Source organism: Anguilla anguilla, chromosome 1 (genome assembly GCF_013347855.1).
Source record: "Anguilla anguilla isolate fAngAng1 chromosome 1, fAngAng1.pri, whole genome shotgun sequence".
Taxonomy (NCBI): Eukaryota; Metazoa; Chordata; class Actinopteri; order Anguilliformes; family Anguillidae; genus Anguilla; species Anguilla anguilla.
Window position 1 is genome coordinate 27,426,082 of NC_049201.1, and position 279,879 is coordinate 27,705,960.

At 40.2% G+C, this 279,879-nt stretch overlaps 3 protein-coding genes across 14 annotated transcripts; 1 reads left to right on the top strand and 2 right to left on the bottom strand.

The window, feature by feature from the left end:
• Positions 1-433: 433 nt before the first annotated feature.
• On the bottom strand, positions 434-48,730 carry zgc:174356 (uncharacterized protein LOC100137120 homolog). Of its 7 annotated transcripts, none has more exons than XM_035383588.1 (8): positions 48,507-48,730; positions 47,755-47,902; positions 45,829-46,555; positions 29,990-30,087; positions 23,626-23,764; positions 18,276-18,359; positions 17,631-17,787; positions 434-696 (listed from the first exon to the last, which is right to left on the bottom strand). In XM_035383588.1, the coding sequence occupies exons 2-8, from the start codon at positions 47,869-47,871 to the stop codon at positions 645-647; spliced, it is 1,374 nt and encodes a 457-aa protein (XP_035239479.1). In that variant the 5' UTR covers positions 47,872-47,902; positions 48,507-48,730; the 3' UTR covers positions 434-644. The 7 variants fall into 7 exon arrangements, with proteins under 7 accessions (XP_035239479.1, XP_035239462.1, XP_035239488.1 ...); XM_035383571.1 differs by lacking the exon at positions 48,507-48,730 and adding an exon at positions 48,351-48,370; XM_035383597.1 differs by lacking the exon at positions 48,507-48,730 and adding an exon at positions 48,168-48,184.
• Positions 48,731-60,089: 11,359 nt separating this feature from the next.
• On the top strand, positions 60,090-179,448 carry crim1 (cysteine rich transmembrane BMP regulator 1 (chordin-like)). Of its 3 annotated transcripts, none has more exons than XM_035423999.1 (17): positions 60,090-61,079; positions 76,142-76,315; positions 130,424-130,666; positions 132,509-132,629; positions 133,155-133,276; positions 144,290-144,472; positions 145,626-145,823; positions 154,820-154,948; positions 160,435-160,591; positions 163,575-163,696; positions 170,767-170,979; positions 172,339-172,554; positions 175,457-175,678; positions 176,122-176,313; positions 177,294-177,410; positions 178,365-178,555; positions 179,245-179,448. In XM_035423999.1, the coding sequence occupies exons 1-17, from the start codon at positions 60,767-60,769 to the stop codon at positions 179,422-179,424; spliced, it is 3,093 nt and encodes a 1,030-aa protein (XP_035279890.1). In that variant the 5' UTR covers positions 60,090-60,766; the 3' UTR covers positions 179,425-179,448. The 3 variants fall into 3 exon arrangements, with proteins under 3 accessions (XP_035279890.1, XP_035279898.1, XP_035279905.1); XM_035424007.1 differs by having other exon boundaries at positions 175,460-175,678; XM_035424014.1 differs by lacking the exon at positions 144,290-144,472.
• A 21,264-nt stretch (positions 179,449-200,712) lies between these two features.
• LOC118209578 (transcription regulator protein BACH2-like) lies at positions 200,713-276,186 on the bottom strand. Of its 4 annotated transcripts, XM_035385023.1 has the most exons (8): positions 275,893-276,186; positions 250,952-251,017; positions 249,278-249,486; positions 224,998-225,252; positions 219,859-221,307; positions 212,526-212,732; positions 207,980-208,474; positions 200,713-207,547 (listed from the first exon to the last, which is right to left on the bottom strand). In XM_035385023.1, exons 3-7 carry the CDS (start codon positions 249,344-249,346, stop codon positions 207,989-207,991), a joined length of 2,466 nt encoding a protein of 821 aa, XP_035240914.1. In that variant the 5' UTR covers positions 249,347-249,486; positions 250,952-251,017; positions 275,893-276,186; the 3' UTR covers positions 200,713-207,547; positions 207,980-207,988. The 4 variants fall into 4 exon arrangements, with proteins under 4 accessions (XP_035240914.1, XP_035240923.1, XP_035240938.1 ...); XM_035385032.1 differs by lacking the exons at positions 249,278-249,486; positions 250,952-251,017 and having other exon boundaries at positions 200,713-208,474; XM_035385047.1 differs by lacking the exons at positions 249,278-249,486; positions 250,952-251,017; positions 275,893-276,186 and adding an exon at positions 271,185-271,243 and having other exon boundaries at positions 200,713-208,474.
• Between the last annotated feature and the right edge of the window lie 3,693 nt (positions 276,187-279,879).

Below are 279,879 nucleotides of genomic sequence, written 5' to 3' on the forward strand. Positions count from 1 at the left end.
AATTATGGCAAATCTATCAGCAATATCTGTGCTTCAAATGGTGCTAGTGTACAAAACAAGTTATTTGTCCATCCTCATAAATTAGCTCAAAATTCAATTCAAGTGAGCTTGACTGGCCAGCACCCAGAGGCCAAATTTGCCAGTTGTGAGCAGTACATTATAATAATTGCAAAACACAAAACTGAGCACAAAAACATTCCAACAATATATGCTAGATGGGGTAGAGGCATTTGCATAAATTAATAATGACTGAGAAGATGACTTGGTCACATTGATGGTGAGGTTTGTAGAGCATGCCTTTCTAAAAATTTAGGCGTGCCAATATGGGCCTCAACAAGTACGGGAGAAAACATATTGTTTTAAATAAACAAACCAAGTTATCACCAGGTAGCAAGCATGACATGGTATATCTTAACAGAGGAACAAACACCAGTGAGTGGTACAAAATTTGTTTATTATAAGATTCACTTTTCTTCTCATTTGGAATGCTCCTTGGAGCAGTCATTGTGCTTTCTGCAGCGGAGAGCAGAAAAAAAAAATGTTTGATCGGGTGAAGGAAATTACTGACAGGTCAATGTAGCACCGCCCATTACGAGCCCCTGAAACTTCCCTCTCCCGTCAGTATCCCAAGATGCAGCAGCAGTTTAGTCCTGGTCGACCAGGCGAGGTTGGGTGGCTGGCATTTCGCTGATCCACCTGTCCGAGAGAAACACAGTGGGTTAATGAAGATAGAAATTCTACAGCCCTTGAATCTCAAACCGCCTCGATATGTCTTCTGACCAACAGGGCTGTTTGGGTCCAGTTTTTAAAACAGCTCATTTATCATTGCCGTCCACTAAAACACTGCACCAAGGAAAATGTAAACATGTCCCAGAACAGAGATATCCTATATCCATTGTAAACATTACAGGCAATTGCTCCATCCAGTGTGTGCTATGAATGAACCAAGGGCCCCAACACTCATTGCTGTAACCATGGCCACATGCTAAAATGTTTGATCATCGTGTGTGTGTGTGTGTGTGTGTGTGTGCATGTGTGTTAGATTGACACATATAAATGTCAATCAATCTATTAAGCTTGAGGCCAAATTACTTGTACATAGTCTAATACCAACTCATTACATTTGTTTACCCATTTCCCCTACAGTCATCTCCCACCGCCCTGACATCCGCACTACAGTAACTAGCCAGCCAAAGGTTTGTTTGTAATCAGAAATGAAATATAGGCTTTTTGTGAATGATGAATTGTCGTCATCCATGCTGCCATTACCATGAAATTCACAATTTTGACTTTCCCAATGAAGACAGACATGTCAAAGGTTCCGGAAAATGGCGGGGGGGGGGGGGGGGGGGGGGGGGGTTGATGGTGACAGGGCTAATTTCAGCATTGAGTACACCAGGCCGGGGAAGAAACCGCAAATTAAAATGTCAATCTTTCTCTCACATTTTTGATCAATTCAAGCCATCAAATTTATCAGGAGAGGTTACAAATGGAATACAAAGGAAGGACTAGGGATTGGCAGGGTGACATAAATACTTACATTGAAAAGAACTCTAATACAGCGAGACTTAAATGGTGAGTTTTAAATATAGACTTAAAGCCACATTCGGTTGGGGAAGGAGAGAATGACAGAAGAGAAATTATTTATTAGACTCCATTAGGTGTTTTGGAACGGTATTTATTTGACGCAAAGCCCTTGGGTGTATATAATGGAGATGGACTGCAATGTGCTTAGGCGGCTGTTAGCGAAGTGCTTGCAGGCAGTGTTGGAGGCACTGACTGTCTCAGAGTTTTAAAGAGGGTCAAGGAAGCTGTCCGTGCTATTCCGAATGGATGTGGTGAGGTTAATATGGTCGGGCAAGGAGAAGCTGGTGGAGCTGAAAACAGCTCCGATCTACTTTGCCGAGCAGCAGACATGAACACGTGGCTAAATGGTACAGATAACCCAATAAGGATAAGGGTACCAGTCAATCACCACCAAGCTGTGGTGCCAAATGTGTGGATCTTGCTAGAATGAGCACAAGTCAGTGTTAACTTATGTAACATTAAGAATATGTTGTGTTGTCACTATAGTTAATGTATGTAACAGTGTTAAACATAACATAACATAATATAAAATGTATATTTCATGATTTTTCTGTGCATCTCAATGTCCGATCTGATATCCCCAAGGGTGGGGGTGGGGTGGGGGTTGGGGGGGGGGGTTGTGTGGGGTGAGGCAGGGACACTGGGCACATGTCACAATAAACAAAAAAATCTATCTGCACTAACAGCCCATATCTACATTTAAATACCATTTAGTTAATTTAATTCAGTTAATTTCATTAACTAAATGAGCTGATCTAATCGCAATCTCATTTGTCACATTTAAATGAATGTATCTGCATTTTATTAATGGAGAAAAATCAGAGCTAAATGAATTAGTTGAGTTTTTGCACTCTCACTAAATTGCAATATAAAGGATTAAAGGACTGCAATCATTTTTGGCTCGGATACATGAAACAGAGAACAATCTTAATATCTGCAACAATCAACAGCATATTTTTTTGCGGTTGACTGCATATTTGTTGTTTTATTAAAATGACAAAAATGATCAACTTATCAGTAGAAAACTTCAACATGAACATGAAACTCCTACAAGCTTAAAAACACGAAGTAACAAAGCAAGTAGTAAAAAGGAGGCCTTTGTAGTGCCTGCAACCACGCTTTACGTCAGAGCCGTCCGAACGTTTGAAGAACATTTGAGCTGCCAACGCCTGCTGTGAAGAAAGTCAACTGGAAGTTGTACTTGAACCCGATGACCAAAGAAAGTTTGCAATACCTGGAAAATTCAAGTGCAACTTTTCTTCACAAAGACGTTTTCAGAAAGCTGATTATGGCGATTGTTTGGATGAATACACGGTCCTGACTGGCTAACAAGTGTGCGCATACAACGTGTACTGCATTTCTGGGGAGGGAAAGACACCCCGCACGTGCGTCATTACCACCCCCCAGGTGTGCGTATATGAGAACTCACCAAATCGTGCTTTGTCAACAGAAAAACCAACTTGCATTTTGTTTTAAGCCAAATGGAGCTTGAGTCCAGCTCAATGTCTCATAAACCGCCATTCTGCACTGACTGCATGAGCAAGGCTTCCGGCAGTGCTGCCAGGAAGAAGCCTTGAAGCAGGACAGATTCATCACATGGCATTTTACTGAACCTTGGGGGCCTTGAGTTACGGCTTGACGAAATGAAAATGTGAGTCTTACTGACACGCCAGGGCTCCTGGATGCCTCGTTCTGCCAAGTTTCAGTGTCAGAGCGCTGATATGCCCCACAATCTGGTGAGAGAACCTGGCTGTGCTGAGCAGGTTCTGGTTGCGGCTGGCAGACCAACAGGGTGGCGCCCAGCTGGCTGTAGTGCCATTTAAGGAACGATGGCTTCAGGTCACATTTCACCGCATGCCAATGCCCTCCTCTGGTCAGTTGGGCAGCTGCAATTTACCAGCGCTAGCTGCGCATAAGATCTAGTCAGATGCTATTTCTGCTAAATTTAAATCAGGTCGACCGAAGGGCAAAAAAAAATCAATGGCTGGCAATACATTCCTAGCAGGAGAGTGTGTGTCTCCATTCTCCTACATCGACAGGACTAGACATCCCAAACTGACAATCCCACCCCCCTCACCCACCCCCACCAAAAAAGAAAAAAAGAAAAAAGAAAAATAAAAACACTGAAAGGAAGGAGAAAAATGACTGAGGACTGATAGTGAAAATACAAATTGAATTTTTATGTGCATGATTATTGTGAAATATACATGCTGTTTGATATGCTCTTTGCCATTGATTACATTAAAATTGTACACATTGTTTGGGGAAAAAACCATCAACTAATTGGATAATTTAACACAGAATACCGGATGCCGCTGTGTATATGTATACGTGTATGCACACAAACTGTATACAAACTTGGAGACAAATTAATTAAAGAGAAATGATTTATATCTGGTGTCAACACTACAACCTTACAAATGGTTGACTGCTTTGTTTAAAGTATATTTATGTTGCAAAACACACCAACTGAGTAATTTTCGGTCTTAATTAGAGTTCAACCATGTGGAACTGCACCTGGGCTATGTCCCAAAACACAACAAATGCCCTACAGCTCTTGTTCAGTTTAAAATGAGCAAAATCACAGCCATATTAAATTTACATGTTCAAATAATTTGCATTTGAAGCATCGAGCTTCCAGAATCAGAATCCAATTAGGCCTAGTATTTTGAGGCTTATGTTCAAAATACTAATGGATTTTGATGACAGCATTCCATTTGCAAGAGAAGGACATCTGTTATTATAATTTATGTTTAGCCTTCATTAAAATCATACTTTCTTTCATTAAAGTAATTTTTTCGCCATCACTGGAAATAGTTTTTGTTAATAGATGCAATAGTGTTAATTTTAAATTGTGCAATTTTAAAGCAATTTCAGTTTGCAAATGGAACCCTGCCTTTTCTGAAGGAAATTCTTGCATTCAAAAAACTACAGAAACCAATTTTGAATGTTTAATTATAATAAACAGGGCTCCGCAAAACCAATTTCTTTTTCATTTGTGACCTTTCGGTGAAACAGTTGCAGCCCGAGCCCTTCTTGGCAACCAGGGCACAGAGCCTATTTATATTTAACGGAGAATGTGAGAAACGTCCATATTTAATCATCACATCCTCCCCTTATATCAGCCTTGCTTCGTTAAAATGCCCTGTATCACTGCTGCTATTATATTTTCCCTCTCCTCGCTCATAAAGGTACATGTCTGGAGTCCGTAAAACAAATCATTATTTATGAGACAGAGGGCTCAGAACAAGCTTACCAAAAATAACGAATCCTCTCATGTTTTAAATGTTTAATTCCTTCAATACAACACACCTACTGCTTTGGCCTAGCTTACTGCGCTGGGATGTCTGGTATATTGTGCCAAAATGCTGGCGGTTTTCAAAACTCATTTCACTCTAATTGTAATGAGAACCTGTGGACTGCGTGAATCGGACCAGACGAGCAAACAACGACGTCGAATGAAACAATCATGGCACGGATTTTAAACTGAAAACGACGCAAATACTCAGACGCAGAGGTGTGTGTATATATTTGAAAGGAGCAAGGAAGGAAAAAACCCTGCATTCGGAGGGCACGCCAGAATCTCAACGCTGCACTGTGCTCAAGGCAAGATCAAGGCACATTAACGCCCCTTCAAACGGCCGCGCAATAAATAAGTAACGACGTAAATAATCGAAACGAGCGAAAGTATGGATTCCGCGGCGATTCTCATTTCAGCCCTGAGCGCGGTGAAAAGGGACTCTCCAAGTGAAGATGCGCACAGTCTTAGGTCACTAAGATCAATCCAGTATGTGAATCGATACAGCCACTTTCCCCAAATCTCCACTCGTTATCAGCGGGGAAATTAATCGAGGGAAGGACGGTGCTCTCTAATGCAACTTTACACTGTTCATCTGTTAGCATATTTAACGTGTTGTCGTATTCTTGAATTTTACCTCAACCACACGGTTACGTAGTCTTGTAAGGATAGTAAATATGTACAAGATTTCAAGGGAGGATTTGAAAAGACTTCCGATGTGATGTTTATGCAAACATTTCTGAGCTCTCTTTTTTATTTTATTTTCTTACAGTTTGTGAACTTTTAATTAATCTGTGAATACATTACGCAGTGGGAATTTAAGACATCCCGGAAAAAACTGATAGTTTAATCTCAAAAACATTGTAAAATATGCAAAGAACACACATGGGGTGCATATATTTGAAAATTGGTGAATGTGACAGTCGGATGCTGCTTGTTTCTACTCATTTCCAGTCCACGAGTCCTCCACAGCCGGAATACCCAGGCGACTGAAGTCCTCCATCGGAGACGTTGGAGGCAATTATAAACTGTCCTGTAGGACTCCTGACCACAGTCGCCACTCGTTTGGTCAGGATTCAGTTCTGGACTGTGAATTCCATCACTGGACCAAGAGCCAGCGGTTTAACTGAAGCTGCACCGGAAGCCCATAAATCAGGCCTTTATTATGTATAAATTACTTCTATTCTGACCCCTGTCCAATGTAACTGAGCCGTAACCTTTCATAGAATTACACAAATGTGTAGTATTATGTAATTTAACATAATCTCAGCAGTGTTTCTTTGTAGTTTCATGGTATCCATTTACTGAGCTTCACTGTAATCACGTACACATTCTGCATACAAAATACATTTTCTGTCTACAGCCACATCAAACCAAACATTTTCAAATAAATACAAAGACCAGCTACAAGACTTGGAAAATCTCAAAGGAGCAACTCCAAAACAGCAAATGCACACAGCTACACATTCTACTGCAGGTATAACACTGACAGCTGCAAGCAATTGTGGATAAAACTGTGTGAGTACTAGTCCATGATATTTGACATACAGCTTAATGATACACAGGAATATACTGTATAGTTGACTGCACAGTTGATGTGTTGAAATGACTTCTGTAGCACCTTTTATTTCAGCACATATACCATGTTTGCGATAGCAGCACCTGGTAGCAGGACTTAATATCTCAAGGGGAAGACTTCAGTTCCAGATAGGGAGCAATTTAATAAGTACATTGCTTCCTTGAGATATTAAATTGGTCCTTCAAGATAAATATTCTTTTTCCCTCAACAAACTCTCCTCAGGGATTCTGCAGGGTGACAGAATGACATTTATTTTCTCCACCCCCCACCAAATAAATAAATAAATAAATAAATAAATAAATAAATAAATAAATAAATAAATAAATAAATAAATAAATAAATAAATAAATAAATAAAATGCCCAGGTGCAGACCCATCTCATCGCTGCAAAGTCTTGAGTCGATTCAGGAGAGTACAGACCAGCATTTGTCAATAAGCAGTCCACTTGCTGAACAGCAGACATTTTGTTGGAAGTGTCTACTTAAAACTAGAGGATTTAGAGCCTTTCTGGTCAGTTGGTAAAGTCTGTGTAGTACAGCAACTTTGCCCTCAGATTTCCCTCCTTATGTCCGCTGACAGAAGCACCAGGCGTTCAGTGGGTGAAACGCCATTAGGAGCTTTTTGGGCTCACGGGGGCAAGCTTTAAACATCAACTATGGCGCTTGAAGCAAACGCACACATCATTTATTCTGACAGAAGACGATGAACAGAAGTGTTCACCATATGCACCAGGCTTATCACTGGTGCCAATATGAATTCCCATCTTCTCTGAATCAGTCAAACCAGTCACACCACAAACTTGAAAGGCCAGAGCCGACTCTTGACTTTTACACTTTTGAAAAGCTCTCTCATTTTAGTCCTTCCCTTACTTCCAGTACTCAATCACATGTTTTCCAGACTCGTCAACAAGTAACTTCGCAGCCAAAATACAAAACTGCATAAATTGCTCAATAGGCAAAAGAAAGCCATGGCACTGTGGTCTGCAGCCTTGGGTCTGAAGAAGCGAGGTCTGAGAAGGTTTTTGTTTCCACAAAAATAAACCAACAGAGGTGAGTTAACTGTATAATTATCCGCTGTCATGAATCAGTGCATTGTTGGGAAAAAAACGAAACCAAAAAATACCCTGCAGCTTCAAGGATCAGGGTTGCAGACACTTGCTATAAAGTGACGTATTTTGTTGATTTTGCTTTTGTGCGCGATTGCAACTCAATACAGACCTTGATTTGCATTATGCAACTTGTCAGGAGAGAAATATAAGAACAAATATTTTTGTTCCAAACAAACGGCGGATTGAAATCAGTCAGCCAATTACTTGGACTGTCAGAACTCAGGGAGAACAAGAACAAAATGTGAGGCCAAATATAAATTAGGAAAAAAAGCAATCTCTCACAATCTGTGGAGGTTAAAGAAATGCTACAGAGACACATATTATAAGTAATAAATTAGCCGTTTTTCTAATGACCTGTACGCATGTATGTGTCTCTGATTTTTATTTTTATTTACACACATCGCTTTGAATAAACTGTACCTTCCCTCTTTGAAAGGACTTCACAGCTTCTCTCTCCCTCAAATTTTTTGTATCAAAGACCCTAGCACACATTACCTTTCAATAACACGGTGTCATATTCATTGAATAATGGGGACAGACACAATCACCTCACCCTCCTCAGGATGCCTAGCTCCTCCCCCTCTGTGTGCCTGACCCCTCCCCCTCTGCATGCCTGGCTCCACCCCCCTCTATGTGTCTGCCTCCTCCCCCTCTGTGCACCTGGCTACACCCCCTTTGTGTGCCTGGCTCCTCCCCTCTGCATTACTGGCTCCACTGCCTCTGTGTGCCTGGACCCTCCCCTCTGCATGCCTGCTCTTCCAGGTCACTTCTCCTGTCTGTGCTCGCCCAGTGGTGGTGGAAGGACATCCCAACATCAGTTGGAAGAGGAAAGGCATTTCCTGCCCTCCACCTCAGACTAAAGACTCACCTCTTCAATTTATACCCTGGCCCCTCCACCCCTGACCCTCTCTAGCACTTCTTCTGTAAATAACTTCACTAATAATTACAAATTACTATTGATTGCACTTCCATTTTGTTGTCACATATTTTCTGCATTTGAATCTTGCTAAATTGTACTGATTGGGCCTCATTCACAGAACTACTTATATTCCTCTTCCTTTATTAAGAAAAGCTCCAATGAGAAACCAACGTGGGATTCATGAAACACACGCAGGCCTTCCCTTTTGTGCATTCCAGGCTGTATCAGTTGATGAATCCTGACTGTCTGTAAAATTTTGATGCGCGTGCCTGTGCATGTGATTAGAGAAAGGAAACACCCTAGCAATCCCATAAAAAGCATTCCGACTTCAGGGTCGCGTGCAAACATAAGCCCTTTATCGCTCTCGGAAAACGTATCTGGGCCTCATATGCACGGTCCCTAAAGACGCGCTCTCTCCCCAAGGCACGATTAGCCAAGTAATCCAAAAGCAGCAAATATGCCACTGCTAAGTGCTGGGTCTCACTGCAAGCTTGCGGTTCTTGGATCATCAATCACCATTATCAGTCACTTTTTATCAATAAGCAACATGACTTGTTCCATGTGCGATTAAAAAAAAAGACCTAAACTAAAAGTAGCAAAGCTGCTTTTAAAACTAACTAAAATTAAACTGTATGTGAAATCAAAACAGAAAACTAAATAAAAATAAAAACTCGTAAAAAAATGTTTTGAGCTTATTCAGATAGGTTCGTTAATTTAGTTATAATCAATAGCCTATTTATCCCTATAATTGTATTGATAAACATTTTGTTGTTCATATGAAGCCTGTAACTTGTACTAACTTTGCATAAGTAGTAAAGCATTCTAAACAGAAAGCGTATGCCTTTAAGCTCATTTCCAAACACACATAGATTTTCATAGTACCAAAGAACAAATAAGAAAAAAAGATGAATGCTGAAATGATCATGGAAACACAAAGATTACGAAAAAAAAAAAAAAAAAAGCTATTTTTTAAACATAGGCTAGCCTGCCCAGCAAGCACTGTATAAGACTGAAGCAGATCTAGCTGATGTAACATACACCTAGCTGGCTTTCATCTGAAATGTACTCTGTAGGCCCTTTGGGAGGTACAGGTACACATTTTGATCAATGACAACCTGCTGAACATACCCCTAGTTCTGAAGAAGGAAACATTTTTTTGTGAATCAGATAAAAGACAGTGTTGCTTTGACACATCTATTGACAGTGGCAGATGGCAATTCATAATTTATGTAACTGAAGCTAAATGGCAATTCAATTCAGTCAATTTAGAAAATGAATTTATTGAAAAATCCTTTTCACTGCTAATGCAACATTATTTCTTGCATTAGTAATAAAATATTTGTTTCCAAATAACTAAAAGATGTGATGAAAAATTATGCATTTTTTAAGTGAACAGATGCTAAGAACACCTTTAAAAACCTTTTAAAACGTGGTAGTCACAAGGGAGCATTTACAGCTATTTTGTTCACATGAAGCTTAATGGAAAATACACTCTTAGCTCAACTCCCCAACAAAATTGCTCAGGAGAGCATATCTATTTACAAAGATTGCAAAATGTCAATCAAAATGCAGTATATAAAAAATTTGCATAAAAAGCTAAATAACAATATCAGACACAGAGATGTGTATATATTTGCATAGAGCATATAAAATGGATCCCTGCAATTGGAAGGCACCCCAGAAGGTCGACATACTAATCTGATCAGAATAATATCGTGCATCTTATTAATAGCCTGTGCCACAATGATCATTTACGGGCCTTCGTTACATGGATATGCACACAAGGTAGCTAAATTGATGACAGCCCATTTTTTAAACAACACAAATGCCTTGTCCCAGGACCACAGTGATGCACATTGGTCAGCCGCTGCGATCGTACTTGAACCCCAGTAACTGGTGCTTGCAGCTATATTTTCGATTATAAACGAATACTACTATTAGCACTAATAATGATACCAATTCTAATAACAATCACTTGAAGAATTAAGAGATTTTAGTGACGGATTGATTGCACTCAATGAAAATGTCTATTCATGTTTTAAAATTTGGATAAGTCTCTCGGATAAGTTTGGCTGTCGTGTTCTTTCTCTTGCATCACTTTGTCTTCTCCTCTGCATTCATGATGGGTCTTTTTCGAGAAGCCATGTCTTCAGAGAATTCAAGACACACCAGCAAGGTATATGTGTGCAGTGAACAAACATGTAACCCTGTGATGCTAAATGAGCAGTGAAAATCTGTGCCGTGGTTTTAATGAACAACTGAAATTAATTAGCCCAACTTAATACAAGTGCATCAAACAAGTTTCCCAAGGTCAATGAGTTCTCATGCAGGGACATTAAGTAAATTCAAACCCCTCTAAAATGTAAATCGTTAAGATCTAACATTTGTGAACTTGCGATTTCTGCTTCATTTGACGCTGTTTGCTTTTAGCTGCCACCGGTAAGAGTCTAAAGAATCAATTCTTCAGTACCCAGGGAGCATGTGGAGTTTTGATAGCAGGATAAATTACTTCAAGCCTCCATTACAAAGAGGACTGCATCATCATTATCTGCTGAGAAGGGAAATTAGCCTGAGATCAGCTGAGTTGAAAGACAGTGGAGAAGCTGCCCTATTTCTCATCAACTTCAAAGTACATATCGCCACGTGTACTTTTTATCCCAAAACAACCTGTTAACGGCATAGACGTGGCGTTCATTAGCCGTTCCAGCGCTGCCCTGCAGTACTGCGCATAACGAGCGTAAGCGGGTGAAAGGGTGGATTTCAGTCAGCAGGGAAGTCCCAGCCTCATCCCTCCGCTGTCCAGGAGGGCACTTCTCTCCTCCATTGGATTGGACGATGGTGGTCCGCCCCATTCCAACCGCACAACAGCAACGTGCGTCGTGTACCTGAGCGTTCGCAACTGACGCAAAACGTAATCCGAAGGGATTTGATTAACTACGCTCCGCGTGGCTGAAAGGCTAACAAACAAAAAAAACGTGCTCGCTTTTCGGCTCAGCCTCTGTCAGGGTAGCTAGCTTCCTGCTTGTTTTTCTCCCAGATCGTCCAATCACTCAGAGAGTCTCCTGAGCGGCTCCGGTCCCCGCGCGGCTCAGCAAATGGTTCAGTGCTCCGCTCGCCGAGATACGCATACATTACATTACAGTGCATCAAGTTAAATTATGCCCGCTGCTTTCAGTGAGCATTACTCAAGAGCGCTCTGCTACTTAGCATGCCCGTGTTACTTGTTTTTTATCTACTCCGCCTCCTTGATTGTTGAGAGCCTTTTGTTGCAGGCTCAAACACACATCATACTCAAACATGATCTTGAAAAAGTACAAGATTAATAACAAAAACACCCCAGATTAACGAATATCCAATAGGGCTACCACACAGATGCTGCAAAAATCAAAGTCACAATTCTCTTTATTTTATACACAACTTAATTTAACAAATCTAACCATGATATTAACAGTGTAACTGTGATAGTAATGTGATATTATATGAGATATAATACTGTGAATGTGCTACTTGAATGAAATCATAAAGGCATTAACAATGAACTATTTTACCTATTTTTGTTATCTTTTTTGTTTCTTACTCATAACTACTCATAACTCAACCACTTGTCATGCTATTTGCCAGTAATGTTAGTTTAAAGTTATTTGTTAATGACTTACTAACTTCATTAGGTGAAGTTTAATTTTTAATTATTTCCATTGTGCAGTATTTCCATTGTCAAACTGCCATTAAGCTTTTGTGATCTTTTCAGTTTAATGTCAATACATTTCCCAAAAAGCATTAATGTTTTTTTGAGAAAGTCAGGTCAGACTTGGAATATAAGGGGAAAATAAACAATAAATAAATAAATGTGTTTTTGTATACTTACATACAAGATAATAATGTCTACCTACAGCAAAGGGTTAAAATGAATATTATACTGCATCTGCTCAGAGGTTTCCTGTAAAAGATTGGACTAAAAGCAACAGAAAATGTCATAATTGCATCTCTTTCCATGTAAGGATGCTATTAATTTATTTAAATCTAGAAGGGAAACCAGAGGGGGGGGGGAAGATCTGTTTAGCTACAGTAATGCTTATCTCACTTCAATGGTAATTTGCGGCGATAGCTGGTCACCATGGAGATGAGACCTGCCCGCGGCATCGGGCTGCCGCTGAGCTTCCGTGGCGATACCGAAACGAAGCGGCCGTGCATAATCGCCTTCCAGCGCGTGGAGGAGTCAGAGCCGCGAGAAACTTTTCCCTTTTGCTCTAGTCACATTCCAGTATGGCGTGCCTCTCCACTGTCCAAGTATCCCCTTAGCAGGCCTTGCACCTGCTGAAAGTTCAACACGTCTTATATATGAATTTACAAGAAATGAAACTTAAAGCTATTTTGGAACAAGAACATCCCGATGGCTTGAGGGGTTGCTTGAGGGAATTTCATTTTTATGCGTCGTCCTTACTGGAGAAATTTGTATGCCTCGAAATTAGAGTGTGAGGATCCGCTATGGAAGGAACTTCCATTGGGGAATGAAGCCAGATCATTTAGATTTCAGTGTCTCGGATGATTGTGCCATTTCAGGCAGCGAAATGAAGTGCATTACCTGTGTGTATCTTAAGAAGAGGGTTGGAACTGCAGAATTGTGTGTAAATTGCAATGGCGTTCCAGCAAAGAGGATGGGGGGCACACTGACAGAGAGCTTCCAGCAAACTGGAAAAACAACATTTAAGCCTAGCTCTCCACTCTCTTCATTTAAAAATAGTCCTTTCTTTTAGTCAGCCATTATGAGGGACCTCCGAGGTCTACCTGCATTTACAAGACAAGTGACATCCATTTTGATGGATACACAAGTTTGCCCCATTAATACTCCTACTTAATCGATGTGACTCAGACGTAATTCCGAAATTAGCAGTGAGGTTCAAATGGAGCAGAAACTAGGCAAAGAACTGAATTCGGTCACACATGGCTTACCTATTAAGGTATGTTGGTCTTTTTATATGAATTTTAATTTTCTCGTACAGCATGTAAAAAGCATTTTCTTGTTTTAAAATAATGTATGCGAAAATAAAAACACCTACTGTATGAGTAAACACACTGAGCAGGTCTGCAGTTGCAAGTATAAATATACACAAATTTATGGAAATTTAATTGTACAAAGCAATGATGTAGATGCACCAGAGAAGCACAAATCATAAAATATTGACACACATCTGTGTACCAAATGAATGATTTATACTGCATGAATAAATAACCGAAACACATCCACAATGCACATTCTTGCCAATGGAATACTATGCAAATGGAATCTCTTCATTACAATTACATCTTACTCTACCAGTACTGCTTTCTGATCTATGCACAAATCACACTCAAGTCATGAAAATAAATGACTTATTATATTAAGTTCACTAACAAAGACCATCTTAGGATTGCCTACAGCAAATGAACGTTTTGAACATGAGCCTGTAGTTTTTCTTTATTACGTCTATGTTGATTTTTGATACTGAATTGTTTGATGTCAGCTACTGGTGTTAATATGAATATTTTCACAGTTGTCTGTAATTTATGAGGTATACAAAACCTGGAAAAAAATATATACCTATTGCTTAAATTTATGACAAAGTCAAGGACAAAGTGCTTGTGGGTAGATTAGTATTTTGAAGACAATTTTATTGTCGATAAAAAATCATTGGAGGGACAAAAACACTACAGTATTGTTTAAGATTGCTTTGTGCCTCATCTCCGTGCAGTTTTATTTTACTTGAAAGTATTTTACCATTGGTACAGTGCACTGACAAAATAAAACATTACAGTGAGCAACAGGGTGAGGCATGACCGATTCGATTTCTACGTGTGATTATGTGTCCTTCAGCATTTGCTGAGAAATGCACGTTTCAAATAGTCGCTGTACTTTAACTGAACCTAGTGGGATTCTTCCATGAGTAATTAGTCATTGGATGTACGCATATCCAAATAAATCAAAGGTAGGTGCCAAGTAAAATAACACAATATAAATCACAGGAGGACGCCCAGAGTATGCCAGTAACGCTCCAAAATTTGTTCTATTGTTCAAACAACCTTTTGACCCAACTGGGCCGTCATTGTTCTGGAGGAAATTTGCTATATTTGGAAATTAATATAAAAAATGAATAAATAAAATAATCTAAAAATAAATAAATAAATGTGGGAATTATATAGAACTAAAAGTGCAGTTCGTTTATTTCAAGTTTTTTTCCCTTCATTTTTCATTCATTTGCAGATTTATTTTCACATTTATTTGTTCATTTATTCCCATATATATTTCCAGATTCATTTTATAAGCTTTCAAATGTATGTATTATTTTATGTCCGTATATTTTTCTGTATTTATTGTCATATTTTCACATTTATTTATTAATTTATTTCCACTTATACTTTCCTGTTTATTTCTGCTTTTCTACATGAGCACAATCTGGCCCTCGACTTGCTTTGGTCCACCCACTATGTCAGACTAATCACACCCAGACCTATTTGTATTCATATTCCAACCCTCCATGCGTTCACAGCTACAGACATTGTTTTTCAATGTGAGCAAGCACATTAATGGAGAAGTTCCTTTTGGAAATATTGAGAGAAACAGCAGACAGATTGGGTGATGCTGCCACTCCACCACCAGCACCAACCAGTAGGCTATACAGTACCACCAAGGGACCCTGTGGATGATAAGTGTAAATAATGTCCACAAATACTGTATGTCAGTAAACAAAGTGAGCAATATAGCTCACAATATATATAGTGAGCTCCATAATGAACAATGAAATTACATTTCTTGATTTGGCTTAGCACTCAATGTACTCAATTTTAGAGGTGTAATCAAACAATTCACATGTGGTTAAAGTGCACATTCTCAGGTTTTATTTAAAGGTATTTTAGACTTTGGTTTCACCATGTAGAAATAACAGCAATTTTTGGCTGGACCGCAACAGCGAGGCCAGCCCTACAAACGCGAATGTCTGTGACTGAGTGACTGAGTGATGAAGTTACACCATTGGTCGGCTGAGTTATGAAGTTACACCATTGGTCGGCCGGATCACGTGTGTTAGGTCCAGCCATATACTAGGTTTTAGTAGTCTAGTAGTCTCTGACACATCCATGCCTGCCCCTGAAGAGTTTTTCTGATCTGCTGGACAGGTCTTTGGGTTTTTTCTTCATTATGGTGACAATTCTTTGGTCAAAAACTGTAGAGATCTTCCTCAGCCGTCCAGGCGCTCTGTGATTTACTGAGCTCAGCAGGCTTTTTCATCTTAATGATGTGCCAGACAGTTGATTTTGGTCAGCCTTTTTTCTTATTTCTCAGCCTCATAATGGCTTCCTTGATTTTCAGTGGCACAACTCTGGTCCTCATGTTGACAAATGCCAATAAAAGACTCAAAATGCAATCAAAAGCATAGAATCCAGACTAAACACTGAAAGCTCTGTTATACCTGCACTAAAGAAGCTACTGAACACACCTGACTAATCAGAAACACCTACAAATCCATTAGTCCCAAACATTATGGTGCCCTGAAATGGAGGGGCTACGTATACAAATGCTGTAATTTCTACAAGGTAGAACCAAAATGTATAAAAATACCCTTTAATAAAAGCTCAGAATCTGCACTTTAACCACATGACCATTGTGTGATTACAAATCTAAAATTATGAAGTAAAGAGCCAAATGAAGAATAAATTTGTCCCAAACATTACGGAGCTCACTGTATACATATATAAACGACAGAACACGCATGTATCACATATTATTAGGCCCGAAGAAATATACAATTATGGACAAATTTAGAAGCCTTCATCAGTACACAACAATAAATGTATGCCATTACAGGTAAGTGTGAAGTCAGTGAAACATGAAGCTAACAATGTGACAGCCATTGACAGATTAAAAGAGGGTCCTACTGGCACAATGTATAGAGACTGATTTCATTTATTATGCATCTTGCATCTTGTCTTTAGAGCACAGGACAAAGATTAAAGTAGACTGCCACTTATCCTTTTGGAGCATAGGTTCTTAGAAATGACAATGGTGCTTAGTGAGTCAATTTTTTCCAACATGATTACAAAGAATGATGAGTTCAGCAGTTTACCACTCTTTCTTTTCATTCTGTTAACAACGTCTGTTTAATTCTCAGGGGGGAATATATCTTTTTTTTCTGCAAATAGATTCATTTACATAAATCAACAAAAACCGTGCGCAGTCTCCGAGCCTTTATCTGTATTCTTTTCCACAATGATGTACTGCGTTGGCAGTTTAAACCAATCACTAATAGCCAGTCACCTTTTCAGTCTTGAAAAGGTAGACCCATCTATCTCCCAAAGATATTGTTATTATGCCTCATAAACAATGACCATGTCATCATTCAAAGCTTTCTGTTATGGACCACACATGTACAACTTCTGGAGGCAGCATAATGTTACTATACCATGTTGCTCTTCAAGTTGCTTTGGAGTTAGGCTACTTGAAGTGTATTTTCTTTCTTTAAACCACAAAGCCATTCCTCCCACTGCACTAGTCATTGTGAAACTGGCAGATTGTGAGACATTTCTGTATCAGAAGCATCCTCCATTACACACACACACACACATACAAAGTCTGGGCCAATAAAAAAAAAAACCCCAAATATAAAACATTTCAGAAGAAGATAGATTCATTTACTGTCATTACTGCTTGACATTCATTCTGGACTCTTCAAAAAAGAAAAAAAGAAAAAAGTGAAACATTTAATAAATTAAAAGCCAGAGAAAGTATTCTGATTGGGTGTCCTACCCTGATGGCCCTCGGAGTCAGTATGGTCAGTGAAATACGCAATATGTCCTACCAATGTCCAATGTCCTCTGGGTCACCTGATGTACAGACCAAATCTACATGTTCATTAAATAGACGAACCCCCTGTAGACCGGATTCAATCAAAATTTGCCTTTACCTCAGGGGTGATTCAATCAACCTTTGTCTTCCATTTTGATGCCCAATTATGCGGGTTCACATTTTTTCTCCACCATCACAATTCCAGCAAGTCCAGCAATCACCAGCATTGACTTTCTTTTTCATTGTGAAGTAAAAAGTAACACTTCCCTTAACACATATAATTCCAAATCAACAGTGTGGCATCAAAATGCAGAGATTACTCACTGTATGAAGATCAATATAATGAAGGCAAATCCGGCCATCATGATGAAGACCATCCCAGGGAATGATGTCAAGGTCAAAGGGTATAAGCCATTGAACAGCATCGCAGCGACAAGGAGGCACAAGGCCTCCATCGAGGCCATAAAGGAAAACATAGCACCTTCAAATTGAATACAGAGGGGGAAAAAAAGGTGCTCGTATAAATTCCATGTCAAGAATATCACAAAATATTGAAAGCTGTGCCAGAGAGAACAGCGATTTCCATCTTTTAGTTACAGCTTTGTCCTTGTGATTGACCGCTTCCCAGCTCCAGCAGTACCGGCTGAAGAATATGCAGCCCGTTCTTGCACAAATCCCGAGATAAAACAAGTTTTTAATCTAAGCAAGATGTCAAATTTTGCAGTGTGCATTTTCCTTTCGAGTTACATTTTAAAAATCGATGACAGCTGATTAAATACAGATAGCGATGGCAAATGTATGAATGTATAGCTTTATACACAGGTATAATACACATATACCAATCTATCAGGTGTTACGTGAGATTACAAATGTCCCAAGTAATTAATGATCCTGGCAGCAATACAGCCACAGAGGAGATACACAGAAGTAGTGTGGAAAACGTGTTGACAAGTAGACGTCAAAACTCACCTTGCTCATTGGGGTCAACGATGGCAGAAGACAGGGATCGGGTCACAGCCTGCGGGATCCCAGATGGTGTCCCCACCACCGCCGCTGAAGGGAAGGGAACATGATTTTTAATGCAAAGTTACAACTGTTCAAGTAAGTTTTCTAATTTGGCGCTCAAAGCTGTATTTGTAGTCCTGTCACTGCACCATTAAAACGGTAGAGCACAGCCAACCAAAGATAATGGCCGCTGCCTCTTCTTTATACTCAACAGTTCAGCAACTGAGCCGTGTAGTCACTGTGTTAATAAGAGAACTCTTCATGTACAGGTAGCGCAAGCAGATCTGGTCTAATGAAAAACTAACTTTGGCCTCCAAAATTATTTACACCTTTGAAGAAGATTACCAAAAAGGCTGTATCAAATTATAATAATACGGATACTGAGCTATATTTGAACATATATTATACTTATATAATAATTTCAGTACTTTGTTATTATATGATGGTAACTCTCGTCATATGATAACAGTTTGCAATGTAAAGCCTGTGTAAGACCCTAATAGGGAGGTCCAACTCATTTTGGCGATTTTTCAGAAAACATATTTTGACTGTTTATCTTTCATAATGTCATAAATGCCACCGTTTAATCATATAACAACATATAAATAGCTAATTTATCATAAAATAATAGCTGTTTTCTTTAATATGATTTTAAAAAATTAGCCACTTCCCTCTTCCTGTGTAATCACTCCAGTTGCAGACAGAGGTGGCATGTTCAATGCAATCACAGGTGTCCCGGACAAACGTAAAACAAAATTGGCATCTGGGCTCACGTAACAAGTGGTCTTTGATAGCTGGTGAACATATTGCCGGGGCGGCTATAATCTTTGATCATTCCACCACATATAATCTTTCAAGATCCTGCTGGGGGGGGGGGGGGGGGGGGGGGGGTAGGACATTTACTCGCCAGCGCCTACTTCTGCCCACCTCAAAAAAAAAATGGAGATTTATGACATTTAGTTACAGAAAAAGTTAATTGGTTCCACCAGAGCCTAATGGGTATTAAAGATGCAGCCTCATCCATTCTCACATATCAGAGCTGGCTTTGCTGTTCTCTATATATGTGCGATATCTCCTAGTCAGTAATAGGCTAGCAGTAGACACCCTTAAGAGGGCACAATAATGAATGTATCACGTTTAATCAACTTAAGTTGTATTTAACCCTCTGATGTTGAAACATGTGAATGAAATACATCACAATTGGTCAATTCTTAGACACATAACTAAATGCATACGTAATAAATGTGCAATAAATGTGCCTCACACAGAGTGTGAGGTGCAGATGAGGCATGCCAACTGAACAAGGATGAAGAAGAGCCACTCTACACTCTTTACTGATCTACCTCTCTATCCATCCAAACCCTCTACTGACACATATCTATCAAACGTATTGAAACATATTTATTTACATGACCAGAGTATATGAAAAGGACAGAGAGATAAGATAGATAGTTTCAAGAGGAAATTCTTTTCAGTTATGCGCAGGCATATGAGAACATTCCCAAAACATAAAACACATGCAGAAAATGTTTTTAATTACCCTCTCTTCCTACCAAGCTTTCACTCTCAAAAAATAAAGAAAGAAAAATATCTGATCACAAAAAAAAAACTCACTTTTTCGCTTCCACCCCACCATCGAAATGCTGTTCAGTGTAACATTATATAAATATGTAACACGTCAAAGACATCAAAGACCATTACCATATTTCACCGGAGGCATAATGTCCTTTTTAATATAAGCGTCCTTCTTCAGACACCAAACCCAACACTGGCACATACCCATTTTGGTCTCATAACACCTAGTTCCAATCGAAATTCCAATGCTGTTTGTTTTGCCCTCAATAAAGGCTTTTTTTCTAGCAACGCTTCCAAATAGCCTAATAGCATGGAGGTGGTGTTTGAAGGTAGATTTGGAGACTTTGTGTCCTAAAGATGCAGACCTTAAGAGGTTTTTAACTATAATGATGAATGACATATGGATTTGACATGTTACAATGTGTGTTACCTCATTTGTATACCCCAGTGATACAGGAAGCCTCAGGAGGCTGCAATACAGTTTCCTAAGTTTGAAATAAACTTAAATATCACACCACATCTGAAATTCATTTCAAATAACTATTAGGAGAGTAAATAATTTGAGGCACATCTTTTCAGGGAAAAATGATTACATCTGAGAAATGTCATTAGTATAAAAATATACTATAATTTTCTAATGTTTTGAGCATGCAATATAGTTCCATACCTGGATTATTTACTTTATAGTCTTCTTTGGTTATCTTTATGAAGAGTGAATCATTTTGGACCCATAACCAAGAAAGTGAACACTGGCATCATTAAATTCACAGTCGAGAGTTTCACCTCAAACGACCACTACATGAACAGCTACAGAAAAACAGAGTCTCACAAAGAGCATCAGTCCATGGAAAGTTGCATCACTTTCAAGATCTTGAATTTTCTACACATTTTACAGGTGAAGGTTATTTTTATTTTTTATTATTTATGAAGGTTATTAAGGTTTTTTCTTTCTTACTTTATCTCACAGAGCTGTTGCGGCTCCTCTATATTCTTTAATTTATAAACCATTAATGCACCGACCTAATGCACCTTGTAATTACTGTGCGTGTCCTGTAAATGTACTGTGAAGAGAACTGCAGCAAACTGGCAGGGGGAAGGCCCCTAATCCTGTTAGTTTTATTTCCTATAAATATCCAATTCCATCACACACAAACTATTCGAAGGAAGCTGTGCCAACAGTTTAACATTTTTTTCCTCCTGTATTAAAACCAGCATTAATATGCAAGGACATACATAATTTAAGTCTTCTAGTACGTGTCTATATTCCACAACAAAAAAGAAAAGAAAATAAGAACAGGCCTTCTCCCAATTCAAAGGTGGTGAGGCTACAGTATCTCACTTTAGAAATCTAGCATTTCAACAGTGTCCAGTATTACAAATTGGAAACAATGTTTTTCCTCAACAACAACAAAAAAATGAGCGGACAGCCATTCATTGCAGGAGGTTAGGAGGGTGGTTAATGCCAGTGCGCTTAGCTGTACAGATACAACAAGGTGCAGTCACACCACCATTAGAATGGAGGAAATGATGCCCGGAGGCTGCTGCCCTGCCCTTCATTACACCAGATAAATAACAGGGAGGAATGCAGATGCTGTGGCCCCTGTGGCTAATTCGACCGAATAATGCTCATCCTTTTAAACCACTTTTGATCTTCACCATTGAACGCAATAACATTACGCCCCCAACATCGCTACCTCCTTTCCTCATACAACTAACATATATAGGAGTTCACTACCAATTACAATAGGATGTAACCACTCAGAGTTAGACAGATTCGAGTGTGATTATTATGAGGCAATCATATATTGCTCGGCGAACTGTGAATATTGTTGGTTGTGCAATAGGCTGTAAAGGTTAATGGTTAGATGAGGGCTTCAACCATATGGGGTAAAATTCATGTAGAGAAACTATATACCATACATATGAATATGTATATATGTCACTCCTGTGGGCTTTTCAGTTCAGGGAAAAATATCACGGTCAAACATGTCAAAAAGGTGTTTTCATTCTTAAACAGGTATGCATGTCTACCAATCTAAAGCCTACAAAAGCAGTACATAAAATATTAATAACCATAAAATGAAGATTCATAAACAACAGACAGATGTGCTATGTGTATTATGATAAAATTAACATTGTGACACAACCAGGACAAACTAAATCAAAATGAGACCTACTGTATAAAATGAAAGGTGATATAATGTAAAGAATGACTTCATGTTTGGTGACCATTTCCGAATGTCAATGTATTTATAAAGATGTTATGTAAGGGCTTATAGAGATAGATAACTCATAAACAGCACCCACTACCAGTTATTTTCATTAAATCAGATACAGAAAGCAACTGACGGCTCACAGCAACACGCGATTCTATGGAGAAATGCAGAGTGAACCCCTTGCAATACTTCCCATACAAGACTTCCTTCCTACGTGAGCTCTCAATCACGGTTGATGGCACCACAGTGACTGCCTATAATTCTGCCAAGAGCTTGGGGGTGGTCCTGGATGACCAACTGGACCTCAAGGAGCACATCAAGGCAACATCACGGTCCTGCAGATTCCTTCTGTACAACATCAGAAGGATTCGACCATACCTACCATTCAGCCACTACAGATGATTCAGAATGCCGCTGCCCGACTCATCTACAGCCTTCCCAAATTCTCCCACGTCACTCCTCTGCTGCGATCACTCCACTGGCTACCGGTCGCTGCCAGGATCCGGTTCAAAGCCCTGACCCTTGCCTACACTGCAGCCAACAGGACAGCCCCCATCTACTTGTAGGACATGATTCGATCCTAGGTGCCTGCTCGACCACTCCGCTCCGCAGCAGCAGGGCGCCTTGTACCCCCTCCCACCCGCCCAAAGGGATCACAGAGCTTCTCCACCCTAGCTCCCCAGTGGTGGAAAGAACTCCCCATCCCTCTTCGAACCTCCCCCTCACTACCCATCTTCCGCCATGGCCTGAAGACTCATCTCTTCAGACTATACCTGGACTAACTACCACCACGCTGTATATTTCACTCTAACCCCCCCCCCCCCCCCCCCCCCCCCCCCCCCCCCCCCCCCATTTTTCATGACACTTGTTTCATGTTGCCCCATCCCAGCACTTTTTGGTAATTTGTATTTGTCCTAATACTGTAGCTTATTCTTCTGCCTAGTTGGCTTTGCAGAGGTTAGGCCTGAATATTGTTCACTGTGTGAACTAAACTGTGTTCTTGGCTAGAAATAGCTGTACAAAATAAGTATTGTACCTTATCGAACCTGTGTTTAGTAGTTGTCTATGACCATGAAATGCACTTTTTGTACGCCGCTTTGGATAAAAGCGTCTGCCAAATAAATGTAATGTAAAACAATAAAAATGTAATGTAATGAACCAACCATTTTAGCAATGACGTTTTAGCGCATGGCTTAAATCAAATGTAGCTGAAACAAAAGCTGGCAATAAAAAAAAAATGCGACAGAGAAGCCAGTTTTCTTGTTTCGACATTCTGCAGCTGCATATTTGGAAATTCCCAAGCACAATTACAGGCAACTACTTATTTCCAACCCATTTACGAGTGCACTGATCCACAGCCCCATTCCTCCTGCCTAGCTCGATAACATGCATTTATACTATTCACTTACATTCAATATTTGATTTCATTTTCCAATATTTTGAGTCATTTCAAAGAAACACACTGGAAGAAAGCACTGAATCTTGAGAGGGTGAAGACAAGAAAGCAAGAAATGTTCTCTTACCCAGAAACACCATCCATGTGTTTGTGGAAAACGCCATTAGGACACAAGACACCGTCCTTAAGAAGGCGCTCATTTTGGCCAGCGTCATCTCCCCAAAGCATCTCAACAGCAATGGAAACAGCCCCATCAAGGCAAATCCCTGAGGAAAACATTAATGCAACATTAATATAACATTAGGACAACATTATGATAACATTAGTTAAAGCATCTCAATGGAAAAACAATTCTGTCACAACTCAATGGACTGATTTCAAATCTTATTTTTGTTTGCTTGTCAATAGCATATACAGTATGCAAACCAAGTTTCAAACAGATGTATATAACACACTTTGAAAGTGGAAAAATATATTTACATTAATTAAACAACAATAACACTAAAAAAGATTACCAACCATGGCAAAACATTAATCGTAAAACATACTTCAAATACACACACACATTTCTTTTTTTGTCTGTCCCATTTGTAAGTATTTATAAAAGGGTAATCAAGGGTAATGCTGCTGTTAATTAGTGGGCCAGCCACTATTAAAAATGTTGTTTTGTTGTATAACTTTCACTGTTATGATCACTATGGTCAACAGTAACTAATTAATGTAGTTACATAACTACATAGCGATGCCAGTATGTTGTTGGGATTCGGGGGATCAAAGAATCTGAAGTGCCCACTCAAGACATGCTGAGGAAATGATAGACGACAACTAGCAAATCAGATTGCTATTTAGTTTGTGCTATGAGATAAGAGATCCATGGGGATTCGGCCAAAATCCCAAGAGTTCCAGGTGGACAATCTTCAGGCAATTTTATGACGTACTCTAAAGAGTTCAGAACTGGTAGCAGGTACCAAAAAATGATCTGATTAGTCCAGTTGTCATGGAAGTCCCAGCCCTCCACGTAATCCTTTTACTACGTCCATATTTTTTGAGTCCATGTCAGTCTTGGCAGCAGAGCACCAATCATGGTTGTACCAGAGAAATTTGCGAGTGGACCGGGGGGGAAGATTGTGATCGGGGTCAGTGGTCAGTGGATGCCAGTGGTCCATATAGCTGCTACAGTGGCATTTAAGAGTCCGAGGGTGCGGAGCTCACACAAGCATCTTGATTGCGGTACACAAGTTGGATTATGGTTCCCAATCAACAAATGAACAGGTTTGCTTATCCTCTCTTCCATTTAATGAAATTATGAAAGACTCAGGACACAGTGACTCATTTCTCCTTCATTACTATGCACACTGGTTTGATTTAATAATCCTGAATGACCCCCCCTACCCAATTTGCTCAAGGAGACATAATTGGAATGCATAAACATTGTCCCGAAAAGGTCAGCATACTAAGTTTTAAGTTTAATGAACTCATTAAAGCCTGTGGTGTTTAATAATTCCTAGCGGACCCAACGCCACCCTAATTATGAGTCAGTCCAATCCCTAAGCCATTAAAAAACAATAATGGAACATGAATTCCAAGTGCAAAGGTCCTGATACATTCTTGTGTGCTTTAATATGTTACGTCAAAGTAATTCTGGCCATCCTGCATTTGTCTCCACTGTACAGTACTTGGAAGATTGTATTAAATATGTTCTCCATTCTGTAGCGTCACAAATTGTAAGACATCTCACAGAACTAGGGAGCTGGAGAAGGTCCATAGAGACCGTTCTGCTTTGTCTGAAACAGCATTTAAAATAAATACAAATTATCCTCAGATCAATCATATTTTGGTGATATGTGAAAAAGTAACACATTGCTTCAATGTGTTACTCCAATCATACGTTTTATTCCATGAGTAAACAGAAATTGCAAATAAATGTAATTTAAACACTACCAATATCGAGATAGAAGATATATTATTGGATATATTTTCCCTTGTTTTCCCCACAGCATCACATTTATGTCAAATTCAAGTAATAGCACCAGAACCTTCTTACTTGACCAGTGTTTTGTCAACACAAGTTTTTTCAGTGTGCGGCTTTGCAAGAAATATGCTCCTCACTCAGCAGGTAAATTGGGTGGTTTGCTGAGGAAACAGCCCAATTTTGTTACAAATAGACAGGATGTATGACATTTCAGTCCACCTGATGCTCAGACCATTTAAAAAATCATACAGAAAGGGCCACAAAAGATACATTCACAGTACCCATGACATATCAAATAATACGTATAGATCTCAATTTACACAATATTACTTTGTGCTGTATGTCACCTATGGGCCTTCATAGTTCCTCCTGTATTCCACGTGTGTAATTTTACTTTTGTCAGTAAATTATTACATTCAGCTAATTGATCATAGCCAGGCTTGATTGCAGCTAGTCCTGTTGAATCTAAATATCACTCATGCTGAACCTTACGATCAGAGTGAAGTAGTCACCACCACAGAGTCTCTACAAGCACACTATGCCATAATCAAAGGAAATTCCAGAAGAGATGATAAAAAAGTTGTTAAAATATATAATTCTGGAAATGGTTACAAAGCCATTTCTAAGGCCCTGGGATTCCATCAAACCACAGTGAGAGCCATCATCTCAAAATGGAGAACACTTGCAGTAGTGGCGAATCTTCCCAGGAGTGGCCAGCCTGCTAAAATTTCTCCAAGGGCGCAGAGACAACTTATACAAGAAGTCACAAAAGATACCACAAGAACAACCAAAGAACTACAGACCTGTCTAGCCTCGGCTAAGTTCAGTGTCCACGAGTACACAATAAGAAAGAGACTGGGCAAAATGGGATTCATGGGAGATTAGCAATGCTAAAATCACTGCTAACCAAAAGAAAGGCATAAGGCACTTCACAGCAAGAACATCATACCAGCAATCATACATGGTGGTGGTAATGTGATGGTGTGGGGATGCTTTGTTTCCTTGGGACCTGGATGACTTGCCATTACTGAAGGAGCCATGAATTCTGCTCTGTACCAGAAAATTTGTAATGAGAGTGTCTGGTCATCTGTCCTTGAGCTGAAGCTGAAGTATAATTGGAAAATGCAGCCAGACAATGAAAAGCAAGTCCACATCTGAATAGCTGAAAAGAAACAAAATTAATGTTTTGAAGTGGCCTAGTAAAACTGAAACCCAGTGGTGATGCTGAGGCAGGACCCGAAACGAGCAGTTCATGCAACCAGTTGTTATGGTTAAGGGAGCAATTACTTCTTCACATTGGCGACATGGGCATTTGATACATTTTTTCCATTAAATAAATGAAATAATGATTTTTTAAAATGTGTTTCGTGTTTACTGAGGTTCCCTTTGTCTTTTATTACATTTTGTCTAAAGACCTGAAACCATTCAGCATGACAAATATGCAATAATAGAGGAAATCAGGAAGGGGCATATACTTTTCACAGCACTGTATAAAAAGGAACAAAAGAACCCCACTGATTTCTCACATGCTCGTTTTGACAATCTCAGTCCAGCCTAAAATAACCCACATTGTGTGCTTGTACGGAGGGAAAAACACATCAATTTAAATGGGGTGAAGTAATGAAATCGTGTCAGCATGCTGGGAAGCTTGCGAGGGTACAAGCTCAACTTGTCTACATCACAGGAAAGGAAGAATGAGCTGAGGTTACAAAGAGTGCAAAAAAGTGCTGCCAATCGGCATCATTTAAGTACAAGAAGTTTTCTTTAACGTCTGAATGATATTTCTGAGTTGGTAACGTAAGACTTGTACAGAAAGACAAAACTGAACTACATTTTCAAACACTGACCGTGTCTGTAGGCTGTCATTTTAACATTTTAATTTGCCACACCTGATTTTACCAATTAGCAGCTCATCAATAGTTGTCCGATGAGGTGTGCTAGACTATAAAAGAGGATTCTTTTCCTCTCAGTAAAAACTTTGTTTTTCTTGGTCAACTGCACAGTGTTGGCTCTGGCATCAGCAAACATAAAAGCTTAAAGGCAGCATGGTGCATAGTTCACTGTGGGGAGTCATCACCCACCATACTGTGATCAGAAAAAAACTGTCTTCAGACAAAAAATGTTGCAATGATGGTAGTCTGAACTGGTTGGTGAAGGTAGTAAAACACATGTAGCAGAAGGATAAGGGTATTTTGTATCATATTAATCAAGAATATATTACAGATGTGCAATTAAACCCATTAGGCTTCTGTATTTATGCATGTGCACAGGTTCTGAATCCATGTCTTCCAATCAATAAACAGAACTTGCAACACTCCGCTTCAAAGCAAGCGAAGATGGATTTTTACATGTGAGCTTTTCAAAAATGAAAATGAAGCTGTCTGCCTAAATATCAGCTGCAGGAAATCCTTTTAAATTTTATTCCTATATAAATCAATATATTCAATGATAGGGTACCATTATTACTGAATGTACACAGTGAAGTTTACAGTGTTTGTGCACAGATTTTAATAAAAAAAGGGTGCTAAATCCAGTATACAAAAATATTTGAAAACAGAGCCACTGCAGATTGCCCTCCAACTGAGTTCAAAAGCACTGCTTGAACACAAGTACATTTTTAGAATATACAGGAATAACGGTTAGAATATCAATATATTAAACATGTACTGAATTTTTGGTTGAGTGGCATTTTGGAAAATGTTAATTACTTACAGGTTACAGGATTAAATAATGCTAATATCCAGCCTCCAGAAGGAATTCAATTTTTTGAGGGAATTTTCAGAGGTATTACCACTTTGTGAGCCAGCCCGTGCAATCACAGAAAAAATGTACGCAGAAGCAGCAAACAGCATGTTAGTATTCGATTGCCCCATTGCTGGAGGGAAACCAGTCACCATCTTAATGGGTGCACGTTATCCTGAAAATGAAGACAAGCATTGGACGGCACGACCGGCTGCTGCCAGGAACGTTCTTTGGATAAGGAATGGTTGCCGGCCTATTTCATGCTTGACAGGAGCCACTTTCGACCTGTTCTTTTTTCTTTTTTTCTTTCTTTAAGGCACAGAACCATCATTGCCTGGGCAAGTAGCATATTTAGACAGGCAGTCAGTCAAGGGGAAAGCCTTGCAGTCTGTCTCAGATGAGTACCTACATATGAAAAATGAATTATCGTCAGGAATAGTAAAATAAATAGCCCTAATGCTGAGAGATCAAATATATTAAATTCTGTGGATTATAGCCACAAAGATAAGAACAGCCACATAGAACACAATTTTTTCACTTTTTCAGCAAATTTACCATCGCAAATATATTTCAACATCTAATTGGTGGGGGAAAAAAATGGTTGCTCGGAAATTAACTGAAATTATTCTCAATTAAACGGAAACACATACAGATATATACACTATTGTAAGCACTCATTTAAGTCAATTTTTCACTCGCCAATACCAGTTAAACTATGATTCCCCAATTAATCACTAGGTACCTGGTAACCTCTCTACAGTTACCATGACTTATCATGGTGGTTGATCCAATTTAGGCTCAGACACATTCATTGCCAACTACAATGCTGCAGTAAAAACAGGGAGAAATATTTCATTTCTGATGGACAAAATGGGCAATTCCACTGACACGCATTGCCCAAGAAAAGCCTTGATCCTAGCTCTGAAGTAGATAATTCATCAGGACTCAGTATTATTTAAAACACAATGGCACATCACATGTAGTAAAAGACAGCTCAGCTAAATGGTGCAGTGACAGCAACTGTTTATGACTGATAGCGAAAGCTTGATTCAGTTGTCGGTCCCTGTGCAATTATAGGGCACGGAAAATGCACATTGTCGCACATTACCCCAAGTCTTTTCTCCGAAGTAATCATTACAGAATCAGCCTTTGTGTCTTTCATATAGGTTTACGTGACATCTCCTCAATGCCAATTCAGAAATTGCAGGCCTGGAGGACTTTTAGCGTTGTAGTAAATACTCATCTTTTTATTGCTTATATATCTATGCAAATTGAAGAATAAAAAAAAAGCTTATGGGCACAGTTGCAACAAAAATCATTTCTTTTTATTTCTGCCCAGATAGGGCCTGCTTGGAATTCAAATAAAGATTCTGTACTTTTTCGGACAGGGTTGTTTAAGGGCAAGTGTTTAAATTCAAAAACTTTCTGAAGCTTTAAAATGTCAAAATACAAAGCACACTGGCGGAATTTGCAAATGGAAGATGTCATCTAAGGTTTAAGCAAGTTTCATGAATTGTATAAAAAATGTTGATACTATTCTGCTACTGTACTGAGATAACTACAGCTTGGGGGATTGCATAATTGCACATATTACCAATTGCACAACATTTTGAAAATAAGTTGAGAATAATCAATGATATGATTTCCTGTACAGCTGAAATCCCCCTTGTTGGGCTTAAACTGCTGCAAACAAACAAAAAAAATGCTACACATTTAGATCATAGGCTCAGACAGAATGGATTATACTGACATTCCTTTGCTGAACCGGTACACTTACAAACAACAGCATCCGTGCAGAGTTGAACACACCATACATCTCTGTGGTGAACTCTCTTGGCGTGTACGTCAGATAGAGGAGTAAGACAGCCTGATCTCCTGGGGAAAGGAGGGCACATTGTTAGTTACTCTTGACTGCATCGCAGAAAAGACTGGATGGGTGACATTTAGGTTCTAATGTTAAAAATAATGTCCTTGCAAACAATGGCATTAAGTCCAAGCCATTCGATTAAAGGACTTGACCGGATGAGGTGAGAGTTGGTTCTGGTCAGGGCACAACCAAAATAGACTCAATACATGAAAGATGTATATTTCTTACCTTTTCTTCTTCTCCAAACCTTCATATTATATTACAAAATCACATTTACTGCATTTAATCTTAAAGGGATAATTCACTTTCTGGGCTTTTGATATTTTCAGTTTCTACATATGTAATGAATTATGGCGTTACCTTTATTCTCAAATCACAGCTGACCAGGAATGAATCTGAAAACTACTTACAACCACAAAAATTAAGGAAAGAATGAATAACTTATTATTATAAAATATAATATATAAAATATATAAAATACATCATCATATAAAAATGATGATGTATTAAACAACTTCATCTTCATTATACATCAAATAACAAATTTATTTTGCAATAAAAATTCCTTTCAGTTTAAAGAAAACTAAATTGCGTTTTTCTCCCATTCACCTTACAATTTACTATCTACTATAAGAGAAGGATTTTCAGAGCTGAACTTAAAATAAGCCCCCCCCCCCCCCCCCCCCATAAAATAGACACTGCCTCCTTGGTGTTTAACACATACCTTTTTTGTTTAATTTATTTACAACAGGAAAAAATACAAACAGACAGACACAACAGCAGCTACACACTGATTCTGCAGGTGGCTTATATAATTTAACAATTGTGACCTAGCCGCTCAACAATGCAGTAGGGACCAATCCCCCATGGGGCAAGTTTGGACGTACAACTTCTTAAAGCCTTGGACAGGGAATGGGTGACATGACGTCTGTCTGTTTCTTTCGTGCTCTTTCCAGATTTGACTCTACAAGCACTTGGGACATTTGGGACCTGTTGAGAGGGTTCAAGGGCTCAAACAAAAGGTCCTTTCAACGATCCTCTGAGAAGCAACACAGGTAGCGTAAAGCTAGTGGCTTCACTGACTGCTAAATTCAGGACGAAACGCAACTTTAATAAAAAAACAATCCCAGCTCCTATGGTACTCTCCAAGAAGCTATCACGATTTTAAGAGAGTGGTTAACTCTCTCAGACATGTAGTTTGGGGATGGCACGCTATTGTCAACTTATAAACAACTCCTCAACTATCACAGCTCTTTGTGAACTGATGCTTGGGGACAACCCATCACGTAAACATGTCCTTCTGAACACACTTGCTTGTGGAAGCAGTACCCAAAGGAATAAACTCTACCCGCTGACTATAGTAGTTTATCATGACTAGTAATTGGGCTTTTCCCTAGGAACTACGTGGCAGGGGACCCATGAAGACTGATACTTGCATTTTCCAAGGCTCAGTTACCTATGTCTGCTGTAGCTCACCAGCTGCTCTGTGAGACACAGGTCTGCATTTCTGAGGAGTAGCACAAAACTTTACATTCTCCGTTACATCCAGTCCATATTTTAGGCCAGTATGCTAGTTCACAAATCCTTTGCTGGTTTTATATGGTCTGAAATGACCACTCAAAGGACTATTGTGGCATGAAGGATAACTTGATGAAGCGATTGAGGTACACACCTGATACAGGTCACCACGGTGAGGGTGTCTGACCATTCCATGTGTCTCATCTTCCAGAATGAGAAAACCAGAGTCTGCTTCTGCAGCAGGATTGTCATTCGTCAGCAGCTCCTGATGCACTTTTGGATTTCTAGATCACTTAGCTGTGCTTACCAGATACAGTCTGCTCCATAAAGTCTCCAAATAACAGGCTTTAAAGGCAATGAAAAGCCTAGAATCAAGACTACTGTAGATACTGAAAGCTCACTTATACCTGTACTAAGGAAGCAATTGAACACACCCAAACATCATGGTGCCCTGAAATGAAGGAACTTTGTATGAAAAGTGTTTTAGTTTCTACATGGTGAAACCAAAGTTTATAAAAATACTTTTGAATAGAAGCTAAGAATGTGCACTTATACCACGTGTGAATTGTTTGATTACAAATATTAAATTGTGGAGTACACAACCAAATCAATAAAAAAATTATTTGTCCCAAACATTACAGAGCTTACTATATTGTCATCGTTCAGAGGAAAAGGAAGGAAATTATTATTGCATGTCTGGGAAGGAACTTACAATGCCAGAGAGGCCATAACAGTGGCCTGAGTGGTCCGTGCACCTGGTGCACTCTTTAGCTTACCCTTCAGATACTCGCTACAATCCAAAAAAAGTGACCAATGCAGTGAGTGGCTTGCTTTCAGAATCCATTTCCACCTGCCAATAACCAGTTAGAGTCCAAAGTGGTAGAGACAGCAGCACCTGCCAGGGATTCTAGTATCTCTGCTGTGGTGGGGAGAGGATGTTCATCCCACTCACTGTGTTCATTAACACAACAGAAGTTAAAGCAGAACCAGGACCCACCATATTTTTTGGGGGACAAAACAACAGTGTGAGCACAAGATGAATAAGAATGCACAATATCACCCTTCTGGAGCATCTCATCGATCTGAGCCTCAATCATCTTTCTCTTTTAAGTAACCACCACATCACTTTTTAAATTTAAGTTTGTGTCACAGCATAGATGTGCGGACTAACATGGCGGTGCAGACCTGGGGAATTATAAAAAAAGTTGGTGCAAGCCATCAGCCACCCTCCTTGTCAAGCCACCCTCTGCCACTGCATGATGGAGGACTGTCAAGTCACCACCTTCAGGGAAGCAAGTGATAGACAAATCCTCACTAAACAGAGGCAGACGTGGCAATGTGGATGGCATAGAGGCACACAAAAAAACACTTATATTCAGAAAACCCCAGCTTTCTCCAGGACACAAGACAGGCAGGGAGGGAAAGATCCTGGCCTTTTCATAACTAGTGAAGTAGTGCACCTGGTCCCAGACACTGACCTAGAGTCCATTCACACTCATAAAATACAAACCGAGTCCTTAAGGATACACTAGGCCATTAGCATACAGTACCGCAATAGGAACAGGCCAACTGCAGCCATGCATACTGAAGTCCAACACTACTTCCATTAGGGTTTTCTGGCCACTAACAAGATACATTGTATTCTGCTGTGTCGTAAAATTCCCAGTACCTCAATTTCTATTCCAGATTTGTGCACCTGGATAATCTAACCAAATCCTGCTGTGCTGGCACAGTGCAGGGAATTGTTTTGCAAAAAGGGTTTAGGGGCGCAGCTCATATTAATTGAGGAACATGTCAAAAGGCTTGTTAAAATGATCTGCTGGTTTCAGAGTAGAGAAATTTGAATACATAAAATGCACAATAAGACTGAACAGCTCAAAATGACTAAGAATTACTGGCTCAGCAGAAGCACAGTCAAAACAATGAACTCTGATGCACTATAAAAGAGCCCATGCTTTATTTCACCAGCACACAAATTCCTCAAGCCGTTATGGTTTCTGACCCCAACCAAGTCCGCACACCTGACTTGACAAAACCTCCTCTAGATTTGATTTTTGGATTTTATGAGAACTGTTGATTACAGATGATATGCAAAGGAAAACAGAACTACAATGGCATTGGAGGAGTTTAGTGACGGAGGCCAGAACAGCCTTCCAAATAGTCCAAGCAAAATAATAATAGTCCATTTCAACCACCATTTCTTTGATGCAGCCATTTCTTTGATGCAGAAAGATGCATCTCTTCATACGAGCAAGTTTACACCAAGCATCATCAAGCAATGACAGGGGATACAGTTTAAAAAAAATACGCTGATTAAATTCAGCTTTAAACCTCATATTTTAAACCTCCTAATTCCAGTTCATCCATTTTAATTTATTTCATTTCGTAACCTAAACCTGCTGCAAACCATTTAATTATTATAAATGGCCTTCCATTTATCTTTTTTCTGAATGTGATTTAACAATTTTGTTGTGTATGCTACTTGCCACAGATTAAAAAACCAACGATGCAGCACAAAACTATAAATTATGCTACAGCCACATGCCTGTGGTTTTAATAGCCACACTGAATGCAGTGGGGGACAGTGTGGGCACACTGCTGTCAATCATCTTCAAGTGGCAACTGATGCGTCAATGTACATGTGGAGGAATAATGTGATAATTGTCTAATATAAGCAATCCAAACAGTCTCTACTGATCTCAAGATAAGGGATGACTGAAATACAGGTAAGAAAACTGCTTTGGAAGAACTGATAAACCTGTGCATAGGAAATTGTTCTTACTAAAAATAATATGAAATATATTAAAGAAAATTTAGGTAATATACACATATACAACCTCTGGCGGCAAAACGTTGAGTTACTTGAAGCAGATATTCTTGCTGCTGACCATCAACTCCTGAAAATCCTTTCATCAGCCATTGTACGGCTGGCACAGCATCAAAAAATTATAGATTTATCTAAAATATCCAACATTGCACACAAAAATTGCCTGGGCCAATCAAACAAACATACACAAACTAAAAGATTTAAAAAAATTTTAAAAAAACCGAGAAAGTTAACTGTTCCTTAAACCTACCATTAAGTATTTTTGCTCATAACGAAGCTTATTCTTCAAGCAATTGTGAGCTAAATATACGGTTAAATGAAAAAGGATTGTATCAGATGAGTATTAATTAATCTGCAGTAAAGCGATGGAAAGAGGAAAGTGTGGAGAAAGAAGGGAACTGCTCATGATCCAAAACACCCCCCGCCGCCCCCCCACCTCTGCGAAATATGGCGGAGGGAGTGTTATGGCTTGGGCATGTATGAATACCACTGCAACTGGCTCAGCTGTCTTCATAGATGATGTGACATTCTGACGTGTACAGAAATATCTTTTCTTTTGTAATTCAAATTTTCATTGTTTACAATACAAAGCAGGTACATCACAGAAGAAATGTTCAGTTTCATGTGACAGTCATTCTTTACAAGGTAAAAAGAGGAAAAGAATGAAAACAGAAGACATGAAAAGTACATGGTCGGTATAGAGTTAAATAAAAGTTTCATATGGTGCCAGAAATGATCCCATGTCTTTTTCATTTTCCCCTCACCATTAATTCTTCCCAGCATATTTTCATTTGATGCGGTTTTGATCATTTCATCCATCCTCTCTTTCAAATCATGGGTTTTGGGACACTGCCAGTAGCGTAAAATCATCTTGGCAGCTGTAATAATGCCAACTTTTACAAGAGTAAACTCATTATTTGTTATATTGGGTACCTCTGTTCAATCCCCAAGAAGGAAAAGCCTTGGTTGTAGGGGTAGTGGGGACCCTAGCCAATTTCCCAAGACTTCAAGAATTTAGAATGGACAGACAAGAGAGCATTCCCACATCATATGCAAATATGTGCCCACTTCCTGATGACATTTCCAGCACACATCATTATTAGCTAGCCCTGCTTTGTAAACCCTACATGGTGGCCAGTAATATCCATGTAATATCTTATACTGAATGGATTTTCCTTTTGGCTTTCTACCTACATTTGACAGGATTCGCAGCCACTCATTATCATCATTATGCCATATTGTTTGGGATTATTACATGCATTGCCAAGTAGTCAATTAAATGTTCTATAAAACACAGATGCTTTATAGGCTTCACGTAGTGACTTTAAATATTCAGTCTGAGGATTATTGTCACTGACATCAAACAAATTCAATGCCTTATTTGTAAATATTTCCAGAAATTCCCCTTGCCTCCAAAATGGTATTTCTTCATTAAATCCAAACATGACATAAATAGCCAATTTTCATACAAGTCACTGACAGTATTCACCCCTTTGGATTGCCATTGTTTCCAATACACCATCCAAAAAACACCATTTCAGGATTATGCTGAAGTGTGGCATATGGTGGTTTGAAATGTGATATTTTGTAAGCTGTATGAATTTTGCTCCAGACATTCCTTGAGTGGGACACTAAAGGGTCTAAATTTAACAGTCTCCGTGAACGTTGTAAAATAATATCAATGGGATGATATGGTGATGCCAGACTCTGCTCTATGATTGCCCAGTCCAACCCAGGGTCAACCCTGCACTAATGTTCAGCCAATTTAGCCATTTAAAAACACAAGTTATATCTGAACAAGTCAGGTAGACTGAGGCCACCCCTATCTGTCGGGGAACACATCTTACTCATTTTAATTCTCGGCCTCTTCTTTTCCCAGAAAAAGACTTTAATGATTCCATCATATTGCTTAAAACCAGATCTGAAATATTCATAGAGAGCATCATAGAGATGTAATTAATCTGAAGAGCCACAACTATTTTTACAACATTCACTTTGCCCCAAAGGAACAGTCTCAGTGTCCCCCATTTATCTAAATTGTTTTTTAAAAATATCTTTTTCAACAAAGACTCATGTCTTGATTTAGCATCATTATTTCATCCAGATTTTGACTCAGTCTGACCCCCAAATACTCCATCCCAATTAGCCAAACTGGGTTACTGTGTGTGAATGACATAGTTTAGATATTGGCATAGCCTGAGATTTATTCCAATTGATTTTATGTCCAGATAAATTGGAATATGATGGTATTCATTAATGAGGGTAATGCATGATTTACTCCCATAATTTTGGGGTCTGCACTAATCAACTAATCATAGCCACTAAGGGTTCCAAAGCAACTACAAATAGTAATGGGGAGAGGGGGCACCCCTGAAGTATTCCCCTTGAGATGTTGAAAAATGAAGAAATTGTACCATTTGTCATTACTGCTGCATGAGGGTTTTTATATAAAATTATGATCCATGAATTAAAGCCAAGGCCAAACTCGAAGAATGATAGGGCGGTGGTCATAAAACTCCTCTCAACGCTGTCAAATGCCTTTTCGGCATCCAGGGAGATGGCAGCAATTGGAAGGTTATCCGATGAGTTCAGCCACATTAGAGGTAACACTCTTCTCATATTATTGGTTGAGGAACTGCCCTGAATGAAACCTACTTGATCAGTATGAATTATACTTAGCAATACTTTCTCTAGGTGTGAAGCTAATATTTTGGTTAGCATCTTACAGTCTACATTAACAAGGCTTATTGGTTTAAAATTTGAGGGATCTGTTGCATCTCTGTTTTTTTTAGGTATCAAGTATAACAGTGCCTCATTGAATGTATTAGGCAAGATTTAAATGCTTCTAAATAATCTTCAGTTAAAATAGAGGATATTATATCAATGCATTTCTTATAGTATTCAATTGGGAAGCCACCTGCCCCTGGTGATTTTCCCATTTTCATAGATGCTATGGCCTCCCTCATAAAAATGTATTCTTAATCTAAGCTCAGCTCTTTTATTATGGACTGCATTTATATAGCGCTTTACAATTGATGCCTCTCATTAACCAGAGCATTTAGGGGTTAGGTGTCTTGCTCAAGGACACTTCGACACACCCAGGGTGGGGCTCGAACCGGCAACCCTCCGACTGCCAGACAACCACTCTTACCTCCTGAGCTATGTCGCCCCACTATTATACATAAAATTTACGTTTGCAAATATCTTGATATAGGTCATCAGAGTAGTGTCTCGCCAAATCTTTTTAAATTATATGAATTTTGATTTCTAATTTCTTTATGTGGTCAATACTTTCCTTTTTTCTTTTAGGTGTTTGTGTTATCAATTTCCCTGTTATATATGCCGTGGATGCTTCCCACACTGATGCTCGCTTTACTGTAGTCCTTACAATAATTTCAAAAAAAGAGGTCAGATCCTCAGCCAACAAAGCACTGAATACTTGTTCTGACTGTGACTGTACCAATTTTGCAATCTACGATCCATTCAATAATGATACTAAAAAGAATTCAGTCCTAGAATACGATTTACGGCAGTGAGTGAAAAAATATGTATTCTCTTTCACATGGGTTCATCAGCCGTCATATGTCAACCAAATCTATGTCTTCAGTTAGCATGTGAATGGCAGCCCTATCCCTTGGCATTGATGAAATCTGAAATTCACTTTTATCAAGAGCAGCATTCATTACTTGACTGAAATCCCCTGACAAAATTATTTGTCCCTCCATTTCACCCAGGATTTTGTTTACCCCATTAATAAAGTCTGGATCTTCCTTATTGGGTGCGTATATGTTGCCCAATACCACTTTCACTCCCTTGATGAGGGCTTCGATACAGATAATCCTCCAAACATTTTCTTTGAATTCCCCGAGCATAACAAAACTCAACCTTTTATTGATAAAATCGTTACCCAATTCTGTTTATTTGTGAATGGTGAGTAAAATACATACCCAATCTCGTTTAAATTCAAAAGCATCGGTGTCTTTCACATGCGTTCCCTGTACAAATGTAACATTGGCCTGTTTATGTTTAAGGTATGATAAAATCTTTGATATTCCATGATATGGATTTAATGTAACTAACCATTTTCATGTCGTACACTACTTGCACAGTTGTGCATATCAAATATGAATGGCTGAATCCACTTAGAAAGTCAAATAATAGAATGTGCTGCTGTACCGTCTTTCGAGACTGAGTTGAAACAAATGAACATTTCAAACCTAAAAAATGCAAAGTGTAACATATTGTTGCTGAAGAGAAAGAAAAATGAGGGGAAAAAACACAAAAAATATGAAAAAAGTATCCAACAACAACAAAAAAAGAGAGTAGACAAACTAAACACTCTTGTTAGGGCTAACTATCCACCCACAAAGGAGTACAATTTTGGTCCGCAGGACGCCGTGCCAGATATCCAGCCTGCCTACCTTAGTTGTGTCAGGCAGCACAACTATCCATCCAACCCCCCCTCACCCACCATACTGGCACAATATGTGCCACTTTCGTTGCATTTTCTGTCACATTTTTGTCCCTTCAGTCTTAAACACCACAACGTTGTGCTTCTACACTGGCCATGAAAATCCTGCTCCTCCCTTTCCGTGCGAAGCGAATCGATGTTGGGTAGGCGAGCATGTATCTGAAGTTACTTCCCTGTAGCATTTTCCGAACCATGTCAAATGTTTTTCGTTTTTAGGCCAGTTCTCTAGACATGTGTGGAAAGAAGGAGAGTTTATACCCCTTCCACTCAGTTCCTCTCTTTTCTTTGGCCACCTGTAACACTTTCTCCCTCTCAGATGACAGCAGGAATCTGATCAGCACCAGCCTGGGCAATTGGTCCTTGTCTGTTCTGGGGGCAAGAGATCCAAATTCATGCCCAGTGCCTCGGACATGATCTCCTGCACACATTTTATCATTCCGCCTCCTTCCAAGCCCTCTTTTAGACCAATCCGTCTGACATTGTTCACCGGAATCTATTCTCAATATCCTCAACGCAATTCCACAGGGTTTCCAAACGCTTTTCCTTTCATTCGCCATCATTCGCCAGCTGAGTTGTGACGACTTCCACAGTGGAGAGGCGGCCCTCGACTTCTGCCAGTCTCTCGTGAAAAGTGTTGAGTTTTCTTCGTTCAATCTTGGTTTCTTTTATCGTTGATAGAACAGCAGCCACACCGTACAGAGTAGAGCTCATCTGACTGATTTTGGCGAACAGATTTTCCATATTCAAATCTTTGTCCATCTGCTTCAGTTGCGAAGTATCCTTTTCTGGCGGCGGACTCTGTTTTGTAGTCTTGCGGTCGGTATTTCGATGTGGCCGTCCTCATACTAAATCACAAACTTCACTGCAGGTATAATCAGTCATGTTTTCCGACCGGGGACACCAAGTTAGTCACAAAGGGCGGAGTAAATACGCTCGGATAAGTTCAATTTATTGGTGGGTTCTCTGAGCTCTGCTAGTGCACGGCCAATGAGCTGGAGTAATGACCCAAAACAACAAAAATTGTGTCTCTGTCCAAATACTTTTGCATTTAACTGTATATTTAAATGGTTTTAAATTAAGTTAAACATCAAATAAAGTCAAGGCAATGTTTTGTAACAGCAGCACTGTTAGTACTACCATTAGTATTTTTATAATTAATATGGCTGTCAGTGGTAGCATGTTAAATTGATGTTTCATCATCTTGTTTAGATATCCACCTATGGGGAATGACATCAGTCATGACTCCTCAGAAGCATCCAAATTGCACCAAGTCTGGCTCTGACAGACAGTAGCGCGTCCAATGCTACAGGAGGCACCGCCCTCCCGTAAGAGCATATGGGACGCTGCAGCGCTACTACTCATCAGTTGACATTCGCTTCTCGTGATCATCCAAACTGAGCTCACAGCCTCGAGCTTGCATCTCACAAGAACCTTATCACTTAACTGTCCGCAGGAGGACATATCCTCGGATCAGCCTCTGCCGGACGTGAAAGGTTCAAGAGTTGGGTCCGTGCTATAAAGCTTGCTAGCTTGCCGCCCTCACTCGCTAGCTCCCTTCAGTATCGGGCAGCCCACGCCTTCGATACACCTCCCTGCTCGCGCTAACGCCGAACAGGACTCCTAGCCAACCACGCTAGCCTGTTAGTGCTTAAAGCCAGCCGCCCACACTGCCTTTATTCGCTTAGCCAGCCTGCTAGCTCCCCGCTACATGGCTCTTTCTAAGCCCGTCTCTCTCGAATTCTCCGAAGAGCTACGGCCCCCGCAAGGCCCTCCGACCCTGAGCTGGGCTGACCAGTCCAACCCAGACATGTTGGGCCTTCCCCTCCCCCTCTCCGCTACCCCTATACTGGAGGGAGAGGCGCCTGAGTCGGAGCACAACGACGCGCCAGTTGCGTGTAATGACTCAGGTGAGGAGTACACCTTTCCTTCCACCCAGTTAGCACCGGCTCTAGGGACGGCTAACGCCCAATCCCACGCTGTGCTTCTGGAGGTGTGTGAGCGGGCAACCACCCGTCTCCACATCGAATGGCCAGCTCTCCAGCACCCCGCCGTTGAGGGGCGGAATGTTTACAACGAGAAATTCCTAGGCCCTCCCCCAGGCCCTCAGAAACAGCTTTTCCCAGTCCTTCCTGCCTGTGCTAAACACATGAGGCACCATTGGAAGGACTTCAAGCATGGCTTTTCTGGCCTAGAAGTCAAAGACTTGGACGCCCACGCCACGAGGGAACCCCCGGCTGTCGAACCTTCCATAGCTCGACACCTGAACCCCACGCAGGGAGGGCTTTTGGCGCCACCAAAGCCCACCCTACCGAATAAGATGGACCGCTTCACAGCCTCCATTCACCAGGCTTCCTACAGGTCCTCAGCCCTCGCTATTCGAGCCCTCAATGTCTCCTCTCTACTCTCGGTTTACCAAGCTGAGCTAATTGAGGAGATGGGGAAACAGCTCGAGAAGGGGAGCCCTTCCCCCTTACTGTAGCAAGAGATTGTCACTATTAAGACCTGGTTCTGTGCAATGCTCTCCAGTGTGTCCAGGCCTGTGGTCGCTCCATGGCCCTGGCTGTAGCTGGTGAGCGGGCCCTGTGGCTTAATCTCTCTGGTCTGTCCAACAGTGAGAAGGTGCATTGCCAGTGTTGGGGAGTAGTGAACTACTAGTAGTTTAACTACATTTTGCAGTAGCTTGCTGGTAGTTCAACTACATTCATATTTGCATAGTGATTCAAGTAGTTAAATTACATTTTTGCCATTTTTTGGTGTAGTTAACTACTACAATTTTCGTCCATAAAAGGAAATAAATCATTTTTAAATTTTATTCTCTACTGTAATTGGAGAAGCAATGGTAAGGTCAGCCTCTTTTCGGCCTAAAGTTTTGGCCTGACTCATGCAGGAGTGGTGCGATGATAAAAAGAAAGAGAATGAGGCCTTCAACTCTGCCTCCCCCGCAGAGCTACGCCTCAGCTGCTGCCTCCCACGCGGCCCCCACAGCCTCCGGCAGTGAACCGCTGTGCCCAACTGGGCCAGGGCAAAGCCAAGCCCCAGGGAAAAACCCTAGGCCAGCAGGGTAACCCCCCTCCCAGGCTTTAGGGTAACATGACCTTTGCTGCGGTTGCAGCGAAGAAACCATCACTCACCCCCGATGACCCCAAGTGGAAGCAGCCTGCCTGACCGGCTTCCCCGCTGGGAGGGCTAAGTCCATGTTCTGGGGCGAGCAGCCCTATGGACATATGTTTGTCTCCCCTCTCCAAGAAGAGGAGTCTTCAAGTTCAGTGGGACGGCCCCTCTCCCCCCGGGGGTTCCCACCCCTACGTTCGCTGTGGTCAGGGCACCAATTCCCGTGTCCCCCAGCCTCAGTCCCCCCTCTCAATGCCCTGAGAGAGAGACCCTGTTCTAGCCACACAGGTAGTGTTGCCCACATTCAGTGTGCAGAACAACACCAGGCCATTTCTAATGAAGGCTTCCGCCCTGAAAGGCTAAAAAATAAAAAACCGTGTGAAAAGATTCTCTTTAAATCACACAAGGCCTCCCCTGGTTTGGCCACTAGGTGGAGCGTTGACACCATTATTCGATTTGGCCTCACCCGGCCAAATTTCCCCCATGGTCCTCCACACCGGCAGGGGCACTCATGAGCCACATCGTAGCTCGGCAGGCTGCGTCAGCCCCAGAATGTGTCCTGAGCACAATAGCCAAAGGCTACAGACTCCAGTTCAGAGTGAAACCACTATGGTTCGAGAGTAAATGACTCTGTTGAAACGAAGAGAATACGGCCCATGTTTTAGAGGAGGAAATCTCTTCTCTCTTACACAAAGGGTTGATCCATGTGGTTCTGTGAGATTAAGCCCAACACGGCTTTTATTCTCGCTACTTCCTGGTTACAAAGAAGGACGGCTCCCTATGTCCGATCTTGGATCTCAGGGTGCTGAACAAACATTTGAGGCAATACAACTTCAAAATGTTAACGTACAGCACTCTTCTACGCTCAATACGTCAGAACGATTGGTTCACATCAATCGATCTGACAGATGCCTTTTTCCACGTAGGCATCTATCCCCCTCACACAAAATTTCTCCGCTTCGCCCACCGCGATTTTTACTACGAACACACAGTTCTACCCTTCCACCTCTCCCTAAGCCCACGGGTGTTCCGTCTTTGTGTAGAGGCGGGTCTGGCTCCGTTGAGATAAACAGGAGTCAGAATTCTGACTTATATCAACGATTGGTTCATCATCGCTAATTCGAAAGTCAGAGTTGTGCAGGACACACAGCTAGTTCTGACACATCTGTCGTCTCTTGGTTTCAGAGTGAACCTCCCCAAGAGCAATCGCTCTCCATCCCAGAATGTAACGTTCTTGGGATTGGACCTAAACTCTATGTCGATGCGAGCTCTGCTAACAGCAGACCACATCTTATCACTCAGAGTCTGTCTCTCTCAGTTCAAACCGGGCTCGAGAGTACAGTATCGCACATACCTCAGGCTGCAAGGCTGCTTCACCCTCTCAGGTCCTCCCGCTGGGGCTATTAAGAATTAGGGGCTTTCTGAGGTGGATTTCATCCCTCCACCTCAGCCCCGTGGGCGATCTCCATCGACGCCTCTCGGTGACACGCGAGTGCTACCAAACTCTGCGTCACTGGAAAAGCACAAACTTTTACACTCAGGGAACCCCTCTCGGAATCGTTCTCATGAGGAAAGTCGTGACAACAGACACGTTCCTCTCTGGGTGGGGTGCCACTCAGGAGGGATGTATTGTGAATGGGACGTGGCCAATCCAGCTGAGCTCAGCTCACATCAATTATCTGGAGCTACTAAGCATTTGGATAGCTCTCAGATATTTTCTCCCCCGTCTAAGGGGACATCATGTGCTAATCCACTGCGACAACACGACTGCGGTTGCATATGTCAATCGGCAAGGTGGCATGCGCTCCCTCCAGCTCCACTGTCTAGCCCACAGACTGCTGGTCTGGAGCAGCCGTCGCTTTCTGTCGATACACGTGACCCACGTTCCAGACATTCTGAACACGGGCACAGATCTGTTGTCAAGGGGAAACCCACTTTACGGGGAATGGCGGCTGCATCCCCAGATTGTGGAAATGCTGTGGCAGACATTCGGCCGTGTGGCCGTAGATCTCTTCGCCTCGCACGGAAATGCCCACTGCCCTGTGTATTTCGCGCTACGGGACGAGAACGCGCCTCTCGGCGTGGAGGCACTGGCCCACCCATGGCTCGATGTGCTCCTTTATGCGTTTCCTCCCCTCGCTCTCATCTCTCCCACTCTAGCCAGAGTGAGAGAACAGAGCTTGACACTGATCCTGATAGCACCCAGGTGGTCGAAATCGGAAAGATTATCCCTCTCCTTTATGCACAGCCAGGCGCACTCCCGTTACGCACGGACCTACTGTCTCAGGCGAACGGGGAAATACACCACCCCCTGCTCGGAGTGAATAGCTCTTTGGGCTTAGCCCGTGAGAGGTATAACCTTATTGCGTTAGGGGTCCCCTCTCGTGTGGCTGCTACCATCCAATGCGCGAGAGCGCCCTCTACCAGGTCACTTTATGAAAATAAGTGGCAGGTATTTGAAGGATGGTGTGCCTCTCGTCAGTCAGTGCCTTACCAGTGCTCTGTTACTGACGTGCTGTGCTTTTTACAGAACCTTATGGATAAAGGAAAATCCTTTTCAACCATTAAGGTCTACCTGGCAGCTATCACTGCTTGTCATGTTGGTTTCAAAGACTATGCAGTGGGGCAACACCCCCTCATTCGCAAGTTTATGAAGGGGGCTCGCCGTTCTCTGCCTGTTGCTGAAAAGCACATCCCTTCTTGGGATTTATCCCTGGTGCTGGAGGCTCTGTCTCTACGGCTATTCGAGTCTATAAATGAGGTAGAGTTAAAATTGCTGTCTCTCAAGACAGCATTGCTGCTCGCTCTAGCTTCGGCTAAGTGAGTCAGTGACCTCCATGCGCTCTCAGTGCATCCCTTGTGCGCAATGTTCTCCCCTGATATGGATAGGGTTTCTCTTAAGCCCAATCCAGCCTTCATGCCTAAAAGCTTCCCAGCTTTCATGTGTGCGGTGTTGGAGCTTCCTGCTTTTCACCCACCGCCTTACTCCTCTCAAGAGGATCAAAGGCTGCATATACTACGTCATGTGCGTGTTCTCCACATGTATATGACAATGACTAAGGCTTTCAGAAAGAGTGACCAGCTCTTTGTCGCCTGGGGCCTGCCCTGCAAAGGGAAAGCCATCTCTAAGCAGCGGCTGTCTCATTGGCTTGCGGAAGCTATTGCTATGGCATATGGCTCAAAGGGGATAACACCCCCCTCGGGCCTGAGGGCTCATTCTACGAGGGGCATAGCTGCATCATGGGCCCTATTCTGTGGGGTCTCCTTGCAGGAGATTTGTTCAGCTGCAGGCTGGGCTTCTCCACATACCTTTGCTAGGTTCTACCACCTGGACGCCACCAGGACTCCGGTAGCCCACGCAGTTCTGGGGGTAAGCTCTGTATGAAGCTCATGCATCTCCCCTCACCTCCATGTGGTAGTCCTCTGAGCTACCAAGCGTTCAAATCCGCCAGCCTAGCCCAGCCCAGCCCAGCCCAGCCCAGCCCAATTTTTGATTGCCTAGGTATATACTGGAAAATACATACATTTATATATCTAGCTAGCAATATTTCATAAGATACATCCACGGTATATCAAATTTTCATAAGCTAAGATGTCCATATTAGTCCAGGGAAAAGGCAAATTAAGAATACGAATGCGGTGAGGCATTTCTTCAATGTTTTTTCTCTTGCCTTAATGCTGACAATATAAATTTTGTCTCATCAATCTTTTATTTATGTTACAACTGTTACAACAACCAAGACCACCAACAAGAGAATAAAAGACAAGAAAGAGCACATCACTCATGCCCCAGCATGTTCAGTGCTGCTTCTGTTTACTCACCCATAGCTATCAAGTTGTTCAGGAAGGTGCAGATCATCAGGAGGAGAAGCTTATGTTTCTCGCCGTCCCGCCGCTCTCTGAACATGGTCTTGAAGGAGCGTCCGGCGTACGTCAGGACGGACAGCCCGAGCGGGACGCTGCCCGCCTCTTCCTGGCTGTCGGCGAGCAGGGTCTGCGTCGTCCGGTCAGGGCTGGGCAGCCACAGCAGGACGTACAGGACGCTGAGAACGTGGAAAGCGCAGCAGACCCCGAAAGTCGCCACAAACCCAAACCGGGTTAGCAGGAAGCCGCTGAGGAGGAAGCCCGCCGTCCCGCCCACGAAGACCATGGACTCGGCCAGGGCCATGCGTCGGGTGCGGCTGCTGGCGTCGGCAACGTCGGCCACGTAGCTGAAGCAGCTGAGGAACACGGAGACGTGGCTGCCCGAGAGCCCCGACACCAGGGCCGCCGCCACGCCCCAGTAGGCGCTGGCACTTTCCACAACCGCCATGGCGATGAAGACGGAACTGGAAACCAGGGCCAGCAGGCTGGGCAGGACCATGCCCAACTTGCGCCCCCCTTGGTCAGACCAGGAGCCCAATATCATGGCTGGAGGGATGGACACCAGGCTGAGCATTCCAGTGTAGGCCAAGATAATGTAGGAGGATTGCCTCTGAATTTCCACATCCCCCTTTATCTGGATGGAATCAGCACAGACCGTCTTGTTTGGGTACATCTCATTGCACACCTGGAATAATGACAGAAGCAGAATGCGCGCCACATTACAGTAAGTACAGACATGGATAAGCGTATGTGTGTCCACCGAAAAAGCCAAAAGAGTTGCATTATAAATGGACAGTAATTATTAGCCCTGTAATCTTTGCTTAGTATTTGTTCTGTGCAACTATTTAAGAAGGGATTTGTTCTTTGATTTATTGATTACTGCTTCATTCACCTACTACGAAAGATGATGTGAATACCAATACCATGCCTCCCTGGGTCGAGCTATGGGAGAATAAGCATTACCCGACAGAACTCATAAAAGCGCTCTTGCTATGCCAATCGAGAAACCTCAGGTTTTTCATTAACTCTGACATCTGTGAATTTAGAGACTATGCTGTGGGAAAAAGAAAAACAAAGCAATACACACTTTTTGCCACATCCAGTAAGGTCAAAAATGAAGGGTAACAATGCAGAATTTCTGGTTAGTACTTAGAAAAGGTTCAAAGATTTCTCTAGCGGCAAGAATGTTCTTTTAAAAGACTGAAAAAATACTTTGTCAAACAGAATTAAAAAAAAAATCTTTAGCAAGTGGGAATACAAGACGGCCATAGAATTTAAATCACATTTTGTTTTCATTTCAAAAATGAAGTATGCTGATACAAGTTTGATAAATTTTGTACATAATATCGTTAAATATTTCTCATGGGTTTGAATCACACTTGGCAGTAGTAGAAAAAAAAACACATATAGACCTATTTCTTTACATTGAAATTATATTTTGTGTACCGTGTTTACCTTAATCTAAAATATGTCAATAATAAAGTATTTCACCAGTAAAAAAAAAAAAAAAAAAAAGAAAAGTTTTTCTGCGTTTTACTTTTCAGTTAAATTGAGCAGGAGCTACAACATTTAGCCCGTGTCCTTGCGTATTATTTTAAATAGGATTTTGTGGTCGTCCAACATACTTAAAGCCCTTAGTCACAGTAGGCTACTTTTTTCTCCGTATCCAGAACATCTTAACAATGCTTGCGTCATATTCTTTCACTATCAGATACTGGCACTTACATGTGCACTCAGCCGATACAACAAATGGATTATTCCCTCTCCAAGACTTGTAAGTGCTATTTCTTGTTTTAATATGAGAAGTGCAAGTCAGTGCTAGTCGATGACAGCGCACGGGACCAGTGGAGATTAAAAGTCTCGGGCTCAATCCCGCACGTTTACCTTGGCGATGACAAGCTGCTGAAATGCTGGTACAAAAATGAAAGTACTCGTCATGAAGAAGAAAAGAACGGGCTCCACCGTGAAAATCGCTCTTAACCTTTCTCTCAACCCAGGCATTTTCAAGAACCTAACCACTGAAACAGCAAGACTACGGTAACAAAAAGGAAACATAAAATATTATTATCGTAAAATCAGGTAACACTATCACATGATAGTCAGCAGCCCAAAAGTAAATGTGCAAACTTTTTATGGACCTATTACACTTCCGTATTTTGTAGTCATACTGCTACCACAAAGTCAAGATTCCTACTACGCAGTTTCAACGGGTCAGGCGAGCTCACTACAGCATGTGCATTATATCGAAATCTCATCAAAAACACGTTTTCAACGTACAAAAATGCCAGATTACTCACATTACATTACATTCATTTGGCAGACGCTTTTATCCAAAGCGACGTACAAAAGTGCATTTTCATGATCGTAGACAACTGCTGAACACGGGTTCAGTAAGGTACAATTACTTATTTTGTACAGCTATTTCTAGCCGAGAACAATGAACACTATCCTGGTCTAACATCTGCAAAGCACGCACACACCGTCTATAACTCATTAATTCAGACTGCCAAAATCCAGGCCTGCCATTAAAAGTATTGATATCAAAATGACGCCAAGTTTACGGTACTACAAACAATATAGGCTAGGCTATCTTGCCTCAACGAAATTAAATAAGATGTATTCCAAAGCAATGCTACCCAATATTTCCTCAATTCTTTGAGGGCCAGAAAGCTGATTTCAGAGCCCAATGCAGCGTGACGTAATAAATATGCAAAATCAGACCATAACATGCTGTTGCATTGCCAAAATAAAAGCAAACATTCGCAACACAGCCTGTTCTAGATCAGGGCTGTCCAATCCGGTTCTTGGAGATCTACCCTTCCCGTAGATTTTCACTCCAACCCTAAGCACACCTCATTCATCAACTATCTCGTTGAGCTGCTAATCAGTATCAACTCATTTGATGTGTTTTTATGAATTTGAATTGAGGAGGGAGGGGGAAAGAGAAACCAAATTTCCAGATGGCTTGCAGCCAAGTGCTGAGAAATCACTGCTTAATAATGGAAATTAAGCCAATTTTGCTGGATAAAACAAAGTTGGCAACAATGCTGAGCAGGTAATGAGGTTTATTGATATCTCTTCATGACCTTTTGTTTCTGGAAACATTCCAGCTCATTAGCATATGCATGACATGCATAATTCCCTTTAAAGCGTCCGCTTTGAAAGAACATCTACATAAAGGCAGAGATTGAAAATGCCCTCAAGATTCTGTACATTAAACATCTCAGTGTTACAGATGAGGATGGCTATGTCATCAATTTCATGCCATAAGGATGTTCTGAATGATTAAATGGCACCCTGCAATTCACTGATAGTGGATAGTTCCTGTATTACATGTTAAAATAGTTCATGTTCACTTCCAGTTACCCTGTGTTTTGTAGTACTCACATACGATTTTAATTAACCTGGGTCCTCCAAATCAAATTTTTAACCCCTCTTTCTCTTAATAGTTTGCACCCACTTGCCCTTCTAAGCATGTGACAAATAACCCACATGTATTTCTGAATTACGAGCACTGGATGATACATATACACTTGATATCTACCATACCATATCAGTAAAATATTTTTGGAAACCTGTAGCAAGTATAGACTATTTTTCCATTGAATCTGGAGTGGGAGTCTCATTCTTTTGAAATGACTCAATTGCAAGCATCCTTGCTTCTGGCACGAATTGACATCTTGATGATGTTCACCATTAACAGAACCTTCAGTTTCATCCACCTGGGAGTGTTATCCGAAACACGCCAATGTTTCTAGGCTGTTTGTGTATTCTTCAAAGAAAGACGTAGAACAATTCAAATCTTTTTTTTGAAAACGGATGTACTCAATGCAAATATACACTGTTTATGCATTCATGATTCTAAATATATTTTCTAGCAATGCTTTTGTGTGTGGGGGTTGATTGATAACTCACTGTAACCTACTTTACCTGATGCAGTGGAGACAAACAGTGTTGCTTTATAATTGTGACATTGAGGAATGGAGAAAAAAATTACAATGATTTATTGTGTGATTTAATAATTTAAATGTCCTGTGAGTAAGTTAATATCCATTGCCACTGATTGATGTTTTGTGAACTTATTTATTTTGCATTTTTGTAACTTTTTTCTGCCATTATTTGAGTCATTAAGTCATTATTTATTAATGACTTATTTCCTGGTGTTGAAATAAAATAGAATGACAGAAACATGTTGCTGTGAAAATATTTAGAAAAATATTATTTCATTTAATTTAATTGAATCTCCCTTGCTGTGTAGGTTTCAATATTGTAAAATATAATAATAATAATAATAATAATAATAATAATAATAATAATAATAATAATAACTAGACAATTCCTGCAGAAATTGTGAAGTGTGGTTGCCGCCAACGCAAAGTCGACTTTGTGCTGAACGGAGTGAACAGTTTCTGTAGTATAAGCAGAGACAGAGTATGGTATATATGCTATAACATCACGGCAACGACTTGATTTGCAACACACACATTCAGAGCTAAATTAACCCTTCATCAATACTTGAGTGTTTTACTCACGGTATGCTGTGACGAGTGACGGCGAATCATAAAGCTAGCTGGAAAAACCCTATATCTACACTGCGCGACCGCGCCATTTTAAAAAGCAAGACAGGGCTAGGGAGATTAATTTGATTGATTTATGGTTTTACTTTAAGGTCAGCTCATTTTTACCATTCAACTAAAAACATATAACTGGGCTGCAATTCAGAGTTTAATCTGTTACCTTAGATACCAACTCATAGACAGAGGATAGCCTATTATGTGTTAGCCGACCCAAATTTCTAAGAAAGAAAATGAGGCGAGAAATATGTGTTAAAATAGTTGCATACAGCTTCTGTGAATAAGCATCGGCTGGTAGCCAGTACTAGTAACTTCTCTTATAACGAGGGGTGCATCAACAAGCAAGCGGAGTTGTGTACTGTAGCAAACGCGTTGGGGTGAGAAAGCGTTGCTTTCACTGGCTGAATGCGTAATGCAGTTATAAAGAGACCAAAGTTTCCAACACGCTGAAATATAAAACGGTATTACAAAAGTAAAATTTGACATATTATACATTGTTAGAAAGCTTATTCTGTCACCTATTAGATCGATGATGTGTAGATCAAGCCAGTTTGTACTACAAAGTTAGAGAACACCCAAAGCAACATGTGTGGTATTACAAGTTGACGTCTTTTTCTGGAGTAAGACCGGACCAGAAGCTGCTGCACACGTGTTGTTGACGGCGTTGTTGCACTTTTTAATACAGTCTGGCTTGTTTGAGAATTTGTTTATTCAGTAGGTGAGAGCATAAGCTTTCTAACCAGGTATAACAGCACGTCTATTTTTGGTTTTGGAATATCGTTTTTTTAGGTCAACCGAAAGTTTTCTCATCATCGCATTAAATGCATTCGCTCTTTGTTAGCATTAGCATTCAAAGAATATGTAAGTATGCCTACGCCATATGTTTGTTGATATACCTAGCTGACAGCGTTTTCATTTGTAATTTTTCATTTGGAATACCGTTTTATCGCGTTCACTTCCGCATTCAGCTATATCCTTTCTGGTGGCTAAGTCGCCAGGAAACCTCGTTTGAACAACACAATCCGTGCATGTACGTCTTCGTCAAGGTCTTATCTAAATTGTGGTATAAAGCATTTGAGGTTTACAAATGTGTGTTTTCTGTAATTACGACAAAAGAGAGATATGCACCGCATCTGGATTCTACATTTCCTGTAGATGCTAAGCCGACCAATGCTGTAACTTCACCGTTCGCATATGAATGACGTCACGTTCCCCATTCATCTCTATGGGAAAAAATTGGGCATAAAAAGTCATATTTCTGAAAAACCGTGCAGCGAAACTTTCTACAAAGTAATAGCACTCGATTCCCAAAGAAGCCGGTCAATTTGACACGTGTATGTGGTGCGAAAACTCTGGGAGGAGTAGCGGTCCAAAAAATGGGTGGAAAGAATAATAATAATATGTGCGATAATAATAGTGAGGTTGCCTAAGGCAACCACACTAATAATAATAATACATTTTCTGACTCACAGGGTTAATTTTAGGGTACTACTTGGGAGTTTAAGCTTAAATCAGCCACTACGCCACTACACTAAATTAGCCACTGCACTAGACCTGCAAAAACTACCATGGATCTGTGAGGGGGCAGTTGTACCAGTTCCAATGCAGTTCCTTGGCTTAGTGGTTTAATCCTGAGGTTAAATTCCAATTTAGTACACTGAAATTGACCCAACATCCTATTGTTGGCAAATTTCCCAAGTCTGTTTCTCAACTATTGCCCTGTGTTTTAAAATAAAATAATTTTGTTTTGAGCTTATCCTAGTTGATTGTGAATTATTGGCTTCCTTGCTAGCTACCTCACTAGCTAGCTAATGCATGTGTACTTTTGAACTGCATATTACTATGTTTCTTTGCTTGGCTCAGGCTATCATAAGCCCAGCTACTTATATTACTTGCTCTGATAAATTCCCCATTGCCTCCCTTTTAGTGTATCATTTAGCATATCTTTATGATATGCTAATAGAGAGGCAATGGGTAATCTGTAAGAGCAAATAATGTAAGTAGTGATTGGCCTTATTATAGCCTGAGGAAGGAAACTAGCTGGTAAAATAAACAGAGATTAAAGATAATTAGCATAGAAATATCCAGGAAGGGAGCAACGGTTGGCTTGATGTATGTGTATTGTTATTGTGCATGTGCGCAGGGATATGATTGGTGTCTAAACTGGGGTGGAAAGGTTTTTACTACACCCCCACCGGCTGCACCGACCTTGTATGCACACTTTGAGCTGCTCTGAACTTCTCTTCCCTCTCCTCCCTTCTGCTCACTTTTTATTATCTCCTTGGTAACAGCATTCAGGTACATATCGCTACCCCATCTACCAGCACACATTCCGCAGGTGGCTGCTAATTGGCTTGCGCCCAACTCGCTAAGTGTGTGAGCAGGAACTCCCTTTAAATTGTGTCCTTGACTAGTACTCCTTCCTCTGCCTATACAGGGCCCATCCCTGTGTCTTGCCTTGGGGAGTCCCTCACTGGCCCTTTCTGAGGCTCTGCTGGTCCTTCCCCCTGCAGTTCTTCCAGGGAAGAAGGACTCTCACTCTAGGACCTGGGGCCATAGGAAACTTCATGGGGTACTACACCCAGGAATGTCTTCCCCCAGGCCTGGTGTAGACCTTGCAGAGTGTCTGATAATGATGTCCTTTCACCCAACCGTTACGATGTCCACATCTGTGAAGAGGCGGCTCTGTCTCATTAGAAAAAATGCTGCCTATAGAGGTGGTATTCAAAGGCAGGAAGGCATCAAGGCTAAACGTATGTCTCGTTCAAAAGTTAGCAAAAAATGATGCCTGCCAAGATGCCTTCATTTTGATGATTCTGAAGGCAATATCAGATGTATCCTTCTCCAGGTAGGATATCCCATAATCCTGTGTAAACCTCTCAGAAATTAACTATCAAAAGGGAAGACAGCCAGTGGGGCACGTCAGCTCCATTAGCTCACATTTGAGGGTGTGCCTCATCTCAGTCTGACTCTGAGCACCATTTTATTTTTCACACTAAATAATCTCGATTTATCTATGATAGCACAAATAAAGCAAAAGGCTAATTTTGCCTTTGATCAAATAAATAAATAACATTCACTGGAAACTTGCCTGTCCTTTTACAAGGGATTCATTTTGCATTTGGATGTGCAAATAATGGTGCATGAATGATAATTTAAAAAAGAACAACTGAGCCATATGAGATTGGTTGAATGACCAGTGAACGGACCACTGTGGAATTTCTTGGAACTTCATCTCCCACTTCACAGAATTCGGCCATTTTGAATGGATAAATGAAGGGATGATGTGCTGGGAACAGCAAGGTATGTATTTATCTTTAATTTAATTACTTTAATTTGACGTTGCCCTTCTTTGTCTTCACTACTTTAGGTATGTAATATTCTTATATTCAGTGATGTGGAATCCTTGCATAAAATGTTACTTTCTCTTTGTAGTGCAGAGGCGCTACATGCAACAAGCTACAGCCCGCTAAAACACAGGAGTGCCAAGGGAAGTCTTATGAAAGATGTTCTATACTCTACACTGTATATCTAATTGGCCACCATTAGCCCAATATATATATATATATATAATGAGTAAATATATATGACTCAGTGAAGTTTGCCTTGTTGACACATTGTCTACCGCATGTAGTTATGTTTTCAATTTTTTTCAGTTTCCAGATGTGCATATCTTCAAAGTTTAGCTCTACTATGTAATTTTGTTTGTATGTCAGTCTGTCTATCTGACTGTCAGTCAACCAACCCATTATATATCTTTCAATTAATAACTCACTAGATGCAGGAGAAAATACTTGCGTATCTGTGAGACCCCCAGGACAAAGTGAGCGGGAAGCTGTGTCTTGCAATGTTTTGAGAGATACCTGCCCTTTATAAGGTGCTTCTTGGCAAACTCTTAAACTGTATTTGGAACAAATCTGCCAAAATGTACAAATCTTTCACAATTTTCACATGCAGTTTGTCCCCCCAAATTCCCTATGTCAGATGTGCACCACTCCAGAAAACATTCTGTATGTGCTTGGGAAAAGGTGACAACCTTGTTGTACTATTTCCCCCTCCCAACCCTCATTCAAGGTGTGACATTCAGCCAATTACATAGCTTGAATGTAACACAATAAATTGGACTGTGGGTGTTTCACTAAGTGGGCTCAGGTTTGAGTCATGTTTGGCCTTGGGTAGCCATTTTACTTGCCATCATTTATTTGCTCAATAGAAACCCTTATCCAAAGTAACTTACAGAGGTTGCTTTTTCATACGCAACAGATGTTGTTCACAAGCAATTTACCACACTATACTTTGTCTACTTTTGTTGAATACATACAATTTCACATGAGGAATGAAATAATTTTTAAAAAAAGCTATTCACCTGGTGATAGAGAAATTAAAGTAATTATTCACCTGGTAATAGAGAGATAACCAACGAGACAGCCACCCACTTATATCCAGTGTTACAGTTCAGTTCAGTTCAGTTAAGCAGCTGCATCCACTCTCTTGTTCTCACTTCCTACAAGATTGATAACCTGGCCTTGGATAATTGTGTTTTTCCTGGTGCTCTCCATCTCACTACGCTCTTCCTGCGAAACTGTTTTCCAGTGAAGTGTTTTCCACACTCTTCCTGTGAAACTCCTTTCCAGCTAAGTGGTTTCCACAAAGGTGAGATTGGTTTTCCATATGTTCCACAAATGGAAATTACCATCGGTGTCAGTTTACTAGCTGTTACAGTTGGTTTGAAGATAGGATAAGCCCATTTTATGCACAGCTTAGGAGATTTTCCACACTGCACATTTTGCTCTCAGCTGTGCTGAATACAGTACTGGGCCAAAGCTGTGCTTATAGATTATTATATAATTAATTTACTAAAATTATATGCAGTGTGCTGCATGAGTCATAATTCAGTAAGCCATTCCAGCTGCTTCTAGCTCTTACCCAAATGCAAAACTGTTCGTCCGATGGATGCCCTGTATGGTTCAAAAATTACAATTACAAATATGAATTAAACAGTAGACACTATACCACAACATGCTTTTCCTGGACCTTATTTCCATGGCCAGACCTTCCATCACCATTACTTCTGTTTCCCCATTCTGAGATAATGGGGGATGATACCAATGTCTCTCCTGACAATCATGTTCAGTGCTGTATAGCTGATACAATGCTGTACAATTATAACAAGAGTATACAGAAAATAAATCACATAAAATGGCAAGGGTTTGCCAACTAGGCACATACCTGTTATAGCTCTCCAATTTCAAATATAAGATCTCATGGGCATGCATCTGCTGGCTACTGTGGGTTTCATACTTCATGGTAAATGGTAAATGGTCTGCATTTATATAACACTTTTATCCAAAGCGCTTTACAATTGATGCCTCTCATTCACCCATTCACCCATTCACCCATTCACCCATTCACACACACACACACACACACACACACACACACACACACACACACACACACATTCACACGCCAACGGTGTTAGGGCAATTAGGGGTTAGGTGTCTTGCTCAGGGACACTTCGACACACCCAGGGTGGGGGATCGAACTGGCAACCCTCTGACTGCCAGATAACCGCTCTTACCTCCTGAGCTACGTCGCCCTATGTCACCCCTTCTTGGGTCCACCAGTGGCCATGAAGCTGATTCTAACAGGAAATAGTAGACTCCATTCAGCAAGGTCAAAAATAAGTATTGCTTGTTATTTTATTTATCTTCATGCAAGATTACAAAAAAGGCAAAAATCTAAAAATATGCTTATTGTGATCTATTCAGACCACAGAGTTCTGTATCTTTGGAAGACCATTGATTGAGGTCATATTATTTTTTTAACATCGGAGAGGCAGTATATTACAGTTGATACAATGAGGGGGAAATGGCTCCCTCTGTTGGTGAAGTGAGATATGATTGAGATGACACACAACTGTCAGAGAAACCTACTACGCAGGACCTGTAGATCTCGTCATATCGTGAAGGGATAAAATATTTTGTTGACATGTACTTTCCTGGCTTGATAAACACCTGAATGAGAGTTCCCCTGGTGGAAATGGTGGGGTGGTTGGCCAGAGGGGGTGGTCTTCCCTTTGGACCAAGTCAGAAAACCAACATCCCAGTGAAATGATGGGTACATGATTCTCAACTAAGGAAACAGGTTTTGATGAGACATTACACTGACTGCTGACCCAAGGCATTTATTAGAGATCTCGTGGTACTAACTGTAGAGAATAAGGGGTTCCTTCATGGCTAAGTCATGGCTAAATCCCCAAATTTAGCCACCTAATTATCCCCACTGTTTAATTGTCTTTCAATAATCCGCTCACTTTCCACCTCACTTCACATGAGGTGAGAATTTGGGTCCTGCACATTGATGGTGGTTGATGTCTTGCCTTCCTCTTTATTATTAAGTGCTTTGGGATTGTGGAAAGAGGATGATGATGACAATGACTGAATCATTTCAGTCAGCATCATCATTATCATCATCATCAGGTAAACATAGATGACATTATGAAAAAAAAAAAAACCTGTCAAACAAAAAACTTCAAAACAATAAAAAGGTTAAAATGGTTGCTCAGTGGCAATCAAACCCAGGTATCAAAGATCCAAACAGTACAACAGCCACAGATCACTTTGGAAAGTAAAATAAAACATTTTCACTGAAGTAATATATACAAACCTAAAGATTTTATTTTTCTCAAGAATGCAAAACTGGTGAGTTCTGTTTAACACTGCAGTGCCCTATTTTTAGACTGTTCAGATTTCACTATAAATACCTCGATTAGACTACTGCAAAACACTGCTGTTGTTCCTAACCAAAGCATAAGCACATACTACAAATACTATTTGTCGGTGTCACTTCTGTGACTAACTATAAAATAGAGCTTATATTTAAATTGCAGTTCATTACATGTATGACTTCAATGGGCTGATGTCTGGCTATAAGACGCTCTAATTTACAACATCCCTCAAGGGATGTCACCAAGACAAATAACATCAGTTGACATCTAAATACGATCTCAATGTGAATGGCCTTAGCTTAAATGCTTTTGAATGTAGATGTGACTTTTATAGAATATCTCATGTCTTGAAGTAATGGTATAATGCTTCTTTAATGAGTCTTGTACTTGGAGTTATGTAGCACATAGAATATAAATTAATAGTGTTGTGTGACTATGGTATTACCACATGTCTTGAGCATAAAATGAGTGAAGATTGCCAATGAATCTGTCAGTTAATGCATTATTTAAGGTGTGACACTCTATGGGCCAGTTTAACAGACACAGATTAAGCCTAGTCCAAGACCAAATTCAGTTTTGAATGAAGATTCTCGGCGGTGGTGCAGTGGGTTGCACTGTTGCCTCACAGAAAGAAGGTCCTGGGTTTGAATCATGGCTTGTGTGGAGTTAGCCCTGTGTTCTCTCTGTGTCCAAGGTTTCCTCCCACAGTCCAAAGACATGCAGGTAGACTAATTGGAGACCATGTGTGGTGTGTATGCCCTGCAATAGATTGGTGGCCTGTCCAGGGTGTATTCCTGCCTCTCGCCCAATGCATGCTGGGATAGGTGCCAGCACACCCCGCAACCTCTGCTCAGGATAAGTGGGTTAGATAATGGAGGGATGTATGGAAATTCTCCATACAAAGCTCAATTTAGTCTAGGACTAAGCTTGATCTGTGTCTGTGAACCTGGTGCTATAAAACACAGGAGAATGGTTTTCAGCTGAAGTGTATTTTCTGCTGAAGTGTATTTTAAGTGCCTTTTTCACAAATAAGACGTCTTTTTCACAAATAAGAATTAAGTGGTGAAAGATTGTGTCATTTCTTTTTAATTCTGAGAACTGACCATTTGCAATAGTTATTTGTCTCCGAGGGCAATTCACCAATTATATACTTAGAAGCATTAAAGAACATGGTCAGAGGACTGGTGTTGCCCTCTGGTGGGCACTGTGTGGTCATGCTTCCAAAGACCCCCAGGCCTTCTTTTTCATTATAAATATTTATTTCAAATATTTTATATATATGCAGAGCACAAGCACAACAAGAACAACATGAACAACCAATGGGTCTCCTAAAGGACAAACACAAAAAACAAACAAGAAAAAAGTGAAGAGGTGTTTCTAAAATAACATGATAACTCAAAATTGTAAATAAGATAATCAACACCTTGAGGAAAGGAGTTGTCAGCGTGCCCTGTTCAATGAAATCCTTTCAAGGAACCACTCCTGAGAAACAAGAAGAAAGCTGGTATGATCTGCTCCAGATCCTTTGTAGGGATCTACAGGGGTGTTTGGGGGGGGCGGGGTGGGGGGTGGAGGGGGGGGGGGTGTCGGAGGTGTCATATGGAAAGGAAGGCACCAAGACATTGCAGCTATCCCACCTGCCCTATCACATAGATCAGCTGCCTGTGGGCTGTGCAGCAATGTCATAACCAATAGCTCTCTGTACTCCCCTCGCCCCCAATATAAGTCACCATTTAGTCCAAAAAGGGCCAGGTTTCTTGGTGAGGTGGAATGTCCTGCTATAGTGCTCTTTCTACAGTATGCGGGTTTAGCTACAGCAAGAATTGCCATTATAGTAAAATAGCTAATGAGCTCGTCACTAACACTGAACAGTAACATATAACATTGCAAGTCAGTGAGAAACATGTGCTTAAAACTCCACTTGGTAGGCTACATAACACCACCTTTGTTCACTTATGATTTTAATATGTTGCTAATGGAATAATGTTTATCTTTTCATCATAGTAGCTAGTTACCTTGTCAAAAATGTGCCTTGTCATGGAAAATGTATTGCTAGCTTGTTATTTGTGTTCACAAGGAATATAAATAAAAAATTGGCTAGTAGGGTACATTTAGGTCATTGTCCTCTTTGAAATTAGGAGGGGGGACTTACACAGCATAAAAGTTGAGTAAGTCGCTCTGGAAAAGAGCGTCTGCTAAATGAATGTAATGTAATGTAATGTTCGTGCTGGTATAGTCCCACATCCATTCACCCCAGCAATTAATCTAATGCGTCATATTCTGAAACACATTGGTCTATAAACAAACAAACTAATAAATAAATGAATAAATAAATACATCTTACTAATAATTATAACGAATGAATAACAAGATATCGGTATGAACAACAACGCTTACATAATAATATCAACATCTAGAACATTGGTAAAATAATAACACAAAGTCTCACTCTTCTGCTCCCAACCTTTTTGGACATTGAAATAATATTACTGCGAAATATTGTGAATAAAATAAATAAAATAAAATATATTGTTTTCTTGTAAAGGCACATTCCCAAGCAACAAGAAATAGTCTTGACAGTGTTACTCTTTCGCGCATATTGCAGCTACTTTCTATGAAATTCATTAGAATGCTCTGAGCAATTTGAAATACATTGAGGTTATCTAACCAAAAGAAGCCATTTCGTTCCGTCTCCACTGTACGACCTTCTCTCGGCGAGTTTAAAGAGGGGGATTTACAGTGTAAACGTAACTTTTTGCGAGACCAGTCGAGCCCTGAATTCCTCACCTGCACCTAAACTACATTCCCAGACCGCTCATGGCTGACTTTATTCAGTTTGGTGTGCCAACGTTTCCTGTGTACCATATCTGGAATGAACTACCCAATCGAGCAAAGTAATGCAAGATGGGAGGGGTTCCGTTATGAGGTCACCGTGGGGGACTGAACTGAGGGTGAAGGCAATGAAAAGCTCGGCACTAGAGAGCGATAAACATGAGACGGAGGGACATGAAATATGTGAAAGCAGGAAGCGTTTTATTTAAACAGGTTTAGTTAAGTAAGCCCAAGCCAGCAACTTAATTATAGGACTGATCTTTCTTTGAGTTGACGGGGGAAAAGTCGCATATTGACTGTGGCGCTCCGAGCGCGCTGAACAGGAAGAAATTCCCTAGCTTGCAAAAAAAAAAAAAAAAAAAAAAAAACCAGAGAAAAAAAGACGCATGAGGGCAGAAAAGAAAGTTTTGCGTGGTGGAAACAATCAGGAGCTATTAAACTTTGCTTGCTAATACCAGCGGTGCACGAATCATTCGCTTTATTTTTACCGTGGGATAAGGTGCCGATTTTATATCGCTTTCTGTCTTTAAAAAATCGTCATTTTTGGGGGCATACAACATCAACAAAAGTTTTACGAACGGAAAATCTAAAGCCATACTTAACAAAAGCAGACATTCTTTTGGAACTGTACACCTTCCGTATCTACTTGGATCGCTGGGTTTTTGTTCTTGCTGTTTTAACTGCTGTAGAAGATTATTATTTTCTCCAAATACTGTTTGGGGGCTTGGGGGCGGGTTGGATATATTTTTCTCTTTCCTACATGGCCTCTTCCAGGATGTACTTTCTTACGAAATGTATTGTGATCTCCCAACTTATTATCCTTGTAGCGAAGAGCAGCCAGGCGCTTTTGTGTCTGCCGTGCGATGAGTCAAAATGTGAGGAGCCGAAACATTGCTCTGGTAGCATGGTGCTGGGAATCTGCGGCTGCTGTTCCGTCTGTGCCAAGCAGAAGAACGAGAACTGCGGTGGCGTTTTCGGTTTGTACGGGACCTGCGACCGGGGGCTTCGGTGCGTCATTAGACCACCTCTGAACGGCGGCTCCATCACCCAGTATGAGGTCGGGGTTTGTGAAGGTAGGCTGCGTATGCTGATTATGGTTTCATAATAAATACGAGTTGTTCTTGATGGTATAAAAGTTAATAAACAGTGTCATTGGGTCAACAAATAACAGCAGTCCACTTCGTTTTCTTTATATACACAAATTGCGTTCTAGTAAACAGTGGTCCTCTAAAATGCATGCAGCACAGTGCATAGAGAATTGTTAACTGGATCAAGTGCTTGCATGTTTGCTGTGACAAGTCTACTTCGAGACGTGTTGAAAAATTATGTGGGCAATGTTTAATTGTTTTGAAGGGCTTATGTCAGTGTAGCAGAGGCTACCTATTCAAGTAATTGGTAACCACTAATAAGGTTTCGGTAAGGTTAAGATGATGATTATGATCATTATCGAGAACAGTAGTCTAGCTGTAGTAGCCCATACGTTAATGTATCACTGTCCATCTCAAGTTATAATTGTTGCAGAGGCAATTGGCGGCATTGGTAGTGATGTATCCGAATAACAGCCTAAATTTACATGTGTTGTGACTTGAGACTGAAATAGAGAGGAAGACGCAGAGATTGAGCAAGCAAGCCAGTTAATGTGTTTGCAGCATGTTGGTTTTCCATTTCTTTGGGGTATTGCTAACGGATTCCATGCTGTTTTTGGACTCGGTGCCAGCCCCAGTCTTTCCGCCGGGGCTTGTTGGTTTTTCGTTGGAATGTCTGCTATGCAACTCCTCTTGCCCATCAACGCGTTATATTTTACATCGCCCAGCGGAAAGACGTGCACTTCAAATACACGGAATCTCGTAAAAAAACGTTGTTATGTGTCAACAGAGAAATGATAGTATATACAATCATACCCATACGACGTCTGGGAAAAGATATTTGTTGCAAATTACATTCGTTCATATTTTATTTTATTTTTAAGGGTAGGCTACTTCAGGGTTTTTGAGTTTGTGGCGCGTGGACAGCAAGAAGTCACGGCACGGGAAACGTCTGTAAGATATTAAAAAGAAAAGCGAGTACAAGAGCCGTTGGCGAAGTAGCCTGCGTCGTTTGCATCAGCAACGCTAATTTATTTATTTATTTGCAATTACGTCACAAAAAGCGAGCAAGGTCACAAAAATCACAAATAAAAATGATGAGTGTATTCATTCGTCCTGTAAGGATGATTTACACTAAGAGTAATTTTTCAAGAACATTCGCCCCTGTGAACAGGTTACAATCCCACACTCGCACGTTCATACCGCAAGGACAATTTAGACTCCAGTTAACCTAACCGACATGTCTTTGGACTGTAAGAGAAAGCTGGAGTAAGCAAAGGAAGCCCACGCGGACAACATACGCGCAGAAAAGCCCTAGGGATTCTATCGACACCTCTTTGCTGGGAAGCGACAGCGCTACGTACTGCACCACTGTGTTGGCCAGTTGTGTTTAGACAAGAGCTGAAAAGAAAACATGCTGCGGTCCAGTCCAGTGAATCCAGTCAAAATAATATTTTAGCTCAATCTCACAGGTGTTTGAGTAATTTTAGAAACTCATAGTATACAGTCAAGATTATGAAAACATGGGTTGTAAGCACAGATACTGGACAATGTGAAGCCCACCTACTCAAGGTATCTGTCTTCAGAAGATCAATAGGAAATGACTTCGGATGTATCTGTGGTTACAGTTTGGAAGCATTTGAAAGCTTCTCAAGGTGGACAGGAGCTGCATGCAATTTCCTCAGAAGTAACACATTCACAAGTGCCCCTGAAACAAAATGATCTGTCGAAACCATTGTTGTATTTAATTCACCTCAGTGGCTATAAACATGACATGGATAGACTCATTTTTGTCCCATTGAAAATTAAAGTACTGCCATGCTCCCTCTAGAATGTATTCCCCAGAATGAGAAGGAATAATTTGAATATTGACAGTGTTTCACTTTTATAATGTTGCAATCATGAATTAGTCATAACCATCATGGGTCACAGTTTCTTATGTGAAAGAGGGTGCTAATAGTTTGCACCTTCATGTGAACTGCAGTAGTCAGAACTGAGGTTACAAGCGTAGGCAAGTTGAAACTGGGTTTCATTGTTAATCCAATCCTAGCTATCCAGTAATAATAATAATACTAATAATACGAATAATAATAACAATAATAATATTTCTGCTTTAAGAGCAATTATTTTACATGATTTAATTATTTTAAAGTACTGTGATTGAAGAGTATACTTGTTTTGGATTGTAGAAGGCTCTGTTCTATGGGTTTGCATCAAGTGACTTGAAGTGTTCTCTGTGTTTTATTGCACCGTTGTGTGTTGATTTGACATGAACATTTTGTAATGTAATTTCATCTATCTGAGTCAAGTGTCCTTTGAAAAGGGTTTTTTTTTAATCTCATGGGACCTCCTGGTTAAAAAAGAGTGTCAAAAAATTGTAGTATAGTAATTAATTACGAAGAGAAATTGGGGGGAAAAACCACAGGCCTCAACACAAAAGAAAGCGAGGCGATTGATCTAGACAGAAGAGCTGGTTTGTGCTCACGCTGCCCTTTCTCCGCGTGAGATCGGCCAAGTGTTGCCTTGCGGGTATCTGTTCTGATTGGCTGTTGATGTTCTGGTGAACAAGTCCAGATATTTCACCCTTTGAGAATCGATGTGTGCTTGTCCCACTTAAATTGCACGGTGCCCTGGGAGCCTGACGCTGTTAGGAGATCGTCCACTGTAGTCATTTCCCCCTGATGTTTTCTAGCCCTGTAGGCCAGTATCTCCAACTGTTGTGTTTTAAGACTTGTAACTGTAATGACTAATTATTTGCATTACAGCTGATGAATGTTTTGTGGTACATTAGTAATAGGGCGTTAGTAATAGTACATGCAATGGTCAATTTTAGATGTTCTCATTTAAATGATCATTTTAGCTAGTGTTCATTTTCATGCTATGCATCTAAATGCTATGAATGCATCTATTTGTTTTGCACAAAACAATTATAATGCAAATGAGATCTGATGAGGGGTGTTTTCCTTATCATCATGACATGTATTTAAAAAAAAGTTTTTTATAAGAGTAGCATATTCACAAGTAACAATACATCCACATGCAATAGGTGGGCTTTGTGAAATTATTTTTTTTTTCACTAGTCAAAAAGATGGATTAAAACTAAAGCCCCATTCACATTACAGTATATGTGTAAAATGCACCCAGTATTGCTTTCAGTGGAAGAGGAAGCACAGGTAATGAAAGGAAATGTACCAGACCTTGTGACCAGTACAGCAAAGCACCAGGTAGGGAGGCACTTGTGCCTTTTGCTAGAATTCAAGCCATCATAAATCACCAGTGGCTCATTTCCTGAGGTTGGGTTTTACAGCATTCTGGGAAGGATACAGCATCCATCTATGTTGGTTAACAAAATGGGTTGGTTAATTCAGTGCCTGCTATCTAATCAGCTGTTGTCAATCAAGTTGTGTTTAGATAGTGTCCATTGCTCATTTATTGGGATGAGGTATTTCTTTTCCATAGAGGGCTATGCCATTTGCATTGTTTAATTTGCTGGGTAGCTAATATTAAAACAAACAAAAAAAAACAAAAAAACAGGTGGGTCTTATTTGATGTTAAATCGGTACGTTTTTGATATGTGTTCATGCTGGCTAGGTCCCTTGCAGAACAACATAATCATAAAAATGAATCCATAAATGTACTTTTTTAAATTAAATGTTTCTCTGACAAACCAGAGCTCACTACTTGCCAATGTTACCAATGTCTATGTTCTTGATAGGTTAAACTTGAGTATCCATTAAGGATGCAGGATAATATCATATTGGGATTGTAGCTTAATAGCTTAAAACGTATAGCCATTGGCCCCATGCTACATTTTGTGTCAAAGAGGCAATGCAGTTGATATGCAGAATAATGTGCTGATGTACACACTACAGGTGTGTAATCTGAGTGAATATGTGATGCTCGAAAAGTAGCATAATCGTCATCATCTGGACCTCTTTTCTTTGTTATTTATTTTTAATTAATAATTTACCAGCCAAACTCAGTCCAAAGTGAAAGTAAGCAAATACAACATTTTCTTATACAAATTGTTCCATTTTGACTTCACAGGTTGACATCTGTGTTTGTCTACTTCTTCCATGAGTGTGGCGAGTTAGTGGAAGTAGCCACATTATAATGTAAAACAGGGAGATTGACATTGGCATCAGCCAGTGAGGCCAGACAAATATGATCCCTTTGATCTCAGCTCCAGAATTTGCATTTTGTGAATCTTTAGTGTCCAGAATAACACGTCTTCTCATCTTATGGAATTAAATGCCCTGCCAGTAAAAATTGCAATGTGCTGTTGTCATTATTTGCATTCCTAGGATGAAAGAGGAATGGCCAATTCTTTCAGATTGAATTACCTCAGGGAAACGCAGGCAGCTATATGTGGCAAGCTAGCCTTTTCAATTTGCAATTCATATTCAGCTGGTAGCCTTATTCTTTGCTACTCCAGTACATGACTGCAGCTGCTCACAAAGCCAGGATCTGATGCAAAACTAAACTTTTGTCTGAATCCATTTTGTGTTGTCATTTAAGATTTTTTTTTGCTCTGACTGTGTAACCTCACAGCATTTTTAACAGAATTTATGTAGAGTCCGCCAAGGAGGTTATGCAATGTTGTCCATCCGTCTGTCCACCCGTCTGTCCATTTGTCCGTCCATCTGTGACAGACATATCTGGAAAAGAAACCTATTGATTTTGGTGACCACATGACCTTTCCTGTAGCATTCCCATCAGGCCAAGCACACATTGAAAAGTAATGACTGGATTGTCAAGACATTTGCTGTACACATTTATGCAAGGGGAGATTGCTGTACCTTGGCTGAGGTCTGCTCTCCACTGAGTACATCCTTTCTAGTTGTGACAGAAGGCCCTGATGTTTCTCCAGTCTTGATTTTGGTAGCCGATAATTTAGCTGAATCCATTGTGTTTTTCTGTAACTACTCTTCTTGAAAACATAACACGGTAATTGGGTGTAATTATGAGTAATTAAATTAAGAGAGATCAAATATAGTCAGTCAAACAAATTACTGCTTTAACTGAATGCCTTATACTTGATAACTTCTGTTGATGAATAATCAACCAATCAGAGAATAAACTTGTGTTCAATTGCACTCACTTGGTGTTAATTACCCTGAAATGTCGTGTTTTTTAATGGCTGCTGAACAATTCTTGAGGAAGCTGTTTCAGTAATGTGCCACTGGAGGGCTGAATCACAGGTTAAAAACAGGCTGCAGAAAATGCATGGCCTTAATTATTATGTATATTGATGAGGGTGGTAACAATGATTATTATTTTCTGTTATATAATTTTTTACATCTCTTTCATCTCGTTTCCAGATTTCATGGTTTCTTTTTGGGGAGGGTTGGGGTGGAAGTTGATTATTTACTTAAACAACCACCAGGGATGCACTGCAGCCATTTTGCCCCAGAAAGCTAGCTGCGTAGACTGTGGTGGAGTAAGAAGGAATAACTAGGAGGAAGTAACATGAAGTGTTGCCGCTATAGCAGGGATAAAGCAAAACATGGCCTGTTAATTATCAGTCAAACACTTGTCCTCTGTGGACTTGTTGAGCAAGAACTGGAGTATTTGGGGGGAAATTGACAGTAGTAAACAGACAGGCCTAAAACAAACCAAGAACCTATGGGTTTCCCTTTTCTGTAATTGGGGAATTAGTGAGAGGGTTTTAAAAAAATAAGATTTTCTTTTCTTTTAGTATGTTCAGGGTTCAATAATAATTGTTGTCTAGGGCAAGTAAAGCAATGTGTTAGACAAGTAAATCTGCGCGACCACTCTGACAAGCGATGATTCGTGGCTAATTCACCATTCAGTTTGTTCAAATTTCTGTTTGGCACAACAAAATTAGCACAGAGGCTGAGTTGTGTGTGAGAAGAGAAGAAAAAGGTTACAAAGTTACATTACTGAAGCCATTCATCGGACCTGAGCGATAGTGTTCTCCGCACCTCATGAGAGTTCATATGGCGTCTCATCATTTGGAGTCAATTTAGGCCTATTTGCACCATATTTGACTGCTAAATAATCCCAGTCCCTATCATCAGTGGCATCCTCCTCCCTGCCACTAAAAAGCACCTCACATTGCCTGAAAAGCAAGGGTATGTTTACATGGTCACCTCGCCTTTGCTTCAAAAATTGTGATTATTAAAAGAACCACTTATTAGAATGCAGTTCATTAGGAGGCCATTTTTCTGCAGTGGTTGCAAAGCTATTCCACTATTGTTAGCTAGCTGTCTAGCTTGCGTAGCGAGCAGTTATATAGGCTTAGCTAGTTACAGTAATATAATCTTTTATTATTTAGCCAAAAAGACGATGGAACAAATAACGGTCATGGAGGAGATGTCATTCAAGTGCTTAATAAAATATTTTAAACTGCTGTAGTATATACACAGCAGAATCAATTATCCAGAAGTGGTGTGCTTGATGTGAACTGCAAAAAAGTTAATTATGGGGAAGTAGTTGAACCAAATTTCTTGCTTTCATTTTTACAGTATTTTTTCTTAATATCTTCTTAATACCTACTTTCTGAACGGTTTAAGGTTTGAACATATAACAACTGCTGTTAAGCTATTATGCAATTAAATCAATATCATGATGGGTGTATGGACTTCTTTCATGGATATCTGTACATCTGTCAGTGTTTTTGAATTTTTGAGAATCTGTCTCTCAACATTGTATAGCCACTGTTCTTTTCATTGAAGTGAATTATAGAACAAACTATGCAACAAAGCTGCAATTTCATTGGCTTGTGGTTTTATGGAAAAAAATCCTTTAAAAAGTGAGTTTTATATATAACCGCAATGGCCAAGTTTCGTTAACTCATAGAAGCCATTACTCTTCAAGATAAAAATTCAGGACATGCCTTAAATGCAATAAAAATAATTTTGAATAATTATATAACATGTACATAAAACAAAAGAAAACTGTTATGATATTATGCTTGTTTTTTTAAGATTCTAAACAAGGATTCTTTTATCCTGAAAGCAGCAAAGTTCTTTTGAATAATGGTCTTTTGTAGAGAACAAAGTTCCTTTGTAAAGCATACTGCCCACCAAAGGAGGATTTGGTATTGGCCATTTTGAGACCACGTTTCTTACCGTAAGTACAGTACAGTACAATGGACTGTGTTTATATTTGAACAAATCAGCAGTGTGACCAGTCAGAAGTAAATATTTAGTCATTATCCATACAGCATGGACATGCTCTGTTTGATGTCCAGCTCTCATTTTTATGTTCAGAAATCTGAAAGAAGTAAAAAAAAAAAAAAAAAAATATATATATATAGAATGCTTTAACTGCTATAAAAGAAGGCATTTAATGTGTAGGCCTTAACATACAGTATGTACCAGATTTTGTACATAGCGTTGCAGATTGATTCCATGCTACTGTATGTACCCGAGTTAATAAGCTTGGCAAACCGGCTAAGTTTGGTGTTTTCTCTCCACTAGATTTTACAGCCACATTGAAAGAATAAGCAAACAAAAAGGCGGGTGCCTGCATACCTATGGTGCTTGGCCAAGGAATGATAAAATTCCACGCGTTACACAGGAAGTGGACACACAGATGCCGTTATGCAGATAATGCAGTCTCTGCTTTGTTTTCTTTGACATTCTTCAGCTGTGCTGTGCACAAGTTGCAAGCATGCTTTGGCGCGGCCGAAAAAAGAAAATAAAGATAAAATTGTCTCATCAAGATAGCACTGGGCCGGGGGGAAAAAATGGATGGCTGATTGATAACTCGTAAGTTTTTTTTTTTCTCTGAATTTTTAACAACCAGTCATATTAAAAGCCATATCCTGTTGTCAAAATATCCTCTGTCATTGCTGTAATTTCCACAGTCCACCAGGTGAGCTGTGCGGTCATTGCATCGGAGGGTAGGCTTCATGTAATCCTGATGCAAGCAGACAGCACAATAACGTTGGGAAGCCAAAGCACCAGAAGCCCTCCTTCCCCGACTGTGACCATTTATGTCGTGCCATGCAGGGGTGCTGGCCACTATTCCGCTTCTATACCAGCCCATGGGGTATGGCACTACACCAGACCAGTCATTTTAGCAGGATACGCCAGTAGGCAACCTGAGTAAAATGGCTGCTTTGTAATTCATTGTATCAGTCTGAATGGGACAGCATATATTTGTCTACACAGGTACCCAGGCTTACTGTTCTGGGGCCTGTGTATCGCACATGAACTGGTCTAAGGTCACTGTGGACGTGAAGCGACTTTGACTTTTGTCAAAACATTTTAAGATGCACCATCGCCACATTTCACAGATATCTATAGCTGTCCAAGGCCAGCATAGTTAAGGGCCATGGCACATTAATGCCTTTTCCATATAACTTTCTGAATTATTAAAGCCTAGACTCAATCAAAATTTGTCCTTATTCCTGGCTCAAAATTAAGTGCATTGAGTACACTACTTTATTTATTAACACCGTTTATGAATTCAACAGTTACAGAAAATTAGCCTACCTGTGTTTGTGATGGAAAAATGTGCTTGCTTTTAATTGTGAGTGTATTGGACATATGTTGATTGAATCCACACTTATTACTTTATTTCAATTTAGCATTTCAGTATGAGTTTCAGTGAAACTCTTCCATGACCCCAAGTGCATTCTGCAGTCGTTTGTTCCTGTGGCAACTGACGGTGTAAAACATGCAAGGAAATCTAGGTAGTGTGTAACAGCATTATTCTGACCTGATAATGGCACTTGAGAGTCAACAAGGTATAGCTCGTAGGGCTAACATTTGATCACATTCTGAATAAGATGCTGAATCAAATATTCTTTTTAAATGTGTTTAAACCACTGGCCAAGTATTATTACTGTTTTCAGAACTTACACTCCAAAAAGTTGCTTCATGTTTTCTGGGATATTGAGGTCATTTTTACATTTTGACAGTCTGCAGTAGTTGTGATATAGCTTTTTTTTAAGTGGTCCTTAAACTTAGGTCAAATGGGAGCTTGGATGAGTTGAAAAGTCCTTCACTTTGTGGCAGATGTAATAGAGGCAATTAATCTGGCATTGTTGACCTTGTCGCACTGCACAGATAATGATGGCCTGATCCAAGCTCATGACATAAGCATTATGTCATGATATTGAAAAATGGTTGGTGAAATGTATAAAAATCCTTCTAAAATGTACAGTTCACTACCACACTGCTAGCATTTACACTGTGTGTTTACATTGAGAAACAATGTAAAAACCATTGATTTGGGTTTGTGCTCGTCAACATTGTGTGTTGTACTTTAAAGAGCTAAAAGTCTACTTTTCTCAACATTTGTTGCACTCATACAAGTACTGGGAAGAGTGATGTTGGATATGAAAATCACCAGTGTATAGTCCTCTTGAGTTGTATGTATTTTTTGTAAGATGGGTGTATACTAAATTAGACCAATTGATTTGTTATGCCCACAGCCTTTATTAGCTTGACCTGATCCTGATGAATTTTGCAAGCCTCTTAGTGGTCTGAACAAAATATGTGTTCAGCTCTCAAGGATGAAATGTTCAATGTGGCTTTGGTCGAGGTTGGAAAACATGTTGGATAATTTGGCCCATTGATTTCTCTGCAAATCCACTCCGTTGTGCTTGCTGTTTCAGAGTAGCATGGAAAGGATTTCAATAGAATAAAAATCAGTAAGCATCATGTTAAGAAATAAATGCATGAGTACATGGCTTTTATGACAGCTTAGGACCCTAAAGCCATCAAGCAAGCAAGCAAATAAATCAAAATATTACTAAAGAGTTTACACTGTTTGTTTCTGAAATTTAACAGTAGTCGTGACGGTGAAATATGGACTGATTCTGTATTCTTTAATGTTGCCACAACATTATGCCACCATTTTAATGCTGGTTCTGCTTCATTTTTGTTGCTTGCTTTTTGTAAAGCCAAGAGGAAATGTTTCTTTTTCAGTGCAGGCAACTATATAGACAAGCCTGCCTTCTGTGTTCTTCCGAACATTCCAGTGCCAATGGCAATGATTATTTTTCAGTTGGGTTGCCCGTAAGGAGTAGTGAACCAGGGCTGGGCTCTGTTCTCAGGTCAGTCAATTCAGGAAATGAATTGAAGTTCCATGAATTAACTGTAAATTCTTCAAGGAAAATTTTGGGAATTTTCAATGCACAAATTGAATTTTGGTTCATTACCTGAATTGCAATGGACTTGACCCCATTTAACATCTAGACATAACATACAGTAGTTGCTTTAGTTATTAATGTCTTAGAAACCAGTAAGAAAATAGTAAAAGGACAGCATTGTTTCTGTTGTTGCCTGAAGTATTGCCCAAGAGAGCGTAACAAACCAGTGGAATGATTCAAGGGAGGTATGCATTGATCTCATCACTGGAAAGTGTTCAGATTACATACGTTCCCTATCGGACTCGTATATACTCTGTGAGAGGTGAATTTACACTGGACATTTTGCTGTGTTTGTTGTAGTCTTCCCATCTTTAATTGGACACCGCCAGTTCCAGAAGAATCGCGCATTCGAACATGATCATCTATCATTAGGAGATGGAAATCTAATCTTGGGGCTATAAACAACATCATTTGAAGAGCAGCGAGCACTGAGGGACTGAAAGCAGCTGAGAAACCATAAATTTCCTTCCAGACACACTAAGGAGAGTGTGAGGTTATCTGTATGTCAGATGCACTTTTTGTCAGCGCAAGTACAGAAATATAATGGACAATTTTGTACATAATAAACGTACAATGTATTATTGCAGCGATTCAATAATCTGGTTTTGGAGCAGTGCACTTGTATTCAGTTGTTGAAGTGGATTCCTTGATACTCATAAATCAAAATGAAATGTCAACTGCATTAAGTACTCTTTAATTTTAAAGGCGTAGCGCTTTATAAGAGAAATTTGATAATGTGCTGAAATATTAAAAGGTGGAGAATGTGCAATATATTTGAAATTATAGGGATCTAAGGTGTGTACAAGTGTAAAAGTACAGTGATGTTCATGGCCAGTAAAATTCCCTTGAGTAATAGTTGTAAAATCCCCTGACCAGCAAAATCTCACTGAACCATATTTAACAACGTTTGTGAAAAGGCAACGCTTAATTCATCATGCATACAAACTGGGCCTGTGCTAATTGCAGGCAGCCATAAGTAAATTGTGGGCAATGCACAGTGGTAATTGGGTGATGTGGACCTTCACGTCTTATATTTATGTGTAATAAATAGGTGTGCCTGTGCAGGGCAAATGAATGCTTCTGTGAAATGAAGGGCTTTTGTACTCCCAAACGTTGTATCATCGTGATGATGATGATGGTGGTGATGTCCTGGGTGACACTGTGGCTGGCTTTGCCTTTGTGACTTCTGGGGACGGCATGCGCTGGAGTGATCTGGACTTGATAAACTTTTGTCTTTCTTTACTGTCCTCTCCCAACACTTGCTCCTTGTGAGCAACCTTTTTATTATTCACTCTTTACATTTTAGACACGCCGTATGGCTGATAACTTTGAGGATGCGTAAAAAGGTTGAATATTAATAATAGTAAACATTTCCAGTGACAGGGAAGGATAAAGGTTGTCTAAGCAAACGTCCATTGGGAAAACAGTATAGGATTTTGGAGTCTTTTTAGCTCTTCTAATGAATTCAACTGTCCATATGTTAATACATAATGATACAGTCCAAAATTAAATATATAATAATCATCGCGAATGCATTTTCATTGTTTTTTGTAATACAAAAAAGCCACAACAAAGCATGTACATACATTGTTCAAGAAATAAGGGCACCCTTTGGTCACAGTGTATGTTACAATGAATTAATTGAACAGAAGCTGACCCGACCTCTCCATGGTACAATGATAACCATGACATCTTTCTGCAACCTTAATATTTTATTTGCATTGATAGTAAAATTATTATCTTAATTATTTACTTGCAGGTATTTCTGCTTCAAATAATAAACAATAGTAAGCATGGCAGACAAGTATGGGCACCTTGCCACTTAGTACACCACCAACTGCATGTACTGTAAGATGGTGAGATTAAAAGTTCAGAAGGAAATCTAGTTGCCCAAGGCAGGTTCACAACATGGTACAGTGATTTTCATCAGAAGGCAATTGTGGTGCATTGCGTTCATAGTTTTGAGTAAGAATCACTGCCTGAATTCTGCATAAGCTGTTATTCCCAAACCTTATATGGTAAATTGCCACAAGCAGAATGCTTCTTATACCTATCAGCACAAATATATTAGGGAGCGCACAAACATGGTCTGTGATGTGGGCACAAACTGCAAATTCCCCATAAAAATGTGTTTATACTGTAAATAGGACTCCATGTTATCTTCAGATAGCAGTGTCTGGAGGTCTTGGATGTCCTAGTTTTTAAACTGTAGTTTATGCTACAAGGTCTGTTTGACAGTGATGTGTGTGTGTGTGTGCATATGCATGTGAGTTTGTGTGTGTGTGTGTGTGTGTGTGCATGTGTCAGTTTTATTCTTCATTTGAAGAACAGCTTTGTCCACTTGAAAAATAGACAAAACTGCTAGGCCACTTGCTGTTAGGGCAAGTGATGATTTCGGGTCATTTGACAATTTTAGTTTGTTCCAATCCCTGTTTGGTGCTGCAAACCTTGCACAGATGTTGAATTGTGCGAGAGAGGAAAGAAAGATTTTGAAGCGGGTGTCACATTTTGTTACTGAGAACACGCTTTTCACTGATAAAAACTATAATAACACCTTTCGCTTTATAACCACACACTGGGTCCGTCTAAAGTCATCGAGTTGGGAGCAAGAGTCTGATAAAGTGACATAATGAAACAATAAAACACTTTTTAGTGTGCTTCCGGACACACTGACAGTTTCATTCATTTATTTATTTATCTATTAACGTGGCTAAAAGCAGTTTAATTTCTACTGGCTTATCAGAAGCTGCCTACGTGAAGCTTTCAATGTTCGTTTCTATGTTCTTTCTTGACGCAGTATGGAGCAGCCCTAGCCTGCTTTGAATATGCAATTCACTTCATGTATCCTTCACGTCCTTTTCTTGTTCAGTCGCTTTAGGTTTCTCTGCAGTTAACACATACAGTTAAACGCAAAAATATTGGGACAATGAGACACGGTTTCTAACAAGTATCGATACACATAATTTTTCATCGTTTTTACATTAGGTTAAAATTGGCAAATTCTGTATTTTTGATAATGTGTACGCTATGAAACTTTCGCGAGAAAGTTTGCGATGGTATCTGTGTCTTGGTTTCAACACTGGATTTAATCTGTGTATTAGCCTACTACAGTCAAAGACTGCTAAGAGAACATATACCAATAAGGCTGGTGAGTAGATATCTAAAGTAAGTGTTTTATGCAAAACAGAGAAACTCCTGTGTAAGTAACCCCTCAGATCTCACTCCAAAATAGTGTTTTGACCTTTCCTCTGTGCTAAAAGTTCTGTATTGAAGCAGGAGACTGCTTTCCACCAGCAGTGTGGCTCCATATGGATCGCTGTCTTTATTGCCACACGCGGATGTGGCTCTGGCCTGTGTATCCTGCTACGGCACTAGTGTATAGGCAGGTGACTTCGGGGTGCAGGTCTCCTGAGTTCTCTGTGTGTGTTAGGACCTTAAAACTGCTAGGTGTGTAGCAGTAATTGTCAAAGAGGAATGCCAGGTCAAAATGAATGTAGTTGAATGCAATTGTACAGTTTGTTCAATAATGGCACAATGGTACAAAATATATTCGTAGTTGAATTGCTATACGCAAATGATGTGTAGGAGACCGTGTTGACAAGTCTTCCCGAAGTATTGCACTTTTCCCCTCATATACCCAAAGATAAAATATACACACTCATTACAAAACAGTACATCAACGATCCTGCTCGTGCTATCTCTGTAAGCCTATCACACCAAGCTAACCTGTGTAGCTGAGACACCAACTTGTTCCCCGTGACATCAGCTTTCCAACAATACAAAACATGTTCACACTATATTATGGAGAACCTAAGTTTCACATCCTGCTGATACAGTAGGATGTTTTACAACTGAGCACTGTCTCTTTATCACCCCTGCTGGCCCCCTGGCATCACAGTAAACACAGTCTGTTTCCCTTTGGGGGTCTGATAAGGAGCACGCTTCTGTAAACCGCCCTACACCTGGAACTGTCCTTGCTACATTAGCTTGGCACTCTCAAATTCAGGTTTGATGCTGCACCACGCTCACGATGCTAACACTGAATCATGATGCACACCAAATACAGGACTATCTAACAGCAGTTTTTTTGTTAGTAATAATGTATTTAAAATCCATGAAATCATAGTACCATCATTCCTAGTGCTGATTCTGCTGGTCTAAAAAATGAAGGAAGTATCAAGTTACTTTTGTTTTACCACAGTGAGTCATCCAAAAGGTTTGCTGGTTTTATGGGAAGTTACTGAAAATGATTTGCATTCTAGCGCATGTTAAAATTCCCTTTTTTTAAGATCAGGAAACGAAGACCAAGGCAGAACATGAACATTGACCTTTCTTGGTGACTTGCTGCTACTTGTCGACCAAAATTTAATTCATTTCATTTTGCATGTGGATGTTTTTAATGGTGTCTGGTTTGCATTCCCTTTCGCTGTAGTGAAGTATTCTGAAAAATATACAGGTATACTGCCGAGAACATGTACACCTTACTTATTTCTCATGGTTCTTCTGTGGTGTCATGGGAGGCTTCGCCGATTAACTGAAGTAGAAACTTAACTTACTGTCAGAGTGCTGTATGTTTCCTGAACTGTGGAAATGGTTCACACACTACACTTAGAGAGGAGGAGATGCTTGAAGCAAAGTCAAATAAGCCGCTTCAGAAGATGTCCCCTGCAGGGTTTGGTTCCCCTTTAAAAGTGGGTTATTTCCTATTGACCTTAAATGCTTTTTCTTTCATTGCTGTAAGTTTTTTTTTTTTTTTGTGGGACAGTCTCACGTATGTATGAAGTGCAGTTCGCAATGGTTTGCGTCCACCCCTAGCTAGTGGTCTTGTTTCAATTTACTCACCCTTGACTGATTACGACAATGACAAACGTTTCCATATAGACGTTCTGACAAAACAAAATTCTCCCTTCTCTTCACTCAGATGAAAACTGGGATGACGACCAGCTTTTGGGATTTGAACCTTGCAACGAAAACCTAATTACCGGTTGCAACATCATTGATGGGAAGTGTGAATGCGACAGCCTGCGGACGTGCAACAACCCCTTTGAGTTCCAGAGCCAAGATGCCTGCCACGCCGCCTTAAAGAAAATCGAAGGTAGGCCTTGACGTCTCTCAGATCTTGGGTACAAATCAAGGGTTTAAAAATAGGTCTGTGGGACTTCTGTCATTTGTGGCATTGGGCATTAATCCTGTTTATTAGGGTGTAATCATTGACAGAGACATATACTTAATTGTGAACTTCAAATGTTGACCGTTAAACCTGCAATTTATTCATTTATTTTGGGGGGGGTGGTGTGGTGTTGCTGGTAAAACAATCATGGTTTGTTGGCAACCTATTTGTTGGCTTTCATTGTCTGGGGGAAAGCATGTGGTGTGCATAGTAGGGATATTAACATTTTTTCTGTTCAAATGTTTTAATAGAATTTTCACTTTCAAATGCTAACCATCAGTTTTGTTTTTTTCATTTTTATGATTTGAAGACCCTCAGTGTAGAGGCACCCTGGTGTTCCCCAGACTTTGAGATTTGCTATTATTTATTATCATTAGTCAAAACATGCCAACCATCAAAGATGCGGTGATCCTGTTGCATTTATTCCTTCTGACCTTAATTATGCGGGGGGTCTGAGCAACCTGATATTGGAATTGATTGTCATATAACAAAAGGCGATGGAATGTGTTTTTTTTTGTTCTGGGGGAAATCAACTGTGTTAATGCGTGTTTTACGAAGGTGCAACTTAAGTCTTGGCATATGTTTTACGCTGGTGTGACTTTTAAGTCAGAAAATACAAGCACCTCCTTTTCATTGCAAAATCTATTTTAATCTCAGCCAGTATAAACTGCAGTGCATTAGATGCCACCAGGCCTGCTCTTTCCCCCAGTGCCTGGTGACACGCGAAACAAAGAGGTCCTTTGCAGCTGTAAGTCATTTCATCCTCTTGTTTACAACGGGCAGGTAGTGACCTTGGGTTTTTTTTTTCCTTCTTACTGCTGGCTGGAAAAAAAAACATGATTTCATTTCGCTTGGACTCATTTCACTCAAAATGTTCACAAACTCAGCGAAATAACATGCGTATTTACGTATGAATTCATTTCTTTTTTGGTCGGAGGGATTTTTGATTTGTGGAAACCATGACTTTCAGTGTTTTTTTTATTTATTGTGTGCTGCGTTTCCACCCAGAGGGTGGAAAGAGAATTGTTTTTTAGTCTATTCAGGTATCTCATCAATCTTTACAGGTTCTTTATATTATTGATTTCACTTCTTTGTCCCTGAATTAAAGATGGCAGGTTGACTAGAAGTGGAGAAAATAAAAAAATCACATAAGGTACAACATAGGAACTGCATCTCCATTAGTCTTCGGTTTATTTACTTGTTTTTTGAAATGGAAACAAAATGCGTTTTGTCTTTCCACAATATACCCATGACAAAAAAATCCCTAGGCACAGTTTTTCAGGCAGCGTGCATCTCATCCTGTGAATTAAGTGTGTTTCTTACAAATGACCTAATTTGTGAAAGTGAGTCATGAAAGAAATACAACAATGCACAAATGGCTGCATTAGAATTTTTTTCATACTGAATTAATTTCAATCGCATGGAATGGATAGGTCTCATGGCTTGTCTGTGCGGTAGGGTCTGGAATTAAGGCCTTTATGCCGCAATGACGATATGAATATTTTCTCGTGTTTTTTGGGCGGGGGGGGGGGGGGGGGGGTGGTTTTTACATTGTTGTGGGCATGAGGAAATAAATGCATTATTCATTTATTCAGTAAGTTCAACAGGAAGTTTTAGAGAAAAATAGGAGCTGATTGATGGGTTTTCTAGAGCCGAAGCCTGTAAATATAGGTTTATGGCTACTGTAATGCCAGTGCATTCGTCTTGTTTAATAGTGCACCGTTTTAAAATAAAATGAGAATTGCACTGTGCATTGAATTTAAATGAACACATTTATCTAGCTCAACAAAGTATATTTGCTCAGAAGTATGAAACTTATCGATCAAATAAACTGCAGCCTTTTCTGTTAGAAGATTTTTTAAAATGGTTTGAAAAATGTGGTAAAATGTATTTATGCGTATGTCTGCAAAAGTAGTAGAAACAGAATAAATTGTCCACACAAAATTTCTCTGCATTATCACCAGTCACCACATTTTTCTTTTTAAAACTTTGTGTTTTTTGTGTTTTTGTTATTTCCGAAGTTACAGTAGGTTGTTTTGATCTTTAGGCCCAATGTGGTGGCTAATTAGCTTGCTCTACAAACAACAAACATGGAAATGTTCTGAGTTGATGACTGGTCAAAGCCTTTGTGACTCCACATTGGTTCACCAGCAAAGTCTGTTTCTACTGTTTTAAATATCCACAATTGGCAAGTAACAGCTTGCTTATACCTAATGTCACAGTAGCATATAGGCCCCCTCCCAAACTAATTGTAAAAATCAACAAAATGATAGCGCTGATCGGATCGTACACTGTATTTACACATTCACATGCTAACAAGCTAAATAGTTGATGACTGAAACGAGAAAATTAGTTGCAATTTGCATCTAGGAAAACATATGAAACATATTGGTTAATGAGTCAGTATCAAGATAAGCAGCACAATTATCCCTCCAAAATGGAAAGCAACTTGAACTTTTATTAATATCTTGTGTGCAACTTTTTTGGACTATGAATAAACAGAATAGATTTACTTCAACAGAACACCACAGAAATCACTTTTCCAGTAGAATAACTGACTAATTGTGCATGAAACTTGCTGAAATGACACATTTTACCAAGGAAGTTTAGTGACATTTTCACCCACTATTTTCACCTAAATACAATGAAATTGCAGCTGTGCTTAAAAGAAATTATGGTAAACATATCCAGTAAGTTTCAAAATAAAAGCTTTTAAAAAGTTAAATTAGTAGAAATTAGTCAATTGCCACTTATGGTTCTTGCTTGTTTTAGAGTACTGTTTTTTTCAGATCTGAGTATAAAACTGTTATGATTTGGCTTGACTTTAATGTAAAATTTAATATCCAATAAGAGATCAATTAATCTAATATATTGTATATGGATTTACCAAATCATAGCTATATCCTGAAGTAAAATGTTGATTCTATTTGACTGAGACTACATTATTCAATTAGGCATGTGCTAAGCTATTGCTGTGTGCAGTTGCTGCCAGTTCTATGCAGTTAAACAGACAGTATTACATTTTTTGTAGAGCTGAAACAGTTTCTGCCATTATTAAGTGTAATCACAAATCGTATTTAAAAATAGCAATTTAACCTTCTCACATTTCATTATCCAGTGGAATTTTTTCCTATGATGACGTACTGTAACAACAACATGCAATTACAGGAAAAGAAAATACAAAGTTATTGTCAACTTTCTTTTCAGCGACTGTGTTACACTAAGTGGAGTGGTGATTGTGCTACTGATCCAACAAACTGAATGTAGAGAGGCTTAGGCAAGGGTCACTCTTGTTGCTATGGCGTGGTGAAATCTCTCTTCACTGTACTGTCTTCCCTTACCACTATTCTGTATTGTGTTTGTGTTGAGTAAGCTAGACTAATAGCAATGTGTGAAAACCACTTACCTTTATTGTGCTGAAACTTTGAAAAGTTAAGTAGAGTTACGTTTCTCGTTAATGGTGCAAAATTGTTTAAATTATACTTTACATTTTGTACGTGATGTTAATGTCAAGAAATGATTTATATAGAGATTCCAAAGCAAGGAATATATAGTCTTAACTTCTCATCTCAAGCAGCTGGTATGGCTAGAAACATCGCATCATGTTCTGCGGTAGGCATAAGGTTACCTGCAGATGCCAAATTACCCTAAGGCAGGAGTTCTCAATCTTATCCAGAAATGGCCGGTGTACATGCAGGCTTTTGTCTCAACCAAACAGTAACACCCCTGATTCTACTAATTGAGGTTCTCAGCAAAGACTCTAGTGGTTGAATAGTAGAAGCAGGCGTGTTACTGCTTGGTTGGAACAAAAGCCTGCACCTACACCGGCCCTTTCTGGATAAGATTGAGGACCCCTGGCCTAAGGGGAGCTCTAAGTCTGCATCATTGTTTGATGCTGACCACCTCAAAAGCCAGATATCGACAGGCTGATGTATTGGCTGACCTCTGGAGAGAACACATGTCTTTTTATTTTACCTTGAATAATTCTTCTTTATGGGTTTTCTCCTGGACTAGGCTAATGTGAAACATAAGAACACCTTTTAACTGATTGGATGTTTCATATTATTCTTAGAATGCAAATCCAGCTGTCCGAAGACTCCTGATGGATACATTCTCTTGTAATCACTGTGTTGGTCCATGGTCGCATGTTGTGGAGCTGAAATGTTGGCAGCAGATTTGCAGTTATGGCATGAAAAAAGATAAATGGTATCTCGATCATCAGGACAAGATGTTGAGCCCAGGTCTTTACTCTGACTGCAATTATTTCATTGGTTACCTTTCTTTCTCTACAGTTGCTCACGTGTACACAGCCTCTGTTCTCTGCAAGATCAGCCCCCCCCCCACCCCCCTTCAAATTTTTCCCTGCTGTCGTAATGCTCCTCATATCACGTCAGAGATTATATTTCTTACTCAGTAGTTGAGCTGGTGTTTTTGTGGTCTGTGGTCCACAGGCGTGCTATGGAATTACTGCTGCGCATTAAACGACCTCTTCTCTCACAATATAAAGGGAAGGCAGTATATCAGTTTGGCATTCTGGCCACCAGCTTTGTCCTGCGGATGTTTAGAAGCTTTCATGTGCTTTGATACGACAGCTTGATGTTTATTCTTTAACTCTTAAAATTTTACCTTTTGTAACTTTAATAGTGAGAAAAAAAGTCCTCTCAGAGGTTGTGGGTATGCTCATTAAGCTATCCCATTGTCCCCCATCAATATTAAAGGCATACACCAAGTAGAAACAAAAACAAAATAAAGTGGGAAGGAAAGGGGAAAAAACTCTTTTTAGTTCCAAGGGTTTGCATTATATCACAGTTTTGACATTATTTATTATATTTTATACATTTAATAGAACAAGATTTGCAGCTGTTGGTTCTTGGGACATAAATTGTTTTTGTAGGAAGACTATTGGAACAGGTCACAAAGTTTCCCAAGGTTTTATATTACGTCTTATTGGTTATTGGCTGTGGGATGCCAATCATCTTTACTAAACCCTTCACACTGAAACCTTCCTTTCGTCTCTGAGGAAATTACTTTGTTTCATCATTTCTTCAGAAATATTTTATAGAAGTTTTATGTTCTCATACACTGTTGTTGTTGATATTTCACAGAATTTTGATCTTTATGAGAAAGGGTGATTCAAATCATAAACATGTAGGTAGCTGTCATCTGTTGAGGTGAGATCACTTGATTTTTTTTGTTTGATTTTGAGACTAACCACTATGTGCTATCTGTAGAAATGGCATGTGTCATTAAGAGTCAAAATAGGTTCCGGTCGTGTCTGCACTTGAAGACGAGTGCAGACCTCAGATAAAACACCATGGTGGGTGTTTTCCAGGGTGGGGAAAAACAACACTGTAACTCATTTTTAGTCTGTGTATTAAAAACTAGAATAACACTGCAGTCCATTTTTTTGTTGTTGAAGTTCGGACTTCTGGAATGTAGTGGAATAGAAAAATATAATAATGAGCATAATATCACACTGAACACATACGGCGTTAGATAAAAATGAAATGAAAGTTTCATTAAAAAATAAAGACGTTGCTCAACACAAGCACGCCATTGCAAAATAACAGTATATGATTGTGATTGTGCGGAGTGGCGTTCGGTCTGTTTTTTGTGTTTGCCACGGGTGAGGGAGGAACATAGGAAAGCAGAGTGCAAGAACAAGTCCGTTACACAAGGATTTAGGTCATGTGCGTGCGCGTGTGTATGTGTGTGCATGTATGTGCCCGTTGGCATTCAAAGATTCAAGGGGAAGAACTGTGATGCCAAGTCCCCTTGGACAGTGACCTTTGGGATCCCCTTGGGCCAAGCTGCAAGCTTTTAGGTCACCGGGTGGTGCCGATTATGCCCTGGTTTTATGCTGGTGCTAAAAACATAGAACGCGGGCCCCCGTCGAGCATTAATTAATTATCAGCCCAGTGTGGTTCCTGAATTGTTCCAATTAGAATTTTAATGATTAACAATTACGTGCAATTATAAATTGGTGCACAAGCAGTACCCAAATGCTATTGACAAATACCAGTTTTTTTTTCCAGCATTTTTATTGAGCATTAATATTTTCCATTGACAGAGTATGACTTGCCAACTGGTGAGGTTTGGCTTTTTACTGATTATGAATGCAATTTCTTGCTAGCTATTCAGTGACACAGTGTGATCCAGCGCAGGCTGAATGGCCTTTCTTAGTGACCTTGGTGAGAGAGAAAATGGGGAACGCAGTGGTCACAAATAGGAGGGCAAGACAATTGAGCTCACTGTATAATGGAGTGTGCAACACTTCTAGCCACAGCAGGGACAGGCTTTATCATTAGAATAAAAAAAAGCGAGATTGTGTCCAAGAATGTGTGCCGTAACTATGAGGGTGAATTGTATATCGCACTAAAGTCGAATCTGCGGCATATCTCCACAGCCACATAGCTGTTTTATGGTCTGCCTACATATGGAATTGTGTTCATGTTTGCACTTCACCTGATAAAGACTTAGCTGGCCAAAATATTGTCTTCTTGGTGGAGCAAATTTATCTTGGGTGCGTGATACTGTGTGTGAGATATTTTTCCTTTTTTAGATTTTTCTAAATTAAGATTTTATGATTCATTTCTTAGGCTACTCGTTCAACCAGGGGTGCTGGATTCATTTCAGAGGTGCGGGGACCAAAATAAAATAAAGAAAATTGTTGCTAGCTAAGCAATTTTATATAAGTGCACATCTTCTATCCCAAAGCCATATTTAATGAAAAATCAGAAAAGCACTGACCTTCCTACTTCATCAACGCATTCCTTTGCCAAAATTATTTATCCTTGGCTACTTGTTTTTTTTATTTTTTTTTTGCGTAGCTACGGAACAGCATCAGTCCTCACTTTAAAGTACTCTTTGATTAGATGAGTGAGGCAAGACGACAAAAATGTAAATACAGGACCAAACTTTTAATCAATCGATGACATTTTCTGTAATTACGTTACGCTTCATGTACTTTCAGTTGTAACACATTTCCTGAAGACAGAATAGAATGTTTCTCTGCCAGAAATTAGTCCACAGAGAACAGACTGTTTCACGAACAAAATTCAAGCATCCATGACTTCTTAATTCTGATGTAATTATTAGCATGGAAATTTGTTGTTAATAGGCTTTAACATGCAAAATACCGGTATGGTCCTTTAACATCTTCTTTATCAGCCCATTTTTTAACACAACCATGAAAGTGACATACCGTGTATAAAACGGTTCCTATTCTTGAATCCTTTGACTGCAGGCATAATCCTGATTGCTCCTGAAAGGTAACCCTTGGGATTTTGTTTTCAAGAGTCAGAAATACTCTAAAAATTACTGAAACAAAATAACAGAAGCTCAAACACAGTGGAAGTGGGAATATTGAGAGAAAATGTGTGTGACGGTGTGACTGAAGGGGTTAAACAATTTATATGAACTTTTAAATGGTGTGTTGATTGGCTGCTGCCCTGCTTCAGCTGGTTTATGGATGGCCAGGATGGAACATTAATGTTGAAGTTAAGTTTTGATTGGCTGTGTTTTACTTTCTTATGCTCAGACTTATTTGACATTTTTGCAGAAGCATGTGTTTTCAGCAATAGAGCTATTGATAGCTAGCTTAGCTAATGTTTCATCAAATGAATGGCTCAAACAGAAAAACAATATAAACACGTCATTGAAACTATTTTAGTGGTTGCTATAAGTACACTACAGGTATGCCCTTTGATTTTTGACAGTGGACTTTGGATTAAAATGTGACTATTCTTCCTCTTTTTTGTTGGTGTTCTTTATTTTATCTAGTGCGGATGGGCATGCATGCAATGTCTTTTTACTGTAAGAGTTGCAATTACAGCAGCATTAGCAGGGATACAGGGATTAGCAAGGTGGGTGAAACCTGGCACCCGTGGATTCAACAGCAAGGAGAGTATTCTTAAATGCCATAAATGGCCTCCATCTTAACATCCATGTAGATTATGAGACACAACTTTATGAATGGCAGGATATTGTTTCTGATTCCTTGGTAAGCAATAGTATTGGGACTTTGCACTGTGGGAACCAGTAGTGAAGCACATCTTGTGAGCTGAGCAGTCTTGAAGGATTGTGGAGGATTAGGAGATCCCGTAAATAAGTAGACACAGGCCCATTTAAGGTGTGATAGGTTAACAGCAGCAATTTGAAATCAGCTTGGTATTTTATTGGTCATCGGTGAAGCGACACTAAAACCGATGCTATGTTGTTATATATGTTTTTTATGTTTTGGTGAATGTCTAGCAGCGGCTGTCCAGCTGAAGCTGTGGACTCGTGACACACCTCAACGTCTGGAACCAAACTGTCCACGCCAGTGCTGGCTGTGGCCAAGCAGAGCGGTATTGGCCATAGCATCTATGTACGTTGCTCCTGCATTACTCTGTACTAAAATACCTTCATGTCCGAGGTTCTTGAATTTACAAGCCTTTTGCTCTTTGGAATGATGACTATCCAACCTGAAGTTTCACACCCAAGCACAGGACACATAATCGGCTTCAACACCAGTCAAGTGGGAAAAGGAGTGCATTGCTGTGTTTTGGCAACGGGTTCTCCAAACAGGATTTCAGAGATTAAAAACCAACCTAGTCCAAAAAGCTGAAAATTAGATGAACTCTCAAGCTAAAGCAGCCTGTCTTGATTGAATAGCAATGGGGGAACCTCTGCCTTACGGGTCATGTCACCATGGAAACACACCGATTTTACTGGCTTTTCCAGTGTTTATGTTGATTATAAAAAGCTAAGCTGAGTTAATGCATGGCCTTTAAATTTTAAATGACAGAAAGCACAGGACAGGTGTTTTTTTTCCTAACACACTGTGCTGAAGGCCCTAAAAATGCAACATACATTTGTTACCAACATCTACACTTTTAAATCACCAAGAGTGGATGCTGGAAAGAGAGGTTGAAATCTACTACATGAAGAATATTTCATTTCCCACAGGCAAAAGATGTTGGAAAATCTATGCAGAAATTTTGCGAGTTCTGGGTTCTGTGTGGTGACACTTCCACTGTACGCTGTAAAGAGCAGTTTAAACAGTGCACACATTTCAGAAGTCATAAGCTTGATTGAATTGAATTGATGAAGGTGATCTCTTTTCCCTGGTATATTTTAGTTAAAAGCATATAAAACAAGACCAGGTTAAAACCTAGTATATGGCTGGGCCTAACACACGTGATGTGGCCGACCAATGGTGTAACTTCATCACTCAGTCAGTCAGTCAGTCACTTACAGACATTCCCGTTTGTAGGGCTGGCCCCGCTGTTGCGGTCCAGCCAAAAAGACACTATATATGAATACATATACAGCTCATATTCTTCCCCATCTTGAACATTCCATCACCCCTTACCCCTCCCACAATTCCCTGCAGGAGAAGGATGAGATATCTATCAACATAATGTAAAATACAACATGCATATATACACCCACAAGTATAAATATTCATTATGGCACATACAGTGCACATGGGTATGTAAATGCACATGTTTTAAAGAAGCAGGTACCACGCTATTAACAGTAATGATCCTAAATTGCATTAAAAAGATGCCTCTTTGGATGTAGCATGAATAAAAAAGTATTGTGTGGGGAATATATCAGGGAAACATACAAACACACGCATATACACACACACACACACCCACACGCACGCACACAAACATTTGGTTACTTTAATGGATGCTCTCTGTATTTACATAATTAATTAAGTGTTACTTCCCATGTATTTATGCATGCCATGTAGGCCTGATGCAAAAATGCAGGTTGTCTAGCTTAGCTGGAAATAATCACGGTTACTGAATGAGACAGGTCATTTCTGCATTGTATACATTAAATTATTTATTTATTAGTTCAGTATTCTTAAAGTGCATTTTTGTTGACAGTTCATTCCTATTGAGGAACTAGGTAAAAAAAAAAAAATGTCCTGGACCTCCCGCTTTTGTTCCCAGTCTTGGAAAATGTCAGGTCACATACCTTCACTCTGTGAAGTGAGCAGTAAAACGTAATGTATGTTCCACTGTGGCTTGAACTATAGTATTAAAAGTGCTCAGCTCCACAGTCTTGTCAAAAATCATTAAATTATACAGGCAGCTGGCGAATATACTGGGTACCATGCATTTCTATCTCAGCTATTCATAATTACTATAAAATACAGTGGCCTGAAAGTATGTCTAAAGCAAACTACATGCTTTGAACTTGTGGGAGAAAATCTAAGGGGAAAAAAACAAAGAAGACCACCCTTTGTATTTAAAAGTGTTACTAACGAGCTTCTGTTGCATTCTTTATAGCTTTGAAAATACCGTGTGTCTGAAGAAAAGGGGAGAATAAAATTTTAATTAAAGCTCACAGGTAAATGACAGACAGGGAGCGGTAAACTGGACTGGCTCTGTTCATTTAAACGTTCTCCTTTTGGGGGAACAGCATGCATTGTGAAATGATCATCATCTATACATTTAAGCATGAGAACCCCTGCACGGCATTTCAGATTCTGTTTTCGTAAATTATACATATTCATGGATTTTTCATGCAGTTTGCATTTACCGTTTTCTCATCATCTCCTGCAGTTTCTGTGAATGAAATGGACGTATTAAAATAATTTCATAGGTCATACTTTTAGACAGTACACTATCTAAAAAAGTAATGACCCCATCTCCATTCAAAGTTGTAATTTCAGTTCAGAGTTGAGACTTCAGCCCTTCTCTATCTGTTAGAAGGGAAGTAGGTAATGCATTGCAGACATTATATAACATATTCTTAAAGCTGGTATATCAGACTTATATTGAGGGGCAGACAGAGGAATGAAGCTTTATTTCTTTTTCTTTTTTTGGTGAAGGAAGTTTTGTTCTCTTGCAGTTTGATCATTCCGAGAGCTGGTCTTCTGACCCAGCATAGCCAAAGGACATTAAAGGAAATGCCTTGCATTCCTTCTGTTGAGTTGTGTCTCTGCTCTCTGGCAGTATTACAGTACCGAATTTTTTTGAAAGGGGGGGCGGGAGAGGGGGGCTTGTCATGCTCACCGCAGGCCATGTTCTACAGAGCACAGGAGTCCTCACCCAGAGCAATGCAAACTTCGCGCTGCAAACCTCCCTAGAGCCTCTCTTTGTTTTTTTTTCAAGGAGGAGGTTGTGAGGAGGGTGTGTGGCTCTACAGGGAATAGAATACCTGAATGTTTCTCCACACGCACATTGTGGTAATTGTGTGTATTGATGCTCAAATTCATTTTGAAAGGTTTATATTATGGGCATATAGTGTCTACCGTGGAGGTTCTTACTGCCTGTGTGTTATTGGTTCAAACCAATGTATGTTGTTCACACCAAACTGAGGTAGGTTGTTAAAGATTTTTAAGAAACGACACAATGCAGTTCAGTGGTCCTCAGTTGACCACAGGGGTTACATTCCTGAATTAGCTCACGGTTGATGAATCTGTGCTTGACGAGGGCTTTCAGGCTTTCAGAAGAGGGAGTTTGGTGCGATGGTGTTAAAAAAAGACTTGCAGTAGATGTTTATGAAAAATGACATGCAAGCCATTTCTCATGCTAGGTGACTCATCTTAAAGGGTAGCATAATTTTTTTGTGTGTACTTCCTAATGCACAGTCCCACAATATCACAGCAATGCTGGGATTAACACTGATTATTGTAACGTTCTACCTGGTATTCTATCGATCTATTCAGTCTTTCTCTGGGCATCAGTCAGTACAGTGGACACAAGGTAGATGCATTACAGGGACAGGTAAATTCAATTTTGAATTTCCCTAAAACATCCAATTTTGACACATCCAACTGTGGTAGACAAGATGGTAGACAACTGCTAACAACCGCTAAAAAAGTATAATAGCCAATAGTATAAAGTAAGTAAAATCAAAATAATTCATCTATGACTGGTGAGGGCCTGTAGTTTTTTTATTTTATATTTTCTGTTAAATTTTTGTCGCAGCATAGCTAATCCAGTGGTCAAGAAGCACGTAATAGTCAGGGAATCTTAGTCATTCCCTCTAGAGGACTTGGCGCTGTTGATCTTATCGCTGAAAGGAATTGAGATGGCATGAGTAACTAACTACTAAAAGCCCAAAGTAGGGCATGCTTCGACCCTAATCTTTCCACCGGAAAATGAAAAGAATTTAGTGGAGAGGGTACTGTAGACCTGCATGTAGACAACCAGACTGTGTGCTGCATTGTGTTTTTCAAGCTTTCATTTGAAGCATGAAAGTCCATTTACATTTTATTAGATATGCTCAGACTGGGTTATCTTGTATTCCCTTACCTATGTCTCTTTTAATTATGAAAAACCATAAGCAAAAAGAGAAGCTTTTAGTCTACCCATTTGGGATGTTAATGAGTACATACTCATTAACGATGGAAGTTTAATTCACTACTTCAAACAAAACTTGCTGTATCTTGTCTTTGAAAATACACCAGTAGCTGACTACCAACAGCTTGACATTGAAAATAAATATCGCAGAACTGCTGGCTAATTCACAGGGAATTAATTAACGATGAGAACAGAAAATTGTTAAAAATGAAAAATTCGGAACAGCTGATAGTACCTGTTGACCTGAAGTTGGACTCAAGGCTCAAAACTGAAATGAGAAAGATTAAGGCTGTTAGCTCAGAACTGACATTACTTTTCTTGAGCACATCTTAGCTCTTGCTAACCTCTCACCCTGCCATCATGTTCAGACTCACTCCCTAAACAGATATTTTGACAAATAACTAGTGAGTGGCATGATAATTTTCAAAACCTAGATCGGAAGAAAATACATAATTTACAGATATGATTCCTGCTTGTAAGATTAAGTGATGCAGAAGCTAGGGCTCTGCTAATATTAACGGGTTACAGCAACACCATTTGAAGACCCCAATCCTGAAAATATTGTGTCTTTCATGAAAATGGCAACCCCCAATGCAGAATCCTCCTAGGCTATCCTAGGAATTTGATGTGGATTGGTTTGTACAGTGGTGAGCCCTACAATAAAAAGTCAGCTCTTTTTGTTTTCATTTTTCACATTATTCCTTTTTTCGGTAAGAGGTACCAGGTCAGATGAGCACATTAACCTGGTAAATTAACAACTGAACGAATTTTCAGCTATTTCCATTGAGAACAGAGAGAACAAGGTGACTGTCTCTCCAGTGAGGTGTTGTCTCCTTCTGACAGCGCTGTGGTTTGGGGCCCGGTGGTACACAGAGAAAAGAGGCGCAGTGTCCTTTGTGATTTGAAACAAAAAGGGAATCCATTTAATTATCGGGAATAACCACCGGCAGTACAACCTTTGTCTGATGTACAATTAACTGCTGCACAGACACTGCTGGCTCCCGGAGCACTAATCATGTTGTTGTACGTATAGAGAGAATTGACATGTTCTCTCAGTCGAAAGTTTGAGGTCAGTCGGCACATGTCCTAAGGGTCAGGCTGAGTTAATGAAAAGAGGACAGAGCCAACGTCTGATCGGTATCCATTGCGTGTTTACTGTAGATGTGGTTCGAGTTTTTTTTTCTGCAAAAGTTTCTAATCAGCATCAATGGTCTAGTCACTATGTTTGGAACTGGGTTATTAGTTTCTGCACAAAACTCATGCGGATAATTGCTGTTCAGCTAACAAGAGGCAGTCATTTTTATTCATTTCAGCATTTCTTACAGATCCAGGCACTGTATGACTAATAAGCCAAATCACTTTGGCCTATTTTCACAGTGCTGTGAATGGATATGCAAAAACGGTATGTTTTTCACGAATGTAAAAATTACTGAATAATATAACAATTTTCCTCTAATTATGATAATACTAGTACAATATGCAAATTAGCATACATTGCATGGCTTTATTTGAGAAAAATAGACGTTCCTAATTAAGGTATTTTGAAATCGGCGACTGCTTCATTTTTTAGGTCTGCTAAACAAGTCTGAATTATAGCTCCTAGGAAAATAATTTACTTCCTTCCCGTCTATGATCCTCTTAATATGTAATGGATTTGTTATTAAATTGTTAAAAGAAAAAACTTTATATTCCATGAAAAACAGTAGTGTAACTGCAATATAATTGCAAAAGGGTATTTTATCCACAAAGTATGAAATATGTCATTTGTAAATTTTGTGAATATGAAGAAAGGTGCAAGTGTTTTGGTTTAAAAGACTATCATCAGTGGAACTGCTGATGACAGTCTTTTAGGCTGTGCCGATGATGGTCTTTAAGACTGAAATGTTTATTCCTTTCTTCACTATCCATTGCTTCCATTCTCCTCTGTTTAAAATTGTTGGGATTTAACATGGTTTTTGCTGGTATGTGTAAGATGTTGGTATGTGTTTATAGTAAGAGTATTCTACCCTCAGTCTTGCAGCAGCTATGCCCTTAAACATTTCTACAACATCTACAGAGCCCTGATGCGAAATTTCTTTGGTCTTCCTGATAGCAAGTGTTGCTGTGCCAGATAACTAATTAGGATAATCTTTGGTCTGGTCTTAAGTGAATATTTAGGCCATGTTATGAAAAGTTATAGTGTGAAAATAACCCCTAACAAGGAGGACCATCTCTTGAGTAGTTCTATCAGCCTTGGACACTGCACAAACAGGTGATGAAGACTTTAAGGAACTACACAAAAGGGACACCCAACCCCAATGCCTGGATCTACAGAGAGAGAGAGAGAGAGAGAGCTGTATGAGTTGGCTTTTCCTCTTATTGTCCAAAAAACGTTTAATGCCCAGCAAGAAAAACATTTGAATAAGTAACATTGTTATGACAGTAACACTGTCATGACAGTATTCATCCAATGTATTTATCCTAACGTACCCATTGTCTTCCTTCTTCTCTTTGGAGTTACTAAAACTGGTTTGTTGAATGTTTAACAGAGATGTGTACAACATACTGTGATGTTTTGTGAGCAAATGTTTAATGTAACAATATTTCCCCTTATGATGCCTTTACAAATGTGAACCTACTACGTGTTGCCATGAAAGCCCAGTGTATTTCATTTAAAGACATGCTTCTGTCAAAAATGTGTTTTTTTTAAAGGTTAACTCCTCTTGGAAGCTTGACTTTCACCGTACAGATAGAATTTTGTGCAGAACTTGTCACCAGAGTGCCTTCTTCACATTCTTCAACTGTAGACAGAGAGCTTCTCTGTACTTCCCTGAAATGTGAGTTGGTCCACTATGCAAAAATATGCAAAGTACAGGAGAGTGATATGGTAAACTGAAACCTTCATGCACAGAAAGCTGACTAGTTAGTGACATTGTTGCGAACAGTGGCAGCCTGCGCAGTTTTAGGATGCAGTCCTGAGGTAGGAAAATGGGTGGAATGTGTTTATAATAATCATGTGGATGTACCTGACTGCATAGAGGGAATCCGTTTTGCATTCTCAAAGAGGGTAAAGGTGTAAACATGCATTTTCAGCAGTTTATTGAACCTTTTTTCTGGAGGAAAAATCATATTAAACACATTATTATTCGATATTGAATAGTTTCTAAAGTACTAATATATATCTGGAGGGTAAGTAAAGTACTAAACTGTGGCCTGTAATCAATTGTACCTGTTCAGCTCTGAAAGTTGTTGGCTGTCTTTGCAGTTGTTTTGCAGAGGTTTTTGCGCATTGCCATCCCTGGGAGTTGATACTGAGACGGGGGTAATTTTATTTATTGCTGCAGGTAGCTATGGAGAAGCTGTTGTTAACACGTGGATGATTTAAGAGCCCATAATTTTACGCTTGACTCCCATAGTCTCCCTGAAGTGGTATGGCAGATGGTGGCTATGCACAGCTTGATGCCTGGGTCACTATGATTTTTTTTTACAGTTTGCATTCAGCCTGGGTCTGTGTGTTTACTGCAAGCCTGGAATTTGTAAGGCAGGAGAAAGAAAACGGACCGCATCGAGGCTGTCAAGTGTTTTCAAAATTTCAAGGTGTAAAAGTTAATGAGTTTATGTGTAGGGACAATCACTGTGTTCTGTCAGTCACAGATGATTTTCTACTGTGAAGTTTTGTATTAAGGTATTGAAAGCCAACCTAAAATCATCAAAGAACGTTCTAGTATTTTTCACCCTGTCACTTCCAGATGTTCTGTTGCTTATGGAGCAGGCACACAGCTGCACATTTCCTCTGAACCTCCACCGGGTCTGTTCATGGGCTTTACCCTGGTGACTTTTCAAGCACAGTCCTCCTTATCCAGTGTCCTAATGCCTAATCCAGACCCCAAACAGCTGCATGTCTGTCGCTTTCTTGGGTTTCGACGTTTCTCTCATCTCCTGTCCCTACACAGTTGGCTGAAGTCTGCATGTGTTGCCCGTGAAGCAACACGATTTTGATCTATTTTGGAATCGTGGTGTCTTTCTCAAAAAAGATGGACTACACCCAAACCTAGGTGCTCCCATGCCCCTGCAAGGTTTTCTTTGTATCATTTGAAAGACCCGTAACATTGATCAGTTATAATTTCTCTCAGAACATTAATTGCAATAACATTGCTAGAAAGTTGCCTTGTGTGTTTACCCCTGACAGTTCTTCGTCACATAATGAGCCTGGAATATCTTAAATGTAGTCAAATGTGGGACTGTTAAAATGGTTACATCTATGTCAAATGAGATTCCTGTTAGGATCACGAAGAGACACCGATTAAAAAAGAGATTCTGTAAAATTGTGCTAAGAATTTTGTCTACATTAAGCATACTGTTACAGTTACTCTCAATCCCTCTTATAAAATCTTTACATTTGGTCTGCTTATTGTTTGCTCACTGACCAGTAAGCCACTAGCCAATAGCAAGCTCATAGAAGACCACAGACTCAATGGCATCTTTTTAACTGAAACACAAATGTTTTTATCTTTTTATCCTGACACAGATAGTTCAGTCACACTTATTAAAGTCTCTCCTCCAAATTTTTATTTGTTGCATTCAGCTAGGCAGGGTATGTGAGGCATTGCGACTATCTTCTCTTAATTTCTTAGCAATCGGTAGATTTCATTGCGTGATTTCCCAACTTTTGAATACCTTGCTGTTGTTATCGTGTGTAAGTGTGATATTCCTGTTATGGTTCTGACTGTGTAATTCTCCCCTAAATAAAGCTGTTTTTTTAATGATTTCACAAAAGCGATTTCCATGGATTTTTAATCGCAGATCGAAATATCTGGTCAAAATGCATTTTGTTAAAAGCATTGCTTGTGAATTGCAAATAAAACAGCATTGACCACGGATCTTTTGCACAAAAACAACCAATCAAGTATGGCATTTTCTCTGATTGTACGGAGATAGAGGCAGGCTCCAGAAAGAATCTTCCGTGATCACGCCAACCCTTTAGATAACTACAGAGATACTGAGTTGATCAAACAGTATCAGTTTTCACGGCACAAAATATAACATTTTTGCGGCCTTCTTAACAGAGGTCATAGGTCAATCGCTAACAGGAGCATGGCCCTACCAGTCATGCTTCATGTGTTACCCTACAAAAAAGTAGTACATAAATGTTTGATTTTAAGCACAGGCTACTAGCACATCAAATTTATTTTTAAAGTATATTTTAAGTATGTTTGAAGTACTTTACAAAACTGAATTTTCCCATTTTAGGTATACCTTAAGTATTTCCCGGAATTTGTATACCATTTATTCAACATTTTGCATCATAAAGTTGTATACTTTTATTTTATACCTGTGATCTAAGTTTACTTCTGGAAAGTAAAGTGAAAGTGCACTTTAGGTACACTACCTGGGATTTAGTTCAGAAAGTGTACTTAAGGCATACATTTATAAACTTGTGTTTGTTGACAGCGAACATAACATTTGCCGCCATGCGGATTACATACTGTGGAACCCCTTATCTCACTGCCCCCTGATAACATGAGTCTTGTTGACTCCTTGCTCTACTGCTTGGATGATGTAAATCTTTCGTATGTCACAAAACTTCTTATAGTTGAACAAGGACAAAACTGAAATTCCTGTCTGTCTCCAAAGAAGACAGTCAGCCACAGCTCATCCAGAATGCTGCAGGTTGAGTCATGACTAGGAATAAAAAAAACTGGACCACATTACTCCAGTGCTCAAATGCCTCTGTTGGATTCCTGTGAAGTTCCAAACTGATTTCAACATTTTCCTCCTGGTCTGTCAAAGGTCTCAGTGGCCTTGCACCACAGCATGTCTCAGATATGCTTAGCAGCTATGAGCCTAGCAGATCTCTCGGGTCATCTGGCACCAGCCTTCTTTGTATTCCTGGAGCTCACTCCCAAGTCTGGCGAAATGGCATTCCGTGCTCATGCACCTTAGCAATGCAATAGCCGTCCTACCGACCCCATCCTATGTGCCCCAGCTTTGCTCTCATTTAAGAATAAGCTTATGGCCTTTTTATTCAGAATAGCTTACATGTAAATGGTAGACTAGTTCATGCTGATTGTGGTAGGACCATGGGGGATGAGAGGGCAGGGGTGGTGGGGAGGATGAGAGGGATGTGGAATGTAAATTTCCTGTGGTTAAATAATGTTTAATTATTTTATCTATTGTTTTATTAATATGTTTTTTAATTATTTTGTTGTTTTATTGTTTTATTTTGTTAAAGTATGTTGAGCCACAATTGCATGAAAATGCCATATATAAATAAACTAGACTGACTGACTTGTGGTGGACAGCAGTGTGGTGTAATGGTAACTTGCCTGCTCAGATTCCTGGTGGTGGACAGGCACTGTTGCTGTTCTCCTATGAACGGTAATTAGCCTGAATTGCTTCAGTAAGTATCCATTGGAAAAATGTCCTGCAGTGGATGCCTTCTGCAGGTTGGGAAATATAGCGGCATAAAGTGATTTTTGAAAGAGAGAGCAAGAGAGTTTCTGTACAGGTTTTCAGCATTCACCCAGAGATGCTATCTAGACTACGTGCCTTGTGGATTTTAGTTCTCCTGGGGTCTAGTGCAATATTTCTTACAGGTATCAGTTATAACTGAGCTATGTTTTGAACCAGACGCTACCTTTCAAAGCATGTTTGATTCTGCTGTAATGCCATGGGTTACAGTGGGTAACCCTTGAATGAAATCAGTCTAGAATATTGCTGGGTGCGCAAAGAGCCATTGGTTTATAGAGACTTCCTGCCATTGCAATATATATGGCATTTTCCATTAACAAAATGCGGAAACTTACTACCTAAGTCAGGGGTGCCCAATGTGTCGATCGCTGGAGGCCATGCTGGTAGATGGCGTGTCATTTTTTCAAAATGCATCAGTTAACATTTTAATTCTTCCTGCTTTCATCCCTATTCCCAATAGCTTCTGCCTGACAGAAAGGTACGCTTGATTGACATGAAATGTGACCAATCTGATGCTGTTGAGAACTTTGTTACATTAAGCATGCTCACTCATGGTACAGTATAGACACAATTGGGGACTCAACATTTCTTGGTATGGTCACGTAAATGTCCAATGTGATAGTAACATGATAACTTTGCCAATGTATTTTATATGGGGCAGAGCAGTTGTGGTGGCAGGGTAAATCTGGCCCATTTTTGGCAGCAAATTTTGTGTTCATTATCATATGGATAATGGTGTAAATCTAAAGCTGTGGTTTTGTTAAGATATGATACTGGTCTACTGATTTTACTTTTATGTCAATACAGGTTTCTGTACAATTTGGCTTTTATTTTTACATAATAGTAAAAAAGTTTGGCAATTTTATACGGTGCTGAGAAATCGTGGTGGTGACACAATAAATCAGGTCCATTTCAGGATATTTTGTTTTCAATATCAGATGGATAATGGTGTTTTAAATCCAAAGCTGGGATTTTTCTTTGTCCAGATATGATACTGGTCTAATGATTTTACTTTTATACCAGTACAGGTAGCCTACAATTCTACTTAATTTTGGAAATAGTTAAACTACACACATGGTACTGGAAAATGTCGTTAAGCTTGTAGTTCTGCCCTATGCAAGATATATAGAACACTACTACATTGGGCCTCATTTATCAAACGTGAGCTGAAAGAATTTGGTTGTACATTGCTTTTAAATGCATTCCACACAAAAAATGTTGGATTCATCAAAGTCATATATCAGTTTGTTTGTAGGGGCTGAACAAATTTCACGACTGCTCTAAAATATTCGTATTGTGTCTGTAAATGGGGGGGAAAAAATCACACAGGTAAAGCTGGTTTTGAATAAGGGTTTTTATCAATCCATTCATTTGTCTTGTATGATGTGGAATTCTGCGGTAACGTTACCTAGACCTCCAAATGTTGCAAAACTCCAGTTCTTATCTGTGCAGCCCTAGCCCCACCTGCTCTGTTTGGTCTAGCACCGCTGTGAACACACAACAGGGGGCCGGGCAGACAGCCATCCTGATTGGTTGTTAAGATTCGTAACAAAGTAATATTTCTGAGAAGGTATCATTCCAGTAAATTGCTCTGGTATGTTCTTGTCTCATTTTTAAAATACATTTCAAAGTGATGAGTCGCAACTGCTAATCAACCCCCCCACGCCTCCCCCGGAATCTTACAGGAAGCTTTGAGATAAAAAATGTGGCTGCTCTGAGATTTACTGGCAGTGAGTTTTTGCAGTTGGTCTACTTAGTGCTGGGACTTGGTGAAACATGCTCACAGACGAGCACATACCAGGAGAAGTTTGATGAAGATAGAGGGGGCTCAGTGACAAGGTGAGGAACCCAATATATAGGTTACATGCATGACACACAGTACATGTGTGTTGTGTACCACTAGTGAGAATATGTACAGGCAGCAGCACCTCCGTTTCCTCCCTAGTCATAAATCCCATCCAACTGTTCACCATCTTCTTTGTGGATGTGGTTACTAGGAACAGCATGGTCTGCCTGAGAGTAACTGCACTTGGCTGTGTTAGCCTGTATTTGCATTTTGTTATTAAGTTCATCGGGAAAATTTAGCTAAAAGGCCATGGAAGACAGAGCTGGTGTGTAAAGGCATCTTCTCAACCTTAGGCTGCTCCTTAAGGGTATGAGCTAAATTATCTAATGACAATTTCTTTATATTAGGCCAAAAAAAAAGATGTTGAAGTCTGTATGCGTGCTCACATTTGTGGTGAGCATGTTTATTCTAGCTGCCAGCCCTGAAAAAAAATTCAAATTAAAAATAAAAGAACATTGGCCAGAGAGATGTACAAATAGATCATTACGCGGGAGGTCTTTATGACATCGAAAAGAACACTTGTAATTGCCAAGCCGTGGTGAGGCATGCAGTGTGATGCGATTCAAATTGAGGTCTGCAGGTCAGCTGGTGAGCCTGCGACATGTGAATTTCCCCCCGGCGGGCTTCTGTCCAAAAACCCACGGGTGACGCACGTTCGTTTGTGTTCTCTCCCAGCTACAACTCATTTCAGCCATTGGCGAGGGTGACCTTCTTATGGATCCATACAACATTCCCTCCGTAAAACAATGCCTTGCCCCTCCTATTCTGCGTGTTCATGTGTAATTGTATGTGGCTGAATGATCAAAATGGAATATTTTAACTCCATTATTGACTGCTCAGTGGAGCAGACAGTGGATGCATCATTCCATTGACCGACCTGTAATTGCTCACAGCAGTCGGCAGCCATGTTGCGTGATCCTCTTTCATTTGCAGCTGCATTTATTTAATTCATTAGCGAACCTGATTTATTGGTAAAATTCCTGTTTTGTCTCTGTGATGGTGTACGTTGTGTGTATGTTGATCAGTTGCCATGCCATGTAACACATTTGTCACACATGGTCAGATGAGAATTGTGTAGTGTTAATTCCGACCAGTCAATAATTTAGTTTGCACTCTATGTAATCAATGAGCCTATTAAATTGGTTCAAATTTTCTGTTCATTTGTCATTTAGTTTCGCCAGGTCATGTGGAGGATAATGTGTGCCACAATTCAGAAAAATTTCAAACGAGGGACTAGGAATGTCAAAAAAAAATGTCACAGTGGTGTGTTTTTTTTGTCAACACGGTGAGTTTTTTCGAGTCTGTGCATAACAAAGTTTACCTAATGGCTCTCTTGTTAAATGACTACAAATCATTCAGATGCTTGAAAGTATTGGAACAGAGCAAATATATATTGCACCAATGGAAAACTCATTTTGTTTAAAAAAACAAAAACAAGTTACTGTATTCATGTGTTAAATATGACGTTTTAATGCTCTTTAGCTCAAAACAAACTGTTAGCCATAATGGTGCCAACTGGCTGCAGTCTCACAAAACCTACATGAATATTTCCACACAAGTCCGAGTGCTCAGGCAGCATATTCTAGTTCTTGCCTTCACCCAACAATCTCCAACCAGCTCAGGCCCAACCAACCAAGAGGTGGGAGTTAACCGTAAAATCAGATGCTTTAATTCATTAGGTGCAGAGTGAACGCCAGCATGCTCTACAGCTATACAGGATCGCGGTTGACTACCCATGGTGCAAACAATCTTTGGTTGGTGCTCCTTTCTGGTTCTTTCATGCGATGTTTATTGGGGTGAACGCGGCCGCGAAGTGGCGGGGACCTGCCTCGCCCGGAGCTTTGAATCATGTGGCGGCCCCCCGGGCCCGCTCTGCGGCAGAATTACCATACCGCTAAAAGGTCTGGGACCATTAATGGGGTCAGCGGTCCGCTGTGACGCGCCGCCGCCGCATGTGCCATTCGGGGGGGGGCGCTGAGCCCTCCCCCTTTTACCTGCCCGCGTCCTCCATCCTGTGAGACCTTTGCCCGTTCGAGCGGAAAACTGCTCGATGAGGGTTTTTTTTTTTTTTTTTTTTAAACGGTGGGCTTGCTCGATCTGTGCTGCATCAGCCCTTGATGCATGCCACCTCTAGAAAAGCAATAATGGGTGCTTCTCACTTATGTGAACCAGCGTACCGGGAGTTGGGGAGGGCAGGGGGGCGTGGGGGCTGGCTGATGTGGCTGGGACCGGGAGTCAAACTGCGGCCACGGCCCATGGGTATTACTCAAACCGCTGAAAGGGTCTGGGGGCCCTTAACAAGGCGGTGATATGCCTCCGCTGCGCTCAGGGTTCTGTCAGAAAGAACAGGTTTTTGTGCTCCAGAGTTAATCGTTTCCTTTGTTGATATGCAAAGTTGCCCGACCCTCTTTTCTAGCTCTTATTTCCTGCAATAATCTTCGCACTTTATGTAACTCTGGGTACAGTATGTTGTCAGGTTTGTTTGTCTGGGTAGTTTACTGTGCTAGCAGCGAAGTCTCTTGCACTTATGTGCTTTACTTTGTAATTTGCTGAGGATAAGAGCATTTTCTAAGTGAATGTGATGTTATGTAATACCATGAAAAGCACCGTTAAGTTCCAACTTCCAGTCGCTAACCTTCCTGCGGAATCTTAAATAAAATAACTTAGGCCTACATATTTCCTTTATGAATACCATGTTCCTGCGCACATTATTTGATAGCTGTGCTGTAATTCACAGCAGCACTTTAAAAAACTGAACTGAGAAAGTGTGAATATTGGGCTCTTCTGTTCTTCTGTTTATTTTTGTGTTGCTCCTGAAAATTATCCCTATGAGTTCATTGTTTGGTGTTTGTGCAATCCGGTGTGTCTATAATCTATAAACACCATTGTTCGGTGTGAGTGTCTTCCTTTTAGTCTATTATCAGATTCAGCCCTTTGTAAGGCATTAGCTGGTTCCTGCTTGTCAGGATAGGGTACATCCAGATGACACACATAAATTTGTTCCATGGATGACAAAATCAATTGAACAGAGATGTTTTCTTGAGACTTGGATATTAGTAGTTCCATTCAAATTGAATTATGGAGGTTTCAAATTGTTCATCTATGTTTTTGATTGTCTGTCACCAGGAGCATCATTGTTCGCAAGCTGTGATCTAGACAATAGAGCATTTTAAATGTGCTTCCCCTCAAAGGAAAAGACATTTGAAAAGGGAAATAGCTGTGGAGTGCTAATGTGTGCTCTGTCAACATAAAACCACTGTTAGAGACGACATAAATAAACACCCGTAGCCTAAGCCTGTTTGTACATATGCATACCCATGTGAAGGAGAAAGACAGAGTGAAGAAAATATAATTCAAACAAAGATGGTAAACCTTATCCAAACTAAGAAAGCCTTATTCACTCATTCATTTGCTGATTATTACCATTGCAAATTGAGTTAATGAAACTATAGCTTGCTAACTTATGCATAGACAAAATAAAATATATATATTTTTTATTGTAGTTTCTCGTGGAAGATAATACAGATGTTATACAGGGGAGATATCAGCGCAAAGATCAAAAAGCAAAAAGATCATCTAGCAAAAAGAAGATCATCTACTTATAAATATTAACAAAACGAAGATCATTTACATCTAGCTAGCTGGCTATAATACACATTATACTATAATACACGTTTCATTTGCAATTTACAGTGATAATAACTTGCTAATGAATGCACTGAGGAAACGTATTGCTCTGAAGGTAATTTCTCTTGCGCACATTGGGCACAACATAAAACATAACAACGATGCTGCTTGCACGGAACGCAAACTGCTGTGTCCACAGCAGGGTTTCCTGCCAGTGCTGCCTCTCAGTTCTTTACGACCTCTGACATTGCTCTGCTCCTTTTAATTGTACGTCATATTCCAATGTCCACCTTTAATTCTTGGCCCTATTTACAGCCAGTTGTTTCACATTAAAAAGACAACAATTAAGAGTAAATTTGTTGTTTCTATTTTTTTCTATTTTCCTTTGTAAAGCAAAGCAATAGTCTAATATTTGGTTGCACAGAGTGCAATAACTGCAACTCAAGTGTATCGCCCATTGACATCACCAATAATTTGGTATCATCTTTGGAAATGTGATTTCAGGCTTTCACAGTAGCTGCCTTCAGTTGATCTTTGTTTTGATGGGCTTCTGTCTTTAGTCTCCTCTTCAAGCCATTGAAATACATGCTCGACTGGATTTAAATCAGGTCACTGACTTAGGCCAGTCTAAAAATTTCAGATTTTCCCCATTGATGAATGTTTTAGTTGCGTAGGCAGTGTGTTTGGGTTCATTGTCTTGCTGCAGGATGAAGTGCTGGCTGATGAGGTTGGAAGAATTTCTTTGTACATAGTCAGAAAAAATATGTCTGTTGCCATCCTCCATTACATCATCAATAAAGATGAGTGAGCCTGTTCCAGAAGCAACCATACATGTCTAACCCATGACACCACCTCCTCCATATTTCACAGATGCTTCTGAGTGCTTTGGATCATGGGTTGTTCCTTTCTCCACACATTCGATCATTTTGGTAAAGGTTAATTTTGTTCTCATCTGTCCGTAAAACTTTGTTCCAGAACTCTTCTAGGTTGCCTCTGTATATTTTAGCCTGGCCTTTCAATTCTTGCTGCTGATGAGAGGTTGGCATTTTGCCATATATCCTATATAATTTTTCTCTTTAAGTCTAAGTCACTGCGTACCGTGGCTTGTAAAATTTTCACTCCTGTCCTCTGGGGTCTGCTGATGATGTCACTGACCTTTTTCTGGTTTTTCTTTACAGCTTTTAGGATTCATGATTTCTGTGATGATGTTAGGGATGGACAAAATGGCGAAATATTGTACCGTGATCATTTTTTCATATCTGTCTGTATCAATATACAGTATATCACGATATGAAGCAGACCATTATTTCTGTCAAGTTTGAAAATTCCCTTTTGCTCCTGAATGAAAACTGAAGATACCAAAAATTTAATTGCGGTTTGAATTATTATTTTTATTTTCAGTCACACTCAGGACATTACATACAAATATAAAGATTACAAGCAGAAATAAAACATGTATTATTATAATCAATAAATTATTATAACTAAAATCTTACATAAAAAACATTAAATTCTGGACAGCATAAGCTATATCCTTTGTGCAAAATAGAAATAAATAATTATTAGAAATAATCATGAACAACTAAAATCTCAAATCTCAGCATGCATTTGAACGCAATCAAAAAAAACTGTTACAAAAAAACAAACAAACACTTGGGGAAGTGCAGTATGACAGAAATGTTTATGGCCAGGGAGTTCATATTTTGGGTCAGTTACTTTTGTTAGCTTCTTAAATCCCACCTATTCTGGAATTTATATCGTCATTATGTCTTTTGTAATACTAAAAGCTAATGCGTGTGTGATGTCTTTTCATTTTTTTGTCGTAGGGCATGGCCCTGGAAAAAGTGATACTATAGTTTGTTTCTGGAGTGTTGCTCTGGGTGCTTTGCTGCTCGTATTCAGGGTCAGCTTGCAAGTGTTTGCTTTTGTGAACGCTTGCGTTTGGTGTGCCCTAACGGATGACACTGCTTCAAATGATAAAATAAATTTGTGATATTGCCTGTCTTCATTGGCACCGGTCTTCGGCACGCTCTACAATTTATGTCAGGGCAGTATCTGAGTGAAGCCAACTTGCAGTCAGGTGTTGAAAACGCAATTTTCTTCCAAACACCGAGAAGAAAATTTGATTTATGGTTATGCAAATAAAGATGTACTGGTACTTCAAATTCAAGCTCTGTGGCTTGAAGAACTGCTGAAGAGAGCTTAAACCAGCATCTCTGAACATAGCTGATATCTTGAGTGTAAATTCATGTCCCCTGGCAAGGGTGATTATACTTTAAACCCAAGGACATATATTTGTGGCCATACACTTTTGCTGCATTTCAAAAAATAATTTTTTTTATTTTACTTCAGATCTCAGAAAGAACAAAAAGGCTTTGTCCTGGCTGCTTTTTTTTATTTTTTATTTTTTATTTTTTTTTAGATCTAAGAGGATAGCTGTCACTATGATATTTGATGCCCATTGTCTGCATGGCAGTGAAATTTGGCTGTGTGAATACCATTGTTAGCTGAACATATCAGATAACACATCGAGCTTGTGGACCGTTTGTTTTCAAATGCACTCCAGGAATACCTTCCAGTTCATTCAGGCAGGGTTTGTCCCAAGCGCAATGATTACTGAATAACACTAGTTTTCAACCATGAAAATGGTTGTTTGCTAGACTGTTTTGAGTGTTTTGGTAGCAATAGCCATGATCATTTTGTCTAGGTGCATTTATGGGAATGTAATGTAAGGGCCGTGAGTAATTGCTGGGTGGGTGTAAGGTCACAATACATCCGAGTCACCTCTCTGTCCTGCATTTGCATATGTTCTATGGGACCTGCATGCTCTAATGCTTCACATTTTGGTTATTGTGGAGCGTCACCCTTGGAGTGCTCTCTCTCCCTCAGTGCTAACATGCGGCTCAGCCAACTAGCACAGCATTGGAGCTCACTAGTCCAAGTAGCCTTTTTTTTACACACACACACTCTCTCTTTAAAGGCATTTATGTCAGTGTGGACTCTCTGACTCCATCACACATGCGTGCATGTCTAAGGTAAGTGGGAATGAATGCTTACACTTGTAATGCAATTATTATACGTGTCAATAGCTAGTACCTTTCATGCGCTTTCAGTGTAAGTGGGATTGTGAGTCGTGGACAGTGCACTTATGCTTTGCAGGTGCTGAGAAAATGATACACCAATTTAATTGAGTGGAATTTTTTTATCTATTGAAACTCATGGAAAGTGCACCCTGAGTATACAGTTGAGATTGTCAAATATTGTATGTTTGATAATGCCATTTTATACTAATATTAGAGTTTTGCAGGTCCCATTGGTATTAGCTTGTTCATAAAAAATAACAGTGACTTTATGTGGTCTAGTTATGTTCTGTTCTGGCCTACCAGTGGTGGGATGAACTTCCCACTGTGGTCAGGATCATCCAATGCAGACTGAAAACCCACCTATTCAGATTGCACCATACCTCTTCTGACTCTCTTCAGCCTTCCTTTAGGGATAGTAATGCTACAGGCATAGCTGTGTGAACATCACTGTTTTGTGGTACTTCCATTTTATGTACAGCGCTATTTGCGGGTTTGTTTGGAAAACCTTACACTTATTGATTACAGATTTGTGGCAGGGCTCAGTCTGGGAGTGGGAATCTGGTTAAGTAGGCACATGCACTTGGGTTCCCTTACTTAATCAGCTCAAGCTTTAAAACTGAGCTTCTGTTCAGGGACCTAGAAACGATACAGAAAAGCCCAGCCAAAAAGCTGTACCTTTGTCTCGGGTTTTGGTTGGTTTAAAGTTTCTTTTTTAAGTTTATTATATTTTTAGCTTTTTATATTTGATTCTTGTGTGGGTGAATGGTTAAGTTTATTATTATCTGTTCTTTCTCTTTGTTCTCTGTCTCATTTAAAATGAATTAAAATGCCAGATAGAATCCAGATTTATTACATCTCCCTGTGTCCAGCTGTTTTGTCTCTCCCAGGGGTGTGCTTGGGCATATGACAAAAATTATGAAATTGATTCTGTGCCTTCTTGGTGATATGAGACTTTTATATTCCTGACACTAACACTGATGTGCTCCACTTTTGTAAGTTGCTCTGGTTAAGAGTGTCTACTCAGCGATGGTAATATAATGCATGGGTTCGCCAGAAGAAACTTAAGTAGCACATTTCCTATTTCGGCTTTTAGAAGAGGTTGAGTGTCTAGTTAAGTTTGCCCAGCGACATGTAGGAATTCACACAAGTTTGGAACAATGTGTACGACGGAAACCTTTGATTGAGACTCTTCAAGTCAGAACACTCAAAGTCAAAAGTGCATATCTCCTTAAACTAAAAACCACTTAATTGCTCTTTTTGTGCACTCACATCCAGTCAGAATAGAGTCTGTGGTCCTTGAATGTTGGTGACATTATGGATGAAATCTAAAGCATGTTTGAGCTTTCAAATGTGGTGGGGGGTTTTTCTGATGAGCCGTTGAATCTCTTAAAGCCAAATACTTGTAAAAGATTTCTCACCTGGTCCTCTTAGCAGTCTCTGCTCTTATCTACCTGCCTTTTGGACTTGTCATTCTGTCTATGTGAAGCCTGTGTAATGCAAGGAATGTGATCATAAATAGTTACTTGTCAGATAGGGGGCACGAATGTGTGGAGTGATTAGACGATCCTTGTGATAAATCAGCGAACGCAAAGCACCTTTAGGACATTGACACGCTGATTTTGAAATTAATTTTACGGAATGGGGGATTGAACAGCGGGTATTTTTTGGGTTGTTTGTTTATTTATGAAAATGGCACAGGTGTGAAAGACTGTACCCATTAAGACAACAGCGGTAGCAACAAAAAATGTGCTTAGTCATAACTGAAAGAGAATACGATGCCAGATGGAAAAAAAAAAAAAAAAAACCTTCACAGCAGGGGTAGAGACCAGCGATATGGGCAGACCTTTGCTACACTACTTTTCTCCTACTACCACTGAAAAACAGGAGTGCATCTAGCCAATCAGGAGCTGAGGTGGGTCATTTGAATCAGCTGAAGTCTTATGAAGAGAAAATGGACTCAAAATATCACTGTTGCTGCTAAAAAAAAAACATGGAAAGGGGATCAGTGTACAGACGTGTTTTCTTTAATTCTGGATATCACTCCATCCTGCACCTGCCTAGTATGGTTATTTGGATGCACGCATTACCTCCTTTGCTATGCGGACACAAGCCGCAGTAGTAATGTATATTTCTTTAAGGTAGGGATAGAAGTTCGGATGCACCATGACAATGCTATGAAATCTTGCTTCCAGTAGCATTTTGCATTGACTGTATGATGCACCCACGCTTTTGAAGGCTTCATCTTTTTAAAATACAGTTGCTCAGGGCAGCGGTGACTTTAATGGGCTCAATGAGCTCCCACAATCATGCAAATAGGCTCATTATGAACAAAGGCTCGTTTGTGTGCGGGGAGCGACCGATTAAGGTCAATTTAAAAGATGAAGGATAGGGCTGTTTAGAGCAAGGGCCATTGGTCCTTGATGAAGTTGGGCAACACATTTTTCAGTGCTTCACAGTGCAATATGGTTTTGCACAAGAATTTCCTCACTGAGGACAATAATGGTATATTCTGTTTAAGGACGATAAAAGTGCATTCTACTGTATTTTATTGTATTGTATTGCAATTTTAATTCTATTTATCTATTTTTTATTCTGTTATTAGTCCTTCTAACTCAAATTCTGTGGCATAAAATCAAATAAAAGATGTAAATCACAAAACACGATTGTGGGGAAATAAAATTACAAATAAGAAGCGCAGCTTTTTTTTACCATTTTATAACCATATTCATTGTATTCATTGGTTACCCCTGTCAGTGTACAAACTGCAGTGTGTCTTTGGGGATGTGCGTTTTATTTCATTTTTCTGTGGTTAATGTATACATTCTCTCATGCTCAGTTCAGTACTATCACATTTTTAAACTGGGAGTTTTCCAGGAAATACATCAGACTCCAGAGAACGAAACTATGCGTGTAATTTATGTAATGCAGCTTTGGAACAGAGTCACCCTCTTTTCAGTTTGAAGGCTGATTTTCCCACATAATATACATGCGGCATTGTAAAATTCAAACCACTCATATGCTGTTACAGGTAACAAGGTCATCAGGATCATTACCAAATAAAATGCAGATTATACGAGTGACTGTAACCAAGTGTAGAATATCTGAAATGTCTACGTTTAGTGTCGGAACGGACAGTCTCCTCTGCTAAGACCACCTGTTTAATTCAGTCATGGTACTGAAAAATACCAGCCACGGGCTGATGTAGCGAAAGATTTCCTCGGTCTGAGAGGGGAGAAAAGGAAGAAAAAAAAATCGTGTAACAGCCCCTTTTTCAAACACGGCATTCTGACATTCCGCAGAGAGGGTAACATTCCCCCTGCGCTGCAGTGGAACGGTGGCATTTCCTGTGGCGTTAAGTGGGTGGGTACCTCTGCATTCCAATGCAGGCAGGAAACCCTGTCACGGGCTGGCGAGGTATGCTCGGCGCGTGTCATTTCGCATTACAGATTTCAGATTTCTCTTTTTTGTCTGCGCAACGGGAAATTCCTTTGTACGGTCATTGGGGACTTAAAGCATACCGCAGGACAGTTACCTTACAAACATCGGCTTCAAAAATACATAGAAATACATAAAGTAGCATCATGAGAAAGTTTACTTTTTGGACCCTTTTTTTTCCCCTTAGCGAGCTCAAAGATTTAGTAGGGTCAGTGACAAATGTTAGTAGCGCACACTGGAACAGCTGTATTCATTAAGAATAATAACATTATTGCTATAAACTTTGGCAAAATAGTGTAGTAGAATATACTGTACATGTGGAACGTGTTGGCTGTCATTGGAATTGGAAGGCTAAACAAAATTTCTTTTTAAGGAGCAGAATCAAAGGGCCAACACTTCTTTTGTTAAACATTAGTGATATTCAATGTCATTTTTATAGTTCTTGATCAGGTGCACATTCAATAGCTCATTCAATTAATGTGACAAATACTTCAGGGTAATCTCTTATCTTTAGACTGAGAGTAATGATTTTTAGTCAGAAATGTATTCAAATCTTCTGACAGTTTTTTTGTAAGCTCTTGAGATTGCTGCATGTTGAAGACTTCTTACCTTGATCCCCATGTCACTTTTGTAGAACAATAACGAACTCAGATACGCTATGCCAAACATACTTGAAAGTTTCAATAATTTATTGAAATCTTTCATTCTTGAATTGCTTTCTTTAATTATTTAAAAAAAATAATAATACTAATAGGGGAGATGAGAGCTTGAATAACATTTTTAAATGATACAAAACATCATTTCAGAGAGTTCATTGGTTTGGCTTATAAATCATATGAAGTGTTCGTAGAACCCTCTCCTGAACTGCTCCCAAAAATCCACGACTGTGTTGATGATAACACCTATCGCAGTTTCCTGGGCTAGAACAATTAAGATTAGAGTTTACTTGCTCAGAATGCCATTTGACACAGAGTACGAAAAATACCAATGTTCGGCTGGGGGAATTTCTGAGACTCCTGCATATTTTATCGATAAGTCATTCACAAAATGAGACACTTCACAGCAGGGCTGTGCAGAGACCTTTTGAAGAGCGTGTACACAAAGTGAGAAAAGGGCACACCAACCTAGAAAAAACTGCTTTACAGCATCCTGTTATTGTCCAGAATGAATAAAGGAAAATTAATCACAGCTACAATAATAATGCAGATATTAATTTTTTTTTAAATCAAATCAAAGGGACATATCCGGCACTTGGGGCAAAAGGAGCAGGTGCTCGGGCACCTGGAGCCCCCATCTCTGCACGTCCCTGTTTCATGGGCAGTGAAATGAGATGCTTGCAAATGATCTGTCCAGGGGGCATGTTATAAAAATAAATACGATTAGCCTCGAGATGGCCTCAAGATAAACATTTGCACATTTAGATTTGTTATGGAGACTTTGAACAAGGTGGAGCCATATTTATTGCAAGTATACCTGCATACAGTATAGTCAAATAGATAAAGTTACACACTGGCATATTTCTCAAAGCTAGTCTGGATATGAAGTGGTTTCCTTATCTCTGATGTGTAATTCAGGCTGACCCATTTTGCTGTAGACTGCTAGTGCTTGGTGTTGTTAAAAATACTGTGCCTTCAAAAAGTATTTGTCACTCTGGATGGTTGCAGATCTTTAGACAAAATGTAATATTAGACTAATGGAGACTGAGTAAGCACAAAACACATTTTTTGAAGTATTACTTCATTTATTTAATGAAAAAAAAAAAGATACAACACCCATACATGTAATAATTGAGGAAATCAGGAAATACCTTTTTCACGGCACTGTAATTATTTTGCGCTCTTTCTCTTTCTGTATTTCCTGGCTGTCATTGATGGGTGATGTCAAAACAAGCAAAGCACCCCAGAATTCTAGGACATTTAAGTGGGCTGGCGCCACAGCCAGAGGCGTGGTGAATTCCCATGATGCCATTCTCTGTTGTCACGTGTGACTGCTTTGCTCTTGACTGGAAGGGCTTGTGACATGTTTGACTGCAGCAGGTTTTTAGTGTTGTACACAGTGGACAAGATTATAGTTCAAGACAGTTTCCAACTGGCTTATGTCACCTTGGATTTGTCAGGTTCCATTCAACTCAGTATTATGGGTGGGAGAGGGTTACTGTCGTAAAAAAATTGCTTTCAGTGGGTTGCCATTTTGTGACCATTGTGCTTAGAGATGCATTATGTTGATAGACTATCGATGGAAGGAATGCAAGCAAAATCAAACTCCTCATATAGCGCATATTAGTCAGTCAGTCAAATATATTAATATGACAAAAATGACTGTTTCAGTGCACACATGAAAAATGGCATACAGTTTTCTGCATCATGGACAGTTTGTGCTAGATAAGTGTGAAATGGCAGTGTACAATAAAAAAATCAATACAGTAGAAAAATCTATTGAAATAAAAACACCCAATGGTAGTAGAAAATGTAAAATAATAAGCTGTCTTTGAGCTCAGCTGGATTGTAGACAAAATATCTGATAAATTTAATGCTTTGAGAATGTTGCTCATGAGGGACCAAAAATAAAGAAATAAATCCATAAAAACGGAAAAACAAAACAAAAACAAATAATAGTCTAGTAAAAACGGCGCAATTCTTCTTCTGGTTCCCAAAGGAGTCCTGAGCCTGGCTTTAAGAGCAAATCAACCTTGAACTTCAGTCCAATCTAGTGCTAAGCTCATCTGAGCAGAAACTGGGATGTGACAGCTACAAGCAATCACAACATTATGAGTTGCAGCGCTGGGAAAAGAAAAGAATAATCATAAATTTGTCACAAGCTTCCGCGAAACAATATTAGCCTGGAGTGTTCCTTATGAGTTAGCTTAGAGTTTTTGTGTTTGTTGAAGTGATATCAGCGCTTGTTTGTGCTGCTGCGATATTCCAGTGTAGATTTGCATTAAGGCATGCCCTCCAGACTGAGGGCTGTTTTGACTGTCGCAGGCTCACGGATAAGGGTGTTAAGTCTGTTTGGGCAAAATATTGGAGGGGGCATAGGCTGCTTGACATCTGCCAGAAATGCTCTAACCCTACAGAAAGTTAGCTAGCAACCTGTGTAAGATAAATCAAGGTTTATGGCCTGTTTTTCAATGGTGCAAGGCGTGGAATATGCACAAGCAGCCCTGAAATCAGACAGGAAAATCAATAATGAATATACAGCTGGATACTCAGATCTGCAGAATTACAATTCTGGCATTCTTTGAGCGGCGTTGCTGCCTACTGTAGCCGACTAAGTGCAAGTATACACAGATATTGATCGTATCTTTTTTCCCAAGCACAACGCGTGTGTGTGCGCGTGTGTGCTTGAAGATTGTCTCTGGAGTCCGTGCTCCACCAAGGCAGTTCCTTCTGCTAGCAGCACGTAGCAGCGAGGACACGAGATTGCTAAACCGAACCATGCATTACAGTGAAAAAATGTGTGTCATAATAGGCAGCAGCTGAATTAACCTTCCTTGCGCGGAACGCTGTGATTTATCGGGGCTCCGTTCCCGGCGAGAGGAACGTGCTTCGCCAAAGGACTGGCTTTACCTGGGAGGCAAAATAGACCTCCTGGGCCATCTGCCAATTTTAACGGCACAGCGGGGCTCTCTTCCTCCCCAAGGACCAGCCAGGAGCCCTCTTTGGCTATCAGCCATTTAAGGGTTGGATGAGTCCTGTCAGTGCTGTCAGTGAAATTACAGCAGTAATGCTTTTTGATGTGGAAATGATATTTTTCAAGTAGCCTGGAGTTCCCTGGGAAAAGGGAGAGCTTTTTAACATTAACGGTTTTTTTCAGAAAGTGTTTGTACATTATTATAAAAACAAATTCGATATAAACAATGACACCAATGGTTGAAACATCTAAGCATCTCACACTGTTAATATCTCTAGTAGGACTGCATGTAAGAGGATTTAGCATTTCTTTATTGGGTTTTTAGCGTGACTGATTTTTGCGCTATTGAAGGCAATGGGGGGGGGTGGGGGGGGTGGGGGGGGGGGGGGGGTGGTCGAGGAGTCTCAGCGTGTCCAGCCTTCTCTCGTTAAATGTTTACCTCTTCCTCAGAGCATACGAATTGGTCATGCGCCTTTTTCTGGCACGCTCCAAGGTGGCGCCGTTGCCGAAGCACCCAGGGTTAATTACGGAGGTAAACAGCCGGCCCTCTCTGGATGATCTTTTATGCTCTTTGATTAAGGTCAGGCCCTCGTTACGGGGAACTTGCTGATATGTCTGGCAGTGACTCTCGGGCTACGTGCTTGTAGCGAATGGAAACTCACAGTCATGGCTGTGACTACCATAGAGGACGCTGAGGTTGTGACCTCTGTATTTTAATATACTGTATACAGCGTGTATGTGTGTGTGTATATGTGTATATACATATATATATACATGTATATATACATATATATATATAAACAAATTTATTTAGGTTTAGCAGATGGTTAAAAAGACTTTTAGAAAATAAATAAAGAAATTTAGCAAGGAAGAAGTGCCCAAAGTGTCTGCTTCACGGTTTCGTGATTCAAAGTGAGTAAATAACTTACATGCATGCTGTAGACATATAATTCAGTTCAGTGGTGCATGCACCCTGTGTCCATGTCTCGTTGGAGAGGCTGTGTCGACACATTCCCTACATGTGTAACTTATGACCATGTAAGTAATTATTTCAGCTTCATTGGTTAATTTTATTCACTGTGTTTACCATTTAAACTGTAAAGAGACAGTATGTAATGTTATGCATCTGCTGTTGTTTGGTTAGTCGTTTTGGCTACGTCACTTGTGTACGCTAGAGTAGCCAGTTATCATTAGCTAGGTGGACTGTTGCTATGCTACATGGCCACCATTATCTGTGGACAGTAATGCTACATCATTGAGAATATAGAGTTTAGAAATCTGCATTTTCAAACTGTGACACTTAGCTTTTGCATGTGATGCCATTGTATGCCATCACTTTATTTGATTCAAGCTGGTCTGCATACTGTTGAGTGATTATAAATGCTGCAGTCCAAAAATAAATCTGCTGGTAGGTGGTAGGTGGTAGGTGCTTTGGCACACCAACATAGTGGGTTAGCCTGTGACCCCTAGCCATATATAGTACACTTTCTGGCACACAGCCATAAAAAACAGTATAGCTAAAACTAGAAAATAGCGGCAAGAGTCCTTCTCAGACAGAGCCGCATGTGCTTGTACAGTCAATGCCTTTGCCCTCGTGAGTAGGCAATTTTTATTATTTATTTATTTTTTTACAAGAAACTACTGCCACCCACTGATTGCTTTAGACAGTGATAGTATGACCTTGTGGAAGTTTAAATGAAAGACGGGGAAATTAAACACCCATTCTGCCCTTGCCTTCTGTTTTAATGGTGGGTTATTAGCTCATTTTAAGAGCACATCCAAAGCTTTGTTAATTTATTTATCTATTGTGTGTGTGCACTGCTGTGCAGTTCGACAGCATGCTATCCGATGTGTTAAAAATGCACATTTCTATACAGGGATGCTTAAGGAAACTGTCTGTTATTAAAGAGGTGTTGGGCAGCTAGTTAAACATACATTGTCTCTGGGAGTCATCAAGTTCTGAAAGGTTTGAATATTTGATATTTCTAATATTAATATATTGTCTCTTTTTTTAACGTTTTCATTGTTTTTTATTTTATTATTTATTTATTTGTTTTCATAATTCATAACATATTATCATAATTTCAGACTTTCTGTTTAAATAAACCTCATGTAACTGACATACGCTTGGTAGTACAGCACAAGCGCAACCCACTTGTAAACATGTCAGTTGTATGAATAAGCCAGATGTAGTGATGAAAAGTTGTAGAATGGATGCGTGCTTATTAAAATGCTGTTTAAATTAAAATGACTCCACAAGTGATAATAAAGTACTCCATGTATTGTGGCCCTGTCAAACCATTAAATATTTATTGAATTCACAATCCATTAATACCACATAATTATGTATTTCCCCTTTCATTTTAGCATAATAAATTTACTATTGAAAGACATTTTATTTTGAAATCTGAGCACTTTACTGTGATTGCTGTCAAATAACAAAATGACTTAAGGGAAATGTTTAATTTATGCATTGATTTATTTATTAAGTATAGTAGCAATTTTATTTTTGACCATACATTTAGAGTGTGTTAGACAGATACAATCATGGCTTTCAAACCTTAAAACAATTGAGGTTGATAAGATTTCAGTTTATGTTCTTTTTATATTTCAGTTGAGTGGACTGCACCATTATGTGTGCAATAAATTGAATCTCATCAGAACTTAAGTTCGGATATAACATTACATTGGGGTTCATGCATTAGAGCTGGACATTCCTAAATGATGGGTGTAAGATTATTTTTTCACTCTATAGTTCAAAAACTTCAGTATTAAAAGCTGTTAACAACAAATCTGCGGTTGTTCACAGATATGATGTTTATTTAATGTGCCTGTAATTTATTTATGAAATATCATTTCATTGCTGTGGGGCTTCTGGTTTTCAGGGGCCTTAAGAACAAAAACAAGTTTGGGAATATATAGTTGGGAAATGAGCATTCCTGCAAAATGAAATCCTTTCATTCGGTTTCCGTTTGGCTTGCCTTCGTGAACAGGCCTCATTTTGTTACCTGCAACATGGGGAAAATTTATACTCTGGATTCTCAGACTTTTGCAAACTGAAGCAGTGATGCATGTGACTGTGCCTGGCAGTGCATGGATGATCCAGACCCATGGAGGTGCATTGTTTCATTTAGATCAACACTTGCTGGGTGGCAAGTGTTGTCCTGAATTTTAATTCCCCGTATTGCTAAGTTTGACTATCTAGCTGTAGGTTCATTGTGGATTTGACTGCCTGATTTGAGGATTGTTTGTGCACATTCTATGCCAAGTGCCATTATCCTGATGTTTAAGGAAAACTCAGCCACATATGGGTTTCTTTTGGGCACTCTGGTTTCCTCCCACAGTCCAAAGACGTGCAGGTAGGCTAATTGAAGACTCTAAATTGCCCATAGGTGTGAGTGAATGGTGTGTGTGTGCCCTGCGATAGATTGATGACCTGCTCAGGATGTATTTCTGCATCTGACCAAATGCACACCGGGATATGGATATGGAGCACCCCCCGCGACCCTGACCAGGAATAAGCGGGACTAGATAATGGATGGATGATTGTCATTATTTTCACTGTTACCCTCCTTTTCTTTGACCATCATTTATTAGGACTAAAGGACAGCGGAGGTTGGGGTCCAGCCTATCATGCCATGCCTCCTGGTAGGAGTCCTGCCACTAGATTGGATAAGTGTATTAGAACAAAGAAACTGATAAAGACTAATAATTTTGGCTTTGGGAACACTTATTCACAATCTTGACTTTTGGTTTGCCACTTGGAGATTTTCTGCCATAGAAGTAAAGGGAACAAAGGAAAATGAAGGTTTATCATTCTAAGAAATTTGAGCATTTAATATATAATATATAATGATATTCTAAATATAATCTTCCTGAAAGTGACAGCAGCAGTGGCAGGTTATCTTCACATTTTAGGGAGATGTAGCTTTTTATGGTACAGGCAAAGCAGGACTGTTACATATGCAGGACAAGTATTTATGGAGAAAGCAACGTTAACAGAAAAGGCAATACATTGCACTCATGTTTTTTTTTAATTGAAAAGGAAAAACCTTTAATCACTAAAATGGTGTATTATAACTATTGCACAGTGTATTACGACAGATATAAAGTTGGTTCCTTTCGTGCAGTATAAATGTGGCGTACACTAGCCTGGTTCAGTGCCCAGACAGTATCACACAAATATGCATGACAGTATATTCACCTTTTGCCTGTGCTGTCTTATTCTTAGGGATAACATAGTGGTTGCATAATTGTAATAAAATGTCTGAAACATCTTCTTAAGCTCTGTGCTCTACCTGTCTTTGGATTTTTCAATTATGTTCTTATGCAAGGCCTTATAAACATAACAAAATTAAATTTGCAATTTTGTATTAGTTTTAATTTTTAATTATTCACTTATTTATTTATCTTGTAAGGCAAGCCATCTCAATTGCTGCAGGTTCATTCTGTGTTTGTAAACCAGCAAACACTTATTATATATATATGTGGGTGTACCCCTATGCATATATTGTATGTGTGGAGAAATACTGTGCACTAAAACCATCGGTAGTCACAGTTAATGGGACAGACTTGCACTAATAGAGTGTAAAGTTGACCCGTCTGGCAGGTTTGCTACCTATCCCAATGATAAAAGACATGCTGGTCCTGGATACGATAAGGTCTTAAAGTCTAAGAGAGTCTGTCCCCTGCTTATATATATGAGGTTAATGAATGTCACAACATTGTTTTATTCCGTTGGCTTATCACCGTAATCCTATAGAAAACCATTTAAACGCACTGATAGGACCGTGGCATTTTATTGTTCAGCATGTCAGGCCTCTCAAAGCTGGATTATGCAATAAGATTAGACTGAAGATTAATCTCTGTGTCCTTAGGATACACGTTGTCATTTGCATGTGCCCTTTCCCATCCCCGCACCAAGAATGGTGCTTGCTTAGGCCGTAGGACTTGCCAAATTGCCACACTCTTCCACTGCCTGATTTGTGTGGATAATGTGTTGTGCTAATTCAGTTATGCTGATCTACAGTACGCCACACCCTCTTTCATGTGCATATGTCTATTACACCTAATTGTTCTACACTAATTTTATTATACTAAGTTTTAATATTATGGTTAATATTAGAACCATAATGTTACAACCATATCTGCGTAAGCCAAATTGGACCATTTGTAAATGTCTCCCTCTAGCCTGAATTTGAATACGTTGTTTGTGCAGTACAATGCATAAACCTGATCATATTTATTATGCAGTGTACTATTGCAATAACATAATTAACAAGTTCATGCTAGTTCTGTGCCTTCATATATACACACACATATATATATATACATATATATATATATATTTGTAATTACAACAATATCTGCCACAATTAAAATAAAACAAGAATATGTATTATTGGCAAAACCCAGATATTACAAACAAATGGAAATTGTACGCACAAAGGAAATCACTCACTGTTGGAATCTATTAAACATTCAGTCCTTCTTGAACACTTCATTTTTTCTCAATCATTGACTTTAATGTGGCAATCAATTACACTGGGTTTCAATATAGGCCTAACAAAACACAGTTTCATGCATGAGCCCACTGTATTCTTCAGTGAATAAAAAAGAAGGAAAAAACTGAGATATTTCAGGTGCTTTCAGTCCTGATAAAATATCCATGAACTAGTTAGCTTGTATCCAGCCTCTTTATTTTTTTAAGCAGCTTATCAGTTAGTATTTTTACATTTTACAGTTGTGTTGTGCGTTTACACAAGTCCATAGCAAATAGTTCAGCAGCCCAGGCTGAATCATTTGAGGTTCCACTATACCCAGACCAGGCTTTGATATAAACTTTGTATGAATATTGTTATTTTTGCATTAGTGCTTATATGACAGCTGGTGAAGTGTATATATTTTGTGTATCTCAGATGTATATCATTGAAGTATTTCAGTTGGTTTTGGTAGAATAATTTAAACTGTAAAATGAAATAGAACATGCCAGGTGTGCCACCCTAAGCCCAAGAGAACAGAAAATGAATCTATTTACTGATTATGAATAGACAGTGGTCTATTCTGGTTTATTCTGTGTAAATGCACTGCTTGATTTTTTTACCTTGGGTTACTGTTGCTGCTGAAAGTTTTAAAAATAACGTTTCATTTCTTTCCAATTAGTTGTACTAGGGGTGGGTGATATGAGAATTTCATATTGTCTCTGGTACAAAATCTCGTTTCCCTCTCTGGTTCATTACTGTGGTGAATAGAGACATTTTCTCTGGTTCATATCTGTGATGAATAGAGACACTCTCTCTCGTTCATGACTGTGGTGAATAGAGACACTCCCTCTGGTTAATCACTGTGGTGAATGGATACCCTCCCTCTGGTTCATCACTGTGGGGAATAGATACACTCCCTCTCGTGCATTACTGTGGTGAATAGAGACACTCTATCTGGTTCACCACTGTGATGAATAGATACCCTCCCTCTGGTTCATCACTGTGGGGAATGGATACTCTCCCTCTGGTTCATCACTGTGGCTAATAGACACACTCCCTCTGGTTCATCACTGTAACGAACAGACACACTCCCTCTGGTTCATCACTGTGGTGAATAGAGACATACACCCTCTCATTTATTACTTGGTGAATTAATGTGGCGATACAGACACTCCTTCTCTGGTTCATTGTGGTGGAAGATTGAGAGATACACCATCTCTGGTTCATTCACTGTGGTGAGTAGATATACTTGCTCTGGTTCATTCACTGTGGTGAATCAGGATCCACTCTGTCTTTTGATCCTGAATGTGGTGAGTGCAGACTCTCCCTTCCTATGTCCTATCTGTGCAGAATGGAAAGGCCCCGCTGGCTTGGAGCTTTGGTGAATCAAGACTTTTCCAGTCCTTTGAGGACAGTTCAATCTAAATATGTATTTTTTTTTATTTCAAGAGTTATATTTTAGACTTAATGTCTAAAAAGGCACTAGAGGTACTTTCCTTTATGAAAAGATTGGATTTGTGGTGGGTGTTTGAAAAAAAACCTTTTTAGGCTTTTGTTGGAATTATGATTTGATTGATTTGCCTCTTTTTGATTTTCAGATTTTCCCCTAAAGGTTGTTAAAAATAAAACAACGTGACAGACCGTGAATATAAAACTGATTCTGATAATTGGGTTTCTGTGCAAACCCATGGATATTCTACATCTCAGCGCTAATACTGGTGGTAAAACCATGACGTCTGGTCCTAATACAGTGTCATATTTATACCTGGTTTTTGGAAAGGGATGCATAATGAGGTTGTTCAATGCTTTGGCGGAACTGCACGTGTTCGGTGCTTGGTTTTATATAATCTCAGTTGGAGCTAATGCGTTACGGTGCACAAAACGCAGAATATGTTTAATGAAATGAAATGCTTATAATCTTTCTGGCACCTGGATATCCTTTTAAGGAGGTTTGGATTTTTATAGCAGCGGTGATGTAATCTTCGATGCGAAATTAAGCTGTTATCGTGGCCCAGGCACAATTCGGATCGGCGTTCCGCAGGGGTGCTGGAGATCGCCGCTTTGCGTCGGCTTGGTGCCTGTGATTGGCTCCGCGGTTGGGCTGACGGATTGCCAGCTTGCTTTTGCATTCCTTATCACTGCGAATATTGACTCGAAATCAACAGGAGGTGCTGTATGCTGTTACGGTATGCCAAAAGAGTCTAGAAAATGGGAACGAAACTCAGCGCGCTAACTTTTCCTCTGAGTAGCTCATGGTGCGTAGAGCTAATCTAGCCGCATGCAAATAAAAGAGGCCCGCGCTCTTATATGCAGATTTCCTGAACAGACGCTTCGCCCATCAGGGCTTCATCAGTGGCGGTGACTGGCACTGATGAAGCATTGATGCGCGGAACGTCTGTTCAAAAAATATCAACGTTTTTTTTCATTTTTATTTTTTTAAACCCACATGTAAGAGCGTGGGCCTCCTCCTATTTTTACATCAAGAGATTCTCGCAAAGTGTGCACACTCACACGCGCGTGTGCGTGCGCACGTGCGCGAGAAATTAATTCCTGGAATCCTCGTCTCGAAGTCTGCCCCGTGCAAATAAAAAAGGGATAATTAATTGCGGCGCCTTTTGTTGCGTCATGTGCGGAAGCTGCGCGGTGCTGGGGGAACGCTTAATTGAATTACGCGATGACTGAATATTTCTGCCCTTTCATAATGTCTCTTAAATGTTTCTGACAGCATCTGAGTAATTACAGGTGCTCTGGCGTAAGACCATCTGGAGCATTTCTCTCCTGGAGCACGGCACTCAACATTGCGCGTTTATTTATTTATTTAGCTATTTGTTTATTTATTTATTTATTATTTTCTGCGCTAGCTTTTTCTCGGCGGGTTTTTCCGTTCGCATCAGCCGAGGACAGTTTCGCAAATGGACGGAGAAGGAAAAAAAAAAAAAAAAGCTTTCAAATTTGCGGTCTTGTAATTTGAAATCAACAAAAAGAAAAAACGCTCAACGGCCTTATTCGCTCAGGTAGCGCTTCTTCGGCGGCGTGATATTTGCATGCAGGGCCCGGCCCACGGTGATTGTGTGTACATGCAAATGAAAGCAGGAACTCGCCAGGGATCAAACTGCATTATTCATGGGATTTGCGCAAGTCGTGGTGCCGGGCCAGCGACAGATTGATCCTCGTCTCGATGACTGGCTGAGTGCCAGACGAGTGAATTCCTTGTTCTTTTCTCTGCCGTGTCACACAAAAAAAGGGAGTCCAGCTGTTGCTGGGATAATGTGCTGCAGGGCGCTGTTGCTTTCACCTTGGGAGACAAACATGAAGGCAAAGTGACTTCTGGCCAATGTGAATGAAAGAGTGTGTGAATGCTGTAGGTGAGTGAGTGTACCCTCGCGTTCCAAAGTATCAGGTCCCGAGCAGGTCTCAAAGCTCATTTTGAACATTGGTTGCCAATTAGGCTGCTACTAATCAGTTCTTGGTAGCCCAAATGAACAAGACTTTAGCAAACCAATTTTTTAAATGAACAGCACAAGGGTTGATTAACAACAGATAAACTTTAACGGAAAACATTTTAAGGGAAATTCCACCCTGGCCTTTTCTTCTATTTGTAGAAGAGGAGCTGCCATGTCTCGTTTTGCCATTCCTCCAAAACGGGGCATGTCATTCACAACAAGTCTTCAGTGATGTATGACCATGTTGGTCTTGATAACAGTGATGCGGTTTTTTTCCTCAGAAGCATTTCACGCGGACTCTGAAGTTTACGTAGATGTTTACTGTCGCGTCAGGTATAATTAAAAAGAAAGTATCCTCCACATGGCGCCGTGACAATGATTGCATTCAATAATTATCGTCGCGGTATATCACACAGCCCTACAGGGGGCCATTATTTCCATGAAGGAGAACTGCCTGTTAACCCAGTTTTTTGATTCATGATTTGTAAATGCCACCTGTACTGAATTACACAGTGCCACTTCGGAGCTTTTATTACAGTTGAGCTCTGAATGGCCTGCGCAGAAGCTGTTACCTTCCTTTCCCCCCCCCCCCCATACCTTTCACTGACATTGTGAGTTGGAAACCAGCTGAAGTTGGCTCAGGCAAAGGTTTGATGGAGTAATTGATATTTCATTCGGAACAGAAGCCATCAGATGGGAGGGAGGGGGGGGGGGGCCGGGCGCTAGTGAGCTTTTCAGCACAGTGGGCAAGGCGTACGGTTGTTTGGCAGGCACGCGCGGTAGGGGATAGGGCAAAAATGCAATTTTCGCGATAATGGCGTGGTGGGGTTCCGCAGTCACAGCGGAGAGCCATGGCAGTCATTTTGAAGAGAGACGCAAACAGTGACAGACCAATCCAGCAGTAGGTCCGTTTTATTAAAAAAATAGTGGTGTTTGAGCAGGTGGGGTGAGCAGTTTGGGCTAGGGAGGATTTGGTTGGTGTGGGGTGAAGCAAGGGCTCTAGAGTCGCACAATATCCACACCGGGGATTAAATTAAGTAAATTCCGTGCATTTCTGGACATTGTTTGCTCTCTTAGCAGCCCAGATTGTTGACACATTGAACATGGAATGAATATTGAAGTGTTGATTCTGTGATGTGTTGATTCAGTGTATTAAAGGTGGATTTTGTCTTAGTGCTTGGTCTGGGTTCAGTCTGATTATTTGTTTTTTTGTTTTGATCTTTTGTTGATATTTCAGCCACATAAAAGTATATTTTCCTCATTCAGGTTTCTGTTCAAATTAACTATAGAAGTTGTGGAAGATATATTTACAGTTGCTGTACTTATAGGATATAGGTTCAAGGTTTTTTGCAGTTTTTTATTTTGTCTTCCCAGTGTCATAAGACAACCAGATATGACTATGGTAAGGTGAGATGTCTCGACAGTTACTGTATGTCAAAGGCTTGTGTTCTGCCCTATCAATTGAAATGGCAACAATACTTCTGGGTGGTTTAATTTTCTCATAGTGCAACGAAGCAGGTTCAGACTGACAGCTTTGGCCAGCAAAACTAATTGGGTACAGTTCACCCATGAAAGGAGGGAGAGTTTCAGTCGGGAAGCTGTTTCCCACTTCATTGCTCAATGATGATGCTCCTCTAGTCTGCACTCATTGTTCGTCGCTTTGGATAAAAGCGTCTGCCAAATAAATGTAATGTAATGTAATGTTGTCAATGCAGTGCTTGTGATCTGGCTGCACTAGGAGCACAGCCCTCCGTTCCACAGCTCAGATGACAGACTACAGCGTGAAAAGAAACAATTGGTGGGGACCACTTGTTTTTGAACATGCCTGCACCTGTGTGTGCCCTCTAGAATTGATGGTCTTCCGATCATATCATTTTTTAAAAGTGTCAATAAGTGTCTACACGTCCTCACTGTAGAATCCATTGATAAATAGCATTAGCTAAGTGGCTTGCTTGCTACAGGCCACGGTTCTATTATGCAGTACCGTATTGCTATAACAAGAGATACCTGATAAATATAAGCCTGCATTATTGCTAGCCAGCTAATGAAGGGGATGAAATATACTATTCATAATACGTAATACTACACTAACAATGGCAAAACTGGCAAAATTTTAATGTCAGTACTCTAAGCTTGTGTTGGCTGTCATACTTTGCTAATATTATCTAGACAATTGAGGGAATGGGTCAGGGAAGCATCTTCTTGTTCTTACACTAGTAATATGAGGTAATGGTATAAGACTATGGCATGATGGCAGCAATCTGGGACAATTTGAGTAGTACTGTAAGTTATGTTGGATAGTAAATTAAGTTGGTTAGATTGCTGCGTATTCAAGTTTCAAGTTTTTTTTATTGCTACAGAGCTAGGCTGGGGGAATTGATTTCCAGTAAAGTTGTTAAAGAGCTCAGTGCAATTTTCTGTAAACAAACAAAATTAATTGCAAAAACTTAATCAGACAAAACATAACAATACAAGAGCATCTCCTCATAAATGTAGTTCTAGTCACACAAAAAGTGCTTGATGGCATGTCTATGGGATTGAAGGGGTTGAGTTCAGTATTTTTATTCCTTGGTGGAGGAAACTCCAGTTGAGGCATTTTGTTCTTTTGCCTAATGACCTATTCTGCCTGCCCGAAGGCAGGAGTTGCATAAGATGGTGAGCTGGGTGGAAGGGGTCCTTAATAATCTTGGCTTGTGCGCTTGATGATATGTTGAGTGTATATGGAGTCCAGTGAGGGGAGGTTACAGCCTGTGATTTTTGATGGTTTTGTGATGACCCTTTCCGTTTTCTGTATTGTGTGTTTGGATGGGCTTCCATACCAAAAAGTGATTGACACTGTTAAGATGCTTTGGATGATGATTGTGTAGAATGGAACCAGTAAACACTGCTTGGCCCTGTATTTCTTAAGTTGTCTGAGAAAGAATAGTATCTGTAGAGTTTTCTTGAGTAGGTAATTGGACTTGATGTCCCATTTCATGTTACCGTGTATGTAAGTGTCGAGGAATTTGAAGGAGTTGGTTATGGTGATTGCTTGGCTGCCACTGAGGATGGGTGTCTTAATGGTTATATTTTGTATGTAGTCAACAATCATTTCTTGGGTTGAGGGTGAGAGGGAGGGATGTTAAATTGTTGATTTTGACATGCTGACTCCTATTCCTCAGAAAATCAGACTATCCAAAGGCACATATACAGTAAGGGTTGATGTCCATGTCTTGACTTATCTTCATTTAACTTGAGAGAGTTGATGGTGTCGAAAGCTGAAAAGCTTAAATTAATAAACAGAATCCGTACATAAGTGTGGTTGGACTCCTGGTGCGGTGAAGTGCCAGGTTGACTGCATCAAATAAAATGTAATTTAATCATGTTGTTAGGATGATACGTAATTTCTTGTGGGTCCATCAGAGGTGATGCCCCTGTTTAATGTAGCTATGCCAGGACTAGGTGATGCTTTCATGCACTGATGTCAAGGCCACAGCCCTGTAGTCATTGAGGCCTTGATGGGACTTGATGGGAATGGGGATAGTCATGGACTTTTTAAAATGACCTGCGACCTTTTTGCAGACAGAGTGAGGTGTTAAAAATGTCAGTGAATACTGGGGCCAGCTGTCCTGAACAGTGACTAAGCAAAGCTGGGATCACGTGGTCGGAGCCTGCTGTTTTCTGTTTATTCAGTTTGCAGAACACCCTTCTAACCTTGTTGAGCTCAACTATGAATGGTAGGGGTAAATAAGAAGAGGGCTGGGATGAGGGCAAGGCTGCATTGGCCCTTTTGAACTGAGCGTAGAAAGTATTCAGTTTGTTTGCGAGCTCTGGGTCTGCTTTTGGGGGGTGGCTCGGCATTTTTTTAAATAATTGGTGGACTCTTAGAGGCCCTTCCATATTGTATTGTAGTTGTTTATGGCATTTGTTTCCTCAGGTTTTTTGGCATAGGTTATTTTGCCTCTCTTGTAGCAGATCTAAGTTCATATTTAGTTGCTATGCATTTCTTCATGTCAGTGTGTAAAGGCAGAGATTTCCAATGCACCATATATATGTCTTCGCATGGTTATTTTATAATATTTTCAAGGTCAAAATCATGCATAGTATGCCTTTAATAATACACATTACTATTGCAGGGTTTTTCCTGCATTGAAATGTCTTGGTGGGCCACCTGAGTGTTCTTTCAACCGCCTTAAGCCGCCTCTAGGAGAAATCGCACAAAAATAAATAATTTTTAAAAAAAAACATCCGTAAAACAATTACAAATGGTCTGTGTACCTATTGGTACAATTGGTCCTGAATGATACTGCATTTCAGGTTTTTATATGTTTTGACGTCTTCTAAGATTACATGCAACCTTAGACATGCTAAATTGACTTCAGTAGAATCCCCATAAAAGAATGAGAACAGTAGACCGAGGCAAGTGCGCGTACCACGAGGGTGTCCGCTATAGATTTTCAACAGAAACCACCTACCTTCGTAAATTTTGGGGGGTTTTTATAGGGCAATTGCCGATTAAGTTATGAGGCATCTGCTGACTTTTAATGTCTTTATAGATTGTTATGTGATGTAATTGGACATCATTTTATGAAAATATCCTAAATCTGGGATAATGGTTTATGCAAATATGCCATCTCACTTCAATGAAGTGAATGGAAAATGGTTCCAGATTTGGCAATTCTATGGATTCTACTGTATTATCATTAACTTTCACTGTTTTTGCTTTTTTGTGCAGATTGAACTGAGAAATAAAATTCCTCAAAAGGCACACGTTACACCAGTGATAAAAAGTATGGTGCAAGCATCCTTTGACTGAATGTATAAAACCAATTTAAACACATCAAGGTGACATTTGCGTGTATTCATTATGTTAAATTTTTGTATCCTAAATTTTGAGTGACAGAAATCAAATGCCTTTCAAGACATTGCAATTCCAAATACCAGTATTCCTTTAGAATGACCCCTTACAATGTGTTAATTCTAGTATAGCCTATACTGTATTTCTGCCCCCCCCCCAATTTCAGCACATACAATGTGCAAACCTTCAATAAGTATAAAAAATGTTACTTTTTGCCTTTTCTTTTTTTAATGCATTGTGGTGGAAGAATTTACAGAAATTTACATTCTAATTGTAGCTAAATATAGGGAGAGAATGCATCGAGTTGACAGTAGCAGTAAAGCCGGACCGGCCGTAGTGGCTGTCACGCTAATTTCACCATCTAAGCTCTATTTTGAGCCAGGAAAAACCCTGCTATTATGTGTAGACACCTCTTAACTGAAAAAACGAATGTAATGTCATGCTAGATACACCTGAATTGTCAGGGCACAGCACACATTTATTTCTACATTTTTTGTTTTCTGCCTGAAAAATGCAGATTCCTTTGAAACACAATGACTTTTAAAACTTCACTGGTGTTGAATTAACGTGCTTTATATCAATAGCATGGTCCACCAATATATCTTCACGTCATTCAACTGCTTGATATTTATGATGTGTTACCTTTGCCATTCGTTGGGGTTTTTAGGAAAATGATGCCACTGATCTGAAGAGAACAGTTTTGGTGACTGCCTGGGATCAGACACACCTGAGAAGGGTAGTTCGACATTGTCGTAGTCAGATTATAGGCTTATAGCAGAACAATATGAAATTAGTGCATGTAATTACACCCATGTGACTTTTTCAGGAGGTCCTTCACCCTCCTACTTCTGGCATCTTAAACAAGTTCAAGTTAGTAAGGTTAGATGGCGAGTCTGTACTATAGAACCTCACGTGTTGGCAAACAGGGAGTGATATTACGTGAGAACAAAGTGCGCTACTCTGATTTTATTGGCTAAAGCCATGAATAATGCAGAAGAAGAACGTAAATTTGTCTAGGACCTAGTCCCCACAGGGGCCCCGGAATTTTATCTTTAATAGCACTTTAGAGGTACCTTTTTCTCAGCGGCCCCTTCAAAGTGGCATTTCTTAACTCTGCCTGATTCTTGTTCGGCATTGGTTACGTCTGTGGCCCGTCAAACAGTGATTGAACAGTAGCCAGGCAAAGGCATAGCATTACCAGCTGGTCCTGTTTTTCACTGTGAAATTAAAGGTGTTCAGCCTCTCTTCTTCCACATCAGAAGTCGTTTATCTTAGAATAGCCAGCTACCAGTTAAGCAACTGCATGTAATCTGTTCAAATACTGAACTTCAAAGAGTGATTCATAAAGTTTGCAATTTGTTTTTTTGGTTAACATCTGAAATCAATATATGATTTTAAAACAACACAGTTATGTTATGACGGGGCTAGAAGGTCTCTGTCTGTCGCATAGCAACCATTTACTGTAATATAGCCTTTGTTAAATCACACTGCTATGCCTTTGATGTTCATGAGATAAACAGTGCAATTCAGTAAACACATTGCTTAAGAGTGAAGTAGTCTACAGCTTTCAATTTTCTGATTCAGCTTCAAAGACTGTCTGATGTTATCACTGCAATCTCTGCATATGTGTTATAAAGCAAGCGCATTCAATTTTTATGAGGAAAAAATATATACTGTAATGTTGAATGTGGTCATGTGGTACATTCTGTGTCCATTCTGCTCATCATCAAGTGACTCAGTTGTTGTACTGCGTTACATTTTAAACTTTTTTATCTTACCATACTTGAAGATTTTCTTTGTCTGTTGAAAAAATGTTTTTTTTATTTTATTTATTTTTTATAGTGAACACAATGCAGTCTGCAAAATAGTACATCCCAGCGCACTGACAATTCAGAAAACACACTTGAACTTGAAATTCTCAAAAATGAACGGGGCTACATTTTATGAAGAACTTCACGACCTTCAAGACCTTGTGTCCGGAAGTGCCAGGCATTCACTTGTCATATGAGATGGATTTGATGGTCATTGGCAGTATTGAGGGACAGTACTTTCAGACTTTAAGTTCAGTGGAGATGTTTCTTGTTTTAATTTACCGATATTGTGTATTTTGTCACACTCACTGTTTTTGTTATTGAGTCCCTGGGCACAGTTTTTTAAAAAACATAAACATTGTATTCCATTGTATTGCCTCAAATTTCTTGTTACAACGGATATAATTGTAAAATGATGAACTGGCTGCTTATTTCATGTTTTTTTTTTTTTTTTTTTTTTGCTAAGTGGGTTCAGGTGTTTGGCTGAAAGAGCTCCCTTTATAAGACCTCTGTATAGCGGCTGCATAGAGGAATATTAACATGAAATGGACAGAACATGTGTGCAATCAATAGCAGGTCCTGTTTTCTTGAAAATGAATTCAAAGCATTTCCATGCACTTAAATACCAAGTGGCATTCAACAATCTGGCCTTCATGGTTGGCTGTTCTGGAGCAACAATTCTGCTGTTACTCCGTTTTTTTCCCTCTTCCCCCCACACGAAAGCGGGACAGCATGCAGGTAAAAATGGTTGCCAGAGAAACTGGTGGAAATGTTTGCCTTCGTGATGAGGTCAGAACGAATCCGCATCGGCAGGGGGGCTAATATTACCTCGGAGGATGTACTTTACTGCTCATTATGGTGGCAATGTGTCGAGAAAAGCAGTTTGACCATGTCCCAGGTGGGCCAGCCATGCATTTGTCATCCAATTGTTATTTAATGTTTCTGTGACCGGAAGTTTGGTGGCAAGCGTGTGCACATTCCACGTTTATAAATGCACAGTTAGCTGTTAATTTGCGCCTCTTAATGTTTCCTTTTCTGTAAGACTGCATTTCTCTAGAGTCAGCCAAAGGTAATTACCCACAAGTCTGTGCGGTGTTATCATGTTTCAGTTACTGAACTGTCAGGAGGGGAATATAAATGAATGCTAGCTATTAATTCTGCAAAATATTTTGTCTTCTTGGCCTTGCACCTTACTGACCAGTAATTAGTGTATCCTCATAGGAGTGCAACAAAATATGTATTTATCCATCTATCTTTCTTTCTGTGTGTACTATAAAAGTGCTGATGTATTTTTATTTTTATTTGTTTAGCGAGCTGATTTATATGATCATTATGTGTTAGTTCAATGGAATTGTTTGGCTGTAATATTTACATGTATTTGTCTAATAATAACAGTATAGCCTTTTTTTTCTCAGAACAACCGTGAACTTTGAAATTACCCAACAAAATATTGTCATCTGACATGTAGTTAAACATTTGCGTCTCTTTTGAGCAGGTAATGTTCATTTTTGTGAGGAGATCAAGATATATTTTTTACACACTTTGTATATTTTATATAATTCGTTTTTGTATTCCCCTTGAACACTGAACCTGACTTCTTACATTGCCACTTCATTTATGTTGTTGTTTTATGTAAGAAAATATATATATATTTTGCTTTAACAGCTTTGTCTACATGACCGTAGCCACCTCTAAATTAAACTTTTGGGTCCAAAATTCTAACCCATTAATATGATTACGGTGGGGAAATTAAGCATAGAAATCGTTGACGTAAAATTCTGAATTTAATCTTTGAGCCTGTGGGTTTGTAGTGTAACTGAAAGAAACACACTTATATCATTAAAAAATAAAAAGCACTCCTAATCAACTGAAAAAATTTCATTTTGTTCCAAAGGGGAAGCTGTCGATACGCTGAGCTCAAGTATAGATCCATAGAATGTAATGAACTGGTGGAAAACCAATGTTTATTTTTTTAAACCAGATGTAGGGAAAGCAGAATCCTCTAAATCCAGTGGGATCAAAGGCTACGTTTGCACTATTCTTATGCACCTAATTGGATTGCAATTTTAAAAATTGATTTGATGTGACTTATCTGTAATTGAACAATGACAGCAGAAGTGAGGATGTAAATGTTTTATAGAAATGGCCAGGTGTTCTGAAAAAGCATTTCTTTTAATCAGAAACCCCCTGCGGTTTTTCTTGGCCACCAGCTTCGAGAAGCTTCTGGCAACACGGAAAAATGACGGGGGCTGAACAAGACATTCGCCATTAAACGGTAGATATAATTCAGCAGCAGTTAAAGCTTGATAAGACTCTCAGCGAGCACTCTTTGCTTATTGGATTCCACCCCATTTGTGCTGACACACACGTCGTATCTGAATTCTGGCCATGAAAGATCAGCAGCTCTTTTCCCAGCTGAAACATTTGGGAACATACAGAGCTTCCTAAATTGGAGCTTGAATAAAAATACGCATTTTATTATGCTGATGATATTAAACAGAGCCTTCAGTCTACTCAGTGTTTTGAATTGACATTGAGAAGTCTCTACTGTGTAGTGTTGGGGGGATTATGAATTTAGCTATTTTTATTTTGGTTGCATATCTTTTCACTAGAGGTCATTGTGACTATAACCAGTTTTAGCAAAGGCGATTCCCAGGAAACTTTTATTTGAATACCAGTCCACTACCAGTCATAATGCAGAAAATAGTTAAAACATATGGAATGTGGCAATTCTGCCTGTACTTGTACATCTTTGTACAAAGTGTACATCTTGTATTGTTCATCTGTTTGATATACAAACATGAGACCAGCAATTAAAAGCACTGGTGTCTGTAAGCAAGAACACGCCACAAAAAAACTTCTATAAAATGGCAGGTTTGTAACCACAGACCACTGTAGGTACAAACCTGCCATTTTATTTTATCTTTCATCTGCTGTGAAACCTTTGCATGTGATTTAAATGCATTTTCCTGGAATTGATGTTTGTGCCAATAAAAAGATGCATATTAAGCTTTGGATTTATTTTCACTTATTTTTGCCCCTTAAACAAATCAGTGATACTGATTAATATTAAATGAAAACTTAATTAGTTGTTCAGTTAATTGTTATTGGGCCCATTGTAATTAATAGCACTAACATAAATTAATCTTAGTTAGTGTCAAGAGATATATCACATTCATTTGACTGCTTAGTCAAACCAAATTAATTAAGATGTATTCTTGGTGTAAAGTAGTCTACTGTTCTGCAAATGTCTCTGTATCCCCTAATGCAGCAATTATTCTTTGGAGGTGGGGAAATGGGTGCTTACTTGAATAAACCATAGAATATGTTTGGCATGTTTTACCTACATATTTTATCTTCTATTTTTACTTAAAGGGAATTGTACGTAATATAAATACCTTCCTAAGGTGTTGGCAAAATGTATTTGTTCTTAACAAAAGTATTGTATTGGTTATATATGGTTTTGCATCTTTATGAAATGAAAATTGGGCTTGGCCCCTATTTTTGAGATGTTTGAATCTTGAAACATTTCCAGAAGCTGTGCAGTTGTAGAGCTTTGGAAGGTTGTCTCTCCTGGGACATCCAGTAAGAGCAGTTGCTCCAGTCCAAACTGCGCTCTCCAGCTTGGCCTTCCAACATCTGCTCTGATATAGCTTGGGGTTTCCTGAGCTCTGAAGATCTCACTGTTGTTTTCTGTTAACCAACACTGATTTCAGGCATGTCCAAGGATCCTCAGCTCTCTGTCAGTTGCTTCCTTTAGTTTGTAGTCAAGGAATACTAGGATCATCTCTCTCTTTCTCTCTCTTTCTCCCCTCCTCCCTTTTTGTCTCCTGTGTGGTTATCAAAACAGCAGTTCCTTTTTGTACTGTGTGGAATTTAGTAGTACACACTTTGATGGGGGGAAGATCTAAAGGTCTGTCGAAATGCTGGTTCTATTTGATGGACTGGTTGTCTTCAGAACACGTCATTCAGAGTGGCCCTGTTCTAGAACATGCCGCGCCCAAAGCCGAGGTTTACGCTGCCTTCCCGGAACTGAAACCTTCTCTTTTTTTCCCCCCTGTTGCTTTCCCGTGGCAGAGGAGAGGCCGGACTGCTCGAAGGCGCGCTGCGAGGTGCAGTTCTCGCCCCGCTGCCCCGAGGACTCGGTGCTGATCGAGGGCTACGCACCGCCGGGGGAGTGCTGCCCGCTGCCCAGCCGCTGCGTCTGCAGCCCCGCCGGCTGCCTGCGCAAAGTGTGCCAGCCCGGCTACCTCAACATCCTGGTCTCCAAGGGCTCGGGGAAGCCTGGCGAATGCTGCGACCTCTACGAGTGCAAGCCGGGTAGGAGGCTCCGCGTCCGTCCGCTCGTCTGGCACACGCATCCGTCTTCTTGGAGCGCGGGGTCCGGGAGAGGGTGAAGCGTGACGGTCCTTTGGCTACCGCATAGGCCACCGGCAGGACTTTAAATCTGATGTGGCCAGTGGAGGGAGGGGGAGAGAGAGGGAGAGGGAGAGGGGGAGGGAGGGAAGGAAGGAGACAGAGAGAGGGAGAGGGAGGGAAGGAAAGAGAGAAAGATTGAGAGAGAGATGAGGAATGAGTGTGTGGAATGGCCATTGATCGTTTGGATGAACTGGTTTTGCTTATTTTGTTGCCGTAGAAGTAAAGGGTTGAGAGTAATGTGAGCTTTCGACCTGTGTCAGTGCCACTATATCCTGGACTTTATAACCAGGTGTTTAAATAACCAGCCTGATCTGCTTTACAATTGCTCTACGCCATTAAATCTTGATTAATGTTGTGTAGCCTTTATTGTACTGCATATTGTTAATCATTAGAGCGACGTTAGAGTTCTGTCATATTGTGCTCAATATTTTGTGAAGACGAGACATTTACTGCCTTTAGGACAACAACAGTAATTGCATTCACCCTATTCAGTTGTTAAAAAATTATTGATCTCACAGTCCGGGCACTTCTGTACAGTATATATCATCAGAGAGGGCAGTTTAAAAAATGACAAACATTAAGGTGCTGCTGGGTGGCTTGGCCTGGTAATACTGCTGGTATCAACCCCCTGGTGGTGTGGCCAGCAGCTCCACGGTCTGCGCGTGATTGGTTGCAGAGTCGCCATGGAAGGGAGGGAGCGTTGTATTTGACTGGATGGTCCCTGACTCATCGTGCCACAATGGCTCCTCTAATTTATGGAGTACTCACATTCCAGCTGCACCACCTGCCCATGAGGTGTACTCTAATGATGGACTGACTTATTGAGTTTGTAAGAAAAGTGAAAGAAACTCCAACCGACAGCCAGTGCGCCGGAGAAGGAGAGTTTGATCTTTGCTGCGCTTTCCCAAATTGAAGGATGCTGCAGTGGCGAGACCCACCCGCGAACGCAACGGGAGATTGGAAATACGATATCAGACGCGAAACTAGTGCAAAGGAAAACCAGAGGGAAAAGTTGTAGTATTATATAACGCATGAATATATGGATATGAAAATGATCTGTGAATATATTGACATGAAAATAATCTGTGAAGTCACAATCGCTTTGTATTGGGATATGCACCTTTGCGCACCGAGCTTTCTCTCGCACTAAACTCTTTTTTGCACTATAAAGTTTGCACGCTCCAGTGAACCTGAAAGCTGTGCAGGGACGGTGGGCCTTCTCGGGTCTCTCTATAAAAGAGAGGTCAGAAGTCAGAAGCTAGATAGATACCAGGTAGGAGGTTGTGAAAACAAATTTGTTCCAGAACCTGGAGCAACGAATACTGATATTACGGCAGAATCATGTCCCTGCTGGCACAAACAAGATAAGCAAGCAAGCAAGCAAGCCCTAGCGCACCGTGCTACGCTTTCAGATGTGTTCTGCGAGTGAGCTCCCTCCCTGAGACATAGCTATCTGTAGGATAGAATAGAAGTTGGCTGCTTTTTTTTCTCTTTTTTTTTTTTTTTTTTTTGCTTTTTAAGATCTCATGAAGCAGTCTTTGGCTCACTGTGGCTCTGTTATATGAGCTGCGTTCGTCTAAAATAGAAAATATTGCGAGACTGGGGCATCTTTGCACGTGCAAGCTGGGTAATTTAAAGCAGGTTTAAAATATACTGATGCGAGTTGATACAAATGCTTCTCACTCTCCCTCCCTCTTTCTCTCTTTCTCTTTTTCTGTTTTCCCCTCCCTCTCTCCCCTTCAGTCTTCAGCGTGGACTGTAGTACAGTGGAGTGTCCGTCGGTCCAACAGGTGCAGTGTCCCCCCGATAGCTATGAGACCCAGGTTCGTCTCACGGCAGACGGCTGTTGCACCTTACCGACCAGGTGAGACCAGCTCAGGTTTCTGGAGAAGTCTGATTGGATATGAGCTTGTTTGCAATACATATCCACTGAAAAGAGGCGGGCCCATTGCTCCATGCTCATTTTCTGTAATGATGGGGAGTCAGAAGAGACACGTTGTTGTAACAAGTACATTTAAGAACAACAAACATGGTCGAACACACCTCCGAGTCACCTGTACACTCAATTAATGTAAAAAGCACTTCAGCCATTTTTGATCGAGAAGCACAGCTCCTTCAACCACTTCACCATGCTGCAGCCCTAAATAAGCTTGGGTTGCCAGAATGTCCTTTTATGATTCAGATTCAATCAAGGAATGCAGGTGGTGATTGACTGAAAAAGGTGCACTTCCAAAGGTGCTCATTTGTTTGTATCGTGCACTTCTGAAGTCGGTTGGCTGAGTCTGCGCACTTTCACGCTTTCAAAGGTGGCGATATGCTAAAATGGTGCTCTTCCGGACATGGCGATTGGCTGAACTTGTGCTCTTCTCTCCTCCCTTGCCTTCTCCAGGTGTGAGTGTTTACCTGGCCTGTGCGGCCTCCCTCAGTGCTCTGCAGGAAGTGTACCCCGCATTATCTTCCATGGTGATGGTTCCCCTGGAAGATGCTGTGATATGTTTGAATGCTTCAATGGTAAGTTTCAGTTTCAAAAGCTTTCTGTCAGTATTTTCTCTCCATTATTTTGTGGCAAAGTTGAGAGATTAAACATCAAGTTAACTTGGATTCTTTCTGCCTTAAAAAAAATGTGTTGCAGAGTTACTTTGTAGTTCAATCTGTTAAAGCACTGTTGTGGAGCGCACCACTATCGTACTGTGACCAGCATCCCTGCAAGACGGCACAGTTAGATGTATCATTGGCTGGGGCATTGATCTCGGTTGGCCAGGCATTCATGTGTCATTACACAACAGCACCTGCCTCTGGTCAGTTGGTGGCCCAAAGTCTGCCTGGACAAGCTACACTACTGGCCACCTGACACCTGACATCTCATCAAAAATTATGGGCATTAATATAGAGTTGGTCCATCCCTTTGCTGCTATAACAACCTGTTATCTTCTGGGAAGGCTTTATACTAAATGTGGGGAGCATTGCTGCAGGGATTTGCCTCCATTCAGCCAGAAAAGCATTAGTGAGGTCGGGCACTGATTGGGCGATTAGGCCTGGCTTGCAGTTGGCTTTCCAGTTGATCCCAAAAGTGTTGGTTGGGGTTGAGGTCAGGGCTCTCTGCAGGCCAGTCAAGTTCTTCCACACTGTTCTTCACAAAACCATTTCTATATGGACCTCGCTGTGTGCACGGGGGCATTGCCATGCTGAAGCAGGAAAGGGCCTTCTCCACAATGTTGGGAAGTACAGAATCGTCTAAAATGTGATTGTATACTGGAGCATTAAGATTTGCCTTCACTGAAACTAAGAGGCCTAACCCAAACCATGAAAAACAGCCCCAGACCAAGGAGTGTCCAGATACTTTTGGTCATATAGTGTATGTGTGAAATGCCCTCCTCTGATTCAGTGTGTTTGCAAATTTAATATGGTGAACCAGAATCAAAAGATGCGGAGGCTTAACATCACATTTAAGAGGACAGGGATGAGAATATCAGCCACAAACTCAGCAATCCAGTTGAGTAGGGATAAAGTAAAAAGTGTCACATATGTTACTAATGAAAGTGTTTTTGATTAATATGTAATTATGGTCAGAGGAGGAGGAAGGAGAAGTATAGAGAATAAATGAAAATATCATACCCTGAATGAGAATCTGCTTGTTGAGCAAGAATTCAGCGACATTTTCCGATGAAGAGTGTAGGAGAAATAGGAAATGCAATCAGAGGACGAAGAGGGAGATGGAGGCTATTTTTGGTGGGGTGGGAGATGATCAGAGAGAAAGAGAGACACTTAGAGGTTTCATAAAATAGGCACTATAATTCATGGCTACTTGTGTTCGAAGATGTATTGCATGCTAACCTTGAAAAATTGAAAGCATTGATCTCTGGCAAGAAAAAAAAGTTGCAGTGTATGTTCTTTTCAGTTTAATACTGTGTATCTAACTGTGATTATTTCTTTTTTTTTTTTTTTTTTTACCTGTCTGGGTTCTTGTACAATGTGCTGGAAACCTTCATCTACCAATTTTTCTCCTAAGTTTTGTAGCTCTTCATCACAGTTGTAGAGTAGTTTTGTTGTCCTCTGGTCGAACGAGTGCCAGCAGTCTACCTCTACAGCTCAGCTGGTGGATAGTTGAGTGAAAATAAGCTGTTTGAGAGGATGTGCTTCATAGGAGTGTGTACTTGTTTACACTCTCTCAAATTACAGAGATGAGAGAGAGAGTTCAATATGACTGAACTTTAAAATCAGGTTAAAAATTAATTTAACATGAGTGTTAGTTGGGAGAGTGGCCCCGTTACAGAAATGAGGGCGAGAGATGCATACCACCAGCAAGGAACTCGATTTACACCTCTGACAGGGTCAAAATGCACTTGCAACAGCACAGGCTCTTATAATTAGTGTGATTACATATCTATATATAGGCTGCACAAAGTTATATACGGGGGTTGGGCTAAATAATTAATAACACTATTTTAATATGAAATTACTTGTAAGTAGTAGACCCACCCTTCACCCTTAAAAATAGCTTCAGTCCTTCTTAGAATTCTGTTATACAAGCTCTGAACCGTGTGTAGTGGGACATTGTACCATCCTCCAAGAAGGTCAGCCTCTAGTCCTTTGAGGGGTAAATAAAGTGGAAATCTGCTTCAAACCTTGCACTACAAATCTTCCCATAAATGTGCAATGGTGTTTGCATCTGGCGATTGTGGGGGCCATGGAAGGCATTTGACTTCATCCTTATGTACATGAAACCCCTCTTGAATTTTTTGTTAGCAGTGATCGTATGTGTCTAACAGTGTTTGCACCGTAGCGTGCACCTGGCCTTGTAAAATGGCTTCATATTACTTGGCCATTATATGACCATCCAGAGCAATCACCAGACCCAATGACTCCCGTGACATGGCTGCCCATACCATTATAGGTCTGCCACCGCGTATAACCGTTGCCAGCAGACATTGTGGGTTTTTAGGCTTCCTTTGGCTCTCTGCAAACGTAAACCTGTCCAGATGTAAGAAAAAGAATAAAAGATGACTCAACAGACCATATTACTTTTTTTTTTCCATTACTCAGGAGCTTGGGTTTTATGCTCCTTGCACCGAGTTATGTGTCTTTGTGCATTAGCCTTGGATACAAGCGGTTTCTGAATGCCGGTCCTGCCATAAATACCGGCTTTGTGAAGCTGAGAACGTAAGGTTTTTGTCGAGATTGGGTCACAAAGGTGCTGATTCAATTCTGTGATCATTTTTGGGGGCCGTTTGTCTGCGTCGGTGAGCTTCGGCTTGCAGCCACTGTTTGTCTGGCCAAATTAAATAATTTTGCAGTTTATGTGACCAATGCACCTGCAATTTGGGGAATGAGTATTTGGTCCCTTCATCTCTTTTAGTTGTTTCATTGCTTTGGCAACTCACTTATCAAAGTCTTTATTGCTGACACATTCTGCTAATTGGCATTCAGCATAAAATGACACACCTGTCTAATTACTTAGTCATTGTAATTTTTTCTTTCTTTGTGCAGTTATTTAGCAATTAAAGTCCTTTTTCATATTATTTTTGATATTTTGCCAACCTCTGTGTTTTTATATTATTCGCAATTATTATTTTTATTTTATGCATTTGTTTTGTGTATGCACAGTATAGTAGTCATAATTACTATGTGAATAATTTGATTACAGAAAATGAGGACACCAAAAATGCCACTGTGCAATGCTACCGGTAAGTTACAGGCCATGTAATGAACAGTCTGTCAGCCCGTGTGTCAGATATTTCTGACGGGGAGAGAGCTTTTGTAAGGGAAAGAGAACATAACTCTGGGGGACAAGAGAAGAATGGTGTGACTCAGAAGAACAGAGGGAAGTGAGGAGGAGGAGAGGAAGAAAGATAGTGATTCTGAGCTGACAAGGGGAGCTAGGAGAGAGCATGACAGATGAAGGGGACTTGAGATTTCTTCGAGAATAGAGGATTGCCATGAAATTAAAGTGAAAGAAACTCTGCTCTGTCTAAAAATATGTTATGTGTGTTTATATTTATAGCTATGCATAGATGCATTAATTATGCATCAAATTTATTTGGTTCCTGTTTTTTTTCCAGAAGTATTCATGAAGTATATGGAAATTGAATTCATTTTCAGTCTTTATAAATATGCATGGCTCAACATGTCAAATCAACGCATTATGTATAGCGCACCATGTATGATACACACAACACACATTTCTTGTACGTGTCCCTCTCCTGACAGTGGATACCCATCACCAGGGATAGTATGCAGTGATTATGGCAGAAATAAAAAGGAGTGATTGCCTTGAGGTAGATTTAAAATGGCCATTGAGAAGCTGAGGTCATGAATGTCAATGTCCAGGGACTGTCAAAAAATTGCAGTTAGAAAGTTTGACTGATTCTTGCTAACCGGCTAAATTGATTGCAGTAACACTGGGATCCACATATTAATGTCCTGAATGGCAAAAGATTCCTCAAGGAAGAGGCACCATTCTAATGGATTAAATGATATACAAAACAGATAACGGGTTAAACCAGTGAGACCCTAATTTCTGAAAATGAGGGCACCTGGTCACGGACGTTAAATCATTTGAAGAGCATGAATATTTCAAAGACAGACACGTGTTAAAATAAGATTAAATGAGAGACTGTCCTGGAGGGCCAGTGTATATGCAGGTTTTTGTTTGCACCATTTACCCTGGCTAACTGAGCTAACTGGCTATATACACCAACACTGGCTCAGTCGTAGTTTAGATCACAGTAAAATGTTTCACAAGAATAGTCTTTGGGTGTCATTCACGCACTGATGAAGAAATCTAGCTGAAATGTCAAATGGTGTACATTTTAGGGCTAATTACATAACTAAGGCGTGATGTTTACATGAAAACTAGAAACAGATAAGGCCCTGCTTGCCCGCCTCTGCCCTAATGCGTTTCAAGTTTCAACCCATTGAAAGACAGTGTTGTTTTCCAGGCACACATGTCGCCTCATAACATGTCCTAAATGTTTGGTATAAACCTTGGGCCACTCCCACAAGAGGGATGCCAGTGGATGGGTGTGGTTGCAGTGCAGCTGTTTAGGTGGTGTTTACTTTGTATTGGAACCAATTCTACAGTATATCTGCCTGCCATTAGTGGAAATAGGGATCTAATCTGTTACATCCATGAGACTATACAGGGTTTTTTGGAGGTTGACTCTTGTTTTTCTTAGTTTTGTTTATTTTTTTTGCAGTTTGAAATGATAAGTTGCTCATAATCAACAGTTTAGAATTTTTGAAGCTTAGCGCAGCAGTGATTCAGCAGTGATTCAGCTCTTTTAGTGGCTCGTTTGATGATGTACCACGTCAGGCTCCATGACAAACGATAATTGCTCCTGTGAGCTCTGTAAAGCTTGGAATGGATATCAAACGTGTTGTAGAAATGTTAACTGATTCTTGGTCAGCATTGGGTTTCAGAAGTAGGGAAGGATTTGTCAGCAGCCAGTGGAAAATATCTGTTTGAAAATATACAACTGTTTTATAGCTGTGTTTTGGGTGGAACCATAGTAAATTAAACCATAAGAGTCTTGTGAATAGGAAGGATACATTGCGAAAGATCAAACAGCAAATGTGAAATGTATTCCTCCTCCTTCGACATCCACTGACTGACACCAGGGATACTATTAGCATAACAAGCCAACGACAAAGAACTCCAGCCAGGGGAACTAATCTCCCAGCTAGTTCAAAATGTTATTAGAACTTTTAAAACATTACAGTAAAGTTATGTCATGTTGTGGTGAATATCAATGCACAGTGTTTTCTCACAGTGTTTTTTTTTATCTACCCCGACATTGTAAGTCATGGCTTTACACCTTTTTAACAAAAGAAAATCTTTTTAAAGACGTATTTGTGACAAAAAAACAAAATCACAAGAACACATTTTCACAACTTTGATTAATTAACAAACTAATTAACACTCTAACAAGGTGTTTCACCTTCTGTAAGAAATGTGTTTAATGATGCCTGAAACCCACAGAGCAATCCTGTTTGGCGTGCATGTCTTTATTTGAAGCATGGCGCCACTGTACGGGGGGTAGGTGTTTTGTGGTTTTGAACACAGCACCTACATGGCGCTAGAGATAGGATTATCTCACTGAGTTAAAGACCAAAGGTCCTCATTCTAGGGAACTGATCACATTCTTATCCTGGCTCCACGGGTTGACGTCACTTTCTGTAATGGACGTTCACAAGCTCACTCATGCTTTTGAACTTACTTATTTAAGTGTCCAACCATAATGTGTGCTGGGTTCACTTGCGCTTGATGGCCGTTTACTTAAAGAAATGAAATTGCTTGGTATAGAATGTTCGCTACATAAGAAAATAGATTCTCTAAATTTCAGTGTTCTGCTCTGAAGGTAAAGACTACAGGTTGGTATGTTTCATATAGTCCTTCTTCCACCCCTTTCCAGTTGATGATTCTCGTAGCACAAACAGAGGCAACCGTGTTTGATTTTATCTAAACACACAGCAATGAGCTGGTAGTGTTTTCAAATGTTTTCTCACTTTACTTTAGGGCCCTTGTTCATTCATCTACCAACTGCACATCTGTCTACATGTGTTTACAAGTCATCATGAAAGCCTTCTGTTGCAGCCAAAAAAAAAAAAAAAAAAGTATTTGGTGCCAATGGCTTCAAGTAGAGTCAGGGCATGTTTGAAGGAGAACACCTGGCTTATTGCGTGATATCACAATATTTAATCTCCTTCGTTAAAAGTCAAAACAGAGAAGGTGCTGAGGATGAGAGAGCAGGGGATGGGCTGTTTCACATTTCGTTCCTGCCGAAAATAAAGATCATATCACCAGCTAAGAGAAATGGAACAGCGCGGAACAGAGGCTTAGCCTAAGAGCTGCCCCGACCATTATGTTGGAAGTGTGTGACGACAGAGCAGCAACATGTTCGGAGGTGCGCCCGGAACATAAAAAGGAAGTTGATGCATGACTGTGACGCTCTGAGTCTCAGAACCTGGGTGCTAATGGCAACCCAGTGCTGTAGCTCTTAAAAGCGTGTACGCCGCTAAATAAAAGCAACTTGTGTACATGGTGGCCTCACCGTGGTGCACTGTTGCAGAACCAAACATGTTTTCCGTAGTGACGAACCAGCAGGTGAGAAAGAAAGTATGTGGGCATCTTGCTTTGGAGAGGAAGGCTAGAAGAAGTTCTGGTTTGCATATAATATTTCCCAACCAGAGGGATCTGTAATTAGTATTGATCCCTATGGGGCTGCTGGGTGGATCACCCTGTTAAAGCAGTGTGGGGATGGAGGAATAGCATGGTTTTGAATCTGGACCATGACGGTGCTGACAGTGCTTCCCATGGGGTGATGCAGAATTGGCACTAGTGTTGCCCAGGGAAGGGAGGGTTTTAGTTGGCCTTGATTAGTGTCTTGTCGCACACCAGCGACCCCTACTGGTCCTTTAGGTGCTTGTGGTCTACCTGTTCAGCCACACACTTCTGAATATGTAGCTGAGATTTCAAAAATCAGAATGTCACTCTTGAACCAGCAGATAGCACCTGGAATGCTTACCATTTGGTTCTGTTGTAAAATACTGTATGGCTCAATGATATACATTGGCTATACAAATAGACTTTTACTTGCAGCTATGAGCCAGCTGTTTCTGTCCAGGCAGACTTCCTATGTAGCAGGTTACAGATGCTGTGACATGGTCAGTTGTCACTGCCTTCCTCCATCTCCTATGCATTTCGTTCTCCATTGGTGACCCCTATTTTCTGTGAAATCTGTGTTGCCATTTTCATGGAAGCAGCAAAACAGTGTGCCCTAAATATATTAAGCGTGCACATGATCTTGTCTGTACTCAGCAAGGCTTTGGAGTGCGTCAATCCAGTCTGTTCACGTTTCGCATGCCTTTATAGATTCAGAGCACATCCTCGTGAGTAAAATATATGAGCCATAGCATTCTGGTGGATTATTATTATTTTTTTATTATTATTATTTTTAAAAATAAAAACGGTCGTCTGTAATACGCAGAAAACACTTTGATTTGACGCTTTCTTGCATTTTTTCTGCGTAAAGTTTGCAGTGAGTGGGAGCAGGCAAATAGGTAATATAGCGGGGTGTTTCAGGCTGCACAGTTTAAGGGTTTCTCCCTCAAGGCCCTCCTGTGAACAGCCTCTCTGAGCAGTAGCCGCAAGGCATGGAATGAAAAGCCGGAGCTTTTTTTTATTTTTTATTACAATCACTATGGCGACCAAGGACTCTCCTCCTGATTGACGTTCTCTTGTACGGCGTGTATATAAATAATATTTCTGTGTTCCTTAGAAAATGAAAGAAAGATAGAAAAAAAAAAGATGAACCACCTGACCCAATGCGAAGCGGTCAGGGTGGCTGTGTAGCGCGATGAGTGACATAATGATTGGTGGACTGGTCTTGCAACTCCCAAGGTTGTTGGTCTGATTTCTGCATGGAGCACGGCCATTGTACCCACGAGCAAGGTACTTAATCTGAATTGCTTCAGCAGATACCCAGCTGTATTAACGGCTTATATGCAAAAAAAATTAATCTGTGTAATTCTCACTGGTGAAGAGTGTCTGCTATATGCCTGGAACGTGAGATGTAAATGGCGTTAAGCAGTGGCAGGGGACATGGTGGATGCAGAGATGGGTCTGTAGTCATGATCCCCAATGTAATCCTCACAAACCCAATTATGTGGTTCATTGTGGTGCCTCAGTGGCGCGGATGATGGACGCACACCTGTTATGAAATGTAGGTTAATTACAAACAGTAAAGGAGGTCAGGTAAAGGACAATGTCTTCAATATGGAGCTTCATTCTATATGGCAGTAGTTGAGAGCAGGAATATGGAATTGTCACCAGGGATATTCTGTGATCTGTTTTGCTTTAAAAAATTTACTAAATACAGGTAGTGAATGAATAAAAATTTAAACTTGTGTGCTTCAAAAGTGACAGGGTCTGGTGATTTCGAAATGGCATGGGACACATTTTCCTGACATGGTTAAGCTCACTTGTATAGAAGGCAAGGTCAATGCCAACCATTACTTAATGGTGGAGTATATCTTTGGTAGTTTGACAGTTTTGTTATTGCATTTGATTCAGCAACCTCTCAGTGCTGCCTCTGCACTCACTTTTTCCTTTGTGAGATTAACAGATTCTTTGAACTCAGTGTCTGCCAGACTCAAACCATAGGCTTCATGTGGAGGTCAGTGAGTGAACTGTGATAATGTGCTGGAAAACCCTATTAAACCAGCTGTGGCCGGTCCGTCACTGTCTGAATAGATTATCACAGTCTTGTCATGGTCAATCAACTGTAATGTAGGGGACACACATTATCATTCATTTTAGTTCAGAGGTCCGGAATCCGGAAGTCCAGTGTGTTGCTGCTTGGCCAGAGGACACGGTTATGTGTTGAGGCAAAAACTGTTCTTTTCCATCTCCTGCCAGTGACAGTCTGCCAGGACAAAGGATCTTACGTCATGGGCAAATCCGAACAAGCTAGTGAATTTTTGTAACTGTTCAAAAAATGAAACCGTTATCAACCATTTGCAACATTTATAAGTTTTCATGAACCTCTGGCTTGAAATTTGGTAAACAGTATCTTTATGGATGTGTTTTCATGTTAGTCATAAAAAATATGGCTCCAAGAGGTTCTGTCTTTTGAATCGTTTGATAATTTAAAAAATATTTCTTTTATTATTCATGAAGATATATGGATGTAGCCGCTTTGATATTTGGGAGTAGATGCTACATGCCATAGTTCTCACAAATTGGTCAAACTTTCTATGAGGTGCAGTCTTCTAAGTGTTTTTAATTTATTCAAAATAGAGGGAATCTACCCAGGTGCACATTTTCGGTCAAAATAGTAAAGTTTCACTTTACTAAAGTACTAAAGTAAAGAAGTCACTCCTTCTGTAATGCACACAACCTTCAATGACTTTGTTTTGTAAGAAGTTATCAGACGCACTTGGCAGAAATAATCGGAATATATAATTATATAACTCTTACAAATACAATAGGATTCCAGAAGCTTCGCTGCTTGGCCCTGTAAAAATAAAAATACATATTGTGCTCTCTATCAGAATTTTGTACAGCTATTACGCTAGTAATTGAGGTTCCTTGGTACAACTGCTGCAGTTTTTGAAGTGACCAACTTTGTTAGATCTAAAAGGTTGGGTGAGTCCACTTGCACCGCAACCGGTAAAGGTTATTCTCAAATCCCTGCACCTGCTGGTGTTAACTAGAACACACCCGAACATTCTGTACACAGAGAAAGCTCATGATGAATTTAAATCAATGCTCTTTGGCCTGCCTTAGTCTGAGAGGATTATGAATTATGCTGTTTTATGATTCTATCTACAACACTTGAGTGGCACACAGTCGCTCATACATAGTTCATGATCACTGCCAAAAAACATTTTTGGGGGCTCTCAATTTGCGTACCCTGCTAGAGCCCTCGATTGCAGTGTGGCAATACGCATCAGGCATGGGGACACTGCATGGCAATGAGATGAGAGCATAGTGCTGTTGACTATCCCAAAAGTGGGAGGAAAAAAAGGGAAAAAATAATCACTATGTTTGGGTAGTTTTTGGAAAATAAGGTATACAGATTGTGAATGTTGATTAATGTTTTGGTTTTGCACGGTTATTCTTTCATTGGTTGAATGGCAGGGTATGTTAGCCGCAGTTATTTACCTTATAGCCCTCTGTGCATTAGTTTAGAACAAACACTTCCAGTACGCTGTTTATTCTACACTGAAGTTCCCCACTTATCAAGAAAGCAGTGCCTTTGTTCTTTTAATGTTTGGAGACAAGACACTGTCACTCGCCATCTGGGCTGGCCACAGCCAGCAGGTTTCTCATCTGGCACGACGTTACGGGCAGGCGCAGTCCATCAATGACAGCCTACGATCTGAGAAACCACAAGTCACAACATCTTGCCAAAATCGAGACATCACGATGCTCCATTTTTTTCCCCCTGTGCCCTTTAGATCTCCTGCCGCAAAGATACACACACCCACTCACACGCACTCACATACACAGCCTCACACACACACACACACATACACGCACTTATGCTCACTCGCAAACATCTCTCACTCTCACACACGCACACTCATGTGCACACACACAGATGCATGTACACACGAAAAACACGCATATACACAGAACACGCACGTCCACATGCACACTCTCTTATACGCCCTCTAATTTACACACACTCTCACCTCACATACAGTCTTTCTCAGATAAACACATACACACACACTCACGCACACATATGCACAATGTCACAGTTTTCTATTATTAGAATAAACACAAAGGTGTTTTGTCATTGGCAGATCAATGAAATCGATGACTGTGGAGCTCAAGGTAAACAGATAGGAATCTAAAAGGCAATCGGCCCGTGAGCACTTTTTCAGCGAATAAAAAGGCGATAAAGACGATAGATGGGAGGCCCGGGTCGTCCTTTTCGCCGACGGGCCGCGCTTATCTTCCCCTCTCGAACCGAATCGCTGAACTGACACTAATGGGTCCTCTGGTCTCCACGTCAGAGAGCAAGCCCGCCTGCACCTTTAACGGCGCGGAGTACCGCGAGGGGGACATGTTCCGGATGGACACCTGCCGCTTCTGCCGGTGCCAGGGGGGCGTGTCCGTCTGTTTCTCTGCGCAGTGCGGCACGCTGAACTGCGAGCACTACTACGTGCCCGAGGGAGAGTGCTGCCCTGTCTGTGAAGGTATGATGTCATCCCGCTGCTGTTCGCTATCACTACCCCCCCAGTCATCCTCATCCCCACCTCCGCCCACTTAGGTTTAGGTGACAGTTATGAGAGCGGCTATCAGTAGCGAACACCTGTCTGAGCCACTTAGTGACACAGCATTCACGCTTGACACCGAAATAAGACGGCATTCACAACACTGACATTTTTCACAGGCTTGACACCAGCTACACGACCCGCAGAGGAATGGTGTATTACTTACCAATACGCGTGGCTGTGAATCGGCTGAAAACTATTTCCAATGTCGTCCCCCTGGCCACGCCCCCTGGGAGCGCGTGTACGCGCTACATTCCGATTGTTCAGCGTTTAAACTCAGGCGCAGTGGCCTTGCCTCTTTCCCGAGATAAGGGGAAATGGGAGATTAAAGTCCTCGCTCTTAAACAAATCACCTTCGTTCGAGCCGTCTGACATGCACACCTGAATCATGAGCGGGTGACACATGCTCATTAGGAAGCATCAAGCATTCGGAGGGCGGATGGCTGTTTCACGATGCCCGACAGCAGCGCGGGACGTGTGATACATCGTACGTCAATATCTGATGATTCAGTCATTCGGGCTGCGGAGACACCGGTGCGAAAAGCATCAGGATGTTCTGTGAGCAGCTCTGAGGATGTGAGAACAATGACAAAAGGGGGCTAAAAAATATGGCCAGTAGCCACGTGATTGTGCAGATTTTAATGCTGAAATGCGTGTTTATAATAAGAGGTAAAGATCAATGGATGGACAAAATGGTGGCCTGAGGAAAACTATGGATGGTGACACATTGAGGCCCTACTTGTTGCTCATTGTTTGTATTGCAGATAGTGTGAGTTTTCATTGAAGAATCATTTAAAAAAATTTGAGATAGCATGCTATAGTATGGTTGATTTACACTAAAATGCGTGTTTATAATAAGAGGTAAAGATCAATGGATGGACAAAATGGTGGCCTGAGGAAAACTATGGATGGTGACACATTGAGGCCCTACTTGTTGCTCATTGTTCGTATTGCAGATAGTGTGAGTTTTCATTGACGAATCATTTAAAACATTTGAGATAGCATGCTATAGTATGGTTGATTTACGCCAAAATGTCCAAAATTACACCAACACTTTCTCGCCTGCTCGCCGCAGATCCCATCTACCCTGTGCTGAATTTTGCCGGTTGCTACGTGAACGGCCAGATCCTGGCGCACGGGGACCACTGGCGGGAGGATGACTGCACCTTCTGCCAGTGCGTGAGCGGGGAGGCGCGCTGCGTCGCGGCCGCGTGCGGGCACAGCTGCATCAACCCGGTGACGGTGCCCGGAGAATGTTGCCCTGTGTGCGAAGGTAAGGGATTTAGTCACAGTCTAAATCATTTTCTGTCTAAACTCTTTGTTTTGTTTTTTTTTGTTGTTGTTTTTTTTGGGGGGGGTCATACTTGGTTTGTGTCAGAACTCTCACTGTTGTTTGTTTTCGTTTGAATTGTTTCGCGTCCTCACTCGTTTTGTGTTTTGTTGCCGTCTGAATAGTTTTTTGTTTGAACTTTTGTCTGCTTTTGAATGGTTCCGTTTCTGTACTGCACATTCCATGGACAGTACTGGCCACTGGGTGTTAGGTTATAACACAAGTTACACTTATTCTTTTCCTGACTTAGTTTCTTGAATTATTGTCCACTTCAGACCAGACGAATGTCACCATTGTTTTTTTGCGTTTAAAAAAAAGTAAATGGATAAATCCATTTAATTGGCAGCATAGAATAAGATGCACAGACAAGATTAAATCACCCATATCTGAATCACCTTCATTTAAAACATTTTAGTTTTGATCAATTCAGCACAGAACTTCAGTTCTTTTTTGTATTTTCTTTCCAATATGCGATAAGATTTTCGGTTTGCCACATTACGTCCGGAGATTACGGCAGCCTGTTTATGCTTGCTGGAACAACCTCAGGCATGCATTCTGATCATTCTTCCGGGATTTTTGAGATTAGACTGCAGCGGATTGGATTCTCAACCCGATTCGAACTGGCTCAGTCCGACGGCTGTTCATATACAAAGCTCATAACGTAGAATGGTAAATAAGAACAAAGGTTAAAGAGGTTTCATTACACAACCAGCCCATTTAGTCCATCTCAACTCATCATTCACCTATGGCCTAGAATCTAGATTGTATCTAACTGAAGCCTAGCATTTATGAATAAAGATGTCCGCTTTCACCACTGGTTTCACCGCAATACACGAATTCTCTGTCTGGGGAGAAAAATGCTTCAATAGTTTCTTTAATGTCAACCAGTGTCAACTCATTGTTGCCTGTGCCTATTTGTACTGCTGACAGAACTTAAATTGAAATACAGTAGCTCCGCTTTATGAAGCCTTTTTTAAAATCCATACTCAAATCAACCCTGGGTCTCCTGTTGCGCAGATTAAAAAAAAGATTAAATGTCTTAAGTCTCTCATCATAACTTTTATATCGTGCTTTCATATTCAGGGTTAGTCTTGTCAGTTCCTGTACATTTTTTCAAGAGCTTCTATGGGTTTTTTTGTGAGGTGGTCTAGAGTCGAACTCTTTTTGTATACTCTTACAAAGGATTGGTTTAGTAACATTTAACATAACCACCTTTGATTGTTAGATTGTTAGATACTTCAATCCAATAATTTTATTTCCCTTCTTTTCTGCTATGATATGATGTCTGGATAGGCTTTGGATGATCATTACACCCAACACCCATTTTCAATCGTTCACATACTGTACCTTGCAAAAAAACAATCTGCCATAAATCGATCTTGCCCTAATGTAGTCATAAATGTTATGTGCCAGGTGACCATACGTATATGACATACATCATCGTTTCTGTCCTGGGGTTGTGTTGACAGACACACTGGCTGATTATCGGACCTGAGCGGGGGATTATTATGGTAGGCTTCATCACGCGAGTGCAGTATCGATCCGGCGACGGAAGAAACCATCTCAGTGGCGCACTGAGGCGGCTCTGTTCGCTCAGCAGCGAGGCTGAAATACGTGCATTCCGGTTAAGTGCTAGCAGCAAGATCTCACCTCAAGCTAAACTGACAAATGCCAAATTAGCTTTAAAATTTTGACTACACCTCATAAGAAGGTTTGTATTTACTTTCGTCAGACTGCAAAGCGTCCAATTAAAGCTTCAGAAAGCCTGAGGGGGTGGGGTGGGGGGTGGTGGTGGTGGTCTGGTGTTACTGTGGCTACTTTTAACCACAGCCTCAGGTGGTATACTGCATCTTGAATGGACACGGACAGTCCGCAATGCCCCTAGGTTATTTTATCACGTGAAGAAAGGCCTTGATCTCACCTTCACTCTTCAATTCATCTTTTATGAGTTGGCTTGAAACAAAGAAATTAAGTCAGATCTGACCGACTGCAGCCAGAACAGAGAAGAGGAAGCAAATGCGGTACAGCACAGCTAAACCGTGTATTAACAGTTCATCTCAAGTAACATTCAAATCCCGCGTGTTTCACATATTCAGTGTGCTGAAATGTAGACTTGCTGACTTTAAAAATGGCTTTAAGGTGCACATTGCATGATGTCAAATAGGAAATTAAGCTATTGTTGAAGTTGGTCATATGATTTACACAGTATGTGTCACTGTTAGAACATTTGAAGGTAATATATGAGGTCAGTTTGCATTTGGAAGTTCCTCTGTGGTCACACATTTGATTATGTTGCAGGCTGCCATATCTCGTAATCTTTTAGGTATCTGTGTTCTATCGTCTGTTGTATGTCAATAACTTAAATTTAGAAAGGACTGTTATGTTCAAATGTGAGACGAATAGAAATAACCACTGTTTTTGAAATGTGATGATATTTTCTTTCTTAAACACCAATTTTGTTAATGGAAATGAACCAAACCTCACTCAGATGACTCACTGTTATCCTTCTCGTACTCATAATGCCTTTCCTCAGTATTTACTGCAAGTGCACATTAGAAAAGCTAGCTTGGGGTATAACCTACCTTTCACTAGTGACATCTAATGATCTGCTATCACCCCACATGATGCTAGGAGGTATTATTTCAGTGGTGACCCGAGCAACCATGGCCAGTTAAGCCCATGAAACTAATTGTTTCCTGCCTTCATGGACGTCTGGTCTTAGTTAGCTGGTGAATGTAGGCCTGCCTTAAACCTGACATGGTGGAAACTAGAGTTTTTAGTGACTGAGAGTAGTTTTGACCGCATTGCCAGAGCTTATGAAAAGGGAAGTTAGCTATTCTGATTTGTTTCTACTAAAACTACTGCGGTCCGATTGACCCTAGCAATTTTTTTTAAATCCAGTGTTACAGGTTTGTGTTTGAGTTTGCTTGATTCAGTGTCTCCAATTGGAGCCTCACCTACAAGACAATGATTTATCAGGGAAAACTAACTTTTGGTTTATTAGCTGAATTGATTTATTAGCAAGGCACATCCTGGAAATTGGCCAGATTAATCTTGCATCACTGTATCAGATACTATCAGGTGTGTAGTATCATAAGGTTATAAACCTAACAAGTGAGGCTACTAGCTATGACACACTGCATCCCTCTAAACAGTATTTAGATGTTTTTTTTATTGTGGGTTTTCAGTTGAAAATATAGTGATTACAGTTGATACAAACAGCAAAAGATCAAATTTTGTACTAATGTGATAAAATCAATTTCACTTTCCAGAACGGTTCCCCACACATCATGCGACCTTGGCTTGTTATGGGACAATTTTAGTGCTCTTCCAGAATAAAGCAACTTTGCCTCAATATCTTATTTTTGGAGCTTGTAACAGCTCTATCATGTCAGGAAAAACATTGCGATCTGGTGGAGTTTGACATACATAAAATACGTTTGTCAACATAGTGCTTGTAGGATGTGAACATCAGTATCATATTTCATCAAAAACTGTTTCAGCATAACAAGCTGAACTATTCTCATATACAAACACACTCTATAAATCTGTTAAAACTTGCATCCAGTGACTCAGAGGGGTTGCTACTGTCATAAGGAAAGAAAATCCATTTATTTTTTAAATCTACAGTGTATCCTGAAGGCTGATTAATCATATGCTATGCTAGAGACTTTTTAGAATAAAGGAATTGTGCATTTAAAAAAAATATTATTTCAGTTTTTGTGTGTGATGAAGTATATTTTGACGCTTACTAAAGTTTCAGACAATGTTTCGGCTTTGCAATGGCAGGTATAGGGGTATTCTGGGGTTTGTGGTCTGAAGTGGGAAAATACACTTCAGGTGATTCCAAAACAGCTCGTACAATGACGTTTTGTCTCCAGAGGTTGAACATGTTCATAATACCAGATTATTCTTCCAAAAATCTATTTGAATTTATTTTTGTTTGAAACGGTTTCCTATGGCTGTGCAAGGTGTGCTTAAGGAAAGTGTGGCATGGCTTCCTATATGAACATTACTACAGTACATGGGTCATTGAGATTCAAGAGCTTGTGCTGATTGAGAACTGAGATGGAAAGAAGTACCGGCCCAATTTAAAACAAAAAGTACAAAATGAATCTGCTTATATTTCTAGCATCTGTAATCTTAACATCACTTCATGTAACTTTTTTAGAGTTACGTGCAGTGTACTCTCTTGCTTTGGATCACAATTCCCTGAATGCCTGGACACCCTTACTTGTGTAGGGTATCTAACATATCCTATCTGTGCCCATCAAAAACATACGTTAGATTTGATATGATATCAAAAGACTCCTGAAGTGAGCTATCCCTTTCTGCTTTATGGCCTCAGTGAGGATAACCCAAACATCTGTGATGTCATCTTCTCAGACGTGAACTCATTGCCCAAAGCAAAGATACTGCATGACTTCAATCTGACAAATCAGTCTTTTATCCCCAAAATCATCTGGTCCTTGGCTTGCCAGTGTCTCGTATAACAGATACATCAGTGAAATAGGTGTACGCCACTTTTGCTGCTTCCACAACCCTACAGAGAATGTACATACTATTCCAAATCCTCTGTGCATAAATCATTATCCCAGATTAATATCTCAACAGCTCTGCAGCAAACCTTCCCTTCAAAGCTAATATCCAACCTATCACACTATCAAACCATACCACAGTTAATTCCCAATCTCACCTCTAGGCAAAATTAAAAACCGCCCAGGTACATAGGTGCGGGAAGTATGGGTGCTGAGGGTGCTGCAGCACCCCCTGCTGGTTAGTGGCCTACTGTAATAATGAGAGTTATGATATAGAAAATACCTTGTTGTTCACTGATTCTTAACATTTTAATCACACACCAAAAATAGCAAATTTAATTACATGTAGCCCAAACAATTACAGTAGATAGTAGACAGTCTTGAACTGGAGTTTTAATCATGTATATTTTAAGTAATTATGTTGTAAAAGCCCTCCATTCTGGCTAGGTTCAAACTTGTCTCCAAGGGCCATGGCTGTGCTAACTTCTGCACTAAAGACAAATTAATTTGTGCATCCTGACATTTTGCAATTATTATGGCCCACCGCAATCAAACAGTCTATATTTCATGATTTACATGATCCTACCGCAATCCACGGTATTATCGCTTAAATTTAAATTGGATAAATTAAGCATGCATTGTTCATAGCGTATATCTGGACACACGCAATTGTGCATTAATGTGAAGGGAAGTTGAGAAATGGCACCACACCATTGCTTGTGTCCCAAATGTTGCAAGGGTAACCCAGTTTGATTCGCTTGCAGTCACATCTGTCCAGAATGTAAACAAAAACGTGAACAAGTCGGGGACTCTTCACAGTAAGAAGACATTTTACAACGTCGTCGTGTATTGCATTCGTGCAAACTTTACATAGTATTTATGTGTGTTTTGTACAGTTATGTGGTCATGTGCATGAAGTTAAAATGTAATTGAAAACTATCTAGGTTCAAGCCCTTCCCTGCTAGTTCAACAAGCACAATTCAAGTAACTAATATTACAATAGTGATGTCACGATTTAGCGTTTCCGTCAGCAACAGCCCCTACTGGAAACCACTGCCTGCCCCCCTGTTCAGCTGGTGCTTTAACTCTTACTAAGAGAAGATTTGTTTATTGTGTTCGTTCAGAGCAAGTTTCTAGAAGTGTAATGTTCTCCCTCTCTACTTTGAGAAGCTACCGAAGCAGTTCTCCAGGGCAACATTAGTTACAATGCCCAGGGCCTGTCGGGGGTAACAACAGGGTACACAACAAAAACCACTTCAGTAAGCATCTGCAGGTTACACAAAATAAATTATGTTAGCCTAAGTAAATAATGGTAGCCTAAGAAACATCATTTGCTGACGTTAGAATCTGCCAAGCGCTATTTGAATTTGGCAGAAAAACTGCGTAATTTGGGCAACAACCAAATACAAATCTAGAATAAACTGTCATGAAAATGTAAAGGTCATTTTCGACCAAGATTAAATAAATGACACCTTAATTAGTGTTAGTCCAAATGTATACGTGCCAGGAAATGAAACTTACCATTAAGACATCCATTCTGTCTAAACAGCTTCAGTTTTCCATCTCCTAAATTATAAAAAAGGCAAAAACCTTGCTTTTCCATTGTCTTTCAGTAGACTGCATCAGACCCTTCTGGGATTGAAAATGGGAAGGCACCTGGATGTGTTTCCAGCAGAATTCAAACGATTCTGGAAGCTTCTCTACCCCATATTTGTAAATAGGGAAAATTATATCGTCCAGAGAAGCAACTTACCTGAGCATATGGAAACTGATTTTGCCCACAGGGCCCTATTTAGACTGGAAGCTTAAGCGGGGTTTTTTTTCTTTTTTCAAGTCAAAGTTCCGCTTCTTTTTAAATGGGTATTCAGACTAGCCTTGGGCATGTACTTATTTTTGATATTGGACAATGTACATTTTCTCAGGTTTAGCACATGAGTGCCCAGGAGTGGACAAAAAATACTATGTATCTTACACATCTAAATAGCAAATGTAGCTTTAATAAAAATAAATAAACAAATAAAATTTTGAATAAATTAAAGCACTTGAAAAACATATTATCACATTAAAGCGCAAGTGTGTGCTTTTCCTGCATTTACACTGAGATATCCCATACGTCATCGTTCTCAAATCTAAATAAATACTTTAAAAGAGCAAGGCTGAATGAATAAAACGGTGCCAAATGAAACTTCCTGTGAATGGGCTTGTATTTGCGATTTGTTTTGGGTCACACCCTCAGGCTCCCTCCGTATCTTTCTCCTCTCCACTTACGTACCATTTTAGCAGCCAACTAAATCTAAATTTCCTTAAAATTCCAGGCTGCAGAGTTTTTTTATTTATATTTCAGGTCTAAACAGGCCCTGTACTGTATTATTAACTTCCATATAAACTATGTTATCCTTACTTAATCAATCTGCCGCAGCATTTTCCTATGGTTACTGTTTTCTTCTGCTCGTTCGTCTGTCTACGTTTGTTTTGTTTTTTCACTAGGTGTTTTTTGTTTGTTTCCTTTTTTTATAAAGTTTTTTTTTTTGTTTTGTTTTGTTTTTGTCATTTTGGTTTGATTGTTTTTTGATGGGGGATCACTTGCTACACTGAACTGAATGCAACAATGAAGTCCCCCCCTAGTGTGAATTTGACAACTGTGATAGCAGGGAAAAAAGAACCTTCTGACGGCTAGAGAGGACACATGCTAAAGTCTCTTTGACCGAGCCCGGCCGCATCAGCTGGGTATTCCCTGAGGATAGGGAAAGACATAAGATTCTGACACAGCCAAAAGGTGGTGCGCCCGGCCAGACACCAGCCACCCGACCTACCATGGCTGCCCCCCCCCCACCCCCATCCCCTCGCCTTAGGCATGAGATTGCTGACGTCTGTGCTCTGCCTCCGCTTAATATAGCATCCTCAAAGTCATGCCTTTGAATTACGCTTTTTCCCCCCTAATTGTTATTTGTTACTAGACCTTGTTTCCTCAAGGTGATTTCATATTTTGCTGGACACAATGCGAGTAATTAAGCACACAAAGGGCCTAGAGTATGAACCCCCCTGAGGGTTTGTGACTGTTATTACGGCATGACTCACAGATGCAAGGGATGAAAAATGCTGTTCTGTCATTGGCCTGTGTCTCTTTGGTAAAAAAATGTGTGTTGCTAAATTCAGACAAGATGTGGACTATGAGCCCCCCCCCCCCCCCCCCCCCCCTCCAGCACATAAGAATACGGTGGGTGTTTGCTCTTGCTCCATCCCCTTGGCCTGGGTCTTCAGGTGTAGTAGCCTTGGAGTTGTAAGTAGCCTGGGTCTTCAGTATTCCTGTGGTAGCTTTGCAGTTGTGATATTTAAAGGTCTGGGCCAGTCTTAGGGAACCGTTGTTTGGAATGTATGCTTTGACTGGAATTGATTTGTAGAGAAGGCTGCAGCTTTGGATACAAGATTTCTAGTGTTTTTTTTTTCAGTGAAAAGTATGATCCTGAGTGTGAATCTTAGTTAGCTGTGTGTTTAGTGTGAACTGTCTCTTTATAACCTTTTAAAAGCTATTTGAGCAGAAAACACTACTGCTGGTGGTTGAGGCAAGTGTACCTCATGTCACATGAAAGCTTTGTGTCATAAATGCTACCCCTTTATTATAATTATTATTATTATTATTAGTAGTAGTACTTGTAGTAATAGAGGTAATAGTTACAGTATTATTTACCGCAGAATTATATTTTTGTTTTTAACACAAATAGCAACACAGGTAATGGGGGCAGAAGAGTACAATTTGTCCGTTAATTAAATAAATTAATATTAAGAATAATATTACAGTGTGTGCCAGTGTTTCACCAGGTGTATAATTTCCCTTGTACCCAGACTAACTCCTTTGTATTTTTGAATTTTTAATGAGAATTGGGTTTTATCATATTGCTTCAGCCAGTGGGTTTAATTTCATTTTTTGAATTTATGGTAGTGATTATTCAGTGAATATATCGTTATTAATATTAGTGATTATTAAGGCACTTTTTACATCTTGCTCTATAACATTTCTATAACTGGAAAGGGAAAAAAATTCAGCAAAAAAAAATTTTGTTGGATTTTTTTCCCCCTCCAGTAATGCTGAAAAAAACATCATATGACCTTGAGGCATTATTTGCTCCATACACTGTAACATACTCTCTCTCTTCCTTTATCCCAGCAGTACCTATGTATGTATCTATGTGTAGTTCTCAGTATTGCTATATTTAATATCTAGGTGACAGGTCTCGGGAAAACAGATTGGCAGGCCTTGTCAAATGGCCTGGGATGCTGTGCGCGTGGATTTAGATTCATGATAATGGCCACATTTTCCATTAAGGGTGTGAAGTTGTTCTCCTTTGGTTGACTCACTCCCCCACTGGGAACTGTTTTTAAAAAAATGTTTTCTTTCTCCAGAGCCCACCTACATTACTATGGCGCCCCCTGCCTGTGGCTCTTTGGAAAACTGCAGCCTGACGGAGAAGGACTGTTTCTACGGTTTCCAGAGAGACCGGAACGACTGCCGCATCTGCCAATGCAAAACACGTGAGTTCAGTTCCCATCATTCACTTGGTTTCCAGGACTTTCCAAAGATATATTACGTTGCTGGGATTCCCTTTCACTTTTGTGTCTACACTGCATATATAGCTTTAGCTTATTTACTTTCAGTCAACCAAGTGGGTCAACTGAGAACTCAGTTGCCATTTGAAGTGGTGATTGAGGGAATCCAAGTGGGGAAGGACTGCAAGGAATTGCGTAGGCCAGCGGTGCACAAACTATGGGTCGTGAACCCAATTTGGGTCACAGGAGATATCTTTTTGGTTGTGAAATCATTATGAGTTACCCCAGATTTACACTAAACACAATATTCCCCTGGTCCTCTCGCCGGAAGTAATTTATTTTCAATGGAGAGTTAGGAGACCCAAAATATGGTAGAAAAAATGTGGACCAAGTCAGTGACATCACCCATTGACTCCCCCATGGGCTTGGTGAAAAGAATTTTGTAGCCCAGGAAGTGCAGTTTGTGGATGCCGCCATGTTGTACAAATTGAAGTAAGAGACTTCACTGTAGGCAAAAGGTGTACTCTTATTAGGGCATGAAGTTCGGTCGTCCATTAAGCATGTGAGATATAGTAACTCACCACTGTCCCTGATTCGTCCACAAAATATTGCAATCTTGTCTACATAACGCAGTTACTTTGACACAATTAATCACACAAATTAATCAGCACATGGGGAGACATTGGACGAAGGAAATCACCTATTGTGACTACATTTTCTTGTTGGAAAAAATGATTGACTATGTATTTTGATTGCATTGTTTCCATTGACTTACATTGAAGTGGGTGGCAGAAACACCTGTACAGGAGGTAACTGTATTGGTGCTAGTGAGCAACAAGACCAGGAAGTGAGCTTCAAAAATGCAGCCCGGTTTTGGCTGCTTAAGCATCCTACATAATTCCAACTGCACTCTGCCAAACTGCTTAAAATAATTGTCCTTGATGCCCTTGCTTTGCTAGCAAGTTCTTGTTTTGACCAGTGCTGTGTAAACTATGGGTCAGCCAGCCAAACTTAGGTCACGAGGGATGTTTATTTGGTCATGGTACAGTATCATGTAGCTTACAGCAACATTGCAGTGCAATTAGACCTGTATGGAAAAAGGTGTTAGTATTGATTAGGCCTAATGTTATTTTGTGTTTGTTCAAATAAATACTAAATAGAAAAGAAAAATGCATTTTTTTTCATTGTTTTCATTGACAATATTGCCATTTCATATGATCTCATAAATGCCTGATTTAATGTTGAGTGGCGTGTCATTCCCACTGCACGAGGTGGGGCCGATATGACATAAGATAGTTAACAGCTTTAGCTAATCATCGCTATTAGTCTTTTTGTGCTGCTGACATAAAAAAAAATCTGTAAGATTATTGAAATATTGCCTGTTTTGAAATATTAGCATTAGAAATTTGTTTAAAGTTTCCCACTGGGAAATGGATTAGTGGCAGATATGTCCCATTAAAAATAGACTCTGACAGTGACTGTAATATTAATGAGGAGAAATGTTTTATCCTACGGTTTTCTGTCAGGCGGCTTTTAGCACTTTACCCAGACTATGCTTCATTGATAAAGCCTTATGTTCTGTTAATTTGACTATGCTTTCTGTGATTAATTGTCTGCTAATCTCAGTAACTTTGTCCTTTTAGCTTTTAGGTATTAAAACATGGCTATTGTCAGCAGTTTAACAATGTATTATAAGATAATTGTTATTAATGAAAATTAAATCAGTTTGATTCGTGAAAAGCATGGATTGATATATTTCTGTAAAATCTGGAAAAGTATGTGTTGGTGTAGCCAATCAGTTTTTTGCTTTGTTGATCTGAGCAAACAAATGAGTGCATTGCTAGATTACTCATGACTTCATTATCATGACATGGCATCCCTGCATCCTGAAAGAGTTGGCAGTTTTGTTTCAGCCAAGGTCTGGAATGTCTGTATTCAAGCCCAATACTAATTTAATGTTAACATAATTTAATGTATTTAATGTAAAACTCGACTTTAAGAACCAATCTGCATAGACGTATATAAATCTTTTCCTTCCATCTACTTGAATATGGTACATTTTCTTATGGACTCTGAATTAACTTTATAGTGGCCCCTTGAGGTACACACATACAATGTATCAAGTAAATTAAATTCCCCTGTACCAGTATTTGTGTGCTGTGGGCTATATGTCTGCCAGTGTATTAGAGCATTCTCCAATGCAGGCCTTGTCCTGTCAAAGCCTGCTATTTGAACCGTAGTCAGTGCCTTTCAACATTTGTCATGGGTTCTGGCATTTACTTGGCAAGGAACCACTACAGCATAATATAAGCAATGACTGCAGCCTGGAATCAATCAACATGTGTCCTTAACTTTCTCGTCCAATTAAATGAGTGTTCATTTCATTTTACATTGCAAAAAAATCCATAATTCTGGTGATCAATAGCTTGCCAAACTGTGCATAAGAAAAACTTTACCCTGCTGAGTCGAAGTTAAGGGCAAATGTTAAAAAATGTAGAAATTAATCCAGGCCTATGGTGTGCTTTTAAATTTATTACCACTCATGATGAAGATTATCAAAAAAGCTTCTACGTATGAACTTAACAACAACAGTAAATAAACAGGAAGATGACTTCAGTTTGGACAACTCACATATTTAGATTAAATATTTTAATGAATATGTAAGTACATTTGTTGGTTTGGCGCTGAATGGATCTGTTTCAGATGCTACAGTGCACTACCCTGTCAAACTGGGACCACGATACATCTCCCCTACTAAACATGAGAAATACCAAAAACCTCTGCAGTACCTAGATACAGATCCCAACAACAGGTGGTAGGTGGGGTGGTGGAGGGTGAGCGCAATTCTGTTCAGTAGCAAGCGAAGCATGCTAAAGCAGCACAGGCAATTGGTGGGGCTGGAGAGGTCTGACTGTTTAAAAATGGCGCTCCATTGGTGATGTGTGCATGTGATTAGATGGGTATGAAAAATGTGTTTGTGCTTGGTTGATTATGGAAATGTGTGACAATGTCATTGCTGAGGCTGACCATTGGTTGGCTGCTGCAAGGCTTTTCTGACCTAATTTGCTCTGTGCATTCCACGCTCATATTCTTTATACTAATACAATCACTCAGTGCCAGTAATCTTTGTGTGTGTATATGTGACCAGATACAAGGGATGTCAGAATATTTGTATTTGGTATTTGTATTCCAGGTCTCATTTGATGATTTCTAAGGGAGGTTCTGTTCTTTATATGAGCTTAACTCTCTGGAGAAAAGTATTCAGTGAACTGGATATACAGTACTATATATTTCTTCATATACTGTCTTCAGGGCTGCCCAAGTCTCTTAACTCTTATTTAATTAAATTCTAAGGACTGTGAGAGTGTGACATATTAATCTAGAATTGTTTTGGATAGTCACTCCCTCAGTATGATCATATGTTCTTGCTTCATATGTGCACATGTTTTGGGAGTCCTTACTGGCTTACAGTAGTTCTGGAAATAGAATCTCTTCTACATGTCCTATCTTCAACATATCTTCAACACTGGATTTTCAGCATCACATTTAAATATTACTGCTAACTTGCAACCCAGTGCTTGGTCTGCCCATACAGCTGCAATGGATAGTGTTGTGAGAAAGAAAGTACACCATCTTTCAATTCTATGGCTTTACATATTGTGGCAATCCTCATGTAGTCCTTGCCATGTCATAACAGTAGGTACATCTCATGTGGCAAACAACAGATTACAAATTTTACTTTGTAATTATTTATTCAACCAAAAATAAGCCAACATGCATGTCTTCGTCTCTGGTTTGTATTCTCTGTCACACTTCACAATTTATTTGATATTAAAATCAAGGAATGCCATTTATTTGACTCCTACATCATCTTTTTAGAGGATACTTTAATTTGGGGAACAAGGGATTCTTTGACCTTCTTAAAGACTCATGCACAGTGCATTCTGTCTTCTGCCTTGAAAGGGAACTGTCTAAGGGTTCAAAGGATGTTGAGCTATTTACTTTTCTTTCCACTTTTCTTGGGATTTGGGGAAGCCTGGAAAAATTATTTGTGAAAACCTACACGTCCCAAGCTTCTCAACAGAGTGCTTGTGTTTACCTTTTTCTTCAGATCCAAATCAATCAAAAAGATTTATCACAAAATGTTATTGTGCTATTACATGACTTCAGAAGCTAGCCAGGGAACAGCCACCAGGTATAGTGTTTCGGATGATACATGCAGGTGACAGTAGATAGTTTGTTCCGTACTATATGATATATAATATTGGAATATCAAATGTCCATGTGATATTGTAATATTTTAATGCTGTATTCCCTTCAGCAATTTGATGCATAGATTTCTACCTTTCACCCAAAGGGCTGGAAACTATGAAACTATGATTCTTTTTTGCGAAATGATGATTCACTGCAACATGATGTGCCTGAAAGTTTCAATGATGTCTCCAGCTTAAATATTGTGGAAGATGTTCCCTTATTTTTATTGTTTCTCCAGAATCTGTATTAGGTGTATAGACATTGCCCTTCATAATGTTTGGGACAAAGACATATTTTTTTCTTCATTTAGCTCTATACTCCACAATTCTAGATTTTTGTAATCCAATCTTGCAGTGTAGCTACTCAACGGAGAGTAGTTACTGACACACCCGTGCCTGCCACCGGAAGAATATTTTTAATCTGGTGTTTGGGTTATTTTTTTCATTATGGTGAGAATTCTTAGGTCACCTAATGTACAGGTCTTTCTTGGCCTACCAGACCCCTTGCAATTCCTGAGTTCACCAGTGATCTCTTTCTTCTTAATGATGAATGAACAAATGAATGAATGAAACTTTGCATTTATATAGCACATTTACAGACGGTCAAAGTTCTTTACAGCACTGGTTCAGCACTTTACAGCACTGGGGTCCCCAGTCTTATCCAGAAAGGGCCAGTGTGGGTGCACACACCTGATCCTGATTCTACTAATCAAGGTGCTTAGCAATAACTCTAGTGATTGATTATTAGAATCAGGTGTGTGCACCCACACTGGCCCTTTCTGGAACCCCAGCTCTAAAACATGAAAAGCACCTAATTAAGAAAAATTAACAGCTTGTTAAAATTCTGGGATTGCTGTTGAGGTTGGAATGAAAACCAGCATCCACAAGGGTCCCCCAGGACCGAGTTTGAGAACCACTGCTTTACAGTGATGAGGAGAAACTTAACTCAATTGTGTTGCACCACACATCAGCTGAGGTGGAAGGACTAGATTGGTTTATTCTCTTATACTTGCGCTAAGAAAGCAACTGAACACACTAATCAGAAACACCTGTGAAGCCATTTGTCTCTGAGCACAGTTCTGAGACATATGAATAAGGATACACCGCTTAAATACATAGAAGCATTTAATGTAAATAAATGTGCTGCTGTCATATTATCTTTGTAGAGGGGAACAGCTGTTTTTGAAGTGCAGTGGTCTGCTGTCTACTTCCTTCCAGGAGAAGAGCTGTGTAAAGGGTTGATCCAAGGCTGCACCCTCGACTGTCCGTTCGGATACCAGATCGACGCTCACGGCTGCGATGTGTGCCGGTGTAGGCCCCGGCCCAAGAAGTGCAAACCGGTGTCGTGCGACAAGGAGTGTCCCTTCGGATTCATGTGAGAGCCTGCCTTTGAATTCAAATTCAACCGCCGCAAGCCTGTTTGCAGCAACTGGCTGAAAGTGACTACCGTTGCTTTGTTTGCTTGTTTCATGCTGAGGATTTGACTGTAGGATCTTACTCGGTTTACTGGAACCTTCAAAGATATTTTTTTCTTCTGGAAATTGGGTGTCAAAGATGTAATTTAGCCAGCTACATCATGCCCTTTCTGGCCCTCTCTAACATGCTTATTTTCCCCTCTGAAATCTAACTGTAACTATTTCAAATTCAGTGTGTGGTATTATGAAATCAATGAATTGACAGGAGCGTGAAGGAATTTGACCTTTAAAGGTAAAATGCAATTTCACATCAAAGGAGATCCAACTTGGGAGGTTGTGTTGAGCCAATGTCAAATACTTCAGAGGTCTGATCTCCATGCTACAGGAAGGTATTAATACACATATTTTGGAAATAATTACAAGAGTTACAAGAAGCAGAAACAACATTGTGCGTCATTCAAGAACATAATGTTTTTACTTCACAATGCCATGCAAGGCAAACATGACTTGTGAGAACATATTTATCATTGTCAATGCTAGCAACATGAACAGTTACAATTGCATTAAATATTGAAACACATACCATACTGAGACACATATTTCAGACATTAATTTCCATTACCAAACTTTGATACTGTAAATACTGTTTTCAACTTGAAATCCATTAATCTTCAATAGCGATGCATGTGTTATATGTGCAGGGGTCCAATGGAAGCGGAAGAAGGAAAAAATGACTAAATTATGTGACATTATATTTGTTGTAAATGGACTGCACTGAAATCCAAATCCTGCTTTTATCCAAAGCTCTTTACAATTGATGCCTCTCATTCACCCATTCACACACACACTCATACACCAACGGTGAAAGGCTGCCATGCAAGGTACCAATCAGCTCGTTGGAAGCAATTAGGGGTTAGGTGTCTTGCTCAGGGACTTTGGCACGCCCAGGGCGGGGGATCGAACCAGCAACCCTCCAACTGCCAGACAACCGCTCTTACCTCCTGAGCTACGTCGCCCCTGTTGTCCTCTTTTAACAGTTTTAATAGGTGAAACTATATCCGATTAAACCCTGACCCCAGTCGCAGAATGAAAGCAAACAAATTGCGCAAAAAAGTCAGCTTGACGGTCTCTCCGCACTATCGTCCGGAAAATTTAATAATTTTTTTCCCTTTAAGATTCTTTACAGTACTTCTTACTTCTGTGCAAACCTTCCACCCATGGCAGCATGGTGGTGCCTCCTGTTAATGTTAGCATTGCTCAGTGTGCCATTGTTAGAATGTCATTTTTGGTACCGATATCAGCGTGCATGGGATTGACGTTAAGTGCCGCATCCTGCCATATTTGAGAGCCGCTGTGTGAAATGAATGGTGAAATGACCGTGGGGTTCTGTTCAAACAGTCCTTTTGTACGTCTGTGAGAGGTGACAGTGCCCCATAATCTTGATGCATACGCTGCAGAGAGCCATCTTGGCTCTATTCTCCGACAGGTACACAGCGCCTCGAGTAAAAAATATAACCATAAGAAACAACCTATTTAGAGTTAGTAATTTTGCCTAGCGCTCAGCAAGCCTGCCTCATCTTGAATACCCTGGGTTGCCTGCATTCGCTTTCCCCCTGAGCCCTTGTAGACTATTCCATCCATGATATGGCTATATGAAAAAAAAAAAATATATATATAGCTTTAGCGAATCTTCTTATTAATACCTTTTTAGAATCAAGTTTTACCTCCAATTATTTGTGCCAGTCAGCACTGGCATGCTCAGGATTCAGCACCAGTCCATGAAGGGGGCTCACCTCACTGAAATTCATCATTTTTAACTGGACAAGACCCATTGTTAATCCCTTTTAAGACTTTTTGAAACCACAAAGTACGCCCGCCGTCCTGTGAGCACATTGGCATTTGTATTCTGTGCACTATGAGGAAGGGAGCAGATAAAGCAAATGGAATAAGAGCTGTTGGCATAAACATGTTTCTTAGTCAGTTAATCTGCGGATCTACAGTCCTCTCGAGAGCGTGTGTATAAATTCTAAAGCGTCAGTCTGCGCAGACACTAAGGCTGACCAGTTTTTTACAGCGCCTCTTGTGTTTTTTTTTTTTCTTTCCCAATCTCAGTTTTGGGCCTGTGCTGTGCTGCAGCATTGTCACATGATTCTTTTGTGCCACAGTGCTGGGCTGGTCAACACATCAGGCGGCGATTGGCTAGGAAGCACATACAGGCCCCAGACATAAACTACCCTTAAACCTAGGGAATGCGTTTTTAAAGAAAGTATTTTTTTTGTACTATAGGGAGAGAAACAGAAAATAACCCCGTATAGCACCTTCATCTATCAAAGTCCTTCTCCTGAGGCACGACAGGACGTGCCTATTTCTGGAGCCTGTTGTCGGCAATGAGAAACACAGGCTGATTTCCAGTCAACCTCAGCTGTGCATGCATATAGGGGGAGGCTGCCTCCGTCTTAGCTCCTGAAGGCCTCCCAGCCAGCAGGCTGCTGATGGCCAAATAGGAGAAGAGACAGTTACTCCTATTTAAAACCTCTAGCACTGGCTCCTGACCCCCATCACACTCTGATTCAAAAATTAAATTTACATTCAAGGTCTGTTGCAATTCTGGACAATGCAATTCTGGTGTTTGCTTGCACAGAAATTCGACATTGATTTTTTTGGCCTTAGCATATCTTGTCTCATTTACCCCATTGAAATAATTATATGCAATTAACTCCTTTTATTTAATTTATAGATCTTAACTGCCCTATAAATATTAACACCAAAACCGTTAAATTTTTTATCAATAAAAAATAAATACAAAAATCTCTTGCACCCCAGTATATTAATAATTTGTGCACACTGTTTTGTGATTTGTTTAATTTATGAGAATCTAATCTATTAACTTTCCAGAATATTCTCTTTGCTTTGTTCTCAACCACACAAACTATCTGCCATCAGAAAGAACAAACATGGCTGCGATGTCTGTCGATGCAAGAAGTGTCCGGAACTGCCATGTGAGAAGACTTGTCCAATCGGCTTCCAGCAGGATGAGCTTGGCTGTCTCATCTGTCAGTGCAAAGGTAAATTTCCTTCAGGGATGAGATTCATCTCACATTATTTGCATTATTTACATAGCAGACATTATGCACATGTATCTCATTAAACAGCTTCCTTTTTACAAGTTAAGGCATGCCAGTTTGCATATAAGATTTGCCTAAGGTTTGTAAGATTTGATCTACCCTATACCCTGTAGTCAAAATGAAAACTCCCCTATCTCATCCCTTACCATAAAACACTAGTGCAATTTATGTTGATGGTAGTTATTTGACTTGCTATATATGGGGTGCTAGCAAAAATGTTAGCAATACTAGCCAGCTAAGTTAAATGCATGTATACATACTTATTGTTAATGGTGTCTTGAGTTGTCTTGCGATGAAAATATTAATTTTGCATCAGATAATCTTGGTACCTAGCAGGGACCAAAACCTTGCTTGCAAGGCTAGTTTTCTACTTATGCATCACCATTTGTTAGCATTAGTGGATGACATGCTAGCTACAGAGTGTCATACTGCTTATCCAGTTAAATTGATAAATGGAAAAGATATTGCCGTGGTAGCTATTTCCCTGTCTTGCCTTAGTTTCTGTTTGTGTGTCTGGAGTTTTATTAAAAGTTTTACCTAAGAAAAACCAAACTAATAAAGATCATTTTCAAGTGATGGACAGCCCGATTCTGTTTCTGGAGATATATTGTCCTGTAGATTATCATTTAGACCCTAATTTGGCATGCCTGGTTTAAAGAGCAGCTCAAGAATATCTCTAGCTGTTGAATGAGGTGTGCTTTGTTAGGATTGGCGTGAAAACCTACAGGATGGTTTGTCAAAAAGTGTTTTTTTTTTTTTTCATTTCTTAATTTTCTCTACGTGACAACGAGCTGACTTGTCCCTGCAAATTTCTCAAGTACTCTTTTTTAGGTGTTTTACAGCAGCAGACTTGCTTAAGCAAATGTGTCACTGAGAATTTTCTCCGGCTTTACTTACACAACAGCAGGACAGGAATAAGTGAATATAATAAGCATGCGACAGCTATCCGTCTCTTTTCCAATAATTATCAGGTTTCAGTAGATTAATAGGCTACAGACATTCTTTGATAGACATTTTAATTAGCTGGGAAACAAAGACATAAAAATAGATGAAGCTAGGCTACGTCTTAGAAATCATGGCCTAATATTTCAAAGCATTTAGCCTTAAGCCTCTTATGTGGAAAGACTACAATGGTAAATTATGATACATTTTGGAAATAAAATGTGTTAAGTGAAGTTAACCATCTCTTACTCTTGACAGTGGTTCCTAACCAAAGCAATAAAAAGGGAGGGTGACAATTAAGAAAACAAATGGGCAATGCTCGCATGAGAAAATGTGTGAGTTTCCCACACTAAGCACGATCTTATCTTGTAAGCTACACCTGCATGTTCAACTTTCTTTGGCGTACAGAACATTTTGTACTGCAAGAGATACACTTGATGATTTGATTCAATCATATCATATTTGTGACATTCATAAAAACTACTTTCATGACATAAGTCTACCTCTTGAATAGCCTAGATAAAAGAGTGGGTTAATGTACCTAGTGCTTTGTTTACCTACAAACTCGATAGTATCTAGTACTGTATCAACCCTGGTCTTGAAAACCACCAGAGTTTCTGCCTCTACTACATGAACTGGCAAGCTATTCCACACAGTGAGTACTCTCTGTGTGAAAAAAATGCTTCCTAATGTCTGTGCGGAATTTGCCTTTTGCTCATTTCCATTTATGCCCCCTCACTGTACTAACAGAACTCAGCCTGAAGAATCTATTGTAGTTCACTTTGTTAATATTTTATGAATTCAGAAGCTTCAATAAAATTACCCCTAAGTCTCCTTTTACTGAGCTTGAAGAGATTAAGCATCTTTTATCTTTCATACCAGGAAACAATTTGGTTGCCCTTTCTTCAACCTCTTCCAGAGCCTCTGTATCTTTCTTCTAGTAGGGTTCCCAGAACTGCACACAATACTCTAGTGTCTGACTAAGGTATTGCATAAGATAAGTATAACACAGTGCCTAGAACCTGAAAGGCTTTGATCAACTATCTCCCATAAAGTAATCCTTTTATTTCCCACATGTGGAACATTTAGCTATATTGAATTTAATTTTACAGGTTTCCGTCCACTGCTGGGTTCTGTTTAAGTCTTCTGGGATTACTTTAGTAGATCCCAAACTGTTGGCTTAACCTCCTAGTTTTGTATCATATGCAAATTTAATTAATGTACGTTCAATGTCCCTGTAAAGGTCGTTTATGAGGAAGAACAGTGGTCCCAGTACCAATCATTGTGGAACTGCAATTCCCACAGTCCCCTGCTTAGATAAGATCCCTCATACTACTCTTTGTGTTCTACCCTGTAACCAATTCTGAACCTACTCTGGAATACCTCCTGTAATTCCTACTGTCTTCATTTTGATAATGAGTATCATGTCATACCTTACCTTATCAAATACTTTTTAGAGACCTACATATACATCATAAGCCTTGCTACAAACACTTGATAGATTCCTCAAAGAATAAACGTATTTATTAATCATACAGAACACTATCAAACATTGGATTCAAGTGCTTTTAAATGAATACTCAGTACAACATAAAATGCAAAAACAGTATTTTATTTTAGACCAAGAAAATAAAACCATGTATAAATGGATGATTGCATGTTCAATCTTTTGCTTTTCTTGAAACTTATTGAAACTTATTGAAACTCAATGTTGTCCATTTTAGGTATTAGGTTTCAAATCAGGGTTCAGCTAGGGTTTGGAAAATGGCAAGTGTTTGGGTGGAGGCAAGATTAGGCTTGTGTTGGGAAAAGGTTAGGACAAGGGTTAATCTTTGATGGATTGCTATATTTCTGTTTTCCCTTGGCAAACACAAAATAATATACACAATGATACTGTTTATTTGCCTGTACAATGAGTGCACAGGAAGCAGAGAAATGTGCTGTAATTAATGATGTTATGGGATAATCATAACTTCTCATAAGAGGTGGAATCCATGCTTACAGAGCTGGAATTGTAATCCAAAAGCTTCAGGGTCAATTCACCAATAGGGACACTGTCATTGTACCCTTAAGCAAGGTACTCAACCCAAAATTGCTTTAATAAATATCCAGCTGGATGCACATGCAGCATGTAAGTTACACTTCGTAATACATTTTACATTTCCATTCTCACCAGCCTTATTAAACACTATACGGTACCTGCTACATTCACCATACCAGTTATGATGTACATTTGTTGTCTTGACTTTAAAAAAAAACATTTAAATTCCATATTTGAACATATTTCAGGTTACAGTACATGCTATTATGGGGTGTGTCACAGAAAATGGCTCAGTGGCTCAGAAGATTTAAACCACTATGCTAAGCAAATAGAAAGATATAAAACAAATGATGTGTACCCGTATAGTCACTACATTTTGTCAGGGCAGCATGCCTTAAAATGATCCTTCTCTCCATTTTGTGTTGAGGCCTACCTGTTGTCCACATATGGTAGGCATAGTTTATCCTGTTTTTTCTTCTATTATTTATGTTCTTCTTATGTTATATGTGATTAGTGCTAAATAATGAATTCAAAGTGTGAAATATTCATAAAAGAGAGCTGTGTAGATTCACTAATGAATTCATTTTTAGTCTCCTCCATTTAAATGTGATGTGTTATATTCATATTTCTACAACAGGATGCAATCAAGGTGTTTTTCATTCCTATTTCATCTTTATGAATTCATTTATTTACACTGACATATTTTTTTTGCATTTTTGCCACCATATATGGAGTATGTGAAGGATGAGGCTCTTGCCAGGGTTTAATCGGAGGGAAAGGAGACTACAGGTGTGACAATGTGAAGTCTTTTATTCATGGGCAGGTAGTCAAACGCTGAAGCACTTGTTGAAAACGCCCCTTTGATTGCTTGCTACATGCTAAGTAAATGGGTCAGCCATTGAAAAATGACTGATTTGAAGTAGCCCTTTATGAGGATAGGCAGCACCGCACTTTATTGTGGGGAAGCACTTCTGAACTTTTTACCATTTTGTTTTACAGTTGTCTACAATGTATTAAAGTAGGCCGAAGTGCTTGTTTGAGCCTGAAGCCTTAACAAGCACTCATTCAATTAAGGGGCACTGCAACATTGTAGGAAGTTTGGGTGATTTGTAAAAACAATAATATGTAATGGTAAGACATTGAAGCTGTTAAAAATGCAACAAAATGAGTTCAAAGTAAAATTAGTTTGAAATTGCCCAAAATGGCACTAGCTTGCAGACATATTATTTAGTTTCTCTTGATTACATCAGAGAGACATTCTGCCACAGCTTATGTCTTGTTTACATGCTGTCAAGTAGGCTATTGCATCAGAACAGCCTGCAAAGCAATGGAAATGAGAAGGGTATCATTTTATTGCCCCTGGGTATAGTGACAGCTTTTTACAGCCACAAAAACCTCAGCTTTCACTAACTTCTCAAATTTTTTGTGTGAAGTTTATGAAAGATAATGATTCTGTTATAGGAGGGGAACAGTATGCCAGTATGCTTTATGGCCGTTAGTGATATGAATCTGTTTTGTGTAACGGCTCTAGGTTGGCATAAGTTAAGTTACATTTATTGCTTTATTGATGTTGCACTTTCAGGTAGCTAATTAGCACGCGAAGCGGGAGAGACGAAAACATTCTGAAATGGCAAGGCTTGACTGGTTATAGCAATTCAATACCCTGCTGCTTTTTCAAGCAGTTCCCCTTTAAAGCTCTGCAGGATGGCGTATCATATTAATTCCCATCAGTGAAAAGAGGTGTATATTTTGACAAATTGACGTACTTGGAATTTTGTTAACACTTCTCGAACAGCAGCAGGATGAGACATTTGCAATATTAAGTACTCATAAATATATAACAGGCCGCAGGCATCCGATCGACCGGGGATTCTGCTATTGCACAATAAGGAAAGGACATTTCCCTGCCAACTGTAACCCCCCTCCCTGCGTGAAGCTGCGCTTGAATTTGGTCCCACCATGCAGTAGTGGTGGGTCGTTCAGTAACGATTTGTTGATTTTGAATGAAGTGCAGCCTCTCCATGTAATGATTTGCTCATTTGCTTCTTTCTTAAACTCTGTCTACAACTCCGAGCAGGCTGGTTCTCTTTGAATAATGCAAGAATAAAAAATTCTCAATGGGAGGGCTGTCCAGGATCTTATCGATTTTGTACTTTATGTAGGATTCTGTGCTCAGTCTTTGTCATTATTATGTGGAGTTGAGCGCGTTTCTTTTTACAATCTCTTTGAATACTTATAATAATATTATGAGAGATATAATGAGAAACATTTGAAGCCATTAAAAAGAAGGTTGATTACCTTTGACCTTTGAGTTTTGCTGAATTTATTAAAAATCTCAATGAACAAAGCGGTGTGTCCTGCTCTTGAAATGAAATTAACTCGACTGAACTGGTGATGTCAAACGAGTCAGTGAACAAACTGAAAAAAAAACTGAAGGAATGGGCCAGTGAACAGCATGAAAGCACGGAAGGAACCGATAGAGTCATTAGCGAACAGGAAGCAGGCTGCTCACTCTTGTTGAAATTTCGCCGCCCAGCTGCAGACGTGCCACTGAACGAATCGGCGAACAAATCAGTGAACAGATCTTTAAAGTGGACTGAATCATATCACGAGTCGCTAAAAGAAGCTGAAATGGCCAACCCCAGCCCTCCAGGGCTGCTGGGCACAGTACGCACTCAGGCAGGGTTTGTTTTGGCCTGGCAGCTGCGTCGCTACAATGAGAGCCAATGCAGGTCACGCCATCTTACAACTCCCCAAAAACACTTTTTCTGAATGTGCATGTTGCAAATATGTATTTATGTATAAGGCACATGTATTCTTTTGATAACATCTCAATAGCACTTTAAGGTTTTGGTTAATTTTCTTCTGTGTTTGATATTTGTCATTAGCTTTCTAGCCATCATTAATTGTACTCTCAATTGTTTTCACAAACTGTGCAATATAAAAAGTGGCATGGTCCCTGGTTTGCCCAAGAGGTGTCTTCCAGTAGATGTGATCATTAATCAAAAATGTCTGTAGAAAATCCCAAGTTACCGTTCATTATTTTTGGCCTACAGTACAGAATACAGTGAAAGAAAAGATACTTGCTTAATGTTCCAAGAAACAAAAAATGACTTTTAATTCATCATGCGAATGGTTAATGTTTCGACCACATACAACTTCAGTGGAACTGTTCTGATGAAAACCTATATGGTCGAAATATTAACCGTTTGTATGTTGAATTATCTTTATTTGTTTTTTGGAGCGTTAAGTGAGTGTGTGTCTTTTCTTTCTTTCTGTTCTTTACATGTGCCTGTTACCCAGCACCTTTTTTTTGGTGTGCATAGGTTTGCTATAATTCAGTACAGCGCATTACTTTTACTGTTGAGTTGTTGATTTTAAGTACGTTAATAATACCCAAATGTAATGTAATGGTCCACGATAAACCATTCTTGTCAGTGAAATATTTTTACCTGGCTGTCTTAGAATTCATTTTGTGCTTTCTTCCCGATGTGGAATTCGCAGTTGTATTTTATGAGCTCTCTTTGCCGCAAGTTCCGCTATCAATTCAGGACAGCATGCACTCTCCTCTGAATCGTGTGCCATTAGCCACCCTTTCTTATCACCCTACAGTGTGCAATTTGAGCTCACACACAAGAGATGCAGGAAAGCACTTCACATGCAGCATATGCACCTGATTGACCTGCAGGGGTCGGTGGTGTCTGATGAGACACAATTATCCCTGGGTGATACTGGCACAGTCTGGAAACGATACCAGACCGCAGGACCCGCAGATGCTTTAGAACAGTGCCTTAACGTAATGAGCCACCCAGCAGTGCCACCAGAAGTTCATTCAGTGCTTTCAATATCCCTTTGGCCAGGCTGGGAGGAATTTCATTGCAAGGCAGCCATGTTAAGGCGATTTTCTAAGGTTTCTGGGTAGAAGTAAGTGAATGCAGAGTACAGAATTTGTCCCTTTTATTAGTTTTAATTCTTTTACCCCTTTGACCTCTGAACTCTACCCTCCCCTCTCCCCACCCCACAACAGACCACAGCGCTTCCTCTGTGGCTCCCGCAATGAAGCAGGGCTCCTGCCTCTCCATGGATGGGCGTCGCCATGAGAACGGGGAGAGCTGGCATGATGGCTGCCGGGAGTGTTACTGCCACAACACCCGGGAGATGTGTGCCCTGATCTCCTGCCCTGTGCCCGTCTGTGCCAGCCCCACCATTCGGCCTGGCCAGTGCTGCCCGTCATGCCCAGGTAAGATCCACTCAACCTGGGAGAAAAACCTACCTGTCTGTGAGGAGTAATCCTACACAAGTAAAGGTAACTGTTTTAGACTTAGGGTGATTTATAACAGTGAGGATGGAGTGAGGCTTTATGAACTTCAATATCAGGATATGAAATAAATGAAATTATTTGAATCGGCTGTGTTTCAGAGTAACACTGTAGATTACAGTTAGATTGGATTGCAGTTAGAAATGCTGAAACAATTATTCATAAAGCCCATTTTAAATAATCAGGGAGGCATTGTAAAACTGTTTCGAATGTGAGCAAAATAGAAAGAGGAATGTGCTAAAACTGCACATTAAAACAAAGCGCATGGCATAAACAATGAAAAAGAAATTCACCACAGCAGACAAAATCAACAAATATGTAAAAGAACAAAAATATAAATCAACACAAGCTTAAAATAAAACACTGCCATACAATTAAGGTGGTGGGGGGGAAAAAAATAAGAAAAGAAGTAATGTTTTTGTAAGTTTGGAAACCGTATAAGGACTGAATTCCTCTTGCTTCTTTGGTAGAGCTAAGACGAGCTACAGTACTATTACTAGTGTCTATTCATACATCTAAATTTATGCTTACAAGCTGAAAGGCAGTTGATTGAGCTGACTGGCATTGCATATGGGCATAGCAATCTTGCAACAATAGGCCATTCAGTCCTTCTAGGATAGAAATTTTGAGTTGGCAAGAAACATTTCTAAATATAATGGATTTTTCCTTCTCAAAACTTTTTGCAGTAAAGGGAGGAAGCACACCTCAGCCAACATGTAAACCTCATTCCTGAGGTATCTTCTTGCACAGATTATGACCTCTTTCCTGTATATCACCACTGTTAAGCATACACTTCTAAAGTGTATTATTCTTTGATTACTGTGGATATCTGCAGTATCCATCCACCAAGCATATATGTTATATATTTAGTAGCTCCCTGAATTCAGACTTCAACTCAGACTATGAAACAATTGTTCATTTACATGGAATAGTATAAACAGACATGTGACCACAATGAGTATAATAGCAATAATACGCAACAGTCAGTTTGAATAACGAACGGGTTGGTGTTACCCCTTCCTCAATGAACTGAGCTAAAAGTCAGAAAGTAGCTCCACATAGAGGCAGCCAGTGCATGGTGTCTCCCTGTTGTCGTGTTCCATATATGCAGCGCAAGTCTTTATGCAGGAGCTACAAATGTGTAGCACCCTCCTGAATACCACCTACATCAGCTGAGGTGGGGAGGATGGGAATCATTGAGCCAATTAATTATAATATCGCTCTGTATTGTAATCTGGCAATGATGACTTCATGGAAGACCACTATCGTTCCTCCCCCCAGACGACCCCACCACCCACCGAACGGAGCTGAGCGACTCGTCGGTGTGCCTCGCCCCTGGCGGGGCGTACTACGTGGAGGGCGAGACCTGGAGCATGGACTCCTGCACCCAGTGCGCCTGCCACAGCGGCCGGGTGCTGTGCGAGACCGAGGTGTGCCCGCCCCTGCTCTGCCAGAGCCCAATCAGGACCCAGGACTCCTGCTGCCCTCACTGCTCAGGTAACACGGCCTGCGCTTCTGCATTCAGGACGAAGGGTGAAGGGCCTTGTCTTTAGCACAGGCTGGAGCCTGTGGCCTAGCCATCGCAGGGGCTGCGTTCGCCTCAAACCAAACGAACAGCAAGCGTTCACGCGGTTCGCACTAAAAGCTGAAAGAATGCTTGAATTTGGATGCGCTCGGTTGTCCTCAGGACCTTCGGGAAGCCAGAGAGCTGCAGAAATCCGTGTTTTCAACTTGCTGCAAAGTTTGAAGCAGCTCTCGAATTGAATATGCGAACGACGCGAACGAATCGGTTCGATCAATGCTGCATTACATTCCGTACGACACACAAAAACAGCCTACAGGGAAACTGTGGCCTGGTTTCAGTCAGTTAGCATTGATGTAAATTATTTTCTATTTCTGTTTGTGTGGCTCTGGCGTTTATGTGTGAAGCGAAATCCTGTTTTTAAAATTTATGCTGATGTTAAATTATGCCTGCATGGAGGCAGGTTGCTCACCCGAAGGCTATGATGTCACATAAAACCGCGAACGAGAGACGCCACAGATTTTTCCCAGTTTGTGAAAGCCCACTAGGTCTAAACCAGCCTTAAAAAGTCATTGGTAAAAGGACTGCTTTTCCCTCATGCCCCCGTTGTTCAATAGTAAGCACAGTCACAGATTCAATAAGAGAACTTTCCAGTGTAAACAGCACAGCAAACCTTCATTAAATTGTTAATTCAGTATGGCATGTTGGTACCATAACATGGTTATTTCAATTAAGGGCTGCTGCTTTGTTGAACTGCAATGTTCTACAGCCACTATGCTGGAGGATAACACTTTTTCTGTGGGCAAAGGTAGATTGCAAGCACCAAGCACCTGAGCAGCCGGGGGAAACACTATTGTGTATTGACGAGGTTGTACGCGGGTGTATTTTGATTGCTTTAATGATTTAATGTCTAAACTATTATCCACTTATGAAGTGCACAGTGACAACGCTCACTTTTAAAATGTTATACAATTAAAAGAATCCATTTCAACATTTTTATAAAATAAAAAAAACAATGCACACTCATGAACATTAAATATATGGAGCAGACAAGAGATTATGAGTTTATAGTGATAAGATATAGCTATGTCTTCTACTTAAATTTTTGATGGGTCTGGTCGACTGATGGCTGTAAACCATCAGAAGTTCATCAGTGAAACATAATTGAAGTAGAGAATATGCATTGTGTCTCTTAAATAGTCTGGTACGCTCGAAAAGCAGTGGAGTCTATAAAGTTTTACTACCGCGAAAAGGAATAAAAAGGGAAAAATTACAAATACTGGTAATGTTTTAGGTTTATATCCCGCTAAGATGAAAAAAAGCCTCCCGCTTGGCAACCTATCTTGACGACGTCATTTGCCCGAGGAAGTTTTTTTTTGAGGTGCCATAAATACACATGTGACAACAGTGAAGCTTCCTGACAAGTATATCAGACACAAGGAACCTGTCTGTTCACCCACAGCCTTAATGCAGTCATATTAAAGAGAAGAAGGAGGGCACAGGGAAAACCTCCACTACACCCATGGGCAAATTTTTCCTCTTATAAACCAACGTCTTTTCCAGATACAGGTGCTATAATGTCTCTAGTCACAAGCTTTACCGAAATTGAGTTGGACACGCCCGTGCTGTGCATTACCGAGTTTGAAGGTCGCAGCTTGACTGTAAAAATAAGGCCCAGTATATTTCAGCCTAAATTCTGAAGGTAATGTGACAATGCTAAAAACGTCGTGCTTATCTTTCGTTATATTTTGTTAGTCCAACAGGACGAATGTATAACAGTGTCTGCTTGTGCACATTTAGATTTTTCAGGAATATTATAACGATTTAAAAAATATAAAATTTCAAGGAGATTTTTATAACCAAATTTTGTGTGTCGGTTCATCATTGTTTCATAAATGAATTTTGCCTGTAAAATTGATTTCACAATGGTAATTTAATTCAATTCTTGTTCATATTCTTAAAACTTGCCCACTGCAAAGGAGAAAATGGTTTGTGATGAGAAGTTTCAGTTGCGTTCTCATCAGGTCAAAGCTGTTGGCAGAACAGAGAAGACGTCCTTCTTTTTTGTTTGTTGTGATGATCCATTTCTTTAATAAGTTAAGATCATAAAATCTGTATTAAAATCTGTATTTGCCAAGAAAAAAACGTACCGAATGGAATTATTTTTCAATTGATGTTTCAACAACAACCAAAACAAAACCTCTGATTTTCTCAATTTTGTAATGTCCGATTGAGAGAAATTCATTTTGAAAGTCTTGTTTTGAATACTGACATTGCCGCTGCCAGCTGTATCTAACAGCACCTTGGTATGTGGGGGGTGGGGGGGATATTTGCAATATAACCACTCTGTGGTTTTGCAAATGGGAATATAAGCAACGTTCAAATCATTAGGGCAGACCAATATTTTGGTCTATAACATTGGATAATGAGCACAGTATTTCATATACTATTGAAATTCATGTGTAAATACATGCAGGGTCCATGTTTACTGTAGACCAATTTCCTCCTGGGTGTTTTGTCTCTTAAATCAGTATTACTCATGGGGCCAGTTTCACAGACACAGATTAATCTTAGCCATTGAATAAACTGAGTTTTGTATTCAGACTCTCCATTCAAAATTGAATTTCTTCTTGGACTAGGCCTAATCTGTGTCCATGAAACTGTCCCATGCTGTTTACAGTATTAATATCCGGCACTATTTTGAGTCTTAACAACATGAAGTTGAATAGCTGCCACCAAACAGTGGCTACACTGTTTGAAAAACTCTCAATTCAGATGAGGTTACCAACATTTCAGCCGCAAACCTCATCAGAAAAAAAAAAAACCTATTAAACCTTCACAGGTCATTAAAACTTGTTTGTGCGCATTCTCCCTCAGAAGAGCCTCTCACCCCGCAGTCACCCGGTAACGACAGCATGCCCAGCTACTGCAGGAATGAGGAGGGCGACATTTTCCTGGCAGCAGAGTCCTGGAAACCCAACACTTGCTCCAGCTGCGTCTGCCTCGACGGAAAGATCCGGTGCTTCTCCGAGTCCTGCCCACTGGTCGGTTGTGTCCGGCCAGTCCTGCGCAAGGGACAGTGTTGCCCCTACTGTCTGGGTAATATATACGTTTTAAGTCGTAACTTAAAATAGAAAGGTTCTTAAACATAGAGAACCACTGGTTATCAATGTAGTCTGAATTGACATGGCCTTTTCATTCCGGATGGTTCTATGAGTAAGCATTGCGGACAAGGATCGCAAGACCAAACAAATGAGGTTGATCAATGCAGTTAAACACTGTAAATTATGGCTGGTCTGAAAAGGTATAACAAAAATATGCAGTGCAACAATATGCATATTCTTAAATCCGTTTCCATACTTTTATTTAACTGGTGTATCAGAGATATAAGTGATATATATTGCCCACATTTTATCTAAATATATATTTTTGATGCCTGAGACCGTGAGGACGAGGACACCTTCATGGTCATGTTCATGATTGCTCTCATTTACTGTTCTAAGTATATTCTCCTCTCTCATTGTTGCTGCTCTCTTTCCCAGAGGATACCGCAGCAAGGGCAGTGTGTCATTTCAATGGGAAGACGTACGCTGATGAAGAACGCTGGGACATCGACAGCTGCACCCACTGCTACTGCCTGCAGGGCCAGACGCTCTGCTCCACAGTGAGCTGCCCCGCCCTGTCCTGCCATGAGCCAATCAACGTCGAGGGCAGCTGCTGCCCCATGTGCTCAGGTGAGGTCGACAACAAGGGCACTGTGATGTCAGCAGGTTGCCGTGACAGACCATTCCCATCAGTTCAGTTTATGGCTAAACTGCAGTCAGACGAGTTGCAATAAACCTGGTGGGCAAGGGTTTCCTCATGTCATCAAGTGAAGTCAACAACAGAAATGATGTGATGTCAGCAGTTTGCTATGACAGACCATTCCCGCTGTTTCCTAACTATGGCCAGGGCCGTGGAAAATGAACTGTGAAAAAGTTTTAAGTGCTCAGATTTTTTTTTTCCCCAATACAATTTTTAGCTGTATTACTTTCACACTCTGGCACCTGGCAACTGATTGATTGATTCAACACTTACCGCTTCAGGGATTTATGCTAATCTGGATTTGATAGAGATGTAAGTTTATCCAGTGGCGTTCCAACAATAGGCACTTAATGTTTAAAGGTGAGAAGTGATGGATGCAAGACAGAATAATTGTGCCCGATGAAAAAAATCACAAAGGTTCAAATGAAGTTTAACAGTTCATGGGGGAAAAGTGATAAATGTTTCAGAATACTCTCATAAACTTACATTTTTAATATGTATGCTTCTTATTTTCTTCCGTATGGTGCGTAGCCTGTTACTTATTGACTTTTGAAATAATTAAATGTCTTTTCATGTACCCTGGCAACATAATACCACAATACCATAATACATTTACTCTTGCAATAGATGTGAACTTACATAAATATGAATAAGCATTTAAACTCATTTAAAACATTAAAACAATGACAATTAGTAATTAGAATAGATATGGCATATAGGTGCTGTGGACAATAGTGAACGCAAATTCAGTTGGTAATGCTGCTCAGAAGAAGAAATTTTTCAAACTACCAACTATTTCCTATTCCAGGGACCCAGAACATTACTCTGCATATGTATTACGTGTGCGGCATCTGACATTTGTCCCTCTGTGTGTGCATGTGTGTGTGTTTATTCACTTATGTCTGTTCAGAGATGTACGTCCCTACGAACGTACCGATCGAAAAGACGGACCAGCGCCGGGACCCGGGGATGCGCAGGCCCGGTTGGCCCACACCGAGTGAAAATGACATCATGCCCCAGTTCAGAGGTCAGAGCTGTTTTTTTCCCACTTCCTGTTTCTGTGGCAAGAGACAAAACACTAAACTTCCTCGAGTCAAGCAAGCAGGTGTAATCAATGTAGGCTGTTTGCTGTTCAATTAACCGAATATGCACAGGGAGGGTGCTGCGCAGTTCATCCTCTGCTGCAGTGGTTCTCAAACTTGTCCTGGGGGACCTCTGTGTATGTTGGTGTTCATAGAAAACCACATTTTAACAAACTGTTCATTTTTCTTACTCTTTTCATGTTTACTGGGAGTATTTACCCTCTTAAGCCACATTATGTCAGAACTAGCTATGTATGCCATGAAGAATAAGTCCCATGTTCACACAGTTCTTGCGAATGCTACTTAAAAAGATGTAAAAATAACGCTTTTATTGCTGATCTAATTAAAGACTGAGGTGAACCATTATACTCCTGATTTGTGAAAGTGTGGACACCTGGCCAGTAAAACTAAACATTTGGTGGATAAAGAAGAATTCAAAGACAAAGCAAACCTACATTGTGTTAATACGTTTAAGGAAAAAATGACGAAAGAACTTAAACATGTTAAGTTAGTGAGCACATGTATTTAGAAAGAGATTGGCTGCAACAAAAATCAACACAGGGGTCCCCTTGATTGAGTTTGAGAACCACTGCAAGCAGTGTCATGCTACAGGCCACACTTCTGAAAGGTTTATGCCTCTGGTAAGGTGATATTTTGAGGTTTTCTTTTAATTATGATGTATTTTGGGGTACTTTTTCAGGAATCTCAACATTATGTGGAAGTGGCATATGTGTTAGTGTTTCTGGTTTTGTGAAGTATATTTCCATATTTTTATGCCTAATAAAATGCTTTAAGTATGAGTGCTGCATTTCTGCAGAATTTATAGGTTGGTATGCATTTTGTCCGCCATTTTGTGTGCATAATGGTAATGAACCTGTGCATACGCTGCTTTGCTGCAGGTGAATTCGGAAGCCTGCAGATGCCCTACCTGGACAGCAAGACACTAGCATCCCGCGAGGATGGCACTTTCCACACAGTGGCATGGGTGGCCCTGCCAATCCTTATGATAGCGATCACTATTGCCACCCTGCTGGTCATTAATCAGAAGAAGCAGTGGCTCACAGTGCCCTGCTACCGCACCCCCACAAAGGTACGTTCAGACGCCTCCCTTTGAACTCACTCAACACAGGCCAGGAATGTGCTGTTGTCTATGTGTATGTATGTGTTGTGTATGTGTATTATAGGCCGTCTGGGAAATATAAAATGCAACCTGATATAAATAAATAACTTCTTTAACAGCATGCAATTGTTAATATACAATATAAGCTCTCTTCATGAAAGAATTGAATCAATGTTTGTGTGTGTTTATGTGCACGCGTGCCTCTGTCCATGTGTACACGCATCTGTGTCCATCCGTGTGCACGCGTGTTATACAAGTAATTTCTAGAATATGTTGTAGTATGTTAATTAATTTATGTATACAAAGAAACCTTATTCTGTGTATGTAGTTTCTTGAATATACAGAATGTAAGTTCACAACTATAATGTGTGTGGGTGTGTAATGGGTTTGTCATCTCTTAAATGAAAAGTTTTAATACATACTGTGAGTAATTTATAGAATATATAGATCCTTGGTGATGTACAGTCAAATTTGAATGATTCATGCAACTAATTACTTACACCAACCTGATAATCATTGCAAATTTTCATAGAGTGGTAAACTTTTGTGACAGGTGAGTGGAATGATGGACATTCAGGATCTGGTAAAATGTAACTCCTTTTCTGTTGACTGTGATGTAAATAATTTAGTTTGTGTGTCACTTCCTGTCTCGCCTTTAGCAGCCCACCTGTCTGAATAACCAGCTGGTGTACGTGGACTGCCAGAAGGGGATGAAAGTGCAAGTGGACAGCTCCCAGCGCATGCTCCGCATCGCCGACCCCGACTCGCGCTACAGCGGATACTACAGCATGCAGAAACAGAGCAACCTGCAGGCGGACAACTTTTACCAGACTGCGTGAGGCGGGGCGGCGTCGGGGGGGCAGGGAAGGGCGGGGGGGTGGGGGGGTGGGGGGTTGTGGAGGGGCGACCGAGAGGCCAAACGACGCGGCTCGCTTTCACGGCCATACACACTGAAGGACATCACCACGAAAAGCAAATCTCAGAAGAAAAAAAATCACTCCAAAAAAAAAAACCGGACAAAGACCTGACAAACTTCTCTCCAAACGAAAAAAAAAAATGGTTTTACAATCTGATGAAGTCGCGAAATGATACCAAACGAAAAGCAACGATTTGAAGACACGCAAACAAAATGGGAGCAGCGATGAGTTCACGTAAAGATTTTTTGGATGTAGGTGTATGAGTGTGTGGGTGTGTGTATGAAGTTTAATGCAAAAGCTTTGGGATTTTGGGAAAAAAAGTCCTGTTTTTCTGCATTCCTGCCTCAGAAACAAAACACAAACAAAAAACACAAAATTACAAGAAAGTGTTTCCAATGAACGCTGTCACACCAAAGCTCCTGTGTTTCTATCAAACTGATGAACTGCTGCCGTCCGTCTCACATGGAGGCGGAGAAAACTGATTAGTGACAATAAAGGAGACCAGTCCGGCAGGAAAGCAAAACGGTCACCTGCCGAATACAAAACTTCAGTCACCTGCCGAATTCAACACTTCCGTCTCTTTATTTCTTCTTCAAGAACTGTTTCCTGTCTAAACTTCATCTGAAGAACCGATAATAGGAAGAAACACTGTTAACCTATCAACCTAAAGTTTTTTTTTTTATTTTTTAAATACCCCGTGGTTGTTTGGGTTTATGTTGTTTCAATTATTTGTTTTCCTGCTGCAGGTGTACACGTATTTAGTCAAAATGGCTTCCTCGGGGTGACAGGCTTACCTATTACATGCCCGAGGGTATATTTACACTTTACTTGCACACCTTCTCATTTAACTGTTTAAACGTAAAGGGTTGAAGAAGAGAGAAAAAAATGATAGCGATAATATTCATTTTAGTTCTCCTTGTGAGTTGAATTTGAGCATATTCTTTAACTGCTGCTTTTAGTTTCTGAATGCCCTATTTGTTCAGGATATAAATATATACACACAAAAAGGTCAATTGGTCGGTACTTACTTGGTAACAATGCTAACATCCGGAACATTCTGAATCTGAGCGTTAGTGTGTCGTCAGGAGGGTTTTGAAGGTCTGGAAGATGAAAATCCGCTTTACTGGTTTTGCAGCCATTTCCTTTGCTGGGAGATGTGCTGTTACCTAAGCACTTTCATGTTTTTTTTTTTTTTTGCAGCAAACCTTTTGGCTACTTAAACATTATAAGAACATTTATGTACATATTTTATGCTGAAATGAAAAGATTATTTTGTTGTGTTTATTGTGTGTAAGTGTGTATGTATATGTGTATGCATGTATGTACGTATATGTGTATACACACATATGCATGCACCCATAATTTTTCTTCACGTGTAAATTTTTCTATGAATTTACAATTGAATGTATTTATGGTTGAGAGGAGAGATTATATAAAGGAAAAATAACGCTGAATGGGCATTGCCTGTTTGAAAATTAGTTTGGGGGCAGAAGAGAGAAAAACAGAAAGAAAGTGACAAACATCTCATTCTATTGTTTATCTTTTAGTTTTCATAGTGTTTTTTTTTTCTCATTATTTGCTCGACTTGACTTTGTCGCTTGCATCAATAAGCTCCCACAAATAACAGTGAAGAGGCTGCGGGCATACTGGAGGCCAGCCATTTACCTGTCAAGAGTTTTTACAACTCGGCTTTTAGTTTCTCACTTCAGGTCTCTTACGAATTGCTTCTGATGTCAGAACTACTGGAAAGTTCACAGACAAAAGCTGTGGGCGCAAAGGAAGGGTAACGGGGGTTGGGGAGCTGTGGTCATTCGTCTTGCGTGTACCGTAATCTCTTATCTGATAAGTATGTAATTAGAGTCCTACACCTTAGCACTTTTATAAATAACCTATTGTGTTTTTATTTTTTTTCCCCCCACACTCTTCATGAAAGAGAAGACCTTTTTTTTTTTTTTTTACGTGACCCTGTGAGACCCAAGTGTTGCCGTTATGATGCTGCAGAAAATGCTTTCTCGAACTTTTAGTTTCCACAGATCTACAGAGAGAGAGAGTTTAGGAATGACTGCATCATTCGTGACAATTCTGTACCAGTGTTCAAGAAGAATTCGAATATAGTTATTACAACAAGCCAATAAACTGGTTCAAATGTCTAGAAACAGTAAAAAAAAAAAGAAAGACTTAAAAGCAAAGAAGAATCTAAGGGACTCTTATGGGTCTCAGGTGTTAAAGTGTGCATTTTAACTACTAGAAGGTCCATGAATGGCCACTTGAAAGTGGTTGAAATATAGGAAGTGAGAAAGAGGGGTCTCACAGGGTAGATGTTGAAGTTTTTTTTATTTTTTTTTATGTGCATCTTCCAAGTATTGTTGTAAATACTTGTGTCACTTGCCAAAACAAAAAAAGAGAGAAATGAGATAATTAATTTATTGTGTAATGACCATATAATTTATTGATTTGCAAAAAAAAAAAAAATTAAAGGTGAAAATTATGCAGCTGAAATTGTGAAATATACTCCATTCACGGCATGGCCATGCTGATTTGAAAATGAGGATTGAAGCGCTTAGCAGCGTCACATGGAACCCATTTCTCTCTTAGTACACTGCGGGACTGCAGCCATGTGTAATGGCTGGCCAACAATTTGTTTAAAAGATGAAAAAAAAAAAAAAAATGGCCTGCAAGATGTAATAGGTATTTTGCCAAATTATACATTGAAATGAACAAGAACTAACGTACTGCAGCAGTTTAGATGGATGCATACAGGATACAAGCCAACTAATTGGCGATATCCTTACCATGTATAGCTAGCTAGCTTATCACTTCATTTATTGCTAGCTAAGTTTTGTTTGGCCAAGTGTAATATAGCCAGTTTTGGTAACCATGCTTATTGACAAGGGGTTTCCTCTTTAGATATTCAACTATGGGCTTTGTCTGCCATGGGCAGTTTAAAAGCAGATTGGGGCTTCTTATACAGTTAATTTATCTCTGTTATTAGCAAGGTTCTGTTGACTGGTAACTCCAGATTTGTGTGTACCACCAGGCGCACCTAACATATATATTTTTTATTACGATGCTTCTTTGCTAACTACAGTAGTGTGCCTACTGTCATTATCAGTTAGCCAACCTGCTAGCTAGTTAACCAAACCACCTCATTTACTTCACTCTTGTGAATGGGCATGAATGAGTGAATGAGCTTGCTATCAATCCAAGGTAGACATCGGCTGCTAGTTTTAGCTTGAGTTTTGAATAAACACAAAATGGTTGAAATGTTTGGTGTTGACGATATAATGTTCATAGCTCGCTAGCTGCTGCCAGATGTATAGCTAGCTAATGGGAAGAGGTTTATAATTTAATCAGTGGACAAATATATCTCTCTAGTCAACACTCAATCTTCTGCATGACAGGTAGCTAAAATCTGATATTTTTTTCACTGTAAAAGTTCAACAAAAGTGGTTTTACTAAGGCTGGTTAGCTAGTTGGTTCATTGTGCAATTGATCATGTTAGATATTCCAAAGGGAATTCTTTGCACAAATAGGCCCACAACAGTGGAATGTTACTTTTGATTTTAACTTCCAGGTGTTTCAAACTTTGATTTGATTTGAAAGACTGATGTGTTAATAGAGCCAATATTGTTTCAGAATACTGTTGTTCTCTTATTTTTTCAGTTTACTGCAGTGAACAACCTTAAAGATGCAAACTCCTGATATGTTTGTCAGTTTTTTAATCTCATGTGGTTTTACCTTGCCTTGTGGAGAACTAACCCAACAAAAAATATAAATAAAAATCCTTATAAAATCAAACCTACAGAGAGTGTGAGATGCCAGCGACTTCTCTATTAGGTCCATTTCTTCTCTTGTTTAATTATTCAAAAAGATAAGACACTTTCTGTTTCCTCCTGCTGTTTTTGCTCCTGTATAAAGAGAAAACAAAATGTTGATATTAATGATATTGTACAAGTATCACAGCAGATTTTCTTTTGGCGATTTGTATTTTTTCTTTGCAGCACAATAAATAATTTTAAAACGGTGCCTGCTCATGTTATTACTGAGGGAATAAACTATTGTGTCTTCTGTTCCTTTGCATTAATGCACTTGTTCTGTGACTAGGAGAATTAACAATATTTTTGAACTGCCTGATGCGATTTGCAGAGATTATTCGCGCTCTCAAGCTTCCAGGCATAGAGTCATTCTATACAATGAAGCAGCCTCCCTTTTTTCTGCATTATGTCGGCCATATGTATGGAATCTCAATACGTTTACAGGTAACAAATAGCTCCATTATTTACATAATGGTCCTCTTTTTAAGCAACTCTATGTACTGCTCTGAACTACTTGTCTGGAGCTTTCAGAATAGATCTTTTTTTTCTTTCCATGGCATGTTTGTTCTAGACCACGATAGCCAGGTTTTGGGCCCTGGTTTTATTTACATGTTTATATATGGCTTGTTTCCTATATGGCTTGCTGAAGTTGCTTAATTGCCACTTAAACATACCAAACATATTTAGTTAAATGAATCAAAACATTTTGCTTTCCAAAATCAACTGTTTGGAACATCATTAATAAGAAAGAAATCACTGGTGAGCTTCGTAATCGAAAAGAGCCTGGTAGGCCAAGGAAGACCTCTACAGTTGATGACTGAAAAATTCTCAACGTAAGGAAGAAAAACCCCCGAACACCTGTCCGGCAGGTCAGAAACAGTCTTCAGGACACCGGCATAGATGTGTCAGTGATTACTGTCCGCAGAAGACTTCACAATAGAATTACAGAGGCTACACTGCAAGATGCAAACCGCTAGTTAACCACAAAAGCAGGATGGCCAAGTTACAGTTTGATAAGAAGAGTTCTGGAAAAAGGTCTTGTAAATGGGTGAGACCAAGATTCACTTGTATCAGAGTGATGGTAAGAGCAAAGCATCAAGGCCAAAAAGAACTGGCCATGGTCCAAAGCACCCCCCCATCATCTGTGAAACATGGTGGTGGGGGCGTTATGATTTTGGCTCACTTGTCTTCACTGATGATGTAACTGCTGATAGCAGCAGGTGAATGAATCCTGAAGTGTACAGAAACCTTTTATCTGCTGAAGTTTTACCAAATGCCTCCAAATTCATTGGATGTTGCTTCATCCTACAGCCAGACATACTGTGAAAGCAACAGGAGTTTTTCAAAGCCAACAACTGTAAATTTTATTCACCCAATCTGAATCCATTTGAGATTGCTTAGCATATGCTGAGGAGAAAAGTTAAGGCTGCCAAAACAAGCAAAATTTGAAGATGGCTACAGTACAGGCCTGGCAGAGAATCACCAGAGACGATACTGAGCACCTGGTGATGACTATGGGTAACAGACATCAATCAGTCATTGCATGCAAAAGATATACAATGATGTATTTAACATGAATACTTTCATTTACATTACATTAATATCTCCCAAACATTATGGTGCCCTGAAATGGGGGGACAATCTATAAAACGTCCTGTGATTTCTACATGGTGAAAAGGTATAAAAATACACTTTAATAAAAGCTGAGTGCATTTTAACCATATGTGAATCGTTTGATTACAAATAAAAAACTGGAGTACAGCGCCAAAACAATAAAAAAAGGTATTTGTCCCTAACATTATGGAGCTCATTGTGTATATTAAAAGGCAAACTGAGTAATCGAAAATGACAAGATGACTTAGTGATATTAAAGGTGCTGTCAGGTTGCCAGGAGTGGTGGTCTGCTGTCAGCTTTGCCTTTTCTGTCCTACAGGCAAGCAATCACCGCCCCGCACAGAGACCACACTCAACAAGCGTGCTACAATGAAACCGGTTTAAAAGCATTTTGCTGTAGCTATGACATACAACAGTAAAATGTACGTATTGCACGTAAGCCAAATCCAACATTTGTAACTGGCTGTAGCAGTGTGTGCTAAAAAGTGAGAGCAGTTCACCACGGCACCAAGATTGTTAACAATTATAGCTTAGTCTGCACTTTGAGCAGTCTAATAACAGATCAGCCCTGTGAGATTTCCTTCTCTATTCTCAACTTTGAACTAAAGATTTATATAGCAGCGCTTTATGCAGCTAATTAATTTTAGCAACCAAATAGATTGACAGCTCCTTCGCAGAGGAAAAGTGTGTGTGGGGGTGGGGTGACTAAGTAAGCAGTATTACTTCACATTATCTGCATATCCCACATTCATAACAGATACTGCAGGGCCCAGCTTCACATATGTCGCTGAAACAATCCAGGATAATGTAGCCACGTATCGAATTGTCTCATTTAAATTTGGGCTTACTCCATTTCACGAACATGAATTACTATTTGATTAGTTAACCTAGCATTGAGTCATACCTGCGCCCACTCGCTCTGGTATAAAGGGGAGATTAATTGCATGCTGAAAACAGGATCACAGTCCTTATATAAACACGAAGCGAGGTGATGTTGCCCTTTGCAGGATCACATATCACTAAAATTTACAAAAACATTTTTTTTTGTTTAACCTCTGATGTTTTTTATTTTGCTTTGGGGTTGTATATCACTTAATATTTATTATGTAAATATTACCATTATTGCGAAACCTTGCAAATTATATCAGATTTACCTGCAACTGTGTAGTAACCTTCCTTAATAGTGTTCACCCTTGCATGGCCAGGAAATCCGAACACACTGCCTTGCCTTTTGAATGCAAAGTAGTACACTTTCCTGAATCCTCGGCATACTGCAGCTCTGCTAATATTCTCACGTCTGTGGCTTTAATGCTGTTTCTCATTTTATTCATTCTCAACGTTTCTTTCTTTCTGCCGTTTTAATTTGCTCATTTACTATTGTATTTATTGTGCTATCTTGTGTCATGTTTTGTTTGATTCTATTTTGTTTGCTTTTATTCTCAGATGTGAAACACTTCGTATTGCATTTTATGTGCGAAAGGTGTTATAAAAACAAATGTTATTATTAGGCCCATTGTATTTTCAGCTTCACCGACAGCATATAAAAATGTGCTGGTGTGTGGAAGCAAAGCCCAGTACAGTGTTTGTGTCACTGTTAAAGATCTGCTTCGCTCCAGGTTGTCCATGTGCACTCCTATTAGTTGTTGGAGGTAAATAATTCTCTCCTGACTAAATTGGTAGTGATCATAAAGATAATCATCCAAGTGCCTTAAAGGATATTGCCGGTCCCTAAAAACACTTTACCTTCTAAATGCTCTTCATACAATGATGGCTCGTTTAGCAACAAGAACCTCTTACAAACAATACAATCATTTCTGATCTTGATGTGCGGCTTATATAAACTTTGTTCATATTATCCAGCTAACTTAAGCTGAAACCTGAGGTTCTGCAGATTTGGTGTCAAGACACTTCTGCCCTGGTAACTAGTCTGGCTAAACTGTGAACTCGCTTTGTGAAACCGAAAATCCTGGGTTTATTACAAAATGTCAGCAAACTAATTGGGTCAACTAAGTTAGCCACATATGTGTAACAGGGCCCTGGCCTGGCTTCTTAAAAAGGTTACTTCAAACTTGTGTGAACACTATCTTGCAGAATGTCAGCTGATATCTCCAGTGACAACTTTAAGTTTGGATGGAAAAAGGGTTCCTTTTCTGTTCTTTTTTATTCCCCTTCAGAAAAACTTAAAATGCTGAATTGTGCGGTTGAATTTTCACTTTTCCCTTCAGCATTGTGAACGATGCTGCAGTTAGGAAGGTAAGTACCTCATTTGAAGGAGAACATATTAAATTATTTTTCATTGCACTGAAGTATACTATTCTTTCTCATGGGCAGAGATGTTATTTGGTGGAATTACACTGTCTAGCTATTTGATTGAAAGAATTGCTTGGGTAAGTAAATAAAAATCAAGCTTGTGTGACCAATAAACAGGCTCTCGTGTTTGCTTTCGCTCTATGGTTTTCTTCAGGCAAAGGCTATCTAATCCAGGCACTCAAACTTCAAATGACCACCCTGCAGCCTCTAGATAGCACACCCTCTTTCAATTCTATGGTTTTACATATTAGGACGTAACTAACCGTCATGTAGCCCTCAACAAATTCAAAAAGTCAACAATTCTAACCTCATGCGACAAATAGCACTTTACAGATTTTACAGATTTTGTCATTATTCATTCAACCAAAAATAAGCCAACATGCAGAGGCCTTCTGTGGAAAAGATGCAGCCCATGATTTAGTAGCTTGTAGAACCCCTTTCAGCAACAATAATCTGAAGTAATTTTTCTGTAGGAGTTTATCAGTCTCTTCCATTGCATCAGAGGAATTCTCAACCACTCCTTCTTTAGGGCTGCCCCCGACCGAAGATTTTCCTAGTGGACTAGTAGTCGTTAGTTCAAGCCATTAGTTGACTAGTCGTCGCACGTTTATGATATTCATTTAGTTATTTAAATATATATATTTTTGGGGCATCAGAAAATGGTTTGAGTCCCAGGGCTGAGAAAGAATGTTATAAGTAACATTGTTAACAACGCTGTGCTACATTACAGAGAAATACAAAACCGTAATAATGTATTAATATGAATTATTATTAAAATATTAAAATATTAATTTTACAAGCACGCGCACAAAGCGAGCCACCTGTTAACGACAATGCTAATGGCAAAAGCAGTAATGATTCTGAATGTGTTGGAACAACCAGCAAGGAGACTGAACATTTTGTTAATTTATTTCAACGCAGTATAACATCACACAACTTATGAACTAGTAACACCAACACATTAACTTATAAAACAAATGATAAATAAAAAAAAATTGATATTTCGTTAAAAAACTAAATTGAAAAACTATTTGTGTAAATGTAAATAAATATAAATTATATAAACAAACAAATAAATAAATATACTGCAAACTGAAGAGAAATATCACTGCAAAAATAAACAGGCCTATGGAGAAGTAGCCTCAACATGGAATGAAAACTTTTAATTTTTTCTGAGGTCAGAATGCAAACAAAAATATAACATTAACACATATAGCAACAATGATTCGTTTCATGTCTATGGCCCTGATTTTGAAATGACTATCGAGTCAAATAAATAGAGTACATGGTCGTAGCCCTAACTTCCATGTCATTTGTGGAATAGACAGGCGTGCAGAAGATTACAGCGTTTTCAATACGCTCAACTACCACGTTAAGTGCACGCATACTTTGACGAGTGGACGTCTGCCAGCAAACCGGACTCCAGTGACCGAACTAAAGCTACGAGACAGAGAGTAAAAAACACCTACGTTGCAAACACATCTTTGCATGCAGAGTGTGCATGTCACCTTTTTTGGGTTGTCCTTTACACGCTTGAAATGATCCCACACTTTTGATGATTTCCTGCCCGACATAGTCTAATAACTTTTTAACGACAAGGCGCAGCTCCCGAATGGAGTTTGAGGGGGGGGGTTTTTCCCTGCGACTAACCGATCAATGAAAACTTGGTCGACTAAGACTCTTCTCATCGACTAACGGTTTGGTCGACTATTAGGGGGCAGCCCTATCCTCCTTACAAAACTCTTTCAGCTCATTGATATTTGAAGAGCATCTGGACTTCGCCATTACAAAATTCTGATTCTTTTCTTATTCACCTAATTAGTCATACATTTATTGGTGTGCTTAGGATCATTGTCCTAAGCACACTTTTGGCCGAACTTTAGCTGTTGGACATATAGTCTCACAGTTTCTTCTAGAATATACAGGTATAGAGAGGAATTCAAGTTGGTCTCAATGATTTTGAGGTATCCAGCACTTGTAGCTGTAAAATAGCCCCAAATTATCTCCGATCCACCACCATGTTTGACAGTCGGCATTAGGTTCTTGCGGTAATATGCAATGTCTGGTTTTCACTTGGGTCTCGTCTGTTCAAAGGACTGTGCTCCAGCAGCCTTGTGGTTCAATCAGAGACCTAAGCCTTGCTGCAGTGTTCATTTCTAGATAGAATGATTTTGCCTGCCTGCACTTCCACGAAAGCCATACTTGTTCAGTCTTTTCCTAATGGTGGACATGAACATTTACTGTGTTGACAGAGGCATCTAAATGGTTGGATATAGCCTTGTGGTTTTTTGCAATTTCTCAGAGCATTATTCAATCCAATCTTGGATGCAATTTTGCCAACCTAAGCTGTGCTGTAATGTTCATTTTTGGGGAGCCGGGGATTTCTCCTGGCTACCCTTCCATGAAAGCCATACTTGTTCACTCTTTTCCTAATGGTGGAGCCATTAACATTTAGTGTGTTGGCAGAGGCCTCTAGATCACTGGACATAGCTTCAGGGTTCTTTGCAATTTCTCCGAGCATCATACGGTCCAATCTTGGGATGCCCACTTCTAGGAAGATTGGAAAATGTATTGAATGTCCTCCATTTGTAAATTATCTTTTTGAACCGTGGAATGATGGACTTGAAATGGCTTTAAAAGCCTTCAGAGACTAATGAGCAGCAACAATTGCTTCTCTCAGATCATCGCAGATATCTTTTGTCCTTGACATGCTATTTTAATACAAACCTAAATGCTGTAGACCAAAACTGTCAAAGGATTCTGGTTTAGGCGATAGCACTTGCCAATGATCAGCTCATCATGTGCACTTGATGATTGGCAGTAGCTTGTTCTAGTGACCTCCTTAACTGATATGGAAACAGTAAAGGTACACTTCTTCACTAATGGCTTCTGTATGTTGGGTTGAATAAATTATGACAAAGTAAAATGTATACATGTTATGATGAGTTACAATCAAGGTTAGGGTTAAGGTTATAACTAGGGTTGGGATTACGGTTGCAATTAGGGGTTAGGGTTATGATTGGAATCAGAGTTAGGTTTAGGCAATAATATTTATTTCAAAATAATAGAATAAGTCTTCTGAAACACAAGAACATTTTCATTAAAAGATCACTTGGGATTTTAAAAAGTTATTAATATTTTAATGTAATATACGTGTGTGCATGCACCCACTCATTCACACACACACACACACACACACACACACGCACACGCACACGCACACACACACACACGTACGTGTACAATACTGGCACAAATTATGGAAACACTGCATTTATAAACAGAGTTTGATGATTGATGTAATATTTTGCAACAATTTCTTTTTTTCGCAGAATAAATATAAATATGTAATAAATGTATTATCAACATAAAACAAAAAATGAAGAAACAATTTGTGGTGCGGAGGGTAGAACTGTTGCCTTACAGCAAGAAGGTTTTGGGTTCGAATTTTGGCTTGGGGCCTTTCTGTGTGGAGTTTGCATGTTTCCTCCCACAGTCCAAAGACATGCAGAAGTCCAATTGGAGACTTTAAATGGCCCATATACATGAGTACGTGAGTGAATTGTGTGTGTGCCCTGCAATAGATTGGCAGCCTGTCCAGGGTGTATTCCTGCATCTCACCCAATGCATGCTGGGATAGGTTCCAGCACCCCCCGAGACCCTGACCAGGATCAGCGGATATAGATAATGGATGGAAGGATCATTATACCTCCCTGTATGTATTAGTTCATACTTGAATAACTGAACAGTCAAATGTTTCTTACTGAAATTTTCCGATCAGGTTGAACATGAATTACTGTCGAGCTTGTATACTTTATTTCAAGTTACTGATGGTCACATACTATCAATACCACTCATGGTCAAGAAGATAACTGTTTTGAATACATTTTTTTTACCGATGAAAATGGCTTCAAGAAACAACAACAGAAGAAAGGGCACAGATAAGTACTAAACTTTTAAAAGCACAGTGTGTCCATAATGTGTGCCAGTACTGTACATCCATATATGAATATATATGTACACATTTAAATACAGGGGTAAATATACATATTTTACGCCCTCCATACACCTCCACACATTCCTCCATGCCCACACATTTTTCATCTCCTGCTCCATCTCATGCACACATAAATCCATGTTCCTGTACACATCCACATTCATATACAAAAATAAATCCCCAGCATCCTCCAGCTTCACAGCAGCATTAATAAAGTTGTGGTTTATGCTCCCATTAGGGTTAAAAAAAAAGCAAGCAAGATAGTTTGAGATGTTTTCAAATCAGGGTTAGAATTGATTAGAATTGATATGATTAGAGTTTAGACAAAGGCACAAGGATAGGGATTGGAATTGAAATTAGGGTCAGGACTGAGTTTAATGTTAGAATAAAGGTTGGGGTTAAGGTTAGGGTGAGGTCAGGGTAAAAACCAAGGTAGGGCTGGGGTTAAGGTTAGGAGAAGAGCAGGGATAGAAATTAAGGCAAAAGTTGGAGTTATGTTTGGGATAATGGTTCGGTTCAGAATAAGAATTACAAAAGGACTTGAATTACGATATCCATCACTGTGAGTGAAGTTCATCTTAAAATCCCCATCAAAGTCAAATTTAAATAGAAACCTCAAATAGGACTTGGATCAAGATTAAGCAAGGGAAAAATAAGGGTTAATGTTAGGGTCAAATTATCAAAAGATTTTTTCATTTACACATACATATTTCTGTAATTCACATAAATATAAACCATTGAAAATGTGGAGATCCAATTTGAGGAGACCATGGTATAAATTACATATTATTAATCATTACCAGGACACAAAGTGTAGCCAAGGGAGATAACTCCCATCAAAGCTCAATGTGCTTCCAGAAGTTTGTCTCTTAAAATAAGCATTATTCCCGCCCCTCTTCTTAGTTCTCCTTTAAAAAGCTAAATTTATTCTCACATATTTAAAACTCTAGTAGAAGCGTAGATTAGTGTTCTCCTTCCCCAATGTCACATGGTAATATTGGCAGTACAATGTTGACCTCCAGTGGTGTGCATTGGGACTGTTGGGCTGAGTGGCTCCATTAATTGAATTGTGGCTTAATTTGGACTCTTGGGAAACCATGAAAAGCCAGCTGGTATATTGAATTTTTTCTGAATTTTAATTTATGAGTCTTCACAAAATAAGCAGTTTTTATTAAAACAGAAAAATAGACTTGCAGAAGCACTGAGTTGGTTTTAATAAATACGCAAATATTTTCTTAGTCTTTTTACAAAAAATGTAATCTTTCCTAATTTTTTTTATTTCTTGAGTTTTGGATACACTAGATGTTGAAAAAGAAGCAAAGATATAGCAGGTACTTTTAAATTCTGGCCAGCTACACCCTATGTCCTTGTTAACATGATTGGAGCCTAAAATATAAAATTGCAGGAACACTTTAAACTACAGACCAATAATTTGGGAGGTTGGGGAGTTATAAAGTTGGATTTATCAAGTGTTCAGTTAAAATATTGACCTGCCTGTCATCAGCATTCCGACAGTTTGAACATGAATGCTTCTAAAACTACTGGGTGGTGCAAAGCTCACAAATTCAAGACACGAGTAGTAATGCAATTATTATTGAATGGTTATTATTTTTTGGCAGCGTGAATTACATAAACCTTATTGTTTATGACTTTTTCAATATCTTAATTTTATTAGTAATTATACTGCACATACTTTTTGTCAAAATAATATAGTATAATTTGAAATGTTCACCCTCAGCTGAAAGCACCTGCTATTACTTTTAAGGTTTCACCACTTGGCCTCTCCTACCCTCTCCAGTTCCTATGTATGCTCTATGATGCTGGCAGATAAGCGGACAGAGGGAAGGAAAGAAGTTAAAAGGATTGAGAGAGCCCTTTAAATAAATAAGAGTAAAATGCCAAATCTGACATATCCCAAGCAAGGACCCTTCTTTTATGGTGTACAAATGATTGCTGTAGCTGAAATTGGAAGTGGTCAAAATTAACAGCTATGGTGATGCAAGATAGGCAGCAACAGATAGATGCTACATTGGCCAGGGGCCTCATTTCTAGAATTTGCTTAGATGCCGTACCAGACAGATTTTATGCTCAAATCTAAATAAATGTGAGTACAGGGGATTTATATAATGTTTGCATACATAAATAAAGATACCCCTGGCATTTCTTATCTATAAATCATTAATGACTGAAATTTTGCACAAGTGAACAAGCTTAATTGCTACACCAAGTGAACGCCTTCAGGTTTACTATGTATCTTTTCCTGTATAAATTATTTACTGTAGCAATTACAATGCAACTGAAAATGACAGGCAAACAAAAGAAGCAGGAAGTCTTACTGTATATCTGCAATACCGTTGACCAGTCCCCAGGGATAGTTCATATGCATGGTTTCAACCTTGTTTAGAGGTAAGCAGATTCATGTCATGTTCAAGTTTTTAAAATCACAACACTGATATGGATTTCATGATCAATGTGCGTACAAATGTTTTGTATATGAGCTCCCAGGCGTGTGATAGAGACGGGGTTTGGGCAACATCTCCATGCAGCCAAAGTCCTAATACAGGTAACAAGAAAAATAAAATATATCTAAACAATGAAGAAACATATACCATATTGCACCAACAGAAATCCTGAAGGTAGAAGTTAAATATTTTATATCTCTTTACTATTATGACTTGTTCCTATTGATACTGAATCACACACATTTTCTCCCCAGAGAATTTTAAAATCAAAGTTGCCTACTCTACAAAATCAATAATGTGAAGGAATTAATTACAGAGGAAGAGATGGACTGTGTAATCAATTTATAGTCTGATAAAACCCCTGGACTTGATGGGATCCCAATACGGGTCCATCAGAAATTCTATGACCAGAATGTGACACCACTTCTCGCTCGTTTTAATTTTTCACATAGAATGGAAAACTTGATTTCATTACTACTGAAGTAAGAACTCACTGGTCAAGACAAGAACCCAGTGAATCTCAAGAACTGGAGACCAATAACACTTTAGTGTTATGATGCCAAAATATTAGAAAAATGTATAGTGTGAGAACACATTGAGAATAATATACAAATATGACTAAAGATTGTGGAATACTATGAATCATCAAAAAAGCATAATACAATTAAATACAAATTTTGCTTTTCATTAAGCTTTCATTAAACGCTCATCTTCGCAAGCCTTTATAGATGATTTGAACCTCTTTTCAATTTCGTAAGGCTTGAAGACTAATTATGAAGAATGTATTCTATATAGGATTAGAGTACTGAAAGGAACACAGTTTACTTCACCATGTAATTTACCAGTAAATTGGACTGATAGACCTGTGGATGTCTTGGGTATCCACAAACCGAAAGACATGAATTATCTCTGCACAATCAAAAATCAATAAAATATTGCAAGCATGGAAGGGTAAACCATTTATTTTGTATGGAAAAATGTATCTTATTAACTCACTGGTGGTCACAGTTCCCTTACCTTATTATGACCTTGCCATTACCTTCTGAATCCTTTTTTAAATTATATGAACAACAAGTATTTAAGTTTTTTTCTGGAACAATAATACTGATATGATTATACAGACAGTTTATAATAAATATGGATATGGGGGTTGACAGCTACTGAATCATAAAGCAATCTTTTTTCTTTGAAAGCAACACATTCATAAACATTATAAAAATAAAACATGGTTCTCAGGTAGACTGCCAGACAGCATACATCCTCTATTTAAGGGTGGACTTTTCTCTTTTCTGCAAATACAGCTCACTCATTTTCCTGTTATTGAAGATGTCCTCCCAGATACATATATTTTTCTAAAAGTGGCTATAAAAAACTGGTTATCATTCTGGCTTCACCCTCCAGAGGGCAGAAAATACATTTTACAAGTTATATGGTTTAGCAGTAATAAAATGATTGAAGGAAACCTTTCTTTTGGAAAAATGTTTGATCAGGGGGAATAGATTATTAAAGGATCCTCTAGAGGAAAATGGCAAGCTTATGTCATCAATAGGACCACCAGTTTTTCTCCACCATGTGATCTGCAGGGATTTAAACTTGTATTTCAATATCCTTGCATCCCCAAATGCTCTTCAACAGCAAAGTTATGTGACTAGTCATACAATTGAGTTTCTAATTGATACATTTAGAGTATTGAGTAGACATTTGAGTAGCACAGCTATTGATCAGTTAAATCAGTTGATTACACAGTAATCCATATCACTTGGTTTCTTGGGTCTGAACTGGTCGTTGATTTTAAGGAAAAAACAAAGACCAGACTCTGTGGCTCCCCAGGCCCAGGAGTGAGGACTACTGACTCAAGGATATGGTTTTTATAGCATCTAAACTTTCATCCATGTTCACTTTCCTTTTTGACTTTTCCCATATTTGACCAACTAATTGCTTTTCATAGCATTTAGACCTCCATCACTGCAGTAAAAATAAATACTTCATGTCCACAGTAGTAATGAGTATCACTTGTAAATGTTGCTGTCAATCATCATCGGTGCTGAATTAGTGGCCATTACCATTTGTTTGTTTGATCTTGTTCCTCTTTCTTAAGCCTGTCAGAATATGAATGCTCACATCAGTTTCTCTAGGTGAATTTGTTACTCAAGACCATGTTTATTAATATTTCCTTCAAATAATAGCAAGAAAGGGAAAGAAATAATGAAAAGATAAAAAGGAAAAAATGTATGTATTTCTACAAAAAGTAAGTAGTCTCCATTGGGGGGGGGGGGGGGGGGGGGGGGGGGGGGTGTGTTATCAAAAGACCTTGAGGCTGGTAAACCCTGCTGATGGACATCCAGCTGCACAGCTCTTTTTTGACAGGCTCCAGGTACTGCATTTCCCACATCATACTATTTGTTCTCATCTGTATTATTTTGAAGCTGCAAGTGCAATGTGTTACGTAACAAGAAGGTACGTTGCCTGAAGGTTTTTCGAAGCTACAGTGGTAAAACTGATGCAAATATAGATGGAAAATCTCTGTTCAGCCAAAGCTTCTTGACCAGATTCCTGAAAGGACAGAAGTGAGAAGGGAGCTTTGGGTAATCCCAGTGTTGGTATAGAGGTAGGGTTAGAGCAGTGGTCCCCAACCATAGTTTGATGAATTTTTCTCAAGCAGCTGATTTCAAGCAACTTCGTCTGGATTTAAATGTAAAACCACCAGGTGAAAAACTGCAGTTGGGGACCACTGGAAATTCAAAAACTTTTTTAATCTAGGTTGTAAATTCAGATGGTAAGAGGGAAGAATTGATGGATCATTAAGCAGGCACAAAGGTAGCACAGAGGACGAGTATTTGTGGGAAACCAAAAGACCTTCTAACCAAAGTGGAAGGATATTGAAGTTATAGCTTTGAGTGATGCATAGTGAATAATTAGATGTATAAATTAACAATATTTATTGGTTATCTGCTAAGCAAATATATACTGTTGTGGTGCATTGGCTATGCATGAGTGAGCAAATTAATTCCATAGTCTTTAGGGATCAACCAGCTCTGCCTGCAGCCATGAGTATGGAACACATTGACTAGAACAGCATACATGTTCAACTGGAATATTGCAAAATGCATGGGGTCATTTTTCAGCCAACATGACAATTGATAGAATTTCAGGTAGCATTTTCTTCCTTGAACAGACACACAATTTGGTTAATTTCACCATCCCAAGCAATAGGATCACACTTAATGCAAGACCACTAGGGAACAACTAGGGAACAACAAAAACAAAACAAAACAAAAACTATTTGATGAGATGCCCAGAAGGTCCGGTCAGGGTGAGTTTAATGGTTTTGTGTGTTGAGCAGTGAATCCTGATCCTGAGACATTTGGAATGACATAAATGGGCATTACATAGACAAAGGCATTGTAATAATGGCTTGGAGATACCGGGGAAAATGTACCAGCCATAAAAATGTGCTATTACTGATCCACTGTTCTTATGTGCTTTTCATAATGAAGAAGCTTGTACCCATCATGACTTTCCTCTACAAAAATTCAATTCTGGGAAGAAATCTGGAAACGTTTCCTCTCTGAATAGTTGGCACCAGAGTTTGAGACTATGGGGGTGAAGTGAATTGGCTGCAAATTCTGAGTGTAAAGCCCTGAGCTTAGTCTTAATATGAATTCCTATGGGTTGACGTGTCTCGGAGCACTGCTCCAAAACAAGGAGAGTTGCTCAGCAAATGAATGATTACTTAATATTTACCTTCTGTTCCCAGACCATTTTTGCCTAGAGTGGACAGATTATGTGGTTACTCCATTTTGTGCTGTACTATAGGTACTGAGAGGTAGCAACACTAACAAAAAAAGACTTTGTGTACCAGTGCCCAGGCCAATAGCTGCTGGGTTTATTGTATAATTGTGTAATTCCATAAAATTTCATTTAGTTATGCAACCATGAATACTGGAGAGCAAGATGCATCATTCAAGACCACATATACATTTATGTACATTTCTATTTATGTAAATGCTCAATAAGAATCAGATCAGATTTAATTGTAGCAGAAGAAATTGACAGATTGTGAGTCAACCCAGAGTTGACATTGATATATACTGTATGAATGATTCAATCAGCACATGCTGTTTGTAATTTATGGCAATGAATCACTTGAGCACCAAATTTACATTCTGGGTTGAAATGATTTGTTGTGTTTTTTTGTTTTTTTATTCCTTTAGGTTGCTCAAGTTATTTTTCATGTCATACATGTTGACAAAAAAGAGAGAGACATGGACTGTTTGACAAAATTAATTGTGCATCCTTGTGCTGATTTGGAGGCTGAAAATGCATTTAAAGCTAATAGTCCTTAAAAGGTTTCTGAATGTATTGCCTTGATAAAGTCACCCAGTTGAGGATTCACTTTTACTTGATTACAGCTATAACGTTAAGTACTCTGGGATTTAAAAAATATTATAAAAGATGATAAATAATTAATTTATATTCATTATCAAAGCAACATCAGATGTCAACCTTCTGACACATACAGAGGCATTAAACATCAGAAATTCCAGTTATTGGGAGTCTTAATTTAAACAGGCACAAAATGGTAATCATTTAAAAATGATGAGCTTCACGACAGGTACTATAGCAGTTTTAAGTATTAACACTCCTGGCCCACTGTTTCAAGCTTACAGGTTTTCATTGTTATAAAGGTGCCAAATGACTGCATATGAACAGGTGAATGTTAAAAGTATACATTGAAGAATAAAAGAAAAATCTTAAATCAGAGAGAAAGATAGCCATGGGCAAATTCACCATTTGTCAGATGGGAGCTTTGTACCATGTACTGTAACACTGGACTTTTGTCTCAGGACGCGGTCACACATACGCAAAATTAACATTGGTGAATATTCGCCTCCCGTTCACTTCCATTCTATGCAAGCGAAGGGGAGAAAAAAACATTCGCTTCTGGTGGCGAAGCAAATTCGCATCTTCGATTCGCGTGGAGTTCAACTTTGGTGAACTTTGACCGGCGAATTCGCAGCCTCAACCGATAGCAAAGAAGTGTGTGTGGTTGACCCCACTTGGCTGTAACCAACAACCGCTCATGTGATATCACAACCGCTCATGTGTGACCAACAACCACAACCACTCAAACGGAATACAAACCAGCAAACGTCCGTGTGCATCACATCCTGCACTGGCCACATTCAGCACGACAAGATACGAATTTCGCCTTGGCAGGTGATGGTCATTCGCCTGCATTCGCACATGTGTGACCGCGCCCTCGCTCTGTTTTTCTCTCTTCTATCATCACAAATAAACATTATAAAAAGATGACAGACAGGACACAAGTGGGGACCTAATGGATGAAGGGTAACACTAGAACCACTGCTTTGCACACCCTCATGCTTGCAGCAATAACATAAAACATTGGTTCATTATAAAGCTTTGATACCGTTGTTAAATATAGTGCTAGTGACCTTTTGGCAATAATCTTTTGTTTTTGTTTGTCTTAAGCGCACCTGCTTACAAAATTACTTTGGAAGTCACTTAATATAGTAAATTAAGTTTATATTTATATTATTATTACTAATAATAATATTTAATATACATTTAATAATTAATAATATACATTTATTTTATATAATTCCTTTTTTAAACACAAGGATGTTTTACAGGCAAGAATAAAAAAAAATTATTTTAAACGACACACAATGTGCTACAGGAAAACAATAAGGAAAAAGCTAATGAATAAACAAACAAATAAGAGAAACAAATAACAGAAACCAAGGGTGGAATTCTAGGGAGACAGAGTAAGCTGAAGCTGCCAAGTGAGGGAGGTAGTGTTGGTTGAGCAGGTAGGTTTTTGATTTGAGCTTGAAAGTACTAGTGGCATCACGGGTGTGTGGTGGTAGTGTGTTCCAGAGTTTGCAGGCCATGGTACTGAAAATGGAGTTCTCTAGAATAACAAAACTTTTTTTTTCAATTTACCAACACAACATTACAGTTTAGTAGCATGATGTTCTGAATCAACTGTATTTGTTGTAGAGCTGTTACACATTTACAGAATGTATAACTGCATGGGAATTTTCAAATGGACATACAATATTTCTGGGTACAACATACCCAGCCAACACTGGATTTATTATATAGTTCATGTAGCTTTTAAATATCTTTCACACACACTTTTTTTTTGATCTAACCCCACTCTAAAATGGTCTTTGCAGTGGATTATCAAATCAATCCTCCATTCTCCTCAAAGGAAATCCCAATTAATTTAAGTCATTGTTTGATATTCCACACAGTAATTATGTTTGAATATGTCTGCATGTTTGTGTGGTTCCCTTTTAATCTGAAGACAATTCAGACCATGAAAAACAAGGTGTGTGGACAAAGTAGCTCATCAATGACTTAAAATTTATCACTTAAGTGCTGAAACACACCAAAAACCAGCAGAAACTGCGGCCCTACAGGATTCCAATAAACAATCTATAATTTAAGAGTTGTATTCCCTGCTGGAATGCACTTCTATTTTTCTTCTGTTTGGCCAAATAGGTCAACTCAGAACACAATTTTCATTTACAATAACAGCCAACAGAATCAAAGTGTGTAAGGAATGCAAGGTCTATTGGGCCAATCAGATGTATGGGGATGAACGGAATCCTACAATCGAAGGAAGAACAATAGAACAGATACGTCCTTTTCAGTGGTTTTGACAAAATTGTATGCTGGGACATATGGGGAATTCAAAATTTTCTGATGAACCACTTGTGGATAAATATTACACATGAACCTGGTAGATGAAAGATTGTGACAACCACTGACAAACAAGACCCCTGCTCCTCTACTTATTGTTCATGTCTAGTCCCACACATTTGTAACCAATTTAAGGGCTTCAAAATGCTATTTTGACATTGGAAACATGTCTTTAAAAAGCCATGTCTGTCTGTGCCTCTATCATAAAACAATTACAATACACTGTGGATCAATAGGCATTAGGGCTGATTCAATACCAAAACAGCTACAAAGCATGTACATGATATGCTCTTTATTTCATGAACAGAAATGGTGTCTAGACAAAAAAGTCTGCATTTTCATTTTATAACACTTGCAATTCAAATACAAAGGTTGTTTTAATTTTTTTGCACAATACTCTATTTACAATGGGTACAGGAAGTCATTATTCATTAGGGTCATGTGACATTTAAAGATTAAAAAAGGTAGAAATTCCTAGTAACAGAATATGCAAATAACAGCTATCTCAGTTTTGAGTAAATTAACACAAAATACAGTTCATCCAAGAAGAAAAAAAAACAAAAAAAAAAACATATTTCGCCTACAAGCTTAAGAACCAGTACGATAAAAAAAAAACGACTCACCAAAATCCACTAATACAATAATGCCATAGTCTGTGTAAAAAGAATATAGAAAAACACCTGATGCAGTTTGTCGATACAGTCATTGACCAGTAATGAGAGGTATGATGGATTTTACAGGTAGATACTTGTGAGGAAAAGTCTGTTCCATTGACTCTGAGATGGGGGCGCTGCCCCTGCATACACTCATTTCACCTGAATGTGAATATGGCCTCTGGGAGTTCTAAGGCAAAAAACCGGAGGTGCTGTCGTGTCCTTCCGAGACAAATTAGTCCCATTATCAGACAGGCTGTGAAATGCATAATAATGCAATGGACTTTTTTTTTTTTTCCTTTTCACTTTTACACACAATTCAAAAAAACACCTGTGAACCCAATCTAGCGATGTCCATTTACAGTACATGGAAAACATCAGTATAAACACACACACAAAAAAAAAAAATACGACACCTGTATATGTAAACATTCATCCTCTGCTGAATGATCTGATGTCATGTGTACTGCTAGATCACAGGTAGGTTAATTATAAAGTTATGCAACTGTTTTTTTATTTTTATAAAGGCATTTTCTTTTCTTTCAAACCCTTGCCCCCTCTGTGAACACAGTAAGTGGAAAAAAAAACGAAAAAAGAAAACAAAATGGGAAAACAAAACAGAAATCTTGTTGGTGTGACCCTTGCATTCAGTCAAAGTGGCTCTGTGGCCTTCTCAACACAATACATAGTTTATCGCTAAATTAGCATGGCCTGTGACGGAATTCATCACATTGTTGTGAATATGTTTGGTTTGTAAAAATCGTGGAGCTCAAGAGCCCCATAAAGACCCTTCTGTTTACGAATACCTTTCCCAGTGACAATTTGCTATGGAATTTAAAATCAAATATAAAAAATAAGAGTGCTCATGGTAGCCCTTAATTGGGATTTATCTACACTGTGCAAATCTAATCTTTTAGCATGTTCAGGCTTTGACCAGTTCAGGTATTACTAAACACAGGAAGTGGAAGGAGGTGGATCGGTTCTTTAAAAAATGGCAAGCAATCAAACAGTAAAAAAGTCTGTTACAGAACAAGAGATGGATACAAGTATATTGTATACCATTGGCACCCTGAGAATATTTTTGAGTGCATAAGACTACTCAAATATGATTTGCGTCAGTGTGTTATCTCAGCACAGGAGTGCACGCTTATTTGGGATAGAAGGGAAGCCTGTGGACTTGGGGAGACCTGAGAGACCTTTTCCTTTAATGGGACAGCTTTACCATAGATATTCTGTTTACAGATCAGCCATTAAACTCCTGCATTCCCATCACTTTGTTGTACTGTTGCATCTAGAAGGTTCAAGTTGGTAACAGATAGTTTTGAGTGGTCTGTGTTCTACTATGCCCTGTCATGAATATTCATAACAAGACAGCAAGCCAAACAATGTTAAGCTTCAACAAATGCAGAGACTATGTTACCCCCAATGAGCTGAAAATCTGTTCAATACATAGAAAATCTGTTCCTCGAAGCAGGGCCTGGGAGGCAGAAGAGGGCAATGCATTCTGGGTAAGGCTCCATGTCTACTTCTCCAACCTACTGGAGCTTAACCAGACACTCAGGAAGCATCAGTCTATTTCTACCATCTGTCATAAACAAGACCCTGACTGTGTCATTGATGCGATCTTACCAAGCTTGCTGCTAAAGCTTGTGAATTGTACTTATTTTGAACATGATTAGCATGCAATTCACCAGGAGAATGAAACAGCACTGGTCAGATAAAGGAACCACTCAGTTATCTTCATATTCCTTACATGAATCGCCCTTTAGTTACATGCACTTCTGCTTCTTTACTTCAGGTGTGCTTGACACCCATTTTGCTCACTATTTTACTATCTACACTATGCTAGTTTTCAATAGCTATCTATACTAGCAGGCTGGCCAACTTGCCAACAGTTGAGGAAAATCATGATTGCACTTTGGATTCTTTGCAAAAAACATAGTCAAATACCTCCGACCTTCCATCCTTCCTGTACTAAAGACCTCACCATCACTAAGTTCTGAAATACAGAGGAAAATGTAAGTGGGCCATAAGATTTGCAATTTTGAATTGCTAAAGTATCAGAAAGGAACAACAGGAGAATGCCAATACATCAGAAGATGGCATCCCACCGATCACCATCAGAGCTTGAACAAGAGTGCGAGTATGGTAGCTCAGTTACCTTAGCATCTGGTTCAGAGAGCCATTCATACGTGTTGCAGTGCTGTGAACGCAGCTTTATTTTTAACAAAGACAACAATGACATTGTAATGTGCAAGCGTAATCATTCTGTGAGTTTTCTCAAACACATGCAGCAAAACTCTAATGGCGGCTTAAATTATAATGGCAGGTACTGGCAGAAGATTTAGAAGAATAGTCAGTCACCATTGTGGGTGTGACATGCGGCAACCACCACAACGTGAATGTGGCTCCTGTTTCGGCAGAGCAAAGCTGATAGATGTATTGCCGATTTAATATGTAGCCCCCCCCCAACCCCCACCACAAAAGCATAGCACCCATTGCCATTGAAATAACTGTCATAATACCAGTAGTAATATTTATAAAAAAATGAAGAGGAACCTATAGCTTATAATTTCTGATATGGGAAAGAGTCTTTACATTTTATGACAAAGAAAATTCAGATTTTGGTAGCCTCCTCTTTACATTTTGAGTTATGTACTTTTCATGTCAAAGATCATGTCTCAGTTGGATTTCACATTGCTTCAAACCAAAAAGCAAATTAACTGGCATGACCCATCATATGCTAACTTGAGTGTGGATCTTACACTGACAAAACATTACCAAGTGGAGTTTAAAAATTTGATTAAAAAAACTGCCAGTTAACAGTTATGCAGTATCTATCAAGGTCTGAAAATACACTGATGCCCCATAATGTTTTGGACAAAGTCATATTTTTTCTTAATTTGGCTCTGTACTCCACAGTTTCAGATTTGTAATCAAACAATGCACACCTGGAACATAATTAAGAAGAAATAGAGAACTGGTGAGCTCAGTAATTGCAAAAGGCCTGGTAGGCCAAGGAAGACCTCTACAGTTGATGCCCAAAGAATTCTCACTAGAATGAAGAAAAAACCCCAAACACCTGTCAAACAGATCAGAAATACTCTTCAAGAGGCAGGTGTGTTATCTGCAGAAATCTTCACGAACAGAACTACAGGGGCTACGCTACAAGAAACAAATGACTCGTTAGTTACAAAGACAGGATGGCCAGGTTACAGCTTGCTATGAACTACCTAAAAAGAGCCTACAAAGTTCTGGAAATAAGTCTTATGGACAGATGAGAGAAAGATTCACTCGCATCAGTGATGGCAAGTGCAAAGCATAGAGGCCAAAGGGAACTGGCCATGTTTCAAAGCACCCCCCATCATCTGTGAAACATAGTGGTGAGGGTGTTATGGTTTGGGCATGTATGGCTGCTTCAGGTACTGGCTCACTTGTCTTCACTGATGTTATAACTGCTAATAGCAGCAGAATCAATTCTGTGTATGTGTACAGAAGCATCTTATCTGCTCAAATTCAAGAAAATGCCTCCAGACCCGTTGGAAAGTACTTCTTCCTACAGCAAGCAATGATCCCAAACATACTGCTAAAACAACAAAGAAGTTTTTCAAAGCCAAAATGGGGACATCCATGACTGGTCAAATCATTCACCCAATCTGAATCCAAGTGAACATGAGTTTCATATGCAGAAGAGACAACTAGCCGCTGAATCCAGCAGGAGTTGATGATGGCTGCAGTACAGGTCTGGCAGAGTAGCACCAGAGAAGATACTCAACACCTGGTGATGTCCATCGGTCACTGACTTCAAGCAGTCAGTGCATGCAGAGGATATGTGACAAAGTACTAAACATGACTGCTTTCATTTACATAACATTAATATGTCTCAAACATAAAAAAGTTCTGTAATTTCTACATTGTGAAACCAAAGTACATAAACATGCCCTTTAGAAAAGCTGAGAATGCGAATTGTTTGATTACAAATCTAAAATTGTGGAGTACAGAGCCAAATCAAGAAAAAATATTACATCAGAGGGAAACCTCAGATGTATGTGTGAGCCGCAGCTTCGAGCAGCATTCACTTCCTGTGAAGACTTGCGGTATTTTAGACATTATGGTATTTAGACTGCAGAATTCCATTGCACACACGCGCACACACTTACACAGTGTAGCCTCAGCAAAACACAGGTTTTTATGGTTTTTGCCACTGTTAATCACAAGGTCAACCCAGGCCACTGCCATTATTTTTGTGAAAATAGAACCATCTCACACATATTACCAGTATTTCTAAATCTGGATGTGTTGACCAACGACACCTCTAAAAGATTTTTGTTCATTCTACTACAATTCTACTAAATATTTAATTAATTAAGGTTCAAGTACTGAAGTTAGATATTTCATTTTTAATTTCACTGCAGTTATTTCTGATATTGCATGGCTGTTGGACACTGACAGGCAGTCAGCACTTCAAATTCCCATTAACAGATGGGAACAAATCTTGCATATTAAATATTCTAGAGTTAAAATTCTAAGGAAATGGGGAACTATACTTTCAACTGGACACGTTTCAAATAATTCTGCTGTGGACAGTTACAATCACAAGAAAAAGAAGAACACATGAACTACAAGAACAGTAAAAATGGGCAACATATTTTCACAAATAATGTTTGCAATTATGGCAAGTTATCACTGTGTGACAATTTTACTCAAACAATATCTATTGTGCGATTTTTCTCTTCATTTGGAACAAACACATATTCAGTTGCGTACTGGGAGCTTCTAAGTGCCTGCTTCAGTGCTTTTCATTTCAGACTGTTCAGAGTTTCCAAATCTGAAATAAACTATTTTTCCCCTTTGTCCATTAGCTTCCAAACTTCAGCAACAGTACCTCCGAAGTGTCTGATATGCCGCACGCAATCGCGCACAAGAGGAACGGCAGTGGAACTGCACGGCACACTCCCTGCCCAGAAACCAGGGACTGTTTTACACCTTGCAATGTACACAGTGCAAGCGAGACAGCGCTGACAAGATGAGCTGTATTCCTCACTGACATGGGTGCTTGCTGTTTTTTTAGGAGGAACTAATGACGCGGTACGCCAAGGAACCCTTGCTGACTTAAAGTCGCATTACCCCTGGGGGGACAAAGCCAGTTGTATCCTGCGGCTGTGGATTCGTATTTATAGTCGACATAGCAAAGACCAAGCCTGGGACTACAGGGAAAGCCTTAAAATCATGACAAGTGCCTTTACTGTCTAAGCCAATTGGGAGCCCCAAATCAACCCTTTTTGAAGTGCTAATCTAGTGGCAGGAGTGCTACTGGAAGGGAAAGTGGCAAAATTTCCGTTAAAGTGAACAGGACACTATTTTTTTCCATGGGTACATGTGGTTTTGCAAAAGATTTTTCTTATAGAAAGTACTGTATGCTTTTTCTAAGCCTTTTTCAGTTTAATCCTCCCCTTCCTATTCCAAAACGCTCCTCTATTTTAAAAGGGTCAGGAAAGGAGACATTGTGTATTTTTTCTTTCAAAATAAAGATTTCTCTCCAACAAGATTGCTTTTCAGAGTTATGCTCGGAAACACTCAACCACCTTCACAAATCCTAAGAGTATTCACACTGACAGAAATGTGACACAATGTAAAAGGTAAAGATCTTATCTATACAAAAAGACTTCTGCTTTTGCCTCAAACACTAACTATGGAGAAGGTGGGTTTGAGGCTTAGTGCTATCGCGTTTTTATTTGTTTTATTTGTTTTTTTAATGTAATTTTATTAGCCTTTCATGGGTGTATGTTTTTATGTTGTTTGTGAGCCCCTAACCTAACAATTAAGTTTTTTGAATTTTGAATCTTGAATCTTGAATGCCAGTGAAAATCTATGGTATCCTAGTCAGGTGTGCAAAATCATTGGAGTATGATTGAGGAACTGTAAAAATGCTGATCCTGAGAGTAGGGATAACAATCACAAAGAAACAAGTGTATTACATTACATTTACTAAAAATTTAGTTGGGGAAAAATGGTTTTAAAAAATGGTATCCATTTTTAACCACTGCAAGATGTTACCCATTTGGGGAGCCAGGGGAAATATTATTTTCTGTGACAGAAGTCACCATGCAAAAAGATCACTCCACCATGTCACAACATATACATTTACCAAACAACATCTAGCAAAAACCTCTTAAATACTTCCTGTAAAAAAACAAACATTTTATGAAGGGAAGCGAACAATATTATGATGATTAATTATCTTGTACTGTTCTTTCTTTCATGTCACGCAAAATAGGAATGTTTAAATGTGAAAATCTGCACATTAAATGTTCATTTTTGGAGTAAAGTAATGCAGAATAATTAAAATATATATATTGTATATGAACCTGCTCTGTTTATCTGCTGTGTAATGCAAACTTGTCAATGTATTTCCAAGAAGAATACTGAACATTCAGAGGATTTCCTGAGATTTCATTACTGAAAGAGAGAAAGAGAGAGAGAAAGAGAGGAAGAGTTAGAGCTGAAGACAGCGTAGCTGCAGGAGGTCTGAAAATATGACATGCGGCTTTCCCGCCATTACCATTCAGAAGTGAATGCAACACAGGAAAACAAAACAAAACAAAACAAACAAAAACAAAACAAAAACCAGAAGCCCAGCATATCCACTGTGAAGGGAGCCCCGAGACGTGGTGAGAGAGTAGCACCATTGTAAGAGTTTTTTCCCCCCCCCCACTGTCCCAGGGTGAAAGAAAACACCTGGAGTATTGCTGCTGTTAAGACAATGGTAGTGTCAACCTTTAAAAATCAGATTTTACAAAGAAAAACACTGGTAGAAGCTGCCAGAGTAAACGACTGCTAGGCAGAGGAGTAACGAACATTCAGAAAAAACAGAGGAAATAAAAAAGTCACCTGTCATTACTAGGTGCAGTCCTGCCTAGGCTGCTCCTCAGTCGTGCATTTATTAGTCATTTCCTGGCAGAAATCCACCGTTACCGTGGGACTGCTATTTTCTATAGGCGGCCCTGCCTCTGGATGGGTGGGGCCTGGGTCCTTCCCCTCCCCTGACCCTGTCTCCTCCAGCCCGTTGGCCCTATTACCTGGCCCCCAGTGGGTAGAGCCAGATTCAGTATCTGGAGGTTGGGGGGAAGTGGGGGTATGGGCAGTTTCAGGCGTGGGGGAGTCGGGGTTGATGGTGAGGTCGATGCTGGTGGCAGCGGCAGGGCTGGAGGCCGTGTGAATGGGGCGCAGGGTGGGGCAGTAGCGGTTCAGGGACTGAACCTGCTCTGGGCTCAGTCGGACATCCCTGCACACCTCCTGGGACAGGCAGGAGAAGTTCTCCCACAGTTCCCCCATACAGGCCTTCAGCTGGTTTCGCTCTGTTAGGAGCTTATCCTTCTCACACACCTGAGAGAGAGAGAGAGAGAGAGAGAGAGAGAGAAAGAGAGAGAAGAGTTTGTGTGTGAGAGAGAGAGGGGGGGTGGCAGGGGGGGGGGGGGGTGGGAGAGAAATTGTCCATCATGAGTGGCCACAGAAAACCCTAGCACAGAATTTTATAATCCATACAGAGAAATGCCACTGGCCTCCAGTTCATCAGTGAACACAAGTCAGCATTTTTGTCAGCATTGCCTGTCAGAAACCAAGCAGAAGTTGCCCCACTCCAATGAACTCCAACAGGATCTGACAAAAGTCCACACTGATGGAAATTCTAACAAAGACCATCTATTCCAGCGCAGCTGTCTTCCATCTGCAGAACCACAGTTATCAACTCCTGCATAGTGATTTGTGAATGAAGTATCATCTTCTGTTTGCCTGTCAATCCACCACTTTTGTTGCCAGCACTGACAGAGTGATGATAGTCACAAAGCTTTCTTTCACCCAAATCCAAAATAACAGTAATACTCAATCCTGGTCCTGGAGAGCCACAGAATCTGCTGGTTTTCGCCTAAACCTCAGCAACCAATTCAGACCCAAGAAAACTGGTGACTTCAGTTAGCTGTGTAATCAACTGCTTTAACTGATCAATAGCTCCACTAACTCAAGTGCTGAGTAAAAACAAAAACAAAAGTTTACTGATCTGTCTCTCCATCCCCCCCCCCTCTTTCTCTCAAGAACACTGCCACCAAATGCATCCAAGTTCAACGGATCTGCTTATAGCCAAACTGAAAGAAACACCCCCCTCCACTGATGCACTGCTTTCCGCTATGCACCAAGACCCATGACTACAGCTCCCTGTTTAACTGAGAGGCCATCTTGGCCTGCCACTACACCTACACTGCAGCTCTCCTTCACTAAACTCAACCAAATCCCCACCCCAATATAAGCACTTAAATCAGTTTAACACTCCAAATCAAACCACTAATGGAAAACCAAACAAAAAAGTAAGAAACCCCCAAATGACAGAAAGACAAAACCCTCCTGCACCAGTATTGTCTCTCAATAGGCGCAATGATGTACACTGTGTGAATGAAGGTCAAATAGACCTCCACTGAATAGAAAGTGTTTTTAATCAGCACATTGAAGTTGGTGAGATCCAGAGAGGGAGATTTTTGTATTCATGTAACACAGTACAGAATTGGCAAATCAGGCACACATCTGCCATTTAATTCAATATTCCTGAAATCAGTATTGGGTGGTTTGCAAATTACAGAAGCACAACTTCTGCCTAACGCCCCAAAGGAATGCAAATGGTGCATCACCTCAATTACCCTGCAGCACACACACACACACACACACACATACACACTATCATTCTGGAATGAACTGCTCTTAGGACTGAGTTACCCTTTTGACTGAATCGCTAAATCAACATTTGTACAATATAATGAGTATAAACAATTAATGAGTATTAACAATTAAACAATTTCCATTATATTCCCGTACGTTTTTGAAGAGCAAAGTTGGCTATCAATTAGTTGGTGTCATTGTTGATGAAGTACGGTGGGTGCATAATGAGATACTGTTCAAAAGTGAACAGTGGGGTCACATCCACATCAGCACCCATTCGTGTGGAGTGATATGTATGAAATGTAACAGATCTTTTATTTATTTTTTGTTGTTCATTTGCTGATCTTTTGTGATTGTGCCTTGCCATCCGTGACATGCTCCAGTCCTCTTATACTTCAAGTTTTTCTTTGAGGATTTGGTATTTAGGGGGAAAATTTGAACGGTTAGTACGATCTCCTATGCTGCATTTGTGTATAGGTGTTTTCGCATTCTGTGTGCTATTGAAGTGGTTGTATTTGCTATTTAGCATAGCCTAACTGTGCTGTATACTGCACTTTTAAACTATTTCACTACAATACATGTACCAAGTCTCAAATCTGTGCACACACACATAGAACTTTAAATAGATGCATGGCTAGAGAGAGGGTAGCAAGCTAATACTCACTGGCAAGCAGGCCACTAAAGAAAGAAAATCTAGTTTTATGTGTTCAATTCAGTTTAGTTCACTACCGAAGTTCTAATAAAAAGAAAATGCCGCTTCAGTAGGGCAAAATTCATGGGTTTAACATCACTATGATTTGAATAAGTCTGAATTATCCAGTGGACTCATAGCAAGTTATTTCAAACATGGTCACGACTTTTACAATATTTGGTTTTCATAATAAAATTGCCGAGAACAGACGTTTTTTTATAGAACACCGGTTTTGAGAGAGAATGGGGGAGAGGAGATAAAAGCGGTAAGCCAGGCAAGGAGAAATGTATGGTTGACATTCCCTCATACGAGAGCTGATATGGACATTCTCCACAGCTACGCATTTCAATAAATTACCTGACAAATACTGTATATTACGCTTGTCTCTTGTCTCTTCATTCATTGCTGTTTATCGTTGCTTTTCTAAACAAGGCATCAAAAGTGAAATGATCTGCTTTACTTGACATTTTAGTGGAATAAAGACAGAAGTAGCCTATGTGGGCGTGATAAATCAATTTGCAGTATTGTGCAATTATGCATCTCCAAATTCAAATTATCCGCCCATTGTAGTTCAACAAAAATGAGGAAGGGTAAAGGTGTACATCATTTTGACGTATACCTCCAACTTGCACTTTTGCTACAGGACGGAGTGTAGCACAGTGGGTAAGGAACTGGGCTTGTAACCGAAAGGTCGCAGGTTCGATTCCCGGGTAAGGACACTGCCGTTGTACCCTTGAGCAAGGTACTTAACCTGCATTGCTTCAGTATATATCCAGCTGTATAAATGGATACAATGTAAAAATGCTATGTAAAAAAAAAAAAAAAAAAAGTTGTGTAAGTCGCTCTGGATAAGAGCGTCTGCTAAATGCCTGTAATGTAATGTAATGTAATGTAATGCTACAGATATCTCTGTTCAGAAATTGCTCTGACCAGCTACACAGACAGAATGAATCAGTTATGCCTTGATCTGTTAAGTAAGCCAAATGTTGTTTTGTGGCGGAATTCCCCTTTGAATTGTTATCTGATCCTAAAAAGAGATAATACCCTCTGTCATTGACAGAAAACGAAATGCAGACCCTGAAAAAGTACAAGCAAACACAGCCTACAAAAAAGACAAACACAGAACACATGGTTATCAAAAGACTAAGAGAGGAGGGGATGGGAATGCATTTCCTGCAAATGCATAATAAAAAAAAGAAAATTACGTTCCAGTTGAAAAATGACTGCAGTGACACTGGCCAATACCATACAGTACATTGTTCTGCCAGGCATCATTATGGCAGTCATAAAACATATCCACATGCAGTTAAGAACGTAACTCAGACCAAGGGGTGTCCAGCTACTTTTGGTCATGTAGTGTATGTGTGTGCAAATGTGCGTACCGGGATGTGCGTGTATGCTAGTGTGTATGAGTCTGTGCATATGTGTCTGTGTGTATGCTGTGAGTGTGCAAGCATGTATTTCATCGTATACAAGTGTTGATGTATATGTGTTGTATACTGGCGTATTTGAGTGTGCACACGTAAGCTCATTCTATGTATAAATTGTCTGAACCAGAGAGTGTTTTTAACATTTTTTTCAGTAGTTTTGTCTTCAAAATATACACAGTCAGCTGAACTGTGGTGTATTTACATTCAATCTGCTGAACTGTGGTGTATTTAAGTTTTTACAGTGTGGTGTGAGACCACTAACCAGCTTAGATAATGTCACTAAGTCACTAAGGATGCTGTCATCTCATATTTGTCCTTTGTTTGTATGCAAGGACTATGTGATGACTGCTTGACTGCTTGCAGCACAACTCTGATAATGTGCACACTTGCGCTAACTAAAAATCAGGCTTAAGAGTTTGCAAGTATATCCGTGCACATGTGTATCTATCTGTGCTTGAGTATAGGCATGCGTATGAGCGCATGAGCGCGGATCAGGGCGATGCCTAAAAATCAGGCTCAAGAGAGTGCACGTATATCCGTGCATCTGTGTCCGTGTTTGAGAATAGGCACGTGAATGAGCGCATTAGCGTGGATCTGGGCGATGTCGTACCAGTTTGCGGATCTCAAACTCCAGGTTCTGGATGCAGTCCAGCTTCCTCTTGCGGCAGCGCTGCGCGGCGATGCGGTTCTTGCTTCGCCGCCGCACGTCGTGGATGAACTCCAGCTGCTCTGAGGTCAGTTTGTGCATTTTTACCATCATTTGGAAGTCGTTCCGTGGAAGATCTGTGATTTGATCAACTGGGAAAGGAAGTTTGACCTGAAAAAAAAAAAAAAAAAATGCTGTAAGATGAGGAGTTCACCACAACAAGGAGTGATTTGCTGCGAAGGTCTAATCCTCAAAAAACGTTGGGTTTAAAAAAAATGTGATTCATGTTTTGAAGAAAAATATACTTAAAGTATACATTAAAAAAAAATAAATAAAATGAATTTCAAGATAAAGTCTCCAAAATTCAAGAATTCAAGAATAAAAGAACTAAGTGAACAGAACAATGACTGCTGGCAATAACACGACCATTCCGCAAGATGGCGCCATTACTGCACATCATACTGCAGTAGGATTCCCAGTCTCGCAACTGCCAGATTTCAAATTTGCACCTCCGTGAGGATGAACAAGTAATAAAAGGAAGGCATTACTCAAAATCCCATTAGTCTCAGAAGCTTGGAAAGTAATTAACAGAAGAGACTGATCACAGGTGGCTCAAAATAACCAGGCGACAGATCAGGCGACAGTAACAGTTACACGCCATCATCAATGGTGTAAAGCTGCGTGAGCTGCCAGGTAAGATGAACTCTAATAATTCAGCCTTGATATCACCTGTGATACATCATCAGGGACACATATTGTATTGTATATAAAACTGAAAATGGTTTGCTGCTATTTCTGATCTATTTTCAATAATAATAATAACAATAATATTAATAATTGTATAGACTGTCAAGGATAAAAAAATGATTTCCACCTAAACCACAGCAGAAGTGCTGCACCCACCTAAGTGATATATGGCAGCTATTCTTTGTGATAGAACAGAGACCATACTTCATTTACAGTGGGAAGGGTGGAGGCTGCTTTCACTCAGCCAATGGGGAATGATTAAATAGAAAGAATGACAGAGCCAGACTGGGACTTTAGCCAGAACATGCATTTAGATACTGGGAGACCTTTGCTGTCTCTTTCAGAAACAGATCTCATCAAATACTGGGTTCTCGGAAACAGATAGAACTCATCTTCAGAAACAGACACATGACAAGTCTGTATTATTGATGTCCCTTCACAAAACAATGAATAAATTTAGGTATTTTCAATATTCATATTCCTAATCAAGAGTGAGCGGGTTGAAAAATTGGAGCCATCTTTCTTGAACCCCCAACTAAAAGTGTAATGAAACAGTGATAAGCAGGAATTGTCTCAAACCTGCTGAATTTGGATAATATATCAGCATGACTGCCATCAGCTCATTAAGAAATCACTTAAAAACATGCACACAAAGCTTCTGAACTTAGATCAGTTATCAGGATAGCTCTCACGAGCTCACTGACAAACATGTTTGAAAAGGCATTCACAGCGGTGCAACTGGGGTGAGCTCTCAGGAAAAAATATATTTCAAAACATCTACGTAGCTACTGAACTATTACAACAATGTGCTTCATGTAATCGCTGATTAAACTCTGTCCAAGTCAGCTTACAACAGATGCTACGGTAACTTACAGTATTACTAAAGAATGCATAATTACTACCATTCATAAGCCCCATTTACATTTATTAAAAATAATCTAAGTAGAGCATTTGGCATCATTTTAAAGGCTCCAACCTTCTTTTCGGCACAGTGACTGACAAAACCTGACAGGTTCCTCTGAGAAAATAAGGATGAATCTTTCTCAGTATTTATGCCAAAAAACAATACATAGATTACTTTTTATATCTCAGACAAACAGACTGATAGATAATACAGGAGTAGATGTTCTTTCCACTGTTCATACATGAAAACCTCACAGAAAGCCATAAATATAAAAAAACCCATAAATGATCATTTGGTTTTGAAGAAATATTTAATTTCAGACATAATTTCATAAAGGGATTGTTCTTTCTCAATGAAATCTCAAAAACAGTTCAGTTTAGACAAGTGTTTGTCTGAAACGTAGGAGAGAGAGGGAAGCCTACCATCCTAAAATGAGAGGATTGCTGAGGTGAAAAAGTTTAAGAAACCCTGGGCTAGACCACACAGACTACAAATTTTTGGACCGTTGTCATTGGCTAAGACAGATGCCCTCATTCCAAAGCGGCCTTGTGGGTATTTTTCTTCAGGGCGGGAGTGGTATCCATAGGCGGTTTGACAAAGTGTACCCAACAGAAGCCATAAATAACTTGCCCATCTCTCATGTGAAAAGTAGAGCTCATCTGTTAAGCAAGGAGGTAGTAGTCTTGTGGGGGAGAATCGCTTGTGGTGGTGGTTGGCGAGGTGGGGGTGGGGGGGTAATGTAAGTCAGGCTGTCATTTTGATTTGAGCATGGAACTGGTTAAGAAGCACTGATTCATTCAAATCCTTTCGAGCAGTTAGCATCCATACAGCAGAGATACTCAAATACTCAAATGTGGCCCTCAAGGCCAGCAGTACTGCTGGTTTTTATTCTTCTCCCTCTAATCAAGACTGATTTAAACCTGGGATGCCAGAGGTGAGTTAAAGCTCTGGCCAATCAGTGGCATTCATTGATCAATTAACTCTCGCGTAGAAAAGAAAACCAGCAGAAAATGTTCATGACAGAATTTCTAAGGTGGGGATGAACCATTCTAAAATTGAATCATTTTTGAAGTGTAGGGTGGTTTGTAATATGTTATATGCAAAAGGAACTATCCCTCATGAGAACCAAAATAAAGGAGGTGTGCACACATACATGCATGCACACACATGCATGCATTCATGCACGTACACACACATGCATGCACACATGCAGATACACACACATGGATCCACAGAATACAAACCACCCTTGACCTCAATATCAAGGTCATTTTAAAAAAATCAGATCTAGATGCAATTTAATAGGTCAGTCTGCCTCACTCTTACATTTTTACCAGGGTTGAGGCGTACTCTCCGCTCTCCTTTGTTAATTTTTTATTTTTTTTAAACAGAACACCTGATAAAGTAATACTGTAGCCATCGAAACAGCCATGTTTATCTGAATAATAGATTTTAATAGCCTTTTACACGGTTAGATAGACCGTGTAAAAGGCGTGTCAGCAACTGCGGCCGATCATCGTAAACACAAACGACCTCTGATAATTTACCAAGCTACATAAATGCCTGCAGCATAATGAATTAATTCTGCTGCTAAAGACCTATATATAACAACTGCCATGGAACTGGCTGCATATTATTCACATGTAATTGACTAAGTTATGTTAACTGCCATATAAGGACAAGGTAGATGTAAGGTGCAAAATGCGGCACAAATGCTTAATTTGTCCGCAGTTTCACATTTATTTACGTTTATTATGCGCCTTTACCCCTGGGTCAAGAACTGTTACTGCCGTGCAACATTTTAGATGTGAGTCTACAGCCTTGTTCTAGAAACCAGAAATCTCTGACAGGTGGAAGGGGGTGGGGGGTGATTTTGTATTTGGAAAACAGCAGGATACAACAAAATGTTCAGCAGAACTTTTGTCATATTTTCATTTCCGTAGTTACCACCTCTGTGTCTTTTTTGTCTGTTTCAAAAACAAATAGCATTTAGGGCAATGGCTAATTCTGGGGGTGCATTGTCATGGTTTGGGCTTCATTGGTGGCAGACAGTGTTCCTTTGGCTTGGGATTTTTAAATTTAGTTGCGCAGGCAGTTTGAAACTTGCTGATGACAGAGTGAAATTTTGTAAAGAGAAGCTGGTTCTTTTGACATTTCAGTTCCTGAAGCAGTGACCACTCCACCAAGACACAAATACTTTTTTTACAACTGAGGGACAACACAGCCCACCAATACACCCCCGGCATCCTAAAGTTTAAGCAAGATCATGGTAAATGGACTGCATTTATATAGCGCTTTTATCCAAAGCGCTTTACAATTGATGCCTCTCATTCACCCATTCACACACACACTCACACACCAACGGTGAAAAGCTGCCATGCAAGTTACCAATCAGCTTGTTGGGAGCAATTAGGGGTTAGGTGTCTTGCTCAGGGACACTTCGACACGCCCAGGGCGGGGAATCGAATTGGCAACCCTCCGACTGCCAGACAACTGCTCTTACCTCCTGAGCTATGTCGCCCGTAGTCACCTCGACAAGCTGATCCAAATTTCCCCAAAAGTAAAAACAAGGCCCTGACCAACAGCTACAGTCTGGAAGGGCATTCAGTCTAACCACAGAGTGTATGGATTTACATTTTTGTGACCGTCCCATGGAATTCTCCAACATGGCTAACTCAAGTATTTGGTTATGGCTGACAGTGTCAGTGTGACTCTGAAGGCCTCAAATGACTGTTTGGTTTAGCCTCCAGTTTAACAGTTTCCTTCCCCTACAAAATTCATTGTTTCCAGTTCTTGGCCTCTGATACTATTTATAATCGGGTCTCTCTTTCTCTCTCTCTCTCTGCCCCACTCTCTCTCTCTCTCTCTCACATGCACGTATGCACCAACACAACGGCTTCAAATGTTTTCAAGTATTTACTGTTTTCAGACGCTTGCTGACAACTTTCAGCAAGCGTCTGAAAACACATACCAAAAGAAAATGATACTTCAGACTATAGATGATATTTGAAAAAAGTGGCTCTGTGGGTCCCTTTGTGATATCAGAGAGCAGCCACAAACTCAGCTGATTATAGCCCCACTCCTGAAAAGAGGATTCCCTTCAGAATAAACAGGAAAAGGAGTCAGAAGGGCCAACTGGCAGAGTGCATGAACCAAATAAGTAGACTGAGTCATTCATTATGAATCGAATCATCACTGCTGGTGGCGTGATGCGAGCTGACAGAACAGGACTGGGAAAACAGTCCTGTTCACCAAAAAGGCTTCACTGTTTCAGGATTTCATCTAAACGCAGTACTGACTGTCTTTAAGACTTGTCTGTTTTTATCTTCCACATCACACAAATATTCACATAAATGTTTTGGTTGTTAAAAATTGTGACATTGCTTAAGTATTGGAAATTAATTACTGGTTTGACTTTTTAGGGAGGTTAGGGAAGAACTGCATCTGTGCCAAAAGTCAGGTTCATTGTACTCATCCAAAAAGCTTAATGGGCAGTACAAAGACTGGTTACCTTGGTTTCCTGTGACAAACATGTCACAGATCGGTTCCACATAACGCCAGGGTCAAAAAATAAAAATAAAATAAACAGAGGAAAACACAAAGACCAATCGCCAGGCTCAATGTAGGTAACGATTACACGTTAGAGCTGAGTTTGTGTATCCAGCTGTTCCTCCATGTGAAATGACCAGACTCTTTCCACAGACACAGTAGCAATTTTGTAATGCGATTTTCCCCCTTCACTTGCAAAACCAGAACAGTTCAGACTGCCATGGAAACACACCACTGTAGTTCCTCTCAGTCAGCCCTGTGCATAATTCACTTCTCACTCTCCAGGACTGGAGATTTTCCTCCTTACTTGTAAATAATACAAGGGGGAGTCATTACTCTATGCTTAAAAACACACATACTGAACACACACTCAGCGTGGGGACAGCAACACGGAAATGTCACATCTTATTTCTGTCCTGCCTCAACTATGCCAGCAATCCGTTACTTAGAGACCGAAATGAACAAGCTGTGCGTTAAGAAATCTAAAATAAGTCTATAAAATCTGTTTCATAATACAGTCATATTGTGGATGAAAAGACTGACTATAAAGGCAGCTGGATTTGGATTTGGGTGGATTAAGTAGTGAAGTGATTTTGTAAACAGGTTATAGGGTTTCAACATTAGTGTTATAATTTGTCTCCACCATGATTCCTGCAGGGATTTCAACTTGTATTTAAATGGCTATCCTCCAGGGGTCCCCATAGGCACTCCAACGGCACAGTCTAAGTGCCTAATCATACAAATGAGTTTCTATCTGAGATATCGATAACAATTAGTTGATCTAATATAGGGAGAGTCAGGAAGGAACGTGAACATGGATGAAGTCTAAATGCTGCAAAAAGCAAGTCTTTGAGCCTGCGGTCTTCACTCCTGGTCCTGGAGAGCCACAGGGTATGCTGGTTTTCATTTTGTTGTTTCGTTGTCTTAGTCTTATTGACAGCACTTGTGTAGCACAGAAACTGATTAGTTAAAGCAGTTGATTACACAGTTAATTCAGGTCACCTGGTTTCTTGGGGCTCAATCAGTCGCTGATCTTAAGAAAAAAACAAAAAGCAGCAGACTCTGTGGTCCTCTAGGACCAGGATTGAGTATCACAGCAGTAAAAAGAAAACTGTATCCACATAAAGAAGGTTTTTGTTTTAGCCTAGCGCTAAGACACCTGATTCTACTTAAGGCTTTGGATAAAGACCATCCTTAGTTAATCAGTTGCTTCATGAATTTGTTTTTTTAACTTTGTCATGCAAGTTATCTTACTTGCATTTTAAATATGGCCACGTACATGCCCCATTTAAAAATACTGTAGCATGTCCACGGTAGTAAGTAATCTAACTGAATTTAACACAAGTTTCGCTTGTAAATGTCACTGTTAATCAACGTCTGCGCTTAATCAGTGGCAATTACGTTATCAACTTAGATCACTGAGGTGGTGCAAATGGGATAATTGTTTGAGAAGTGGCTTGACAAAGAGGTCATCATGACCTCAGTCTGGTGGAGGACTGAAGTACCATGCGAGAAAACACGTGGAGACAAATTGGTGGCCCTACAGATGAACAGGGGTCTTACATATTGCTCCTTTTGACCAAAACAAATATCTATCAAGTAAGAAAGACATTTACAACATTACCTAACTGGGCTAAGTGGATTACCACATTTTTTCAGTCGAGGCACAACGAATAACAAGGATTTGTTACCCTGGCGACATTTAAACTAATCTAAAAAGGGGATCAGCTGAAAAATATTGGTAACTGCAGTTATGATTTAACATGGATAAAATTATCAACAGACAGGCCTGTATTCCAATAGGTGCTAAGTCTCTCAATGCGGCCAGTAGGTGTAAAACTAGGTTGCAGGTTGCTGACCACACTTCAGCTACAGTGGTATACAGGTGCGCGCTGCATAGTGCTAACTCAAGAGGCAAAACTGCTATCTTCTAAATTAGGCAGAAAAACATTTTAAATATTGAGAGAAAAAAAAGATAATGTCTTATGTTGGACATACAAACCTGTACTTGAGTAGACGTGCAAGTCCGGAATACAACAGAGATGAGAGGGGCGAGCAGTCGCAGCACATTGTGCTGAAACCCGCGCAGACACTCACCTCTGGCCCTTGGCTCTGGAGGTGGCTCGACTCGCTGTCCCCCTCAGAGAAAGAGCCCGACTCATCGCTGGAGTTGGTGCCGTACGAGCGCTCGCACTTGATTTTGGTGTGCGCCGGGGCAAAGACGCCGTCCCCCCCGGCCCCCTGGTCCTGCGGGTCGGCGGCCAGGCAGCGAGGGGCGATGGAGCAGGGGGAGGAGGAGAACTCGAACTGGGGCAGGCTGCAGGGGGAGCCCCCGCTCCCGTCCTCCGCGTAGGAGTAGGAGGAGCAGGAGCTGGAGGTGCGGGTCCGCGCCTCCGAGGGCGGGGAGCGGGGGCACACCTTGATGGGCACGGGGCAGCTGGTGTTGGGACGCGGTCGGCACGGCAACGAGGGAGGCTCGGCGGGGGAGTAGGCCTGGGAGGAGGGCAGCGACTGGCTGCCGCTGGCCCACAGGGCCTTGGCCGCGGCGTGCTCGGGGAGCTCCTTGTCCAGAGAGTTCCTGCCGGGGTAGGAGTGCGCGGGGGCCGCTAGCCGCTCGCAGCCCCCCGGGGCGAATATGACGCTTCGCCGGTCCAGCTCCGCCTCCTGCTTGCAGGCCGCGTCGCAGGACGCCGACAGCCCGGCGGGGAAGCCGCCGTCCGCCTCCCCGAGGGACGCCGGCGGCGGCTCCGGCTCGGCGGCGGAGAAGGGACCGCGCCCGTTTTTGCGCTCGCCCTGAGACGCCGCTTTGCCCTGCGGGCGGGGGAGCCGGCTGTCGGCGAACAGCTGCCGCGTGCCGGGCAGGCCCGCCAGGTCCACGCCCCTCCTGAAGAAGGAGCGGAGGCAGGGGGCCGACTTGGGTCCTTTGGGCCGGTCGGCGAAGGCGGGGCTGCACCGCCCGTCGTCCGTCTCCATCGCCAAAACGCCGTCCCTGTCGTCGGGGTCCAGTTCGTCGGCAGACAGGCACGGAGGGGCCATCTCGTCCTCGGTGCCCGGTTCCGACTTGACCTGCAGTACCGCCACCCTGGAAGGCCCGCCGTCAGGCCCCTCAGGGGCCTCCTCTAATAAACCTGAGGTACCGGTGCGCGTCGAGGCGTCGCTGGTCTGCTTGGTGCACGCCCACTGGTACTTCCTGTACTTGGGGCAGCGGGGGAGGTCCGAGGCGGCGTGCTTCTGAAGGTCCGTCTCCAGGATGCCGTCCGGCTCCGGCCGCGGCGGGTCGGAGGCGGATGGGGAGACCGCGGCGGCGGCCTTGGGTCGCCCGCCCTCGTCCTCGTCCCCGCCCGAGGACGGCGTCTTGCGGCACAGGAGCAGGCCGTGCTCCTCGCTCAGGAGCTGGGCCTCCAGGAAGCGGAAGCAGGAGTCCTCCAGGTTGTGCATGCGCAGGATCTCGGCGCAGCGGATCACCTCCTGGATGTTCTCCCTGCAGAGCAGCAGCTTGGCGGTGTAGGCGAACTGCAGCAATGGGGCGAATCCCTTGGCAGTGACCTGCGTAAAGGAAAGAAAATAAATCAACACAGACTTGAATGTTCCTAGAAACCGCTGCACTCAAAATAAGGGTGGAGCATTGCTCTAACAGTACACATGCACCAGCAATCAGTAAAGAAAAATGTGACGTCATTACTATTAGCGCTGTCTTTTGTTACCGACACTTGGCAGTGCAGCCAGACTATTCGAAAGCTCCAATGACTATCAACAAACACTGGAAAGCAATGGCTTTACTTTTAATCGGGACAGTATGTGCAGGTACAGGGAAGAATAGACTACAAGTTTTGAGAAGTGTTCGATTGTATTTTAGGTTTGGGATGCTTGCTAATTACAGGGTGCATGAAAGAATAGGCTAACACAATACATGTGCACATTCCTCAAGTTAACTGTGTAATTAAATAACTACCATTACCAGTGATTTGGCTTTGCAAGCCTTTATCAGGGTACGACTGAACATTCTATAAGCCTGAAACAAGATAACAAGGAAAAAGAAAAGCCTGGCACTCAGCTTGCTGGTGGGTAGAAGCCGATCTGTTCTCCTGACATAATGGTTCCATAAAAACCTGTGCCACTCCGCCATTCTGCAAAGACCTTACTTTACACCTATTAAATTAATGCATGCATTTGCTTGGATACGTCAGCTCTATGGGCTCTTTGTATTTACAGTTTCCTATTTTCCACACTGATTCATGAACTTTACCGTTCTGACAATTCAGGAAAATTGGGTCTGCGCTGGTCCTTGTGCCGTTAAGAGAGGCCTTCACCAGGAAGCGAATCAGGGTGATTCCGCTCAATAGCTCACCCGGGAAAACCTGCTTTTCCAGCCGAACGAACGCACTTTTCTAATTCATGAACCTCCAACTGACCCCTTGAGCAGCACACTCCTCGAAAACGGAAAGTGCTTCTGCTTTCTAGTTACATTTCCGCAAGGGGGGGGGGGGGTGGTGGGGTGGGGAGGGGGAAAGCAGCTGGGACTGAAGTGACAAAAAGCACATGAAAGGAAGCACTCACCCAGAGCAGCACGAACGCATTACACGGATTTAAACTTTAATAAGCAGGGGCCGGTGGGGGGGGGGGGGGGGGCTTAGAGGATACCGTCAAGCAAATGAAATAATTCTGGGAAAAGAGAGAAAAACGAAATCCTTGCAATTGAATGACGCAAGCCCTCGAAAGCGCGAGCTAATAGACCTTGGATATGCGAAGCCTGACTGGAATAATGCCTTTTTAACGGGCGGGGAGGAGGACGTCTTCAGCCAACATTTGACGCTCCTTTCTGCGGTTGAAGAGAAGAGATGAAACTACGAGATGAAATTCCCTTGGCTGGGATGAAGCTCCGACTGAGCCACGTCCACGTAGCAACAGCCGTTCAGACATGGGAATACAAACATCCTTGTGGTAAAACGCGATCATATTACCACAACAAAATCAAGAGGGAAAAAAAGCACTAACAAACAAACACTAGTGGTGTCACTGTGCCAGCTAGGTTTTTTCCTGTGAAAAAAAAGAAGTAGCTGGCATAGTTGAAGCAATGAAGGATGAAAAACAAGCTCAGCGTTCACTAAATATTTGTACAACAAAACTACATGGAAGCTCATGAGTAACACAAGAAGAAGCAGAACATATCTTTTTCTGCATCTTTGCCTCTGTCACTTTTAGTCTTGGATGAATTAACATCCATTGATAAACTATGCTGTTATGAGGACCTCTGATTTAGGGTTAGGGTTTAAGATAATGCTTGCACTTAATCTAGACTATAGTCAACACTACACTATATTCATCACAAAAATACATGAAAGCATGTCTAAATTAAGATTTCATTACACACTATAATGGACAAACAAACAATGTTACTAATCAGTAAAACATACATACTTGATAATTACTATAATTACAATATTACCGTGGATGTGTTCTTAAGAGGGATAATATTCTTGCACTTTTCTGAGGAACCCTAAATAGTTCTACACAGACTCAAAATCTGGGTGTGTCAGAATGTCAGTTTGGGAATCCCAGATTTAAATGACCACGGTCTAAGCCTCATAAAGAGCTCTAACCTCCAACCAGAGCCTCCAGCTCCACCCTGCAACCAGACCTCTCTTTGGTGGAGAAGACACATGGAAAAGGAGAGTCAAGTGTGCGAGAAGAGCAGAAAACAAGAAGGAAGGAAACAAGTGAACGAGTGCAGAACTGCCTTCTGAAGAAAATAAGTCAGTTAAAAAAAAAAACAAGGTGGCAGAGAACTAACAATGATTTCTGGTCATTAGAGGATAGACTTTGACATATGAAGCATTTCAGCTGTTAAAAGCACTTATTGTACAGAGTGGAGTCAAAGAGACAAATTAATCAATGTGACAGATCTGGGACGTTTTATGCAAATGGTAGCTTTGGGAGGGCGGCAGGGGCCCCCACCGTTCTGGGCCCGGTGAGGCAGTATGTCATTACGATACGGAAAATGGTGCGAATTAAACTTTGCGGGTTCTTCCGAAATTCACACGCTGTTGTCAGGAAGTCTGCCAGAAAGTCCTCCACAAAACAGGCTGTGGAATGATATCATTCACACAGTCTCACCCTAACCTCGCCACGCTCATAAACCCCTCCCCCCCACCACCCCACCCCCAGGGAAATCTGCACTTTTACGTCTGCCTCTCGTCTCGATATGGAGAGGAAAACACTAATTTATTCAAAAGATCTTTTGCAGAATCTTGCGTGCAACACATTCTAATCAGGGAAATAAGAAAGAAAGAAAAGCCAGAATTCTACCTTTTGACAATACCATGAGAGAACTGTGAGAATGCTGGTGGGTTCATGTGGGATTGGAAACTGACTTGTTCGCTGCTTGTGCACTGTCCTTACTGGTCAGGGCTACATGCAGGCATATTTACTAAACAGGCCCACATGCATTCAGGAGACACAAAATCTGAGAATTTTCTGAGAATCAAGAGAATGTAATTGTTGCATCAATAAGGCACTGTCAACAGAGATTACACATTTAAATGAAGATCATCTAGTCAAAATGTATAATTAAGATGAATAAATATAAATATATTCATTTTAAATATAAATAGGTTAAATATTTGAGGCAGTCTTATAATCCATCAGTGGAGCAATATATAAAGTGAACTAATCATGAATTAAATTCAGACTGCTTGTGCAACAAGTAGTGTCTAAGATTTCCAAACAAGCTGCTTTACGCTGGGCAATGAAAAGCGTGGTAGTCACCTTCAGAATATTCAGCAGCCACACATTAAAACTAAAGGTGTTGATGTGTTGATCAGTATTAATACATTGGACCACAGTGGAAGGTACTGATATACAGTAAACATAAAGATAAAAACATTAGCACCCTGTATAATAATGTAAAGTAATACTCCAGTTTTTAGACAACTGGGATATACAGTGCGCCATACAGATGTATTTTGATGTTAATTTCAATTAAATTAAGACTTGTAAGTTGCAAACAATGGTCAGAGGTGGAAAACAGCACTCCCTATAGCGAGAGTAGTTTGAGCCATTTCATATTATGCTTGAGGAAGGTTGCCTAAGAAGCAGGCACTAATCAGTAACCACCAACAAGCTGTGCCCACTCAGCGCTCTACCTGCCTCAAACTGCCATTTATTAGGATTGTTATTTCCACCTATGGGTGTGTAGGGTGCGGTTGGGTAGGTTGGGCACACAAGGATGGGACATACCTCCTCGGGCAAGCTGATGGTGAGTTCGCGATCTGGCTGTCCCACCAGCGCCTGCAGGAAGTACTCGCTGCAGGCGGCCAGAACAGCCCGGTGGCCCCGGAACTCCTTGCCCTCCACACGGACGGTGACATCACACAGGATGTCCCGCCTCCGCTGGTCGTTGAGCCACAGGAGGATGTTGGCGCAGTGGACCGTCGACTCATACACGTACATGGGGGCTCCAGGCTTCTCATCAAAGGACATCCCGTTCACAACCTACAGATATGAGGCAGAACAAGGAGAGGGGATTGGTTTGAGTGGCCATGACATCATCATTGATCCCCTCTGATGATGTTGGACCACAATAAAAATCTCTTCTCTTCTCTTGTTAGCTTTATTGTCAATGAATGGAACAGGTCACATTACAATTATATTTGTGTACATTATAATCACTGAGCAGATGTTCTTATCCACAGTGACATTCAGTAGTGGAGAAGATCAGTGTTCCTCTCAGGAATACAAAAAGGTGGTATCATCAAGAAGGCACAGAGGTCCATTTATAATCATTAAGTGTCATTTTAACCTAACCTAACAATTTGTATTGCAACTGAAAAAAGTATCACTAGACAGATCTTACTACAGCCATAACTGACATTGTCTAAAAAGAAAAACAAAGAAAGAGAAAAAGTGAGGTTAGCTAAAGCAGGTAAGGGGAGCCAAAGTGAAATCTGACAAGGTGAACCTACAGTCTTCATCAGAAGATGGACAGATGGGCAGGTTGACAAGACATGCAATAGAAGCTCAAGACCAAGACTGACACAGTGCTGCACACACCCTCAGCAAGAAAAATGATTATTCTAGATGGGCTGAGCAGCCTCATTAAAAATATTATAGAGTCACCTCTCTTCAAATGTGGCATGGCACAACATGCAGGAATACACACACACTCAGAACGAACCGCATGCAAACACACACCACACGCCCGGACACGCATGACTGCGCACACGCACCCAAAAGCGCAAATCATATTTAAATGCGGGCTAAGCCTCATGAAGGCAGCTGAAAGCTTCAGCTATTTCATTTTGACAAAAGTGCCACGGCCCCCACCCCAGAACTGGCAGCAATTCATTCCAGCGATAAATCACAGTTCAAGATCGATGCATTCGGTCGCACTGTATCACTTTCATCCCGTTTTGGCAAAGTTTCTAGTTTCTGTTTCAGGCCATCCATCTAATGACGAGTTCCATTCAATTCAAGTCGCTTTATGCATGATGTCTAGTGTGAGGTAAATCTTGCAGCCGATAGTGAATCAGGGCAACAACCATTATTTTATAGGAAAATAAGCAGTGACAACCCCTGGGCTAAGATGCTAAGGTTCAGAATAGCATATTTACATGCATTAGAAAGCCATCGATGTTTCAAAATAGGAGAACAGAACACTAGCAGTATGGCCTCTCTCTTGGCAGGTACTTCTTCTGTGCAAATACAGCACTTATAATAAAACAAGAAGGATTTTTTAAAATCATGTCCTTCGTCTCAAAGTGAATTTAAAGAGCAGAACAGCAATACCGTAATCATAAGTCTGACTCACATATACTCACCTCACACATATCTCACATATCTTGTCTATGTGGCATTTGTCTGAGGGTGTGTAAGGAACAATTCTCAGCATGGTGTGTACCAATAACCCGTTGCCATTGTTTCACTTTTTCTCACATTTTCCCATTTGATTTTCTCAGACATTACGCGAGATGCTGTGTTAGGGGGTGTTTCAGCCTTTGGCAACCGACACAGCTAACAGGCTTTGCGAACAGCACTCCTACACGAATCCGAAGGCTTACCGACAGACACCCCCCTCTGTCGACTACCCGCCACAGCACAGGCCTGTGGGGGTCCTCAGGGCACGTTCACACACAGCTGTTCTCGGATCTGTGGGACCCTGATAACGATGAATATGCCCCAGTGCCTGAAAGGGAGGGGCCACAGGGGCCAATAAACAGTAATACAGCATAATGTATTCCGCAAAGGTTCTCAGACAATCAGCTCACCCGGTTCCTTCTCACATCCATTACGTGTGTAAAAAAGAAAGAAGAATCTGATACTGATCCAAGATACACGGGAGTCAAATGTGACATGGCTTCTGTATTTAGAGAGCTTTCTTTAGAGTATCCATATAAAAACTCACATCTCAAGCTGAAGGTTTTAGAAAAAACCACAGAGTCACTGAAAGCACAGACTAAAACACCGAATAAACACAAAGGATGTGGTTCAATAGATATTATCTGAGAGGGAAAATCTGTACTTAAAAAAAACTGACAAACAAACACAAATATAAACACAGACAGGGAGGAAACCCTGGGTGACAATGTCTGGAATTTTAATTTCAAAGTCAACAGTTGCCATATTCTCAGCTTTGATATGTGATGTAACAGAGCAACATGGAGGCTGCTTTGCCACATTCCTGTGCCATCCTCTTCCTCAGAATTCAGCTGGGCTTGGTCTCAAAGCGAGTCACATGCGAGGCAGCGTCCTGTTATGAGGGGGCTCACAGACTCTTACACCCACCCACCAGCAATGAGTCCATACAGACATCCATATCAGCCTGTTGACTTTCCTGTGATAATGTCATTCCTCTGGCAACATGCTTCTAGCCCCGCCTCCTAGGACACCGTGACGATACACCCCTGTGGTGCATATAGCCTTCATGCAGGCATGCTTCATGCTCTGTGTCACATGGTATGAAGCGTAATCTGCTTATAGAGACCTCATGGAAGAGATGGATTCCAACCAAAAGCCCTTCAATTAGAAAGGCTGAGAAATGGCTGTCGTTGCAATTTGGGGGGTTGCACCCAAAGCCAAATGCTTAGATCTTTGTAAAACTGCAGAAAATAAATTTTGCTTCAAGAGGTATAAGCAATATAACTCACAAAGAACTGATCTAAATGAAAAGCTGGAAAAGCATCATCAGTGTAATATATGTACAGTATATATATATATATATATATATATATATATATAGAGAGAGAGAGAGAGAGAGAGAGAGAACCCCAGATTTTCCTTTTCACTCTTTTTCAACCAGATTTGGTATAGCCATTTGTGCCTCTTCATCGCATCATGTCGCACCCGCATCATGTGCACTCCCATTTAATACACACCCTACAGTCCAGGCAGCACAGCAGGAGAGACCTAGCACCTATTGGCAAGGAGGTATATCTCTCCCTGCCAAAACTAGTGGCCGCAGGTACCTGGCATGCTATGTAGAGAAACTAGCGTAGCAGTATCCAAAGAAACCCTGGCTGACTGAACCACACTCGTTCTGGTGGGAGCAGGCCAATTACGTACCCGTGCATTTAAATTCACAGGTTGTGTAAGGACTAGCATTGCATGTGTGCCTGATTAAAGCTCTGAGTGAATTATTATACAGTTTGCAAACAAATACTCCCTGCACTACTCAGGTCAAGAGATTTGACCGTTTGACCGCGTCGCCCTCAGGAATTCTCCCCCACAAGGACGGATATTGCGGGCATAAGGTCATATCGTGTGCTCTGCATTACGGAAGTCATCTACACCTATAGACAGTGTTTGTGTTATGAAATTGCACAAATCGAAAACTCCAGAGGAATGGGTTTCCTTTTCAGGATGTAAAAAAGAAAAAACAGAAAAGAACTAATATATTTTCTATATATTTTATCTGCTTATAAAACTGCAGGACAAAGAGCTATGCACAGAAAAACTATCCTGTGTACTTCCATCTTTCATTTATGTGAAGGTACCCTAGACTCGGACACAGTTCACCAAGGAGAGGGTAACATCAACGTCCGATATTCCTCAGTAAATTAAATACTGTTAATTCTAACACTTCAGAGTTAGAGAATGAAGTCACAAGTTCTCTGAATTAATACATATGACTGTTAGATTGGTAGTGCATGAATTCCAAATACCAAAATAATTATAAAATTACAGTAGGAAAATAAATCTAATACATACCCAGATAAAACCTCACCATTTGATAACCGATTAGGTGTCTATGAACAGATGCAGTGGGCTGCCAGCAAGGGAAATTTGGGTCATCCACAAGAAGAAGAAGAAAAAAAAACACATGGAAACTATTTAGTTGCACACTACGCACATTTATACATCTGGGATTCGATATACACCAACGTCTATATATACCCATGTCAAATGATATGATGATAGGTGTAAGATAGCGATGAAACATTAATCACGGCTTGTTTTTCACAGAACAGCCTCGGGTGCCCTGTCTGAAGGGCGCTTCTCGCTTTGTTCAGTTTAACTTCTTGTTTTTTTTTTAAAGAGTGCATTGGGTCATTGTAGGACAGGTGGACGTCCTGTTAGTGAAGAGGAGTATCTGAGTATCAGATTTCCCAAGGTTCTGGGATGGGAGCCAGCTTTGCTAGGCCCAATTCCGAGGCTTTCCGGATTAATGAATTCGAGGTAGGGGTGAATATTTTTATGCCGTGTTGACGTGACCTTTGAACGGAACTCGCGAAAATGCACGCGGCCCCGGTGATCACTTAACTCTCCGCCTCACCGGCGAGAACAGCTGGGCTCGCGAGAAGCTCCGATTCACGGAAGAGGCGTGCGCTTGGCATTTCCTGTGTTGAATCGGTGCCCGTGTCCGCAAGGAATCCCAGCTTTCAGCCAAAACCGTGCAGCGCGACCCGTAAATAATACATCACAGGCCACGGAAAAGGCAACTCTGCATTCCTCTGGGCCGCGAACGTGCACTAATTAAAAAATGATAATGACAATAATGTTTCATCGCCTTTTGTAAGCAGACTGATTCATCCCAAGGTGGAGCGCATCGTATCTCTTCATGGGCCTTCCAACTGACCTAATTATGTCTTTATTCTTTTTCCGCAAGCGAATTTAATTAGTGTTTTTTTTCTTCTATCCCGGTAGTCTTAGAGGGCCCTTTGAAGGAACAGGAAGTATGTTCTGAGTGGTGGGCGTGAAAATCTCAAATAATTTCAGGCTTCAGGGCAGCTGTACTCTTTGTTTACTCTCCTCGAGTCATGCAGGAGGCTTTCTGGCTGAGAATCTGGAGCAGAAGACACTACAGTGACATCACAATGCAGCTTTAACAATGGCTCTTTGTGCCGGTCATGAGGTCATACATTCTCACGTTTGTGAGGTAATTATGATGGAACTAAAAAGCACAGATGTGACTCAAATTCCGCAAGAAATTAAAATAATCCCTAAAAATCTACCGGGGTAATCTGTTTCATTTAGAAAGCAAATCGGGACTAAGTCGTGTTTGGTAACCTTTGGCCTTATGAAGTGGTGGCCTAAGGCAAGACCGGATGAGCTTTGGTTAATACCTAAGCCAGAGCTCTTCGCAGTATGTCTGTCTACCACTACAGTTTACCTATAGCCCGGTGTCACAAACCCAGAAAGCAACCCTTATGGTTGAAGTGCTAAGGCTAATTATCTAATTAACTATCCATGAGGTATTATTTAATGAGGCATCTAGGGAACAAGGAAACAAAATACGAAGCAAAAGTGTTTGGTCAGACACATCAGGACTACAAATTAGGCTCGTAAGGATCTTTAGACCATTTGTGACTATATGTCCAACTCAAAACATTCCCTGAAAGGGGCACATGAACAAAGAAACGACGCATGGCTGCAACAACAGATTAGCAACCTGATTTCAAGTTGCACGCTTTTCCATTGTGAACACTGCCTTGCAGACAAAATCAGGCAAATCAAATGCATCTCATCTTAATTTTAAACAGTGATGTTGCCACGTTCTCATAATGAATGTTACCTGTTAATGACTCTTCTTCTTTCCATCTGATAGAATAGCGATGGAGCGATTCTCATTCGTTTTTTTAATGGAATATTGATCTCATTACTTGTATGCACAAAGCCCTCTGTTTGCAGGACTGTTTCATAAATTTCCATCATTGCATATGATTTATGTATGTGATAAAGAATTATATTTTTACCGGTGGAGCTTTCAGGCAAAATACATTCAAAGATAAAAACTGTTAATTCAATATGTACCATTATCACTTGTATTTAACTGCAATACTGTGTGCTTTGAGGGCATCAGACATGTTGCTGGACATGAAAATTCCCCTGGACGTGTCTGCAGACCAGAGATAAAAAATTCCTATGTGAAATGCTTAAAAACATTTTTACTGAAATGTTAAAGTTGGTGAGATTGGCAGGAGATCCAATATGCAAGGCGTTCTTTTTCCTGTATCAGTCAATGTTTTTCTTCAAGCACCTGGGTGTAAGAACAAGGAGTGCCAAGACTCGCAATACAAACAAGAGCTAGGAAGATGGCAGCAGTGAATAAACACCTATATCTGGCTCATACTCAACTTTAACCCCAGGGGTGGAGATATAAACTCAAACAGAAATCTGTAAGAGCATCTTACGGTGGCCTGATCCTAAATAACTGCATAATGTGATGTTGAACGTGATCATGATGATCATGTCTGCACATATGTGATATGAGGGAATTCAGTCTTTTCACAAAAGGAATTGCAATCTGATTAGAAAAAAAAAAAATTGACACAGGCCCATAATGTTCCATAAGGATTTTTCAGTTACTACAATTAAGTGTTTCTACATTTAAATTAATTATAATTAATTTCCCTAAAAAGGAATGAACTGAAATGGATTTGACCTTAACTCAGTGTTCAGTGACACCAATAAGGGGACTTGAAATTGAACAGCGAAATTGAGAAGAGTGCTTCAGAGAGACAGAGGCAGAGAGAGAGGGAGAGAGAGAGAGAGAGAGGGAGAGGGAGAGGGAGAGAGGGAGAGAGAGAGAGAGAAATTCCCTTGGTACCTGCTATAGTGGTGTGGTTTACACCTTTCTCTCTTTCATTGACACTGATACATGAGACTTCTACCCCAGGCTATCGTCAAAATATCACCTCACGTTCTGCTCTCATGTTCTACACACACACACATGCACAGACACACCCAGAGTCCACTGCCAGCCTCTCACTCACAGCAACCAGAACGCAAGTGGCCATAATTGCAGCCAGCAGAGAAAGTTCGATGTGGTAAAAAAAAAAAAAAAAGGTACTGGGTAATGGATGAACAGACAGGAATGCGTATAGAGAATGAAGAAAACCAAATTACATTTTTGAACCACAATGCCACTTTAAATTGAATAATTAAGCATTCATTACACACAGCTAGTGTGTGAATTTGCAGATGTTGCCACTCAAGGAAACGAGCTGGAGAAAGCCAGCGGCTTTCACTGCAGTGGGAGGCAGAGGGAGAGGACACATGTCTGAAAATGGAAACACTTAATTGAAATGTATTTTTCTTTGTTTAATTGCTTGGCTCCATTACATCTCTGACATGTGATAAATTATATTCAATATTCAATTCAATCATAGGGACCCATTAGTATGTCTATTTCACATAGATTCTGATCACCTTTTGAGACAATAAAATTTTTAAAATGTCATAGCTTATTTTCCACATCATCCATACAAACACCATAAGAGCTACTTCATTCATTCATTCATGCATGTATTCATTTTGTGTGTGTGTGTGGGGGTGTGGGGGGGGTATAAGTGGACAGTATCATAGATGCACACATTTCCATTTATTTCTGTAAAACAGTACTTCCTGTTTTCTCAACTGTATCATCTCAACAGCCAAGGGACTGTTTTAGTACAGTTTAACAAGGGTATCCTTTATTCCAAATCCTTTATTGCAGCCTTTCTCCCAATGCAAATCCCTTGTCTTCACAATAACTTTCATTTCCATGGGCTTAAGATTTTCAGTGAGCCTTGTGAAATGTAACACACCTACTTCAGAAGGACATAATTTATCCTGCTAACCATTGCTCACAGTGGCAGCACGGTGTTCTGTTAATGCATTCACAGCCTTCATGAACCGTAATTAAAAAGGTGCTTTGACAGTTGAAATAAAAGTGCAGCGCTTCTTTTTCAGAAATATGAAAACTTGCGCCAGCATGTTACTAACAATTTGCAACTGTACTAACACTGCATAGAGAAGCTGCAGCAATGTAAGCTCTACAAATATTTGTTCAAAAATTAACAAAATATTTTTTTTTTCTTTCACAGAATATCTTTATATCAGTTTAGTGGACCTTGATAAAAACAACAAAATGTACAAATTATAAAATAAAAACAAGTTGCTTCACTTTGTAAGCCAGGGAAAAAATGTATTGGAATTATATTGAATGTTGATCTGGTTTCCATTAAGGATCATGAAATATAATCCACTTGACATACAGCACTGACCAGAGGGAAGCACCAAACACATCAGAACGAGGCTCTTGTAAAACCAGGGACCCACATAATCAAACCTCAAAACAATCAGGTATCTGCATACAGTAAAGGCCTCATATACTGTAGATCCAGAGTATGCGATACATTTTAAACATGCCTCCAGTACGTGTTAAACAGGCAATGCATTGCAGCCTGGACAAAGGTGTTAACTGTGAATAGCTTAGTTGAGATGGTGGTCCTAAACCATTTGAGGTGGCCATGAGATTAAAAAATCTAGGAACACCAGGGTTAGGGAACTGGGCAGGCAGCCAGAGGGTTATGGGTTTGACTCCCATGTGGCCTACTGCTGCTATGCCCTTGAGAAAAGAACTTAACTTCAATTTCACAATTTAACATCCAGCTGTAATACCAATGCTTGCATGAGATGTTGTCATTTATGATAATTATTTTCTGGTTTACAAGTCATTTGGCTGTTTTAAAATGCTAAATTTGGTAATGAGTTTATAGAAGTGTTGCATCTGCTGCTGAAGCTGGGTTATTTCACCGCGTGGAGAAGACAACAAAGGAGGACTCTACTCAACTTCCTGTCAGAAACACACGTCAGGCATCTGCTAGTCTGCTTCTGTAACCACAGCTGCCAGCTCTTCACAGAAACAATAATCCAGACGTATATTTGGAAATAGTGGAATTTGTTAAAGAAGCATGGCTGCCTGGAGTGCTAGTTAAAATCATGTTTATAATATTTTACTTGATTGCTCTAAATGGTCTTATGTGTAGCGATGAAATCACTCAACTGGCAACACTGTCTGAAATGTACACACAACAAAAATGAACACCTTCACAGACAATCAGTGAATCCACTCGATACTCCACTTCAAAGGCGTGGAAATAAAATTTCACAGAACGCCTGCTGCCTACAGTACTTTCTTTCACAGAGGCAAAGAACAACAAACCAAGAGGAATTCTATTTTTTTTTTTAAATCTGGTGGAAAAAGTTTTTTTTCATCTAACTCATGTAACCTGTAATGGCATGCCAGGTTATTTTCATGCTCCCCTGAGTGTAGCCCACATGAGTCAGGACTTCCTACAATGCAGATCTGAGAAATAAAGAAAACCAATATGCCTACAGGCGAAGACTCTACCCTCTGAAAACACCAACTTCATGTCTTTGTGCCCTAACAACCTCATTAATGAAGGTTGTCCAGTCCTGGCTTTTGGATTACTAGACACATAATGGTTTTGTGAGCTGTAGTTAACTGGCAGTTGAAGACTACTGGGGCGTCTAAAGGCTTGTGATTCACACAAACCTCTGACAAGTGCGAAACCAACCACAAAGTTCTCTGACTCTAAACTGATAAACCAGAGGTGTGTCTTTGCTGTGTCATCAGGCCACCCATTGCTGATCTTTATGCTGTGTCAAATAAGGGCAGGCATGTCCAATTATGACAGCTGTGTAATTAACCGAGGTTTGTCTTTCCATTTTAAATCCTCATCACCACGCATTCCCTTCAAAAAAATGTGTGTATTATTAATGAGGATAATTACACAGGTTTAACCACATTCTTGAGATGGATTAGGCTGAAATTGAGATTATATGTCATTAAATGAACAGTGCTCTCGATGTTTAAATGAGCCGGGTATTTTTCTTCTTCGTAGCTGTCGCACAAACAGATGACTGCTCTTCCTAATAGTGCTTTGTTGTTTATTATATCACTTCCAAATGAAGATGCAAAGTGGGATTCAAAGCAGATTTCTGTGCACAACACAGACAAGGGTAACAGCAATGTGTTGTAGCAGGTTGGGAAATCCAAAATTCTTCAGATTCCAGGAGGAAGGGGCTACTATTACACCCATAAGCATGACACCTTATTTCAAATGCCTCAGTAAACATCCACGCTGAATGTATGACATGGCAAAAGCGCTCATCCTGTACACTACAGTTAGATGTCAACACAAGGGCTAGAGTCCCAGTTGCTTCCTCTAATTTCAAAATTGGGTTTCAAAAATTTCAAAAATCCCCAGACACCCACCAATAGATTATCAGCAAGCTCCATTTCACTTTTGTAGTGTAAATGTGAGTCATATTAAAACATGGACTCATGCCCAGGTTTACTATATTGTTCACCATTAAATGTGAGACGGTTTGAATGTTGGACCACTCCCAATCGAACATAAAATGTGATACGCAAGCAAATTAAGACCAGGATGCCAAATATGAACACGGAACAAATGGCAGGTTGACAAACAAAGGGGAAGTACTGTACTGTATGTACCGGAGGAAAAGGCGATGCAGAGGCACACCCACCTTCGGCATCTGCCTCAAGGCCATTTTATACTTCTTCACAGTCTGCCTAGTTTGTATGATTTCCTCGCAAACGGGCAGGGCATTTATACTCTTGCAACATGCTGCACAGGTTGCGACGGCCGAGTAATCAGATTTATGTAAAGTATAAAGTATTTTTTAAATATTTATTTACTGATAAAGTATGCCGGTATCATCAAACGTCTTCGGCTAGCCTCTAATCAAACTGCTGAATACTTACTGTTTAACCGTGACCGTTATACCACGTCACATCACCCGTCAAGGCGTATACAGGCAGCGGTTGCTCATTTTCACGTGTACTCTGCAGAAGTATAAAACAGCTCTTAGTCATCACAAGTGTGTGTATGAGGAAGGGGGTGGTGTTGTGGTTGAACGGCGGATTTAAACACACAGTGGTGGAGTCCAGTGCTGACTGAAACCGTACGAGCTAACGGACAATGACCACAAACATGCTGAGCCAAAAGAAAAGTGAACTGCTGTGAACTGGTTACAGTTGCAGCCAAAGAACATATTTTGCATCCTCACACAATGAGCTTGTCGGCTAAGGAGTTGCACGTTTTTTTATAGTTTAATTTGAAAGACCTTAAGATTCAGTTCATTTCCAATCTGGGATTGATTAAGCCTGAAGAAAAAGTCCATTGAAAGACACCAAAGATTGTTTTATAAGAAAATAAACTCAGGAAGTGTGTTTGGTTGGACAAACATGCCATTTAAAAATCAGCTTTTTTTAGGGCCGCTGACAGACAGTGACAGTTATAATGATTTACCACAAGGGACGTGACAATGAAAGAAAATTAATGGATGGTAACTGCCACAACATGTCTGATGCAGAGGCCTAACAGTGGCCTATCCCTTGCTGACATCCAGCCCAGATAACAAATAGATGAAACTCAACGCTTGGCTATAATGAAATTCATCATACAGAGCATAAACTTAGAACTATGGGTAACAGACTGCATTCATAAGGATAAAAAACAACAACTTATAGGTCAGAGGCCAGTCCCACAAGCCTTGAAATTCTTACTTCACTGGCACAAAGGACTCTTACTGCAGTTGCTCTTAATCTAATACTGCAGGTCAACACAACAGGGGAACACTCACTCCATCTATTCTAAGACCATATAAGGAAAGGCAAGGGAAGCACACACTGAATAACCAATCAGCAGGCAACAATAAAGTTAAGTGAACTGAAGCAGGCAAATATCCGGACCTCTTAACCTGAGCGGTAGCATCAATGCATTTCATTGGACAGAAGGTTGGTATAAGGGATCCAGGGAACTACTATGTAGATCTGATCAGGGAATATAATCTGTGCCCAGAAGGTTTCAGGTTCAAAGACCAGATGGGACAATGATATGGTTCCATATCCAGCTCATAGAATATCAACAGTACACATTATGGTGCAATAACTAAGCTAAGTGGCACCTGCTAAACAAGGCATCACTGCAGTAGAGACACTTTTTGTTCTTTCCTTTGAATGTGGCGGGCAGTTTTCCATAGGGCCTTTGAAATCACAGTGTTCCCATGGGTGCTGGAAAATAAGCTCTCATATTTACATCCAACATATTTTCTTCTTTTTCTGGAGGAATGTGTACATTCTTTTTACGACTGTGTACATTCTTTCAAGGAATGTGTACGTTTCGTGCTCCAAAAAGAGATTGATTCAAAAAACTGAAAAACACATGGAATAAGCATTGAACTCTGCTGTCATCATGGTTTTTAAGGGGAAGGGGGCCACCAGTTCAAAAGCCAAAGTGAACACATATGTACTCTGGAATACTGAAATGGAATACCGTGTGGGAGAGAACTTACAGTCGGTCAGAGAGGTCGACGCATGAAACATGGAGGCAAGAATTTGATGACAAATGTGTTTTTAAAAAATCTCCTTTATGTGAATCATCTGCTGGGCTGAAATTAGAGGCTGCTGTCTACATATATGAAGACGTATCATCTGTTATGGTTAGTGAGTGAAAAAAATTGTCATTTGTGAGTGAGCCCTATCCACCAATCAACCCTTTGCACATATGTGAAACCTGAGATTTAGTATAAATTCCATGGGGTTGGGGTGAAAGAGAAATATATGAATTCATTGTCATAGCGCATAAAGTTAGTCAAAGACAAGTGGAATCAAAAAAAGAGGGAGTATGGGGCCTGGAGACTGCAGAAAAAAAGATGGAAAAACGTCAATGCACATGTGCAATGCAATCCATTACAAAACATAAGTTGACCAGTTAACTTTTTGAAATTAACATTCACATTTTAGGCACATATAAGAACCTCTCATTGAGAGTAACTTACAAAGCTTAGGGCTACATTTTTACATTGTATCCATTTATACAGCTGATATTTTACTGAAGCAAATCATGTTAAATACCACGCTCAAGCATATAACAAATGCACCCTACTTGGGAATCAAACCTGCAACCGCAGTTCCTAAATTATTACAGTACACCACTTTAAATTTCACTTCACAAAGAGGTATCATTCTGCATTGGGTATGCGGTTCTGATAAAAGATAGCATTGACATAGACAATGATAAGATTGCTGTTCTAATTGTATCAATGGTCCAGTTCATATATGCAGATGCATAGATACAAATAGAAAGCTATACATTGATGTTCTATGAATATGGCGCACTGTGCATTATCAGTTTACTGCAGTTCGTAAGTATTTGGTCCATGACACAATTTTTGTTGTTTTGTCTCTGTACTCCAGCACAATGGAACTGCGAATTGCTTTGAAAATATAAATGATATTCATACCTTGTCTTGCAACAACATTATGTTGAGGTTCGCATGTGAAATGACAGAGAATGCATACCAAAAATAAAAATGAGTTTTCGAAAAGGATAAAGCAATAGTTTTTTTGTCAATTATTAGTTAGGAAGCAAGTTATCTTCCACACAAAACAACGATGGTGACCACAAAGTTTTAAAAACGTGTTCTATTGGCTGAAATAGCATATCCTGCATGGCTATTTTCATCAGACTACTTTGATCAAGTGTTGTTATTGGCAGATGAAGCTAAATGCCCTAAGGGGAGAATTATTGATTTTGGGGCTGGAGCATTTGTGATGATGAAATCAGCAGGAAAAAGGAGAAAATGCTAAATAACCCAAGTTTGGGGCTTTATTGTGTGGCTGTGTGAAGTCGTATCTGAATTCTGTGTGTTTACATGAGGTCATAAGGTGTAGAAGTTCATGTTCTTAATGGCTGACAGTCTGTGGTCATTGTGGTTATTTATGTAGGAAACCCTGAAAAGTGCAAAACTCTCAGTGCTGTATAGGTATGGGGCATGGCCTGCCAAGCCATAACTTGGCAGATGGCATACCTGCCATCCAAATAATGCGTAACAGGCATGTCATATGAGCTGGCCTGGTTAAGTGCATCTGGTAAGCAAAAAATAATGCAGTTTATTTGGTCAACCGTTGATTAATACATACATTGTTTGAGTCATGTTGGCCTTCCCTGGACAATCTACATTAAGCTACATTCACTTTAGTTATAAATGAATGTGATAAATGATAAATAAACTATTAAACTGGACAAAAGGGTTTACCACAATCATTTCTGGAACATCTCTCAGTGTGCACACAATCCACACACCACTGGACAAAGCAAATGCTAAGCAATGCAGTAAATCTTGGCAGAAATGACTATATACACTGGTATGATTATTATTTTCTGGTTTACAAGTAATCTGGCTCAGTTTGAAAATGCAACAATTGGTAATGATGTAGAGCATAATACTGCTGCATCTGCTGTGGAAGCTAGGTTATTTCATCCTTCGGAGGCTGCAACAAAGGAGAAAAAAATATGAACTTTCACTCTACTTCCTGTCAGAAACACAAGTCAGGCATCTGTTAGGTTGCTTCTGTAATCACAGATGGCAGCTCTTCAGAGCAACAATAGTCTGAAATGACCTGAGTTCACTTATGTTATAAAAGGCGGCATATTTTCAAAATTTCTGAATTTGTTAAAGAAGCATGACCTTGTAGAGTAGAAACTAATACCTATTAAGCCAGATTTCACTTGGGTGCTCTAAATGGTCTTACATGAAGCGATTAAATCACTGAATTGGCAACTGTCTGGAATGTACGTGAAAAAAAAGCCCTTCACAAACAATCGGTGCATCCACTCTATACACTTCAAGAGGCTTCTATACAAATTTCACAGAATGACTGCCACTTTCAAAGAACAAAAAAAAAGGCAAATCAGTGAAAATAAAATCTATTAAGGTTTAAGGGTGTGGAGTGGCGTGCCAGGTTGTTTTCAGGCTTCTCTGAATGTAGCCCGCATGAGTCATGACTTCCTACTACGTAGATCTGAGACCGAAAGAAAACCCATACCTACACTCTAAAAACACTAACTTCATGTCTTTATGGCCAAACAACCTCAGTGATAGCTGGAAGAGGTGTCCAGCGCTGGCCTTTAGATTATTATATAATGGTTTTGTGAGCTGTATTTAACCAGCAGTTGAAAAGTACTAGGGTATCTAAGGACGTCAGTGATTCACACAAAACTCTTACACATGCGAAACCAACCACAAAGTTCTCTGACCTTAAACTGATAAACCAGTTGTGTGCAATTGCTTTGTCATCTTTGCTGATATTTATGCTGTGTCGAATAAGCGCAGGCGTGTCCAATGATGACAGCTGTGTAATTAACAGAGGTTTCTCTTCCTATTTTAAACCCTCTTCAGCCTGCACTCCCCTCAAAAAAATGTGTGCATTATTAATGAGGTATACCAATATGGGTGTAGCCACATTCTTGAGATGGATTAGGCTTAAATCAAGATTATCTGTCAAATGTATAGACAGTAGTCTTGATATTTAACTAAACAGGATATTTTTCTTCTAGTTCCAAGCCCAGTTCCCCAATTATTACACTACACCAATTTAAAATCCACCTCACAAAGGTCATCACTCTGCTTTGGGTATGTGGTCTCTAAAGAAGACATATTGGCTATAGATTGGCGTTATACTTATATCTATGGTCCACTGCATAAATACAGAAAGTACACTGTAAATATAGTTAAGACAGTATAGGATGTAAGTGATTCGAACAATCGATTTGAATTGCAGACAACAGGAAAAGGGCTTTTGAACACAGATAGGGGAGTGATTATGTAGCTCGGAATTTTGAGAACTGGAGTTTGAATTGCAGGCAAGGAGCTGCTACCTTTGCCCTGGAGAACAGTACTTCTCTTTAACTGCATCAGTGAAATTTCCAGCAGTATAAATGGATAATACGTGGAATGAAAGCTGGGCTTGTCTGCTAAGCTGATAAATAATTTAGCAAATAAATATATTCTGCTACACTGTAATACAATCCCCAAGAGACGCATCATCACAGACTGCTAACAGACTGAATCTGCTTTTTCATTTTCCCTCAGTAGGAACCCCCCCCCACACACACACACACAAACACACACACACACTCCTTGCATTCACAATACCACATTGCAGGTGAAAATGGGTTTTCATCTCAGTCATAAAGAAGGGCCAATCACTGGTCTGAAAAATCAACAAATATCCCTGAAACTGTTGATTTTCCTAGATTAAAATACTCCAACCAAACATACTGTATAAAAAAACTAGGACAATGACTACAAAACACAAGTGGATGATTATACAGAAAGAAACCAGTCCACACACACCTCATACATACCCCCCACATACACAAAAATGTAAACAACGTTGAGTGCTAAGATTCTGTTAGTATGGAAGTCCAGTTTCTGGTTGGCTGTGACAAAGTAACAACATCCACTAATGCCCCAAAATTATTGTTCCTCGGATGCAATTTCCTTGTCCGTATACAACTGATATCAATGAATCGCAAATATGCAACCAACTGAATTATTGGCTTACTGTAAACCAACAACAAGAAAAGACACTGCAGCATTTGAACAAAACTGCAGTAGTCAGTCATTGCATCCCCAAATACCGAGTCTTGGAAAGTATTAATCATTGTCTGAGACTTTCAATGACTCAGTAGTTCAACAGAATGCAGAGCAAGCCTCTATTCATTAGTGTAATTACACACCACAGACCTCATTCATTCCTGTGGCATGAACAAGAATTCAGCCCTACGCTCAGCAAATATCCCTATTAATACAAGCACAATTATTCCTCGTGACATAACGTCGTGTTCTTTTACAACCAAATTCCTCTATTCGGAAAATCTATACCAGTCCATGCTACAACAGAAGAAATATGGATCAAAATTGAACAGGTATTTTTGAAAATCGTTTCATTTTGCCTATAATGTGAAGTTGATATGCTGCCATTGCTAGGGCTTAACAGGATAAAGATTATGATGTGTGTTAATGTGGTTTGTGTGTGGGAGGAGGCAGATGCACCGTCGGGTGTTAATACATGTTTCACAGGCAAATGCTCTGAGTGTGGTACTAGAAGTATGTGAGTTCCAAAACTAATGCAGACGCCCAGCATTCTGTTAGGAACAACCCCTATCCTACACTCAAGATTCATACCATACAGGGAATGCTGGGTAGCTTATCCTGTTAAGGCATTGTTCCACATTGTGAATGAGCCCTAGTGTCAAAACTGAACTATCCAAGTGACAAATACGGTGGCAGCCCCAAAATTCAATGCATAATTACCATCGCATCACCCAGGGAAAGAGGGATTTGGTCAATCTTAATGCTCATCAGAGACTCTCTACTGATCAGGCAGACACCCAGGCTGTTTGCTCAAACTGTTTCCCTCAGACTTTGAGCTCCACCCGTTGACTACCGTGTGAAAAGATGCAGCAGCCGGACATAACATATTTAATGTTGGGCTAAGCCAGCCTGTGATACCACCCACCCATTGCAGGGAGATTGAATTACAGATGATCTTTTAATGAGGGCTAACTGCATGTCATCATTACACAACTACAAACAGGACAGATACAAATGAGAAAACAAGTTACAGCCAAACAGATTAGGGTAAACACTGGCACACTTCAAGGGGGAAGACCATGCTCACAAATGCGTGTGGGTGTTGCCCAGTCCCTTCTCAATCTGAATAAAATCTAGGAAAAATACTAATGTCGTTCCATAGTTACACTGCTATGTGCAAGAGGTGATGACAGCCAATATATGAAAAAGTGTGAAACCCAAATGAAAAAATGTATCTTTTGCATTATGACGTTGTCTTCTTAATATTACACCTGCCCACAGAAGTAACAGTCTCACATACTGAAACACTATGGATATAGCTGGTGCTTCTGTGAACAGAGAGTGCAGGAGACACATAATCAACCGGCCAACTCCATATACGATTCTCCTGTCTGGACACATAAGTACATTTGCATTTAAATCAACAGAAAGAAGTTTCATATTCAAACTAACTTCCCTATCGGAAGCATTAGTCCGAGGATGGCTAAATCCAATTCCTCAGCTGGCCTTTGCTGATACCAGGAGAAAAACATTTAAATGTCAAACTTTTTACACACAAGCTATTGGCATTTCTTACTCGATAAAAAGAAAAAAACAATTAAAGATATCGTTTCATCCCCAATGGATGTATAAAAAGTCAAATGTGCTAAAATGCTCAAAAAAATTCACGGTAGATGATATTAAAGAGCCACGCGCACAGGAAATTGCTTACAGACAGAGCAGAAGACTAGCAAAGCAGCACACAGAGAAGACGGAGCAGTGCTATTTGCAGCACAAAGGGCGGCCTCGCTTTAAATGACAGGTTGGACGTATTGCGGTCGACTTCCTTTCAGAGCGGTCTCCGTTCCTGGAAAACGTGATTGATGCGCGCTCCCCGGCGGCACGCTCCGGCATCGAAAGCGTTTTACTCCACGCCGCTGGCTCGCTTTGCCCGCGCAGAGCGACTAAAACCCAAACAGCCTTCGGGCAGCCTCACACTAATCTAGTCTCAAAATAACGCTACATCTTTCTTAGGTTTTTTCACCCTTTCTCTCTGACCGAAGTCAGACTCCAGGAAACCATAAATTACACTGTAAAAAACATTCGGGGGAATGGATTAGAATAATTCACGTCTGTTTGCATATGCTATAAGCAACATTAAAAAACTACTCCTGTACGATGCTATTTTTAGCTGCTGCACACAGGAGAGGATACTAAATTCATATGCTTAACAGACATAGAAAAAAACACAGTAGCCAAAAAAATATTTTCTAATTTCGGTTAATTTGCCAGAAACACTCATGAATAATATCAAAGGCAAACTAAAATTTCTAAAAATTAAATGTATGGCATGTAAATTTAGGCCTACATATATTATTAAGTAGAAATAATTCCTTGGGATTGCTACAGTAAATCAAAATCATACCGGCGCTAAGGAGGACAGATTTAACCCACAGTCAAAACTCCTCTTTTCTCTCTACAACAGATCCTTTGGACCCATCATTGCTGCTCACAGCTTGTGAGCTTATCACTGCAATGCCAACGATACTGAACCCTTTCTTCACTTTCTACCATCTGACCTACAGGTCTTTGCATGGATCACCACATGGCTAGCTCTTCTGACCAAGACAGACATACTGCAAATCACTGCCATGTTTCAAAAACTGAGATTCTGTAGATCCCTGCCATGTTTTCTGCCCTAAATGACCTCTCTCACCCTGAGCGACACTGTGACAGCTTCTTCCAGCACAAATAATCGAGAAAAACTTGATAGATGACAAACTCAGTGCTAAAAATATTGGTTTCGGCCAACTGGGCTACCAAGGAGACAGCCCCTTCATTCTTTCAAAAGGTCATCAGACTCCGCACACCATCCAGACCACTCTGTTCCGTAACCCTGGAACATCTGGCTTCCTCCCCCTCTCCAAGCCTGCACTTCCCGGCCACATCTGTTGTCTGTTCTGGCCCGTCAGTGGCAGACTGAGCTTCCCACATTGGTCACAACAGCAGACACACTGACCATCTTCCAACGCAGACTGAAGATCCACCTTCTCAGACTGTATTTTGGGTTCTCCTTTAGCCCCTCTGTAGCATTTACCAAGTCCTAGCATCTGACAAGAAAGCATAGCTTTGTCTGCTTTCAGAGCTTAACATTCATTAGCGTAGCTTTGTTCTTGTTTTTACAACCTACTGTTCAGTAGGGACTTTTACAATGCTTTCCCTCTCAAGGGAATTATAGCACTTGAACCCGTATCTTCATTTGTGTTTTCACTGTAAGTTAATCTGGATAGGTGCTATATGGCAGGAATGTAAAATGTAATTAACATATAGAGCTTGTTATGTTGCAAGTATTATGCCCCATAGTGATGTGCCATCAAAACATCCCTAAACAATCATTATTGTTGAAAAGTACACAATGAGTGTATTACAGTAATTAATTAACTTGGCTTAATAGTAATGTGCATTTTTTTAAATAAACATTGCAATCATTGATCACTGAATACTGAACAACAAAATGATATGCAGGGATTGATATAGTAGGCTTAATATCTGATAGGATGAGCACCCTGATTCTTTAAATGTCAGTGAATCTGCGCACACAGTAACCGTGCAAACAGTCGGCATATTTATGCAGGCATAAACGGTCTATGTGGTTGTTTAGGGCCACAACCACAGATGCCATATGATTCAGATTTTAAATGTTTTAGCTTTTTTTGAAAAACACTTCAATTGTGCACTTTTTCAATGCTATTGTTCTTGAGCCGGTTGCTCGGGCACTGATAACAGACAAACACCTTCCCCACCCATACCACCCCCCCACCCATGGTCCACAATTGCTTCCACCACCCCCAAAGTCCACGATAGCTTACGCTACAATGCAATCGGTTGCCCATGGTTACTTCTTTCTGCATTCAAAATGCATTAAGATATATATCAAAACAAAAAACAAAAAAAAAAAACAAGCACAATATTGTGTGGCAAAATCGATGTTTATTATGCATACATGGGCTGGTACAGTAGCTCAATAAATAATATGCATTCATACATATCATATGCAAGGCCATGGATATGTACAGCATTTCAGCCTTTTGTAATTCAGACGCAAAAGGCTTATTAAATTATAGCCAAATGTTCTGGGAGCTAAAACCACATGGCAACGCGCGCTCGAGGGCCCTATATTAAGATGTCCATTCACAATGTTTCGTCTATTAATGCCTTAATCTGCACCTGGCAAGTTGAATTATGCACCGCATGAGCTCAGCAGCATGAAGTCTGGCTCCTGACACACAAGTGCAATTCATACAGGCTGCGCAAATTGCATCAGCTGCTGGGGGTGGCGTCTTATTAATATCATTCATTACCAGTCTTCTGCGAGTGTAATAATACTCTTTGTACAGACTGTGCTAGATTCTCCACGGTCTGCCAGAGACCAAGGCAGAACAAGAGGCAATTAAGCCTTTTTTTTGTTCCACTCAGTCAATGAATTAGCGAAACTGGGAGTCTTAACGCCCAGATGTGTGACCAGATGCTTAGGAATCTCTTGCCCAATTTCCCTTGCCAGCATCTCCTCCATCTTCGACTAAAATTTAATTCATTTTTAATCCGATGGTTATCTTGAATCTTTTGAAAATAGCCTGCATTTGGGAAATAACCGCTTACGTCTAGCAACCCTGATGCCAACTCTAACTGCAGGGTATGTTTAATGTTTTTTGTTTATTTAAGAGACCAAAATTATTACTTTGCTTCGGTATCTAAAACAAGCAGTTCAAGGCAAAACACTTTGTTCTGCAGGCAAATCAGCTATGGATGTTTTCCATTACTCTTCTGCATAGCAGATGGCCTTATCCAGGGCGATTACCAAACTTTTTATTGTATCCTTTTTTGTCACATAAGCCATTCATAGATGTTTACAATTCAGGTACCTTTTCAAGCACCTTTCTCAACAGTGCAATGGATTTGAACCTGCAATTTCTGAAGTTACAGTCATAAACCTCTTTAAAGCGTAATTATGCTCACTGTTTCAGCCTGGCTCCACCTACTACACAATTTAAAAAAATGCTTCCTGGGGTGGGTGGAGAAGGAGTGTCCATCTCGTTTGCATAAAGTATTCTCTATGCAAATTAATTTGTGCAGCTTTGCAGATCAAATATGAAGATTCAGCAATTACAAGGCATATTTCCCACCTCAAATGTTTTTAGAAACATATTTTAGCATACTGTTTAGGTGGAATAAGTGAAAGTTTATGAACGGGCCGCCATGTTTTTCCATTTTGAAAATGGCTGATTTTCCCCTTTCCACCTTGTGCACTTGATGCCATTTTTTACATATATTGTGTGTCAGGCATCTCCCTTTTTAAGGACATTATATAAATTATCACATTGTTTAAAACTTAAAGCGAAGCAGCCATTCAGCGAACCACAGAGAACATGTACTGAAACCCCTTCACCCCCTGCCAATGGGACTGAGGCAAGCCTTCTCTTGTTCCATTACAGCATCAGACTCTAGCCACAGGCGGCCCAATATCACGGCAAAAAAAATCTCCTTCCAAAAGACATGAGGTTTTGGGAGGCAGAAGGGTGGGGAGGATTGAGACAATCAAACCCACATGGGAACCACAGCTCCAGACAGTTTTTTTTTTTAAACAGCGCAAGGGAGACAAGGGTGTTGTTGGTAAGTACACACTCCAGCCATTTCAATGATTTGAAGCTCGGTCCTCCTAATGATTTGTATTGTGTATTTAAATGTACATACATTTGTTTCCTCAGGCACATACGAACAAGCACAAGCATATCTGCACATTGCAAGCACACACAAACATGTACATACACACACATGTATCTTAAGTTTCCACTCTTTTAGCTTGGTTTCACTAATTCTTAACATTCTTTTCATAACATTTTTGGCCTGCAAATATGCTCACCCTGCCAAATGAAAACAACAAAAATCTTTCTGTTAACTGCACAGCAGTAACAAGGCAGTGCAGTAACAATGACACAAGTGTGTGTTTACGAATTTCTGAAAGCATTTAATGACAAATGCCTGTAGTGTGTGAGATACAGTACGTGGTCTCAGAAGCATTCAACAAACCTCTCAAAAGGGAAAAATATAATTCATGTGCGTAATATGCACACCCACATAATATTCCTCTCCTTTTATTTAAGAAAGGTCACACGTTTTTAGGCGTATTTCATTATGTGCAAGAATTGAATCGGCGTTACAGATGAAGGAACAAGTGTTTGGTGCTGCACATAGATAGCTGCCAGATGGTATACTGCATCAAAGCCTCTCTAAATAAAATGCCTACCCCCCACCCCCCGCCATAGCCCAACACACACACACACACACACACACACACACACACACACACACACCCCTGGAATGGTAATGGATCTAAGGCTCCTGAGGATGTTGTAGTGGGGTCATAATGGATGGCCTGGTTATCCGTTTGCAGTTTCTCCAGATGGCTTTTCTCCAAGGTATTGAGTGCCCTGGATACACCCCCTACCAAAACCACCTTGCACAGACCATTTTTTCTTTGTCTGAATAAAGCCCAAATTTAACCTAACTGTAGGTTTTTTCCCCATATTTTTAAATTAATGGTAATGGAAAAATATACAGTGGTATGCGGAACTGGGGATTAATAATTGAAAATCAATACAATACTTGTAAAATGGCATTTAGTGTCTTTCAATCAAGGTAAATTATTATGCATGTCAGAAATAGACTGATATACAGTAATGAAGCAAGCAGGTTAACTAGTGTCACAGTATAGTTGTACATTAAACGTGCAATGCAACCTCAGAACAAATAAACAAAATCTGAATGAATAAATTCAAGTGCTGTAAGAACCAGACTAAATAAAGTTCCACTGTAAGGTTAATTAATTACCATAAATGCAGAGAGATTTTACGCTGAGTGTAAAATGAGCATGCAACCAGTCCCCTAATAGGCTGATTTGTGTTGCAATGTGATTGGATGGCTTGGCCGTGATCATCCCACCACCACCACTTGACTGCATGAAGCCTACATGCGGAGTGATTCAAACTCCAAATATAACCGCGCAACGCAGGCAGTTGCCAGTCAGACCTCCAGGAGCGAACGCCAGGTGATACAGATCTCACTGGTCAGGCGACACCTTGCCCGCCAAAATGCCGTCCACATATAGAACCACTGGCTTCCCACTTGAGTCCTGCTTACAACTGCCAGCTCTCAAAAGAGGTTCTCAAAAAAACAGTTCAATCATGTTTGCAACAACCTCAAATCCAGTTACCTTGCATTTTATTTAAATACATCTTCTGCAAGCAACAAGGAAAATCTACACAGCAGTCACATCAAGTAGATGCTTATTAATCTTATGGTAAGAGTTTCAGACTGTTTCTTTGTTAAAAGTGAAGTTGAGAGTTAAGATTTTTCCTTGGTTCGTGGGTCAAATGAGCCTAATTTTTATGCATATTGTCTATGTTTCATAGAGTCTGACCACAGTCTGTTGTTCTGCTTTAGTAATAACTTGCCTGAAAAACACTTGAGAGATTCAGACATTTCTTCTGAGGCAAATTTGCAAACTTTTTCACCAAAGTAGTTAATGCAACTTTTCAGGCTGCTGTGCAGTGTTGGTGGCCGTTTCCTTTTTATGGGACCACAATATGGAATATATTGTAAATTTAACTTTGACCACAGACCTGCCAGCTGGTTATTTGGTCTGAATTTAAGCCATGTATGGAAAAGCTCAACTTCGAAAAACAGCGTCTCTTGGAAAGCACTGTCATGACGTAAGGCACAAAAAAGTACAATGGCCCTCTAACTTGGATGCGCCAGAATCTCATTCAGCCTTGTCATTCTTACTTACCGTTGTTAGTTCTGTGGAAAAGAGTGCGAAGCCCTCTGCAGACTGTGTGCAGAGTCTTACATTGTTCATCAGAACACGCCGAGTCTGAATAATTTCCCTTTGTTTTGTTTGAGAATGGCAAACAAGCAGTGCACAGCTGGCAAGGAGCGAGGCGAGGCTAACTTTATTCTCCAGTTCACCTTGCGTCTCCAAAAGGCCTGGAGGAAACGCTGAAATGCATAGCAAAGGAAAGAACTTTCAGACCATTAGCCCCCTAAAATGGGGGACAATGTATAAAATGGGCTGTAATTCCTACATGGAACATTGGAGTTGAACGTAAATTTAAATGCAACCTCATATTCATTGTTTCATTTCAAATCCAATGTGCTGGAGTATAGAGCCAAAACGAACAAAAAAAAAAAGTGTCACTGACCAAATACTTTGATGTACTATATATGTCAAATTAAAAATTTTCACCTACAGGGCCAAACCTCATTCTTGATCTAATGTACTTCTGTTGAAATCAAATATTCTAGAGGGATTCAGCTGCACAAGTTATTTGGGTCGAACAGACATGGTGGCTTTACCAGCCATCATCCTTTCCTTCTTCTTCCTTATGGTTACATCATTGAGAGGCCATAGGATGTAGTGGCTAGAGGGCTAGACATATAACCATGAAGGAGGTTGCTGGTTTGGATCTCAGTGGCCACTGTTCCTTTGAGGACAGCACTTAACAGGACTGGCTTACAGCAAGTTGCTTTAAATAAAATTGAGGGGCGGATTATGTGATCAATGCAGCTCCCATTACGGGACAGTCTGCCAAGCCCACCAATGTTGAGAAGATTAAAATAATTCTTCTTTGAAATTGTTCGCAGTAGAGGTAAGCAGATTGCTACTTGAACTGCCATATTCATTTCCACTGTTATCAACACCCTTGGCCAGGCGTGAATGCTGCTGAACTGTGGAAAGACTGTCAAAGCACCTCATTTTCAAATCAGTTACACAGGGCAAGAGGGGCAGCATCAGGTAGCGCACACTGGGAGAAGAAGTTCTGGATCATTCTGTGGCATGTGTTCAACCAGATGCTTGGGGCAGACTGTGACAAGCCTTTGAATGTCACTTGGTTTTTGACAGCTGGATCAGAATCTTGACAGTGAACAAATCAATCTGACAAGAAAATCTGAGCTTCATACTGATGGGCAACTGGTTTAAATTTAGCTACACCCCACCTGCCCCAGAAACAGACAAGCTAAAGTAAACCAGTGAATGTATTGAGAAACAATGAAAAAAAAATGGCATAAAAAAATATACATTTCATTATACATTATTTTTTCCAGAACAGCCATATCTTGGAAATATGTCTACACTGTTAAAGTCTCTACCCACAAATCAGTATGTATTATTGGGAAACAATGAACGGAACGGAAATTAGTTTAAAATAATATGTTTCAAGCTACCGAGTTCTGCAACCTACATTACCCCAGATATGGCCGCTCTGCACTAACGGCGTCGACGTGACCTCAATTCCAACTGCTGTACGTTCCCACAAGGTGACACGCAAAAAAACTGTGACCTAAAATTACTCCCCTCTCCTTCAATCTCTGCTGCTCACATGATCTGTGGCCTGAGGCAGGCCAGTTCCGTCTCTTTCACTCGCTCGTTCTCTAGTTTCAAATATGGCCAGGTTCTACTCACACCTGATTGGCCCTCCCGCATTGACATGTCACCATTATCTGGAGTTCTACCTCCCTGGTGGAACATCTGTGGGGAAACCCAAAATGGGAGATAAATGGTTATTTCCAGCATAGATCCAGCATAGAACTCTACGAAAACAAACCACAAAGCGAATACATGCCCCAAACCCCTCCCAGCCCCAAGGCTTTTTCATGAAGCCTCAGTCTCCCATAATTACTGCACATAGCAGACTCTGCATTTCACACCAATAAAACTAACCAATTAGGTTTCAGTACTGGACTACACGTCTGTTGAGAGCAGTAAAAACAGGAACTGTGTGTTTGCATCTCAACTATGACAGCTTTCCTGAGGCTGGGCTAGAAAGCTGAGCTGTCGGTTTGAAACCTGCTGCCTCATGCTTTACCCAGGTCAGGTGATGACCTACTTTCTCATATCTTCAAATAGAAAAAAAGACAAAAAGATAAAAAGAGATGCGCTTCTTGCCAATCAGTCAATTCAGCAACTAGGCCGTTAAAACAGTTTGTGTTGATGGATTGTAACTTCAAAATATAATTTTGAATTTCACCCGGCAGCCCTGTCCATACCCCCTCTATTGGCTGCAATCGTCATGTTGAACATAACAACTAAGAAATCGAAAATCACGGATCAGAGCCCACAGCTATTGTGCCAAACTGTGGAAAAAAGCCACATTATCTGGCCTTTCTTTGGCCTAAATCAACCAGGAAGAATGCACTCCACATAAAATTGATTACCATTGCATCTGAACCACACCCGCTTTTTCATTTAATTAAATTTTTAATCAGGTTTCTCAAATGCAATCTCCCTTATCCCATATTGCAAGAGTGTGCAATGTGCACACGACAGAATGAGATGGTGACTTGGGTGACGCAGTGTTTCATCACACGGTAGCCTGCCATTAATTCTCACAGCAATAAGCCCCGGTGATTTGGTTGTGAGCTCCCCGAACGCAATAACCATTGCTAGCAGAGAGCAAGCATTCACACTGTTTGAGGATTACTGCTTTCCATCCAGCGACGGATCATTACGTCACCTGGAACGGACCCAGGGGAGAGGGTTCGTCTATTCTACAGCGCATGAGAAAAAAAGAAAGTTGTTGTCTGTACAAGGAAACATAAAACTGTAACTCTAAGTAACAAAACAATTTGTGCTGCCAATAGTGGAGGCAAAACATATATTCCAAGCATTAGAGCTTGCTATGTGTGTGCATGCGCAAATAGCTGAGATATCTAATAGTTATCTAATACTGTCCAGCTGTATTTAAGCTGAGCTTATTTCTTTCCAATGATCATAAAATATGGCCAAATGAAAGAACTGGTCTGCCCCTTGACTAATCAGGATAGTGAGTTAAAAAAGAATGTCGCCTGACCCTTACATTGGTGTATAAGAAAGGTGATTGATCCAAAACACTAAAAAAGCATTATGTGGTTTTCTCATAGCAAGATAGACAGGTTGCCGATCTGTCTCCTTTCAGCACAATCCCTATCACTGTACCTGCCTTGACCCACTTTATGTTCACACTGTATCAATATTTCATCATCCCTTTCTTAACACGTGGTCCCCTTGACCTTTTTCAGTGGGAGGAGAGTGGGTGGGTTTGGGAGGGTAGGTGCTGAGAGAGAGAGCGGGAGAGAATGGCCAATGGGAGAAAGAGAAGGTAAGAGAGTGACCTGAAAGAAAGAAAGTCAAAGTGCAAGCAATGGAATAGAGAGAAAGAAAGAGACAAGACTGCCATTAGCAATGATTAACAGAATGTATTTCAGTCCCATCCAGGTTCAGTGAGTTCAGCCAAGTTAATAAAGCCCCTTTCACACATGCATCTTAACCCGTAACTGTTCTGGCTATTTTCCATGTCGGCAACATCTGTGAACAGGAGCCGAGGTCAATTTTGTCAAGACGCTCCTCCATTTTGCCGAGTCAGGACCTAGTAAGGTTTTTAAGGAACTCTTTTGCCAGGATTGTAGCGTGAAAAAAAGCAGCAACATTCCCGGATAAAGCGTGCAAAAAGTCATGACAGTTGTACGTAAGATCTTTTATTTCTAGCACAATTTCTATCGTAAATTTACTGAATCGGCCCTCTCAACAATTCTTGCAACAAGACCAGGTGAAAACCTAGTATGTGGCTGGACCGGCCGACCAATGGTGTAACTTCATAACTCTGGCGACCAATGGTGTAACTTCATCACTCAGTCACTCATTCACAGACATTCGTGTTTATAGGGCTGGCTCCGCTGTTGTGGCCCAGCCAAAAATTTTACATTACACACATTACAAAAGATATTGGAGTGGCATTAGTGATATTGTGAGGGAAATTTTAGCATTTATTTTAGGACTGTAATAGACAGTGTTGCTGTCTTTGATTGACATGGCTTTGTATATTGTAAAAGCCATTAGGCTACAAAATCACTGCCACACAAAACACTTGTGTGCTATTCAATACTTCTCCCTGATAAACATCAGCGTGTGGCTCTTCCAGTTTTAAGTAACTTTTTTTACCCAATGTAGCAAGCTGGCTAGCACCACATATCAATGGCAGACATAGCTAGCTATTTAACTTGGCTAATAGGATTGCTTTAGTTGTATTTTACCAAAAGTAACTCCGCATACCAGCATTTTATGATTTTAGCAAACAACCCATGCTTCCATTGTTTATCTACCCATAGTTATTTGGGGTCATTGGGCATACTTTATATTGGCTAAAGATGTTACTATAAGTTAATATCTTAGTTATCTTAAGTTATCTAAAAAATCATTATTCAACTGCGGTGTATTGGTAGGATTTACATCTCTACTGAAACTATTATTCTGTTATTCAACAAAATATCTGTTTTTTTTAAAAAGACAACTTAATGTAACATTAATATCTGTCCAGCATTGTTTCAAGGAGGATAGACATCGTGCCTTGCCCAATCTATACAGAATGGTCATGTCCTGTGTGAACAGACCCGACACAGCTTTTTACCGTATAGGAGATGTATGTGTGAATGCGGGAAACCATTACTTAACCCGGATAATCAAACCCAGCAATGTTGCTGGTTCCACGTATGAGCGGGGCTAAGTAACAGCTCTGATGGTATTCCAGGAATCCGCCCAGGCCCCTCCCCCTGACGCTTCCTCAGAGATTTCTGTTGGTTAACAAAGTGCTCGCCGCTCCTCCCCTCCGGCAGTTCACCTGACAAGGCACCATCCTGCACCCGACCTGCCTCCTGTCCCGCGGCATCTCCAATTTTGTAGCCTAGCGTCGGGGAACCTCCACTTTCATCTCTCGGCACGGCCACTCGCTAGCGACACGCGGAACAAACACGCCGTCTGAGCCAATCAAGCTTATCCGTAGTACAGTCAGATTTACACGCTCGCTGGCGAACCGCAGACGGCGAGTGGCCCCATCTGCCCTGTCCGCTGCTAATCTCCCATGCCAGATGGGTTAGCAGACCTTACGCGAGGTTGTTTTCAGCACAACACAGGCTATGCCACATACAGCGGGCTCCACTGTGGCCGCAGCAACCCATTCACTTTTCCTGATGAATTGCTATCTAGAATTTCCACTGAGGCAGCCAGTGAGCGTGAATAATGAGGAGAAGATTGAGAGACATTGAGACAATATGTCTTAAATCGAGACTCAAGTGTAACTCAAGGGGGCAAACAAATCTCTTTCTATACGACACTAAGTTAACCCCCCTTGCTCAGCAATATTTGTGAAGGCCAAGTTCATACAACGCAAAAACTCAACTTGAAATGCAATACACTGAGAAAGTACCACACACCTAAAATGAATTCCACAGTATTATGGCACTTTAAGAATAACAATGCAGTCCAAGGAAATGCTCATCATAACAATTCATTATAATTGTTTCTTGTTAGGGCAACTGAAAGTGGTAGGACAAGCAAATATGTTCCCTTAAAAAAACTATAAAAGTCAATTTTCAGTGAGTAAACACATTCTGATTGATAGATGTATTTGATATAGATAAGTTCCATGCCACAGCTCCAAGTAACCTTCAAGAAGACCAATTGTGCAGACCAGCAAAATCAGCTCTGAGTGAGGTATTTATTGTTTATTAAGTTTCGCTGACTCAGAGAAAATAACAGATTAATGTGCACTTGTACAATCCACTTTCCCCATCATTACAACTAATCAATTCTGCTGCAGTAGAATAAGATGTATTTTTGGGTGGGGAACATGGTTTATCATGCATTCAGAGATATTTTCTGAATGCATGATATTTAACCAAATATTTAACCACCTGCCATTGAAAAAGAACACTATTAGCGATTAGCCTATTTTGCACTTAAGGCAGTAAAAGGACTGTTTGTCTACTGGATTTATAACTGTATTTCTTTACATTCCAGTTAAATTATATCGCAATAGTACAATGCTTAATTATATTACATGATTTATGTTCTAATATAATATTTTATGATTGCTATTGGTTCAGTTTTTGGGGTTTGAATTCTTGAACCCCCTGTAATCCCCCTGTACCCTCTCAGTGAGGATACGGAAGGAAGGTGGTGGCAGGTGGTGAATAAGACGTCTCGGATGCTGTGACAAGTCTTGCAGGTACGGAGCACGTGGGCTCAAACAAGACCTTCACACTTCAAAGATGCACAGTCTCACGTGAGGAACACTTCCCTGAACTTGATAATTGGAGAAAAAACACCTCAGCAACACCGACTGAAACCCCTCCCCACATACCAAAATCCTATCCAATCACATCCGATTTTGAATACCAGTTTAAAGAAAAAAAAAGATTGAAGGTGTCGAGACAGGAATGTGATGCGACCCTATTTAGCAGACTACCCTGTTGATATGATAACCAGTTTAATATGACCCTAGATCCTAAATAGAAATACTTAACATAATTGTATTTCGTTTGCTTAGCAAGAACCATGTCCAAAGTGACTAACACAATGCCTGGGAACACTAGGAGTGCTGTATTTGAAATCGCACCCAATGCAAGCCAAGTTAAGACAGCCGTTTAGTAAAAGCAGCTAGCTGTTAAAACCCTAGGTGGGGCGCTGGTTTAGCGTCATTGGTTATTGCCCTTTGCCAAAAGGCTATTCTGAATGAAATGATCAAAGTGATATCAAGAGCATGCTGTGCAACTGGGCTGTGAGCAGATGGTGTTTTTGCTGATATGTTAATTTAAAAATACATTAAAAAATAATTACGTGCTCATTTAAAAGAGGAATACAGTATACAGATAACATTATGTAAGCATTCAGACCATGTTTATTTTTATAAACGTTCTAATATTACAGTACAGATCATTTGAATTATGATGCCTAACCAATGAAATATGTCATCAAATTACAAATGCCACTGCTATTACGCATGAGAAAAAACGGGTTCCAGTTTTAACAGATGGACAGAAACAGGCAAACCGTAGAACAGATGCCCTGATAAAAGTTCAATCTGTAATGCAAAATGTGGAGTGGTCATTAAGTCAACTCTAATCAAATACATTTTACTGTCATAGAGCACATTTTATGCACTTGTAAACTGACCAGCTGGATTAACACTGAATATTTCACAACAAGGCATCTGGAATAGAGCTGCATTTATACCATGTCCTGCGACAAAACAAGACAGAGCAACACAGTGCAACATGGCTACATATGGAACTTCTAGTTTTACTCCCACTGGTTCCAAGATATCTTAAATCCTCAATCATACCAGGACTGCAGCCATCTCCGTGGGCCAGTTGGAGCACATCCTAAGACATGGTCCTGTCCTTGAGTACCCCTGGGTGCTTATTTTTCCTTTCAACCCACAAGCAAAATTCCTCAAGTGTAATGAGCGTTCATATAAACCTTTGTCCATCTCTTCGCCCTGGTTTAGAGTATGCATCTTATGTTGTCTGACCAACTCTGAATTCAACATTGCTGCTTCTGTTGAATGAATGAGTAAAGAAAAGGGTAAAGAAACTGAACAGCTTCTGCATGCTGCTTCACACAAACCAATATTAAGACTGCAGACAGATATTCTTTTTGACAAAAACAATAAAGAAGTCATTCCGTATAATATGTAGGGCTGAGTAATAAATCGCAAGGACAATAATTTAATATTTTTGAGCACATTCCCAATCATAACCACCGTGTGGCTTTTGTTATCATATCTGATGCAGTAGTGACCTCCAAACTTCAGAGGTCATGCGAAATGCCAATATGACAGCTAATCAGAAGCACAGCCAATCAGAAGCACAGCCTTGCTTCTTCTGTCTGACCAACAAAGTCACATCACATGACGCTGTAGTTTGCTGTCGTGTCAACGTCTAATACGGGGGTCTGCAACTGCGGTCCTGGAAAGCCAGAAGCTCTGCTGGTTTTTGTTTTCATGTGAAAATCAGCACCCAGTTCAGACCCAAGTAACCAGATGAAGTGAGTTAACTGTAGAATCAACTGCTCTAATTGAGCAACAACAAAATCCAGCACAGCCTTTGGTTCTCCAGGACCAGGAGAACCCGGATGTAACAGACACAAGTGGTAGTGTTTTTTCCCCAGAATCTTTTCACATGGACTCTGAATTTGGGATGTTCACAAGCACATCAGGTAAGATTAAAGAAAATAAAAGCAGACAAATAAAAAAAGTCAATATGCTGTATGGTAATGTGGTTTTTATTTCATTCAGAAAATATTCAGAAATTATTGTAATAGTTCATCGCCCAGAACATTGGCACATGTGCACAGCCTCAGATTTTAAAGACCAAAAAAAACACTATGCCACACTCTACTACAACAAGTGCCCCTTCTTCGCCAGGATAGTTATATAAGCATTAGTCATTCCACACCCGAGCTGAAAGCCCCCTCTTTGAATGTCATGCTTCAAGACTCAATTCCAGAATCCTCAGCTCAATACAACAGTACAGGATGGTTTCCACAGTGGCAGGCAGGTGCCTTAAAACTATAGTTTACTCTCGTTTCTCTGATGATTTGTCTTAAGGGAGAATAAGGAACCTGTAATGGAAGACATCTATGAAAATAAGAAATAATGTTTGCTTTTATTTGTTAACATTTTCCTTTACCCATTGCAAACAGACATGAGAAAAAGGAGAAGAAGATTTTCATCTAAGTTGTATCTTTGTTTTAAAAAGTCAATGGAATCAATTACAGTCTTTCAATTGTAGTATTTATAAGACTGTAATTTTATAAAGGATGAGTAAACCAGACCATCTGTATTTGATCTGAGAGACCAATATTTGTGTTTTATGAAAAATGAAAACATAAACTATGCTCACATTGTGCTGAGGAACCCCACCATAACAGAGCTTTGGGGATCAGTGGACCCCAGTTCGGAAATCCCTGGTTTATAATATAATTGCTATTTTGTTATACAGCTATCAATGTTATTTTGTCCACATCCATATCCACATCATGCTCTTATAAATTTATTCGGGATTTCATGAAGTCAGACTGGTCTTACTAGAAACATGGAAAACAGACTTCACGCTTCATCCTCAAACAAGCCAAAAAAGCTTTCAGGGATAAGTTCTCCAGGTGAAGTTTTCACCACTGCAAACTTCGAAGAGATTCTAAGAGTTTAACCATATTTATTCCATCACTATCTATTCCAAGTACAAAATATTAATATTAAATTTACCAACAGTGCACCGTAAAACATCTGAAGAGTTTATTTTGAGGGCAACTTAGGTTCCTTTCATTTTTCTCTTTGCTAGACGAGCAGTGTTATGTTAGGGTAGACTGGCTAATATTTCCATACAGTGGGAGCCAGTATTTTTAGCACAGCCTTCTCCTCCACTCCAGTTACAGTGAAAAGAATAGAGTATATTTTGAGTGCTCTGTTTTACCACTATTAAATGTCTGCTTGCACATAAAGTGTGCGAAATGACAGCTGACACTAGAAACATCTCACTTCAGTGGGTAAAATACTCCTTACCGGATAACATTTGCTCACTGTTATATGAAGCCGTTTCATTAAGGACAGGATGTGTATTTAGGGTAACTTGTAAATATGCCATTAAAACATATTCAGCGCTGCTGCAGTAAAACACATATACCCCAGAGTATAATGTTCCCTTTCCTCTCTGTTATGTTCAACAGTTTCAAACATTTCAATTTTAACATATGCCAGAAAACATCTGAGTACTGCGGATACGTCTTCTGTGGTCCAGAATTGGGTCGTATAAGGCGAAACTTTATGAGGCACATGCTAAAGAGATTAGCAAAGTCACCATTTGAACCTTCTGCAGTCAATTTGCGATTACCAAACGAATATGGTTATATTACATATTTTACCTAGATGTCATGTTGCTGCTTACCACTGTAAGGCAATTCATTTTAATATGCCACAGATAAATGATGAGATGAGAACTTAAAGCAGAGCAGGAAGACAATAAATAAATAAAATAAATAAATAAACTGTCCAAAAGGGCATCCCACGCAATTCAGACAGGCCCAACCTCAGCTAGCCTCTTTAGGGCGTGCTTTTTGGTTGTGGCTACTTGCCGGTTACCTTCCCTGGGGTGACTGCGCTCCAGGGTCGGCATGCCTCCTCTCTGTAGGCTCTGCCTCCCTCTGCATGCCAGCAATGTGCCAAAATAAATCCACGCTGACAGCTCTCCCAAAGGAGTTCACTAGACATGACCTTATACAAGCCTCGTCAAGTGCATTCCTTTGTCTGGTGAGCCTGTGAGCAGATTTCCTCTGCTCCCCACCCCCCACTCTTTTCCCCATCCCCCATCTCAACACAGTCCCTCCCCCATCACCCGTCTTGGCCTCGCTTGTGTTTTTCTCATACATGATGTCACATGACTCAACAAATCCATCTGCTCACAGCAGGCTGAGTTTTGGAGCGTACAGTGGTGGATGGAGGTGGCCTGACTCTGCAGAGAGTACCCTGAACTGCACCCCCCCCATTACCATGCCCCCCCCCCCACCATTCTACAGGTTCAGATTACACCCCACACTCATAAGGGTTCACATATTCACATAAAAATAGGAGGGAGAGGGCCCTGCAAAATTGTATGAATTAACTGAGCAGTTACCTCAATTACCCACACCCCGTGCCCTCCTCCAAATGAAGAAACGCTCATACTAGGGCACAGCAAGGAGTTATACTTCAGGAAGGTGAGCATCCTCTTTTCTGAACAGAGGACAGAATGCAGGGAAAAATATATTTGCAACATATGAGCAATCTGTTCTCCTTTTCTTTTGAGGACACTCACTCTTCCCAAAGACCTACATGATTAAAAACAAACAACTTCCCCGAAACAGTGCCAAAAATCAAAAGCAAACACTCTGATGAGAAAGGGGCAAGAGGGGATTTAGGATAGAGAGATAACCAAAATAAAAAAGCTCACTCGCTACCACAAGCTTTCCTCCAATCGGCAAGCTCACAGAACTCAGTGTGTAGTAAATGGCAACCGGCTTCTGCAGGCTTAGATGGCAACATGCTGTTTCACAATGAGCAATTTGCTGGCACGGAGGATTATCTTTACAATATTTCTTGGCCGTTTCCCATATGATTCACACCCTGCGAGATCCACGCGGGTGTTCCAGTCAGTCATCTGGTTCTTATCTGAGCACAGGCCTTCTCTTCCAGCAGACACGTCACAACTAGAGCTTGGCAGTGGGACAGCGGTCGGAGGAGGGTCTAACAATGTCTAATCTCGGTCTGTGCAACAGGCACTGGTCCCAGGTCAGCTCTACCACTTTCGACCTTTAACCCTTGTGACAGCAGTCTGCCGTAAGGTCTGACCTCGGACCAGCACTCACAGGCACTTTTTAAGCAGGCCCTTATCCAATTAAAAAAACTTCATCAACACTACACCTTTCCCGCCCACCCCCCAGAGGCCCCAGTCAACACCTTGGATGGGGAGGACCTCTGATTGTCTCCCCAGAGCACCTCCTGTAATTATAAAGGAATGCACCTCACTGTTATGAAGTGGGCGGGCTTTCGCTGGTGTGCGTCAGGGTTCTGGTACAGCATGGACTGATTTGCTTTGACCAATAGTGAGTTTTTCCACTTTTCTGGTGTCCTGATAAAAACTAAGTGCATTCAAGAATAAATGAGAAAATGAACAAAGTATGTTACATTTTTTACTTACTATGAAATGACTTTTTGACACAAAGGATTGTCTAGTTTATGCTGATACATCATGGCACAATGTAACTATTATTTACTAATGGATTATTCTATTCTTGAGCCCATTAGGAATATATGAGCTTTGACTCATTTATTAAAAAAGAATATTTTCTTACCAATGTTTCTCTTCTCCTTCCCTATTTGTAAATGCAAAATAAGAAATTTAACCCTATTCCATTGCCAAAGCATTCCTGTGTCAATTTTGTAATGTGCACAAAACCAAGCTGTGGGTTGGCTGAATAATGAAACAGCCCACAGTGGTGGTGGTCTGGACCAATGGGTAATCTCAGCACATTCTAACTACTAAGAGCAAATACTTCAGTTGGATACACCAAACAGACTTATGAAATTTGATTGCAGGCAGAATCAACCACCGGGATGGTGAAAATTTTTCTCCTAAAAAATAAAGTGGGGTGCAACTTCCTCATGTACGTGTAGATACCACGGTAACTGTACTTTTTTCACCAGTGGTACTTTGGAGTCTTCCTCTAAGAGCCAGTCTGGAAAAACAAACTACAAAACTTTCCACCAAATGTCCTTTGTGCTGAGAGACCCAGCGGTATCTCCCCCACCTTTATTCAACACAATGAGCAGTCAAGAATGTGGTTGTGTTATAAATAATTGGTGAGGATAAAAAAACACAAGATGATCTTTGCACCATCTTTGTTGTATGTTGTTCTCGATAAGAGCATCGGCCAAATGCCTGTAATGTAATGTAATGTAATGTAATCTTACGGCCTATGAGACATTACCTATGCATCAGACTGGACAAAGCCAATTGTGTCCTGCAGACTCCTAATCAGTCAACAAATGAGGTTTAATTGCAGCCTCGACACAAGCCAGCAAAGTTCAAGCTACAGTATATGTCCTAGGGTTCACTCCTGGTGAGCACCTTTAGTGCATGAGCCGCTTGGGAGCTAAGACCCTGACAGCTTATTGGATCATACAGTTCCACACATTTCACCAAGAACATTCCGGTTGTTTAACAAGCAGAAATTCTGTTGCTCAGAAATCTTGAGGGGTGGCTAACAATCTTCCATCAAGCCAGCCTCACGGTGACAGATACAATGGCCTCTTTCACCTTAACTAACAGAGAGCCACATCGTGAGAGCCGCTGATTTGATGATATGCCCCGTTGCCAAAACAACCCCAGAGTCACATGACATTCCTGCCAAACTGCAGATGTACATGTTATCCATCAGATGATGATTGGTCTCAACAGATGTAGACACCCTTGTCGACTGACAGCATTAGATCATCACGAGGTCCAAACAAGGTCACGCCTCAGTCAGTGTGTTCAGAACGACCCTGCCTTTCAACCACAATCAAACTTACTAAGCTCTTAACCCTAAGCCACAGCCTAAACTATGAGACTAATAGTTCAAACAGAGCCCTTCTTTGTGCCTCAGCAGACCAAGAATAAGTGGATATTATTTTTGACTTTATGCACGTAATCTACATGTAAAGCCATTAATCGGCTTTTACAGTTACATTTCAGGTTACTTCTGCACAAGCAACTTCATGGGTTTTCCCCTTGCGAAAGGAAAGTATAAGAGTTCTGTGAAAAAATGTTACAGTAATAGCAGTTTTTTCACTTGTTTTTAAAGGAAATACACTAAAACAGCCAGATTTTCATAAACAGATTCTGGATGCCATGTTCAAAAGAGCCCCTGTTAATTTCTTTACTATAGACTCCTTTTGGTTGGTAAAACATTTGTTTATGAATCTTGCTATGATTACTTATCCATGCTGACACAAAACAGCTTATGTTCTTTTTTTGTGGGGCATATTACCCACCCTGTAATCCAAAGTTATGATTTAACCTTCTATTAAAAGGTTTCTGACACACCAAGCTATAAACATATTACATTCGCAGAAACTAGCTTGCACATCAAGATTTCCCTACAAATAGTCAAATGAAAAATGGCTGTTATTCCACAGGATCTTGGGGGTGACACGGGGTCACGAGTTTGAAACCTAGGAAAGCTGTGTAGGGTTCTGCTGTCAGATCTTTGATTGAGGCGGCCATGCACCTCTGGCCCTACAAATGTGTCAGAGTGAGGGTAAGGCGGAAAACTGCAAGCTTCATAAGTCGCCAGTACGTCTGCTGAGTGAGTAACCAAATGTAAAAGCACTCACTGATCATGCTCAGCAGACATCTTTTTTTCCCATTAGGAAAAAAATAACACTTTTGGGGGGGGGGGGGGGGGGGTTCCCTTTAGAAACCCTTGAGGGTAATGGTATCAGAAAAATTGGCCACCCCTTGGATGAAAAGTCAGGAAACAGTACACATATTTGAGAGTAAGAGTGAGTCATAACATTACTATTTGTTTTCTGAAGTTGGCGAATTGCATATCAATGTTCGACGACAGCACAATCCATTCGCAAAGTGTGGATGAGGGTTCTGTCAATTGAGACATGTCACTAGGCAGTCTAAACACTAATCAGCCTCACAAGGAAGGTATTTAAATAATTACTAAAACCCGCTAACTCTTTTTTGACTTGCGTGCAGGTGTGTGTACGTGTGTGTGTAAGCGAGAGAGAGAGAGAGAGAGAGCGAGAGACACAGAGAGAGATAGAAAGAGAAAGAGAGCGAGACAGAGAGAGAGAGAAAATTCACACCAGTTTGTGTTTTAACATGTGCCTTGTCAGATGTGGACACTGTTCTTTCCTATGCATTTAGACATTGATATAGTTTTTTTTTTTCAAATTCACATTAACATACTGCATAAAATAATTACTCTTCAGTTTCCGACTGTGGGCATGGAGTAACAGCAACGAGTCAGCTGATGGGCAGCATCTAGTATTACTCTCTGTTCAGACCTGACATTAAAATGCGTCTTGGGTGATCCGATCACAACTCTCACAGCTCTAACTACAGGTGTGAATGCACCCAAGATGCACTGAGATCCGATCACTCAGACCACATTCGGAGGTGTTCTGGGTCGCATATTTCCACATTCTTTTAGCAGTGTGTACACGTATGCGTCCTGGGCCACACTGAAGGACCGCCTAGTCAACTGATGTCCTCTGCGTAAGCGGAAGTACATACTCATTTGCCCTATCCCAGCAGAGGCAAAAGCAGCGGCTCTCCTTTTGTTCCTCATTTTCTCATCTCCAGTTGGTTCTCAAATCGTATAAACCGGCCTTGTCCACGATGTTTTAAAATTTTGAAAAGCGCATAGAGACATATTACGAGTGCGTCAAACATCTTGGACGATTTGGATTGCCTGGAACACGCCAAGGAATAGACCCGTTCTGTTTTTGTTTTGATTTTGCCCGTGCGCCAATGTCTTCGCAAACTCCTCCTTCTTCTTCTTTTAATTTCTGGCACAGGTAGTGCATTGCTGCCTCCCGCCACTTAAAAACGACAACGCATTTTGTCTTTGCAAACGGAAATGATGTACGTGTTTATTTGCATATTGAGCGGGGCACTGAGATCCGATCACAAGTGGTCACTCGAGACGCATGTGGAGACGCACATTCTGATGCCAGGTGTGAACTGACATCCATCTCGACTGAATCTGGACACAATCTGGATATATCTGGATACAAAGCACAGGTCAGAACAGGGCGTAGGTTACATTCACCTCAAAAGAAGAACCAAGCTTGTCTGTTGCTGGTTTTGAAGAACTGGTTTTACCGTCCTGTAGCCACTGTTCAATGAAGTGACTGATGTGGCACTGTACCCTGCGGCACTGTGGAACACATCAGGACAGTTCTGTAAACAAATAGTTTCCACATGTCTTTGGTTTAAGTCAGCTTTCAGAGTTCAAAGACAGGTTAATCTGAGTTGATGCATCAGAATTAGAACCATCCTCCGCAGGAGAACGTAGATTCCAAACGACGGCCAGATTTACCGTACAGCGACATAATTAACGATTGGCACCTTGAAATTTTCCATATGCATGTGTAAGAAGCAAAAAAGAAATAAAATATAATAAAATTCTGATGGCCCTGCAATTTTTCATTGTGTTTTCCCCAAGGACTGACACATGCCCTTGTAGTAGATGACTCATAAATGCTTGGCGCCCAACCTTTCATTTCACACACCTTTAGAAATGGAAAAATTGAGTTTTACGCACAATACCATCGCACGGTGATCAAAAATCTGAAGAACTAGGCCAGCATCAGCAGGCCTAAACTGAAAACAGTTTGCTCAGCTTCAAGACGCAGTGAACCAGCACAGCTCTGGAAAAAAAAGCAAGTGACAAAGCACTCGGTTACACGGTATCTGTTTACAATTATCTGAGAAAATGCAAGGGGATCAGGGAGGACATATGCTGTGAGTCTGAAATAATCCTGCACGGTTGTGTTCCTGAACTGCTGACAGTTCTAAAGACAAAAGACGAGACCCAGATGCCGCAAATTGTGATGACATCACCAGAGATTAAAAGACGGCAGGTCTGAAGCTATGAAGAAGCCACAAGAGCGATTCCTGTTAATTTCAGCATCTGGTAACGGGACACTGAGTCACACTGCACCGCAGAATGTGATACAGGAAGTGGGTGGTACGCCCCCCCCTCCCCCCACCCTAACACCCCCATCTACCTCTAAGCCAGCACCTGTACAAGCTTAACAGGATGCAAACCCTGAACTATGTCAACCCACCCCCCCCCCCCCCCCCGAACCCACCCCTGCCTTCCTCTTCTTTAAAATCTTGACTACACAAGTGCTACAGATTCTGCAGCTTAACATAAAAAAGCTGACAAAAGCAATAAGGCAAACAGACACCTTTTAAACTTTACATTAACCATTTTACCAGTGACTATTCAACCCTGTCCTTTTCCAAGATATTTCTTGTTGTGTTTATTTTTTTCTAAATGAAGAACAAAACAGACAGGCACAAAAGTCACCACAAGGCTTATGAAATGGCTAATAAAAATGAATAAGAAGAACAAAAGCAAAAAGCAGAAAAAACAGACCCACAGCACAGCAAACGCATGCACAAGCGGCAAGGGTCAATTTCAGACGCCTCTCACACCTTGAATTTAATATCAATTTGCATTCCGCATACTGTTGAATGTTTTTAGGACCAGAAGTCAGCTGAAATTTAACTTAAACATAAGGACGCACCTAAAAAGTACAAAGTCACTATTGCACACATTGTGGTGATTTTTTAAATGAAATGAATACACATATGAAGACAATGGGGGGTTTCTCCATTCATGTGAAATTCAAACCAGTCCTCACACAGCTATTTCCTGGGTATTAAACTTAAACCTAACAAATTACCTCAAATGTGGATGTAATATTTTAAGAAAGTCTGAACCAAACGTGTTCTGTTGACATGAGTAAGTTTGTGTAGCTAATAAGTAAAATGCAACATGTACCTTAACAAACACTGTCTGAGTTAATTCCTTGAATATACTCGATAGGTTTAGGACATTTTAAAGTTTGCATATAGAAAGCTTTGTCATCATTTACAAACTGATCTTTTGATAATGCATTAATCTGCTGGAGAAATGCGTAATGAACAAAATGGAACACAGGACAATCACCCTGGTTAGTCTGTCAAGCAAATGCATATGAATGACTAGTATTCCTGGAGTACATGACCATATTACCGTAAAATCAGATTTAAAATGCATTTGTGTATAATATACTATTCATAAAGTATGCTGTCTTTGAAAACATTCATTCGATTTGGAACTGAAAAATAGGGTAACTGAATCATTTTGTCTGTCTATTGCAGAATCATTCTTCTTCCATGCACAGAACAAATCAGTGCCCCGTTAGTTCTTACACACATGCTCAACAGGTCCCCAAAAGCATGACTTGTTGTTCATTCCTAGAGCACTTGACGAAATACCGAGTTTGTGTAAAGCTCCCTGGCTGCTGTACACATCAGGACTGTTTGTTTTGCGAGAGCGGCTCCAGTGCAAACCGCATGGGAAACGACTGAGCCTGTGAACGACTCTGTGCAACTCTGGACACTGCCTGCATTACATCTGGGACACTGTACGAAATCTGGGAGTTCAGCTTATACGGGCTGAGCCATGCTGGCAGACAGACAAGAATAACTCAGCCTTGGGTTCATCTGAGTTGCCCCCCCCCCCCCCTTCCTTTCACTTCAAAACAATGATCTCATCTTACCCCTCACTCCTCTCTACACCAGGAATCTGCCAATTGTTTTATATGTCTTCCAAGGACTCACATGCTTGCTGCTTATTTCACTTGTTCCAGAAAAAACATATCACCACATAATGTGCTAAGAATATTTTTTTTTTAAAACAGAGTTGGACAAAATAACAAGGCTTTTCACTCATACAGTAGGTTAATCTCAGCCAATGCCTGTTTACTGATTTCTTGCTTTTACTTGAGTCTGAACTGACATTTTTTAAAAGTAAAATTAAGTATTTCACTTGCACGGTGAGTGAGCGTGGCCAGTTGATCAGTAAGCTAGTATGCAGGACATAAAGTGAGAGAGCGAGTGAGGCGGTCAGTCGGTGAGAGTGAGAGTGGGCGAGCGAGTGAGCACATATCAGTGGGTGAGTGAGTGATTAATCGGTCCCCGTTGATGCTTTTAGACTCCAGCCACCTACATGGGCCCTCAGCAGAGGAAATGCTGACAAGCCTCGTAGCCCACACACTCTCGCACACATCTCCAAAGCTCCGCTTAACACAAAACGAACGGTACTAATATACCTCAGGCTACGATCGCCATGGATGCAGATAGGGAATCAGTCACCCTCTACAAAAATAAGTCAAGGCCCTGCAGTCACCCACAGCAGCCTTCTAAATATTAACCCTCAGCAGCGGAATTTCTTAGTGTGGTTTAGCAAGATGCTAGGTTTCTTTAAGCTGAAACCATTCCCAGTTAGCAAGAACTGTTACCTTTAAAATACTTGAATGTAATAAAGTGTGATTTGAAATAAATAGAATGTCTTCTGTAGAAATCACATAAATACTTGAAAATGATGATCCAGGAAATGCATTTAGCAGGACATACCAAGCACATATTGGAGCAGTGCTATTTCAGTCTGCATCTAACCAAACACTTTCTCTGGGATTCTTATTCTCTTTACGATTAAACATTTTGCATGACTGTACACCACTAAAATCCATGTTCCACCTCAAAGGACCACAGGTACCACTTAAATGTCTCTCTTCTCATCCACAGTAGAACTGGAGTCAATCTTGGTCTGACTGGTGCTGCTTGTTCAGAGCTATAGCTATTAATGTCACATTCAATGCCACTGTCTGCACATACAACCGCCTGGAGTTTTTTTTCCACTCCAAGGCAGAGGTTTATGGAAAGAGTAGTCACCATATTGCTTCTGTCGACTTCTGGTTACTTTGCTCCATCAGCAATGGTGATGTGCTGCTTTCCGTACTTCATTTTTATGTCCTCACAGTTTATAGTGCCAGTGCTATTTTATTCATCCAGATCCCACTGAGATAAAAAAAAAACACTTTTTCAAGGAAGCCCAGCTGAATCACTCTAACAGAGCAATATAGCTGCACAAATCATTTGTAGGTAGGCCAGCTTCAATAATGCTAACCGCTAACTGAGCTGACACAGAAGGTCACATGAAATTTGTACTATGGGGTAGTACGTGACAACATGACAACCATGGAACTGATAAGGTGGATTTACACATTAATTCACACACATGCAATTTAAAAAAATGTGTTTGTCTCATTTTGTTAGTTGTGGGAGGAAAAAAAATCACCAACTACTTTCACCAACATAAAGTAATCATTTTCCTTATTCTATGTTGTTGCTATGGCAACCAAACTGTTGGCAGCCATTTTGATACATGTGACGGCTTTGTGCTTGGGCTTCAGCCAAACAGATCATGCAACTCTGCACATATCAGTGCAATATTCAATAGCCAGAAGACCACTTTATTGAATAGGAGTATCTTAACTCTGTCCTAAGGCCAATTAGCAGCTGCATCATGGTATATGCACGTTGTACTGCATACCCTCAGTTTCCCAGTATGTGGTTGTTTCTCATGCTTTGTTTTGCACATCCTTCACAATTTTTTTCTTACTTTATTCCTGTCAGAAATACACATCAATAATTAAACAAACAATCAGTCTTCTGAAATGTTATTTTAAAAACAATGGTTTGATGGGTTCAAGGATAGGAATGCCTGAAGCAAACATGGATACTAGGGATTTGAAATGTATAAAACAGCCAATCCAAATATTTTTGGGGACATAGCATTTGAAATAGGTATTATTAGTTGTCAAAAAGGTTACTTAAAAGCAAATATCTGATGGCTTATCCATAAATCCTTTCCCCATTTTCTCCTATTTGGATTATGAATTAATGACATTATTCTTGGATAGTACTGCTCTATCTTGTACAGAGATGGCAGCTGGTGCTGACAGTTTTCCACACGATAAACAGACTGCTGTCACCGGTCTCCCTTTGACAAAACATGTAAGCGCATTGTAAGAAATTACAAGGCACTTACATAGCTGCAACATGGGGAACTCTGGTCTTAATGGGCTAATCATATACCCTTGAGATTTTGAGATTGTAGGCCCCAACCTTTACCAGCTGAGACACTTTAGAACCTGTATGCTCTTGTAACATTCATGAAAGTAGAAATGTACAGGCTTCAGTCTGCACCAGTACAAGATGACCTTGCTGAATTTCACTGAGATCATTAATGCCAATAAAGGTTAAGCAAGATTCAATCATTAGAAGAATCAACTACCATTGAGACTGGAACAAACAATTAGATAATTAATCCATCTTAATCTGCGAATCAGCACTACTGTTGACCATTCCATTGATTTATTTCAGGAGGAAAAGACGCTTGTCTGCTCCACTATAAGTGGCACTGCGCTACCGAGATCAGTATCTCAGGAAATATGTTAACCTAATGCTGTATTCAGATGACTGCTCAAACCACAGAAGGGCTCCCAATGAAAGGTATACTCCTCTGTCACAATATTGGACACTCAAATTTAGCATTGCAATTCAGATTCATCAGCATTCCATTGGCACATTCATACTGTTTCTTGACTGCCCTCTGGGTGAACCATCGCCAAGCCAGGCTATCATTAGAGTGGGGACGCCATGTCCACGTTCCAGATGTGCCCAGTTCCACATGTGGGGCAATGACAGCCAACAATGTGCTTCTTCCGTTCTTACATTTTTTTTCCCCATAAGTACTTTATTACCCAGCCTATTACCTATAAACCTCCACTTGCAGCAATTATAGGGATGATTCTGTTTTGGGATCTTAGATGCTACATTTTTGCATACAGGCTTTCAATGGAAAGAGCATGCCACGCCCTTTTACAGAAATGAGGGTAATACAGGTAGACCCGGTAACACCCCCCTCGGTTTTAGGTTTGGATTGAAAACGGTGGCCAGAGACACGGCTGTTGACAGCACGGACTAGGACTGAACAAACCGCAGAGTAAATGGCGAGGGGACAAAGTCCTCTTAAATTTCAGAACCCTGTGCAGAGCGCATGCCTCACACCAGCCGGAGCAGAGTCATGCATACCTCTGCGCTGACGTGTTAGGACAGCGAGAACATGTTTTGATACCGCTGAGGTTCGCAGGCAGGGTCATTCCAATAAAGGAGATTTCTGTAAATAACCCACTGAATTACCAGAAACAAATAGACTGCATATTAGACTTGTGTCATATAAACCTGTCCGTTTGACAAATGGCAAATGACAATCTGTTTGAAAAGAGAGGGCTGGTGAGATTCATTTTATTATTCTGTGAACTGTATTCTTGCACTGGTTGATTCCTATTTAGTCAGTGGAAGAAATCTAATTTGACAAGAAACAATAACTGATCATTCAATGTCATTGAATAAGTCTGATATATCTGATGCTCTTAACTGAGGTAACCTGAATAATGCGCTTTTAAAGCTATGCAAGTCAGGAATTGTGAGTATGTTTAAAATCGAAATATCTGAATTGCTGCACACAAGTCTCGACAAATGCTAGCTAACGCATAAAGGCAGCTCAGGAATTGATGGTGTTTCCAAAATTCCACAAAACTGCAAGTTTTCTTGCACATACCACACAGATCAAAACATAAGCAGCTTAAAGGGCACCAGAGGCTTCAATCTTCTTTGACAAATTGGCAGTAGCTTTACTTTACACTACTGTACAATAAACAATAACTTACCTAATTAATTTCCACTGCAAGGGATTTCAAACCAAGAGACTGGCATTCTATGCACATCACAAATCATCCATCCATATAGCAGGACACATATTAAAGTTCAGGTTAAGCAACTTGTTGAAGTACACATACTTTGGCAATACATCCAGTTCTGAAACCACTACTTCACTCTACTGTGCACTACAGCATACCTGAGTGCAAGAATGAAACACAGTTGAGGTGATGGCAATTAGTAATGGGTCAGTGGTTTCATCCCCTCCATAAAGAGTACACCAACACTGACCTATCAATTATCGACTTCTTAGAACCTTACAACCTTATACCCTGCCTTACTTAGTAACAGCAAAACAGTGACTGGTTCAAATTAGTGAGTCACTGATGGTATGTAGTAGATCCCTGTATTTTTAGATGAAGGAAGCCTCATTCTTCCTTTAACTGTTAATACAAAACAACATTTAAGCATTGCTATTGGTGCTTAAACACAGTCAGAAAAGCTCAGTGTATTGTACAGCTATTGGAGTATCTTCATTCATATTCCCAGGTATCTTGATATGCAGACAGGCAGAAATATTATGGTAATACAAACTTGAATAAACAAGACAGAGTAACCCAGCTGGTTCTTACATTGTGTTGGTAATGACACAACAGGGAGTTGTTTTTAGGGCCAGGCTATATTTTATAGCAACATGACTGTCATAAAACAATTTTTTACATGAGTATGGCCCAGAGAAATATGTGAGCATGTGACCATCTGGGCTGTCAACCTGAATTTTTGCTGTTATCCTCCAGGCATCCATGTGAGCAAATTAAGTTCAACAGTCCAGCAATAAGCACACATGATCATATATATAATTACAGACAAATCATAAGTTATTCATCAGTGCTCTGCATAAGTGTGGAGAATTTGAAACATGGAAGGAGAGGCAAAGTCATGACTGATGCTTACTGACATATTTAAAGTATCCTGCACATTGTGCAGTGTATTTTTGGACCAAACCACAAAGGTTAGACCAGTACTCTTAAAGACAAAAACACCCTCTATACAGATGTAGGCCAGAGTGAAACAGCCGTAGGAGGTCATATGGTGCAGTCCCTAAGGTGGCCGGCTTCACCCATTTAAAACCCCCGGTGTGGTCATTTTTAAGAAATTGCTTTTTTAAATGCTCAAGGGCAAAACCAGCACTGGAAGATGGTGCAATTCAAATTATGATGTAACGGAGGCAGGGTTCCATACAAATATCATCTTATTGAAGAAGTGGACTGCCAAAAATTAATTACAATTTGCAAGGTGTGCTTGTGTATGTGTCACTGTCTCATGCACGTGTGTGTGTGTGTGTGTGTGTGTGTGTGTGTGTGTGTAGCAGTGGTAGTAGAATGCAATTTGTGTGCCAGTAGTGCACTTCTTTAGCCCTTCAGCAGGGGGATTGAGCCTTTAGCTTAATGGACTAACCCACTTCTCAGGAGTGTGCTTTTGTGTGCAGGGAGACTGTGGTTCGATCCACTTTGCCAGATCGCACCTGTGCATGATGTTTCATGTGTGAGTTTGCAGAAGGTTGGATGTGACTTACATACATGCTGAGATACCTCCCAGAAAAAAAAAATGGTGAAATCTAATTTCAAATTTAACCCCTGCTGGTTTATTGGTTATTAATTTAAATGAACTGGTTTGGAACTGAATGAATTGGTTATTATCTTAAATGAACTTAAATGAATAACTATATTTAGTATAATCCATATGTTGCTCCTTATGTTCATTATAGTAGTGATGCTTAACTCATTTTATAAATTTATAAAACTTCCCTTTTCAAACTGTGACTCACAGCAAAACCAGTTTTTCAATTTGTTATTGTAATAAAATTCCCATCATGTGTTGCATTACAATTTCATGCATACATATTATAGACAAAGACAAAAATTGCTGTGTACACTTATTCAATATAAAGTGTAAGACAGGAACTTTGTAGGCCAGAAAATTACTTTATTGACTGAGGACAAGTAACAGTGTATGTTTAGATGATTGATTTTAAAATTGCAAAGATAAGCAGTTGTGTACAATGTGCACATGTTTTTTGTGTTAAACAAGAATTCTTACCTAGGCCACATCATCAGGAACAATTTGTGAAAACATCAAAAAGATTATTAGAGTCAGTAAAAGTATTTATCTTTATCAAATGCATTGCCTTTATCATTAAAGAAAGCACTGACACCTATGGTGCGGTGTCACCAAGTAAGATTCTCAGAATCCTTCCAACCTCAGCTATAGAAAACAAAGAATGTTTTCATTTTGCATAGGCTATTGCTGAAGCCAGTTAAAAAACTGTTTTGATGAATTGAACATATTTGCATTATTCATGGATTTGACCTGTTTTATTACCTTATTTTTGTTTGGGGAGCAAAGTGTCTCTGTCATTGTTACTGTCATTCTCTTACCATAGGATACCTCACTTAATTAGCAGTAATTCATCATCTTATCATGGCTTTGATGTAATGGCACTAAAAACGAATTAAAATAAAATGATTGTACCCTTGTTTGTTTTGCATTGTCTCATTACCATGCTTACTGATCAACATGTTCTGGGATCCATTTACTCAAATGCATTAGAGACATTCCCATGAACACCAAGCTATATAGCCTACTACACGACTATCCGACTTTGTCCTCGTTTTCTTTTTCTTCCAATCAGGCTAAGAGCATTCGGTGACTATTTATTTTTAGAAGCATGTCACTATCATTTAAAAATAGGATGGTGTAAAGGAGAGGCGACTCGTTCCAAACTCTCATGACAGCTTCATATACTCCCCGATGCCCCCATCGCAGCTCTTAATAGTGATTGAAAATTAAGCCACGGCATTGGCATTCACATTCAGTGACACAATCCCGCTATGTGTGGTCGTACTTTCAACACACCATGCAGTTACACAGTCAGGTGCAGACAAAGGGATGTTTTAGCTATAATTGATTGTATTGATATTTCCAGGCTAACTGCTCTCCCCCCGCATTTCAACAAAACAAAGAGATTCATAAAACAGTAAAGTAAATAAAACAACAACAACAACAACAACAACAAAAAATAAAATAAAAAGTACCATAAATTTGCCAGGTCATCTGCTGGGCTATATGTATGCAGCTAGCCTATATGTATGAATTTCAACTCCTGATTCGTTATAGTTGATACATTGGCTTTTGTATGCGTTAGCTTTAATGTCTGAGTCTCTTTAACCGCCTGAATGCATCGAAACAAGGAAACTAACATTTCAAACTGCCTCCAATAAGTGCGTTGACATATTGTTTCCAACGACACTGACTTATGCTCGTGTGGGAATTTTATAAGATGACTGTGTATACAGTATGTGCGTCTCAGCTGATGCAGCACAAACGGACGCTAAGAAGCGTTCAGAATGGTGCAACAAACTCATTCATAACAATTAGAATAATTTCTACCATGCACCGAAAGCGGTTGCAGAACAATTGATGCACACACAATTTTACAGTAGCCTACAGCAATGGGAAAATTATATATATATATATATATATATATATAGAGAGAGAGAGAGAGAGAGAGAAGACCGAAATACTTATAAATAATAATGTCGATTGAACACTTGTAAACATGCATTTCATTATACACTGTTCATTAAAAAATTACACTAAAAATCACAAAGTATAATAGGCTACTTCACTGCATTTCCAAACAAGGATAAATGGTGCCTTTGACTAGTACATGTTTTTCTTATCAAATTTAGACTGCTAGAGATTTTAATGCCATGGTTAGCTGAACGATTTACATAATTGAAACAAGGAGCTCGGACGGTACAAAAACGTCCGAGTCCGATAGACGTTTTTGTTATTTATGCACATGCAACGAAGATCAAAGGCTTTGATACAACGACTGGTACGAAACAATGGTGGGTAATATATAGGCTACAAATACATCAGTGATTTTAAATGCCCGAGCTTATCTGAAAGCAGGAATACAATACAATGTTTCTTCAAATTTCGTTCATGTGATTAATATCCTGATACATATTTAATTTTCTTCCCAAGTTCACCAAAGAAAGCAGTGAATACGAGGGCGGGAATGCGATCTGAAGAGGGGGGGGGGGGGGGGGGGGGGGGGGGGGGGGGGGGGGGGGGGGGGGGGGGGGGGGGGGGGGAGTGGGTTGCTTTGCCTTAACCATGGTCGAGTGATCGGTCAAGGCCGCCTGCAACTGACAGCTTCTTTTCTCTCAACGAAAACAAGAGTCCATGCCTGCCCTCCCCCCGGCACTAGCCTACGCAGTCTGCACCTCCTCCTCTCTCAACGCGCTGCATCCAACAACATGCAAAACACAAACCCCCAGCGCCCTGCCACCGGACTAGCCGCGCGACAGGATGTAGAATCCTAACATTTTCAGTCTTCCATTCAGTAAATTCTCTCAGCGCGCATATAGCCAGTCTAATAGGAAATCGTAACGCAGCCCAGCACTGCAAATTCAGAACTACACGCATGCATTTCACGACGTCTTGTCTCATCTTCGGACGCAAACTAAGGCATTTAGAGATTTAGAGCCCACCCAAAGCACCAGCTACTTTTGAACGGCATAAGCCGTCATGCATTTGGCTAACCAGATTTTGCTTCCAATGCTATTTAAAACAATGGAAAGAGGAAACGACTAGCATGAACGTTGCTGAACAAAAGATTTTCAGATAATTAATTATCGTAGCGTTTACCTTTTCACTTTCGCTTTTCCCGTGCAATCCAGCCTTATTGTCCGTGTTTACCAAATTTGATTTTTTTCACATGGTGGGCGACTTCCAGAGTTCCTCAAAGCTTCCATGATGCTGGAAGATTGTTTCTCAATAGACTATTATGTTTTTCGTTAAAAAAATAAAATAAAAGTGAGTATTATTATTATTATAGGTTTTGTTGTTGTAATTGTTCAGGTTTCCTGTCGGTCCAGTGCCGCATGCTGCTGGTCTCTGCTGTTTGCTACACTAGTCTAATGGAACGCCTACTCTCAATCGCTACATTGTTGACATTCGAGCACTGACGTCATTCTAACTCCCATTCACAACAATACGCGATGTAGATTGCGTTGGCGCCCCAAGCGATTAGGCACCTACTCAAAGAAATATCCGCAGTCGGAGTTGGTGAATCGCCATAACGAGTGCGCGCAGCGCGCAACCGCCAACCTTTACAGCAGCCTCGCGGGTAGGAGAATTCTCTATGAGTCGAAGTGCCCGCGCAATGAGTAATGAGGCTTACGCACTCAATTTTTATTCACGAGAATCAATTCTCCGCAGAATCTGCGCAAATTCCAAGATCTTCGTGGTATCTTGACGGTTACTAGGCCATTCATTATTTTCCACACTCATCGCAGTTCCAAGTGAAATCTGTAGTGAACCTTAACGACGTACATAAAATTATTGTTCATATACGATATACATCCATATGTGAAACATCACTAATAAAACACAGTTTGTTCAACAATAAATACATACATAAATAAATAAATAAATAAAATTGAAGGGAAAGTTGGATAACGTTGCTCTAAATTTTGAATTTCAAGTTGATAGACAATTGTCAGTTAGGTTCTTTTACAAGTCAGTGAACTTTTGGCAGTGGGCAGAAATTTTAGTTGTCCCAGATGATTCTCTAACATAATCCTGCTCTCTCAGGACGTGACAAGACATGTTATCCACAGTGGGTAGTCTGCAGTTGCCTTGGCATCTGCACTGACATCAGCAAACAAGAACATATTTTAACTGCCATCTCATTCACCCCTGCAGTGTCTGGTTCATTGACTCTTTTACATATGCACGCACTCACACACGCACACACTTAAGACACTTTTCAAGCAATCAAACACTTCATTGATTCCTTTTGTCTGATTGATTTGGCCAGTGATTCATTTGGTTAATGAGATAACAGTATTAATATTACTACAACAATTACTGCTGCTGCTGTTGCTGCTGCTACTACTACTGCTACTACTACTACTACTACTACTACTACAGTACTACTACAACTACTACTACAGTACTACTACAACAACTACTACTACTACTACTACTACTACTAATAATAATAATAATAATAATACACATTTACAATGGTAATATACATTATTTATTGCATTAAGGCAAAGCAACTGAAAATGAAAGCAGTATCCAGTGAAAGCAAGTGTTCTTATATTAAATAGCGTTCAATAGTGAGCTGCACTAAGGAAATACGTCAATTTAATTATGTATGTTACATGTATGTTACAATAAAATCAAGTTTCCTCGATAAACATCTTTGTCCCATCTAGCGACCATACACCGTTTTGCTAACAAGCCCACTCCACTATATACTATACTACTCTACACGACACCGCAAAGATGAAAAATAAAAGAACTACAGCAAGAAGAAACCCTTGTTTGCCTCACTTACAGGTAACTGCAAGGGCTCGCATGACAGCAGAATCATTTTCCATCTTCAAATGCAGTTCCTGTCCCTGACGTACCCCCAGACACTACAACCTTTTGTATTAACTCAGGTCATGGCATTTTTTAAAAATGGTTTTAGGATTTTCAACTTAGGGCTTGTTATGCGTGTAATCCGTATGTATTCAGGATTTGTATTTTGGTGCTTACTTAACATAATTAATTAGCATTAGTGCATTAGTGCATTAGTGATGTTACACTAGGCTAACTGGTCTGAAAATGTTCTTAGCCAAGTCTGGCACTATCATTCCTTCATGTGAATGTGCTTATGTTCTACATTGAAAGTTGCTCTGGATAAGTATAAGTGCTAAATGAATGCAATGTAAAGAGAAAATTAAGAATTTTGTCATACTTATTCCGGGCCTTGACCACAGCTATAGGACACGACACTCCACAGAAGCACTTGCAGTTGCCAGACGCAATGTAAAATCACAGAAAGCATAAAGGACAACTTGTTTGTGATTTCCTCCTGATATTGTGTCCCTTGTCCCATCATAATCAATATACTGTAGGCAGATTCAGTAACAGCAAAGTAAAAGAAAGGAATTCCACACATCACATTTAAAATGACACAGTAAAGATTTATAGCTAGAAGCATTGTCTTGTCTTAAAAAAAATGAATACATGTGTGTTCAAGCACCATTTAAGATGGTGCATTGCTTGCTAACAGATTTGCTTCTGACATCCATATTAATTTATATATATAACTTCTAATCCTCAGTCATTTATGAATATCAAAGCAGCCAACCCTTGCTACAGTTTAAAATGCTATGTAAATCCATCCTGCTGTGGGCTACTAAAGAATAGGGGGATGGGGAAACAGATGCACACCAAAGCTTAAGAAATGAACATGAAATGAGTCACATTTTATTCAGTCCTGATAACGCACATATATTGTACAAATTGTATGAGGGATCATTAGCCATGTGATGTTTAATTTTGAATGTAGAATTCCACCCTATGGGGGTTTGCATGTAGTTATAAATTGTCAGAATGCCACAGAATGCTTTTGGTCCATTTTAATTCCCTATACTTGGCGTGACCTTGACACTCAATATTTTAAAAAGAACTCTTTAAAATCTCTGGAGCTATACGCTGCCGAGCTATAGTAAGTTGTATCCCGCTCAAGTCCTCTGAAAACAAATCAGTACCCCCCCCCCTGGAAAGGCATAATTGTTCATTTTCTTTCATGAACATTATCTGTGATTTTCTCAACATAAAGTGCAACAACACATTTTGTGAATATACTATACTGGATTCTTTGTAAAGTGCATTGTAAAATGACCCTTGCACTGTACAATTATCAGGGAATGTGGTCAGCAACAAGAGAACATGAATGACCTACAAATAGGTTGTGGGAACAAACATGAAAACACCATTTTTCTTTCAGTGCTCTAGGGTTGAATTGATACTGTGGCCAGAGGACCAATGAGATCATAAGGAAGGGAGGTCAGCAGTATACTCAGCACCTTGATGCTCGTGAATTCCGCCTACTTACGCTGGCTGTGCAGCCCTCCACTGCAATGGCTGCTGGAGATAGGCAGTCAGGTAGCAGAGGCTGGCTGGCTGGCTGGCTGAATGCCTCCTTAAGTACAGGGGGCCTCTCATACTGATGGAGGACATGTTATAGCAGAGGTCTACAACCCTGGCCATGGAGAACCACAGGCTCTGTTAGATCTCATTGTTAGTCAGCGCTTAAAGCTACAGTCGGTAACTCTTTTCATATCGGGGAATGGCTATGCTTAATTGGTGGCAATCATAGAAAGAGCTGCTGTGAGAGGAATCCAGCACCATATGCTGTGTTTACACCCTCGAATACTGCATTTTGCAACCAGGGACTCGGCCTGCTTTTTTGTTTTCAAAACAAAGTCTACAATATGAACCAATCAACAATGAGACTGACCTTGTGTGTTCATATTACAGTACACAAAGCGAGATTAAAAAGGAAAAAGAGTTTCACCAAGCAGACCTGCTCCTACTGTACACCACCCACACTATCTAATGCCAAAAGGAGGAAATGAAAATTGGATGGAGCTTACTTATGCAAAAGCTAGTGTAAACATTGGAACATCAGCTCCCCAAACTCATGTTCTTCCACATATCTGTTTGACTTTCTTGCATATTATACAATTATAACAGTGTTACATGAAGTTACTTTGAAAAATACAATAAGTAGCCATTGTAGCTAGTAACAAAAATACATGGTCTATGCATTGTGTCAGAAAGCCATCA

Bases quoted from the DNA above. Each gene is read 5' to 3' on its own strand.
- crim1 (XM_035423999.1), top strand. From the start codon at position 60,767: ATGGCCTCTTCCAGGATGTACTTTCTTACGAAATGTATTGTGATCTCC. The intron at 176,314-177,293 runs GTGAGGTCGACA...ATGTCTGTTCAG, and splicing joins CTGCTGCCCCATGTGCTCAG to AGATGTACGTCCCTACGAAC. The intron at 177,411-178,364 runs GTCAGAGCTGTT...GCTTTGCTGCAG, and splicing joins CATCATGCCCCAGTTCAGAG to GTGAATTCGGAAGCCTGCAG.
- LOC118209578 (XM_035385023.1), bottom strand. From the start codon at position 249,346: ATGAACAATGTAAGACTCTGCACACAGTCTGCAGAGGGCTTCGCACTC. The intron at 212,733-219,858 runs GTGAGTGTCTGC...TTTTTTTTTCAG, and splicing joins TCCAGAGCCAAGGGCCAGAG to GTCAAACTTCCTTTCCCAGT. The intron at 208,475-212,525 runs GTACGACATCGC...TCTCTCTCTCAG, and splicing joins AGTTTGAGATCCGCAAACTG to GTGTGTGAGAAGGATAAGCT.
- zgc:174356 (XM_035383563.1), bottom strand. From the start codon at position 47,925: ATGTTTCCTTTTTGTTACCGTAGTCTTGCTGTTTCAGTGGTTAGGTTC. The intron at 30,088-45,828 runs GTGAGTAAACAG...TCCTTTCCCCAG, and splicing joins GAACAACTTGATAGCTATGG to GAGATCAGGCTGTCTTACTC. The intron at 17,788-18,275 runs GTGAGTTTTGAC...TTCAATTTGAAG, and splicing joins CGTTGACCCCAATGAGCAAG to GTGCTATGTTTTCCTTTATG.